At 42.0% G+C, this 285,968-nt stretch overlaps 5 protein-coding genes across 7 annotated transcripts; 1 reads left to right on the forward strand and 4 right to left on the reverse strand.

Annotated features, from left to right (window-relative positions):
• Nucleotides 1-8,921: 8,921 nt before the first annotated feature.
• B3GLCT (beta 3-glucosyltransferase) lies at nucleotides 8,922-109,554 on the reverse strand. Its single transcript, XM_063127722.1, has 15 exons — nucleotides 109,272-109,554; nucleotides 92,252-92,310; nucleotides 88,283-88,322; nucleotides 82,881-82,990; nucleotides 54,486-54,562; nucleotides 53,103-53,214; nucleotides 51,672-51,808; nucleotides 48,699-48,762; nucleotides 44,501-44,632; nucleotides 40,183-40,252; nucleotides 32,115-32,228; nucleotides 29,391-29,490; nucleotides 17,326-17,445; nucleotides 15,108-15,252; nucleotides 8,922-10,125 (listed from the first exon to the last, which is right to left on the reverse strand). Exons 1-15 carry the CDS (start codon nucleotides 109,552-109,554, stop codon nucleotides 9,964-9,966), a joined length of 1,725 nt encoding a protein of 574 aa, XP_062983792.1. The 3' UTR covers nucleotides 8,922-9,963.
• Nucleotides 109,555-129,265: 19,711 nt separating this feature from the next.
• Nucleotides 129,266-159,344, forward strand: HSPH1 (heat shock protein family H (Hsp110) member 1). The gene is made up of 18 exons (XM_063126984.1): nucleotides 129,266-129,514; nucleotides 135,141-135,198; nucleotides 136,666-136,806; nucleotides 136,891-137,013; nucleotides 140,649-140,748; nucleotides 141,513-141,646; nucleotides 142,547-142,791; nucleotides 144,173-144,401; nucleotides 145,923-146,029; nucleotides 147,886-148,019; nucleotides 149,182-149,384; nucleotides 150,876-151,007; nucleotides 151,279-151,416; nucleotides 152,304-152,429; nucleotides 154,695-154,802; nucleotides 155,498-155,617; nucleotides 157,510-157,671; nucleotides 158,517-159,344. The coding sequence occupies exons 1-18, from the start codon at nucleotides 129,408-129,410 to the stop codon at nucleotides 158,712-158,714; spliced, it is 2,565 nt and encodes an 854-aa protein (XP_062983054.1). The 5' UTR covers nucleotides 129,266-129,407; the 3' UTR covers nucleotides 158,715-159,344.
• A 4,564-nt stretch (nucleotides 159,345-163,908) lies between these two features.
• On the reverse strand, nucleotides 163,909-213,079 carry LOC134399131 (WD repeat-containing protein 49-like). 3 transcript variants are annotated; one of them, XM_063126985.1, is made up of 30 exons: nucleotides 212,879-213,079; nucleotides 208,049-208,328; nucleotides 207,169-207,222; nucleotides 202,896-202,979; nucleotides 202,408-202,473; nucleotides 199,870-200,100; nucleotides 196,406-196,485; nucleotides 194,678-194,770; nucleotides 193,422-193,467; nucleotides 191,862-191,908; nucleotides 190,239-190,356; nucleotides 187,081-187,150; nucleotides 184,808-185,051; nucleotides 183,502-183,604; nucleotides 183,263-183,414; nucleotides 181,662-181,764; nucleotides 180,481-180,587; nucleotides 180,285-180,364; nucleotides 180,144-180,198; nucleotides 179,046-179,091; nucleotides 177,422-177,481; nucleotides 176,140-176,302; nucleotides 173,503-173,598; nucleotides 171,568-171,626; nucleotides 170,942-171,083; nucleotides 170,146-170,185; nucleotides 169,247-169,335; nucleotides 167,184-167,368; nucleotides 164,665-164,765; nucleotides 163,909-164,582 (listed from the first exon to the last, which is right to left on the reverse strand). In XM_063126985.1, the coding sequence occupies exons 1-30, from the start codon at nucleotides 212,944-212,946 to the stop codon at nucleotides 164,402-164,404; spliced, it is 3,243 nt and encodes a 1,080-aa protein (XP_062983055.1). In that variant the 5' UTR covers nucleotides 212,947-213,079; the 3' UTR covers nucleotides 163,909-164,401. The 3 variants fall into 3 exon arrangements, with proteins under 3 accessions (XP_062983055.1, XP_062983056.1, XP_062983057.1); XM_063126986.1 differs by lacking the exon at nucleotides 202,896-202,979; XM_063126987.1 differs by lacking the exons at nucleotides 163,909-164,582; nucleotides 164,665-164,765 and having other exon boundaries at nucleotides 167,333-167,368; nucleotides 169,225-169,335.
• Nucleotides 213,080-216,715: 3,636 nt separating this feature from the next.
• Nucleotides 216,716-234,247, reverse strand: TEX26 (testis expressed 26). Its single transcript, XM_063127000.1, has 7 exons — nucleotides 234,103-234,247; nucleotides 230,072-230,156; nucleotides 228,090-228,252; nucleotides 225,350-225,506; nucleotides 223,261-223,434; nucleotides 220,451-220,612; nucleotides 216,716-217,168 (listed from the first exon to the last, which is right to left on the reverse strand). The coding sequence occupies exons 1-7, from the start codon at nucleotides 234,245-234,247 to the stop codon at nucleotides 217,059-217,061; spliced, it is 996 nt and encodes a 331-aa protein (XP_062983070.1). The 3' UTR covers nucleotides 216,716-217,058.
• Nucleotides 234,248-237,923: 3,676 nt separating this feature from the next.
• On the reverse strand, nucleotides 237,924-255,725 carry MEDAG (mesenteric estrogen dependent adipogenesis). Its single transcript, XM_063126994.1, has 5 exons — nucleotides 255,393-255,725; nucleotides 244,778-244,887; nucleotides 244,107-244,219; nucleotides 241,225-241,510; nucleotides 237,924-240,284 (listed from the first exon to the last, which is right to left on the reverse strand). Exons 1-5 carry the CDS (start codon nucleotides 255,683-255,685, stop codon nucleotides 240,160-240,162), a joined length of 927 nt encoding a protein of 308 aa, XP_062983064.1. The 5' UTR covers nucleotides 255,686-255,725; the 3' UTR covers nucleotides 237,924-240,159.
• Between the last annotated feature and the right edge of the window lie 30,243 nt (nucleotides 255,726-285,968).

Here is a 285,968-nt window from a genome sequence, read left to right on the forward strand (position 1 = left end):
GGAAGAGGCAGCCTGGAGAAGTCAAATTGTAGTTAGGGGTAAAGGAATATGCATTTTTGCAACTTTGACTTTCTTTTAATGCCTTTTGTATCACTCAGCTCTATTGAGAAAATACCTTTGGTTCTGATCTCCTTCTTTTAATTTACTGTTGTGCTAAGTGCCTGGAGTGTTTACAGCCTAAACCCATGTTATTGGGAAGGAGCAGGTAAAGGAAGGAAGATGGAATTCTTAAGGAGGCAAGAGATCCTTAAGGAGTTGCTCAGGGGGTCAAGGTAATTGGTGGAGCCCTAACAAGCTCCTTTGAGGAAAAGTGGTCCATATATATAATAAATAAAATTAAATAAAGCTTACCCAAAGAAAATAGCATTGGGTTCATGTATATTCATGGTGTGTGTATTTACAGTCATTCCTACATCCAGGGCCAATGAAAAAGGCATGAACCCAGCAAACAAAATGTGGACTTTCCCCTGTTTATTTCTCTGTGGTTATGCATGGAGTTAGGATTCTACCTTCCCCCAAAATGTGCAAACTTGCAATTGTACTCAATTTGCTACTTGGATTTGTGTTGCTGAAGAGGTTCTAAGTAAGCCTAGAGATCTCTGCCTGCAACACCGGAATTGGTGTCTCTCGAGCTTCTGCTTCATGGTTAACTGATATTGGCTGGAGCAGTGATGGACTTTTAGAAATTCCTTCCCAAATGGGTTGCCACGCAGCCAGTCTGGGATGCGTGTAGAAATAACCTGGAGACTGTTACAGAGATGGCTTAAAACTGGAATATGACGAATATAGATAAGCTCAAAAGCATCCACCGCAGATCCACAAAGAGAGAATGTGTCCCAAGATGCTCGAAAAGATGACATTATAATAAAACCCAGAAAAGATTGGAGAAAACCAGAGGCAGGCAAACTATTTGGTCCCACGGGTCCATCAGTCTATTTCAAAAACTATCATGAGTACCAGTGCAAAATGGCTGCCATGGGAGGTTGGCAAGTCAGAAATAACCTGCAAAATAACTATGGACAAGGCAGAGGTAGGATCTAAACAACGCCTTTGAACCTACACTTTTCAGCACCAACAGAAACCTATTTCACAGAAGGGAAACTCTTTTCTCTCTCCCCCTTCTTTTGCCAGCGAACACTTTTCCCGCTATCTCTTTTTATCTCTTTTTCTCATTTCTGGGAAATGAAGATGACAGCAGCTAGAGGTCCTCATCTTGCTTTGAAACAATCCAAGCAGCTGGTAAGAATTAATTAATTCAAATCTAATTTAATCAAGGACGCAACCCTATGCATGTTCAGACAGAACAAAGTCCTGCAACAACTTTGTACATGACAACAGTATGGCTGGAGAATGATGGGAGTTGAGGACTTTGTTCTGTTTAAACATGCACAGGATTGCACCAGAAATTAATTAAAAAACAAAAAGTGGAAGGCCGAGGGCACCTTGGTGGGCACCAAGAAACTACCTGGCGACACACTGGTGCCCATGGATGCCACATTGCCTAAGCCCTGCCTTAAACTGATCAGTTTTCATATATTTTTACTATTTCCTGTTTAGGCTTTTTTGTTGTGTTTTATTAGAAGTTAGATTTTTAAAGTAACACTCTATTGCCCTGAACATTCTTTGGGAAGGTAGGATAGAAATAAGGTAAATAGTTTTTTTAAAAAAGGTTAATAACTTCCTACCTACTTGTGTTAAACAAAATATTACATGACATTGACCCTGTTCAGATGACATGCTAAGCCATGGTGGTTAAGCATTTTGAGATCTGGCTTCTAGTCTCCACTCGGCCATGGAAACCCACTGGGAGACTTTGGGCCAGTCACAGACTCTCAGCCCAACCTACCTCACAGGGTTGTTGTTGTGAGGATAAAATGGAGAGGAGGTGGAGGATTATGTATGCCGCCTTGGGTTCCTTGGAGGAAAAACAGATGGGATAGAAATGCAAAAATAAATAAATAAATAAAATGTAAACCATTCCCAACCATGGTAGCTACAAAACCATGGTTTAAATACACTCACTAAATATTTGCAGCATAACCATGGCTTAGCATGTTGTCGCTTGGACAGGCCCTTTATAAACCTGGAGTCTTCAAAGTCCATTTCTATTTACACTGCAAAGCCTCAACTTTTGGCAGAGGCAACGGTGCAAATCGCAAGCTGTAGCCTGCTACATTCCATCAGTCCTCCCTCCTGCATGTGTAAGGTAGGTACACTACAATCTGCATGGTTGTGTTACCTGGAACAGGAAGCCTGTCTGGGCCTTTCATAGAGCAATCCATCCACCTCCCCAGGGCAGTGCCCACTCTAGCAGGATCACTGAATCCACATATGGGGATCCTAAATGGGCTTCCTGTTACACATCATGGGCAAGCAAATTGTATTGCATCTGGAACTATGCATGTCCAGCAGTGGAGGAGACTGGAGTGCTAGAGTATTCCAATAAGTCCTATAAGGATTCTGCCCCATGTCCACTGCTCTGTAATCTGTCTGTGAGAGGGGATGGATCATGCCCTTAGATTTCCCAAATTGTAGGGTGTTTTTTTTTTTAATTGTTTATTTGTATTGATGGAAACCCCCCACATATTTTAAGTTGTTTATAAAGGTGGATGCCCATTAACACTTGAGAAGAAATTTCATATAGAGCAGACTCTGTCTTTATCTAAAGTTTGGTTATTGGATTTTGTTTCTTAGCCTGAATGCTCCATCTCTCTAGAGTTTAGATTGATATTAATAGCAAATGTGAATGTCTGAGATGTCCTGAACCAACTCAGACACATACGGTTATGCATTATGCAGTGGCACACATGGTACCTCGCAACAGAACAAAACCATCAACTTTGTAAAGTCTATGTAAGGGTAAGATAAAAATGTTGTCTTGTTCTTTAAATCTCCTTCAGCTACAGCTCAATTGTGATATAGTAAAATAGGTAACATGTTTTTTTTTTAAAAAAGGTAAGATCCACACCTTCTATTTAAAGCTCTTTAAAAAATCCACTCAGTGAGACTCCAAAACCTGGATTTTATACATCTAGTGTGGATGTCCTGATGGCTCTACTCTTTCATAATAAAACTCAGGCCAGCCTTTTGTGGAGAAAGGTGATGGATGAAGCTACTGTTCTGCTGCATATATTTCAACTCATTTTGTGGAGGGATCTAGCAAAGGAATATAGGAGACAAAGGATTTTCATGAAGTTATGTATTAGCCTTCTGTATGCTTTTATCTGTACGCTGCCCTGAGATCTTATTGATATAGAGCGGGATATAAATGTTTTAAATAAATAAATAAATAAATAAATAAATAGAGTCCTCACAGCTCCAACCTTTGTAAACTGTCCACAGAGCTTCGGCTATGGGGCAGCATATAAATGTAATAAATAATAATAATAATAATAATAAAAGACCCAGCTCTGCACTTTGTTAGGATTATGCACGGGAACAAGACACTGGTTCCTGCATAGTAAATCTAAGCCATTGTATATTCTAATTTATATTTAGGTGCAGGGGGGAAATGTACTTATATAGACCAGCTCCTAACAGGGCTTCCCAACCTTTTTGGGTCAGTCAACACATTTGGAATTTTGAAAGAATGTTGTGGATGCTCTCACAAAATGTCTACCATGGGTGCTTGCCCATTCATAAAATAGCTCCCATGGCGGGCATGGCTGATCTCAAAACACTCATTTCACTGTTCAATAGTGTCAAGAGACAGATACTCTCTAGGAGGGATGCTAAGTGTTCCAAGAAGGTACATGATGTAGCTAACTAGCTGAAGCTAAGCAGGTCTGGGGCTGCTCAGTGCTAGGATAGGAGATTGCCTATGTATGCTTTCATGATAGAAAAAAGCAGGATATTAATGTACTAAATAAATTCAACTAATAAAGATACACTCACACGTAATCTGTAAACCAGCTCCTGCAGTCCCCAGAAAAGATTGCTAGGTTGTGTACACCCTTCTTAATAGTAAAAACAACAGAATGGCATCATGGCACTGTAAAAACTAACACTTTTATTATGGTACAAGATTTCTTTAAGTGTCCACAAACACTTATGCCATAATAAACTTGTTCATTTTTAAGTTGCTACAATTCTCATTGTTTTGCTGCAACAGATAGCATGGTTACCCCTTCCCAATTGTGTATTTCTTCCGACTCGTTAAAAAAATATTATTTCTTCCATCGTGCAACAAGACAACAATAAAAAACATACAATAAAAACAAGCACAACAGCCAAAGATAGCATGGCAGTATAATTTTTTTTTAAAAAAAATAATAATATCTAGAAGTCTGGGCAAGTAAAAAGGTCTTCACTTGGCATTGAAAAGAGATTTGATTTAGTGCTAAGTGAGCCTCCCTGGGAACAGCATCTCAGAGTCGGGATGTCAGCTATGTCCTCTGGGATCTCATCTCTGAAGGACCTCTGAGGATTAGCTTAATATCAGGGCAGGTTTATGTGGGAGAAGGTGGTCCTTAAATGTCTGCCAAAAGAAAATTGCTGGGCCTGTGATAATGAATGTTGTGTGGAACTCAGTATTGTATGTCTCAATTTCATTTCTTGAATCTAGCTGTATTAACAGATTCATTTTTAGCGATATTTGGGCTGAGTTCTGATGGAACCCCCGCAAAAATCCAAGGACACTACTATAGGCAAGGAGAAAACCCACATTATTATTATTATTATTATTATTATTATTATTATTATTATTATTATTTATATAGCACCATCAATGTACATGGTGCTGTACAGAGTAAAACAGTAAATAGCAAGACCCTGCCGCATAGGCTTACATTATATTACATTATATACATTATAATTACATTATAATCACAAATGTGTATAAGCTCAGGTGCTTTATCTAATAGCTCATCAATTTTTTGCTCCTAGTTATATTGGAATTCCATACAGTAGAATGAACGCAGAGTCTAATTTCTTTTAAGTTAACAAGGGGTCACTGAATAAGAAGAAAAGCTGAATGAAATCCATTTCCCCACTTCTCACGTGAAGTAGGATTAATTATTAAATATAGAGAGAGCTTCAGCTGTTGGGCAGTATAGAAATGCAGTGTGTGTGTGTGTGTGTGTGTGTGTGTGTAAAAGTCTGAATTCATGATTATTGACAATCACTGGTGAAGACTGACATTTTTTCTGATTTTCTCCACAAAATGTCAGAAGCACACCATTTTCTGCATATGAATGACCAATGCTGGCAAAGTGTATTTGGCTGACTTCCAAAATTTGCTGATGTGTCTCTAGCAAAAATATGAAGCATTCTCAAAATATTTCTTATAATATTGATATTGGCTGGTGAAAGTATTTGCAACAGCTCGTGATCCATTTTGCTGTGTGTCATTGTCAACAATCCCCTCATGAAAGCTCCACCCAACCCAGTCCAATGAGATTTGTAGGAATTATTAGGAAATGCTTCCACACTAACTTCAAATATTGCTTTAGTCAGCAATAAATAGTAATGTCTCTGTGCATTTCATACAAATTTGCTCATTACTAGTGGGGTACCTAAGCATTATAGGAAGGAGTTCAGGTGTAAAAGGAAGAAAACTCCTTTGTTCCTTCCTTCCTCTTCAACCTGTCCGACTTACCTCCACTCACTCATTGCAGGAATGGCTATTTTCTTCAATGGAGTAATTAACAGGGAAGAATTTTCATGCCTGAAAGTTTCCAAGAGATAGTAGGCATGGAAACTCAGCAGGCCTATATATCAGCTAAGGCTAAACAAGCTGTGTGAGGGAAGTGTAAAAGTTCAATTTTTGCCCAGGGTGATCCTTTTAGGGAGATTGGGGTGATACAATCTCCTGCTAGTTTTCCGCAAGGATGGAAAGTTTCTATTCTGCCTAGAGAGCCTAGAAAATCTCGCAGAACTCCCTGTATTTTCTGCCCACATGGCTTCGCAGGGTAGCTTATTTTGGTTTAATAAGCCATCCTGGTTGGGGGAAAAGCGCTCCTGGACGATATGATAAGCCATGGCGGTTTATAAGCCACCATAGTCTAAATAAGAGATGAAAGTGGAATAAGGAGGTTTAGCCACATATATCCAGAATTTATGTCCAGAATTTCAGCAAAAAGGCTAGCCATAAAATTCAGCTGCAGTACCTGAGTCTGTTAGACTCACGGAGAAAAAGGTTTGACAGGAGAGTGAAGACCTCAGTAAAAGACCACTCTCTCCTGTCTTTCGTCATCCTTGTCAGCTGTTGCAAACATCATGTTACATTAAAAGCCTCAGCATGCGTACCACTATGATTTACTTTATTTTAAAAGAATAGTATTGATTAGGTCTAGCAGGCAGGGTAAAGTTCTTTTCAAAAGCTATAAGAGAAACCTTTCCTGAGCATTTAAGTATAGGATTCTCATTGTATTCAGCCATTAGCTGGGATCACACAACTCGCTAACCCACACTCAGTGGTTGAGTGTAGATTGTTGTTGAACCATGCGTTGTAGTTGTACTGTGCATTACCATGATGTCTGAATGAAGTGTGTTTTCCACAGGATGGCTTGTTAACCATGCACTGGGGCTTATACTATTCTGGAACAGGCCACCTTGAGAATCCATGGTTTGTTGTTGGGATATTCAGGGTGGTTTACAAGGCTTAACAAGCCACCCTGTGGGAAACATTCTGCATTCAGACAGCACTGTAATCCACCCAGCGGAAAATGTACTGTGTTCAAACAACATGATAATCCATGGTTCAACAATAACCAACAATTCAAGTCCTGTGACTTATTAAATCTATTCCCCTAAGCATTGTGTACGGAACTGACTGGTCTCTGCATTCTGCCACTGCTTACAAAAATATAAGAAGCACCATGCTGGATCAGACCAAGGGTCCATCTAGTCCAGCACTCTGTTCACACAGTGGCCAACCAGCCATCGGCCAAGGACCAACAAGGCAGGACATGGTGCAACAGTTAAAAATAGAAGAGACTGCTTGGGGTTCTTGGTTCATTACCCTGTTTATAAAGAAGTCCTAGTACAAGACATCCCAGCATTTTAAACAATTGTGTTTTATTCCACTTTAGGTTTGCACAATTTAAAAACAGTAAACATAAATAACAGTACAGCCCATATAGTACCGAAAACACACACATCAGTAGAAATCTCTATATTTTAAGGCACTGGGAGAAGGGAAAAAGAAGAAAGCATATAATATGCTGGTTCCACCAATTCAAACATTTACCCATCTTGAATGTGCTCACTGTTCACACACTTAAAAATACCCAAACTACATTCACAAGTGTGTGGATACTGCTTCAGCAATTCCTGGCAGAGAAATTCCTTTCCCATTATGGCCAATGGTAAGAACTATATTACTTTGGAATACAATGAGATGCTGTGCTATAGAAAACAATGTTTAAACATATGTGAAAACAGAGATTCAATATGGCTTTTAGACCCTGTATTTGGTTAAAAATATATAGCAAGCGTTAGACTTATGTTGTCTAACTGGACTTCAATGTCATTCAATGCAGAATGAAATGACAGTTTATAGGCAAACTTTTTACTAGGGCCAGAATCCTATGCTATCCCTGCTCATCTGCTAGTTCTGTTGCAGTGCAGGACTCACTGCTAGCACAACAGAAACTAGAGCTCCTGAAAGCAACCTCAGAAATGAGTGGAAACGCTTGCTTCTGGATTGGGGACAGGTCAATGGAACTCCCTTCTCCAAGTAGTTGAGAGCATTATCTGGCGGTCTGAAACATGAAAATGGTATGGTGGTAAGCCTTAATAGTCTTTTGTACAGTTTTGTATAACCAATCTAGGTTTGGGGGTATTTTATAATTATAACTACAAGTTTTACTATGTTCTTCCATAGACAATGTTGGAGGGTTCCACGCTAAATGTACAGCCACGACTCCCTTTATGAACAAGTTGGCTGAGGCCAATATATTCTGATTCTTTGTATTGTTTTTTGTATTGGATGTAGTATATGACAAGTCATGTGACTGGTTACCAATGTTGAGAGAAGTATTTTTGTATCGTTTACAGCGTCCAACTGATGAAGATACCTCGAGACAGGATATGTACCGGACAACTGTTTTATTAGACGCCTTATTATGGATTTATTAGATGCCTTATTATGAATTTTAATAGATGCTTTATTTATTAGACGCTTTATTATGAATGTTTGATAGACGCCTTATGAATGTCATCTAGACGCCTGACATTGTGCATGTGCGGAGTGATATACTTCTGAACTATTATTATCTAAAAAGTTTTGCTCTTAGGCTGTTTTGTAAAAACGTAAAATGCTACTGTGAACTTCAGTGCTGGTGACATTGGACATTATTTCTGTTTTTCTTTATTAATTTTTATTGTGGAGATTTTGCACTGTTGGATTTGTTTAAAGGGATTTAAGAACATGTACCAGCTAGGAGAAATTGTTCTGTAGACTGATTACAAACTGCATATATATGTTGTATATATCACTTATATCTCTAATATATTGCTTCTATTTTACATCTCTAAGTGAATTTTTGTGGTTGAGTGTTATCACCCTTATTGTGCTCTGTTCTGGAAACAAGCATTTCCACTCTTTCTGGACACTTCAGGAACTGCTAGCGACCCATTGCTCTAGCGATGAGTCCCACTAGTGCATGGGCAGCATAGGACACAGCTCTAGGGCTGTACTATATTTTCAGTCATAAAATGTGGGGGATGAAAGGGGGAGCATGGGCTGGTGGTGGAGGTACGGATGTTTCACACTGACCCCTAGTTTAACTTTTTATGCACTATTTGACACACATTCTCAGCTGTACATTCAGTGCCATTTAAAACAACAACAACTGTGGATTCCTCCAGGAAGCAATCCCAGCCAATCTGATTTCTTGTAGGCAATTGTCATGTTATGGTATCATGACACAGGCAGTAAGATTTTAGTACATGATGGCATCATGAAGCAAATCAGAGTGAGGGGTGGTGGTGATGTTTTTGGGAAATACGTCCCCTCCCCTTGGCTCAGACTTACGCTCTACAAAATTGTATTATGCATACAGGGGGAAATCAAACAATTTTCAATATGTAGCATTTAAATGTATAGTATGCCTTGAATAATAAAAAAATATGGTGCATGGCCTTCAATTATGGATGTACTCAACTAGATTTCAATCTTGCACATACAAACTACATGATGGACACATAAAGCAGATAAGTATCTCAACAGTAAGTTTCCAAGATTCATTAAGAGTCATTTGTTAACAGAAGAATAACAAAGTTTTCTGCATATCAGTAGTTAGTGACATTCTGTGGCTTGTTTAGTAACATCAAGCCTTTATGTTTTCAATTATCTATAAACTATATTTATTTAAATGTGCAAGATGATACACAGAGAGAAGATGATGACAACACACAAGTTCTCTAGTATGAGTCACACAAAGTCACACTAAGCTCTTCTTTGTACATAAAGATGCAAAAGAATTTAACACTATCCTAATATGCCACTAACAACCAGGAGGAGGGGAGCAGGGAGAGAGAACAAATCAATGTTGATTGCTGATGGTTGAGAATTTTTAAAAGGTCTTAGGATTTGACAGATGGTTCCAAAGTTATTTTATTCTACAAGCTCTAAAGCACAACGAACAAACATATATATGTATGTGTGTGTTCTGGACAGAGATATTCAGGACATGATCCAGTACTACTCTGGACACAGTGCCTGTGTGGAGGAGTCCCATAGGGCTCAATGTAGATCTGTTTCTCCCCCTCCCCTCCATTGGCATTTGCACACAGGAATGAATAAGGAATGAGAGGTCTGTGCATGCCTCCCATGTCCCTAGACAGCCAATCCCAATTGTGCGATGCACATTTCTATTGCTCCAGAAGGAGAAATCAGGGCAGTGGGCCAAAAGTGGTACTGGACCATACCCTTAGTGTTCTGTACAATATGGGTGACAAGAAATTATAAATACAACAATAAAATTCAATAGGTGCTCTAATAGTGAGCACACATATATATTATAATTCCTCCCTGGCATGTTTACTTCCATCCTGCAAATCTTTCACTTTTGGTGCCAGCCACCTGAAGTATATTTTCATTGGATCAACATTCCAGTGTTTGTGAAATGATATTGGAACTTGATGGGAAAGATAGTCCTTTGGGTAATCCATCGGCCGAGCCTAAAGAGGTAGGAGAGAGACAATGTGTTTCATGGGGCACGAAAGGTTTTATTACCTCAATAAATAAAAAAAGAAAGAATCACAGCTAAAACCACTATTGTTCAGTAAGGCCCAATTATTCTCAAATCAGATACAGAATAGCCCTGCGAACATGTTCAAATCCTAGGCATGATGGGGCTGTACATATTGCATGGAGACACTGAGCCTGTGTCTCCATGCAATATGTATGGGGCTGTATGCATGCAGGCCTCTGTATCAATATGAATCCAACATGTTTCCAATCCACCATCACACATAGGATCTGAATGCATAAACACAGCTAATATAACTGCAATATTGTTTATTTCCTTATGTGTGTTAAACAAAGATGTATATATTCAGCTTACATACAGAAGTTAAGTTTTAGGACCACAGTCATCCCATATCACATAATCCATAAATGATAAAATGAACTTTTAACTGAGAAGAGTTTATGTGCTGAAAGAAAGAGAAGAAAACAGCAAAGCCTATTTTGCACCAAGTTATTGAAGTTAGCAGAGCTCAGTTTCTTTGCTGCTTAGAGAGAGGCTGCTTAATAGTTGTGAAGCTATAACAGCTCTTCATGCTTTCCTAATCTCAAAGGAAACATATTTAGTGGACTGCTTCTCCCTAGATTTGGGGGTTGAATCATGTGAGCACTACCTATAACACCCTTCCTCAACCTGGTGCCTTCCAAATGTTTTGGACTTCAACTCCCATCACCCCAAGCACCATGGATAATGGTCAGGAATGCTCAGAGTTATAGTCCAAAACATCTGGAGGGCATCAGTTTGAGGAAGGGTAAATTACACATTAGCTATAAAAAAAACCTGTGTGATGGCTTTAGCCAGATGGAAGCATTATTGTTACCTGATCTCATGGTTCCCTAGATTTCTAAGCAGTTGGAGGATCATGGTTGCACACGCTATAGAAGCTACAGATTCCACAATATGTTTAGAAGATGGTACAATACAGGTGGGCTATTGACTGGGACTGATTGGTGGGGACATATCTTATCAGTATCAAAAGAATTTCACTGACTTCCAAGTCTGTTTATGAGCACAATTCAAAATGCTTACCTTTAAAGCCCTACACAGATTACAACCCAGGTACTTGAAGGAATGCCTGCTCCCATGCTAAACTGCCTGTGTATTGAGATCATCTTTGGAGGCTTTCCTCCAGCTGCTCCCACCATCTGAGGTAAGGCAGGTGGTGACCAGTGTGTGTGTGAGAGAGAGAGAGAGAGAGAGCGCCTTTGGTGGCATTCTGTTTGTGAAGTGCAGCTGATGCCAACATTGTTATCCTTTCAACAACAAGCAAAGGTTTTTCTTAATACTTCCAGGCTGTTTAACATATTACAACTTCTTTTAACAAGTTGTTTTAATATGTTTTTTAGGTACTTTATCTTGTTTTTGTAAAGCACCCTGGAATCTCTGCCAATAGCAGTATGTAAAACTTTTAAATAAGTACTTAGCATTTGCCAGATTTCACCCTATTCAAATTTCCACTGAAATTGCTAAAGGATATTTTTTAATGTTATCTCTGCTTGAACATCAAGTGCCGTTTTGCTCCAAATACCAGAATTGGATTGCCAAAATCAATTATGGTGCTGAATGAGCCAATGAGAGACATTATTACCAATACACAAATCAAGCATTTGGTGCTCTTGCAGATGTGCAAAGTCTACTGAGGACCAAGCTGATAGAATGAGAAAATTAAAAACAATTTGATTCTGAATGCCTTCTCAGAGTCACAGCAGGATTTACTTTTCATTGTCTGATAGCTCAACAATGTACATTAGTGAAGTATTTAAGCAGAAGAAAACAAGTTTACATAGTGGCTCCCATTAAATATTTAAATTTGCCTCTGCAAGTCAGTTTCAGTGAAGTTATTAAACATTCCAGTTTGTCTGTTTTAAAGATTACTAATTTTTATGAGGCATTTTCCCCACTCATCACTTGATGTTGTGTCTTAGGCATTTGAAATTTAAATACTTTCACTGAATTCCAGGCAAGAAGAGTAACTGGAATCAGATAAAAATGATTTCATAAGCTGCTGACATTGCTGTCGGTTTTTTGTATTAGAGAGAAATGACTACAGAATGTTTATTATTTTGTAGATTGTTGACTGAGGAACTGCCGTTCATTTTTTGTGAAATCAGAATACTGGTTTATCTTTATCACCAGAATACTGGTTTATCTTCATCACCAGATTTCTGGCCTTAATCTGACCATATAATATTAAGTGCTTTGTCTTACCTAGCATCAGTGATTAAGGCTAAGTTTAATTATAGCTAGGCAAATGCTAATAATTGCTCCAGTTCAATTCCTCTTCCAAAAATTTGTCTTCGACCTTGTTCAGACAACACAGTAAGCCGTGGTGATTAAGCATTTTGAGTTAAACATTATGGCTTGGCGTGTCATGTGAACCATGACTTAACATGTCATGTGAACTATTCCTAACCATAGTGGCTACATAACCATGGTTTAAACACACTCATTATTTGCTGCAAAAGGGTTAGCGGCCTAAATATGGCTTAGCATGTTGTCTGACCAGGGCCTTAGAGGACTATGAGGGGAGGGACCATAGCCTAGTGGTAGAAACCTTGCAGGCCAAAGGTTTCAGGTTCAATCTGGGCATCTCCAGATAAGATTTTTTTTAAGGATCAGGTAGCAGGTGATGTGAAATACTTCAGGAAACCTGCTGCTGGTCACAGTAAACAATACTACGCTTCATGCAGAGTGTAACCTGGGCTAATAATGCAGCTTTGTAGCCTGTGTTGGCCTAAATATTTGACTCATGCCTGTTCTAAACCTAACCCTGTTCTAAACCTTTATATATATATATATATATATATATATATATATATATATATATATGTGTGTGTGTGTGTGTGTGTGTGTGTGTGTGCGTGTGCGTGTGTGTGCGCGCGCGCGGGCTTCATGAAAGCTATTTTTTAACTGTGTGGTGGGTTGAAAAAACTGGATGGTGTCTGGACTCAAGAGAAATAGATTTTCTCCAGGTGATTTAATCAGTCTAACATAATGTCAGGGTTTGCCTTTCTCAATATGTATTAAGCAACCAAATAGTCTGGTGGCAATGAACGCCCCAGGATTAACTCCAACAATTCTCCAGTTTTCTAACCTAAACTGTTGACCCAACATCTGAGTCAGTGTGAACATTCCATTAGATTAACTATATGCTGACTTTAACTAAACTCTGAGTATGTGGAGTCCTTGGAACTGATATCTTCCAGAAGAAAATATAAAGTTCAAATGGTACAGAAGCTCCAATGGAAGTTTCGTTAGCCCTTCTAACAGAAGAAAAAAAAATCTTTCAGAAGATGGTACTTTTGTTGTTAGAAAAATTAGGCGAGGAAAACAGGAATGGGTGTTTGCGCAAAGACCTTTGGTACTTAAAAACAAATTTCTGTACTGACTGGGCGTGTGATCAGACATGCCCTGTTCCTTAACGCTCATCTGTGCCCCATAACCACTATTTGGCACCTGGTTGCAAAAGGGGCACCCCAATCCAGCTCCCAGAGTCTCTTGGGATTCCTCCATGACATCGGACTAGGCTCCAAGTTCCCTCCCTAGAGGAATCCCCTCAGAGGGCATCCCTCACTGTTATCACTGATATAACGGGAGATTTCCTGCACCACCAGCAGAATCCCCACCATTATCTGACATAGGTGATAACAGCAGGAGATTTTAGGGCAGCGGGACACACCTTTGCTGAGAAGCTGCTGCTGTTTTCTCCAATCTAAGTTCAGAGATAACAGCGAGGAAGAGGGGCAGCAGGACTCACCTGTGGTGGGAAAAGTGGTTGTTCTTCCCAGCATAGGTGAGTCCTGCCCCCCCAGTCTCTACCACTATCTCAATCTTCTGCATGGAAAGGGGGGAGGGGTGACAGGATGTGGGGCCATGGCCCCCCTTACATGGTGTCAGAGGCAGGGCTTGGGGTTCTAATAAAAAATAAAGTAGCTCCAAGAAGCCGGAAGTCTACCCTCCTTCTGCTCTACCTGAAGGTGAAAAACTTGCAGCAGAAGTGAAACTGCCTGTGTTATTAAGCCAGTAATGCTGTAGCTTCTTTACTTATTTTAAAAAAAACACTATTGAAATGTGTTGTTTTATCGTAGCTTCAGCACAGTTTCTAACAGCACATTTATCATACAATTATTATAAAACTTTGCTTGCCATCTTTTTCTTGTTTTCATATTTCATTTACAAAGTGGTTCTAGATAAGTGTGCTCAAATGGATATTTTCACATTATCCTAAAATACAGATAAAGCAGACAATACCCTTTAGGAAATAAAGTGGAATGCCAAACCAATAGAGCTGTACATACAAATTGAATGAAGCCAAATTTGTGTAAAAATACCAAAACCATACTGAAAAAATGCTGTCTTCATTTTTTTTTACTGTAAGAGCTAAATATTTTTAAAGCTATGTAGTACTTTGACAGCAGCATTCTGAGAAGCAAAGAGACCAGCTTTGACAAAGAGGAGAGAATACTTAAACGAAATTGATAAGTGTTATTTTATAGAATAGAAAGGGAGAAAAAGAATTCTTACATGCAGATAAGGCAAGATGTTATTGTGTCAAAACCAAACAGGCTTTGACACAGCATATTTGCAAAATCCAGTATGATATTAAGATGTTAATGGCCTCGCTTATTGTGAAACTTCTAGATATATTTTTCTAGGATTTTTTTTTAAAAGAATTCCATTCTACTTCTTAATATTTTGTTTACCTTCTTGGCAAACTAAATGCCAGCACTCCATTGCAGTTTGTAATTGTCCATGTATTCCAGGTTTTGGCACAAACTAGAGGGGATACTATGTAGAAATAGCAATATTTTTACAATATATTCCCCATTTGTAACATAATCCTAATAAACATTTTTACATAGGAACAACCATGATCTTATGGGGTAACATAGGCATACACATCTCAATACTCACCTGATGGAAAAGAGGGCTGTGTGTTATTGGAATTCCTAAGCCACTGAAACACATTCCAATTACCATATCATCGGGGGCATCATTGCTGTAGCACCGGCATTTACTAGTGAATAATCTTTGGATTGCTTCTCTACTGAAGACCATCCTTAAGTGACAAAGTCAACAAGAAGTTGATAACCAAGAAGATAACTATTGTTTCACTATCAAAGCTTTAAATGATTACGGCAATCATGAATTCACAGAACTAGATACAAAGAGTCTACTGCTGCATTAAATCATTGGGCAGTATCCAATGGAGCATTGAGTCCCCACCGATTCTGTTCCCTAAGTTAGTCCCACCACTTGCACAACAGAGATTTAGTGCTTCTGGGAGCAACCAGGAACGAGCGAAAACACCTGTCTCTGAAACAAAGCACGTCAGCAGAATTTGCATAAGGGAACTTCACTGATCTGTCCCGATCCAGAAATGAGTTTTTCTGCTCATTTTGGGGCTTCCTATACGAAACGTTAAATCTCTGTTGCACAAGTGGAGGGTTCTGCTTACACAGTGGAATTGGTGGGATGGGTCACTTCTGCAATGGCTCCTTTGGATATTGCTCATTTTCTTTCTACAAACTGTCGTTATTTCAGAAGAAAACAAGCCTATCTCTAATAATGCTTCTTAAAAGAGTGAGGGCCAAGACGGATGTCCCATCAAAAAGAATCTGAAAGCACTGTGAACGGTCTTTGAGAGAAGTTAATGTTCATCTCTATTTACTATAGTAAAGAATCAAAGCTGCTATGCTACAGCTAGTTGGCTACTTCATAGAATCATAGAATAGTAGAGTTAGAAGGGGCCCACAAGGCCATTGAGTCCAACCCCCTGCTCAGTGCAGGAATCCACCTTAAAGCATACCTGACAGATGGTTGTCCAGCTGCCTCTTGAATGCCTCTAGTGTGGGAGAGCCCACAATCTCCCTAGGTAACTGGTTCCATTGTTGTACTGCTCTAACAATCAGGAAGTTTTTCCTGATGCCCAGCCGGAATCTGGCTTCCTGTAACTTGAACCCGTTATTCCATGTCCTGCACTCTGGGAGGATCGAGAAGAGGTCCTGGCCTTCACCTGTGTGACAACCTTTCAAGTATTTGAAGAGTGCTATCATGTCTCCCCTCAATTTTCTTCCTCCCAACTAAACATGCCCAGTTCTTTCAGTCTCTTCTCAAAGGGCTTTGTTTCCAGATCCCTGAGCATCCTCGTTGCCCTCCTCTGAACACACTCCAGCTTGTCTGTGTCCTTCTTGAATTGTGGAGCCCAGAACTGGACGCAATACTCTAGATGAGGCCTAACCAGGGCCGAATAGAGAGGAACCAGTACCTCATGTGATTTGGAAGCTATACTTCTATTAATGCAGCCCAAAATAGCATTTGCCTTTCTTGCAGCCACATCACACTGTTGGCTCATATTCAGCTTGTGATCTACAACTCCAAGATCCTTCACTGCTCATGCCTCCTTTTCTTGGGAACAAAGAAGCCCACAGCTAGACCCTTAGACAGGAGGTTGCAGCTGCAGGGCACCATTCCAGCAGAAGGAAGTGGCACTGCAGCAGCAATGGGTTGTATCCAGTGTTATTTCTACCTCAAGTAGACCCATTGAAATGAATGGGACTTTTGTTAGGCATTTATTTCAATGGGTCTATTCTAATTAGGACTAACACTGCATACCATCTGGTATTGAGGGAGTAAGCGAAGGAGCCACCTTCTCACATGGCTTCCTCTTTCCCTCTCCTGCATGGAACTGTATCATAGCAGTTTTCAATCTGCTGCTTGCTATGTTACTTAACTTTGTTTGTTTGTTTATGGTATTTAAATGCTGCCCTATAACAAAAATGTTATTTGGGCGGCTCTTACAAAATCCTATACATCGAAAGGTGACTTTAACGTGTACTTTGGTTTTTCTTCCAATGTCTGTCTATTGAGTACCTGTCACAGTATAGCTCTTGAAGATAGTTAGGGTATTTCCCACTCATGTTTCTATTGCTGGTATTATGTGGCTGCATGACTATCCAAACTTACACCATAGGGTGGTCTTTTTCAAACTGTGCAGACAGTAGCCATCTACAGAAAAAAAAATCTGCCTATCATCAACCAGTTGAACAGTATAGACAGTTTGAAAGCAATGTTGAGTTTTTGCTGTGAAGTGAATTTAGTCCTCTAAAACAAGTCCAATTAAATGACTCACCCTCCTCCACCAGTAATGTAACTATAGCCTCCTGATCCCAAGCCGTAGCCATAGCGTTCTCCAAGTATCACTGGCTCATTTGGCTCATAGCAGCTGAGTAATTTCTGGAGCCTAGAGATGCTAAAATATAAAACAGCACATTCAAATATGACCTGATACATTTAATTCCTTTAAACAATACCAAGGCCTCTAAGCTATCAGCCTAAGCAAAACACATGTAAATTAATTGTTGACATTGAAGATCAAAATTATTATTTTGAGAAGTTTGTTTTTCTTTTCTTTTTTTAAAAAAGCCCCTTGGGCTTGCCTCAAAGAAAGATCTATATATTTTATAAAATATTACTTAAAAGGAATGCATAAGTTTGTTTGCCACAGAGTGCCTTTTCTTCAAAACATACATCTATAGTTTTCCCCAGACTGTTCCCTAAGGATGGCAAACAGGAATGATTTCAGAGTTTGAAAGACAAACAAATCTTCATAAAAAATAAATATCTTATGTCAAGCTTTATCATTTTGACATTTTTATATATTACAGCAGCACCAAGAGGAATTAAGCAGGTTCACAGCACTATTGTATTTGACATAACAAAAAAAGATTCCCTATCTCAGAACTGGTAACTAAATTTCACCATCCAGCCCTACAAGCTGTGGTGTTGGCAAAGCAGGGATCTTCCAGATGGTGTTTCCAGCTACTGGAATGATGATCACAGTGCCAAAATCAACTACCACTCCCTCATAGTTTTTGAGCATGTCCAACATTTTCAAAAGCCTCCATCTAGAATGTCTCAAAATATATAGGATTAGTGAAAGGTACATTGTACCAGTGCTACATCACAGGTCGTGTTATTATGTTGGTGCATCAAGATAGTTAGAAGTATCCCATCATTTTGAAATCTATACCTATGAATATATGAGTCCCAGCATATTATTCAAACATGTATGTTAATTTGATTTCACAAAGCCACTTCAAACATCCATTGCAGTATCAACTCTTTTATACAAATAATTGGGAGTCATACATTATACAGTGCACATTGTTATATACTCAGATAAATCAAGAAATCTGAAACATTAGTGATGGACAGCGGATGGCTTTACTGTACGTTTAAGTAATCACTGTCTTTCTTCCTTGCTCCTCAGGTTGCCTCATTACATGCTGTAACAATTCTCACAGTGTGATATGTGATTGAAGGCAAATTAAAAAGTCATTATTCTACTTAAAAATGCTCGTTTTTTACATTTATTTTAAACTTCTGCTATTCCCATATTTTATCAACACACATCAACTGGATGTTTTCCATATAGTATTTAGGGAAAATGTTTATTTACCAATCCTATATATTTAGGGAGGTTCTAGATGGAGGCTTTTGAAAGTGTTAGATGTGCTCGACAGCTTTATGTGGGATGCAGCCTGATGGAGGGAAGATCCATTTACTAGCTGGGCCACCTGGCTGAAGCTAGCTATCTCCTCCTCCCCTCCCCTCTCTAGGTATTTAAAGGCTGCTTCTCTCATAGAGGTGCAAGCCTGTGGCATTCCTGGGGAGAGCAAGCTGGGCAATGGGAACGCTGCTGGTGAAGCCTTTCCTATCAGCCCAATGCATGTAGCAGGTTTTCGCAACTGGACATGGAGATGGAGATCTGAAAGTGGGGGACCTCACAGCAATCCCTTTGTCACGGTCAGAAAACTACTTGATGAGGTTTAGACTTACAGCAGCTTTTCCCCTCTGCAAGGGTTGGGGGACCTATTAAGATGGTCTGCCCCAGAGACTAATGGATCGAGATGGTTTCCAAAGGGCTTTAGGGAGTTTTCTGGGTGATAGGGCTGGAGAGCTCCTGTTGAAACCCTGGTTGATCTGTGGAATGCAGAAATGACCTGGGTGGCTGACATGATTGCTCCTGAGCACCCTCTCCTGAGTAGAGCTTGTACAGCTCCGTGGTATACCCCAGAGCTGAGAGCAATGAAACAAAATAAAAGGAGATGGCTTGAGGGCAGATGGAGATGAACTCCTAGTGGATGCAATCAAATACTGGTAAGTGCCTATAGTAAAGTATATTCAGGGGCAGTGAGAGCAGCAAAAAACCCAATACCTTGCTGCCACTATCAAATCATCAATCTGCCGCCCAGCGGAGCTTTTCAGAGTTGTCCGGGGCCTATTACATGCCGGCCCCAAGGACATGGTAGAACCATCTGAGGCCTGCTGTAATGAATTTGCTAGACACTTCCAGAATAAAATCTTTGGCATCTCCAGTGTTATAGCAGGTGAATCAAGCGAGGTATCCAGAGCACAGCCTTGTCCTTTTTTCTTGGATGAGTTGGTACAGCTCAAGGACATTGATGAGGTGCTTGGACAGGTTTGTGCAACCACCTCTGTATTGGATCCTTGCCCCTCTTGGCTAATAAAAGCTAGTAGGGATGGAACAGCCGGCTGGGCCAGGGAAGATATTAATGCTTCTCTGGGAAGATATTAATGCTTCCCAGGCCGTCTGAAAGAGGAAGTAGTGAGACCGCTCCTGAAGAAATCTTCCTTGGACCCGGAAAATCTTAGTAACTACAGGCTGGCGGCAAATGTTCCATTCCTGGGCAAGGTCCTTGAGCAGGTGGTTGCAGGCCAGCTCCAGACACTTTTGGATGAGACTGATTATCTGGATCCATTTCAGTTGGGTTTCGGGCCTGTTTTTGACATAGAAACAGCCTTGGTTGCCCTGTATGATGATCTATTGTTGGGAGAAAGACAGGGGAAGTGTGACTCTGTTCATTCTCCTTGATCTCTCGATGGCTTTTGGTACCATCGACCATGGTATCCTTCTGGGAAGACTGTCTGAGTTGGGAGTGGCGGTACTGCATTGCAGTGGTTCCACTCCTACTTGGTGAGTTGGCTCCAGAAGGTGATGCTTGGGGAACATTGCTCATCCCCGTGGATTCTCCAGTATGGGGTCCCGCAGGGGTCAGTCTTGTCCCCCATGTTTTTCAACATCTACATGAAACCATTGGGTGAAGTCATCCGGAGTTTTGGAGTGCATTGTCATCAGTATGCTGATTTCACGCAACTCTATTTCTCCTTCTCATCTTTATCAGATGAGGCTGTGGATGTGCTGAACCGGTGCCTGGCTGCAAAATGGACTGGATGAGGGCTAATAAACTGAAACTCAATCCAGACAAGGCTGAGAAACTGTTAGTGGCTGGTTCTTCTGAATGGATAGAGGGTGTTCAACCTGTTCTGGATGGGGTTGCACTCCCCCTGAAGGAGCCGGTTTGTAGCTTGGGGGTTCTCCTAGAACCGTCTCTGTCACTTGAGGCTCAGGTGGCCTCGGTGGCACAGAGTATCTTCTACCAACTTTGGTTGGTGGCCCAGCTATGCCCCTATCTGGACAGGGATAACATGATTTCACTTTTCTATGCTCTGGTAACCTCCAAGTTAGATTATTGCAATGCGCTCTACGTGGGGCTGCCTTTGAAGACGGTTCAAAATGCAGCAGTCACATATGTATCAGGAACCAGAAAGTTTGAACATATAAGACTGACTCTGGCCTGGAGGCTGCAGGGAACTTGAACTGGCTGCTTCAATCAAGCTAGAAGCTCAGTGTTGGTCTGCCCCGCCCCTTACAGGTACTAAGGACTCTGGGGGCTGGAGGCTGCTGGGGGTGGAGGCTGCAGGGAACTTGAACTGGCTGCTTCAATCAAGCTAGAAGCTCAGTGTTGGTCTGCCCCGCCCCTTACAGGTACTAAGGACTCTTGGGGCTGGAGGCGCGAGCCTTCGGCGCGAGCACAAGGGCTCTCGGCCTGAGGCTCTCAGCCGTGGGCGCAAAGCCATCAAGCGGATCGACTACCTTGGAGGATGAACCCCAGCCCCGGACCGGTCTTCAAAACCTCTCCTTCTGAACATGATCTCCTGCACTGTCGGGTTATTATTTTGGCAATGCGACTGCCTTAACATACCCCATCTGCACTTCTCTGTGCCTACCTTCTTGCTTTCTGCTACTGGTCCTGGCCAGGCTAGTTCTGATTAATCCCGTCCCGTGCCTGTCTTACTTCCCTGCCTACTTGCTATCTCTCTCATCATTGCTTCTCTTAATTCCTTTCTCCCCATATCTGTTCCCTATGGCTCGCTCCAACTTCATCTCTACCAACTTAGTTCCTATTCGGTGTCTCCCCCCCCTCCCAGCTGCCTTTCTCGTGCTCCTTATGGAACTGTCGCTCTATTGCTTCCAAGGCCCCTGTCATCCAGGACTTGTTCTTCTCTAGATCTCTCCACCTCCTTGCTCTTACTGAAACCTGGCTTCCTGCCCATGATACCGCCATCTCTGCTGCCCTCTCTCTTGGAGGACTCTCTTTCTCTCACTCGAGTTGCCCAGAGGGTCGAGGTGGTAGTGTGGGTCTTTTATTATCGAGTTTGTGCCAGTTCCAGCCTCTTTCCATTCCTCCTTCACACTGTTTCTCCTCCTTTGAGGCACATGTGGTGAGACTCTTCACTCCGCTGCAACTGCGGGTTGCAGTTCTGTACCGCCCCCCTGGCTCATCCTCTAAATTTCTCTCTGATCTCGACTCATGGCTGTCCTTTCTCCTCTCTGACAACTCTCCTACTCTGATCTTGGTTGACTTCAATATCCATGTAGATGACCCTCACGATGCTGCAGCTCTACGATTTCGCTCCTTATCTTCCTCTTACGATCTTAAGCTCTGGTCTGAAGCACCCACACATTCCCTTGGACACTGTCTGGATCTTGTCCTCACTCGGAACTGCTCTGTCCTGGACTTTTCTATTGTTGACTTTCCTCTGTCAGATCATCATCTAGTCTCTTTCAATATTACTCACAATCCCCCTCCTTCACGTCCCACTTCACGCCCTTGTCGTGACCTGCATTCTATCAACTATGAGGCTTTTTCTCAGTCTTTAGCCTCCTCTCTTCCTTCTGTCTACACAGCCGTCTCCTTGGACTCAGCCGTCTCCTCCTTTAACTCCCCCTTATCTTCAACTCTTGATAATCTTGCTCCATCTACAACTCGGATAGTTCGCCCCTCTCAACCCCAACCGTGGCTCACCTCTTTCCTCCGCTACCTTCGCTCTTGTTCCCGGGCAGCCGAACGCCTGTGGCGTAAGACCAAGGACTGGGCGGACTTTGTCCACTACAAATTTGTTCTCTCCTCTTTCTCTTCTGCCATTTCACTGGCCAAACAGCAGCACTACTCAACGTTGATCCAGTCAAATGCTAAGCACCCTCAGCGGCTCTTCGCGTCCTTCAATTCTCTTCTGAAGCCTAATCCGCCATCTCTCCCCGCCTCTCTGTCTGCCAATGACTTTGCCTCTTTCTTCAATGCTAAAATCCAAACTATTCGCTCCGATCTAGCCAGCTCTGCTCCGCTTCCAGCTCCTGTCCCCCACCTGTCAGTTCCTCCTGCAACTCTCTCGGCGTTCCCTTCGGTCTCAGCTGATGAACTGTCTAAAATACTGCGCTCGTCGAAGCCTTCCACTTGTTCCCGTGATCCAATTCCCTCTCGCGTCTTTATTAATCTTATCCCCGCTATCCTCCCGTCCTTGCTTCACATCATTAATTCTTCTCTGTCCTCTGGTTCATTTCCTTCTGCTTTTAAACATGCTACAGTCTCTCCCATTCTCAAAAAACCCACTCTTGATCGACTATCCCTGTCTAACTACCGACCTGTCTCTCTCTTGCCCTTTGTCTCAAAGATCCTGGAACGTCTGGTCTACTCTCGTTGTCTTGACTTTCTCTCTAATAACTCTGCTCTGGATCCCTTTCAATCTGGCTTCCGTCCTTTGCATTCCACTGAAACAGCCCTTACCAAGATCACCAATGATCTTCTTACTGCCAAGTCTAAAGGCCATTATTCCGTTCTTATTCTCCTTGATCTAACCGCAGCCTTTGACACGGTTGATCACGATCTTCTCTTAGATTCCCTCCATGACCTTGGACTCTGTGGCTCTGTCTATAACTGGTTCGCCTCCTATCTAGAGGGTCGCTCTTTCAGCGTGTCGGCTAACGGCAGCTCGTCCTCCTCTTTTCCCCTTTCAGTTGGGGTTCCGCAAGGCTCGGTGCTTGGCCCGTTGTTGTTCTCTCTATACATGCTGCCCTTGGGTAAGCTTATCCAATCTCACGGCCTCCAATATCACCTGTATGCTGACGATACACAATTATATCTCTCATCTCCGGAACTTTCTCCTGATGTTCACGATCGTATCTCGGCATGTCTCTCAGATATCTCAGCCTGGCTGCTTCATCGTCGTTTGAAACTTAACATGGCAAAGACTGAATTGCTTGTTTTTCCTCCTAAACCTTCTCCTCACCTCTCATTCTCTCTTACTGTCAACGATGTCACGCTTACTCCGGTCACGGAAGCTCGTAGTCTTGGCTTTATATTTGACTCCTCGCTCTCCTTTACTCCTCACATCGAGGCCGTAGCTAAATCCTGTCATTTCTTCCTGTATAATATTGCCAGGATTAAACCATTTTTGTCTGTCTCTTCTGCCAAGACTCTCGTTCACGCACTGGTTATCTCTCGGTTGGACTACTGCAACCTTCTTCTCTCTGGCCTTCCTTCGTCTCACATCAGTCCGCTGGTCTCTGTCCACCACTCTGCCGCTAAGATCATCTTCTTGGCCCGCCGCTCTGACCATGTCACTCCACTTCTGAAATCTCTTCATTGGCTTCCAACTCACTCCAGAATCCAATATAAACTTCTCCTGCTGACCTTCAAAGCTCTTCACGGTCTAGCTCCTGCCTATCTCTCCTCTCTCATCTCACACTATTGCCCCGCTCGTGCTCTCCGCTCCTCTGATGCCATGCTTCTCGCCTGCCCAAGGACCTCCACTTCCCTTACTCGGCTTCGTCCTTTTTCTTCTGTTGCCCCTTACGCCTGGAACGCTCTTCCAGAACACTTGAGAACTACAAACTCAATCACTGCTTTTAAAACTCAGCTAAAAACTTTTCTTTTTCCTATAGCCTTCAAATATTGAGTTTGTTCTGACTCTATACTGTTTAGCTTCACCCTACCCGGTGCCTGTTTACACTTCCCTGTGCCTGTTCGCATTCTCCTTCCCTCTTTATTGTTTACTACAACTTATTAGATTGTAAGCCTACGCGGCAGGGTCCTGCTATTTATTGTGTTATCTGTACAGCACCATGTACATTGATGGTGCTATATAAATAAATAATAATAATAATAATAATAATAATAATACCTGATGGAACGCCTCTCCCGACATGAACATACCCATACAGTACGCTCAACAGCTAAGGTTCTCCTCCGAGTGCCTACTCCGAGGGAAGCTCGGAGGATGGCAACAAGGGAGAGGGCCTTTTCAGTGGTGGCCCCCCAACTATTGATCCCTGGAGAGGCTGGCCTGGCGCCAACATTGCTATCTTTAGGCGCCGGGTCAAGACTTTTCTCTTCCCCCAGGCATTTAACAGCATATGTTGACTTTTTTAACCAACCCCTGGGTATTTGGTATGTAGTCTGTTTCTATGCTTTTTATGGTTTAAAATTTTGTATATTAGCTTTTAAATGTTCAATATTTTTAATCTTTGTAAACCGCCCAGAGCACTTTGGCTATGGGGTGGCATATAAATGTAAATAATAATGATAATGATAATGATAATAATAATAATAATAATAATAATAATAAGGCTAATCACATTTTATTACATTACATACTAAAACAGAAAATAAACTCTAATTAACGGGGTATGTTCATTGTAATCTCTGGAATTTTTCAACGACTGTCTACATAAATACACAAAAGAAAATGATGTTGGTTAAATGGAAATTTAAAAAGTAGCCCAAAGCTGTAAAGATGGTGTTAGAAAAGCAAAAGCCCAAAATGTGTTGAAGCTTGAAAAAACAAAAGTGCCTTCTTTAGCTATGTTTGGAGCAAGAAGAACAAGTGGTAGGTCTGCTGCTTGGGGAAGGTAGTGAAGCATGAGCAATTGACTTTCTCAACCTGGTGTCTTCCAGATGTATTAGTCTACAACTCCCATCAGCACAACTAGCAAGGGATGATGCAAGTTTTGGTCTTACATCTGGAAGGCACCAGGTTCAGGAAGGCTGCATTAACAAGTAATGGAGATAACAGGAACTATTCAATTCCTACTTTGTCTTAGGCCACAGCTAGACCTAAGGTTTATCCTGGGATCATCCAGGGTTCGCCCCTGCCTGAGCACTCGATCCCCTGTGTGTCACGTAGATGAACAGGTTTGACCCCTGGACGATCCAGGGATAAACCTTAGGTCTAGCTGTGGCCTACGTCTTCCCCTGAAAAGTGAATTGCATTCCACCTGAAAAAAATGGAACAAATAATGTAAGGAGTGACTTGCAGGTAAAGATAAGTAAGGAGATGGTTAGAGAACGCCTAGTTACTTTAAATGAGTTCATCTCCAGGGCCAGGTGAATTACAGAGAACAGGTGAACATGTGTGAAGACTAAAAATGGGCAAATATTGTCCTTACCTTCTAAAAGAAACTACAGACCACTCACCCTAATATTGATATCAGGCAAAATTCTAGAATAGTTTGTTAAGTGGGCTCTGTGAGCATCTGCAAATGAATGGAGCCAACATGGATGTATCAAGAATAAGTCATGCCAGACCAAATGTATCTTCAAACATCTGCATCAATCTGGAGGGATGTATTGAGTGGAGTAAGAGGGCTCTGTCCTTGGTCTTGTGCTGTTGAAGATTTTTATAAATTACTTGGATGAGAATGTAGGGGGGAAGCTTATCAAATTTGCAGATGACATGAAGGTGGGAAGGATGGCCAACACCATAGAAAACAGAATCAAGATTCAAAACTATCTTGGCAGGCTGGAAAAATTGGGCCAAAACCAGCAAGATGAAATCTAGAGATAAATGTAAAGTCCTGTGTTTAGGTACCCAAATCAAAAGCACAAATATCGGATGATAGAGACCTAGCTTGGCAGCAGCAGCCAATCACAAGCTGAACCCGAGCCAGCAGTGTGATGTGGCTGCTAAAAAAACAAAACAAATGCAACCTTAGGCTGCATAAACAGAAGAATAGTATCCAGATCATGAGAAGGAATAGTTCTGTCCTATTTTGTCTTGATCAAATCTAAAGTACTGTGTCCTGCTCTGGGTACCATGTTTTAGGAAGGACATTGACAAGGAGGGCAAGCAGGATGCTAATGGGTCTGCAAACTAAGGCCTGTGAGGAACAGTTGAAAGAGCTTGGAGAAGAGAAGATTAAGAGGAGAAATATGTGAAGGGCTGGCACTCTAGAGCAACAATGGGTGGAAATTTCAAGGAAACAGATTTCAGCAAAACATTAGGAGAAACATCCTAATGGCTGTTTGACAGGATAAGAGACTGCATAGGGAGGTGATGGCTTTCCTTCACTAAAGGTATTTAAGCAAAGGCTGTACAGCCATCTATCAGGGATGCTGTAGTTGCATCCCGCACTGCATATCCTGTAGTGAGCAGGGGGTTGCACAAGATGACTTCCAAGGTCCCTTCCAACTCTTATGATTCTATGAATGAAATTTAAAGTTAGGAGGGTCAATATGCTTCAGTAACCTTGCAGATTTAAAATAACTGTACCGGAAGCTCAAATAAGATGTATACCACAGATTGAAAAAGTACAAACAAATCCAAGAATGGCTACTCATGATAGTTGTGGTGTTTCACAATCCAATAAAACAAACACATCTGTTTCTGGGTAGGTAATTTCTACAGAAGGCCCTGTTGGGTGTCCAACTTACAAATGGTTCTACTATATATGACAAACACTGAATAAATTATGTTCTAACGCAACGTCTGTGATCATTCATCTCTTTGGCATCAGCTAATGTATAAAGACACATCAGTGGCTAAAACAACACTGTTGCTTCCAGGACTCACATGAGTTACTGTAGATAGTTAATGCCAGAAAATGATTCTGAGAAGCTTATCACTAGCTCAGGAAATCTGAACTTGAACCTGGCAAATGCCCAGATTGTCTGGCTACTGATGCTGGCAATGGTGTAGCACATGCTCCATTTCTTATCACACCTCCTAGGGCAAGAAATATTCTTTCATAATAAGCTCTAAGAGCAAAGAGATGAAGTTATTAAAAAAAAACAATCAAAGGGGCACAGATGTGATCTTTTCTCAATAAGGACTTTCAAAGAAATGAGCATGGATTTTTGAGATGCAACACAGAGAAGAGACAGGATAACGTTGACATTTCTATAATACAGTATGTAGATTATATAAAAATAGCTCTACATATTGGAAGCGTATTAAATTAATAGCCATTGTAGAGTCTCACAGAAACCAACTTATTACGCATATCTTTTTTTTTTTTTTGGTACAATCTGTCCAATTCTAGGCCATTGCTTCCTTTGTGAAAGATAAAATTACTGCTTGCAACACTGGATCTTCACTTTGACAAATATATAAAAGTAATTTAAGTTTTAAGGTCCCCCCCTTCACTTCAATCAATAAATGATCTAACATTCCTTGTATTGGGCAGAATCCAATGCTGCCCATCCGCTAGCGGAGCTGGTCGCCAGTGTTGGTCGTCACACAGCCAGTCCTGCCAAGTCTGGTCCAGAAGCAGCCTTACCATTTATTATTATTATTATTATTATTATTATTATTATTATTTATTTATTTATATAGCGCCATCAATGTACATGGTGCTGTACAGAGTAAAACAATAAAATAGCAAGACCCTGCCGCATAGGCTTACATTCTAATAAAATCATAATAAAACAATAAGGAGGGGAAGAGAATGCACCAAACAGGCACAGGGTAGAGTAAAACTAACAGTATAAAAGTCAGAACAAAATCAAGTTTTAAAAGCTTTAGGAAAAAGAAAAGTTTTTAGCTGAGCTTTAAAAGCTGCGATTGAACTTGTAGTTCTCAAATGTTCTGGAAGAGCGTTCCAGGCGTAAGGGGCAGCCGAAGAAAATGGACGAAGCCGAGCTAGGGAAGTGGAGATCCTTGGACAGGTGAGAAACATGGCATCAGAGGAGCGAAGAGCACGAGCGGGGCAAGCTCTGTGACCTGCCTCCTTCCAGATACGGGTTGTTTCCGTTCATTTCGGCTTGTCTCTGGAAGTGCTAAAGTGCCAGTTCCAGGAGCAGCTGGGGCAGTTTGCAGACTGGAAGTTGCAGGACTGGCTGTGTGCACAAGGCAGGGTTGGTTTCTGCTCATTAAATGGAAAATGCAGCTGTAAAGCATATCCTGCATGCTTTAATTTCCTCTTCCATAAAACAATCTTAATTTGTAATATTATAATCCTTACCTTGATCTTTGACAGGCAACGCTCCTAACACCTGATAACATTTTCTTTATCTCAGTGTAACAGAATTTGCTAACCCAGGATCAAAAAAAGTGCAGAAAACATACAGTAATGCAAAGAAAAAAAGAAGAAAAAAAGAACAGCAACTGTATAAGGGAAGACAGAGGTTTAAATCCAAACTTTCACAGGTGTGCCACAGACTTCTGAACATCTGGAAAGGCTTAGGGGCATAGGGGGAGGAGAGGATGGAGGAAAGATATGTTGTCTGAACATCTTTTTGCTTGCACAACTTTGGAGCCAACCCAACATATTCTATTCAAAATATAGTCACTCTTTTCAAAGTGCTTCATCAGAGGCATATGTTTTTTTGGGACATGAGCAATGAAAAGGTTTTAAAGAGAATTTCCCTTGAAAAATAATTTTACTCAAAACACACCAGGAATTAACGATACTGTCTTTCCCTATATAGTTGCTGCTTCCCACCCCCAGTCAGAACAACTAGTTCATTTTCAATAACAAATCCGAATGCTGGAACAACGTTACCAATTTGCTACCTTTCATGACACTGATCCAATTTTCTGCCACAATGAGTGCTTGAAGTATTCATTTGTATATTTAATTTAACATTTGAGAGATGTTTTTAATTTTCTCTAAGTGACTTGGATTTCCTATCTGACAGAAAATACTGGATCATGAATTTTCATGTTTCACTTGGGATCTGCACCACTTCATGTTAGTTCCACAGAAGCAGCTTTCAAATGTTGACTTGTAATGCAATGAATGATTTAGCTTCCATCCGTTCCTGAAATTCATACCTTATTAAAGTATCATCATCCACAATGACTAACCAAGGCGTTGTAGCAGGACTATGATTTAAAAATCTTTCCAGAATGGCAAAAGTCTTCCCACAATGACCTAGGTGTAAAGCAAAAGTAAGCAAAGGAATCCAGTAATTAGATTTATAGTGTAATTACGGTAAAGATTTCTTAATATTTTTCCAAATAATGTCAATCCAGCAATTGCATATGTTCAGATTAGATTAGATATAAATCAGATTTGTTATTAGGAAATCTAAATTATTACAGAAGTCCTGAAGGGGTAGGAGGCATCCTGGCCTGTTAACTCTCACAGCATGGATTGGGCCCTGCCTGCTGCCCTTCATCATGTCCACTAAGTACTTTTTAAATATTGTTTATTGTTATTTTATTAATGGATATTTATGTTACTTGTAAGCCAGCTCAGAACGATTTGTATCCTGAAAGGTATTTTAAAAAAATATTTCTACTGAAATAAATAAGTAATTATAGTTTTTAAATCTCCTTAGTTTTTGTTTTAAACAGATTGATGGCTGTAATCTTATACCCCCCCCACACACAAACATACTGAATGAGACTTAGTTCTGAGTAGACATGGATAGGATTATGGTTTTATTTATGTATTTATTACATTTATATACTGCCCCATAGCCAAAGCTCTCTGGGCGGGTTACAAAAGTTAAAAACAATGAACATTAAAAACAGATATACAATATAAGAACAGATATGTCTTTAGTAACCCAAAGACATTTACAACCAATATTTGTAACTCTGTGTTTTTTTTTTTTTAAAGAAGCTAGGAAGTATTTTTTCTCTAGAACACCCCACCCCACCCCAGTACAACTGAAAATCAGAATTCATTTTATATAATAAGTTATGTAATGAAACATACATATAATATAGAAATATAGGATCAGGGAATTTTGATAAAAAAGGGTTCTGTGCATCCAAGGAAATCAAACATTATTCATTTTAAGCTACTGAACATTATGCATGAAATTACTTTTTGACCGAACCAAAAAATTTCTGAGCTTGAATATATAATAGATATATGCAGCTATTATTCCAGCACATATATCAAGCACTAAATGTGCCAGCTTCCTCAGTTGGCATCAGCTGAGGTTCTTTGTTATGTATATGAAGATCTATCTCATATAGTGTGACAATCTGATTTATCACACAACTATGCAACTAATGGTGGTGAACAAGAAAATCACAGGCTAAGAATGCAGGGTTGTGTGCCTTTGTGGAATTAGCTGTCAGTACACCAGTTCTGTCTGTATACTTACACATATCTGCATGATTACAAATCCTGCCTTCTAACTGAGCAAAACTTAAAAGAAAAGGAGGAGGAGGCAGGGGCCTGAGATAAGGTGGGAGGAAAGCAGACAAGAGGTAAAGGGGGCTGAGGAAACAAAAACCATGACCAAAACACACACACACAAGTTTGAGAAGGACCTAAGACAGGAGGGGGATTCAGTGAAGAGAAAGGGACAGATGCAGCAAAGTGAGTTAAAGGGCAGACAAAGGAAGGACGGATAGAGGAAGCAGGAAATATAAGAAAGGGGTCAACAGGATAAGTCCACACAGATATACGTCAACTCTTGTGGTAGGTTTCCGCACACATTCCCATCATTTGGTGGGCATCTCCAGGGGTTGTGTCAGTTAACATCATGGTAGGACATCTGCTGAAATCCAGGAAGTGACAGGTGCTGTGGCAGGTACTGTCTGGAGCCCTGAAAGGGAATGCTGCTGCCTGCTTAGGCAGGTGAGTCCAGCCTACCCTGTGTCCCTTACATCTCCTTGACTGGCTTCTGGCTCAAAGTAGTTGGGCAGAGTGTGACCCCGTGAGTATCAGAGTCTGAGCTTGGCAGAGGAGCTGCAGATAGCTGGCCATTTAAATACATGATGGAACTATTGATGGGGAAGAGGGGCTAATTGGAGTTTCCTTTTCTCATATCTTGAGGCGCTTCCCTCTCCCTGCCTGGTAGCTCACCTCTTCCCTGCTTGTCCTCGGTCTTTGCCTCTGCTGCTGTAGGTGGTTGGAGGCAACTGAAAGGGGTGTGTGTGTGCATGTAAGTATGGCCAGGTGAAAGGACAGATTAGGCAGTGGCTGTGCCCCCACTGTAGTGGTCATGATGAGTGCACATCATGAGTCACTGCCAGCTAAAGCAGAAGGAAACCAATTGAGGCCATGAGTCTCCTCCTCCTCTGAAGCCACTAAACAGGAGGAACAGTTGCAGCTGCCACCTCAACCAGTCATGCAAAACGGCTCTCGTCTTTGTGCCTTCTCTCACTGCCAGCTCTGCAGGCTAATATACATTTCACAGGAAATATATAATACCAGTTCCCCAAGTGATGGAAGAGAGCCTGTTGTGATGGTGGGAGGGAAGATCCGTTGCTCCTTTTCTTTGCTGCCCAGTCTGCCTTAGCTTTCTGGGCTAAATCCCAAATGCCAGGGGAAGGAAGAACAGCATTAGCAGTAGGGAGTGGGGATCTATGGATCCTACCTCTCGCATCTTAAGAGGGAACACTGAGGACCCCAACCTGGAGCTGAGCCAGCACAGGGCATTTTTGTAAACCGCCCAGAGAGCTTCGGCTATTGGGCGGTATAAAAATGTAATAAATAAATAAAAAATAAAATAAAATCTCGCGATCTTCCAGATATTCTGCTGTAAAAACTTTCTGTTACTAAAAGTAGTATCACACAATATTAAAACTCACCTCTATCAGTATTTGGCACTCCTAAATCAACCGTGGGTATTGAACTTTCTGCATAATCACTATAATATTCAAGAAGAGTGGCCTCTCCTTCCCAGGTCTGTTTTACAATGGGTACTGCAAAATAAATAAGCATACTGAAATGTAAGTGGAACAGCATTTATTTTAATGGTTGAACTTGTGGCAACCTGACATATAGGATATATAGAGGGTTGTTTTTTTAATGGTAGACAGTATATAAACCTATTAAATAAATAAGTAAATGTCTCCTATTACTAAGGCAAGATAGGCATGTATGAGTCTTGTGCCCACGCACTCCAACCCCTTGCCATCCCTTCTCTCTTCCTGTCTCAGTGCACCACAACTGAAGGTTTTCCAAGTTCATTAGCCAAAGTTCCACGTTATGCCTGAACCGGGAAACGATGCTGATCCGGTTTGAAACAAACTGGATCTGAAACCATTTTAAAACTGTTCAGATATAATGTATGTAATCAGAGTTAAGTATCTTAGGAAGTCTTCAGTCACAGGATGCTGAGGGGAGGGGAGGGGTCGCACAAGGTCGGAGTGTGTGGGTGCAACGCTCATATTAATAACAAGCTATGAATATCCAAACAGGCTATTAAGTTATGGAGTAAGCAATATGTTGTTGAAAGGCTACTCTATTCATTGAAAACATTCTGCTCTCATAGGCAACGGGGTCCCTCAGCCTATGCTGGTCCATTATCCATTTTACACAAGCAGACAAGAAAAAGCAGGTCCCGTATTTGCTGCCCTCCTAAACCGCCTATCATTTGGTGTTGCTATAGGGTTCCTTGCTTTGCAGAGGGGGGCGGCGGCATAATTTCTCCTGCAATTTCCTTGAGAAAGGGAACACAGAGCCTCCAAGTACCATCACTTTGTATAAGCATAGACCAGCTTCCTGGCAGTATTAGCTACTAGAGTGCTGAAGGCTTAAGAAAGGGCGAGGGGGGGGGGGAGGCAGGGGGAAGATAGTGGAACCAGCACTCTTAGGGCAGAACTAAATGCTATAGCCCACATCTCTTCTGCTGTTGTTCTCTCGAAATATCTAGGAACACAAAATACGTGAGATGATGGGACTATGTCACAGCTTTCTTTGCTCTCCTTGCTATCTGTGCGAGTAGAGACATTGCAATGTAATTGTCATATCATGCATTTTGTACTACTAAATATCATCATGGGGAGAGGAGATAAGGGGCTGCTTTTTGCAGCAACCAGCATTGTGCTGTAAGCCCTAGGTAATGATAGCTCTGTTGGTGACTGGGATTTGTCATTTTTACACTTGTTTTTTTTAAGTGAGACTCCAAACATCAATGCCACATTCAGGTCTTTGCTAGAATATATTTCTTGATCCTTTGGTGGAATGGTGGGGTAAAAACAGAAACAAATCATTATTTCAGAAACGTTTGATTATCAATAAACCCTTTGACATTATACAATAAACCATCAGCTTATTTTTGGCTGAATAATCTGTTTTTGTATTGAGTTGCAAGAAGTGTGACCCGCTGACAAAAAGCACATATGTAAACCCCATGGTAGGTACAGCTGTACGATTTGCATGGGAGAAGTTCTTAGTAGATGATTCCTTATGGTAACTAAAACTTCAGCAAGATTTCTAGTTCAATATGGCTTTTAAAAAATGGTCATTGCTTTTAAATATGTTTTTACATAAAAGTTATGTGCAAAATTTTGAATCAACACAACCATGTAATTTGGAGGCGAGCAAGGGGAGACATGATAGAGGTGCATAAAATTATGCACGGTGTGGGGAATGTGGATAGGGAGACATTCCCCCCCCCCCCCCCGCTCTCATAATACTAGAAACCAGGATCATCCCATGATGGTAGAAGATTCAAGACAGATAAAAGGAAGTAATTCTTCACACAGGGCCTAGTCAAACTATGGAATTCACTACCACAAGACATAGTGATGGCCACCAATTTGGATGGCTCTGAAAGGGGGTTAGACAAATTCCGGGAGGAGAAAGCTATCAATGGCTACTAGTTCTGATGACTCTGAGCTACCTCCAGTCTCAGAGGAATAAGCCTATGTATACCAGTTGCTGGGGAACATGAGTGGGAGAGTGTTGTTGCACTCATTCCTGCTTGTGGGTTTCCTGTCAAGAGCTGGTTGAACACTGTGCGAACATAATGTTGGACTAGATTAGCTCTCACATAGTGGCCTATTTTTTTTAAAAAACTATCAATACCATTATCATCATCATCATCATCATCATCATCATCATCATCACAATAATAATCTCAAGAACCTGGAAACATTCTTCAGTCATTTTACTGCATCAAAAGTTAATTATTTGTAAAAATTAAATCAATGAAACATTATACTTTTATTGGTGGTAAACATTTAAGTTAAACGCTACTTAACTAAGAGAGCAATCCTGGGCAAGTATCCTATGGATGATAGGATAGCTTGTAAAACTGCTCCGAGGTCAGAGACAAGACTCCTCCAACCTCGGAAGGGGAAGTCAGAGATCTGATCCCAGACCCCCCACCCCGATTGCAGCCAGCGCAGAGAGAACAATGCCGTCTGCCACTCGAAGTATGGAAAAGCAACCTTGGAGCCTCAGGAAAGGGGGTGAGGAAGGGACTAGACTGTAGAGGCCAGTATATGAGTTAACCTGAAGCTCTCCAGCCTTCTTCCCTCCCTCTCCGAAGTGCCCTTGCTAGACTGGCTCAAAAGCTCATCCAGCGAAAATACAGTAGATCGGAGGATGGGAAAGTGAAGATAAGCTTCACCATTCCTCCCACCCTGCTGGGTTCAGTCTGGCAGGGCACAGGAGACTCGGAAGCCTCAGGCTTCCAAGCAGCGAGGGCACAATCAATAGGATTTAACCCGCCAAATAAGGTTCTGAAAAATATCACCCAACCTTGCTCTTCCATATTGCCATAACTATGTTCAGACATCATGCCAAACCAAGCTCAATTATGGTTTAGAATGGTCGGAATTGAGTAACCATGGTTTGTAGTTAGTCAAAAAGTCAAGGTTTAAAGTAGATTTACAAGCCAGGGTTTGTGCTGCAGTTCAGTGTGATGTACGAAGCACCAAACCTGCACTACAGCTAGAGATCAGTATGCAGGAAAATGGAAGCAGACTAACAACTTTAAACCATGGTTTGTTTTCACATTTTGAAGTTCAAACTGTACTTGAATTCTAAACAACTGTTAACAGAAAACATCGTTTGGTGTGATGTCTCAGGCACCAAAGCATAATGGAGATTTTGCACAGCAGATTCCATATTATAAATGAGCCTGAAGCTTTTGATTATTTTATTTTGTTTAAATACTAATCACTTCAGAGCACTTTATGATCCAGGAGTTGTAAAAACTATAAGATTTCTGATTAATATGGTATTGTAATGAAGCTGGATTATTGTAATTTTTTTCATTTGTTATTGTAATCTGTTATTACAGCTAGGTTAAACTGAATTATTAGTTTTAATTCTATTTCCAGATTACTGCTGGATCTTATGCTTTTGCAAATTACATTATTTTGTACACCACTTCATGATGTCAATCAAACTAAACTAAACTAAATATGGTATCAGGTAGCTTGCTTGAATGCCACCCATGTCACATTAAGCAATAAAATACATCTAGTGATGGAAATTCTTTTTTTACTCCTCTTTTGTCTCCTCCATAGAAGCATATTCAGAACTCCAATTACATGATTTCTGTTTTCATATAATTACACTCAGGGATAGCTATCCTTGTGATTTCCTCCTATTCAAACTAGAGTTATGTGGATGAACTGAAATGCAATTCACCTTTAGATAGCCTTTTCTGTGGTGGCATTCCAGGTCTGAAACGCCCACCCTGGGGATATTTATATTCCACCTTTTCCTTCAAAGAACTCTGTGGTGTACAAGATTCTCCACCACCAGCTGAATCAGGATTTGAACTTGGCTCTCCTCAATCTTAGTGCAATACTCTAAGTACTATAACATCCTGGGTACTGTTTGCCTAGTACTATCGTTTAGGTTACAGGTTAAGACTGAGCTTTTAAATTGGCAACAATGTCTGTTTATGGTTTGCTGATTTTATTTCATTGCTTGGTTTTTTTGGGTTTTAAATCTGTTTTATTGTAAGCTGCCTCATGCAGTTTTATAATGGAAACACAGCACTTGTATACGTGTATTTCTCAAATGAATAAATCTAGTTCAATAGACTTACTGGTATTTAGGTTTGATGAGACACTGACCAGATTCACATGACATGGCCGAGCTCATCATTTTGCAAACCTGGTGAGCATGGATTATGCGAGGGTTAAAAAATCTCACATAACCCATGGTTGGTGGGATTGCATGACACCAAAATTACCAAGCAGGGGTTGCATATTCAAAATGGTGGCCACCATGCACCACTTTCGCACCATGGGATAAATAACCCACAGAGGACTGTTGTGTTGTGCAAACCAGCCCATGGATATAACCAGCCCTGAATTTATTTATTTATTTATTTATTAAATTTATATACCGCCCCTTAGCCAAAGCTCTCTGGGCGATTTACAAAAGTTAAAAAACAGTGGCCCTGCTACTTTAATTTGATGAAGAACTTTGTGTTTCCCAGTTGTGGGCCCTACCAACCTGGCAGGTGATACCACAGATATATACGATGCCCAGAAATGTCTGAACATGCATCCAGACATCTGGATGTTACACAAACAATCCAAAGAACAGATATATGGAAATAAAGTTACAAACTTTGGACAAAACCACACATTACCTCCCAAAATGGGTGCTCAGAGAAACGTGACTGAAGACCCCAAAGAGGAATACCAAGGTCATGGACTCAAAGAACAAACTACTAAGCCAGCAATGATTGCAGAACCCTTCCAGGCATCATCATCATTATGTAAGAGTTTACATACCCCACAGTCTAAGACAGCTAGTGTAATGTTGCACTACAGTCTGAAAGAAAGCTTGAAGAAGGGAAGGGAATCGCTGGATAGAGCATGATGTTTTTTCAATTACCTCACTTGAAGCATGTATTACAAACCCAATGTCAGGCACTGTGAATCTTAAGCCCTGTACACTTGAGAAAGAGCACAAGTTCACTATGCCACTGCGGCAGCTGTTCAAATGAAAGAAATGCAAGTTCAGAAGCTGCACCCACCTGGAGTATGGGAGTCGATTCAACAAATCTCAGGAAATCAGGTGATCTAGAGGTTCCAGTAACCTCCCATCCCTCCCTATACAATTGGCTCAACCTCTCACTCTGAACAACATATTCTGAGGATTCTGCCTAGAGCTACTCTCCAGAGCAGTTTACCCCTCCTGCCTTATTTGTTATCCTTAGACCGATCTTTCAGTATTTGAACTCTTGTCTGGCTATTTGTTTATCTGGGACTTATGTGCCTTGGAACCCTGTGGTGATGGGTGAAAAAATACCAGGAAACCAAGAAAAGTTCAGAAGTCTCCAACCCAGCCACCACAAAGGACTATCAAAGCACAACAAATCTAATTACAGAAGATTTGTTTTCATCTCTGTCATAAATTTGTCAGCTGCAGAACAAAGTTATCGGGGAAAATAAGATCAATGCATTTTAACTGTTATTTGAAGGCAGAGAAAAATGCTGAAGGCTGATTCCCTTTAACGCAGGACACAGCTGGATTAGTTTGTCTTACAGCCTACTGAACTAGTCACCATTTGAGATCTAAGGGATGCATGAAATACATGACAAATTATGATGTAATGGAAATTCTTCAAGTATTAGACAGCTGCCATCAGTAAAAAGAAAAGAAAAAGCCATCTGGTCTAAAGCTGCACTTCAACCCCAGCTAAACTCTTGCTAAAATTAAACATTTAATTTTTCCACAGCTTGGCTCTATAACACTCTGTTGTATATAAATATGTTATATTCTTTTCCAACTACAGTATAAATCTGGGGGGAAACCCATTCAACTAAGAACATAGCATCAATATTTTTCCTGAATAATTTTATTCATTTTGCATGGATGACAATAAGAAGCCAATAGTGCATTATTGTGGGGAGGGATACGGTTAATTTAGGGGACTGATTTTTAGGTATACTGACGACCTATGATTCTTTTCCAGTCTCATGTCACTAGTGTGTCTAAAAACACCACAGCTCTCCATTTTGTAAATCATCATCACTTTCATGTACATGGAGAATGTGTGAAATGTACTTTTTGTTCTCCTTCTCAAACAACTCTACCACACCATAGGGTTAGGTGCATGAGAGGGTATAAACAATGGTCCACCTCCTTGCTATGGTCAACATTGTGGCTCTTTCTGATCACAATGAATGAAGATCGAATTTTAAACTAACATCGGGACCATCAACAAAGTATTTCACCCTTTTAAACGCTTTCTAAGATCCTCCTGTCTGACCCAATTTTACATTTTGCCCCATTTTAACCAATATGCCACCCCCTTTTTGTCACAAAATTTCTACTCTCTGTTATGATCAGCATACTATATATGGATACTAGTGGGATGAAAGAGAAAAGAAGAAAAAAAGAGAGTAAGTTCTGAGCATCTAACTGTTTGACTGATACATGTTCCGAGTTCTCCCGTTTTCTCACAAGTGGGGTTAGGCAGGGAGACTAGGGGCATGTCTAGAACTCCCGGCTTTCTGGGAGGGAGAGGGAGGTTCTCGCGATATGGTGATTGCGGGATCCTCCCCCTTTGTCTACACGCAGCATGCAACGTCCCGGGAGGACGGAGGATGTTGTGCCTGCCATTTTTTTTTATCGCAAATGAGTTCAGGAGAACTCCTGCACAAAGGTACTATTTAAAAATATATATCTATTCCTGTTCCCTCCACCCCATCCCAGATGGGCACAGAGCTCCTCAGGAGCTCCGCGCCCCAGGCCTAGTTCCCAGCTCCTTGCGGTTACTCACGAGGTGCCAGGACAAACCAGGATGGCCAGCCACACATCCCGAGACCATGGGAAAAAACAGGATTAAAGGGTAGGGCGAGATCCCAGGAAAAGGGAGGGATCATCCCTCCCTGCTCCTGGGATTCCCTGTGCGTCATGTTGATGCACAGGGACAAACCCCAGGATATTGCCCCGTCTAGACATGCCCTAGGTTTACGCCACCCAATCAGCTATTGCTAGAGAGTTTTGCAGAATTTAAAACTTGGCCTCAAGACTAATTGAATATTAATTCTGCCTTCTAAGCTAGAAGGAAATATAGCAAGATAACTTTTAGTCTGGGGTTTACTGTCAAACCCAGCCACAAATTACAGGATACTTTTTGTGGGCCGAGGCAGGAGAAGTTTTATTCTAAGGCCTAGAATAAACTCCTTTTACATGTATTCAAATACTGCCATGTGCCTTAGGAAAATTCCAGGAGGACAGTTACCAGCTGGTGTTTGCTTCACCTTATCTGCAATACAAGCAACCCATGCAACCTGAATATAAACATTGATATAAACATTGCTTATCATTTATAGCAATGATGTTATTGAAAGACTTAAAATGTAAACCTGTCCAGCTTTGGTAGTTGCCTTTTTAAAATCATACATATAGCTCTTTAAGTTTGTAAACTGCATTGCAATCTTCCTAGTAATGGCCTCACAACAATCCTAGGAAATAAATTACTTTCCCCTTTCAAGAATATTCAGCTAGTTGCTGGTGGCAATCAGAAGGTAGATTTCCAGTTCAAAGACCAAATACCTTCAGGATCATGTTAGCTTCTTGAAAAGGGAACATTTCCTCACTGTCACTAAAATAAAATATTCAAAATAGCTCATGAAAATCAATGTGAGCTGATAAGCCCTGCTTTTGGAAACCAGACCAATTATTTTGGCATTTGTATGTGGAATTACAAAACTGATTTAAAGCATGCAGTTTTGAAGCCTTCGTTGACTCATCGCTTTCAATGGAAATCATCCACTTCCCTCCCTCTTCTTCACATAATTTCCCCACAAGCTGTTTCCAACATAAAAAGTTCAACAAGTGACGCTACAAAATCAAAAATACATCCGACTATACATTTCAAGATTTTATAGGGATGAACAAAACCAGTTTCAGAAAATTTAAGATGCTCTTAAATTTAGAACTTACTTCTGTCTCCATGGAATTTCCTGCATGTTTTTACAGCAACAAAGATATCTGTTTTCTTCACAGGATCTCCCTGAAAAACAAAAAAGCCATCTTCATTTTTTTTTCTTCCATTCAGGTTTATATTGCATGAATAAGTCTTTGTAAAAAGACACCCTCAGAACATAGCTTTATAACCACAATATATTAAAAAGCAGTTTAAGGCAGTGTAACATGATACATTTTCTACATCTCAAAATTTAAATAATTTAAACCATCAATGTTGCCTAGCAGCATTTTCCACTGAATTATAATTGAAATTCTGACTGAAGTCAGTTACAAGACATTAGGGAAGCAAATGAACAAAAGGAAGTATCTGACTGTAGAAGTATGAAAGGTGAAGTTATGATTCTTGCCAAAAGGTAAGCATTGTTAAGTCCCATTGACTTCAATAGGAGAGATGCAACCATCTGCTTAACTCTCCCACTGAAAACAGTGGAACTTTGAAGTACTTATCTTTGGTTGGACCATACCTTTATTCTGAAAGTGTTGTGCATTTTTACCATGAGTGGAATCCACAGAACTACTTTAAAGCAAGACCAGTGGGATTTTTGACTTCTTTCCTTTGATCAGCAAGCATCAGTACTATAGCAGAAACTGACAGCCATATACAAGAAAAGGAATCAGTAAGCTCTGAACAACTCCAAGGTTTGCAGAAGTACAAAAACCTTTAGAAAAAGTCCTTAAAGAGGGAAGGAAACTCCAAAATAGCCCAATCAGGATGAAGTGTGCACAGTGGCCAAAAATGCAGTCTGTCAAGGTGTGTGTGTAGAACATGACTGACTTCATTTTGTACTTCTGAAACACTGAACTGAAGCATTTCATACTGCAACATTTTGTTGCAGGACCAGCTTGTTAACCCAGTTTCACAAAACCTCGTGAAGGTAGGATATAATTCATTGGCAATCTTACTTTAATAAAACAGCACCATCATAGGTCAAGAAAAGACAGGAAATAATTACTGGCAAGGTTTTCCATCCTTAAACCAGGATATACCGTATCTGGAAGCAGCCTGCATTTTCACTTGGGAACTTAATACTAGGGATGTGCTTTCAATCTGAGAAAAATATATCAAACCATTTTCTAACGGAAGTAATATAGGCTTGTTTTGAAAACAATGAAATTGAGGTCAAAGAGGTTAAAGGCTTATGCAAAATAAATCAATAATAGTGTGGGGAAACAAATCTATGCTCGCCGGTGAATAAATAATAAACACTTTGCACTTTTAGTGCTCAAAGCATTTCACATACATTACCTTGTAATCCTTACAACAGTCTGATGTGGTTGTTATCCCCATATTGCAAACTAGGGAAAGGGATGCTTCCCTAAGTTTGCCTAGTTAGTTCATGACTGAGCCATGATTTGAATAGGGGACTTCCCAGCTGGGGACTTTAGTCTGCTAAGGACACCTTTCATAAAGTATATTTATTTAAAACCAGAGAATGCCTGCTTGCAGCCCATGGATCATATCTGATCCCTATCAAAGTTTATAGCGAAATGCTTGCCCACAGTTTCACTCCTAACATTTTCAGCATTTTCAATTTATATATATATTCATGTTAATGGATAGAATCCGTTTGTAACTGGGCTTACCAAATCAAGCTAATTTCTCCCAAAAACAACAACAAAAAGTAGTTCTCTTTAGTCCAACTCCAAATTCAGATCCAATGATGTCTTCACATAATGGGGTCCAAACACTATGGCTAGGTTGGCATGATCTCGGTGGTGAAAGAAGTCATCATGGTTTCTTCCCCTAACCCTGCATGTCCTGTGCACACAGCAGTTGTTGACATCATTACCCACGTTGCAGCATGGTTTGGCATGTCGTCTGAACCTGGTGGGTGGCACAGCGATTTCATATCCACCCCACAACCCACAACATGCAATAGGGTTTGTAGGGTTGGTCCAAAGCCACCCCTGCCATGACACATGCCAGATTCAGACAACATGCCAAACCGCGTTGCAGCATGAGTCATTATGTAAACAACTGGTTCATGGACAGTAGGCACAGGGAGAGAAAACACGACGGCTTTTTTAACCTTGTGATCGTGTGAATCCAGCCTATATCTCAACCTATTTTTGCACGTCTCCTCAGTTTCAAAAGCAATTTACCCTGTGATAAGAGAGGGCACTGCTGTTTGAGAAAAACAAGTTCAAAACTCTTGGGTGCACAGAACTAGTTGAGGGGTTCTTTAGGTCCCAGCAAGGGTATTTTACTTGGTCATAATCTTTCATTTCATATTTAAGAATAAACAATACTGAAAATTATTCAACAGCTCGCGTCTATCCTTGGGATATATACTATTAATCTATAAATGCAGAGACATGAGAAAGAACTATTTCAACACCCATATTCAGGACTGTCCTCTCTCAACCAAGATCCCAGCTTATCTATTCCAGGCCATCGGTTATGTTCAGGTGGCCATCCATCTTCCAAACCTAGGCATGTCATAACTCATTCCCACTGTGAACTGGGTATTCATATTCAATCTTGTGCATCTGGCCATTTTAAAAAGTAGCCTCCTCAACCCATGTAGAGATTATACAAACAAACTATTTATTTTTTGCAAAATCCAGACTCAAAATTATAATAGGAAAGCAGCAGAAAATTCACAGGGCAAAAGAGTAACCCTTTATATTAGTCAGGGTTCTTTCTCATCCTCTCCTTCCTTTCACTGTTTCCAACTGTCTCTTCCAGCTCTTCTCAGCAGTCTGAAGGACCTGTACTTGTAGCTTCTTATTCCTCCTGAGCTAATAGGTTTCACTTACTTGATCCATACACATTTCTCATGTTAAAATAAGGTGTATGCAGATCCTGCTTTATAAGTAGATAGGGCAGATACATGAATGAACTGCCATGGCTGCCCCTGTTATGTCTATTTGGCCAACAAATGCAACAATGGGTGATTGCTTCCAGATGAGGCTGCTATTGTGCAATCATCCAGTCTCATTCACAGAACTTTATAAAGGTTTCAGATAACATTGTGATCCATTTGTAATCAGCGCATGTTTTCCCACTGCTGTATCCATCCTTTTTGAAACTGCAAAAAAAGCATCAGATCAGGAGGGCAAGAGCAGAACAGCACTGCAATTTTTCAGCAGGTGTGGACAAGAAAATGTGTGACTAAAACACAGTGGGAGGAGCTGCCTGGGGGAAAGTGAACAACAAGTTGGGAATGCCCCCTCCTTTCTCTATTGCATGCAGTGCATTTCTAGTTGTAGAGCCATTTCATGTCCCGCAAACCAAGTCCTTTCCACACTCCCACTGCTTCTCTGAGCTTACAAAGCAGGGATAGATCCCGTTGAACAAAGCAGTGCTTACATCTGAGTAAACAGACGTAGAATCTGATTGCAAGGCTGCAATCCCCTTACTGGCATTTGAGCGGGGGCAGGGAATGAAAGCAAAATTGCACTATGCTGCCATAAGGGCACTATGAAATTGTCTGTGTGTGTGTGGTTTTTTTTAAAGATTCCTGGAGGCAAAACTGACCCAGCTTGTCAATTTCAACTGCTGCCTTACCATTTTCCCTTTGAAGAAACAGCAACACTGAATCAAAGGAAACCCTTCAAGTGTCCAGAGAGATTGGGGAAAGTGAAGAAATATCAAAATTCTGCAGTTGTTTAACTCACTTGTGAAACTGGCCACAAAAATCAAGTTTGAAATTGACTAGAAAAGCAAGCAGGTGAGTTTTCTAGCTGGTTGTGAAACTGACCAGGAAAGGGCAGGATTTACAGCCTTATCATAACCATGTCTATTGGAAAGTAAGGCTGCAATCTACTTGCCCTGTGCTGCAGGTAATTAAAAAATTTTTTTAACCAGCACACACACGGGTATTAAAATGGTGCTGAGGAGCAGCTACTTTAAAATGTAGAGAGAAGTGTTGTCCAGCAACTACTGAGTCGCAAAAGGAGAGGAGAGAACATTGCTCACTTAGCATGTTGTGCCCACTTGTAATGCACAGCCAAAAAAAGGGCAAGACCACACAAAGTGTGGACAGTCAATGGGAATTCCACTTTTAGCTTACAGTGGAAGAGCAATGACTGGTAGCGCTAAGAGCCCTCCCTCTGAAAGCACCCAGCAATACAGTGCAATATAAACACAACCTCACATACATTCTGCTCTTTCCAGTCTATCTTATTTTATTTTAGACTAATTGATTAAATCTGAAGAATCGTGCAAAGTTCTTAAGTTTGGAAAATTTTAAACAGGTAGAAATGGATTTGAGTAAGATCTCTTTATTTGTCTATCTTTTAGAAGAAGAAGAAAACTGGAAATACTTACACAAAGTGGGAGGAAATTCACAAATGTAGTGGCACAGTGAGCAGTATTAGGAGAATCAAAGTCATCTGTACAAAACTCAGGCACTGTGGTAAGATGTGGTCCATTCCCTTTCTCCCAGATATATAGTGCAATCTTTCAAAATATAATGTAAAATATACAGCAAATAGCAATTAGCAATGAAATATTTTCATACTGTGAAGATACACAAATACAATACATATAACTTGTGTAGAAAAGAGATATGTGAATTACACTCATATCTGCTGTGCAAAGGGAATTCCAAATTTTGAACCAGAGAGTAAGCTAATAATTCCATGTATGCAGGTACACAGTATACTACGAATAAACTATTAGCTCTCCTCCTTATAAAAAGTCAGATACACCTTCTCTAATGATGGGAAAACTCTCTTTCAGTCACCACAAATTCAATAATTTCTATGAGTTTTCCTAGAAACATTCTTGAATTTTCTCAAGTCTTTCTAAGAAAGCTAAAAAGAGATAAACCAGCAAAATGCCACCATTCCTTTCCCAAACAAAAAAAGAAGGGGGGCTCAGTGGTAGAGCACATGTTTTACATGCAGAAGGTCCTAGGTTCGACCCCTGGCATCTCCAGGTAGGATTGGGAAAGACTCCAGTCTGCAACACTGCAGAGCCACTGCTAGTCAACGTAGACAATACTAAGCTAGTTGGACCAATGATCTGACTAGGTATAAGGCAGATGCCTAATAGGGCAGTAGTGATAACTTGGGAAGGCTTGCTAAATAAAGAAAATACAGATGGGTTCATGAGATTTGTAATTCACCCTACCTCTCAATTCAATTTAGGAATCCAAGGAAATTACAAACCCATGTTCTCTGGTAGGAAATGGCACTCTTGAGCATGCTCAGGAGCAGCATTTCCAGTGAAGCCCTCCCCCTGCCAACTGTTACCTCAATTCTCTTCTCAAAGGTAAGCCGATTTGCTTGGGAGGAGGGAATGGGAGGGGGGACACCTAGCACTAGGGCAAGAACAAATTCCATTCTGAGCTGAACGCTCATTTGGAGGGGTCTGGGGCCAGCTCAAAATAGAAGGGGGCTTTTTAAACTGGGGGAGTTTGTATTTGAAATTCTTCTAATTATGATTTGCCCCAACCATTAATCTTTTCACATAAACCTAAATCTAACTAATGTATATGATATCAAATGAGACTGCACATATGTTCAGTGACTATTATTTATTCCCAACTGGAGAAGAAGAAAACACAAATTGAAAATAAGTTTAGTTAAGGTTGACAAGAACAGATGGTTGGGAAGCTTAGTAAATGTTCACACAGCTGTACAGACAAACACTGTCATTCTTCCCTGTAGCTAATTTTTACATTTGAGTAATTCATTCCTGAATTGATGAAAATTAATCAAATAGTAAAAGATATTTATAACAGACATATTTTAAACTCATGTTGATTTTGACAATTACAGCAGGGTTCTTTTAATTACACTGCTCCATGATGTGGTAATATAACCTGCAGAGTCTTAGAAAATAAGTAGTGGTACAGTCTTAGTTTGCACCCGTGGAACAATTTAAGGACTGAGCTGCCTACTCCATGATATTTTTTTTCTTGCCAAATACTGTTGTCCCACAGATATCCTAGATCATTTTCACACTTTAACAGCAAAAAGCAACTTGACATTTCCAAAGAGCTCATAAAGCTTATGGCTTGTTACGGTTAGAAGCCAGTAGAAGTAGGCTGTTCCAGGATTCTTACTGGAAACCAAGTTTAAAAAGAAAGAAAAGAAACCCTGAAAGGATTAATTGTAAAGAAATCCACAATAGGCTCAGCATGTGTCATGAAAAAGAAAAAATTAATACACCCGAAGGATGGGTTGTAACAGAATACAGTAAAAAATGAATTATATTCCACCTGGAAAGGCACAGCAGCATACTGAATGCAGTTGAGAGGCAGGAAAAAAATAATGACCCAAGGCATCAGATGCTTTTGAGTGCACAGGAGCAAATCATACTTCCCTTCACTTTCAATAATGCCTAGTGATACCATAAATTGTCATTGGAAAAGGAAGAAAGATGGTAACCTTTAAATGTACATCTCATTACTAATAAATACAGCTTGCATTCCTCAAGCATGGCCTCTAGAAATCCCCTTGTCCCCAATCTGAACATTATTAATGCATATAAAGCAAGAGGACTGACACGTGGTTGCCTATTTTCATACATATATTCCTGGCTAACAATGCAAATACCCTGTCCTGCAATTGGGACTGTGGGATGAAATTCCAACTACCTAACATCCATCACATGTGGGCTAGCTATGGTTATGAAACAGAATTCATGTATTGAGTTTTTTAGTAGAGAGATTTTTAAAAAAGAATAAGGATGTTTTGAGAAAGTGTGTACCAAACCACAACTTGACAGTGAGCGAGTCTCTCCTGTCCTTCCTGTTTTACTGCATAATTGGATTTGAATCAATGCAGGAAGGTGAAGCTTCAAGGGGAGGTGGGAGTTAAATATGAAGTCTGGAGCATTTGAACTACTGTCTCTCCTAAGTGCATCTCAAACACAGAAGTGGATGGGGAAATTTTTGCTCATATGAAGGCTCCATGCTTATACCTGAGCTCCTGAAAAGCTTTGGACTGCCAGTCTACAAATGGCTATAGAAATTAATTGATTTAATCTATTGCAACTCATTATATCTTTCTGCTAATAAAGATGTGAGCCTCTTTCTCCCCATATAATATTTTTAAATGGTTGTGCTGTTTACCACATCATATTGTGGATCTGATGATATGGGTTCACCTTTGAAACACTCATGAATAAGGCATTATGCCAGAATGGGTTACTGACTGGCATCCTGCAGAGGAGAGAACATATGGAATATGCAGTATTTATGAACTCTTTACCTGCTACTAAAAATTATTCTTCAGATAGTTATGGAAGACGATTCCTGCAATACTGCATGTTTGTGGAAATACTTGGCATAACGCTTTTATAGATTCTCTTTCTGACATTAACACAGTGGATTTAGAGGGAATACTGTATCAGGTGTCTTGGATTACAACTAACATAAATGGATTAATGTCACCTTGATATTTGTTTGACTGTGTGGACTGGTACATAATTTGGGGTTTATAATGTTTCTGTACATGGCCATGCTCGTGCATCTTACCTTATCTTTCACACAGATTTCAAGGAGAACATAACACAGGCTGAGATACCAAGAACTGTGCAAGCATTCAGAGTTACTTCATTGCTTGTTTTTTCTCAGCTATGCATATGCCGCATGGCAAATTGCCTATGATTACAAAACCTGTGTATGATATGGGGCATAGGGGGTTAGCTGTCCAAACAAAAAGTAATAAAAATATTGCTGGGTGTACACAAACTTCTTTTTCCTAAAGCTTTTAAAACTTGATGTTGTGCAGACTTCTACTTTTACTTTCTACTGTTGGTTTTACCCTACCCTGTGCCTGCTTACGCTACCCTGTACCTGTTTGCATTCTCTTCCCCTCCTTATTGTTTTACTATGATTTTATTAGATTGTAAGCCTATGCGGCAGGGTCTTGCTATTTACTGTTTTACTCTGTACAGCACCATGTACATTGATGGTGCTATATAAATAAATAATAATAATAATAATAAGTAGCTCTTTGGATCCTTTATGATTCTATATAATGAAGGAAATATATACTGATATATATATATATATATACAATAGGTCACTGCAGAGGCACCAGTGAGGGAGGAAGCAGCAGCCAGGCACCTCTCCACTGTGCCTGGGTCCAGCTCCAGCTCAGAGCCCCCTCCCTCCTGCTACCAACTGTCTCTGCAGAGGCCACCAGTGAGGGAGGAAGCAGCAGCCAGGCACCTCTCCACCATGCCTGGGTCCAGCTCCAGCTGAGAGCCCCCTCCCTCCTGCTGTCAACTGTAACTGCTGAACTTTCCAACTAAGATTGTAGTGCCTGAATTTGCTTTCCTTTCCCCCCTCCTCCTCCTCCCTCCCAATCCCCTTTCCTTTTGTGTCATGTCTTTTAGATTGTAAGCCTGTGGGCAGGGACTGTCAAGAAATACTTTTGTAAGCCGCCGTGAGAGCCTTTTTTGGCTGAATGGCGGCATAAAAATCCTTAAATAAATAAATAAATAAAATAAATATAACTTCCCTCTTCCTATTGCATGGTGCAAAGATAGGTAATAGCAAAACACTTACCTCATGTTTTAAATCTATTGTAAAATCTGATTTTAGAGGTTCATTTTTCAGTCTCTTTGCAAGCCTGTGTAATAAAAATAAAAGAATGTGTAGAAATAAATTTGAGGTTCATTACATCAAACTATCAAACCATTACCTAGTAACACAAAGGTGTTGTAACTAAATCTTAAAAGACAATGTACAAATTTACAAGCCACCAACGTAATTGTCTCCAAGCATCTTCTCTGACGCTGTTAAGCCCAACCTGCTCCATGGTTTACTGGGAACCTATGGGCTATGAAACAAGCAGGAGGACAACTAGTATGCAGATGGTGCAAATCACACAGCGAGTGTGACCATATACAATTGAGAGCACATTATCATGGCTACTTTGTGGCAGGATTTGTGGCAAAGTGTTCTTACTTCTCAGTATCCACTGGTAAATAAGTTGTTAAAATCAGATCTATGGGCAGTACCCAACTGTGTCATGCCATTAGCACAAACGCTGTTGAACCATCAGAAACTAGGTTCCAAACTATGTGCAAGAAGAGAACCCAACTAAAGTTATGTATGCACAAGTGCAGTTGTGCAAGTCATTGTGCAGTCTAGTTGCGCAACAGATTATACAATTTGTTGCACACGCATATTGGGCAAAGCACTTGCACAACAGAAAGTTTTGGCAGAGCTCCACTAGTGCTATTTGAGTTTGTGGAAAGACACCATTAGATACTGCCATAGGTGGGGATATGGTGGGATACTTGAAGGCCTGCTATGACAAGTTGGCAAGGCACTGTGGGGGGAAAATAACTCATTCCCATTTTGAAGTTGGCTCCAGTGGACAAAGTATTTGAAGAGGTGTGACCAAACATTTGTATAGCTGTGGGAGACTGAGTGGGTCCAAGAAGGAGTTAATTCTCTTTTTGAGAGGGGGTGGACTAGGGTAGTAGTGGCTCAACCTCAGATGGTTTTGGAGTAAGCAGATTATCTAGACCCAATTCAATCCCACTTCAGGTCTGGGTTTGGTATTGAAATGGCCAGTGTCACCCTAATGGATGACCTCTGTTGGGAGAGAGGTGGCGAGAACAACCTTTTTGATATCATCCAAAGTAATATCTTGCTGGACTGGATCTGCAGGTTGGCTGTCAGAGGCACAGAGATATGGTAGTTCTTGCCCTAGCAAGGTCAAGAAAATAATATAGGGGATTTCTGCTAGACCTCACAGCATTAGGGGTCCCAAAGGGTTCATCTTGTCCCCCATATATTTTAACATCTATATGAAGCTGCTGGGTGAGGTCATCAGGGGATTTAGAGTGAGTACACTCACTCAGTCAAGTGAAGCTGTGCAGGTGCTGAGCCAGTATGTGGATTTGGTAATAGGCTGAATGAGGGCCAATAAAATGAAGCTGTAGGTGGTTCTGATTTCTGGAAATTGAGTATACATTCCATTCTATGTGGGGCTGCACCCCTATCTGAAAGAAAAGGTGCATAGCTCAGAGGTATTCCTTGATCTTGCTTTGTCAGTTGAAGTCCAGGTGACCACAGTACCTCAGGATGCCTTTTACCAGCCACAACTGTTCCCGAACACTAATAGTCTAGCCAACGATTCTGAAGGAGCTGCACTTCTGAGCCCAATTCAAGATGCTGACTTTTAAAACCCAAAATGGCTTGGGAACCAAGTATCTGAAAGAGTGCCTCTCCCTGTATCAGCTTGTCTGTATTTTAAGATTGTCAGGGGATGCTCTTGGGGAGATTATGTGTCAGCAATAATAACTTCATCATGGAAATATGATGCCAGCTCAAAACCTTCTTGTTTCTCCAGGCATTTTAACTATGACATGATCTTTGTGTTAATTGCTTTTCAGTTTTATCATGTTGACATTGTTTTACTGTTTTTATGGTATACTGTATGACTTTTTGATCACCACAGATACACATTCAGTTACTACTGAGGAAGTATGGATTTCATGATGTTATATTCTACTGTCTCTGTCAGCTTTGCAAATAATTCTCCCTTATCAACAATCTTCTTTATCAACTAGCTACCTTGGCAAGTTATTGAAGGGATCATCATCATCTCATCCCAGCTGTCACTCTGCTCCAATCCATTCTCTCTACTTTCCATTCCATCTATTCCTATCCTACTTTTTTGTTTCCGGAAATGCTCCCTCCCATATACACCACTAAGATCTCTGCAGCATTATCTGAACTCCCTCACTGATTTAGAGAGCAAGGAGAGGCAAATGAAAAGCCCTGCCAAACCAGAGATTAATGCAGCATCTGGGAGAAGGTCCTGCCACATGTCTATGTGCCACAGGTAATTGGTGTCTGAACAGGAGACGTTCTTGAACACCTGGTTTTCTTAATAAAATAAAATAAAAAAATAAATCAGTGTTGAATGCTTTGGTCGGACATACTTTTACATTCAAATTTTAAAATGGAGGCATATAATGTAAGACCTAATTATTCAACATCTGCACATGGCTTTCCAGACAACTAAACAAGGAAACAGAGAGACATGAATTCTTCAGCATGTTCCAAAAGTTATATTTTTACTTCTAGAAGGCTTTCCTGCTCATTAGCCAAGTATGCCTTGCCTTACTGCTTCCATATGTATTTAATTCTCAACTTTTGCCCAGATATTTTGGACGCTTGGCTAGGATCTATATTTGTCTTTATACTAATAAACCAAAGTTATATGCAAATACCTATTGCCCAACATGTACATGTATGGAATTTTAATCACGCATTAATGCATTTTACAATACACATGTATGATAGTGCATGAAGTAAATGGAAATGGACTTTTAAGGGTTTATAGTTACTTAACATTGGGTAAGAGCTCATTTGAGATCAAAGAGTCTCAGTACATTCTATATACATACAAACCCAGAGAGAGGTTTAATGCTTAACATAATTTTATTTTTCCAAAGCCTTTACAAACACCCAACTGTTTAGTAAACAAATTTAGAAAAGATAACAAAATTAAGTTCTTACTTCCTTACAAGTGGAATACTAAGTGCCCAGCCAGCAGCAAAATCTGGAAATTTAAAAACTGCAGGGTTTTCTGCAAAGGCGTAATGGTGAATAATTGTAGATTCATCATCATGTAATGCTTTGCCTAAAAAAAAATCCTGCAGAAGAAGAGAGACACTGTTGAAGGTATATAGCTTATAATTTCTTAAAAGTTTGGTTGTCAAACTTTTCATTGTTTGACAACCAAAGGATGACTTTTGGCAGGATGACTTTTCATTTCCATTAAAATCCATGGAACTCCACAAGACTCTGTGTGTGTGTGTATGTATATGTGTGTGTGTGTGTATGACAGATACCACCTTTTTTTAATTTATCAGATCAATGCTTCTTCCTTTAAACTCGAACATATGAGTTTGACAGGTAGAACTGCTCTTCTTTGATATACACTAACCATTTTATATAAGTGGGCAGAACAATAAGCAACATTGGGCCTGCTAATAATCCCTTACTGAAACAAGGTAAGGTTAGACTACAGCAGAGTGACGTCATACTCTCCATGTTACTCCAGACAGTGGTAAATTGAGTGAGGAGTTAGGCAGTGATTAATTATTTAATCACAAACCTTCATCTAATTGACAAGCATTAAAACAGACCTTGTATTTGAATTCTACACTATCACTGCCCTTCAGCTATTTGCCAGGTAAGCAACCGTGAATGAGGGAGTGTGAATAGTCTGCTGTTTATTCATGTAACTTTATAGTTGTTAATTGAAATTAATGGAAGTACATTTTCATGGCCAATGGTGATAATTACTTTATTATAGACATTGAATAGAACCCACTCAGAAACAATATGAACACAAGAGCTCTCAAATTGGCATTGGGTTGGTTTACATGATCAAAATAAGCCACCATTGCTTATTTAAATCTTGGCACATGCTAGGCAAGTGCGGGGCACAATTTCCATAAACACCACCTGATTGCGGCTTGTCGTGTTGTCTGAATCTGGGCAGCATGGCTTGTTGGAGGGGGAAACAACCCTCCAATAATCCTTGGCATGGTGTAGAGTTATTTTGATTGTGCAAACCAGGTCACAGTCTCCTTGTTGTAAGGGGAGTGGCAAGGTTTTGATCCTGAACATCTCTGAGTGGATTTTGAACACTGTGGCAAGACAGAAGGAAAAGACTCTTAAGATGTTAGAACTAAAATTGTATCTGCTATGTAATGTAATTTCCTTGACATATTGATATACAAACTATGTTCCTTAATTAATTTCAACTTCCATTGTGGTGTAACCTTTAGGCATTATGCATCTTCAGCCATTTATACAAAGTTATGGACCTCAGAGCATTGAATAAATGCAAAGTAATAAAAAAAAATTCCCTTTGTACTTTAGTATTTCAAAATGTACTTCAACACGTACTTCAAATGTACTCCAATTTAAAAATTTCACCTTAGACTTGTCATATCTTCTAAGCGATTTCAGTAGCTTTACAATATGTATTCTTGTATCTTCTTCACAGAAAAATATCCATGAAGAATTTTTGCCATAGGCAACAGAAAACCTGAAGGAAGAAAGAACTGGGTTTATTGAAAAGATGGTTTAGGAAGGAACTGAGTATCTTGGGTACAAGAACAAACAGAATTTAAGGAGTCGCGTGAACTGATTTTCATGAACAATAAACGAAGGGTTAATTAATGCAGCTAAAAAATAACATTATGGGCCCTGCTCAGACATAATCTGGAACCACGGTTTCCTACGTGAACAAATTGCAGCGTGCCGTGAGCTTGTGCATTGCCTCTTTCCTCCTGTTTCATACACAACATTGGAATCTTCCACATCCAGTTGTACACTAACCAAAGTTCCTCTGATGTTCAAACTTGGGGAAACTCAGGCCAGGGGGCCAAATCCAGCTCTCCAGGGGTCCCATTCTGTGCTCTTCAGTTCCCCTGATGGCCATATGCCCCTTCCCCTGGCTCCATCCCCTTTCCCCTGATCACCACTTGTTTGGTGGACTCCCAGCTTTTGTTCATTTTTTTCCTATTCTAAAAGTTTGAAAGGTCTCTCCTAAGAATGTTAAGCTACAAGATGCTGGTATTTTTGGCTTTGAACCCTTTGCTTTCAGCCCTACTTGTCATTGTAGTTTCTCCAAAATTGATTCGTCTTAAATAAGTTTCCTGCACCTGGGCAGAATCTACACTACTGCTTTAAAACGGTTTATAACAGTAATGACAACTGTTGAAGCCCAGGACACACACCATATACAGTTTTCAAACTGTTTTCAAAGTGTCATATCCTGCCTGGTGTAGATCTGGCCTACCTCTATGGCCTCAGCTTTACGTCACCATTGGTTACAAATCAATCCTCTCCAAAGAGAAAAGCCTTTAGTTGAGTCTTGAACATAGTGACACAGAGTAAGGTGAATGGGGTGGGGTGATGGAAAGAGGAGAACATCCCAAAGATAAGGAATGGAATGGAAAATAAGACAGAACATGCAGATAAGCCAAAACATACAGACAGAATGTTTGTTTCCAGAAGAAAATGGGGGATGATTTTCACTGCAGATTACTTTGGTTCTATTGGCCAAATTGTTTGACCTGGCCCACTGATGTCTCATAACTCTTACCAATAATAATAATAATAATAATAATAATAATAATAATAATAATAATATTTCTTACCCGCCTCTCCCTTTGGATCGAGGCGGGGAACAACATTAGAACAGGAATCAATACATCTTAAAAAATCATGATTTAACATTGATCTGGATAGGCCTGCCGGAAAAGGCTAGTCTTTAAAGCTGCCTTAAAATCACACATAGTGTTACTCACTTACTCATGCATTAATGGCAGAATGGTCCATGCACCTTCATGCTTGTCCATCTGATGAATAAGCAGAACTGTAGGCATCTCCTTTAATAAAACCACAAAATATTTTTATGATCCACATATTAAATTTAAAAAACAGAAAATTCTGTTTTATATTAACATGCCATATTGGTTTCAGCTTTTCCCACAAAATATATTCTTTGCAATTACCTATTTCTGAATAATTATTTTTAATTAAACAACCCTGCTCATAAATAATTCAAATCATCATCAGCATATATATTTTTATCACCACAATTCTCACTCAAATAAGCAAGCTTGCATAGTGCACCTATTTTCAAACAAGACTTTTAATTTGATTCTAAATCCCCAAGGACTTAGAACATTGATATCAATGAAGTATGCACAAAATCCTGAAGGTGGATAAAATGCAAAATACTAAGGCATAAATATCAGCTGCTAGTCTCAAAGGACACACTTCTGCACGTTTAGGTCTGTGAAAATGCGTTTGAGTTACAATTCTACCTGGACTAAGGTCCTTGAGCTGAGTCGTCCTTTTCATCTACAATTAACAGATGGTATGATGAAAAGGCAGCCAAAACACTGTCATAGCACACTTTGTGAAAGCTGTAATAATATCCTCAAATGGATACAAAATAAGCAGGGGAATGGAAGATTGCCATTTTTACAACCTACTAAAACAAGAGAAGTGTCATATTTTGATTGTCTTGCATAGAGGTTCTAAATTGAACACACACATACTTCAGATATTTCCAGGAGTTACATATATCCCAATGAAGGTAGAAAATTTACAAGAAAATAATAACCTGGATTCAGTACAGTTATTCAGTCACCATCATTAAGCGAAACAGTGAGGTGTAGAAAAAAACATAGCAGACAATGTTAATGTTTTAGGAGAAAGTTTCACACTCTTGGTAATTTGATTATCACTAAGTTGATTGACTAACTAGGCAAAATTTCTTATAGAGGAATGCTGTTGCTTGGTGCATCTGTCAGGTATTTCACATGAATCAAAACAATCTGAGAAGGTCTTTACAAAAACTTAGCTTACTTCTTCAAAAAATCAAACAATATTTGCATGATAAGGAGATATGGTACTGGAGAATGGAATATATACAAAAATACAAATAGTGTTATAAGTAACAAGCAAAAATGTTTCGACAACTTTCTACGAATACTCAAGCATTCTAATAAGCATGGCTTTTACAAACCAAAAACTCTCTTACCAACACAATCTTTCTGAGCTGTCCCAAAGGAGGACAGAAGAAATCAAAATGAAGTCATGAAGATATTTTCCTGACCAAAGAGCTTGGGTGGGGGAGTTTCTGGTAGAAAAACCAGGCTGTCTGAATTCCTTATATGTTATATGATTTCCCCCCGATAAACTTTCATGTAATAAGTGGGGTTTTAACGAGTTATTTGAAAAAAAATCTCTTGACAATGTATTTTTAAAAAAACAAACAAAACCCACCACGTTTGAGTTATGATTTCAAACAATAATGTTTACTTCCACTGCTTCCAGACAATGGGCAGTATCCAACTGCGTTGCTCTGCAAGCAAGGCCCACCACGAATTCCGTTCCGCAAACGGGGCCACCACCAACTCCATTCAACAAGCAGCATGCATAGGAAACTTGAAAGCCTCAGAGTTTGGGGGCTTCTGAAGCGGTGAGGGCACGATCAATAGGATTGCACCTTAAAAGAATCAGGGTAATACAAAGACAACACGGCTCCAACTATGTTATGTTTCCAGCTATATTTTCTCCAGTTCAAATACAACCGCATAAAACATTTAAAATAACAGTGACAGTAAAGATTATTTTTAAATAAAAATGCTCATCCATTCATTCAAAACTGGGGTGGTGAAACCTCAGGCCCGGGGCCCAAATCCTGTCCTCCAGGGTTCCCCAGATAGAGATGCCCCCCTTCCTCTTTTCCCCAACCACCAATCATTTGGTGGTTTCCCAGCATTTGTATAGTTCTTTTCCCATTTTAAAAGGTTCAAATGCCTTTCCTAAGGCTTTATACTGGCAATGGGAGCAGCTTTAAGCTACAATGTACTGGTGTTCCTTTTATACTTTTGGCGCTGTCCACCACTAGCACTGGCTTTCCAGAGCTTCTCTGAAATTGAACCCAACCCTACTTTAAAAGCAGAGTGGAACACCCAGGTATTTAAGGCCTGTTTAAAAATGGAGAGGGGCAGAGCCATGCATATAATGCCACAGTAGGGCACTCTACAAGGATGGAGCCACCACAGAAAGAACCCTAACTCTTGTGCCTGCCAACCTAATAGATCTTACTGCCGAGCATATAAGCAGGACCTCCATGGCCATTCTTAAGGCCCAGGCAAGTTCATAAAGGCTCAAGTGGTCCCTCAAATAACCTGGTCCCAAACTAGCTTCATGTTTCTATCCCGGTTATTTAAACCAGTTTCATGTTCCATCCAAAGCAGAAAACTACAGCTTTATCTAGGCTTACTAATTAGGATATGAAAGCAGGATCTGATGCTGGTTTCATATCTTCGTTTGTAGCTGAAAGTTAAGTTACAGTTTCCTAGTTCGGATGAAACAGGACAGAAATGCTGAAGTCGGTGTGCAAAGGAAGGGGGAAATACGTGGGCCTGGTACTCGTTCTCAACTTAATATACTATGGTTCATTAAACCAAGTTTGTTACATCTAAACCAGACCATTACAGAAAGCCAAAGAACAAAAAGACAGCCAATTTCTTTCAGCACAATATGCTTTTATAGAGAAAAAAAATCAGGTTATCTGAAATCTATACACTCAGCACTAAGGAAGAAATAAATATCAGATACCTTAATGCATATTGTACTTTTGATTTAATATTGTTGGCAGCCTTGGGAATCTATTTGAAGGGCTGGATATAAATTCCCATAATTAACAAAATAATGCAATAAATCTTTTAATCATTTTTAAATTGGGGCATTTATTCCAACTGTTATATTTCATTAATAGTCCTACCAATCATGTGTAATTCTGCATCTCTCATAAAACATCCACCATTCACATCAACAGTGTGGGCTTTCTACTAGGATCAATGTAAGGAAAAAATCTATTTATAGCTGAGGAGGCATGCATGCGATGGCTCTATGTCAAACATTTCCCTTCAAGTAGAAGAGTATATGCTTCTTATCTCAGCAGCCTTTTAAGAAAAGAAAAATGCAGAACTGCATGAGAAACTTCCAACAAACGCTTTGATTTTGTTTGAAAGAAACTGGCTGAGCCCTGGTATTAAAAAAAAAAGCCATTTCAAATATAGCTGTATGCTTCATTTGCATGCTCAAGCTTCAGAAATTTTCCTTTTAGTTTTGCCATTGTGAAAAGAATATATATTCTGCAACCTGGTTGTTTTAGCATTTCAAGATTTCCCCTGGTCAAAAATACTTCTTGCTGTTTTACAATAATGCGGATTTATTTATTTATTTACATACTTATTACATTTATACCCCTCTCTTCATCCAAAGAGTTCAGAATGGTTTACACATGGTTCCTCAGTACGCATCCAGTAGGACAGCTTATAGAGTCAGACCTACTTGCTTCAGCCAGTAGAATTGCATCATGTCATGTGCCTTCAGACAATTATCTCATCATTCTGAAAATTTAATTTCTTGGCTTCTACCCATGGACTTCACTCTGACAGGCAGCAGTCAAATCAGTAGGAGACAAGCATTAATGATTAATGAGATTTCTCTGGGTTTAAACAGATGGGCATCTTTAAAATCGAGTTTGTGGGGTAAAGTAAATACACTTAAGATGAATATTATACCTCAGATTGTTTGTTATACTTGGGATTCCCTTATCTATACTTAGCAAATATTTTCAGAAAATCAATGCTTAATTTCGTAAATGTTGGGGGTGAGGTTCCTGTCTGCCAAGATTACCTTTGAAAAGGAGCAATTTCCAATTAAAGAATGTAAATTTGGTTTTCTGGATCTTGCTTTATATCATAGGGTTTATCTACTAACTCATACCAAATTTTGATCTTTCCCATCTGCATTGGATATTCTGCCTTGGTCAGTTTTGTAACCTTCTTATCTGCTTCCTCTGTCTAAATGGATGACATTAGGTTCTAGACATACAAGAATGGACAGGGTTCCTCCCACAATTTCTACAGTTAGAGATGTGTGGCATATAATGTCACTTTAACTACCCTTTGATCCATTTTCTTATGCCAAACTGACTTTATGGGCAACCCAGATCTAAAAATCTATTAAAAAAAACGTTTTTGTGGCAGATATGGACAGATAAAGTGATTTATACTTTGGATTAACTAGTGGATGCTGATGCTGAGTTCTTGTCATTTTCTGTTCTGCATGTCAAATATAACATGCCAGCTATACACAGGTTTGGCCCAGCCGCTTTTACAGTGTTAATTGGTCATTATTGGAACCACTTTTTGAGGCTGGTCAGGCAAAGCAGACAGGTTGCTTACCTGTAACCGTAATTCTTCGAGTGGTCATCTGTGCATTCACACACATGGGCTCTGCGTCTGCGCTGAGCTAGCCTTCAGGAAACTTCTAAAGCTGAGAACGTTTGTTTGGCTGGGAACCCCTCCCCCATCATCGTACTGCGCATGCTCAGTCAGTTCCCGACCATCTCCTCAGTCCTCGAGACCGTCTTGCTGGTCCCAAGACCAAGGAGATGAAATCTCTATCAATGCCGAGACAGATCTCGACAACAAAGAGGGGACGGGGATGAAGGATCTCCCGCCCCACATCTCGATTGTACTCCAGGCAGCCAGAAAACCGTTGATGCGTTGAGCATACTCTGCCAAATGGAACAGCTTCCTCCGCTTCGCTTCAGATCACCACATCGACCCACCACATTCTTTTCTCCTCTGGGAGGTAATTGCATAGGGAGCCTATTTTCTCCCATAGAAAGAGTTGATAGCGTGCCATGGTAGCCTGGTAGTTGGCTACCTTCATACCTAGCGCAGCAGAGGAGTATATTGTCCTACCTAGAAGGTCTAAGCGACGACCCTCTTTTTCTGCAGGAAGCGTGGATCTTCTGAGACTTAGTCTGCGAGGACTCCACGATGATGGAGTTCGGTTTGGGATGCGTGAGTAAAAAACTTGCATCTTTGTCTTGTACTCGGTATAGAGTTTCTAATTGTCGGGGCCATAGTGGCTGGTGTCTTCCAGGACTGTTTGGCTGTTTGCAAAAGTGTGGGTAGGAATGGTATCGACACTGGAGACATTGTTTGTGTGTAAATTGCATTGAACACTGGGTCTTGTATCTTTTCTACCGGTTGGTGAGCTTGGATTCCCAAAGCCTGAACCATTCTTAGGATTTGGTCCGTAAAGTGGAACGTTTCTTGAGACGGAGAAGGGTTCTCTTGAGAGCCGACGTCATCATCTGGTGATGGTATGGACGGCGGTACTGATGAGATGGAGGTGGAATTGGACAGGTATTCGTCTGCAGATCTAGAGGACATTGTAATGCAGTCGAGATCTCTTTGAATCCCCATGGAGGGCGGGGGAGTGAGTGAGCGGTCAGTAAATGTCGGTATCGACAGTGCCAGGCTGTTAGAAGTTACGAGTGCCTGAGTTGGAATGATCCTCGCCAGTGAAGTGCCTCTACGAGGTACTGGCAGTGGTTGCAATATGAATTCGTCTCCTGGTCGAGACATTGTGTTCGAAGGAGGAGGTCTGGGAGTCAGTGGTCTGAGTGGGTGCTCCACTTGTTGTTGGGGGGCTAACTGCCAATCTGAGGGCAATTGTTGTTGGTTGGACGGAATGGACCAAGCTGATGCCCTGTTCCAGTCTCTGTCTCTATTAGGGGATCTTGATCTGGGTATGTAAAAGGCGTGTCCCGATCAGTATGACGCTGGGGAGGTATTTTCCGCATGAGTGAGGTGTCGAGGCGAAGGTTGCTGTGGCAGGTCAATCTTTATAATCGGACCCGATGGAGAGGAGTCTTGAATTTCCCCTTCAGATAGAGAGGCAGTGTTAGTACAGTGATGCCTCGACGTTGAGGGGGCACTATTGTGCCTTGATGTCGACAGGCGTTGAGCTGGTGTCAACATTCCCTCTCGTCGGTGTGTTGCCAGCAAGGCGGTTGATGAAAAACTGAGGAGATGGGTGGGAACCGACTGAGCATGTGCAATACGATGGGGGGGGGGGAGGGGTTCCTGCCCAAACAAACGTTCTCAGCTTTAGAAGTTTCCCGAAGGCTAGCTCAGCACAGGCGCAGAGCCCATGTGTGTGATGCACAGAGACCACAAAGAAGAACCTATGATCCATGTCTATAAATAATTATTGGTGAATAAGTATGATATACAGAGTTTTAGGCAGGGATGGAATACGGAATTGGATACTCCTTGCACATGTGTGGAGTAAGGAGACCTGGCAAAAGCTTGAAAATCCACAAAGGAAGCTGGGATACTTGCCCGGCTAGGGAGAGTGGGGGGAGAAGTACAGGAGAAGGAGGGGGGAATTAACTATATTGTGTAGCTTTATTTGTTCGATTGTCTGTTGGGGCACAGTAGCCTATTTGCAAAATGAACTATTATTATTATTATTATTATTATTATTATTATTATTATTATTATTTATTTATTTATATAGCACCATCAATGTACATGGTGCTGTACAGAGTAAAACAGTAAATAGCAAGGCCCTGCCGCATAGGCTTACAATCTAATAAAGTCATAGTAAAACAATAAGGAGGGGAAGAGAATGCCAACAGGCACAGGGTAGGGTAAGCAGGCACAGGGTAGGGTAAAACTAACTGTATAAAGTCTGCACAACATCAAGTTTTAAAAGCTTTAGGAAAAAGAAAAGTTTTTAGTTGAGCTTTAAAAGCTGCGATTGAACTTGTAGTTCTCAAATGTTCTGGAAGAGCGTTCCAGGCGTAAGGGGCAGCAGAAGAAAATGGACGAAGCCGAGCAAGGGAAGTAGAGGCCCTTGGGCAGGCGAGAAACATGGCATCAGAGGAGCGAAGAGCACGAGCGGGGCAATAGTGTGAGATGAGAGAGGAGAGATAGGAAGGAGCTAGACCGTGAAAAGCTTTGAAGGTTAACAGGAGAAGTTTATATTGGATTCTGAAGTGAATTGGAAGCCAATGAAGAGATTTCAGAAGCGGAGTAACATGGTCGGAGCGGCGAGCCAAGAAGATGATCTTTGCGGCAGAGTGGTGAACAGAAACCAACGGACTGATGTGAGAAGAAGGAAGGCCAGAGAGAAGAAGGTTGCAGTAGTCCAACCGTGAAATAACCAGCGCATGAACAAGCGTCTTGGCAGAAGAGACAGACAAAAATGATCGAATCCTGGCAATATTATACAGGAAAAAAACGACAAGATTTAGCTACTGCCTCAATATGAGGAATAAAGGAGAGCGAGGAGTCAAATATAAAGCCAAGGCTACGAGCTTCCTTGACTGGAGTAAGCGTAACATCATTGACAGTAAGAGAGAATGAGAGATGAGGAGAAGGTTTAGGAGGAAAAACAAACTACTGTATAAGCCACCACGGTTTAACGTTACATGTGAACAGGCCCATTGTCTAATTCAGCTAATTGCTGGCAGTGCAATGCAGCTAATGCTTCCTCTAAACATATGTTGTGGCAATGTCCAGTAATTGCTTCTTTTGGGGAGGTTATTCTAAAGACAAATTTTGTACTGGAACAGTCTTTAATATTCACTGATTTACATACACTTTTAAATTACTGACCTGCTTCATGGAAAGTAAGGAATGGTCAGTGTAAATGGATTCTCTGCCCCCTTTTAACAGCAAAAAGACTGAAATTAGAAGGATAAACATTCACTCCCTATAATGCAAGGGATTGAGGACCTTACGATACTTTCAACATTTGAATGGGTGGCATATAGACCAAATGTATACTTATTTGAATATCTGGCCCACTTTAGTTGAAGCCTATGTTTAATTGCTAGAAAGTTGCATTTTCATATATATATATATATATATATATATATATATATATATATATATATATATTATGTGTGTTCATTACTATTGATATGTAAAAATTCATGTATGTATATTTTTAAAAACTGAAAAAAATAAAGAGATAAAAATGACAGGAGGCAAGCTGTTCTCTTTCTTACCCATCTAATTCTATACCTGGTAGAGGATTAAAAAAACTCGCATCAAGTACCTCCAGTCCAATGAAGCTTCAGATGTGCCTCTCAAAGTGTTTCCCCTCATGCTGAGAGGCAAGCCACTTTGGAAAATTGTGGGGGTTTATTTTAATCTATCTTTGGTTACCAAATCAATGGATTGTTCTGGTTTATCATCCAGTGAGCATCTTCTATCAATTGTGTTTTTTTAAAATAGTTTTTGAAAAATACATTTTTAATTCTTTTTTTCATGAAACAGTAAATAAAACTTTAAATGTTACTTTAGAGTATAGCTAGTTATTATACTGCATAGACATCCAGATTCATTCAGTTCTGCAGCGCCAAAGTTACAGTGGATATAAAGAGTTGCACAAGTTAAACATTCAGATGTCTAAGACATTACATCCCTCCAAAATGATCTCTGTGTGACTGGTGGTCTGAGTTGTTCTCTTTTTTGTTAAGAGCTCAAGAATGGAAACCATCTCTATAAAACTATGTTACTTGATCCTCCCTCTAATCCATCTACTGTGATATGTGAGTGTCTCAGCTAATGCCACTTGCCAAATCCTGGTATAGCACCCTTGGATTGTATAACCAGACTTGATTTTCCACCCTTTTGCTATCTCCATATGTGCTAGCTAATAAAAGAGAAACAAATTCTTTATGGATTACAGTACTAATTACATCATCACCAACGGATAAAAGTGCCTAAAAGGTTTTGTTCAATTAGTTGATACATCATGTCTGACTTTCTTTAAAGAGGTGTGACCAAAATGCTGGCACATGAACATGTGAATTAGTGTTCCCCTGGAATGTGATCCTCTCCAGCATAATGACAATAGCTCTTGGTTTATGTGTCATAATCTCACCATGGTGAGGTGCCACCTATATACAAGGTTAAACATGGATTATATAATAATAATAATAATAATAATAATAATAATAATAATAATAATAATAATAATATATTTGTTACCCGCCTCTCCCTCTGGATCGAGGCAGGGTACAATAAAAACTCCATAAAATACATACAACTAATTCAAACGTTTTAAACCAGTGCATCATTAAAAGCAGCACACCATTAAAAAAGACATCTTAAAATTCCACTGGGTAGGCCTGCCAGAAGAGATCAGTCTTTATGGCTTTCTTAAATTCTGGAAGACTGTTAAGTTGACGAATCTCTCCCGGCAAGCCATTCCACAAACTGGGAGCGGCAGAAGAAAAGGTCCTCTGGGTAATAGTTGTCAGCCTTTGGCTGATGTAGTTCTTAATGGTTACTAGCACCATATTGATTCCCTGCTTGCTTCCAATACTGTTGTTCCCAATCACTCTGCTAAACATTTGGTTTATGTGGCATAATCTCACCATAGTGAGATGCCACTTATATACAATCTTAAACATGGATTATTTAATTTGGGTTGATGTGGTTCTTAATGGTTACTAGCACCATATTGATTCCCAGCTTGCTTCTAATATTGTTGTTCCCAATCACTCTCCCAAACTTCCTTTAACCTCCATATACTGTCATTCTGCTGTCATTCACTGATATACTCCTTTGACTGAATGCAGAGGTTTTCAATCAATATTAAAGGCTTCTGAGCTTCTCCAGAGTTGAAATGAAAGCCAGTTAGTTTGCTTTTCCTGTAGCTTCTCTAAAATTTTATCCTCTCTCACTGGTCTTTGTTTTTCAAACAAATCCCCTTAACTTGTCAATATCTTCTAATTCCCAATCTATGTCACTGTCTAGCTCCTTCCTATCTTTCCTCTCTCATCTCACACTATTGCCCCGCTCGTGCTCTTCGCTCCTCTGATGCCATGTTTCTCACCTGCCCAAGGGTCTCTACTTCCCTTGCTCGGCTTCGTCCATTTTCTTCTGCTGCCCCTTACGCCTGGAACACTCTTCCAGAACATTTGAGAACTACAAGTTCAATCGCAGCTTTTAAAGCTCAGCTAAAAACTTTTCTTTTTCCTAAAGCTTTTAAAACTTGATTTTGTTCTGACTTTTATACTGCCTGTTTGGTGCATTCTCTTCCCCTCCTTATTGTTTTATTATGATTAGAATGTAAGCCTATGCGGCAGGGTCTTGCTATTTATTGTTTTACTCTGTACAGCACCATGTACATTGATGGTGCTATATAAATAAATAAATAAATAAATAATAATAATAATAATAATAATGTACATTTCCTATTTACCTGAATCTTAAAACTGAGGATGATCTAGGAAACACAGTAAGGGAGATGTAGGTAGAGAAAAAAACTTTAATCCACCTTTTCCATGTAGATGAAGCAAGAAGGATTTCTGAATTTTGGCAAGAATACTGGGTTTAAGAGGCTGAAGGAGAGTGCTCGAATCAATGGCATTTGATTGGCAACTTCTGTATTTACCCATAATATTTCTTTGTCATTTTGAATGAGTTGTATCAGTTGCTTTACTTGTGCCACATCATAGTATATTTTTAGATTGGTGAAGCCTACCACCCCACTACACTTTAAGTCCCTATATTTGCTTTGATTTCCCCCCTGCCCCACCCTTCATACAAAATATTTCCACCTTTTCCCGCCATTTCTAAAAGTTTTTTATAGGGCGAGTTTCTAATTTTTATAGGGAGAGTGAATGAGGAATAAAAAACTTTGACAGACATAACATTTTTATGACTGCTATTTTTCCAAGCAAAGATAAACTTAGTCCTTTCCATTCCTTTAGTTCCTTTTAAATGTCATTAATGACTGGGTTAAAGTTCCTTTTACAATTTAGGTATTTTAACAGCATGTCATTATTTGGGTTTCACTGTGGTATTGCCATCTTTCTTGTCTCTCTAGTATTCAATCAGCTTCCCTTGTATACACTTTGAGTGATATCTCTTTTCTGGTTTTGGTATTATTATCTTCATTACTATTATTATTGCTTTAAAGCCAATAACATAAGCAGTTACTCAGTGATAGAGCACAAGCTTTGTGCGCAGAAGGTTGCAGGTTCAATCTAAGGCATTTCCAGTTAAAAGGGATCAGGCAATAGATGATGGGAATAACCCCTGCCTGAGACACTGGAGAAGACAATGATAGGCCTGATAGATACTCTGCCTTGGCATAACGCAGCTTTGTATGTTCCTTCATCTATCTATGTTCTTATATCTATGGATGCTTGTAAATTCTGAGAAATAAATACTGACCCATAGATGAGCTGTTACACATAATACATAATGTGCGATATTGAGGATGATATGTGGGTGGATGAGTTCTCCCTGCAGAATTCTGGCACAAGCACAAATCAGTTGATTACCAGATTGCCCTGGGTCAGTTATAAAATGGGCTGTGGAAGCCACTAATGTGCCATTCTGTGGTTTACTCATGCTAGAACCTGAAGACTTCAACTTGCTTATTTATTTAAAATATTTATATGCCACCCTTAAATAATATTCTCAGGGCTGCTTACAGCGAGATAAATACACACACACACACTAACTCAATAAAATATATAAAAACAGTATTAAAGTATTGCCCACATTTAACAAATGTAAAGCAGCTACAGATTTAATTCTGGTTTATTATTCTGGTGGTTAACTAACATTCAGCCACAGTTGCCTGGTTCAGATGTAACAGGGGACTCTGAGTATATCAAGCCAGGATCTCCACACTGAAACCACCACATGAAGGGAGGAGGTGAGAGACAAGAGAGCAGGGAGACGCATGTGCCCATGGTACTAGTCTATGACTCCATAAGACATGGTTTATGAAGTCAGGGACAAAGGTTCAGATGTGGTCACTGTGTCAGTGAACATTGACCCTGTTGAGTCAACTCGCTAAGCTGTGGTGGTTAAGCATTTTGAGTGAAACATTATGGCTTGGCATGTCATGTGAACCATGACTTTGTGTGAACCATCCCTAACCATGGTGGCTAAAGAACCATGGTTTAAACATGCTCACTGAAAGGTTAGTGGTCTAACCATGGCTTAGCATGTTGTCTGAACAGGCCCAGTCATGACCAATGGTACCAGGCTGCTATTGTATGTTTATATGTGGTATATCAATGCACATTGTTGCTAGAGCATGAACCATAGCCACCAATGCAGAAATGCAGGTTGCTTACCTGTAACTGTAGTTCTTCGAGTGGTCATCTATGCATTCACACATATGGGCTTTGCGCCTGCGCAGAGACCAGACCGGAACCTACTATAGCTGAGTGGAACGTTTTTGGCGGGAACCCCTCCCCCACGCTACCGCGCATGTCCAACGGGGTTCCCGCCCTTACCTCAGTTTACAGGAGTCCGACATTGTGCCCCCCATAAACATGAGTGTAAATAAATAAAGTACATTCCATAGTATAACAGTGTCATTTATAAATCTCACACCACCAAGTGGGGATGGTGGGTGGGTTGTGTGAATGCATAGATGACCACTCGAAGAACTACAGTTACAGGTAAGCAACCTGCATTTCTTCTTCGTGGTCTCTATGCATCACACATATGGGCGAGTAGCAAGCTGACATACCTTTGGAGGTGGGTTGGTGCATCATCTGAAGATCTCCGAGAGCACTGTCCTCCCAAATGAGCAGTCCTGCCTCGCACGGGTGTCCAAACTGTAGTGCTTGACAAACGTGGATGGAGTGGACCACGTTGCGGCTCTACAGACTTCTGCCAGTGGGACACCTCTGGTGAAGGCCACCGAAGTTGAAACAGCTCTGGTGGAATGAGCTGTCACAGGTTTCACTAACTCTAATTTAGAGATAGAGTAGGCCAATTCAATCGTCTCCACTATCCAGCGTGACAACCGCTGGCAAGAGACAGGGAGTCCCTTAGAAGGCTCACCATAACAAATAAACAATTGCTTTGTTTTTCTAAATGTCTCTGTCCTGTCTTTATAAAAAGCAAGAGCCCTTCTTACATCGAGAGTGTGCAAGGAAGACTCAAGAGGTGTAGTCGGATTGGGAAAGAAAGCAGGCAAAGTAATATGCTGGGACAGATGAAAAGTTGACACTACCTTAGGCAGGAAGGCTGGATCTGTGCGTAGCACAACCTTATCCTTATGAAAAATAGTGTACGGGACATCTATTCTAAGAGCTTTAAGCTCACTTGCTCGTCTTGCCGATGTGATGGCTACTAAAAAGACAGTCTTTAAAGTAAGAAGCCTAAGGTCTGTCGAAGCCATGGGCTCGAAAGGTTTGCGTGTCAGTACTTGCAGCACAACTGACAGGCTCCATGGCGGCACGATACTCTTCACAGTCGGTATCGTGTTCTTCAAACCTTTCAGAAATTTCTTGGTTGTTGGATGGGTAAAAGGTGTAAAACCATCCACACCCCGATGAAAAGATGTAATCGCAGCAAGGTGAACCCTGATAGATGCGAGCTTAAGTCCCTGCTGGAAAAGTGTCAATAAATAATTGAGGATTAATAATAAATGGCAAGACTCTGGTGTTTGGTCGTTTTCTGATGCAAAGTTCTGAAATCTTTGCCACTTTGCTGCATAAGCCTTCCTCGTGGAAGGCTTTAGTGCTGCCAACATAATATGGTCCACAGTTAAAACTCCGGTTCTAGCAGAGGAATGGTTGGTATTCTCCATGCAGTCATCTTGAGGGTCGACAGATCTGCGTGTCGAACCTTGCCTTGGTGTCGGGACAGTAGCTTCGGTGTCGACGGGAGCCTGATGTAATCCCCTCTCGATAACCGAAGGGCATGAGAGAACCACGTCTGTCGAGGCCACCACGGTGTGATGAGGATGCAGTTGGAGTTGTCTATTTGGATCTTGGCTAACACCCTTGTCAACAGTGGGAAGGGAGGAAACATGTACAGGAGATTTCCTCTCCAAGTCCTGGTAAAGGCGTCTCCTAGAGAGCGCTTTCCTCTTCCTGCCCTGCTGCAATACTTGGCGCAAATTGCGTTGTCTTCGGTAGCGAAGACATCGACAACAGGACGGCCCCAGTACCGAAAAAGACTTTCTCGCACTTCGACATCGAGCTCCCACTCGTGGTCGACATGGAAGGACCTGCTGAGAGAGTCCGCAAAGACGTTCTCCTTGCCGGCTACATGGATCGCAGTCAGGTAAGTCCTTCTCTTTATGCACCAGTTCCATACCCTGAGTGCAGAACGGTTCAGAGGGTGTGATCTTGTTCCACCCTGCCTGTTGATGTATGCCACTACGGTGGTATTGTCCGCCGCGATCAAGACATTCTTGCCCTCGATCATCTGTGCAAATGCTTTTACTGCATTTTCTACTGCCAGGAGTTCGAGATGGTTGATGTGATGTTCTCTCTGGTATAGAGGCCAGCGACCTTGAGCGGTAAGGGAGTTGCAATGAGCTCCCCATCCTTCTAGGGATGCATCCGTTGTGATCGTTACCGAGGGCGCCTGCTGCTGGAATGGAACGCCCTCGAGAAGAGTCGACATCGAGAACCACCATTTCAGAGATGCCCTCACTTGTTTCGGTATCGAAAGGTAAGTTCGTCGAGCATCGTGCCGGAGATCGAAAGTCCTCAAAAACCAGGCTTGCAGTATCCTCATTCTGAGTCTTGCAAATCTGATGACTGCCGTAGTAGCTGCCATCAGGCCCAATAGTCTCTGGACTGTCCATGCCGAAACTTTTCGGCGGCTCTCGGTATCGATGGCTAACTGCTGTAAGGTGTTCGCCCTGGTTGACGGTAAGTATGCCCTCCCGTCTCGAGAGGATAGGGTTACCCCTATGAAATCCAGTCTCTGCTGTGGAGTCAAAATGGACTTTTCGTGGTTGACCCACAGCCCCAACGAGTCCAACAGGTTGAGGATGGTTAATATGTCTAACTGGAGCGCCTCGCTGTTGTCCGCTACGAGGAGCCAATCGTCCAGGTATGGATAAACGTAAATGCCTTTCTGCCTTAGGTGGGCGCACACCACCGCCATGACCTTCGTGAAGACCCTCGGTGCCGTGGCCAACCCAAACGGAAGAACGGTGAATTGGTACTGGGATGTACCGATCGAAAACCGAAGGTAAGCTTGATGCGACTTCCTGATGGAGATATGGAAGTACGCATCCTTCAGATCCACCACTGCGAACCACACTCCTTTCTGTAGAAGTTGCAGAATTGAAGTAACCGTTATCATACGGAACTTCCTCGGGGTGATGAACTTGTTCAATTGTCTTAAGTCCATGATCGGTCGAAGACCTCCATCTTTCTTCGGGAGAAAAGTATCGGGAGAAAAATCCCTGGTTGGTTTCCTCTGCAGGTACGGGAGAGATGGCTCCCTTCGATAGTAAGGTCTGGACCTCGAGCAGCAGAGGAAGGGATGGAGTCGTTACTTTCACGCCGGAAAAAGGAGGAAGGGCATCGAGCTCGATGGCATAGCCCGAGTTGATGATAGTGAGCACCCAGGAGTCTGTTGTTATTGACTCCCATTGATGGTAATGGGTTGCTAGGCGGCTCGCAAAAGGGAGTGGATCTGGGGCCGAAGAGTCAAACACGCTGCTTCTTACTGAAGTCAGGTTGCCTCTTGTCCAGCTGGAATCGGCTTTGGTAAGGCCTCTTCCTCTGCAGCTGTTGTTGCTGCTGCCGAGGTTGAGGCTGATATTGTGGTCGATGCTGTTGCTGCATCGGGGGCCTTGTCCATCTTTTCTGCCGGTATTGAGTCTGCGGAGGAGGAGCAGTAAACCCCATCTTTTTGGCTGTTGTTCTCGCCTTGTAGATAGAGTCCAGCGTCTCGTCGGTCTTTGTATTAAATAGACCTTCGCCATCGAAAGGCATACTTTCTATCCTCCACTTTGTTTCCTGAGTAAGATTGGCTGATCTGAGCCAAGCGTGCCTCCTCAAAGAAATGGCCCCCATCATTGATTTTGAGTGGCAATCCACCTGGTGTCGAGCGGTAGACAATTGCTGCCTTGCTATGGCTGTCGCTTCGTTTTGAAAGACTCTTGCGAGCTCCTTTTTATCCTCAGGAAGATGCTCGCATAGGGAACCCATCTTTTCCCAAAGGAAAATCTGGTATCTCGCCATAGTTGCCTCATACACCGACGCTCTGATGCCCAAGGATGAGGACGAGTAAACTCTTCTGCCAGTTTGGTCCAATTTTCTCCCCTCCCTGTCGACAGGTGCGGAATGAGTCTTTTGTGACTGTCCCTGTGCCGATTCCACTACAATGGAATTCGGCTTAGGATGCTGAAGCAAAAATTGTGCATCCTCTTCCTTAACTTTATAGAGTGTCTCCAATCTCTTTGATGTTGCCTGTGTCACTGCAGGGGTTTTCCATGACAGTTGAGCCGTTTGTTTCAAGGCTTGAGGAACAGGAATGGCCAAACGTTGGTTCGTTGTCGACTGAAACACATCATAGATTGGGTCGACTACCGATTCATCTGTTTCCTGTATGTCAAGTCCCAATGCTTTGGACATCCTAAGCATATGGTCCGAAAAACGTACCATATCGTCCGAAGGCGAGGACGGATCGGCATCTTCGATTGCATCGTCTGGTGAAGGAGCAGCTGGGGCAACTGAATGTTGAGATTCAGAATCAGAAGGATAGTTATCCTCTGGTGATGATAACGTCACCACTTGCAAATCATGTTGTTCGTCTTGCGGCAGCACAGTAGCGGATGCAGCAGATGGTATTGCGTGCTGTACACGGTGTCAAGGCGTCGATACTGTCGACATTAACTGAGCCGAAGGAGAAGGCAGAGGCAACTGGCAGACTCTTGTTGTTGGAGGAGGTTGTGCATAATAACCTTCCTGCTGGTAGTATCCTTGATCCCCTTGAAAATATTGTTGAGGACGGTATCTTTCCCAGTCATAAGTGCTGTATCTAGGCTGGGAATCAGAATACTGCGATACTCTGTCCCAATCGCTTCTTGAGGTCCGTCTTGGAGAAGGCTGTACCAGTTCTTGCGGCCTCATAGGTTGCCGAGCGGAGGCTACCGACACGGAATCTTGAATTTCACCCTCGGACAAACTTGGAGGGCATGTCGGTACCGTGGCCGTCGGTACCGACATCGATCTCGATACCGAAGGTGACCTCGGTATCGAAGTAGTCGGCACGGCAGGAGGGGTGGAATGGCTCCTGGCCGATTCCCGCTGTCGAGGTGACGCTATGGTGGATTTCTCCGCGTCCCTCTTTTTCTTCTTCTTCTTTTTCTTCTCCATTTCAGAAGAAGGTATCAGAGTTCTGGCTTTCTTAGAAACCTCTTTAGCCATCGAACTCGATAAAGACCGACCAGGCGTGAGGGGTATCTCAGCCCTATTTGCTCTGGCCTGCACTTCAGTGCTGCGGTCTGGCGGTTTTCCCGTAACAGTCTTTGTAACTGCCGTTTTATGGGCAACGGACTTGTGAACCGCAGCTCTTTCCATCGAAGGGGCCTCCGTGGCCTTAAGAGCCTTTTCCCAGAGTATCGAACGGAGTCGGTCTGCCCGGTTCTTTCTGGTCTGTTTGGTAAAGGACATACAATGGTGGCAGGTCTCTACCACATGCCCCTCTCCCAAACAAATAATACACAAAGAATGTCCGTCCGACGGAGGAAGCTTTGCTCCACACTTGACGCACTTTCTAAATGGTGCTTTGATTGCCATAAAGGCCTCACGCGACCGAAGTCGCTGAGGAAAAATCTAACTACAAATTTTTTTATTTTTTTTTAGATAGAATAGAGGTTGAGAAAGGCAAGTTAAAGTGAGGAGCGAAGGTAAGAAGAAGAATGAAGAAAAAAAGGTTTTTAATAGAGAAAACGCTAAGCAGGTTGGTTCTATGTCTATGCACAATGGCGGACGACGAAGAACTGAGGTAAGGGCGGGAACCCCGTTGGACATGCGCGGTAGCGTGGGGGAGGGGTTCCCGCCAAAAACGTTCCACTCAGCTATAGTAGGTTCCGGTCTGGTCTCTGCGCAGGCGCAAAGCCCATATGTGTGATGCATAGAGACCACGAAGAAGAACTTACGCAGTGGCGCTATACAAACCTGTTGTATTTTATTTATTTATTTATTTATTTATTTATTACATTTCTATACCGCCCAATAGCTGGAGCTCTCTGGGCGGTTCACAAATGTATGGTGCAGAATTGTTCAATGAGGGAATAGAAGAGGGCTTGTGATACTTAACATGTCCCATTTAGATAGCATCCCAAAGGAATGCTATATGTGTTAGTAATTCTTTATATTAGAATTTCTCCTTGATGGGTAAAATAGCAGGATAGATCTGTACCACTGCCTTGCAATGGCGCCATTGTAGTTATAGTGTTCTGTGGAAGCTACCCATATCTCTAAGGCTGTAATGACTTTAATTTATTATTAGTTATAATCTTCAGTTTGTCATGTTTATTCAAATACTGTGAGAGATGCACTTGCATTGCATGGTGTTTGTTGCGTTGCATCTGTTCTATGTTGCATTTGAAGAAACTGGCTAAACATGCTTTCAAAGTTCCAAATAAATAAAAATAAAGGGACTTTAATATATAATGGACTTGGGTAGTAAACACCATCTGCCCAATTTTGTGGGATCAGTTCCAGTTATTGCGGCCTGATGATGTAGACAAGGTGCTTGCAGCAGTGCGACCGACCACTTGCCCTCTCAATCCCTGTCCCTCCTGGCTTATAAAAGCAAGCCGAGGGGGTCTGACTGGGTGGGTCCAGGGGGTGATAAATGCTTCTCTCCGGGAAGGGGTGGTCCCTGCTGTCCTTAAGGAGGCAGTAGTGCGACCACTCCTGAAGAAGCCCACCCTGGACCCGATGGTATTAGGCAACTACCGCCCAGTTGCTAACACTCCTTTTTTAGGGAAGGTACTTGAGAGGGTTGTGGCGGAGCAACTGCAGGCACTCTTGGAGGATACTGATTATCTAGATCCATTCCAGTCTGGGTTCCGATCTGGTTACGGGACTGAATCAGCCTTGGTCGCCCTGATGGATGACCTTTATCGAGAGAGGGACAGGGGGAATGCAACCCTGTTAATCCTGCTCGATCTCTCGGCGGCTTTTGATACCATTGACCATGGTATCCTCCTGGATCGACTCTGTGGGATGGGCATCGGAGGCACTGTTTTACAGTGGTTCCGGTCCTACCTACGGGGTCGTTTTCAGAGAGTAGCATTGGGTGACCAGTCCTCGGCCTCCTGGCAATTGAGCTATGGAGTGCCGCAGGGCACCATCTTGTCCCCAATGTTATTTAACATCTATATGAAGCTGTTGGGAGCGGTCATTAGGGGATTTGGAGCTAAATGCCATCAATATGCTGATAATACGAAGTTCTACCTTCCTGTGACAACTGAATCAGGTGAGACTGTGCAAGTCCTGGACCAGTGCCTAGACTCAGTAATGGGCTGGATGAGGGCCAATAAACTGAGACTAAATCCTGGCAAGACGGAAGCCCTGTGGGTGAGTGGTTCCCGAGTCCGGGAGACAGGCTCATTGCCTGTTCTGGATGGGGTTGCTCTGCCTCTGAAAGAACAGGTTCGTAGTTTGGGGGTACTCTTAGACCCATTTCTGTCGTTGGAGGCTCAAGTAGCTGCAACGGCTCGGAGTGCCTTTTACCATCTTCGGTTGGTTCGCCAACTACGGCCTCTCCTGGACAGGGATAGCTTGATCACGGTGGTACAGGCATTGGTAACCTCAAGATTGGATTACTGCAATGCGCTCTATGTGGGGCTGCCCTTGAAGCTGCTCCGGAAGCTGGAGCTAGTGCAGAATGCTGCAGCTCGGCTGTTGTCTGGAGCTGCCCCTTTCCAGCATGTAACTCCTCTGCTGAGGGAACTGCACTGGCTGCCTATTCGCTACCGGGCCAAGTTTAAGGTTCTTGTACTTGTGTACAAAGCCCTAAACAACTTGGGACCAGGATACCTGAGAGAGCGCCTTCTCCCTTACCAACCTGCCTGGTCACTGAGGTCATCTGAGGGCCTGCTCCTGGTGGTTCCACCTAGATCCATCTTCCGATTGGAATCCACCAGGGGAAGAGCCTTCAGCGTGGCGGCGCCCCTCCTGTGGAATTCCCTGCCCCTGGAGGTCAGACAAGCTCCAACCTTGTACTCCTTTCGGCGCCTCCTGAAAACATCTTTATTCCAAGAAGCCTTTCTTTAACATGCAGCCTTGGATTTCTGTGTTGTTGTTGTTTTGCTTCTTTTTAAATTTTGTTTTAACTGTTTTATTCTGTTTTTATTTTCATTTTACCTTGTACACCGCTCCGAAATTTTTTCAATGAGGAGCGGTATATAAATATTCTAAATAAAATAAATAAATAAATAAATAAATAAATGGACTTGGGTAGTAAACTTGAAATTGATGTGAATTTGAAAGTGAACCCTTTAATTCTTGTTCTAAATATTTGTGACTTGAAATATTTTCATTTTTCTGTATGGAAAACATCTAAATAGTCAGGATAGTATAGTAAAATGTGAAATTACCTAAGAGATCTATGTGAATTAATTGCCCCAGGCTTATGAAACTCATTTTGATTTTGGAGGCTTGGGCTAATTCTCTTAGGCTCCTTTGGGATGCTCAGACTATCATTGGATTAAAGCCAGTGACTGGGAATATAAAATGATTAGGTTGCTATAAATTCCACTTATTACTTGCTGTTTGCTGCAGGCTGTACAGGCAATTTGGCAGCCTGCCTGCAATTATGCCGTTCATTTAAATTCAGGGTATAGTTGGAAGGACTAAATGCATTTCTCTTTCTGCTGTTTTGAATATAGAGTCTATTACTAGAATTATATTCTAATGGAATTCTCTCTCTTCGAAAATAACATGTACTCGACAACCTTATACACATGGAAGGTTTTCGTATTTTAAAGCTCCACTTCAGTTACAAAACTCAGTATACAATATTTAACAAGCTTCAATATTTGTATATATGAAAACAGATTGGCTCAGTTCAGACAACACGTTAGTCAACGCAGTGTGAAAACTCCACTCAACGGCTGAGTTTTTAGGGGGTACTCCCCACACGACATGTGGGGACAGCACATTTCTCAATGGTGCTGTAAAAACTCCACTGTGGAGTTCTAAAACCACCGTTGAGAAACGTGTTCTCTGAACTGAGCCACTGCGTTATTCATGTGAAAACTGCAAGGCTATTATTAACTCCATTAATTTTGCTCCTGAATAAACAATGCAATATTTAAATAAATACAATTAAATTAAATTATTTAAATAAAGTTGAAAAGCATGCACAATTTAAAAAGAAACTTGCTAAAATAATGTTAAATGATCACATCAGAAATTAAGGTTAACATGGAAGTTATAGTGCTGTTCAGTTCCAACTGAGTTATATAGAGAGTTTAAGTAGAACTACTGTGATAACTATATAATTATTCCAGCAAGTTGTGCTTGACTCAGAGGACTTTATAGTCTGACATTTTTACTATGAAAAGTTGCACTTCAGGATTGTATAGTCATACAGATGATGATTGGGATAAGGCAAGAATGACCAAAGGCAATCTTGTCTATAATTTGTCTCAGAATTAGACGAACAGAATGTAAAATATAGACACTTGTCTGAAAAGTGTAATATGCAAGACCCAGTTCCCAAACTGGCTGTTAATTTAAAAAATAATAATGCGGGCACCTGCATCTAACATGTGGTAATTAGTTAAGATGCCTCTCATACCAGAGACACAAAACTCTGAGAAATTCTTTTGCACATCCCTCACTGAAGTGAATGAAAATTCCTATTTATTTCAGTGGGGCTGGTGCAGGAGAATGTCCATGTGGATTGGGGACCAGGGGGTACAATTCCTTGGAACCCTGCACATATGCAACTGAAACAGCTACTCGAGGTGATAGCAGTGACTTGCACCAATCCAAATTATTTCAGTGGCTCAGTTCAGACACGTTAAGTCAACGCAGTGTGAAAACTCCACTCAACAGTTGAGTTTTTAGGAGGTACTCCTCACACAACATGTTCTAACTCCACCGTTGTGTGACTGTGGGCTACCGTGGAGCTTAGTAAAATCCACTGCGATGTTTGATTGACAGTTCTTCTGCCCTCTCTCCTCCCCTGGTCCTCCCGATGGTAACTCATCAGCCATTGCTGCAACCCTCCCCCCCCCGGGTGACTCTCCCAGAACGGCACTCGCTCCTTTCACTGCTCTTGCCAGGGAACTCTATAGCCCTCCACACAACATGCAACACAATGGTTGTGCAGGATCTCTCCTCTGCACAGCGTGGAGTGTTTTCCAAAAAAATCTCCACCATGGGGTGGACTCCACAGTCGAGTACTAAAACCACTGTTGAGAAACGTGTTGTCTGAACTGATCCAGTGTATCTTACTAATAATAATGTATCATTTAAATAAAGGATATTCCCCTTCAACGAAGTGGTGCTTTTCAAAAGAACAATAAGGCTTCACATTTTCCTCCTCCATTTGACTACACTGTGTATGCCAATTAACATCTACAAACTCTAGTTGGAAACAGAATGTTTTATTGCCACTACTTCACATCAAAATAAATGTGAACATGTTGCAGTAAAAAATGAATGTAGAAAAATTAACAATCCACTTGTAAGACAGATGGAAACTACACAGGGCATCCTGTAATTATGTATTTGGCAAATATAATAAACCAAAATGGGAAAGCTTGTTAGTATGGACAATAAAATCTTCAGACACTGTGATCCCAAACAGCTGATACCCACTCATATAATTCACCTGTAACACTAGTTGCTGTACAGCTCTACCACCTAACTATTTTTAATGTCTGCTTTCAGTTATTTCCTGTTTATTTGTTTGCTTCATTTGTATCTGTCTTTCCTCCAAGGTGCTCTGAATGGCATTTTGATCTCGCAAAAATCCCGGGAAGTACAAATGTTGTTTGTGCCTTTATATCTGATGCACCAGGATGAAAACATGGGGAAGTATCCTTTACTGCCATTGTGCCTCTGCTGGTTCTCTTGTGGAACCAACCAATCACCTAACAAGAATTGGAGGGTCCAAAAACAACCCCGGAAACAAGCAGTAGCACTAGCTACCAGAACTGAGCATGAAGTCCTACTGATTTTAACAGGAACTAAGCATAACTAACTTAGTCTGAATCTAGCCCACAGAATTACTGAAGTCAAAATAATAAATTGTCCAAAATAATAAATCCTCAGCAGATGGCACCTTGGGCAGCTGCTATTGCCTACCCTTGGCTTTTTGTGCTAGGAAGCTATTGTCCTGTTCTATGGTTCCTTGAGGCTTGCAGGCGAGGCCGGTAGCATCAAATGGGAGTCAGATCAGGGCGGGGGGAAACAGGACCTTAGATAAGTTCCAAGTGAACCCTTTTGGCTAGAACTCTCTTCTGCTAAAATAGGAAGATATTGTCTCAGTGGGGAGCTAAAGCTAACTGAAGCCTTAAGTAGGCTGACAAGATCAGTAGGGTGGTCAGCTCTGTCTCTCCTGGAGAAGGTGACTGGACTCTTAAAGGGACTTTGCCTGATTTTGTAGCTTCAGAGTTTTGTGTGGCTGGAGGTTCTCTGAGCCAGAGGACAATGACAGGGCTGTGTTCTCTGGTTGGGAGGGTCCTCAATAACGCATTGACTTTCGTACCCCCGAAGAAGTGGCCCTGGGGCATGAGTAATCCTGACTCCTCATCAGGATCCTCTGCTGTACACTGGAAGGTTTGAGGGCTGGGAGTCATGACAGCTGTGAACTGCCATTATATATCTTTGACAATGACCTAGAGTGGACAGGGTAGCGTCACTCCTGAGCATAGTGCAAAATTTAAAACAGCAGTTCATAGCTGCCTGCTTCTGCTGCTAGAATAATCCAAAGCTGGGGAGAACCTCCAATGTAGGAAGGGTGCTACAGGACACTTTTCTGAAGGCCCACAAATGTGGAGCCCCTAATTATCTTCTCCTATAAACTACAAAAGCCTGAGCACTGTTAAACCTTATTGTACGGTCTGGCTTTGGTCTTGCTATTGTTTAGAATTTTGGGCTTGGGGTATGAAACTAAAGCTGGAACCTGTATTTCTGCACCCCAAGTGTGTCCTGAAAGGTCTGAGTATCCCCTGGCTTAAGTTTAACTTGGATGTTAAAAAGTAATGACAGTCTACTGAGTAATTTGTTTACACACTGCCCTTACTGCAGAGAGTTGGAAGGCAACCTCTCTGAACCTCTTTATTTTCCTTCACAAATGATATTATACGGGATGGCATTTAGTACCCAAGAGGTAAGGAGGTGTTAACTTTTTGGGATTGGGATGTTTGAAGTATTGACATATTCTACATGAATGTACTCCTTGAAACCTTCTGCCTTATCTAAGCACCTCTACTTTCACAGGTTAAGTGGGTGAGTAATAACCTAATTGTGAAGTTTCCTACCCAGGGAGATTTGTGTGGAACCAACAACATTATCTTTGGACAGCATGCCAAGTTCATGCTCAAGTTTGCTTGAGTTTTTTTAAAATTCTAATTAGCTATAATTACTTTGTTGTTGCTTTCTACTGTTGCTGTATTTTTATCGGGTTTTGTGTTAGTTTTTGCCTAATTCCTTTATTTACATTATTTTAAATTAAAGTTGTTTGCTGCCTTGCAATGGAAAAGTGGGAAATACATTTAATACATTTGTTTTTAACCTTCCTAGTTTATTTAGGAAAAAATATATTAATTTATGTCTCCATCCTACTCTATTTCATTAGATAAGTCCTCTTAGACCCTCAGTGCCCTCACCTATCATTTATGTTGAACTTCTCTGCTAGGGTAACTAGGAATGTGCATGATAGTCTAAATGTAGGAAACCATTGATTCAAATAATTGTATTATAACCACTGTTTCGATTTTAATTGTTTCCTAATCTCTTTTATCAGTTCCCTAACTGAATTTGACGTTTTCATTGTATCAGCTTCCAACTGGTTTTGTTTTGTTTGTTTTTGTTCCTAAACATATCTTTCAAGGAAAGATAATCAATAGAAATATTAAGAGGATTGGGGTGTTTATTTTTGGCTCCAGTATGCATCATTTTGCATTTTCATTATATCTCATCAGCCATTCTGTCTCACTCTCACCCGGCATTATAGAGACAAACAGATGCTTTTGGACCTTGCAACGTTTTTGGCAACAGGCAAAGACCTTTTTGTTCTCCCAGGCTTTTTAATTTCTCCATTTTAATCTGGAATATGGTGTTTTATTTCTGGTCATTTTATGGATGAATAATTTTATTTTATATCAGTTTTGATTCAAACTGTCCTAGGAACCGTTCAGTTGAAGGGTGGTATATAAATGTATACAATAAGTATTTTTTAATATTAAATCAACTATGTCATGTTTAAAGTTCAACATCTCTCCAGTGGATGCCATTCAGCCCCAGTGACTCATTTCATTTTGACTTAATTCTTTTTTGTTTCTATTTGATCTATATCTTTAGAGGGACTGCCCTTCTAAAGGATTTCCCAGAACTGAGCTGAAGGTTGATCTATATGACTAACATAAGAATCAATTCATGGCTAGCTGGAGAATGCTGGGAGTTGTAGGACTTTTTTCTGTCTAGACATACATAGGATTGAGCCCTTAGCTGGTCTTCTTTCTGTGCAAACTGCTTGTATTCAATGTCCAGTGATTGCCCACTCCTGCTATAACCCACTGCCCCATACACTGGGCCTTTCCTTAGGGTCCCCTGATCTCAGGACAGGTTTTTTGGGAGGCATAGGAAGCTGCCATGAGAAAGAGGTTGTGGGGAATTCACCTTGCATTAACATAGCCTTGGATACATCCAAGATCAAGATCCCACATACTGCTTAACGTTAAAACAAGAACTGCCACTTCTCTTACCTGTTCCAAGGTACAACGGATTATGTTACTCCACTCAAGAAGTATTACATTCCCTTTTTAAATAAAGATCAATAATAAATTATGAAAAAGATGAGTGAGAAGCCAGATGAAACTTACTACCCATATCACAATCAAGTGCTCAGTCTTTCAGAAACTAAGGTCAATTAACAAGTTATCACATTGTGGTGAAGGTATGACACTTTATACGAACTGTTGACAAATGCAAGCCAAACGTATTTGAATGGGTGACTATAAGGACTCAAAACCATGATCAGAAATGTCTTTCTATGAAGGATAAGAAGGTCAAGCAAAAAAAGAAAGTAGCTGTGCTATTGTCTGTGTGAAAGCAAAAAGCAAAAAGTTGGCAAAAACTCAAGGACACTTTTAAAGAGAGAAGTATGATGACTAAGTAGTGTTGTAGTTAATGCTTTCTTATCCTGTTGTAGAAAATGTGATACAAACATGAAAGCACTACAAGAGCACTACAGTTTGACCACCATTTTCTCATGCACTCTAGAAAATAACCTTTCCGTAGTTTTCTTCTACCCCACATCAACTATCTATTCACCGTCAGCGACAGGGACTCTATATTTCTGCATGGCTACAATCAAGCTACAAGAGGAATGCAGAGCTCATTGCTGAATTCTGAGAAAGTCAAGACAAAATAATACTAATACTAATAATAATGGTGAGTTATTTCCAGAAACAGAAGGATTCCTAATAGCTATACAGGATCAAGTTATAGTAACGAAGAACTACCAAAAATATATCATAAAAGATAACAGTGTAACAACAGATTTATGTAGGAAATGCCATCAATTCCAAGAAACAATAGACCACGTAGCAGGAGGATATAAAATTCTGGCAGGAATGGACTATATGGACAGACACAATACTGCTGCAAAAATAATTCACCAACAACTGGCCATCAAATTCAACCTCATCAAACAGCCTACACTATACTATACATACTCACCCGAAACAATCTTGGAAAATGCAGATCATAAAATATACTGGAACAGAACAATTCATATGGAAAAATCAATACCTTGCAACCGACCAGACATAATGGTTACAGACAAAAAAGAAAAACATGCATACCTCATTGATATAGTAATACCTAATGACAAAAATGTTGTGGAAAAGAGAGAAAAATACACACCACTGGCCAAGGAAGTTAAAGAACTATGGCAACAGGAAAAAGTCACAATTATTTTGTTAGTCACATCAGTCACCAGCATCACATCAAAAAACTATATAGAAAACCTTCAGAAACTGGGCCTACCAAAATACATCCACACCAAGATCCAGAAAGTAGTTATACTTAAAACATGCTCAATTGTCAGGAAATTCCTGAATCTGTAAAAGACAGCATGACCTAGCAAAGCCCGTCATGTCCGTCTAGAAAAACCGCAGCAAATGAGAAAGAGATATAATAATAAAGTTGAGTCCATATAGCACTAGATACACATTGCAAGAAATCTTTGGTTCAAACCCCACTCAACTATAAGACTCATTTGTAAACCTTAGACCAGTCCTTATCTCTCAGCCTGAACTAGTTTACAAGGTTCTTGTGAAGATAAAGCTGGGGGTGGGGGGTGGGGGAGAACCATATATGCTAATCTGAGCTCTTTGAATGAAAGGACAGATTAAAAATGTAGAAAGTAATAAATGAACAACAGAATGAATAGAACTAGAATACAAGAGATAAAAACAGCTCAAATTTCAGAGGAGAAAGTTTGGTTTCATACTTAAGACAAGCCTTAATTTGGAGAAAAACAAATTTCTAGAATAATTTGCATAGAAGTTAAGTAGCCAAAAAACTTTTAACAGTGTATGTAACACTGACATCTAGTGGTAACCTGGTAAATTTTCAATTATTAATTTAGGTGAACAGAGCTGTACTTAAAGCAAGGGTGGCCAACTTGTGGCCCTCCATATGTTTTGACCTTCAGCCCCCCTCACCACTACCTATGCTAGCTCATCCGGATGTGAGCTGTAAGCCAAAACATCTGGAGGGACCACCCCTTACTTAAATACCAGATTTTGGAGTAAGAGCCAACCATTTTCCTACCACCAGTTGGTGGATTCACTGTTGAACACACACACACACACACACACCGTCAAATTTTCATGCCAACATCTCAGGTCAGAGCCAAAGCTTAAGCTAGGATGAGCTCGTCATTTCAGTAACTGCCAAACAGAGTTTACAAGTCAATAGTGCAAAGATCCAATAATGGGAGAGTTTGCACATCACACTAAGCCACCCTGAGAATAAACTACGGGCTTGACCATTACTTCTGATAGACAATCACTTGCTCAGTGTCTTGCCATGGCTTGTTTCTCCCTTAATACCTCTTAATACCACTGCCAGCATGTACCCCAGGGGCCTTTGAAGCACCCTTTCTGCTGGGATTGCGAGCTCACAAAGGAAACTCCTCCCGTCCCAGATCAGATGGAATGTGGGGCAGAACCAACATTTGGAAGAATGATCAAACAGAACAGATGCACTCTTTTTATGTTTAAAGAAAATATATCTAGGTCATTCTAGAACTAACATGAAATTTTAGATAGAGGCAATAGATTTTCCATTATATCTACTCGTACCTTTCCCAGAGCTGTAGCCTGCCTTAAAATATTTTGTTTTAGGTCTTCTGCTTTCTTCAAATGAAAAGAATTCCTTTGACTCTGGATGACAAACACTATTTCTTTTAGTTCTGTAAATCAAAACAAATAATGAAAGGGAACAAAAGTGAGTACCAATGCTACTTGATGTAGTATATTTTTTAAAAAACCAGTTATTAAAATAATTAACTTAAACAAACAAGGATCTTTCGATCCTAATAAAACTTGCATAGAACAAGATGAAAGAACAGCTTTCATTTGAGATGGAAAAATAGCATTGTCTCATTTATCCTTGAACTTTGCTGAAATAAGACACAGAAATTTCATTTCACAAACACTGGGGTGTGGAAATTAAGATTCAGTAAAGGCATAAGCAGTTCACACAAAGGTGTACAGCAAATTCAATTCAAAAACTCTTTCTATATTGGGACTGAAGCAATTATCCTTTAACCTAAAGTAAACAGTTTTCATCAGTTAGTCATTTCTGCAGAAGATGCATCACACCCCAGTGAAGACAAATCTAAATTTGTGTCATTTGTGCAAAAAGAGTTCATATTATGTTCTTACATTCTCTGATGTTCTACTAAGCGTATATAATAGAATCTATGGGAATTTTTTTTAAAAAATGGTCCATCTTCTCACTGGTTTGCAATGGCTTGATTTTGACAAGGTGTTCACATATATTGTTATTTGTAAATATATTGAATAAAAGACATTGGTATCTTCTAACTGAAAAGGTGTACACCAATATCATTGCACCCACTGGTTGTTCACTCGTTCCTTGCAGCACAGAGGTCTCAATGTCAATGCAGCTACAGATGCTATTACATAAAAGTTTCTAAGGCTGAAATCCTATGCATGTTAGAATAGAAAATAGTCCTAGAACTCCCAACATGCTGGAAATTGTAGGACATTTGTCTGTTGAAACATGTTTAGCATGTTTGATCAGACTTTGCTCCCACCATGTCCCACCAGCAGAGTTCCATTCAGGGGGTCATTCCTGCTGCTGAAAGGTGGGGAAAGGGAACTTTTGCCAATTCCCCCTTCTCCCTGCAGATCCTTGCACACTCTGAAAATCTATTTGGGAAAGTTGGGGGATCCTATGGAACAGCGAGAAAGGTAACGCTGGTGTATGCAAGGAAAAGTGGCAAAGGATACCTCCCTCTCCTTCCGCCAGCATGATCCCTTTGCAGGATTCAAAGCCTTCTAGGAAGAGAAGGAAACCTTCCATTTGCAAAAGGGAAAAATTGGACTCAACTCCTTAGACATGTGTGTGTGTATGTGTGTGTATGTATGTTTTCCACAAAACCTGATAATGTAGATGCAGCATTTTCTTCAGCATTAAACCCTTTTTTTCCTTGAGCATCTATTTATTCCTTTTGTGAAACTGAGTGAGAAAGAATTCCTGTATTACTGTAATATGTTGAATTGCAGTTGTTCTGTAGATCTGTCCTTAATATGCTCATCAGTTTATTCTAATATTTTAAATTTCTGCAATACAGCTGAAAAATACTCAAGTTTACATTGTAGAAATTTTATTTTATATCACTTTGCAAAATTAATTTAGAAAGTAGTTCATAATAATACTCAAAATAAAGAAAATATATATCTAAAAATGAGTAGCTTATCAAAATATTATTTTCAAGTGGTAACAAAACAGATTTCTGTTTACATTTGTAGCCTGCACTCTCTACAAAAGGACCCAGGAAGGCAACTGTATTGGACAAATATTGCAAAAACTGTTTGCCCGTCTAGCTGGGGCATTCCAGAGAGGAAGGGAAAGCTAGCGTATATTCCGCCCTCTCCAGTGCCCTGTTGTGATTCCAAGCCTTCCCACCGAAATGTGAGACAATAAAGAGGTCTGCTGTGCAATCCACAAAACCTTTATGAAAAATTCACCACATCTTGAGGCTTTACAGTTCTGGCCGGGACTTCAAGTGAGTTTCAGCGTAGAGCTGAGGAATGGGTCCCTCTATCTGTCCACGGCAATAGCTTTCTCGATGGTGTTAATAATCAATAATCTCTGAAGAAGCAACTCACGAAACAGGTTGAAAATATACCTGAAGCCTGTATTTCTCTTGATATATAACATTGTAAAAACTGCTTATTTCTTCTGTATGAAACATTTCTGTTCAGCGTTGTGCTCCTTCATCATCAACTGTAATAAACTGTTTTATCAATTATTCTCTCACCCCAGTTTTGTATATTATTATAAGTTTAACAGTTGCGTGCCCTGTGCATTACATAATTGCTTGACTTTGTCAACTGCTGCCTCCTACACTGGTTTCCCACTGTGCCCCACAGACATTTACAAGACTCCTCCTTCAGGGAGAGTCCTTATGACATAACATCTGTCATGCAGCTAGTCTGGTGGACTGACTCCCACCTCCTCTCAACTCTGCCCACTTAACCCAGCAGTGGACTTTGGGATCTGTCAAATCAGATGTTCCCTCCCCCTCCGGCAAAGACTGAGTTCCGAGAGGGAGGGAGGGAGATGATCTCTGAGCCTGGGACTCCTGTTCAATAAGCTTCCGTGAAGATTCCTCCCTGGCTCCTGCAGAGTCTTGAAGAATTTCCTCCCCTGCTCCCTGTCTCAGCTGGACTTCTAATACAGGCTCTGAGTCCGATTCAGAATCCAGGGACCAAACCAGGGAGCCTTCGCCTCATCCTGACATGCCCTCCCCTTTCTGCCCACCAGAACACCCTTTTACCCCCACTCCAAGTTCAAGTTCCTGATCTTGGGAGGCACAGCTGTCATGGCACTTTCCATGCTGGCTGTAAGGGGGCATAGGATTGCTCCCTTAGTTTTCATTAATAAATAAAATTGAGTTTTTGATTGTTATTGTGATTTAAAGGACATAAAGCTGCACATGAGATTACTATAATTTTTATGTAGGAAACTTACTTCAAAACAATTTACATATAGTAAAAAAACCAGCATGCCAGCAAACAAGAACCTCAGCATTTGTAGTTCTGAAACCAGAAATAGGAGCATTTCTATAAGGTTTCAAATTTGGTGTAATTTAAAACTTAAACTGCTCTCAGTCTGATATTCTATTATATTACATTTCAAATAACTGTGTGCCCTACAGCTGTGTGTCTTATAGAATCAAAACCAATCCAGCTGGCTTCTTAGAATAATTTGTTGAAAGTGTTTACAACATGTTTGCAGAATACCATATTTTCAATATTTGCTGTATTTCTTATTCACACCAGTGCTCACTCTAATGAACAAACTAGCACATGCCAAAATCCACCAAAATAATATTGAGATTAAAGGAGGTTCCAAAAAAGCTGTTTAATTCTGTAACTGCACAAATCAACATGAGGGTCTGAAGAACTAGATGGATTAATTCTAGCTTGCTCTCACCATCATATTTAATCAGTATTCAGCTGACACATTATATATAATTTTATACTGTCTTATTTCTAAACATACTTAAGACCAAAAGAGTGCCATTCAGCAAACAAAAGCCCAATGCAGAGGTTCACATAATCATGCCCAACTGGAGTTTAGGAGCATCCTTCACCAGGATTACTAAACCCTTAATTGTGGCTAGAGTGGGAAACAGGGAATAGGGAAGGCCGACAGCTTAGGAACAGAGCACATACGTTGTATACAGAAGCCCCCTGCTCAATTCCTGGCATCTTCAGCTAAAAGGCTGAGGCAGAAGGTGATGGGAAAGACCTCTACCCAAGATGCTAGAGAGCAACTGCCTGTCAGAGCAGACAATACTGGGCTAGATGGGAAAAGAGTCTGTCCTGGCATCAGGCAGCTAGCTTTCTATACTCCTATCTAAAAAGAGAATTAGAAAATAATGCTTCTAGAATCATAAAGCCCTTATACAAATCTATGGTGTGGCCACACTTGGAATATTGTATAAAGTTCTGGCCAATGAATTTCAAAAAAAGATTTTATAGAGCTGGAAAAGATGCAGAAAAAGGTGACCAAAATGATCAAACACCTTCCTTATGCCAAAAAAAAACTGATGGGGAGTGGGGGTTGTTTGGGGGGTGGGGGTGGGAAAGACAGCCAAGAGGAAACTTTATTCATTTTATTTATTTATTTATTATATTTTTATACCGCCCAATAGCCGAAGCTCTCTGGGCGGTTCACAAAAATTAAAACCATAATAAAACAACCAACAGGTTAAAAACACAAATACAAAATACAGTATAAAAAGCACAACCAGGATAAAACCACGCAGCAAAATCGATATAAGATTAAAATACAGAGTTAGAACAGTAAAATTTAAATTTAAGTTAAAATTAAGTGTTAAAATACTGAGAGAATAAAAAGGTGGCAACAAAAAGAGTACAGTGTAGGTGCCAAGCGGACCTCTCTGGGGAGCTCATTCCACAACCGGGGTGCCACAGTGGAGAAAGCCCTCCTCCTAGTAGCCACCTGCCTCACTTCCTTTGTGATAAACATTCCTTTGTTTATAAAATTATACATGGTGTGGAAAACGTGGAGCAAAATATGTTGTAGGTCTTATAATACTAGAACTTGGGGTCATCTAATTAAACTGACTGGCAGCTCACCGAGCATTTAAATTAATTTATGGTTTGTGTGTTTTTAGCTACGAGATGTGATGATGGCTACTGATTAGATGGATTTAAAAGGGAATTCAACAAATCAACGGAAGACAGATCTATCAATGGCTAGTAGTTATGATGGCTCCAGGATTACAGGCAGTATGTCACGGAATACCAGGGGCTGATCTACACCAGGCAGAATATAACACTTTTAAAATGGTATGAAAACTGTATATGCAATGTGTCCTGGGCCTGAACAGTTGTCATAACCATTATAAACCATTACAAGCAGTAGTGTAGATCCTGCCCCGGTTTTGGGGAATAGGATCTGGAAAAAGTTGTTGCTCTGGAGTTCTGCTTGTGGGCTTCCCATAGGGATCTGATTGTCCACTTTAGGGAACAAGATCTTGGATCAGATGGACAGTTGGTTTGATCCAGCAGGACTCTTCTTATATTCGCATGAACTTGCACTTGAAAAGGAAGGAAAGGGGTGCGTCATCCTATGGTCCAAGCCCAATGCCACAACTAGCAGTTATGTCTCCATTGCCCCCAAAATATACTACATTGAGTTTGTTCTGACTCTATACTGTTTAGCTTCACCCAATCCAGTGCCTGTTTACACTTCCCTGTGCCTGTTTGCATTCTCTTTCCCTCCTTATTGTTTACTACAACTTTAAGCCTATGCGGCAGGGTCTTGCTATTTACTGTGTAATCTGTACAGCACCATGTACATTGATGGTGCTATATAAATAAATAATAATAATAATAATAACCTGACAATGTATGAGAAATACATGATTCGTCTAAAAGCCTTACTACAAAATGAAATATCAGAAAGGCTTACTTACCTTTGCTTATTTTACTTGAGTTTCCATTTTTTTCAGATGTCTGTATTAAGAAACCAAACAGCATATGATAATGCAAACAGTATAACTGCATATTCATAAAAAATGTTAATCCACCACCCATGTATTAGCAAGTTTTAAACACACCAGGCAATCACAATTCATGTAAAAATATTTTTTCCACAACAACAAAAGCTGTGTATCAACAACATGTAGTTTATTTTATTTATTTAATGAGCTTCACAGACATCATCTCAGCAATCCTCACAGAAGCCCTGTAAAGGTAGGCCAGTATTATAATTCCTATATTGTAGATAAAGGGCTGGAGCTAAAAAACAGTATCTTGCCAGAGGCAATGAATTTGTGGCTAAAATAAGATTTTGATTCCCTTCTCATATAGTTAGTTGCTGCATTATATTGCACCCAGCATAACTGTACTTATGTAATGTAAAGCAGAGTTTAAATTACTTTATCTTGATTTATTAGAAATTTAAGTACAGAAGATTTGTTTTTAGGATCCATTTCACTATTTTAAAATATTGTTTGTTTCAATCAATTTGGACTAATCTTTTAAAGCCACAAAACAAGAAAGAATTCATGTAGAATACTGATGAGAACACCACACTTAGGAGTGTCACATTCTTGGGTGATCTGTAGACAGATCCCTATGAGACTATTAATTCCAGGAAAAGCCTCAATTTCAAATTACATTGCCATCTAAATAAATATGAAAAGGTTGCTGCACAGGCCAACATAAAATCCAGTAATTCGATGTTATGTATTTTTGTGTCAGAATTTAAGCTTTGTGCTTAAGAGCAAAGAGTTCACAGTACCATCACCCAGGAAACCAAGTTCTAAAAATATCTCTGCTGCTATTCAGCAGCCATAAAACAAATTGAAATGGTGCATGTTTTTTGGGATTGCCTATAACTTGTGGCCACAAGTAAAAGTCAAGAGGAAGCATTTCTTGAATTCTACCCATAAAATCATAGCATTTGAAAAGGTACTATGGAACAATTTAGGCACAATCCTATCCATGTTTAGACAGAAAAAAGTCCTACAACTCCAGGCATTTCCAAGCCAACTATGGTGGGAGCTGTAGGACTTTTTCTGTCTAAAGACATGCAGTACTACGGCTTTAGTAGCCCAATCCCTTGCCTTTAGGAAATTCTACATAAACCCCAATATTAAAGACATGACCTGTGAGCCATATCCAACTAGATAAGTGGTTCCCAAACTTTTTCAGGTAACTGCCCCCTTGGTTCCACAAACTCATGCCCAGTGCCCCCTACACTATAAAAACCATTATTCAGAATAGTGGTTTTCAACTATTCACTAAGGAAGATAATAGCAATAAAATTCAAAACAGTAACAATTAATTGAATATTTATTCAAAATCCAATTACATTTTTTAGTTTATTCAATTAAACATAATTGATGAACTTGATCCAGTGATATCATCTTTTCAAAGTCTGATAGTCATTTAGCAAGAATATTAGATATCACATTTAGTAACTAGGATAAAGTATAGTAAATATTCTGTAAATCCTTAATGTGATGGATGGGCTTGATGAAGTGACACCAGTTTCCCAATGTCTGGTTTAAAGCCACTTAACATGAGTCTTAAATCACCACATTTAGTAATCTAGAGTCAATTTCTTTGCTTGGAGAGAAGTAGGCACACCACACTGAAACCACATTCCACCAAATATGATGCTGGAAATGCAACCAGGAGCTTCTGAACCACTCTCCATAGTGCAGGGGAAGCACCCACCGCAAGCTTGCTGAGGGAGGGAGGAAAAAGAAAGTGAACGCCTCTGTTTTGCAGCCCGTGTGGCAGGGCACACCAAGCAGGGTATGTCTCTTCATTAGCATTTGGTGCTTTTGAAACATTTCAATTCACCGTTAAAAGGACTCTTCTTAAACGGTATTAATACATGTGTGGATTCTTCCCCTATATGGCTTGGGACCAAACTACCTTCTCCCATAAAAATGTCCCGGGGTTCTAAGACCTTCTGGAGAGGCGCTTCTCGGAAAAGACCACCTTGAGCGCCCCCTTGCTGCTTCTTTGCCTCTTAGTGCCCCCCTGCTGCCCCTTTGCCTCTTAATGCCCCCTATGCAATCCCACTGCCCCCAAGGGGGCAGTACCACCCACTTTGGGAACCACTGAACTAGATGAATCCCTCCTGCCTTTTCCTTTCACTCTCTGCCTCCCTTCTGTCTTTACCCTAAATCAGAGGCTCCCAGTAAACTCTGCTTCTCCAAATTTCTCAATGATACATTGCATGAAAAGGTATAAAAGGATGTTCCACGTAAACTAACACATCAACATTTCATGAAGAGTCTGAAGTCCCTTTTAAAAGTATAGGTACTAGAAACTTTTGCACAAAAAAGTGCTATTCGAATCCCAAGTGTTCAGCTTGTGCAACTGATATAAATGGGAATAAGCCCCTAATTAAGCCCTTATAAATCTGAAAAATAAAGGGGTTATTGTAGTGGGACTAGATGATCTGGAGAAAGGCAATAGGATTTAGTTGTTTATGTGTAAGCAAATGTGAATGAGACACTACATGAATTATTTGGCCTTTGTGTGTTGATTTTTTATACACATGGTAGAAACAAATTTGTATATACTCTATAGGATGGGTGGGCAACATATAACCCCTGCAGAACTCTAGTGCAGCCCTTGCCACCCCAAACATTTGAGGGTAACCCCCCAAAAAACCCACTAAAACATCATCATCATCATCATCATCATTATTATTATTATTTACAAAATGGTGTCTGAAGCAGCTATGGAGCACCAAAAAGGATCAACATCAGCTTGTTTGCAAACTAATTTAGCCTCTTTGGGAGTTCTGTAGCTGCGCTTCACATTATTTGGGGGAGGGGGTTCACGGCACTTGCAGGGGGTGCAGTCCCTAGATCTCCTGAGGTTGCCCACCCCTGCTTTATAGAGATGTCTCTGAAAAAAGGAAAAACGCACCATCCACTCTGCATTGTGATGAGACTTTTTGAGGCATTATCAGTATGGTGGATCTTTCTTAAGAAAGTCTGAACCTTTGCTAGAGTAGGGAAGAGCTGTTTTCTACTGTGGCTAATGCATGCTATAATTCAATTTACAATAAACTGTTTTAGCAATTAAAAACGAATGCCAAACCACAATGGCTTTTAGCTGTGCCAGTCGTGGAAAACAAGCACAAGCATCTTTCCTTCAAATAGACACTATTTTGCATAGTATATTTCCACAGATATTAATTCCTCACACAACATGGTCATTGCTGTGCTATAGTGCATGACCAGGAATCAGCTGTAAGTAGCACAGAAGACTGTGCTGGCACTAGTCAGCTGCACCAACTACTGGGGACCTTCACAGACTGAAGAACCTCTACATCTAGACTGCTGGGATGGCAAATGGTAAACAATCTCTTCTGATCCTCAAAATTCACTTACAACACTCATCTTTCCCCTGTCATTTTGCTCCTAAAGTCTCTACACTGGCTTCCTGATATTCTTTGTATCAATGTCAAGCTTTGAACTCTTTCATTTTAAAGGTGTCTACAGCTTAATCCCTAACTATTCTCCTGAACACCCATTCTCACTTCATACATTTAATCTCACCTCTCATCAGCTCCATATATATACTTTATTCATACTTGAAATAATATTTGTGAAGCGCTTTGAATAACTGGACTGCACTATATTAATTCTAAATTTTATGCTCTCATTCTAGTCTCTGGTGGGGTTACAAACCCAGTCAAGAGAGGCTACTTGTCCCACAATGGAAGCATATAATGGAAGCATACAAGGCAATTCAGAAAACAACATATATAAGAGACAATGCAAAGTTGTGACACATCTCTCTATCATTTCAAGGATGCTTGTTTATGACAGAGCTTGGCAGATTTTATGGACAAGCTCTCCTTCAGAACTCCTAGTGGCTTCTTGGAGGTGGGAAACAGAATTTACTACCTGTGACAGCAGCTCGGCTTGGTCCTTTGCCTCTTCAGCAGCAACATTTAGAATTAAGGCTGGAAATGGAAGGGAAAAAGTAAGTTAACTACCTTTTTCTCAAAATGGTATCTCATTTTCAAATTTGACAAATTGGGTCTAAATAGGATAAAAAAGGCAATTGAGATAATAGTATCTTTTAAATGCACAGAATGCCTGTAATAATCTTATTCAACCATGAGACAATTCTGCTGTTTCAAAAGTAGTATCATTTGCTGTAGTCTGACAATTTTACTCTCATGCATCTCTGGACAGAAAATCGTTCTTTGATGTAGAGCCAATTTATTTTGGCTTCAAGTCAAAACAAATCCATATATATATATATAATCAGGCCTCTCTAGCACGCCAGTTTACTGAACAATGTGCTAGCACATGGGAGACCTGAATTTCTCTTTACCCTTAGGTTAAAGTTTGTCATTAGAGAAGACCTCAGTCAAATCCAGAGTTCATGCGCCAGTTTTCCTGAAATGATGCCAGGCATGAGGTTCTGTTATGAAGAGAGCAACCATTCTTCCTGGGTACAAACTGTGAACAGCAGCACAACTGCCACTAGTGTTTCAAGTCATTGCTAAAGGTAGATAACTACAGGTCAGAAACTAGACTGGACCAATATTATCTTACACGTTGAAAATAGGCTTGTCATCTAGCCAAAATTGAACTAGACTGGAGGTGAAGAACAAGTGGCACAGATCCCAGATCTAGGAAATGACAGTATTACTCAGGACATACTTTGTGGATGATGATGATGACTGCCTATATTCATGGAAATAAACTACAACCATACCAGGAAACGGGCTCCTATCTTAGACAGCAAGATAGCGGAAGCTGTCTGATCTATTCCATTCATAGATCTAAGAACCCCACACAAGAAGAACACTGATGGATCAGAGTAAAGGACAATCTAGTACTGCATCCTGTTCCCAACTAGAGAACTCTGGAAAGCCTTCATGCAGGATATGAAAGGTACAGCCCTCCCCAGTTCAGCATATTAAGCCTGAACCTAGAGATTTCTTTTAACTAACAGGATTAATAGCTGTTGACAGAGCTATCCCCCACTTACTTAATGTATCTATAGGTACTTTCAAGTGTTCAAAGTGCTTCATATGCATTATTTAGCTAATCCTTGCAACAACCCTGTTAAGGTAGGGATGGGCAACTTTTTTCTATGGAGAGCAACATTCCCTCCTGGGTAATCTGTCAGGGATCACACGTCAGCACTGAGTGAAGCCAAAGCAAGTGTTGAGCATGGGCCTAAGGCAAAAGTAGGTAGATCACCTCTATTCTCTTTCTGCAATCTTTTTTTTCACTCTCTTCCTTTTCCGTCCCACACAGTGGACTGCCAAGGAAGGGATAGAACACTCTTTCCAGACGTCTGAACTGATTGCAGGCAGAGAGCTTTTGAAATTAGAGTGAGGACCCTATGTGGCCCTAGGGTCTCTGGTTGCCCATCCATCACGCAAATCAGTATTATTCCACACACTGAAGTTACGGACACTGTGGGTACTTCTAGACAGGCTTTTGTCATGCAATGCAGGTGTCATTGTCTTCAACTTATAACCCTCACATGTTTTTTCCACTGGGTCTTCTGTACTTTTTCTTTCCATGAAAAATCTGTTCAGGAAGAAAATACTATACAAAGTCTTTTGATTGGTAGAACTAGGTGTCCATCTGGAAGCACCCTGAGGCTGAGAGAGGCAGATTTGCATAAGGCAAGTTTCCAGCTGGGGATTTCCTGCTTTCTTCACTGCTATGCTACTCCAGGTCTTTAAGAATAACAACAATATCATAATCAACAACAACAACAACAGCAACAGAAGAAGAAAAAGAGACAAACAGCAACAGAGAGCTTCGGCTATTGGGCGGTATAGAAATGAAATAAATAAATAAAATAAAAAATAAATAAACTATTATAAATACTCACACATAGACAGTTCTACAAATCAATAAGCTGATGCTTAAAATAGTACTTTTGTTTTTTTCTGAATTACAGTTGAGTAATTTCACTGAGTGACCTTGAGTTCAAGTAGTGGGGACTCTCTTTACAGATTCTTACCATCCTATTCAAGGTTTTGTTTTAGAATTTCCTCATAGAGAAGGTACTTCAAACTCTCTGATGATTTTAAGGGGAAAAAACCTATGCATTATTTAGAAAGAAAAAAGTTGTAGGACTTTTTTTCTGTCTAAATATGTATTGGTCTGTGCTCTTAGTTGCTCTTTTCTGTATCCTTTCCAGCACTATTTTTTCTCTGATGGGATTACCAGAATTGTATACAATATGCCAAAGATGATACATCATAGATAAAGGCATTATGACACCTGTAGTTTTCATTTTCAATTCCTTTCTAATAATCCATAGCATGGAATTTACCTTTTCACTATCAACATACAGTTGATATTTTCAGTAAGCTGTTGATCACAATCCTAAGATATTTTCCCAAAGTACTTAAAACAATTTAGATCATACCAATTTATCCAATTTAGGGTCCCCTCCTCAATATGCATCACCTCTCACTTGCTTACATTGAATCTTATTTACCATTTTGTTGCCCATTCCCGATTAAGATTTTTTTTCTATAATTCATATTGTGCTTTAGATTTCACCATCCTGAATAATTTGGTATGAGTCACAAATGTGGCTATCTCACTGCTTATCTAACTTTATATCACTGATGAATAAGTTAAATAGTACAATTCCTAGTAGAAATCTTTGGGGGCTCAATGCTTACATCCCTTCCTTGTGAAAACAGTTCATTTCTTCCTACTATCTGCTTCATATTCTTTAACCAATTACTGATATATGATCATCCATCTTCTTATCTCATGACTGCTAAATTTATCCAAAAGTCTTTAATGAGGGTCTTTTGGCTGGATTGGGTCTTACCTGTCTCCTTTTCTGGACCATTGCATGGTGAGAAACTGGACTGCACCTGCTCTCACAACCCACCTGACCCGCTGGTCCCATCTCCTCCATCCCTGCATTTACATGGAATCTCTGGGGATGTTCCGTCTGGCTTCTGTGTATAAAATCCTACAAATGTAAGCTAAAACTGCACAGTTGATTCCCATTGCTTCTGCCCATAATCAAGAACAGATTACCTGCTTTGTTTCTCTCCTCCCTTCTGAGAGCCACTGACTGAATGCAATTTCAGGATTACATCCATAAGGAGAGCATTATTTGGGGCAATATAGTCACATGAATTGGAGAGAGGAAGCCATCAACATGGAGAAATGCTTGATTCTGCACTACACTATCCTCAATGTTTGGGCAGGATTGCATGCATGACGTGAGTCACTGGCCTAGCAGGAGGTTGCGGATTAATTGTAGTAGGAACCAAAAGCCCAGGATAAAGCATCAACTGCATAAAGGAGAATACATCTTTGGGAAATTAACCACCTAAAGTGTGAAATCCTTTAAATTTATTAACATGTTAAATAAGAAACAGCCACTTTTTAACTTCTGAGAGTTCTTCATTAGGCATTAGGATAAAAAGCAACTTTTGCTCTGTATAAGCTCCTGCTGTTGCCTATAATGTAATTTCAGCACAGAAGAAGGCAGGTCAGGACAGCAGAGCAGAAACATTCAAGGAGGATCTGCTCTTTCCTCTCTTGTGGCATATTCTACTGGTCTGAATCCTCTTTTAATGGTAGTTTCAACGTTCCTAATATTGCTGTCTGGCTGATAGCTAAAAAGGTAGGTTTCGGGTATAATGATGGCATACTCATTAAAACAAAAAGTGGCTGGGCTAGGTATAGACCACTAACACTTTCCCAGGTTGGCTGAATGCTGGGGAGATTAGGCTGTTGGATAGAGCTTGCTATGTACCCACATGACATCTGCCTTTTTTCTGCATCACATCTTGCAGTTCCATGCTTGGGTTATTTTTCTTCCAGCCAAGCCTAATGCCAGCATTACAGAATTTAGTGTACACATTAATATAAGCAGCATGGATAAAAATGTGTCTCAATACAGTATGAAAATTAGCAAGAAAACTCATGAAATGTTTGCTATTTTGGGAGGTGGGAATCTACACTCTATACTGTATATGGAAAACAAAAAGTTCCAAATAAAAAATTCAAGTTGCTGACATCCTACACAAATCTGGTTACTTTCACCTGAAATCAACCTAGCAGTTGCTACAGTGAAGCTATAATTACTACTAAAAAGCAAATGTCAAAATTCACACTAAATAAAACGAGATATTAGCAATTAAAAACACTATAAAAAACCCTGAGATCTTACACTTTTACGAAGTATATACTATGGGTGAACATCAATTGCAAGATTTAGTTTGATTTGGAAAACAGCTCAATTCAGTTCTAACCACATTCAAGGGTACCCAATTTGACTCAGGTCTGAATCAGAACCTCATTGGGAAATCAAATGGCTATAACCTTTTTTCTCCTTTTGACAGAATTGGATGAAATTACAGGCATAGTTTTGAGAGAATGCCTGCCAAATTTCAGACACACAGGTGTAGGAGCTTTTGTGCAAGTGGCCTTAAAATACTGATTTTTGTTTTTAAGGGAACTGCCTATAACTTTTTTATTTCTTGGCAGAATTAGATGAAATTTTCGGGCATAACTACTCCTAATGAAATAAAGTTGCAAAATTTCAGAACCCTAGGTGAAGAGGCTTTTGTGAAACAGCAATCTTTACAGTTTGGGAGGTGTGTTTTTTTAAAAAAAGTTTCACTTAACTATTATGTTTTGTAGGAGAGGCAATTTGTATAAAAGCAACAGACATCACAGAAGTACATGTTGTATAGAAACCTCAAAAATTTCAGAAAAAGTGCAGTAGTTAAGAGTTATGATGAATGAAATATACCAAAGTCATTGAAGGTGCTATGAAACATGATAGTATGTGGTGGATGTGGGCATGTGGCAGAGACAGGAGAACCTGAACATCCAGCATTTTAAAAGCAAACATCAAATCCTGCACCCACACCCTCCTAGTCCTGGCTGGCATGGAAGTTACATGCACCCTTTCCAACAGCAAGCACTTCCTGATAAGAGGATTGCACACCCTATATTACTAATGTTGGCACAGCAATGTGTTTAGAATCAGAATTAAGATTCTGCACAGAGAGGCGCGTGCAAAGTTGGCTGAGGAACCTGGTGGGCAAAGCAAGTAATTCTGTTTGCCTGTCATGCACACAGTCCTAGTACAAATTCTGAGTGCCATGCTACAGCTATGAAGTGTTTTTAAGGTTTAGAGTTAAAATATTGCACTAATAGATGAGCATCAAGCAGAGGTAGAAGGTGGGCACTATTGAATGTCTGGACTATCGCATGTAGGGGGGAGGAAATAAAGTATTAATTTTCTAAAATTTCAAAATAAATAATAAGAAAAAGAAAGAAAAATAAGGTGGGCAGCAGTAGATCTGTGAAACATATTTGCCAGGCCCAGCCCCTTACCAGGGACTGTGCTATATTGGCAAAAAAAAATATTAAGATTTAAAGTTGCGTTATACACTGAGCATCAAGTTGGACAGCGGAGACAGCATCAGGCTTGTGCACCAGATGCACATATGTCTTAGACCCATGACTTGCCACATCCACCATGACAATCACCAAGCCCATTAATTCATCCTGGCATGAAAAGTAGGCAGACAAGCAAGCTAAGTGAGGAACATCCTTGTCTGACAGATAGAGCCTCCTATTTTACAATGTTGGGGCACTGCGCTATGGCAACAATGGGCATTTTCTAGTGCTGCACTGAAAGAGCAGCTAAGCAAGCAGAGGAGACAGGCAGCATCGATGGAAGGCAGAGTGAGGCAGCAATGCCTACTGAATGCAAATAGACCAAAGCTGGTGACTTGTCATGGCCAGCATTGCAATCACCATTACTTCATCATGGTACCAGGCATGGCAGGCAGAAGAGGCAGGGAGATAAATGAAATAAAATAAACACCCTTGCCAGCCTGGCACAGACCTTATAGAGTATGCTGGAACAGCAGAGAGTAGTAAAGGCTCAGAAGTACTTCATTGAAGGAGCAGTTTGGTGAGAAAAGGACACTTGCAGATGGGCAGTGGTGGAGACAAGCAGACCAGGACTGGGGCAGCATTGCAAGTGCCAAAAGCAAGTATGCCATAGGCCTAAAAATTGACACGCCCAGGATGACAATTACCATGCCTTGCTATTTCATCTTGGCATCAAAGAGGCAGGCAGCTAACTGAAATAAACACCTTTGCCCAGTGGGTACATTCCCCAGATCACTGTAGGAGCACTGTGTTAAAATAGCAAAGAATGTCCTACTGCGCTGAAGAATGAAGATTTTAAATTAAAATAAAAGTTAAATAAATTAGAGGAGATAGCCGGATGGCAGGGTGCAGGAGCAGATTAGGAATTGGCAGTGCCTATATGTAACTACTAACCACCAACTAACACTCAAGACAGACTCAAACAAAGAACAGCAAGAATAAATCAAAACTACTAAGAACTGGATTTTAGGAAAGGATAAGGATTTTAGAATAGGACTGTACTAAAAAGGATAGGATTTTGGAAAAGAAGAGAAATGGTTTAGGAAAATAGATTGAATAGGCACTGGTATGAAATGTAAGCAAAAAAATCTCCTAAGCACTACCAAAACTTCCAAAAATCCTGTTCAGAAAAACAAGGGGCTTTGCTAGACCTACCAGGTGTTCCGTCGTTGAGGAGTGGTGGAAGCGGATTTTCCCATTCAGCCATGACGCCTCATGCTCCACACCTGCCTTCGATTTGTGGCGGAAGTTTGCGCTGGTTGTGCTGCTGCCGCCGCGAGCACGGTTGCGCAGCCACACCGGCCTGATTGCCGCGGCTTTTTTTTTCGCTCGCTGCACGGTTTGCGCACGTCCGAAAGACCGCAAACTTGCGCAGCCGTCAGCGATGCCGGCCCCGGCAGCGTCAGCGGCGGCGTCAGTGCCAGTGCCAGCTGAAGTGCTGCTGGTGCTGTTGAGGGTCAACATTGATGCGCTCACTTCCTGATGGGGGTCGTGGCGGGTGTCATATGACCCGAGGTCAATCGTCTGCATGGCCACTCTGTGCCTACATCTCCCATCATGCCTCTGAGGTGTCGGCGGTGATGATCGCCTCTGTGCCCTCTGCCCCATCCCAAGGAGCCAACCCACATCTGGCCGTAGCCATGGCAGCAGCCCACAAACAGCTCTGCCCTCTGCCAGCCTGGTACCCACACTAACAGGCAGCGTACAGCACCGCCATTATGCGGCCACGGTAGCTGCCCACCGCAAGGAGTCACCAGCCACTTTTCCGTTCCTCCGTTCCTGCGCAAACTGTCACTGGGGAAATAATAAAAAAAAACCACTAGAACAGGCGCACATCCCCCACCCATCCCCCACACACCCCAGCAGCACACTAGCCACTTTTCCGTTCCTCCGTTCCTGCGCAAACTGTCACTGGGGGAGTAAAAAAAAAAAGCCGCTCCGCCGCGCTGCCCCAGCTGGCGGACTGCGCGCAAATGGCGGAGGCGGCTTGACCGAAGCCGCTGACCACTCCCCCTTAGCACGCCTTTTCCTGCCCAGTGCGGACCGCAGTGACCTCACATCCTCCCACACCTACTCCGAATTACCGCGGGACGCCAGGAAAAGGCGCACTAGAACTCACTTTTTTAAAGTCGGGAGAAAGAGGCTTCACCGCAGGATAACGGCGGATCCTCGTGAACGTCATCTGGAAGCCTCGACGTGACTGTGGAAGGTAACGCGCGCTAGAGCCTCGTCTAGTAACGCCCAAGGACAAGTATGTTTGTATCTCAGTTCCTCTCTGAATAGCTCAGAGCTTCAGGATGCCCCAGATTCTTTTGGGGGCAATTCAGAGGGCTCTTGCTTCGCTTTAGATGAATCTAAATCTGTCTAAATTTGCCAGAAAAGCTCAGGATTAATCTGAATCCAAAGCACACCCCTAAGCAAATAACCTGGTCCCACAAAGCTACTAAAGTCAAACTAGATGTTGCATACTTACGAAAGGCCTCCCTCATGACTCTTAAGAACATACATATAACCTAATGTTAGCTCATTTCAGATTTGACAAATTATGCCTAAGTAGAACATGAAAGCGATTTAGATAATAGGAGCATAGGAACAAAGCTAAGAAAATCATTTGGAAAGCCTCCATATCTTGTCAATTACCCTCTAATTACATTTTTATACCATAAATCTACTATGAAAATCCTTGAAATACTAGTTAAGAATCCAGGGCTGCATTCCTAAATATATGTACTGCAAAAGTCCCACTAAAATGAATGGGGTTTACTTTTGAGTAAACATGCTTTGGATCAAGTTGCAAGAGCCTTAATTACATTTTGAGCTTCACAGAAGAAATATTTTGCATATGCAAACTGCAAGCCAACTCCATGTCCTGTATTTTCAAAATTGCAATTTCAACGTCAACACACAAATGCTGCTTTGGAGAAACTTTATATTTGTCTAGAAAATAATGTATTATCTAGGAAAATGTTTTCCTTTGCAGAAAGTCTACATAAACATGGTATAGAGGATTCTTTCATTTTGCATGCAAGTGAGAGGCCATATAAGGAGATGTGAACTTAAATATGCAGCTGAGACTAAAGAAATGCTGCCTGTCTCATCATAACTTTTAAATATGTCATGCAGCACAGAACCTATAAAATATTAATACCTGTGAACCCTGAAACAAATCGAGTATTACACATAGCTAGCCCAGAGAAGAGGTCAACTGTTTCTTAAAACTCCAACACTACAGAAAAAACCCTGTAAGGAATTATTTATAGCTTTTCTCTCACAGCACATTAATGGGCTTACTTCTAGGTAAGTGGGTATAGGATAGCTGCTTCAGTGATGTTTGTGTTGTCAAGAATATATGGACTCTTTCCCTTCTTTAAGCCAGCAGTTCTGTTCCTCATTCCTCGGAGTTGTTGCTCCAATGGTTCAATTCACAAAGTTGAACCCTAGTGGTTATTATTAATTACATCCTTGTTTCCCCCTCTCTTTTCCACGTTTCCTTTCCTATAATGTTTTATTCCTTAAATTAAAAACTTCAGCTGGAATCTGTTTTCAGTCTTTCAATACACAGGAACACTGAGAGCACTACCTAACTTTAAAAAATATTCCCAAATGACTGATGAGATGAAGCTTTTAGATCTGTATAACTGAAATAGCCTGAGAATATTTAACTAAGAGAGCAAACTTTTCGTGAACTTGAGTTCAGGAGAAAAGGGGCAAGATCTATCAAGATCCAAGGTTATCTTATCATTCAAGCTACTCCCAAGCGTGGATCCTAGCATGCTTTTGAGGGTTCTGCCATTCTTCTCTTAGGGCAGAGGGAGACAGAAAAGCCAACAGTTATTTCTGCCTGGACTGAATTGCAGGCAACCCTAGATCTACATGTTGTATTATACCACAATTTACATATCTATTTACATATCCATTTACATAGCTCCAGCTATTGGGCGGTATAGAAATGTAATAAATAAATAAATAAATAAATATCTAGATAGTTTTTAGTGGTAACACACAGTGTTGGAGGAGTAGAAAATAAACTTCTACTTATAGATGATGGTACTGTAGTCTGGTTAGACAGTATTGGAATGAAATTATAAGTAGTATAAAAGAAATTACAGGTTTGGAATTACAATTACTTCCTGTTACTATACTTTTGGGAAATATTAACATCAGATGCTTAGAGATTATATGATGATGTTTATGCTAATAGCAGCACAGATCTTGTTGGCAAAAGCTTGGTGAACAGTTCATATACCATCAATATTACCAATAGAAAAGATACAAAAATGTTATGTTCATGAACAAGATTATCAGTTATAAATTGTTATGGAATGGACAGATAAACTCAATACAGGCTTTAAAGAAACAACAACACAAGGACTCTGTTTATTAGTTACTGGAATACAAGTGAACTACTAACTCTGGATATACTGGAAATAAATGCTCTGTCCTAGAATATTAATGAAGGCAAATATACATTAGAATATATAGAAACTTACAAAATAAAAAATGGAGCTTGTTCCCAGTAAAATGTGTATAGGATCAAACCTTTTTTTGTAAGAAACTTACAAAATAAATAATAGGGCTTGTTCCCAGTTAAATATATATAGCATTGAAATCCCTTTAATTAAAGTTATTAAAAGATAATGGGAAGAGCAATCTTATGGCCTCTAAACAAAGTCTGGAGGGCCATAGACCCAAACAATGCTCTGACCATGGACCCAGGAGTCTGAGCTCCCCACCCTGCCTACTTGCAGCCGGCATGGAGAGATCCGCACTGGCTTGCCTCTCCAAGATTGCAAAGGGAAGGGAAAAGGAGTGTGCTATTGGGCGGGGTGGTGAGGGAAGGTGTGAGCTTATGCCGTACCTCCAGGCCTCCCCAGCCCCCTTCCCTCCCCACTCCCTGATGCCTCAGCTAGGTGGGTGAAAAGTCTCATCTAGCAAAAACGTAGAGGAGGGAGGACATGGAGGGGAAGACTGCCTCTGCTGCTGCTCCTGCTCTGCATAAGCCTCCGAGTTGTTCCATAGGATTGCACCTTTAATTCCTTTAATTCAGGGATTAAAATCCCAAATATTAAGCACAACTCGGAGTTGTAACGAAATGTTCTAGTGTGGAGTCCTTATGTTCAGTGTTTCAGCCAGATAGCCATGGCTTCTTTCAGGATACTCCATTGCTCCCCATACCTGTCAGTCAGCATTCCGTGGCTCTTGAGCACACTCATTCTTCATTGTGCTGTATTTGAAGGAGAGGGTTTGGCTTTTTATGTTCTTTTTCCAAAACATGTTTCCTACTTCTACAAACATTCGGTTTCCCCCAAGGATGCTGATACTTCCCCTCTTCTTTCTCAGTAGCCATATTTTGACTATATAGCCATCTTAACTCAGCAACTATGTTTACTATTCATATAAACAAGTGGGAACTGCAACAAAATGTTGGAAAATGTTTCAGGGTTCCAGCCAACCAGCATGCCCTTTTCAGGGACACTTTATTCCTTTGTCCCTACTTCCTGGATTTCTGTCCTGCCTCTTTCCAGTCAAGTTAGCATCCTACAGCCACACAGCATTCTCAGTACACACAGGGCTGTTTTGGAGATTCTCTCCCACTCAATAGTTTTTTCTTAAAGGGTTTTTTTTTTTGGTATTTCTGAAAACCTTAATGTTCACCCAAGCATGCTTTCTTCCTCTTGTGGCATGAGTTGTGCCATTTTGACTAAATAAGCAAAGGCAGTCATATCTGAACATGGGAAATAGAGGGGATGATAATGTATGATTACTGTGTGGAGATTACTACTGACATTTAAGCAATAGGGAACTTAGTAGCAAAGTACCTGGCCCCTATTTTGTCAGGAATGAGAAAATACGTAAGGGTTGAATCCAATGATGTCCTTCCATTCATGGAATAGTCTTTGATCAAGCAGAGGCCTGCTAATGGAAGAGAAAGTGATTATTGCAGATTCCCCCTCCTACCAATCATGCCACCTTCCATACTGTTCTGGTGGATCCCCCAACCCCCTGGAGCAGTTTTTCAAGGGCACAGAAGGCTATATGGGAAGGAGGGAATAGGTAATAATGACCTCCCTTCTTCTTCCACTAGTGGAAGCTTGTGCTGGATCAAATGCTTCTTCACAAATGGAAGGGCACCACTGCACTCATAGGGGTTTACTGGCCTCCCCCTAGATATTATCATTCACTTATTTATTTATTTATTTATTACATTTATATACTGCCCCATAGCCGAAGCTCTCTGGGCGGTTTACAAAAGTTAAAAACAGTAAACATTAAAAAAGTATACAAAATTTAAAAACCATCAGAAACATAAAAACAACAGTATCCATTTAAATGCAAAGGCTAGTGGTAGTGTCTATCATCTCTGAGACTGCTTCCCCCCGCTGTATATCAAACGAATGAAACCGCTGAGATTATGTAGCTCCAAGAATTGGTACCCAAATATGCTTTCTTCTCTCCCTATTTCTTTTTCTGTGTGTATCATTTGAAATTGTGAGCCTGTGATCCCAGACAGTCTTATCTTTTCATCTCTGGATACTGGTTAGAAAATGTTGGGCTCTATATAAATAATAAGAACATCATTATCAATAGTCTGTAGTCCACAAGTAAAAAACTATTTAATGCCAGCTTCTGTTCATCAAATGGTATACATTTGTAGTAGATTACAAGACAGCACCCTCAACTTTCCTTTCCTTGGAAATCTTTCAAAGTTTGATCAAAAGCAATGTTTTAACTATTCCTTGAATCTTAATATATTCTTGAGAACCAGCCTTGAAAAACAATAAATGAATTGGATTTTCTCTTACTTATCTCCCTGTTTTGAGATTACTATGGCAGGTATAATGTAGAATGTTTCAAGCTTGCTGAGAAGTTTAGTTGGTTTGATCTAGCACAGCTAAATATCTGTTCTCAGAGAGAAATTCTCACCTTAACTAGCAAAATATCAACAACCATTCTGCTACCGCCCTAGAAAATTGGGCTAAAAGTAAAGGGAATCTCTTATTACAGATATGCTGCATTTTCACCTCTCCATTTTTAGTCGTATGATGTCTGTTTCCCCAGATAACAGAAATAGAAATAAGAATCAAAAGAAGAGATCAGACTTGCCAATTTTCACCTACTGCCAGATAACACTTTATGCTCACACATTTCCAGTAAGAGGTTTTTTTTTCCATTTTTATATTTAAACTGTTTGCAATGCACAAATTGGGATGGGGAATGCCACTAGGAGATGGAAAGGGAAATGAAAAACTCCTTTTCAATAAGCAAAGAGCCATTTTAAGAGTGCCATCTTGTAAGTGCCAGTAGAAGACTATTATGAAATCTCATTCTGCAATAAAAGAGGAAAGCTGCTTTAAACATATCATTTGAAATAAATAAGCTGCTTCCATACCACTGAAATATTTTAAAAGCTTTCTATTAAATTCTTCTGGTAAGCCACTGCAAAGATAGTATTTATTTATTTATTTGCATATATTCTGTTGAAGCTTAGAGTACCTTAACATGGGTATCTCAAAGAGTTTCCCATCCAGGTGCTGACCTCTTTAAGAACTACTTAGCTTTTAATGACATAGCAACACAATGTGTCCTCAAACCATTTTCTAGTATACTGGAACTACAGATGCCCATAAAGCCACCCCCCACCCCAGTTCAGTCACAGCACAGCTCTAACATAAATACAATGCCAGTCCAGTCAAGATGTCTCAGGTGGCTGATTTTCCTTCCCATATTATATTTAAAGCACTATGCACCACATACTCAGTGTTCACCATTGCCAACAACAGATCAAGATGTAGATCTCTGTTGAAAGCAGTGTGATGTCACAGTACACCAGAAGAGTTTGAATAAGGAAAGAATCCATTCACAACACACTTTTTAAAAGCCTGTTGAAACAAAAGTATTAACTAGTTGTCTAAAATTGGACAATGAAACAGCCTGGTAGGTCTCTCTGGGAAGGATGTTTCATTATGGGTGGAGAACTGTTTAGCCCAGAGAGGCTGGTTTGCTCTCCAGCTCATCTATTGGGAGCCAGGTGACTTCAGAAGGTGGACATTCCCCAAAAGCTCTAATCCCTGGCATCATTGTGGAGATTCCCCATGCAAAGAAAGGCATGGATGTGCATTGCTGCATGTAGAAACTCCTTTTTGTGTGTGTGCACAGTGAAGTAGGAGCCATCACTACAGGAATACAGCCAATCTGGGAAAATCTTTTTGAAAAGAGGGATATAAATATTAAATAAATTAACTGTGACACTACTACTGAGACTTCACCACCAGCTCTTTCACTCCTTGGTGTTGATTGTCAGTACTGGAGACCCAATAGTGGCAAACACTTTCTTTAATGACTTTTTAAATTATTATTTAATCATGCATGTCCAACTCCCTTTTCTTCTGGTGTACCTAGACATAGGGCTATGCTGCCAGATAGACTCTCCAAATATAGCAAATACTTTCTTAATTTAAGAAAGAAATGTGGCCAAGTCTGAGAATGCCAATAGAGAAGCTCTTCATTTGCAGACAATTTTCTTCCCTGCAAGGAGTCAGGCGAGTTTTTATTACAATGTATTTGCTCCAAAGCTTTTGTTTCTTTTCCCTATAACTGCCATTTTTATTTTTACAAGAGCAATCATGAGAGATTCCATATATGTATTATTTAATGAAAACGCATCTGCCTGCCCAGTATTCCATTTTAATCTACTTTCACCACACTCTGAACCTATTACTGATACATTTCAACAATTTACTTTTTTGTTATTATTCAGAAAGTTCAGGATCTTTGATACACAGACATACAGGTGCAATAAAACAATAAAATCAATCAGTCTTTTTTCTCTTGCTTTTATATCAATTCTCTTGACTGCTGCTGCACGTAGCAGGAAAAGCCCTATGACATATAACTAAACAAGGTTTGCTAGTGTTATGAGTTTTGAGAATTAAGCTGAAAAATCTAAATATTATGTCATTATAGTTATATGACACATTTAAATGTCGTAGATTACTAACACATGGATTCTCTGCGTCTAGCATACCTTGGGTGATGGGGGAAATAATCAATTGATGCCATGATTTTCATTTCAGCACCTAGGACAAGAGTTGACTTGGTGCTTCCTGAAACAGACTTAAGATCCCAACTTGCACATACTCCTGTGTCAGTCCTTCATGCCTAGTGTTTATAAACAGTGAATGAGGTTTTCTTGCCACCAGCCCTGCCCCCATTTCCCCCAAGACACAGTGAGCTTCCTATAATATAGCAATTAAGGTTCACTATTTCACTGACATCAAATATGCTTACCAGATAAAATGCAGAAAAAAATCCAGCAGGGGAAAATGCCATACCGTATTTCTTCGATTGTAAGACGCCATCGATTGTAAGACGCACACTAATTTCAGTACCACCAACAGAAAAAAAAACCTAAGACACACCCGCAATTCTAAGACGCACCCCATTTTTAGAGATGTTTATATGGGGAAAAAAGTGTGTCTTAGAATCGAAGAAATAGGGTATATCAAGGGTAGACAATGTGGGGCCTGCAGGCACCACTGCACCTCTGGACAACTTTCCTGGCACTCCCCAGGGTGTCCTCCCACATGGTTGGCTTTAAAATGACCAACCACGTGGGCAGCGCACAACTGTGCAAGTCCTGGCCATGGAATCAGCACTCTACCAGGATGGGCCACTCCTCTGAGGAAATGCCCCTTTAACAACCCCTTTTAAAAAAGAAACCTACTCAGTGCAATCCTATATGCTTACTCATTAGTAAATCCCACTGTATTCAGTGGAGCTTAGAGCGATGCAATTAGGTAATTTTTGACCCTGGACCTAATGCTTGTCAGGGAGGGGTGGGGCTTTAGATGGCCTTGTATATTATTTCAGTTGTGGAGCACATAATTAACATTTCTTTTCCCCCTCCACCTGCAATATACCATTCCATGCTTTACAACTACCTCTATACTCCTTATATATTAAAATGTTTGCCAACCCCGATTTAAAAACAAGCAAACGGCAGCTTTGAGCAGGTGCCGTCTTGCATTTTCCGCTCACTTAAATCATAGCACAATCATGACTTCAGGAACACAATAAAGTTTGTTTCTGCTACCCTTATTCCCTGGCACTCTCGGGATGGTCATTTTCACTTCCGGGAGCAGGGGGGGGGGGGCTGCTGGGCCCTGGACTTTGGCCCCAAGGTCCAACCCTTGTGGCACCACTGGGAGCTCATTCCCTATTGTGTTCAGCAAAGCATCCTTAAACCACCCTCTCACGTTTGGACCCAGAGAGCTGGGCCAGATCTACACTTCATGTTGGCCCTGTTCAGAAGACACCTTAAACCATTGCTTTAACCATGGTGAATAAGGCTTTTTGCCATATTCACTGAGGCTAAAGCCGTGGTTTAAGACATCTTCTGAACAAGGCCATCATAGGGATACGATCTCATCATGGTGAGGCTATATCTTCCTTGCACATTTATGCCTTGTAGCACACACGACATCTGTTGCTATTTTTTGGATAATACAAAGAGAGAGAGAGCAGGAAATAATGCTAGAAAAACGTTTACCAGCGCACTTCAACACTAATAAAAAAGTATAGATCTAGTCCCCTACCCTGCCCAATGCAAGCTTACAGGTGGAGTCAAGCGGCTGAATTGAATTAATAACCGAGTTTGGAATCGGGAACGGCTTGGCCATCGCTCTGGATCTGGACTAATCGTCGTGAAGCAGAAGGTGGCGATCTTAGGCTCTGTGGCGTCTGTTATGGGCGCTCAACCTCTCCAAAACACACACACACACACACAAAAACCGTGTGTGTGTGTGTGTGTGTGTGTGTGTGTGTGTGTGTGTGTGTGTGTGTGTGTGTGTGTGTGTGTCAGAAGCGTTCACGGACTAAAGGAAAGTCCGTTTCCTCAGGAAAAACTCCCCAAGAAGCAGGCTTCTCTGCACACTATGAAATGCGTTCCGCACAAGACTCCCTCTCTTTCTCGCCTCCACATCTGCCGCCGCGGACTGACACGGCTGCCCCGCCGGAGTTTGTCAACACAGCGGCGATTCTTGCTTGCTCAGACTCTTCCCGGGGCCCCCAAATAATCGTCTTCCGTCTCAGGAAAAACAAGGGCTTCGCGATAGGACTCTTTGGCGGCGGAACCTCGAAGTCAGCCCGGCGGGCTTAAATCCTGACGGGAGAGAGGGACGGACACCAGGCGGGAGAAGCAGGGACCGCTGGGCGCTGCCGAGGGGCCGAAGGGGAGGTGGCTTCCCTCCGCTCTTCGCCAGCCACCTCGCCGGCCCATCCCACTAACAAACTTCAAGGAAGGGAGAAGCTCCCGCTGTATCCGGTTCCCCTCATGGGCAGGCAGAGGGCGACTTGCTGTTGCTGCAGCTCTTCCACTTCTTCTTTTCCCGCCAGGGAAGCGAAGGAGACGGAGAGTTTCTCTCCCCCCTTCCCACCCACCCCCCAACAGCAGAGAGCAACAAAATGTCCCCGGTACACCCGAGCTGCTGCTGCTACTCACCCCGGGTGCAAAGCGACAGGAGGAAAAAGCAGGCGGCGAAAGCAGGGGGCGTCGGGAGGCAGCCGCGCTCCTCCTCGCGCGGCATTCTGGCCGCGGCCGTCCTGCCGGCCACTTCACCGATGCGAGGAAGGGAAACGACGCCCGTCCGAGCCGCCTCTGCTGTCGGAGCGGAGCCGATTCCGAGCGGCCTCAGGATGGGATCGTCGCCCAACAGCCGCCACCGGGCGCCGGGAAGCCTGTGAGGGAGAGAGAGGAGAGAGAGTCGCGGAGGCAGCGGCGCCATCTAGCGGGAGAAAAGGCCGCTCGCGGCTCTCCTCAGAGACAAAACAGATGCGACGCGATCCTTTCGGAGTAGCCCCTCTCCCGCCTCAAATCAATGGCTCTTGAGCGGCTAAGGATTCCCTTTATTTCTCCTTCCCCCCCCCCCCCACCCGTTCAACTTTCACTCTTTTAAACACCGAAACACGCATTTGTTTTGGCCCGCGTAATGGCTCTTCCCGCTTCTCTGCATACCCACAACCTCTAACGCAAAAGTAGCAACCTCTCTTCCCCCCACCCCACCCCCCGCATGCCCATTAACGTTCAATGAAGCGAGGTTGAACAGAACCTGACGGAGAGAGAATTTAGGGGGTTTCTTGACCCAGATGTAGGCTAGCTTCACTCTTGAATGGTCTACTTTTTCTTTTTTAAAAAACTGGAGTCCCCAAGGTCTATCGACTGATTTTAATGTACAAAGGGGGGGGGGGAATGCACACTCAGGATCTCTTAACAGTTAAGGCATAACTAATCTGGGTTACTGTTTTACTCTGTACAGCACCATGTACATTGATGGTGCTATATAAATAAATAAATAATAAGAAGAAGAAGAATCCAAGCATCAGGCCATAGGTAGGCCACTGAAAATTGTTCAGTGCTCTAGTTGTAGACCTCTCTATTTTTGTGTGTGGTTCTATTATTATTATTTATTTATTTATTTATATAGCACCATCAATGTACATGGTGCTGTACAGAGTAAAACAGTAAATAGCAAGACCCTGCCGCATAGGCTTACAATCTAATAATTCTAGTCAAATTCGTAACAAACACTTTAAAATGAACCCTATTCCCTTTGTTGCTGCTGTTCCTGCCTCCTCCCCAAAACTCTGGCCCTAAAACAAGAGCAAATCTTGTGGAACGTGTAAGAAGAGCCATGCTGGGTCAGAGTAAAGGCACTGACATTGGCAGTTTTTCTCTGGTGTTTCAGGGAGGAATCGTTCCCAGCTCTACCTGGAGATGCTGAGGATTAAACCTAGGGCTTTCTGCATGCAAAGTATGTGCTCTACCACTAAACTACAGCCCTTTCCTACACTTCTTTTACTCCGAATCTCATTGATTGCTGTGAAACCCTATGAACTATGGTGACTTGCCTAGTGAGGCACAACTAGTGACCATGACAGAAAGGAACTTTTCACAAGTGGGCCCTCTGTTGCGGGAATGCCCTGCCTGAAAGAAGACTGCCTGGTGCCATATCTTTCCCAGGTGGCAATATGATAATGTACATGTATACAATTCCACAAGTGCATCTGCACCAATATTAAGAGCAGCAAGGGAATTCTTGGAAAATAAGGCAGGTTCTTCCTGAACCTCACCAAGAAAGCTTATAAATACTGAGCCATTTTCAAATCAAACTTAGGAGGGTTCATCTACCAGTAGTAATTTCTTTAATCAAACCAGAATATGTCAGAAGAGGTAATCTGTTTTAAAATTATCTTGAGTATGTTTAAACTTTTATTATCTATCCAATACACACACACAACAAGCCTTTCGAATTAATAATGAACCAGATTTGGGCCACAGTCCAACAGACTTAAATACATTAGACCTGTTAATTTCAATCATGCAATGTCCTCTCTTCACATCTGAGTGAGGGCTAGTTCTGCCAAAGGACACTCTTGATGCATGGTTCACCTTCACTGTTGTTGTTTTTATCACCACAACCAGATAGTTCAGCAGAGCTAGCCTTACTGTGAAGCCAGTGGGGATGCATCTCTATGTGTCATTTTAAAAAGTAGTAGGGGAAAATAGCCATGTTTTTACTGTTGCTTCAGGTGCAAGCATGAACTAAAACATCAGGGAGAAAAAGCAAGACATAGCTGAAACTTTGAATCCATTATATGACCAGGGATTTCTATGAGGAAAGGATGTAGCCTTGTTTATGTTCATGCATGTACACTTGAGAATATGTATGTGAGAGAGCCGTTATGAGTGTTTCTGCAGTTGAGCAATACAGAAAGGGAGCATTTAGCAACATTTTAATAAAATGTAACAAGACTACATTTTAAAATCTTCACAGATTGGAATTGTGCTGCTCACCTCTTCAAATATTATAAGCAATTATGTTTTTCACAGTGCTAACAATTGTGATAGACATCGTAACTGGGAGGCAGGGGGAAATCACAGGTTCTCAGTAGCAAAATTACCATTTGAGACAGCAGTACTGAGAAAATGTATTATTCAAACAATATTTGGGGAACAAAAGTATAATGATTCCCTGTGACTCACAAATGTGCATTTATTGCATGTATAAGCTTATTGATTAAGGAGGATTCAAAAAGAGTCTTCTTAAATCCCATTGTAATGATTGCATACAGAACCAGGGGCAATAGTTATTCCACATTAATCCATTTAGAAAAGTCCTTCATAATTCAAGATATTCTGATACTTAAACGCTATGCCTGCTTTCCAAACACGCCAGACTACAGTGATAATAAATTTCCTCTGGCTATCCAATTCTCCTAATAGGAACCATGGAATATGTTGTTTGCATTTACTACCACCTACAGGAAAATAATTCACAGATTCAAAACATTACTATAGTCTCACTGAAAGCTCAGAAAATTAAAGAGAAAATTACAATACTTAACACAATCAACTGCATAGAACCATGACAATTCAGTTAATGGTTGATAAAAGTTAATAAACTACAACAGACAGATAGTGTTGCTCCTTAAAGCAACATAAACAAATGAGTTACGATATTGATGCTGACTTATTATACATAATTGCACTTTTATGCAATTAAAACTCCAATCTTATACATACTTATCAGGGAACAAGTCACACTGAGCATAGAAGGACTTCTAAGACAATATGCATAGGATTACACTGTAACGCTGCAATCCCATACATACTTTGGATTATGTCCCACTGAATCCCATAGGGCATACATTTGAATAGACATGGATAGGATTGTGCTCTAAGACTTATGAATTTCTTTTTAAAAGCCAAATTTCTTTAACATGCAGTGTCATAGGAAGCTCTCTTATACTGAGTCAGACCACTGGCCCATCTAAGACAGTATTGTTGATGACTGGCTCTCTAGGATTTCAGGCAAGATTCCTTCACCACATGGCACATAAGCAGTTAAACTATGGAATTCATTACCACAAGATATAGTGATGGCCACCAATTTGGATGGCTTTAAAAGGTGGTTGGATAAATTCCTACAGGAGAAGGCTATCATGGCTACTAGTCCTGATGGCAAAGTGCAAACTCCAGTAGCAGAAGCAGTAAGCCTATATACTCCAGTTACTGGGGAACGTGGCTGGAAGGGTGCTGCTGCATCTGTGTCCTGCTTGTGGGTTCCTGGTTGACAGCTGGTTAGCCACTGTATGAACAGAGTATTGGACTCGATGGACCCTTGGTCTGATCTAGCATGGCTCTTCTTATGTTCTTTCCTAGCCGTACCTGGAGATACCAGAGATTGAACCTGGGACATTCTGCGCATGCAACACACATGTTCTACCATTGAGCTATGGTCTCATCCTCGAACTATGGTCTTATTATTAAACTGTCCTTCAATTTCAGTTTTAATGTACAGATCGCAGAAGAATTATTTATTAAGGTGCGTCAACAATACAACAGTACTGCATCTAAGAGATGTTTCATTTGCTTAATGTGAACTTTTTATGGAACAGGGTAAGTATGCATCCCTTACCCTCTTTGGTACAAACTTCCAGACCATTCCTTTCTGAGGCATTTTTGCCCCACAGAAAATAATATGCTATTAGTTGTCAAGCAATAGCTTGCAAACAGAAAAGTAGATGTTTAAATATTAATGAAAAATCTATCACTAGTAAAAAGAATAATCAAAATTTACATGGGTAAGTACTGCATTAATGGCTTTTAAGACAAATTCTAATGACATACCAATTTCTACTTTTCTGTTGAAAACATTTCTGTGACAATGAAGGCATTAAAGAACAAGTACAATGACATAGTCCAGCCAAAATTCAACATTTTAAGGGGCAAAAGGCAGGATAAAAAAGAAATAATAATAACCCTTGAGCTAAGTGAGGTATTGGCTGTTGAGTCCCATTCATTTCAGTGGAAAAGATTTAAGCACATGATTTATTGTCCTGTTGAAATCAATAGTACAGAAAAAAATGTGACTTTGGCAGGATCATTCCTACCATGTGAGGATGGAAAAAATCTTAATGTCTTTTAGAAGGTTTTCTTTATAAACACACAACAAAGTGACAGTACAATACACCATTATTTTTCCTGCTTCATTCTTTGGAAATAAGCATAAGGGGCATCATGAATTATCGTGGTCTGATCAGTATGTTAGATGTTGAAACAGTCACACTATTGCCTGCTTCAACCTTTTTAAGTCACGGTTTGTCACTATTTTATAGAAGGATACAGGAAGAAGACATCCTTCCTACCTGATGCAAGTTGGTCTGCCGCACAAAATCCGTCTTCCAATTGAAACTGTATATAGCCCAAAGAGATATGCACAGATACTTCGTATAGCCCACTGTGTTTGAAGTGCGATGAACCAGGGGTTTCCATTAAGGAACTTAACTGTAGTTGGAATGACATGTACAAAATAGCTGGTGATATCAGTGTAGTTCACTTAAACATTATCCCACATACTTCAAACTTCACATGTAAACATTTTATATGGAGGTATATATTTGATTGTATTCACTGACCAATAATTTGGAAAACTACACAAACAACTACTGTTTCAGTCATTAAAAATAGATCCTGCTACTTTAATTTTAGCAACTTCTCCAGACAATGCTATTCAGCACTCTCAATGCCAAATTCCTTCCCAACATTGCTATTATATTGTGATGTAACTCAACATTGCCACTTAATGTGTTTGGGATTTTCACACACCACCTTGAAGCCAGAATGAAGTATACATTCTGGGCTTTATCTCTAAATAAACACCCAGACATTAACTTTTGTTTCACAGTGCTGTTTCTTAGCTGGATTTGTCCAAACGTTTTGATGTGTAAGTTCAGAGCCATTAAGCAGGTGGACCTAGCCTCTAAATATTTTTTCTGTTAGCAAACACAAAGGAAGCATATCACCCCATTGGGCAAAACAACAGTGCCTCCACTAAAGGTCTAGATTTAATTGATCTCATAGTCCCATAAATATGTGAAAGTTTGCTCTCTGAGTCTTTCTAGCAACATCTGTGCTCTGCGTATGCTCTGAAACACAAGACCTTTCTCAAGTTGGTAATTTGTAGCTAGCCAACTTAGATTGGTTTTATTCATTTCATCTGGAATTCTGTGTATGTGATTGTTGTCTTCCCTTGTTATTTTCCTTTTCTCCTAAATAAATATTTGTCTACAGTACTTGCTGTTGTTGAAGCATTTGGGTCACTTGCCGGAGATTGAGAAAAACCTCCTTTTGGAGGGCTTTAACTAAAAACAGTACAGAATGACTATTTAAAGTCTGCAAATCCTTATACTCCTACGGCATTGCTTGTTCACGGCGATAATGGAACTGTTTTTTCTGATGAAGTCTAGTATATAACGAAACAGGATAAACACTGGATGCCTGTTATCAGACTTGTGAAAAACAACTCAGTTGACTTATCTGTCTTATAAAAAACTTTTACTTATGTTGTATAAAACAATTGACTTTGTATGTAGTTGTGTGCTTTTTAGCATTGTTTAGTCTTGTTCTCTGTTCAACTGCTGCCTTTTTGGTTAGTTGTTATATATTTAGACATTTGGGTGTGCTGAAAAGAACGGAAAACAAAGACTAAATATTAAAATGGAAAGGTGCTGTATATGCAAATAAAGTGAACTCTTTAAAAGCCCACTCTGTTTTATCAATGGCCTTTAATATTAGAATCTTTTATTTTTAAAAAAATGAGGATCTGAGTATTATTCCTTAGGAACACAATGAAGAGATCCTTAGGAGCACAATGGAATACTTAACAACAACAAAAGATAGGACAGGAAGAGCAAATCTTGGACACCCATGACCTTTTTGTGCACTTATTTTACCTAAACCATCATTCCTGAATTTAGAGTATACATAAAACAGCTTGAATTAATTGATTCAATCCTCTTTAAGTCAATAACCAAAAGCCATCAGTCAGACTTTCAGATTAGGAATGTTAAACCTCCTTCAGCCTGAGGGCCAAATTCCATTTTGGGGAGGCTCTCAGGGTCTGTGTTCTGGTGGTAGGCAGGGCCTGAGGCAAAGGGGGCAGGGCTGAAATCCCAGCATAGTTTTGCATAATGTTCCTACTGTCAGGAACTAAGGCTTAGGAGAGGCAATTCAACCTTTTAGAATCGAGGAAGAACTGCAAGAAATCTAGAAATCCACCAAATGATCAGTGTTCAGGAGGGAATGGGCTGGGAAAGGGGGCATGGCCATTTAGGGATCCTGGGGGTGCATGGATTTGGGACCTCAGGAAGGCCAGTTTTGCCCCCTGGACCTGAGGTTCTGCACCCATGTTCAAAACAATATCTAGCACGTGATTAGACCTTTTTATGGCTGGTGTAAAGTATTTTGGATTTACATGGCGGTGGGGCATTTTTGGGCTTGGCAAAGTGTGTTTTGTTGTTTTTCAAACAGGAGACCTCATGTGGTCAGCTCTCCAAAGAGCACTTTCACGCATTAGCAAATGGTCATGTATTAATGTAAGAAGGCCGTGTGCTGTACCCCATTGAATGGACTATGCTGTGAGACATTTTAGTCCTTCTATTGATGATAACACTTCACTGGGAAAGCTATGACAATGGAACCAGTTACCTAGGGAGGTTGTGGGTTCTCCCACACTAGAGGCATTCAAGAGGCAGCTGGGCAGCCATCTGTCAGGGATGCTTTCAGGTGGATTCCTGCATTGAGCAGGAGTTTGGACTCAATGGCCTTATAGGCCCCTTCCAACTCTACTATTCTATGAAAGGAACTAAACTAAAACCTTCCCCAGGTGCAACACTGCACAGTTGCTAAGCTACCCCTTGTGTTCAGAAGGTTTTGTTAAATTCTGTGTTTTGTGGGCTCTGGGCAAAAACATCCAAGTGCCGTCCTTTAAATTTATTTTATTCTAGAGCTGAGCTGAAGAGAAGGATCCTTGATTACCCCAAGCAGCTGGACAGCCTAAATTGTGCAAGCAAGAAACAGCTTGTAGCGGCACCCTATCAGTCATTTTGGTTGGGAAACACTTGTAAAAAAGAAGTTTAAAAACAGAAAATGTCAATCCCTCGCTCCTAGATCTATAACACCAATCCTCTAGCAATCCATCCAAAATGATATTCCAGTTATTTACTATATTCCTTTTCCTGCAACAAGGCTTTGACTGGGATCCAAAGACTGACTTTTGGAGATGCCCAATGATATTTTCTTTATTTTTCTTTTTGAAGAAGATCCCATGCCATATCACAAAGTCCCTTGGTTTCAAAGGAACTTTGCCATGGGACAGGAAGAACAGCTGGTTAACAAACACATGTTCAATGTTCACTTGGGCATATGGAACTTATCATGAAGTTCTTTAGATGCTGGCCTCAGACTGTAATCCCATTCACGGTTACATGGGTGTGTATTTATTTCATTTTTAAACTGCCCAATAACCAAAAGTTTTCTGGGTGGTGCACAATTTAAAAACAAGATACTATTGAGACCAATAGGATTTACTTCTGAGTAGACCTGTACAAGCTGACAGAGAATGTCTGTTAAATATTCCATTATTGCACTCCTTTTCATTTTGAAATCAAGCACATAGAGAAAATTAAAAATTAGCGCTTTAAGAATAATTCTGACATCACAAACAGAACACCATGTTCAGAAACCTTCCTCAACTTGGTACCTTTCAGTATCCCAGCTACGGGGAGTTGTAGTCCAACACATCTGGAGAGCACCAGGATGGGAAAAGCTGATGTACTTTGCCTTGAATTACGTGATGGAAGAAAGGCAGGATATACATGTACAAAATAAAACAAATAATCTGAATCTGTTCTAATGGTATTGTTTATAGGCCTATTCAGCACTGTACTAGTGCTGCGGTGGAGACATCCCATTCTAAGCTCTTACTTTCTTGCAAGGCACAGCAATTTCTAAGACGCACAACAAATCCATTGTTGAATTGGATTTGTTGTGCATTTTACAGAATGTAGGAAGCACCACATTGCATTTTTTAGGTTAACTTTGCATTCTGGGAGCATTACCTATGTGAAAGATAATAATCGTAAACATTTATCTACTAGCAATAAATGCCTGTCTGACCTTCTATAGCTTTATATTCTATTGCAGATATTTCCATTTGTAAATTATTCATGTGCCTTATTTGTAATACAGGGTACCATGTCAAGGAAAACAAGCCTTCTAGGACACTTGTTTGCAAATAAGTAGTGCTTTAAAGATTTGGGAAAGGTCCATGATGATGGTGATGATAATTTTGGCATCACATCTAAGTGTGAAGAATTCAGGGCATAGTTGATGCATATTTCCATGATACATTTGATACAATTTTTATTTTATTTTTTAAAAAACCCAGCAGGAAAAGGTGTTGAGTTACTATTTAAAAAAATGTTTGTAGGTTTCTTACTCTTCTGCAAGTTAAGCAAAAATATCATTTGATGCGGAAAGGGAGCCATTGTTCAGAAGTAAAGCAGTTGTTCTCAGAATCGATCCCAGCAGACATCTTAGACTTTAAGTAGACCAGGGCTCAGAAAGCCTTCTAACTTGGAGCTACTGCCAGTCACAGTAGAGCAGGAGTGCAGAAGCTCAGAGTTGGGATCTAAATCCAGCCCTCCTGGGGTTTCCCATACGGCCATGCCCTGGTCACACATCTTCCCTGGCCCTACATCTTTAGCCCCCCCCCCCCAATAATTTGGTGGTTTCCTGACTTTGAGATAGTTTTTCCTCCATTCTTAAGGCTTTGTTACTGGCAGTGAGAGCTTTACACTAAAATATTGTGGTATGATTATTATTATTATTTTCTTTGGATTTTGGGGGCCCATCCACCACTAAGAACACAAGAAGAGCCATGCTGGATCACACCAAGGGTCCATCTAGTCCAGCATTCTGTTCACACAGCCAGCTGTCAATCAGAAACCTACAAGCAGGGCACAGGTACAAGAGCACCTTCCCCACCTGTGTTCCCCAGCAACTAGTCTATACAGACATATTGCCTCTGATACTGGAGGTAGCACATCACCATCAGGACTGTTTATTCGTTCAGTCACTTCCGACTTTTCGTGACTTCATGGACCAGCCCACGCCAGAGCTTAGTAGCCATTAATAGCCATCTCCAGGAATTCCCCCCTTTTTTAAAGCTATCCAAATTGGTGGCCATCACTACATCTTGCAGTTATTATTTCCCAGTGGGAAAACGTAAAGGTGTGCTAGTATTGCAATGGCTCTCAAACCCCCTTCACTAGGCCTTGCCTTCTAAATACCTCCTTCCAAGTGTAAACTTTAAGAATTTTAGTATATAACAAGAACATGTTGGATCAGACCCAGATTCCATCTGGTCCAGCATTCTGTTCACACAGTGGCCAACCAGCTATCAAGCAGGAAGCCACAAGCAAGACACAGTATCGCCCATGTTCCCCAGTATGCATATAGGCATACTGCCTTGGATACTGGAGGTGGCACATAGCTATTGATAGCTTTCTCATCCAGGAATGTATAGAAGCCTCTTTTAAAGCCATCCAAATTCGTGGCTATCGCTACATCTTGCAGTAGTGAGTTCCATAGTTTAACTATGCACTGGGATGTAGCCCCCGATAGATTCTCTGAAATGGAATTTGGCCCTCGGGCTGAAAGTGGTTCAACACCTTTACAGTAGGCAATACTGAGCTAGATGGACCAATGTTCTGACACCACTGGCAAGTTTATATTATTTCTGCGTCTCATGCGACTTCCATCTCACGTGGAACTTCATGCACATAAAATAATGTCTAGTTTTGCCAATAAACTGTAGTGATAGATTTTAGAGTAGTTTATATTCTAATCCTAAAATTCTTGATAATGCACATCTATTATAAACGCTTCTTACAAATTCAGAGTAATGTAAGAATACTTTGACAACACAATGGCACATAATAATGCCTTATCAGAATTGTTCGGTACTGGCATCTTCTTTTTTTAATCTTCTATTGACCCTTCACCCAGCACACACATTAACCGGAAATCAATTAGAAGCATAACTAAGTATAGCAATGACACTGAAAACAAAGTAGACAAATTTACTTAATTGAATTTCTTTTGTCCGTTCAAAAACAATGGCAATTGGTTTTTTCCTTCTACTTTCACAATCTTTCTCCTGGTATACTTTTGGCCCCAAGGGCCAAAACCAATTTTGGAGAATCTATCAGGAGCCGCTTGCAAAAAAAGGTGGAACCAAGAATGCCACATTATTTTAACTTTAAGCTATTAGTGCCAGTAACAAAGCTTTAGCTGAGCCTTTCAGAATGGGGGGGGGGACTGTAAAAGCTGTGGAACCACCAATCGGTAATGAAAGTGGGTGGGGCCATGGGAAGGAGGCATGGACATTTGAGGAATTCCGAAGGGACAGATTGAGACCCCAGGAGAGCCAGATTTAGCCAATGGGCTCTGAGGTTCCCCACTTCTTTTCCCCAGCCCTGTTTTAATGGAACAATCTAATGAGGCACAGGATCTAAAGTCCGAGAGTCACAGGACTTCCCTGTAAAGTATAGCAGCCATTTAGACCTGCAGTTAGCTCATCAGAAAACACCCTAATGGTTTTGATAACCTGGTTATTATTATTATTATTATTAGTTATTTATATAGCACCATCAGTGTTAGGCAGCCATGAAGCCCAAGCATCGTTATGTATATGATGATGAACTGACTAGGAGGAGGGCTTTCTCCGCTGTGGCACCCCGGTTGTGGAACGAGCTCCCCAGAGAGGTCCGCCTGGCGCCTACACTGTACTGCTTTCGTCGCCAGCTGAAGACCTTTTTATTCACTCAGTATTTTAACACTTAATTTTAACTTAAATTTAAATTTTACTGTTTTAACTCTGTATTTTAATCTTATATCAACTTTGCTGTGTGGTTTTATCCTGGTTGCGCTTTTTATACTGTATTTCGTAATTGTGTTTTAAACTGTTGGGTGTTTTACTGTGGTTTTAATTTTTGTGAACCGCCCAGAGAGCTTCGGCTATTGGGCGGTATAAAAATGTAATAAATAAATAAATAATAAATAAGTAAATAAACTGACATTATCATATGATACATTAGAAGTGGCTGGTACATTAAGGACAGCAACACTAAGGTCAGTGTCGAACTGTGCTGCCCTTCCGCGTCTATTTCCCTCCCCACAAACACACTTGGCCAGGTGGCTGGCCTCCTGGGAGGCAAGCATGTCTTTCCTGGGCTTTCAAATCCACAACCAGGGAGCCTTTTTTAGATAACCATTCTTTCAGAGCTGAGCAAAGCACCCCTCTTTTAATTATCACCTTCCTAGCTTCACCTTCTAGCCCAGAAGGTGAGAGGAAGCACTTCTCTGCCTCTCTGCCCTGCACTGGATTGCTGAACGAAGCTGGGTAGTCTTCTTGCCTTCCCTCCTTTGGGCAAACCTAATAAAATGGAAGAGGTTTATTTGTGCCAATGTCACTGTCTTTTCCTGTCACCTGGGCATGCTGTCTTCTTGAATTTCCCACTGCCTCCTCCAACTAAGTATATCGGGTGCATTTCAAGATCTTGTGAATCCTAGATAGGAGTAAGTACTCTCAAGAGTTAGCATAGGACAATAAGTTCCTTCTAACGTTTTTTTTTTTATTATTATTTTACTTTTAAAATATCATTTGCTTCCCTTCTTGCTTGCTTCGATAATCTCTTTCATAAACATTCCTTCTTAATTTAGACGTGGTTTTATCCTGGTTGTGCTTTTTATACTGTATTTTGTAATTGTGCTTTTAACATGTTGGTTGTTTTATTATGGTTTTAACTTTTGTGAACCGCCCAGAGAGCTTCAGCTATTGGGCGGTATAAAAATGTAATAAATAAATAAATAAACCGGAGGTGTAGAGTATAGGTTTCTGACCAAGATCCAAGAGGAGAGGTTCTTCTTTCGCCATATTTCCTAACCACTGAACAACACTATCAGAGCTGTACCTACAAGGAAGGAGGAGGGGAGTGGGCTATTGGTGCACACACAGACAAGCATAGAGGGCTTCCTCAATCTCAGGAAGATTACTGGCTTGTAACTCTTCGGTTCCCCTATAGGGTTAAAGGACAAGAAAGATGGAGGCAAAATTACCACTCAGGCAGGATCTACACTACTGCTTTAAAGTGCTTTACAACAGTTTTGACAACTGTTTTGACAAGTGAGTATATGACACACTCCATATACAGTTTTCAAAATGTTTTCAAAGTGCTTTAAAGCAGTAATGTAGATCCCCCCATAGTCTTAAACTATGAGCAACGTGCCCTGGGAGGGAACAGGGTTACAAGCAGCCACCCATTCCAACAGCTCTCTGCTGCTTAAGACTTCATGATCTCTCTTCAGCTCCCTTATCTATATCCAGTGGCCTTTTCCTGTTTTCACTCTCTGTGAAAATAATTATTCTTGTCTCGTCTTCTGGCCTCCCTAAAGACAAGATGCACCAGAGATTTGCAGAGCTTGTGCATGCTGGAACTCCATTTATTTATTTATTGCATTTTTATACTGATCAATAGCTGAACCTCACTGGGCAATTCACAACAATTGCATTGATAATATATGAAACTATAAAATATAGATAGAATACAATAAAAAAGTTTAAAATTACAATATAAAAATAAAATACTCAAACAGAAGCTAACAGCAAGAAATTTAAAATTTAGTACCAGAGTAAAAGCAAACTAAAATTTGGGGAAATAAAATAAAAAATCTTCACCTGGTGCCGAAACAAGCACAACATAGGCACCAGGTGAACCTCTCTAGGAAATTCATTCCACAACAGGGGTGCCACAGCAGAAAAGGGGCTTTTTCTAGTAGCCACCTGCCTCACTTCTTTTGGTAAGGGCTCCTGGAGGACTGCTTGTCATACCCCACCCCCACTGGAGGAATCTTCTTCAGAGGAAGATCTAGAGGCCCCAGAAACCCTGGGCACCCCAAATCAAGGACTGCCACCAGCCCCACAGGAGCCTGAGTCCTCGGGGAGATGGCTGTAGGGCCACCCCTATCAGGAGAAAGGGATTCTGCCTCTGAGGCAAAGGGTGACCAGCCTTCTGGCTCCTAGGAGTGTCGTCGCCTCATGTGACACGCTAGCAGGGCTTCTGTGAGAAGGAGTGCCTGCCTCCAAAGAAGGTCTCCTCAGGAGAAAGTGATTCCTCAGGAGTAAGGCCCTGGAAAGGGAAGCTTCATTACAGCAGCTGAGCTCTGGGTGAGGTGAGCAGGCTTTGGACTTAAAAGCCTTCATGGAAAACCCAGCCAGTGTTGGAACAACTTGGCCATCCTGCCCATGTATCTTCTCTCCTGAACTGTGCCCTGTGATTGAGGCTCTGTTTCCTGACCTTTTGGACTGCCTAAAGACCTTGCTTCTGGACTGCACAATGTACCTGACTGATTTAGTGTGTTTGATCTCTTGCTCGTTATTGCCTGTTGTTGTTGTTGCCTGATCCGCTTTGTCTGCCTGCCTGTGTTCTGACTTCTGCCTGGATTTACATTATCTCCGATACAGCCTGAACCCCACTGGGTAACTATTGGTAGGCTTGAAGGTTTGCTGACTTCACTGCAATTAGAGTCTGCTACAGCCAAAGGAGAACACTGCTGAGGCTCTATTTATACCTCTGTTATGTGCATGAGGGCTGCATTCCTATCCTGGACTTTCTGATCATTTTGCCCAATGGTTTGCAATCGAGTTAAACCACACTCCCATATAATCATGAGACAGGCCGTGGAAGTCCAGCAACCAATGTCCCTTCTTTCTAGAACAAAAGAATTATGCAGTTTCAGAAAATAAACATTGATTTGCTATTCATATGCCGCCTAGCAAATTGACACAGCAGAAGCCTATTCACCCTTCTGTCAAACACACACACTGGACATTAAATACCACCATATTGCTTTCTGTGGCAATCAAGCTCTCATGCTTCAAGCACTTTCTACACTCAGCTCTGTCTGAAAGAGATAAAGGTAATATATTACTTTTGAATAGGAAGGTCTTTCTGCAAAGTGCAAACCCGGCAGTCTGTGATTGATCCTCCGTGCAAGGACAAGAGCATACATTACAGCCAACCAAAAAAATGCAGTGGTGTTTAAATTCTTTAAGGACTGCATACTGCAGTTGCAATAAAAAGGCAATGAAGATTTGGAGAATACTGTTTTCAGTAGTTTCCATAGATGTGTACAGTTGGAAGTCAATGCTATAAGCATCATTATAGCCTGAAAAACTTTACGGTAGCTGTACAGAAAAATACACTAAATCACAACAGCTTACTTAGAGCAAGAAAAAATAAACACACTACCAGAAAAGCCATTTCTCATGTTTCCCACAGGGTGCTGCTGATATATTTTGTAGTATTGTCACAGGCACTCATATCTTCTGGCTTGAAAATATGAGTCTTGGTGGCTTCATTACGCTTGACTCAAGTATGAAGCATGCATTACAGCCCCCAAAATTCTTCTCTGGCACAGATTCAAACTGGAAAATGCACCTCCTTCCTTCCATCTCTCTCCAAACATCTTCCTCCTCTCAGCCAGGTGCCAAGAGCACTACAACACGCAGTTTTCCAGCACTGCTAGGAAACATCCCTTACTTACTCCATCTTGCCACTGACATCAGAGTAGCAAACCAAGTAAAGGTCAATGGGAGTAAGGATTTGGGGAAAGGGAAGGAGGCAACCAAACTGAGAGATGGGTAGAGAGAAGATCCATTTACTAGCTGGGACACCTGGCTGAAGCTAGTATTTCCTTCTCCCTTCCCCTCCCTAGGTATTTAAAGTCACAGAGGTGCAAGCCTGTGGCATTGCTTGGGAGAGCAAGCTGGTCAATGAGAACACTGCTGGTGAAGCATTTCCTAAGAGCCCAACGCATGTAGCAGGACAGACCTGGTTTTCGAAACTGGACATGGAGATGGTGATCTGAAAGTGGGGGACCTCACAGCAATCCCTTTGTCATGGTGAAATCACTGCTTGCTGAGGTTTAGACTTACAGCAGCTTTTCCCCTCTTCAAGGGTGGGGGAACTATTAAGATGGTCCGCCCCAGAGACTAATGGATCCAGATGGTTTCCAAAGGACACTGGGGAGTTTTCTGGCTGATAGGGCTGGTGCTTCTGTCGAAACCATGGTTGATCTGTGGAATGCAGAAATAACCTGGGCGGCTGGCATGATTGCTGCTGAGCGCCCTTTCCTGAGTAGAGCTTGTACAGCTCCATGGTATACCCCAGAGCTGAGAGCAATGAAACAAAATAGGAGATGGCTTGAGGGCAGATGGAGATGAACTCCTAGTGGATGCAAACACTGGTAAGTGCCTATAGTAAGGTATATTCAGGGGAAGTGAAGGCAACAAACAAAAAAATACCTTGCTACCACTATCAAATCATCAATCTGCCGCCCAGAGGAGCTTTTCAGAGTTGTCCGGGGGCTATTACGTGCCGGCCCCAAGAACATGGTAGAACCATCTGAGGCCGGTTGTAATGAATTTGCTACGCACTTCCAGAATAAAATCTTTTGCATCCGCCAGGACTTAGACTCCAGTGTTAGAGCAGGTGAATCTAGTGAGGTATCCAGACCACAGCCTTGTCCAGTTTTCTTGGATGAGTTTCAGTTGGTACAGCTCAAGGATGTTGACAAGGTACTTGGACAGGTTCGTGCAACCACCTCCGAATTGGATCCTTGCCCCTCTTGGCTAATAAAAGCTAGCAGAGATGGAACAGAGGGCTGGGCCAAGGAAGTGATTAATGCCTCTCTGCAAGAAGAAGTGGTCCCAGGCCATCTGAAAGAGGAGGTAGTGAGACTGCTCCTGAAGAAGTCTTCCTTGGTCCCGGAAAATCTTAGTAACTACAGGCTGGCGGCAAATGTTCCATTCCTGGGCAAGGTCCTTGAGCAGGTGGTTGCAGGCCAGCTCCAGACACTCTTGGATGAGACTGATTATCTGGATCCATTTCAGTCGGGTTTCAGGCCTGGCTTTGGCTCGGAAACAGCCTTGGTCGCCCTGTTTGATGACCTATGCCAGGAGAAGGACAAGGGGAGTATGACTGTTGATTCTCCTTGGTCTCTCAGTGGCTTTTGATACCATTGACCATGCTATCCTTCTGGGAAGTCTGGCTGAGTTGGGAGTGGGAGGTACTGCATTGCAGTGGTTCCGCTCCTACTTGGCGGGTCAGCTCCAGAAGGTGGTGCTTGGAGAACATTGAACAGCCCTGTGGATTCTCCATTATAGTGTTCCACAGGGGTCAGTCTTGTCCCCCATGCTGTTTAACATTTACATGAAACCATTGGGTGTGGTCAATCAGTACGCTGACGACACGAACTCTACTTCTCCTTCTCATCTTCATCAGGTGAGGCTGTGGATGTGCTCAACTGGTGCCTGGCAGCAACAATGGACTGTATGAGGGCTAATAAACTGAAACTTAATCCAGACAAGACTGAGATGCTGCTAGTGGGTGGTTCTTCTGACCGGATAGTGGGTGTTCAACCTGTTCTGGATGGGGTTGCACTCCCCCTGAAGGAGCCGGTTTGTAGGTTGGGGGTTCTCCTAGAACGATCTGTCACTTGAGGCTTAGGTGGCCTCGGTGGCAGAGTGCCTTCTACCAACTTTGGTTGGTGTCCCAGCTACACCCCTATCTGGACAGGGATAACATGATTTCACTTGTCTATGCTCTGGTAACCTCCAAGTTAGATTACTGCAATGCCCTCTACACGGGGCCTTTGAAGACGGTTCAGAAGCTGCAGCTTGTGCAAAATGCAGCAGCCAGATTGGTATCAGGAACCAGAAGGTTCAAACATATAAGACTAACTCTGGCCTGCTTGCATTGGCTGCCTGCACATTTCTGAGCCCGATTCAAGGTGCTGACTTTAACCTATAAAGCCTTACACAGCTTGGGACCACAATACCGGATGGAATGCCTCTCCCGTACACTACGCTCAACATCTAAGGTCCTCCTCCAAGGGAAGCTTGGAGGATAGCAACAAGGGAGAGGGCCCCCCCCCATTATTGAATGTCCTCCCCAACGAGGCTCGCCTGACGCCAACATTGTTATCTTTTCAGTGCCAGGTCAAGACTTTTCTCTTCTTCCAGGCAGTTAACATATGCTGAGGTTTTTTTTTAACTGACCCCAGAATAGTTGTTTTAAATGGATATTGTTGTTTTTATGCTTTTGATGGTTTTAAATTTTTATGTATTTGTTTTTAATGTTCACTGTTTTAAACTTTTGTAAACCACCCAGAGTGCTTTGGCTATGCGGTGGCATATAAATGTAATAAATCAATAAAACTGAAATATAATGCAACAAGGATATTAGTGTGGACGTGGCAATTCCAAGAGTAGGAAACACAAAAAGATTAGTACAAAAGCATTGAGGACAAGAATGGAATTAAATGCTCAAAAGAATTCTAGTTTAGATGGAGCTTAAATACTTTTGGCAACCAGGGTCTCAGAGGATGTGGGGAGGGAAAAGACTGGTAATGCCAGGGATGGGGAATAAAGTAAGGCTGAAACTGCAGGAATAAAGTAAGGTAGAAACGCAATGTGATGCATAAGGCAGGGGGACATCCCAAGGGCATCTTGCCCAGGGCTCCCTCAAATCTAACAGAGCAGCTGTATAGCAGCAAGGAACGTGACATTAAAAGAAAAAAAAAACCAAATGGGTAGCAAGTACTAAAGCATTACTGCATCTCTGCCATTAAAGTATAAGTTAATAGTGGCTCAAAAAAAAAAAAGTTTCAACATTCAAGTCTCCTGGCAGGCACATTTTGATCTGGAAGATCTGTCCTCATATCCCAGAAATTTGTGCGCCTACAATGGATATTCAATTGCAGTACTAGGGGACTCTGCCCATGCTCAAAGACATCCAGTTAATTTCAGTCTGAAAGCAGGTTTTACAGCTTAGATCTGATGAAATATTGGTGCCCATCAGAGGAATATAGTTACCTAAAAATCTTGCGAAAAGGGGACAAATTTATTAATTCAGTACTGCTGTGTTTTTATAAAAGTGAAGAATGATTGTGTTTTCCATATGCTTAGAGCTCCCCCTAGTATTGTAACTACGCTTTAAACATTTTTTTTCTGGGAGGGGGGCAGGAGCATTAATTTTTTTAAAAAATTAAGAATTGCATAGTAAAACAAGGTTCCAATGGAAATTTTATAAAAGTTCATAAAGTTATTTTGAGATGTTCATCAATACTCAGTAAATAATTCCTTCAATCCAAAGAATCACTAATTCTTGACTATTGGAAAGAGAATTTTCAGATGTTTTTGCTTTTTTATCTTTCATTATTAAGCCAAAATAAATTCCATATTTTTGAGTTGATAAACATAGTGATGTATTATACGAGTAATTGACATGCCCCAAAAATATTATATTCAGTGTAAAAACAGAGATGAACAAGTTTACAAAATGTCAGTCTAATTAAGAAGCTACTTAACTTTGAGCATTTGAACTTCAAAGCAGAACCTAAAATCAATGGGACTTACATCATTGAGTTTATCACAGGTAAGTGGTGGAATCATAAGGCAGTATCCAATGTTAGTCCTATGTAATTGAAATGAGTAAGATTAAAGTTAGCAGTGACTAAGCTAAATCTTTTATTGCAATGAGTCTACTCTAGATAGAACTAACATTGTGTATCACCTATATTCTCATATGGGGAAGCAGCAAAAAAGCCAATATAAGAAGAGCCATGATGGAACAGGCCAAAGGCAAATCTAGTCCAGCACTGTTTGCAAAATGGCCAACCAGATGCCTACAGGAAGCCCTCACAGGCAGGGGTGCAACAGCAACCTCCCACTCACAAGACCAAAGAAAGTCCTGCAATAGGGCCTATTCCTTAGTAAGGGCCTTTAGTACAATAGCCTCAGGATTTAACCTTACGCACATTTATGAGGGAGTAAATTCCTTACGAGGGAGTAAATTCCATTGAATCCAGCTGGTTTTACTTCTGAGTAAACATGAATAGGGCTGCCTGCCTTACATGACACACCTTTAAAGGGTGCAACTATCAGGTTAAAAAAAGATATAAAAACTGCACTCTAAAGATTACTGCTATAGAAAAAAAATAAACAGAATTAAAGGTAAGCAGAAGCCAGAATGATTTTTAAAAACAAAACAAAACAACAATGAACTGGAACAAAGGAAACGAAGAAATTTGTACAGTGGCAATATTTTAACGAATATTAACCAGCGTTCTACCCAAAATATCCAGGAATACCGAGACAGAAGCTGAGCGGATATTTTACAAACCCAAATAATTTTACCTCCCAACCCATTTTCCAAATAATAATACAAAAAAAAAAAAGACAAAAGCACACTGCGCATGCCCTTATATGAACTCCCTTGTCCACGCCTCTCACCTGCGTCAGGCTGCAACGTCAAATGATTAGGAATGCGAGGCGTCCATCGTCGCCTTGACAACGACAGACATCTCCAGATTCCAGGCGTTGCCATTGGCTGGGAGGGTTCTAGAACGCCCGAGAAGGCGGAAGCGGAAGCCGCACGTGGAGCCGGCTACTAGCTGTCGCAGTTTCTGGAAACTTCTGCCTATTGTCGTATTTAAACCTTTTGGCCGGAGGCGGCGATTTCCGCGCGTGTGGGAGGGCGCGGTTGTACCGGAGTGTGGATCGTCCCCGCAGCGCGTGAGAGCCGCTTCCACCTGCGACCTTCAGCCGGGTGCAGTGCTTCAAGCAGCGAGCGCTTTGCCTCCGGGAGTGGCCGGTGCAGGAGTCCAGCCATGGCGGTGGTGGGCTTTGACCTCGGCTCGCAGAGTTGCTACATCGCGGTGGCCAGAGCCGGCGGCATAGAGACGGTGGCCAACGAGTTCAGTGACCGATGCACTCCGTAAGTAACAGGCGGCTGGGATCGGGAGGATCCGGAGGAGAAGCTGAGATGGGGAGGCGGAATCTTCCAGGCGGTGGGCCCTGAGAGGTGGGGTGCTCAGTCATGAAAGGGGTGGGCTTGTGGATTTCGCAAAAATTAAAACAAATTGCAGACTTATATAATCACCCTATCTATGAATGTTGAGTTTTTAATAGGGTTTACTCATAAGTAAGTGCGCCTAGCGTAACAATCTTTGCCTTTAAGGGTTGTGTCTAACGTTACGCCCACGTAGAGTAGACCCATTGGAATAAATAGACCAACATTGAATATATCCCTTTGTTTTTTAAGCGGGTTGGGGGATTTCTCAGTATCTTCCACCACGAGGAAATCGTGCTAGCCGCGATCCCCCCACCCTTCCTCCCCACAGGCCTAACCATGACCACGTTGATTTCAGTGGAGTTTGCTTCCAAGTAAGACTATAAGCATGTTTCCTTAGAAGTAAGTCCTGTTAATTTCAGTGAGGCTTTTTTCCATTAACTGCACAGGATCGCAGCCTTAGGATAGCATTTGTGTAGCACATCCTGACAGGTGTTTCTCCGGGGGAGGGGGAGCAAGCTGAATTAAATTGAGGCTTACTCCCAAATCCATGTGCTTAGGTGTACAGCACAAGAGCAATCTTTCTTCTTTCCAGGATTTGACAGCTGCAAAGAGTGTGATGGATGTTCCTTATTTCAAGCACATGTATTCTGCCCATGAGAGCTCCGCTTTGCAGTATTTTCACTATTGCTGCTTCCTACTATAAGCTTCAGCTGTCATTCCTACCTACATGCATGGGAAGTACAAGGGGGCATTCTAGAAGCAAATCATTCCCACACTCCTCTAGCAGCGATGGTGGGTGTTGGTCTATAGGGGAGGAGAGTTGATAATCATCTTTGCTCTGGTGTCTTGATTAAAGAGGGAGGGGCAGAGGTGATACTGCAGTGGTTTCTCACAGTACATTGCTCTCCTCCGGCATGCGGTTTTCTTTCAGCTTCTTGATGCTCAGGAGAAGGAAATGGGGTGGGGGGAGGACAATAATGCAGTTTGAAGGAGGGGCCAGTTGGATCTTGAGCAGCCATGATAGGGCTGATCCTACAGAGGCTAGGACCTGGAAGCTTCTGCAGATTTCCCAGATTATAGAGTGACCATATGAAAAGGAGGACAGGGCTCCTGTAGCTTTAACAGTTGCATAGAAAAGGGAATTTCAGCAGGTGTCATTTGTATATATGGAGAACCTGGTGAGATTCCCTCTTCATTACAACAGTTAAAGGTGCAGGAGCTATACTAGAGTGACCGGATTTAAAAGAGGGCAGGGCACCTGCAGCTTTAACTGTTGTGATGAAGAGGGAATTTCACCAGGTGCTGCATGCATACAAATGACACCTGCTGAAATTCCCTTTTCAATACAACTGTTAAAGATACAGGAGCCCTGTCCTCCTTTTCGTATGGTCACCCTATAGTAGATGATGCAAAACTAGTGAATATCTGGTTCCGATGGGGTGAGCAGCAGCTGCCCAGGGCATTTGAGGGTCTTTTGAGAGAAAGGTTATACTGACATATCCACAAGGTTGGAGTTACTCATATGTACGGGAGACTAAGAACACTGCCTCCTTTCTGCACTCAAAGCTTGTTGAGGTATCCTTGATTTGGAAGGGACATCCCAAGATACTCATATCATCACATTGCATCTGATACTCTAGAGCAGGAAAGCTTATTTGTTATTTATTTATTTATTACAGGCTGATACTATTCCATAACTAAATTTATTATGCCATAATTAAACGTATATGTCTTTAAGGTGCCAAAAGACTTCGCTGTTTTAAATCATCACAGGTAGTTTCATTTCCTGTAGCTGAATTTCTGACACTTAATATGGATGCTTGTTCATTTCTGCAGATTGCTACTGCTAACTGTTTTTGACATTGCATTTGCATCCCGCTCTTCCTGCCAGAAACTTAAAGTTCCATAGTAGAGTGGATAAAACTTGATGATTTTTTAAAAAAATAATCTTTCCATAGTCATTTTATTTAAACTGACTTCTTGATTTTTAAAATGCCAGTGATATTTTGTCTCTAAAATAATCCAACATAAATATGCATTTAATACAATCATATTAAATGTACACTTCTAATAGTTTAAAACGGAATCGATCAGATGGGTTGACTTAAACCAAGGTTATTTAAATCGGCAATTTCACCCACCAAGAAAAAAGGCTGGTATAAATTAAATCAAGTCTCCTGTTGGTATTTCCTATCTTTCCTAAACTGATGAATACTACTCGCTTAATCTAACTATTGAAATATATATCTACAGCTAAATAGATCATTAATGCTATCTAGGATTTGTATATAATTTGATATTTTTTCCTAATTTAGAAATTATTATGCTACATACTGTTTTGTGGGTATGTAAGGAGCAACGGCTTGTAATTACTGGGCAGAACAGTTTCTCCTAAGATAAAAGGGAGCATCATTGTTTGTTTGTATATCATACATATTCATAGTTTGAGGACTGAGCAAATTACAGACATTTGAAAAGCATAAAAACAGGGACATGCATGATGGTATCTCCTGGAATCAGAGGTTGGATTTCAGTGCCTTTGATGACTTGACAACCCCTGGCACACAGTATCATGTTCATAATAACAATACTGTGACTGACCTATTGTGTCAGATTTATAATTCTTGATCTCGAAAATATATTTCCCATTGCTTTTTTATAGCTTCAGGAAAACAGCTTTTAACTTGGACGTAACGGTTTAGATGTAATGATACTGGTCCAACGAAGTCTTTCTTTGTGCCTTTCTAATATTCTAGTTTAGTGGCTCTTCCCTCATTCAGATGCTACAGGAAACTGTCGTTTAAGAAACCAGGAAATCCTCACTGAAGCCAGGTGCATAAGGCAAACACTTTTCTCTGTGCAGTGGGAAAACCCCACTCAGCAGTTGAGTTTTCACGGGATACTCACCACACAACATGTTCTAACTCCACCGTTGTGTGACTGTGGGCTTCCGTGGAGTTGAGTAAAAGGCAATGCAATGTTTGATTTACAGTTCCTCTGCCCATTCTCCTCCCCCAGTGTTCTTAATGGTATCCCATCAGCTATTGCTGCAAAAAAACAATCCCAGCAGTTCTCCTAGAGCGGCACTCCCTCCTTTCGCCATTCTTGCCAGAGAACTCTGTAGCCAGTGGGAAAAGTCCACTCAACGCAACAGGAAACTCCACGGAGCCCTCCACACAACATGCAACACGCCAGTTGTGCAGAAACTTTCCTTTGCACAGCGTGGATATTCAATGTGGAGTGTCATCTAAAAAAACTCCACCGTAGGGTGGAGTTTTTCCTCCAGATAACACATTTCTCAACGATGGTGTAAAAACTCCACTGTGGAGTTCTAAAATCACCGTAGATTATTATTATTATTATTTATTTATATAGCACCATCAATGTACATGGTGCTGTACAGATAACACAGTAAATAGCAAGACCCTGCCGCATAGGCTTACAATCTAATAAGTTGTAGTAAACAATAAAGAGGGAAGGAGAATGCAAACAGGCACAGGGAAGTGTAAACAGGCACAGGGTAGGGCAAAACCAACAGTGTAAAGTCAGAACAAACTCAATATTTGAAGGCTATAGGGAAAAGAAAAGTTTTGAGCTGAGTCTTAAAAGCAGTGATTGAGTTTGTAGTTCTCAAGTGTTCTGGAAGAGCGTTCCAGGCGTAAGGGGCAGCAGAAGAAAAAGGACGAAGCCGAGTAAGGGAAGTGGAGGTCCTTGGGCAGGCGAGAAGCATGGCATCGGAGGAGCGGAGAGCCCGAGCGGGGCGATAGTGTGAGATGAGAGAGGAGAGATAGGCAGGAGCTAGGCCGTGAAGAGCTTTGAAGGTCAGTAGGAGAAGTTTATATTGGATTCTGAAGTGAATTGGAAGCCAATGAAGAGATTTCAGAAGTGGAGTGACATGGTCAGAGCGGCGGGCCAAGAAGATGATCTTAGCGGCAGAGTGGTGGACAGAGACCAGCGGACTGATGTGAGACGAAGGAAGGCCAGAGAGAAGAAGGTTGCAGTAGTCCAACCGAGAGATAACCAGTGCGTGAACGAGAGTCTTGGCAGAAGAGACAGACAAAAATGGTCGAATCCTGGCAATATTATACAGGAAGAAACGACAGGATTTAGCTACTGCCTCGATGTGAGGAGTAAAGGAGAGCGAGGAGTCAAATATAAAGCCAAGACTACGAGCTTCCTTGACCGGAGTAAGCGTGACATCGTTGACAGTAAGGGAGAATGAGAGGTGAGGAGAAGGTTTAGGAGGAAAAACTAGCAGTTCAGTCTTTGCCATGTTAAGTTTCAAACGACGATGAAGCAGCCAGGCTGAGATATCTGAAAGACATGCCGAGATACGATCGTGAACATCTTGAGAAAGTTCCGGGGATGAAAGATATAATTGTGTATCATCGGCATACAGGTGATATTGGAGGCCGTGAGATTGAATGAGCTTGCCCAAGGGCAGCATGTATAGAGAGAACAACAACGGGCCAAGCACCGAGCCTTGCGGAACCCCAACTGAAAGGGGAAAAGAGGAGGACGAGCTGCCATTAGCCGACACGCTGAAAGAGCGACCCTCTAGATAGGAGGCGAACCAGTTATAGACAGAGCCACAGAGTCCAAGGTCATGGAGGGAATCTAAGAGAAGATCGTGATCAACCGTGTCAAAGGCTGCGGTTAGATCAAGGAGAATAAGAACAGAATAATGGCCTTTAGACTTGGCAGTAAGAAGATCATTGGTGATCTTGGTAAGGGCTGTTTCAGTGGAATGCAAAGGACGGAAGCCAGATTGAAAGGGATCCAGAGCAGAGTTATTAGAGAGAAAGTCAAGACAACGAGAGTAGACCAGACGTTCCAGGATCTTTGAGACAAAGGGCAAGAGGGAGACAGGTCGGTAGTTAGACAGGGATAGTCGATCAAGAGTGGGTTTTTTGAGAATGGGAGAGACTGTAGCATGTTTAAAAGCAGAAGGAAATGAACCAGAGGACAGAGAAGAATTAATGATGTGAAGCAAGGACGGGAGGATAGCGGGGATAAGATTAATAAAGACGCGAGAGGGAATCGGATCACGGGAACAAGTGGAAGGCTTTGATGAGCGCAGTATTTTAGACAGTTCATCAGCTGAGACCGAAGGGAATGCCGAGAGAGTTGAAGGAGGAGCTGACAGGTGAGGGACAGGAGCTGGAAGCGGAGCAGAGTTGGCTAGATCGGAGCGTATAGTTTGGATTTTAGCATTGAAGAAAGAGGCAAAGTCGTTGGCAGACAGGGAGGCGGGGAGAGATGGCGGATTAGGCTTCAGAAGAGAATTGAAGGACGCGAAGAGCCGTCTGAACTGGGCCAGTAAATTAATACTGTTGGCATAAAGCATTGGTATAAATGTTCACATCCTAATCATGAAAGCATTTACAAGTGCATGTCTTTACAACCATCACGTGATATCGGAGAAGCCCATCTATAGCAATTTCTTGTGTTTAGGTGTCTTTTGCATGTCATTTTTGTAAAACTACCAATAGCAATTGTTCTTGTATTTATTTATTTATTAATCATTGGTGAATCAATCTCTTTTCAGGTCGGTGGTGTCATTTGGGTCCAAAAACAGAGCAATTGGAGTATCTGCCAAAAATCAAGTAAGTTGTCTTCTGAAAAGGAGCAAGACAAATGACATTTAAATTAGTAAAGTAGCTGCTCAGAAATGATATTGTGAGTTAAAAAAAATACCTGTGGTGTCTTTCAAATATGGATTGCTGCAATGATAAAAGGACTGAGAGGCAAATGCAGAATAGGTCCTTCACTAGAGATGTAAAAGCCTGGGGTGGAAAACAAATTCTTTAAAAACCTTCTTCTCCGGGAACGGTCTTTTGTTGGGGGGGAAAAAGGCTTCCCCCCATGATATTTCGGGTTTTTTTCTGAGCCTTCACATGGCTCTTTTCTACATGGATTTGACCGTGGGATGACTGAAAACCCTTTCTCAGATGGGGCAATGACCTGTCATCTTTTGGTTGTTGTCCTTTTAAAACATCAGGTAAACTGCTAATGCTATACAAACTCCCTAAACCAGTTCTTAGCATTCCATAATATCCTAGCATATCCAGCAACCAAAATGTAGGATTGGGCTAGGCAGACAGAAACAAGTTTGGATTATTTTGTTACCTTGTTTATTTATTTATTACACTGATATCCCACCTTTCTCTCATCATGGAATTCGATATAGCTACATGTGGTTCCCGGGAGGTCTCCTTTCCAAGCACTGGAAAGACCAAGACGATTTTTCCACTCCTGCCAAGAGTATCCCTGTGGGTAGTAATAATAATTAATATATTTATTTCTTACCTGCCTCTCCCTTTGGATCAAGGCGGGGAATGACGTTAGTACAATATAGTGTAAATCAGATACATAAAATTAATTAAAAGAGCATATAAAATCAATACAGCATCAAAATAATAATCAACAGATCTTACAAATTCTTGGTTTAACATTCATCTGGGTAGGCCTCCTGGAAGAGATTAGTCTTTATGGCTGACAAACTAAGAGAGAGTGTTAAGTTGACAAATCTCCTCCAGCAGGCTATTCCACAGTTTGGGGGTGACAGAAGAAAAAGTCCTCTGGGTAACAGTTGTCAGCCTAGTTTTGGCTGACTAAAGTTAGTTCTTCCCAGAGGACCTGAGTGTGCAGGGCAGATTGTATGGGAGAAGGCGATCCCGCAGGTAATCCAGACCTAAACCTTGTAGGGCTTTAAAGGTAATGACCAACACTTTGTACTTCTCCTGGAAGCTATTTTATTGTTCCATATTTCAGGGAGCAACTGCCCCATTCCTATGGGGGAGTATAAAATGCAGTACTTGTATTAGCCTACCTTCATTGCATGGATATGGAGAAATGGAATTAAAAACTAAAAATTCTTTATCTTTCCCTCTGTCTCTGCCCCCATCAAATTTGTTATACCTTTAATTAGTAATGGTAAATGGAATTTGAATAATGTCTGTACTTCATTCATCGCTGACATAAGATTTGCCTGTGTAGTTACTGGGCTTTTTTGATCAAGGTGGCAACAGTCATTAGTTTTCTCTCTCTCTCTCTCTCTCTCTCTCTTGTAGCTCATTACACATGCCAACAACACAGTGTTTAACTTCAAGAGATTCCATGGTCGTACGTATAACGATCCTTTTATTCAGAAGGAGAAAGAGCTTGTGAGCTACCGTTTAGTTCCAATGAAAAATGGAAGTGTCGGAATAAAAGTAAGTGGCTCATTTCACACAAACGCTATTGTTACACCCTTGAAATTCTGTAATATTTGCCTTACTGTTGCTTTATTTCTGCAGGTAATGTACATGGAAGAGGAGCATTTATTCAGTGTGGAACAGATAATGGCTATGCTGCTGACTAAGCTGAAGGAGACTGCCGAAAATAACCTCAAAAAGCCTGTAACAGATTGTGTTATTTCTGTAAGTAGTTACATTTGGATGTATTCAGATTTCTCTCATCATATGGAGATGCTGTATGCTGCAGTAGATGTTTTTTAAATAATTTGTCTAGATTTTTTGTTGAGCAAGCTTATGAACAACTTTGAATATTGGTGGGTCTTTAATCTGAAAACAGAGCTGGGATGATCTGGGAGTATCTCAGTAGATGCAGAACAAATCAGAAATCTGGATGGGGGACCTCTAGAGCCCCTCCAGGTAAGAGCACAATCCTAAAAGATGGCTGGTCTTTATCTGCTCATCCAATACCCTATTGACAGAAGCTGTGTAGGGTGGAAGGAATGGCAGGATGTGTGAAGGCCTGGAAAAACCCAGGAAAAAAATAGCGGAGAGAAACGTGGCCTTTTCCAAGAACCATTTTTGTTTTTTTCCGAAAAATTGAGCACTTTTGAATTATGAAATATTTTCTTTTAGAATTTAAGACAAAGTATTTATACATTGTTATCCAGCCCTTTAGTCCTTCCAAAATGATTTCCAGAAACTATGTAATAACACTTTTATTGAAAGACTAGAGATGTAAAATGTCTGGAAATAATGAAGCCTTGGGCATTTGAGTTTACTTTTAAAAGTTTTTGATAATGATAATTTTATGAGCAAGCTGAGTTATACATAAAACAAATTTAGGAACAGAAAGTTACGCAGTTTTGGAGCCCTCCTGGATTCTGAGCTAACTGGGGAAGCCCAGGTGGCTGCGGTGTCCAGGAGTGCATTCTACCAGCTTAGGCTGGTATGCCAGCTGTGGTCCTATCTTGCCTCAGTTTTCCACGCACTGGTCACATCCAGGCTGCACTACTGTAATATGCTATACATGGGGCTGCCTTTGAAGACGGTTCGGAAACTTCTGCTGGTGCAGAATGCGGCCACCCAAGTCCTGGTAGGGACGAGGCGATTTGATCATATAATGCCTATATTGCACCAGCTGCACCGGTTGCCAGTGTGTTTCCAAGCCCAATTTAAAGTGCTGGTTTTTACGTTTAAAGCTCTAAACGGTTTGGGACCTAGTTACTTGAATGACCGCCTTCACCCATATCAGCCTGCCCGACCTTTAAGATCACAAAGAGAAGCCCTTCTCATTTGCCTGCCTGTGAGAGCAATTAGGTGGGTGTCCACACGGGAGAGGGCCTTCTCCACGGTGGCCCCAAATATCTGGAACAAACTTTCATCAGCGGTCCGCCATGCACCATCCTTGCAGGCATTCAAGAAGGCATTAAAAACATTTTACTTTACCATGGTTATTCAGACACCATGGTTAGGCTTTTAAAGCTCAGCTAAAAACTGAGCTTTTAAAGCTCAGCTAAAAACTTTTCTTTTTCCTAAAGCTTTTAAAACTTGATTTTGTTCTGACTTTATACTGTTAGTTTTACCCTACCCAGTGCCTGCTTACCCTACCCTGTGCCTGTTTGCATTCTCTTCCCCTCCTTATTGTTTTATTATGATTTTATTAGAATGTAAGCCTATGCGGCAGGGTCTTGCTATTTACTGTTTTACTCTGTACAGCACCATGTACATTGATGGTGCTATATAAATAAATAATAATAATAATATGTAAAGAGCACCAAAAAAAAAGTTTGATTATTTTTCAGTTTCCCTTTGAATTTCTGTTCTCCCCTCCTGCCCCATCCCCCCAAAATTTCTGGATTGTGTTTTTTTCGCCTGGGGGAAAAACATAGGTTTTTTCCATGGCTTCAAAAATTCCAGAAATTTTCCATCTCTAGGAATGTCAGGGGCTTCTATAATCTCATCCTCCTCCTTTGAAAAGAGCTCTGTGCTGCCAGGGCCTCGGAGGCCTTTGGAAGTGGTGGATCCTTGGCCTCTCCCCTCCCCATCCTGCCCTCCCTCCCTGTCTTCTTCCCAAGGTCAGACCTCCAACCATGAGTAAGGAGCCCCCATGGAGCTTTCTCAAGTGATTGCGAGGTGGGTGGGGGAGATTTATGATTGGATCACCCCAAGGGTGGAGCTCTGTCTCCAGCTTTGGAGGAGATGATCCACAGAATCCTATGGTGTCCCAGAAACTGTCTAGGAGCCATTGGATTGCTCTGTAAAAAGAGTTCGGATACAACAGAAGAGAACAAAAAGTCAAATGACAAATGTACAAAAATAATATATAATGGTAGTAGAAGTAGGGCTTACATAATGAAATAAATTAATAGCACATCTGCCATGTGCTGATTACAAAATGGTGTAACATGCAATAACACATAAATCAAATGGTGAATATTTACGCTATAATTATGAATTTGCAAGTTAATTCAGTTCTTTTACATAATAAATTCACATGATGCATAGCTGGCAGAAATCCATTTCAATGAAGGCTTCCTCATAAACCATGTCTTTATAACACATTGATGGTTTACGATGAAGACTTTAATCAAAACGGATTTTTGTCGGCTATCCATCATGTAAATTTATAGTTCTGCAAAACCGCTATGTGAATTTGGACATTCATAATTACAATGTAAATTCTGTATGTGCTTTTATACTGTACGTGCTAAATTTCCTCTGGTGTGTGTGCTAAATTCCTTCTGTAATTGGTCTTTTTCTTTTCTTTTTTCTGTTATTATTTTATATTAAACCATTTTTAAAGCCTAAGAATAGAGCTTAGTAAACAGTAATGTGCTAAACCACCCTCCTTCTTTTCTCATCTCCGTTCCCCCTGCTCTGACTGCCAAGAGGTTATTGTAGCCACCAAGTGGAGTTTCAAGGAGTATCTGACCCTTACCTATTTTGTTGTCTACATTATTTCTTTTCCTGCTGTCTTTACCAAGGGTGAATTCCCACATGCAATTTTCATCATCTCACCATACAGATAGATGCATGTATGAGGCTTAAGTGGCCCTATATTTTTATCTTGGCTCTTGATACCATACCAGTAAAAAGCAGCCTGTCAGGGAGCAAAAGTGTGCGTGTGTAATTAACCTGTGTTTTTCATGTTCGTTCCTGCATGGAATTATCTTCCATGGAGGAATTCATGGAAATTAGCTTTTAGGTAAATGCTAATAATCGCTCCAGCTCAATTCCCCTGCCAAGAATTTGTCTTTGACCCTGTTCAGACAACACGCTAAGCCATGGTGGTTAAGCATTTTGAGTTAAACATGATGTCTTGGTGTGTCGTGTGAACCATTCCTAACCATGGTGTCTGAATAACCATGGTTTAAACACGGTCACTAACCATTTGCTGCAAAAGGGTTAACGGCCTAGCCATGGCTTACCGTGTTGTCTGAACAGGCCTGGCTGCTGAATCATGCTCTGGGATCTTGGTTGCTCACAGGTTCTAATTGAAATGTGTCATTAATTTTTAAGCCGTTTCCAATATGCAGGAAGTTGTGCTTTAAGCTTTCATTATTATTTATTTCCCAGCTTCCCAGTACATTCCTTGTGGCAATTTAATTGCTCGGATCCACCCCTAAAGTTGTATCGGAAGTGTTTCAGAAACCAACTACATCATAGTTTGCACTGAATATTGCACTGAAATCTTGTGGCTTTTATCTAATAAATGAGAAAGATAAGCTCAAAGAGATTGGATTTTTATACAAAATAGCTTTTGTATTGAAAACAGGATTTTCCCTCATGGTAATCGGATATGTAATCACTTCCTTCAGGTTCCATCGTTTTTCACTGATGCAGAACGGAGGTCTCTGCTGGATGCTGCTCAGGTTGTTGGATTGAATTGTCTCAGACTAATGAATGATATGACGGCAGGTGAGCAAATGAGGCTCACTTCACACATAGGTAGAATGAGGGTCTCCTCTCACATTTTGCAGCTATGGCATGATTACAGCCACACCTGCATTGATGTAAAAGCATAAGGTAAAGTTGTACTCTTCAGGCGTGGATGTTCTCCCACAGATATGCAAATTCATAAAACTTTTTCTGGAGTTCATAAGAGCATTACAGGTTAATGTGTTGCTTTAATTGCTCGACTATGGGGGCAGTATATAAGTGTAATAAATAAATAAATATAAATAAATAAATCCATATACGGCCCTCAATCTAATTTCAAAAGCCTGCCAGTGATCAATCTAGGGCTCTGGCAAGAGCAGTCTGCCCCTCTCCCAGTGGATGAATGGGGAGAGAGAAAGGGGGGTGGTAGAAAGAGAGAGAGGGTGTGGGTGGGTGGCTCCACCCACTTCTGGCTCTGGCCCTGCCCACTGCTGTCTCTGATCTCAAGGAAATGCAGTCCTTGGCGGAAAAAGGGTACCCGAACCCTGCTTTATATCAAGGCTGCATGGTTGGGGTTGCTGGATGGTAGGGCAACCTGGATCCACCTTTTCTTTTATACTTTTCTTTTAGAAAAATTAACCATGCTACCCAACTATGCACAACTTTTAAGCTGCCACACCACTGTAAAAACGCCCATTGTATCCCACCCCCCACCCCCGGGAACTACCACTGACATTCTAGTTCTAGCTCAGGTAATGTAGCTGTAAGCAACTTAACATCTACGGATGATTTTTCTTTTACAGTGTCTCTGAACTATGGGATTTACAAGCAGGACCTTCCAGCTCCAGAAGAGAAACCACGATTAGTGGTGTTCATAGATATGGGCCACTCGGCATTTCAAGTATCAGCCTGTGCTTTTAGCAAGGGTAAACTGAAGGTAAGCAGAGCCTAGGAGGCAATACATGATCTACCTGTTTGTAAGGTCCCTTCCGCACATATCGATGCAGAAGGATCAAAGCCGGGGCAGGAGGAGTGTCTCGGACACCCATCTGTCTGAGCATCATGTGTGCAACAGGAAGCAAGTTGCCCGTAGCCATCTGGGGCTGGAAGTTCAGCTGGCTCAGCCAAAGAGAGCATCTTTCTTATGTATTTAAAAATGAGAAATGGTTTGAGAACTTTTAATGGAAATATAACAGAATTTAATCCCGTTCATGCTGGCAAGGCGTTACGCTGGAATGATGCTTTCGTGATTTGAGTGCATTCTCCATGTTATCCCTCAATAACTTCATGGGATCTGTGGAAACTAAACTGGTTCTGCCTGTATTGACTGCCGTGCACTGGAAGCTTTGTGTGTATCTGTCTACAGGCATTGGCCTTATGGTCAGAGCAGTGATGGCTCAGTTGTAGAGCATCTGCTTTGCATGCAGAATGTCCCAGTTTCAGTCCCCAGTATCTCGAGGGAGGGCTGGGAAAACTCCTGCCGGGAAGCAGAGCTGCAGCCAGTCAGTGACCCAGTTCACACATAACGGCAATCATGAGTTAATTAACCCACAAATTGCCAAAATCTAGTTGGAGCGATTGAGTGTGTTGCTTCTGGTGCACTCATCACTTCTGCTTTCAGTTCACAATCTATGACTGTTATTTCACGCAAGCCCAGGTCATAGCAACAATACTGGGCTAGATGGACTGATGACCTGACTCAGTATATAGACCTTCCTATGTTCCTAATGTCAGTAGTGATGTCTGTTTAGCCTTTGTATCAATAATTGTAATATTTTAGTAATGAATGATAATGTTTTGTAGGGCAACTAAAATTGCACTCTTTTCTTCAAACCAGGTGCTTGGTACAGCTTTTGATCCCTTCCTAGGAGGAAAAAACTTTGATGAAAAATTAGTGGATCACTTCTGTGCTGAAATAAAAGCCAAGTACAAATTGGACCCGAAATCAAAAATAAGAGCCCTTCTTCGTTTATATCAGGAATGTGAAAAGTTGAAAAAGCTAATGAGCTCAAACAGCACAGATATTCCACTTAATATTGAATGCTTCATGAATGATACAGATGTATCTGCAAAGATGAATAGGTAAGAAATCTGTTTGATGCAGTCCAATTGTATTGGAAAGAAGTAGATTATAATAAGTTTTCCATGGGAACTAAACAACATAAGAATAGCTGTGCTGGATCAGACCAAAGGCCTACCTAGTCCAGCATTCTGTTCACACAGTAGCCAACCAGATACCTATGGCAAGTCCACAAGCAAGACCTGAGCATCCTGCAGAAAAGGGCAACTAAAATGATTAAGGGGACTGGAGGGAAGGTTACAACAACTGGGATTGTTTAGCTTGGAAAAAAGAAGGCTAAGGGGAGACATAATAGAGGTGTACAAAATTATGCATGGTATGGAGAATGTGGATAAGGAGACATTTTTCTCCCTCTCTCAAAATGCTAGAACCCAGTGGGGGTCATCCCATGAACCTAATTGGTGGGAGATCCAGGATAAACAAAAGGAAGTACTTCTTACACAGTACATAGTTAAATTATGGAACTCACTACCACGGGATGTAGTGATGGCCACCAATTTTGACGGCTTTAAAAGGGAGTTGGATAAATTCCTGGAGGCAAAGGCTATCAATGGCTACTAGCCCTGATGGTTGTGTGCTATCTCCAGTATTCGAGGCAGTAAGCCTGTGTGCACCAGTTGCTGGGGAACATGGGTGGGAGGGTGCTGTTGCACCATGTCCTGCTGTGTTGTTCCCTGGATGACGGCTGGTTGGCCACTGTGTGAACAGAGTGCTGGACTAGATGGACCCTTGGTCTGATCCAGCAGGGCTCTTCTTATGTTCCCCAGCAACTGTTACTGGAAGCAATATATAGCTATTCTGACTAGTAGCTATTAATAGCCTTATTTTCCAATCCCCCTTTAAAGTCATCCAAGCTAGTGGTCATCATTATATCTTAAGATAGCAAATTCCATACTTCTAACTACATGCTTTTAATCTTCTACCATTCAGCTTCATTGCATAATTCCAGGTTCTAGTATAATGACGAAAACAAACAGGGGAAGATGGATGTTCCATAGGAAGCTAGATTTGTTGAATTCTGAGCTGGCCTTCCCTGGTAACTGCTGTGTGTTCCTAGTGGAGAGACACTAGCGCCTTCCTTAACCTTGCCAATGTGTGCTTTGACTGACCAGGACATAAGTCATCCATCTTCTCCCCTTCCCATGACTTGTGTCGTGATGTAAGCTGTCTGCCCAACCTCTGTATCAATGCTTAGGTCATTAAAATGAATCTGTTTTTTGTAAGCTCTTGTTTCCATTTTGTCCCTTGTTCATGAGTGCAGGGGTGGCGGGGGAATCTCTTCGTTTTTGACCAGCAAAGACTTCAAGGTTGAGCATTGCCATGCCATCTTAGTTAACTCCAAAGGCACTTCTGACCTTGTTTTTGTAATGTTTTCCATTTTAGGGCCCAGTTCGAAGAATTGTGTGCTGATCTCCTGCAAAGAATAGAGATTCCTCTTCGTTCCTTGATGGACCAAATACAACTCAAAGTGGATGATGTGCAGGCTGTTGAAGTTGTAGGTGGAGCCACACGCATCCCAGCTGTGAAAGAGAAGATTGGGAAGTTCTTTGGCAAGGATGTCAGCACGACACTGAACGCAGATGAAGCTGTTGCAAGAGGCTGTGCATTGCAGGTATGTAAGTGGCAAGTGCGTCTTCCTTGGAAGATGGACCATTCTAGATTTGGTTCAGTTGTCCATAGACATCACTGGATTACTTAATGCTTTGTTATTTGCTGCTCAATCTGTGTAAAGTCTCCATTGAATTTTTGTGTGTTTGAGGTCATGTTGAAGCAGTGTGAAAGTTCAAGCTGTAATGGGTCCTTTGTTCCGGCAAACACATGTCAGAGGTTGACCTAGTTTCATTCAACACAACAAGCCAGAGGAAGGGTTGTCACTGAACCATGGGTTGTTGTGTTATGTGAACCCAGCCGCGCTAACAACCATGAACAACCCACAGTTCACAACCCAACAACAAACCATGATTCTCTTTGTGGGTTCTTTGTGATTAACAAATCGTGGTTTGCTAGCACAGCACAACACACCCTAGAGTTCAACAACCCATATTCAGCCTGAAGTACTCGACCTGTACTTTGGCTTGTTGTGTTGTGAGAACCCAGATATTGCCAGTTCTATGCTTTTAAAAGGAAAGCAGCTTGGGTGGGTGTTAGAGTGGAGAAATGGCTAGTGGCGGTGGTGCTTAAATCCTTCTCCAAACCCTTCCTCTGCTGTAAATTTCACTCATCCACCTAATATCTTTCCTCCTTATAGGTTAAAAACATGCACTTGCTAGGCAAATATTCATTTGTAACTACCGTGGGGAGGAGCCTCCTGTGCCAGATGATTACAAGGGAGGACTAGTGGGCAGTGAAGTTGTTGAGCATCCTTTCTTCTCCTTATCATTTGCTTGCTCTAAATTTCCTCCTCTGGAAATGGCTTTGCTTTAAAAAAAAGGGAGGGGGAAAGAAAAAGGAAATAGTAAGGATGGGAAAGTCTCCTGTCACATGCAGGCTTGTAAATGGACAGTTATCCTTGAGCTGCACGGCTAATCCCTCGCTTCTAGTATGGAAGCTTCCAGGTTGTCTATATGGGAATAGAGAGAAATATGCAACGGCAACTGAGGCGTCCATGCAATATTGTTTTGTCCTTTTAAAGTGTTACAGAAGACTTGCGTTTTGTTGTTAGACTAACTTGGCTTAGCTCTCTGAACGTTTGTTCCTCCATGGAGATGGCTGTAAGGATAAAATAAATAAGAACGGCAGAACACTGAGATAATAACTTTCATGTCAGTAAGTGGAACTTATTTCTAAGTAAGCATGTCTTTAGCATTATGTCATAAGCAGATGTTAATTACAAATGCAACTTTTACATGTCAACTTATCTCTTTGTCTATCATATTAGGCTTTGTAGTGCAGTCTTAGTGCTCTCCAGTTGTTTAGACTACAACTCCCATCATTCCTCACAATAAGCCATACTAGCTAGGGCTGATGGGAGTTAAAATCCAAAATATTTGGAAGGCTGTTGTGAATAGTTAGCCAAATCTGTTTGGCTAAACCAATAAAATGTTCATCTCTTTCTACCTTATACATGGTTTTATCCAAGCTATTGATAAGGTAATAACTAGAGGGTTGGTTTTTTTGTATTGTTTTCTTTTAGTGTGCAATTCTGTCTCCAGCTTTTAAAGTTAGAGAAATCTCTATCACAGATGCAATTCCATACCCAATCTCACTACAGTGGAATACAGAATCCGAAGATGCTGACGGGTAAGTGAAAACCTGAAGTTGCATGCTCTTACACGATTAACCTATAAGCTGTGACCAACTTTCCAGGTATTACTGTAGTAATGCCAACAGGCTCAACCACATACTGACCCCATTCAGAAGACACCTTAAACCATGGCTTTAACCATGGTGGATAAGCCAGAAAGCCAGGCTGTGTTGAGAACCACCTTAAACCATGGTGTTAAGCCAGAAAGCTTTATTCACTGTGGTTAAAGCCATGGTTTAAAGTGTCTTCTGAACACGGCCTGGCTTTCTGGCTTAACCATTATGGTTAAAGCCATGGTTTAAGGTTTCTTCTGAATAGGGCCGTTATGTCCTCCTTATAAGTACATAAGAAAAGCCGTATTGGATCACACCAAGGTCCATCAAGTTGAGGGTTCTGTTCACACAGCAGCCAGCCAACTGCCCATGCGAAGTCCACAAGCAGGACATGAGTGCAACGGCACCATCTTGCCCGTATTCCCCAGCAACTGATGTATGTAGACATACTGCCTCCTATTCTGAAGATAGTATATAGCCATCAAGGCTAGTAAGCATTGATAGCTTTCTCTTCCATGAATTTGTCTAACCACCTTTAAAGCCATTCAAATTGGTGGCTATCACTGCATCTTGTGGAAGTGAATTCCATAGTTTAACTATATGCTGTGTCCTGAATCTTTATTTGTCCTGAGTCAGATTCATGGGATCACCCTGGGTTCTAGTATTATGAGAAAGACATACATACACACACACACACACACGTCTCCCTATCCACTTTTTCCACACCATGCATAATTTGGTACACCTCTATCATGTCTCCCCTTACTCACCTTTTTTGTCCCTAAACAGTCCTGCCTGATGTAATTTTACCTCAGGGGAGTTGGCCCTCCTCTTCCTTTCATAATTTTACCAAACATGTGAATGATTTGGTAGATGTGATCAAAAGCTTCAGATCTTACTTGCCTCATTATCTGAGGCTTCAGTTAGTCACTTGCGTCATTTGTGTGTTAAGATAAATATTTGCAACAGAGAGCAGAGAATCTATCGGGGGGTGGGGGTGGGGTTGTGCAGCATCCTTTGAAATGAACGGGAGTCGTGTTTTCTCTAGTGCTCTTAAAGAGTTTGCATAGAAGAACCTCCCAGTAGGTGGGCTCCATTAACTTCCGAAGTTATTCAAAGAAAGAATAGTATTGTATCGAAATACTGTAGCTTATAGACAGGAGTTTAGATGTTGATAGCAGACAGGGTTGAATGATTCCTCTCCTTGGTCCAGCCAGTAGGCCTACTTTGTCTCTGATGTCCATTAGGTGATAGTACATATGCAGTTTACATTTGTAGGCTGATATCATGTAGGCAACTCTCATATTCTATCAGGGAAATCAACTGCACAATCTAGGCCTGTGCACAATAGGCCATGTTTGAATGTAGACAGCTAGAGGTGGGACAGGCCTGCCAGGTTGACATGGAAAGAACATGTGCTTCTAATTATATCAGGAAGAGATTGTTTCATCTGGCTGAATAAATTCAGATTAATTATTATTTACAACATTTATATACCGCTCAATTATCTAACACAGATTCCAGAGTGGTGAACATACATATAAACGGTAAAAGAGATAAGATTTAAAAAGCATATTAAAATGATGTATCAGGAAGAGATCATTTCATCTGGCTGAATAAATTTCTGCAAAATGCTGGCTGTCAATAAATAACTCTTTTGCATTTGAGTCTATGTACAACACATCTTCTTTTACAGTTGGTAGGTTGTGGTAGATCAATTGCTATCTGACATGAGGCTGCTTCAGTCCAGATTCATTTCTAACACATCCACCTACCACCTTGCTTTGTTTTGTTTGTAGAATTCATGAAGTTTTCAGCAGGCATCATGCAGCACCTTTCTCCAAAGTCTTGACTTTTTACCGAAAAGGCCCATTTGAACTCCAAGCTTTCTATTCTGAGCCCAGTGGTGTCCCTTACCCTGAAAAAAATATTGGTAAGTGGTTGTCCATGTAAGAAGAGACCCTGGTTTCTTACAGTTTTAAATGTCTTGGTGTTGTTTAATATTGGCACACTGGACTGGTATTGAGTGATCTGCATCTCTGCCTTACATACAGTATTTTTGGGCTGGTGCACTTTAGCAATGTCACCCACAATGTTATTTGAAATTAAGAAAGCGGCTTGGGATTTGTGTGATAGTAGTATATTCTTCTGAATATTACCGTGTATGGTGATGGCCTAGGTTATTGAGTTATTATTGAGTGTTATTGAGGTAAAACGGAAGAATCAAAAGGTGCCAATGATACATAAAGGCTTAGTTCAGACAAGTTAGTCAACGCAGTGTGAAAATTCCACTCAATGGTTGAGTTTTTAGGAGGTACTCAACACACAACATGTTCTAATTCCACTGTTGTGTGACCGTGGAGTTGAGTAAAAGGCAGTGTGATGTTTGATTGACAGTTCCTCCACCGTCTCTCCTCCCCCAGTCTTCCTGATGGTATCCCATCAGCTATTGCTGCAAAAACCCACAATCCCAGTGGCTCTCTTAGAGCGGCACTCCCTTCTTTCGCCACTCTTGCTAGAGAACTCTAGCCAGCGGGAAAAATCCACTCAGTGCAACAGGAAACTTCAGAGCCTTCCACACAACACAACGGTTGTACAGGAACTCTCCTCTGCACAGCGCGGATATTCAGCATGGAGTGTTTTCTAAAAAAACAAAAACCCTCCACAGTGGAGTTTTTCCTCCAGACAACACATTTCTCAATGGTGTTATAAAAACTCCACCATGGAGTTCTAAAACCACCACAGAGAAACTTGTTGTCTGAACTGAGCCAGTGTAACTATTGTGACAAGAAACAAATATTTATGACACAATGGTGTGAACATAATAAATACAATGATAAATGCCAAATGGTAAAGGTTTTCTGGTGTTTTGGAGCATGCAGGAGTAAAAACATTGACTGACTGCCCACAATAACAAATAGCAAGCACACTTTAAAGACCGCAATTGTGGTTAGTGTGAGATTCCTCTGACCTCTTTAGTGTTTGCATTGCACAATCCTATTTTAGTTCTTCAAAGGACATTCCCAAAATGCCATGATTTGCTGAATAACCTTAAGATTTCAGTGCTCACTTTAGGATCGTTTTCCTGTTTGTAGGCAAATATGTTATCCAGAATATTGCAGCTCCGAAAGATGGAGAGAAAACTAAAGTTAAGGTCAAAGTCCGTATCAATAGTCATGGCATTTTTAGTGTCTCAACTGCATCTATGGTGGAGCAGATGAAAATAGAAGAGAGTGAAGATCCCAGTGTTGAAGCTGAAGTAGATTCTCAGAACCAAACACATCCTGAGAACGCTGAGGTAAGTTGGTCTCCTCACCTGGCGCATCCAGAATGAGCTCTAACAAAATTAGCTTACTTGGTGCTTCAGGATAAGATAGGAAAAATGTGTTAGGTTTGGGGGTGGGTAAGTAAGAATGACTCTGTTCAGATGACATGCTAAGCCACTGCGGTTAAGCATTTTGAGCTAAACCTAATGGCTTAGCATGTCGTGTGAACCATTCCTAACCATGGTGGCTACATAACCACAGTTTAACATCCTCAATAGCCATTTGCTGCAAAAGGGTGAGCTGCCTAACCATGGCTTAGTTTGTTGTCTGAACAGGCCCACAATTTCTTTGCTGCCTGCCTGAACTGTGTTAATTCTAGATTGTTCCGGTGCCAGATGCATGATCTGCCTAATGTAGAATTCCATTCGGTGCCCCAGAGAGAAGTATATAAGCCTGCAGTAGGCACCGTCTATAGTGGGGGAAGAACTGTAGCTCAGTGGTAGAGCACATGCGTTTGCATGCAGAAGGTCCCAGTTCAGTCCCCAGCATTGCCACTTATACGGGGTCAGGTAGCAGGTGAAGTGGAAGGCGTGTGCTTGAGACTTTGTGTAAGGCCTTTGCTGATCAAAGTAGATCACGCTGGCCTACATGAATGAACAGTTTGACCTGGCATAAGGTGAATTCCCATCTAGCTATGTTTGGAATACTCCAAAAGTAATTACACATTAATACTTACCCCTGAGTAGGTGTCTCCTCCCATATATACCTACCTGAACCCTAAGATCATCTCCAGAGGGCCTTTTCTGGGTGATCCCACCAAATGAGGTGAAGCAGGTAACTACTAAGGAAAGGGACTTTTCAGTGGTGGTACCCTAGTTGTGGAATGCCCTCCTCAGGCTCACCTGATACCTTCATTGTGGTCATTTTGATAGCAATTTCCCCCCCCCCCATTTTTTTTTGTCCTCCAGCTTTGCTTTTTTATGTGTTCTTGTGTTTTTAGATCTTTTCTTGCTGCTGGTTTTTATTCTGGTTTAAACGTTTTAAGGTTTTGCATTACTTTTTTAAAAGGTTGTATATTAGGATTTTATATTTTGTTAACTGCCCAAAGAGCTTTGGCTATTGGGCGTTATTATTATTATTATTATTTGCATTTGTATACCACCCCATAGCCGAAGCTCTCTGGGCAGTTCACAAAAGTAACAAATAATATAAATAAAGTAAAATAAGGCATTTTCTACTAGACACTGAGGAGAGGTAATTCTGCAGCTTCAAGGGGATAGTTAGAGATTGTGATATATTATACCATTTGCTGGATTAGAATGGCTCATCTCTCTGGGAATGTCAGGGAGATAATTAATATGGCTGTGCTCTCAAGTGACAAATGGGCATCCATTTCGTAATGCCAGTATGTATGGAGAGCTTCTCAAGGTAGCTTTTGTAGCCTAGGTGTATCAAACATTAAAAACCATGAATGGTTTTTAATGAAACGTCTCACATCTTTTGTGCCTGGGCTCCCATTTCAGAAGAATTTCCAGCAAGGCAACGGTGAGGCTGGAGCTCAGTCCCAGGTACAAACAGATGATCAGCAAACGTCACAGTCTGCCCTTTCTCCTGAAGCTCCCCCTGAAGAAAACAAAACCCCAGATGCCGAAAAAGTGAGTGACCCTTTAAATGCATTCTGCTGGAAGAAAAAAATAAATCAGTTTAACTGTACATAAAAGTAATCTCCCATCAAAGGAGTATGCAATTTGTGCTCTGGCGACATATATTGGCCAGATGGTTTAAAAGTCGTTCAAGCCCAGCAAAATTTTAAGATTGCACCAAGAAAATGGGATGTGAAGTATTATCTTCCGTAGAAGGGCTTTCTGAGAAAACGCCTGTCAGTAGCTCTTTGATGTAATGTTCTTCTCTACTAATCCACCCCAGGGAAATGGAAAGAAAAGCGATCAGCCTCCAGAAGCTAAAAAGCCCAAGATAAAAGTGAAGAATGTTGAGTTGCCTATTGAAGCTAACTTGGTCTGGCAGCTTGGAAAAGACCTGCTCAACTTGTACATTGAAACTGAGGTGTGAATATTGATCAACTTGTACTTGAAATGCATCTTATGGGATCGTAACATTAGTGGGATCTCTTGATAGTGGAAAGATCTTTGAATACATGAATCCCACAGTTAAACACTGTTAGTGAAATATTAGTATAAGTATATTCTTTACTGTGGTCAAGAGACCAACATTAGAAATGTGTAAAAACAATTGCTTTACTTACACATCACATAAAACCTAGACATCCTCAACCCAAGCATATAGCTTTACAAGAAAATTTAACTTAAAGTATCACCCCACTATCAAGTCACTAATTGCTTCCTCATTTGCATTGCTACTGAAAAAAGTTGACAACAGGAAGTGATACCAAGGGAATGTTGTTTGAACAAATATTTAACATAAAATTGGGCTGGCCTACCTGATAATGTGTCCAGTAAGGGATTATTTGATGCTGAACTCCATCATAATAAAATATAAATATAAATAAATAATAATATATAAATAAATAATAATAATAATAATAATAATAATAATAATAATAGGACATGCTCCCTCTTGATTGTTACGTGGGCATGCCCAGGAAACACCACCATATCTTGAGGCAGATAATGCAGTCAGTCTTTGGGCCTGTTCAGAAGACACCTTAAACTATGGCTTTAACCATGGTGAATAAGGCTTTTTGCTTTGTTCACCATGGTTCAAGCCATGGTTTAAGATGTCTTCTGAACACAGCCCGGCTTTCTGGCTTAACCACTGTGGTAAAAGCCATGGTTTAAGGTGTCTTCTTAATGGGGCCTATGTGTGAACAAGGCCACCTTCTTCTTTTGGTCAAGTGTAATTCTGTACTGCTTCAAAATCTGATGCTTAAGTCTAATGTAGTAATATATTGCTTGTTTTGGGTAATCAAACAGGGCAAGATGATCATGCAAGACAAACTGGAGAAGGAAAGGAATGATGCAAAGAATGCAGTTGAAGAATATGTTTATGATTTCAGGGACAAGCTATCTGGAACCTATGAGAAGTTTGTGTGTGAAAAGGTATTTTTCATTTAAAATATTTCTACACCCCTTCATCAGGAAATGTCTCCCAAGGCGGTTTACACTATATAAGTTAAATGCTGTAATTATTTATCAAGCCATGTTTTGCTTTCTTAATCTGTAGTTAAATTCTACTTCGTATTCCAGATAATTTCAAGATAGTATAAAATAAGCTTATTGACAGAGCTTCCAAAAATTTTCAAAGCAAAACCCAGATGCATGCCTTTCCCAATTAAATGACATCCCTCTGGACATAGAAATCTGATGGTGAATTCCATAGTTTATGTGCTGTGTGAAGAAATGCTTCCATTTATCTGTCCTGAATCTCTCCTCAATAGGCTTCACGGGAGGACCCCATTGGGTTCTAGTATTATTCAAGAGGGAGAAAAATGTCTCCTTATCCACATTCACCACACACTGCACAATTTTGTACACCTCTATCATGTCCCCCCCCCTTACCTTCCTCTTTTCCAAGCTAAACAATCCCAGATCTTGTAACCTTTCCTCATAGGAAAGATGCTGTAGCCCAGCCTTTCTCAACCTGGGGCACTCCAGATGTGTTGGACTGCATCTCCCAGAATGCCCCAGCCAGCTGGCTGGGGCATTCTGGGAGTTGTAGTCCAACACATCTGGAGCGCCCCAGGTTGAGGAAGGCTGCTGTAGCCCCTTGATCATTTATCTCCCGTATCAGAGGCAGTATCTCTATGTACACCACATAACATTTGTGCAATTCTCCCCACCCCACCTCTTTCTGAAATGTTGAAATGCCTCTCCTAAGGCTTAGGGCATGTCTAGACCTCCCGGCTTTCCAGGAGGGAGGGAGAATGATCTCGCGGTATTATGCTTGCGATAACCACCCCCTTAGTCTACATGCGGTGTGAGATGTCCCAGGAAGATGGAGGGCATCACACCCACAATTTTGATTTTTTTTAATTGTAAAGGAGCGCTCAAGCGCAAAGGTACTTCAAAAATAAAATAAAATTCCACTCCCCCCACCCCACCCCCGATGGGCACGGAGATCCTGAAGAGCTCTGTGCCCGGCTCCCGGCTCCTTGTGGTTACTTGCGAGGAGCTGGGACGAAACTGTGATGGCAGGCCAAACCTCCCGGTCTTAGGATCATCCCGAGACCATGTGAAAAGACATGAAAAAAGGGTATGCCAATATCTCTGGGCAAGGGAGGGATCCCCTGTGTGTCATGTGGACGCACAGGGATGATCCCGGGGCGATCCCCAGGATATCAGAGGGTCTAGACATGCCCTTAATTACTGGTAGGACGATCTTCTAGCTGCAATGTGCTGGTATTTTGGCCCCGCCCCTTTTGCCCCACTTACCCCTAGAATGAGGCCCCCCAAGAACTTCTCTGAATGGAATTCAGCCCTTGAGCAAAAACAGTTCCTGCATCCCTGCCTTGAGGTCTGGCACCTTGCTGGCCTCCAGTTGCTAATCCAGAGGTACGACAGGCCTACAAAAGGAGATGTGGCTGGGATGACAGCGCACTTACTGGCAGCCTACTTTGCGACATGGGAGAGGCTCAGCCCACTACCAAAGTAACCAACCTGTGGCACTAGGCATGGATGGGTGCTGCACCTCGGTGCGCTATCATTCTTTAAGCCATTGAGCAATCAGGCCTCTGGGGTAGTTGTTCCCCTGTTGTGTAAGTTGCTTCCTCCAGGGTGCCATCTTGATTTCTCACTCTCCACTTGTGCCTGAAATCTTTTCTTAAGGTGCAATCCTATGCATGTTATATAGGGGGAAATTGGCTGGGGCATGCTGGGCGTGGACGATTTCTTTGTCTTAACATGCATAGGACTGTGCTCTTAAGAAGAGAAGAAGAGTCCTGCAAGATCAGACCAAAAGCCTATCTAGTCCAATATGCGTTTCTCGCATAGGCTAGCCAGTTGCCTATGGGGAGTCCACAAGCAGTAGAACAGCTGGTTTTTGGAGGCACACAACCTCTGACTCTGGCTAATAGCCATTGATACCCTTAATCCTCCATGAATTTGTTAAATCCCCTTTTTAAAGCAGTCAGTTACCAACAAAATGAAGGTAGCAAATCCTTAATTTTCCAGGTGCATTTAGGATTCCATTGTTGCTTTCTGTGTAGTGTCTTCCTTTATAGCCTTCCCATCGACTCCTTTAATATTTGGTAAGTTAATTTTACGAAAAGTTGAGGACATTAATATCTTTTGCATTCTGTGAAGCTTCCCAAGCAGCAAGGGGTAAGGTAGCACTGTATAACTAAACGTATTGTTCAACTTGCTTAGGATCGCCAGAGTTTCTCCACACTGCTGTCAGAGATAGAAGATTGGCTGTATGAGGAGGGAGAGGATCAACCTAAACAGGTCTATATGGACAAACTGGCTGACTTAAAGGTACGGCTACTTCCATATTGGGCGGAAATGAATGTCACACGAGCGGACGTTCACTCAGGCAGCGGGACGGTCTCCCTCTCCCTTCCCCCCTGTGCCCCCCAGTCTGCTCTCGATGGTCCCCCAAACTTCAGGGGAAGGTTTTAAGGGCATGCAGGGTGATGCATGGGAAAGAGGGAATAGCACCCCTCCCAAGAGCATTTCCAGTCACAGAGAAACTGAATTAGATTTCACTCAGTCTGCACAGCATTAAATAAATATTTATTGACAGCATCCGGGGGCGAGGGGGGCAGGCATAGCATAGTTTGGATTCCTGGTTCCAAGATCAGAGACAGGGCTCTGACTTCAAACCCAGGAGTCTGATCCCCCTGCTGGTTAGGAAGAGGAGGGAAAGGGTGCAGTTCTATGAGCGCGGAAGGGAGGAAACTGGAGAGGCCGGCTTTTAAAGAATCCTCCAGCTTCCTTCCCTCGCACTCTGCAGAGCCCCAGTTAGATGGCGGAAAAAAAGCCCAACTAGCTGAAATGCAGAGCTGGAGCTTCATGGAAGCGAAGATCAGAGTTCGGAGGCTTATGGCTATGCCCCTAGGATTGCCCCCTAAGATTGCAATCCTATACCAACTTAGAGTAAGTCCCCATTGAACTCAGTTGTGGCTTACTTCTGAGTACACATGTATGGTGAATCATTCTGATCTCTTTAGAAATTTGGGACTCCCATTGAAATCAGGTATCAAGAAGCAGCAGAGCGGCCGAAGTTGCTGGATGAGCTAGGGCATAAGGCTCAAAACTATGCCAGGATTACGGAAGAATACAGGAACAAGGTATGTAATCTCACTCCCAATCGATTTGACTTTCTTTTCCTTCTGTGTATTACAACTGAGCGTTTTCACTAATTGGAAGATTGGACAAATGCTTTCTACATTAACTGATTGTTTTTTCTGCTTAAAACTATACAGAAGTAGGGACTGCACAAAATGTTTTCTATAAAGCATGTTCTGAATAGTGAACGTGCAAGTTAAATTATTGTTGGATAGTTTATCAGTTTTTGTACAATTGTTGTATCAAATATAACTAACAAAGCACTGCATGAGCATCGATATTAAATGGTAAGAAACTCCCCATCACTGCTGTTATTCTGATAATAACAATTTTTAAAATATATAAGAGTAGCTCTAATTGTAAGCACCAGCAAAACAAAAAACACATTGTTCTAGGTAAATAAACTTGGCTTCCAAGCTAATAATGTTTTTCATTTTCTTTGGTAATACCACAATTTTAATCTGGTCGGATAATCATTTTTATCTGATCTCACGCAACATAATTTTCCAGCTTTGTGGGGTCCAGGGGACGTCCTGTTTCATCCTAACCCATTTGCCTCCAGCTCCACTTTAAAAATGCTGTTGTCATAAACCGCAGTCTTGATGTCTAAATTTCAAAGTTCTAAGGCAGAATCCAGTGGGGCGTTTATGCCCGTGCCAGTTCTCTTACACCCTACAGATTGTGTTGCACAAGCAGTGGGTCCTGCCAATTCCATTGTGCAAGTGGAATCCACTGCTTTCAAATCGGAGATTTGACACTTCCCAGAGGGAGCCCCAAAACAAGTATTTTTGCTTGGTTCTCCTTTGTGCAAGTGGGCACTGCTAGCATGCAGGAATTGGCAGGGCGCAAGAGGGTTGGCAGGCGCATAAGTACCCTGTTGGATACTGCCCAGTGAATTAAAGTATTTTTGCAAAAAGAGTCCTTCCCCTTCCCCCGATCCCCCAGAAAAGAAGCAATTAACAGGAATTGTTTGGAGCCGATACTGCTGCATCTCCAGATTTAGCTGTACATGAATGTCCTCATCCTTTTTCTAATTTGAAGTTTGTCAGCCCACTGTGACTCAGCAAGCCCAGCATAACTTCAGAACTTCCCATATTGACTGATCATTTCAGTCAAATTAACATAGCGACTGTCTCTTCCATGAGTTTGAGCGGAGTGCAGAACTCAGGCATGGTTCTTTCAACTTTCCTATACGTAACCAATAATTTACTCATTAGTATCTGAACATTAAGGGGTTTCTGGTGTAGCCCAGTCTCCTCTGTTACACGAGGGACAGTAATGATGGGTCTGGAAATGGGGTAAGATGTAACAAACTTTGCAAGAGTGATTGTGTAACAAATAGCTTTAGCGAGGCTGATGTTAAAATGGGACTTCTCAAAAATTTCAACTCAAGGCTGAAAAGCAAATATTTGCCAAGTTCTAGAGCTGTTTCACAGAATGTACGTTCTCCCAATGTAGGAACAGAGCACAAATCCTTTGCAAAAGGAGAGGGAAGGAGAGGAACCAGACACATTACTCACACTTCTTTTTTCACTTTAATGTGAATATGCAAGGTGTCCCTTAGTTGATGAATGGGAATAGCAAGACCTACCTGATATTTAGTGCTTGAGGAACATATGAAAAGTCTTATTAGTATGATAACCAGTAATCATACTGGAGTAGTGGCTAAGGTGTTGGGCTGGGAGTTGGGAGATCCGAGTTCTAGTCCCCACTCAGCCATGGAACTGACTTTGGGCCAGTCACAGACTCTCAGCCCAACCTACCTCACAGGGTTGTTGATGTGAGGATAAAATGGAGAGGAAGAGAATTATGTGCGCTGCTGTGGGTTCCTTGGAGTAAAAATGGTGGGATATAAATGAAATAACTAAATAAATAATATAACTCCCTATTTCAGGATGAGAAGTACATCCATATTGATGAAAGTGAAATGAACAAAGTAGAGAAGTGTGTCAGTGACACGATGGAATGGATTAACAACATTTTGAACGCCCAAGCAAAGCAGAGCTTTGATCAGGATCCTGTTGTTCGTGTTACCGAAATCAAAGGAAAGCTGAGGGTAAGTGTTTGTCATAGGGCAGATTTAATCACTGGAGGAAAAGCTAAAGTGAATGTGTTTTCTAATACCTTGCCAGTTGGAAGACCTAGTTTTAGTCAATCTTGAAGACGAAGGGTCAGAGCAGGGCAAATTAATACAAGCATAGATGCCCGTATCTAGTAGGGAAGGCTGGGATATTCATTTGTTTGTCAATTGAGAGCAAACTTACCAAATTTGGACTCCATAAACCTCAACATAAACCAGAATGCAGTTAAATGTTGAAATCCATGTTTTCCTGAAGTTTGCAGTGCAATTCGCAAATCAAAATGTTTGCATAAAATGCATACATTTGAAGAAAAAATGTACAAAATGGGAATATTTATTAAAATTGTGCATAAAAATGTCAGAATTTTCATGCAGGTTTAAAAAACCCTGTTTATTCACAAACTGATAGAGAACAGGACGGAAGGAATTTAAAAGAAAAATGAGAACCTACAAGAAGTTGAGTTCGGCAGATTTACCTATCCTTCATACCTAGCATAGAATTTAAGAGTTCCTTCCCCCAGTCCATCTCATGTGAGGGTGGGAAAAGTTTTCACTTGATGATAGCTGTGATACATTTTGTCTTATCAGACATTATTGGGGAGAGAGAGAGAGAAGATGAAGGATTGTTCTTTCTGTCAGCAGATATGCTTGTGCTGTAATTAGTTCTGGCCTTTCAAAATCATAACATCTAATTCCGGCCTAAGTGGACCTATTGCTTTTCAGTCTACAGAGCTAATCACTGCTGAACCAGCTCAGGAAATCAGCTGTTATCTTTTTGCTAGTCCCCAAAATGCATTCAGTATGTATGTTTTCTGTTGTAGGAACTACACAGTGTGTGTGAGCCCATTGTAACTCAGCCGAAGCCAAAAGTAGACTCTCCTAAACGGGAAGAGTCGCTGGATTCACCTTCTATTCATAAAAATGAAGACTTAGAAGAAGAAATTAAAAACATCGAGACAGCACAACAAAATGGTAGCTGTCACATGAATGAGAGCCCCGTTAACATGGACTTGGACTAGGCCATTGCATTTCAATGCATAATTTCATTGTGGAAAAAGACTGCCGGTGTATTATGGGATATGGGAGAAATGTAACGTTTGGGGGAGCTATTTATATTTTAGAGTTCTGTTGTATTATGTGAGGAATGAATGTATTGGAAAAGGTAGAAGTTGAGACCGTGATAATCCTAAAAGGAAAATTGCCTTGGTAACTTTCAGATTCCTGTGGAATTGTGAACACTTACTAAAATCTTCTGTGCGGGAATTCAACCTTTTGTATCAATTACGGCTATAATATCAAGGGATTGTTACAAAAGGTACTGCTCCTTTAAAAGGGTTGCACCTAGAGCTTTTGTAGATGCCAAGGTAGTTTTTCTTTCTTCTCTGTTTTTGGTATGTTTCTTCCATTGACAGGCATTCAATCAAAAGCCTACCTGAAAACCAACTTTAAAAAAGTGTTCTTTGTTCCATTGTCCAAAATGTTTGCTAGAAGAGAAGAGAAGAAATATGTGCAGCAGCATGAAGAATTGCTTTAAGCTTTAGTCTCTTGCTCAGTGTGTTCTTATGTGTAGAAAGACAAATGAAGGTAATACACTGATCCTGTTTTATGTTCCTGTGATGCCTTTAGTGAGCTTTAATAAAGTTCATCGAAATGGTTATGGTTCTTAAAATGTTGGCTTTGTGTGTTTGTAATGTGTGTGTTTTTACTGTAGCTGCTTGCCTTGGGCTTAAACGCCAACAGTTAACAGCACATAGTACTTTTTAAAAGCTTCATCATTTAGCATAACGACAGAGTCCAGCCAAAATTAAACACTTATGTCCCATTGATTTCAATGGGAAAATTAAGTACATGAATTTTAAATCTCTCAGAGTATAAACAGTGGGTGGCATCCAGATTTAATTAGTTGCGCTTAGTTCCCATTGAAGTCTTAAGGGATTTAAGTTAAGTCGTGATTAATTTGCCCCATTGGGAAATAGAATCATAGAATACTAGAGTTGGAAAGGGCCTTAAGGCCATCGAGTCCAACCCCCTGCTCAATGCAAGGATCCACCTCAAAGCATACCTATTCCTGTAATTGCCTCCACAATATGTCTTAATCTGTTAGCTACATAATATAGTTTAATATTTGGGAGACCCAATCCTCCCTTTTTTTGACTTAAATACCATTTACTTTTATTTACCCTTGCTTTCTTATCACCGTTACAATAATTATTTATAATACTTTGCCAACTTTTTATCTCTAATTCTGAAATTTTTATTGGTAGCATCCTAAACACAAAATTAATCTTTGCTAAAATCTTCATTTTTATTAATGAAATAACCAGGATCTTCCAAACCAGGATAAATTTAATCTTTTATATTTTTCCAATTTTGATAAAATTTCTTTTTTTAACACATTTAAATTCTCTTTCTCTAAACTCTCTAACTTCTGCGTAATTTTTATTCCCAAATATTTACTCTGATTCTTAACTCTCATTTCTCTTCCCTTTTCTTCCCAATCCTTCTCTTCCTTTTTAGTATAATTAAACAACATCATTTCTGATTTGGACCAGTTTATTCTTAACCCAGTAATATCCTCAAATTCTCTCAATTGCTGTTTAATTCTCTCCACCTTTTCTATTGGATTCTTAATAGTTAGCAGCGTGTCATCTGCAAACATATTCAATTTAATTTTTTTCATACTACCTATTCCTTCAATCTCCTCATCTTCTCGTATTGCATTCGCCAATAATTCCATTACCATTACAAACAGGACCGAGTGGACATCCTTGCCTTGTCCCTCTGGCTAGTCGTATCTTATCCGTCACACCATCATTCACTACCACTACAGCTGTATTTTGAGAGTACAACTGTTCTATTATAGCTTTAAATTTATTTCCAAATCCCATTTTATTTTACACCGTCTTTAAAGCTTGCCAGCTCAAACAGTCAAAAGCCTTAAAAATATCCAATGCCAAAATTCCAGCTTTAACCTTAGACTTATTTATCACCTGTATTACATTTAAAACTTCCCACTAAATTGTGCATTTGTCTGCCTGCTACAAATCCACATTGATCCTCCCCTATGTATTCATCTATAAATTTGTTCAACCGCCTTGCTAAAATAGTTGAAATTTTTTTAGCATCTTGGTTTATTAATGAAATAGGTCTATATGAATCAGGGACAGTCAAATCTTTATCTGGTTTTGGTATTAAAATTATGAATGAATGTTCCCATGATTCTGGTGTTCTTTCTCCTTCCAATATGGAGTTGTACAGCTTCAATAATTTCGGTACTAAAAAAGTCTTAAAAACCTTTAAGACTTTTTTAGTCTTAAAGGGGGGATGATGTGAACTGTGATCCAACACATCTGAAGGGTATCAGGCTGGCAAAGGCAAATGTAGTTAGGCTTCCTTTCAGTAGTCAGGCCTAAAGGGGTATGCCAGCCTTTGAGGTTCTGAAGAAGAATTGAAAGGAAGAATGGTGGCTCTACACAAGAGTGGGCCTGTTCAGACAGCATACTAAGCCATGGTTGGTGAGCATGTTTAAACTATGGTTAGGAATGGTTCACATGACACATTAAGCCATGATGTTTAGCTCAAAATGCTTAACCATGGTGGCTTAGCATGTCGTCTGAACAGAGTCAGTGAGTTTTAGATGGGAGGGAGAATGTAAGGTGTCATTTAAGAAAAAGCAGTTGGAGATGCTAAGAGTTGGAGGAAGAAAAATCGCAGGCAGGTTTATAATGAGAAAAATCGAATCAAAGCAGGGCCATTTATAAGACCTGAGTGAAATATTTTTGTGATGGTTCAAGGAAAAACCAGGAAGAAGGTTGCAGTAAATAAGACAAGCGCATGAATCAGATTTTAAGTTGAGGAGGTAAAGAGGAAGGAGCAGATGTGCGACAGGCTAAAAATGAGTAAAAAAGAAAAGCAAACTAAAGAAAATATGAAGTTTCACACTTGCACAATAGGCTGGATAACTATGTCAATATAGAGGTTTGCTGAAGAGTGAAAGACCTTGCTAAGAAAGATGAAGATTGCATTCTTGTTTCAAATACAGATGCAGTAGTAGATTGCTCCTAATACAATTGGCTCATCAAACTAGAGGAAAATGCAAAAAATTAAATCTATTGAATCAGAAAGCTCATACCAGCTTGTTACATAGACTTTTGACAGCATGTCTGCAAACAAACATCTACACAGAAGTCTTATTTATTTTCCCAACACTTGTATCCTACCTTTCTTTAGCATAATCAAGACAGTGAGCAATAGTCAGAACAAATGTCACAGTAAAACAATTCACAATCTTTCGTTTAAAAAACACAAAAACGTGTTTCGATTAAGGCACTCGCTCCATAACAGCAGCAACAAATTTCATTTAAGAGCAACATCCTCAAAAGCCAATTAGAAAAGAACTTTCTGGCCTACCAAAAAGCAAGTGATGGTGCCAGGCAAACCTCTATTGGAACTCTATGCCAGATTCTAAGCGTTGCAATAGAAAAGGCGCTTTCTCATCCGACAGCAGCAAGACTTGCAGCAGAGCCTCAGAAATGTTCGGGCAGGCTCATATAGGAGAAAGCAATTTGCAGTCCTGATCTCCCACACAGGCCCGGTGTCAGCTCAGCGTAGGAGAAATGACGTCAGGACTTTCCATAGACCAGCAAACAGGGCAAGTAGCAGTGAAAGCCTATCAGCAGCACTGTGTCAAGGGCCCACTAGAGTCTGGTGCTGGCCCTGCTCCCTCCCATGGCAAAACTGGATAGGGGGTGGGCAACTTGGGCCCCTCCAGATTTTGCTGGACAGCCGCTCCCATCAAGCCTGACCATGGGCATGCTGGCTGAGGCTCATGAAGTTGGGTCTCCATCATGTATAAAACTCCATACAGTATTGGAAATTGCATACAAAATGTGCATGTTAGGGGAAATTGAGCACAAAAATGAATTTTTGCATGGTTTAAAAAATATGCACTGATGTGGAAATTGGAACATATTTATGACTGAATACGTGTGAAAATGACATATACCAGATCTAGACACTGATTTATCCATCCTTAGCCACAGATTTCCCACTCCTGCTGTATGAGATACTTTGTAGGGATACCATTTAGAGGATACTCCTACTTTTAACTCCATTTTTTTAGACCCCATGAGATTATGCCTCAAGAGCAGCTATATCTTAGGCCAGCTCACTGGTTGTATATGCTAAATGACTATAGTTTGGATGTGTGCCAAAAGAACAAATCCCTTAACTTCAATTTTTTTAAAGGGTGGCTCCTTTGTAGATAACGTTGCCATAATAGTACAGGAATGCAGAACCTCGGCCCCAGGGGCCAAGTCCAGGCTTCTAGAGGTCCCCACCCCCTTCCCCCAACCACAGATGGTTTTGTGGTCCCCCAGCAGCTTTCCCCCCATTCTAATTGGTTAAAATGGCTCCTGTAAAGCTTAATTACTGGCACTAGGGCACAACCCTATGCCTGTTTAGAATGTTTAAACATGCATGGAATTGGATTCTTAACCTACGATATGCTGGCATTTAGTGTGTGTGTTTTGGCTCCACCCACCACTGGAATGCAGCCCCCAAGATCATCTCTAAAATAGAATTTGGCCCTTGGGCTGAAAGAGATTCTGCACCCCTACTTTAATAGTTAATGCAATCAATGCAATTGAAGTACTGTCTTTTTTTAAAAATGTAACTTTGAACAGAGCTGAGAGGTGGCTTGGACCCTTTTGAATCTCCTCTCTTCTTCCATTCCCACAACCTGCCCAATGCGCACACGTAACTCCTATGGAGTAGATGGTTTAGTCCCTTGGGCGAGGCTTTCACTCAGAGGGAGGACTAGAGAAGAAACAACTAAAAAGAGAACCAGTTGTTCTGCTGAAAGCTGCATGTAAGAAGATTGCTGTTTAATTATGGGCTCTTATCACCTTGTATAAGGTAAATTGAACTGTTAATTGTGTACAGTAGAATTACAAAGGGGTGGGGAATCATTTTTTTTGCATCCTTGATAGTTGCCCTAATTATATTATTGCAGGGCTAATACTTTGAACTACAATGTTGAGTTACTGATTGGGGACTGCCCAGTGAAATTAAAGAAAAATCTACAAAAGGGACTACCGAAATCCTCAGCGCCTGGAGATACAGAACCACGTGGGTCTGGGTTACAAGCAAAAGATCCATTTTTATTTTATTTTTTTGCACATAGAAGGACAATTAGTGGCATAGTTCTGTAAAATGATGTTTACTAAAGACATATTTTGTTCAAGTTATATATCTTTTGCAAGTTTATTCTAATTAAGCCCCATAGAACTCACATGAGTAGAAGTTACACACGCGCTTACAATAAAACCCGAAATGACACCTCTGCTTATGAAGAGCTTTGGCTTTAAATTCAATAAGAACCTCTATTGAGATTAAACCTGCAAAACAATGCCATGCTTAGCTTTAAAAAAAGAGGATTAGCTGCCAGGAGAAATCCTTTCAAACTTCAAATTCGTTAAGCACCGTTTCATTTAGAGAAGAGAAAAAAAGAAAACAACAGGAGAAATGACACCCAGGCCAGATCTGCACCTAGCAGGATATAACACTTTGAAAACATTTTTGAAAATGGTATATGAAATAGGCTTGAACAGTTGTCAAAACTGTTATAAAGCCGTCGTGTAGATCTTGCCCAGGACCTTAGCACAGGCCTTGTTCCAGTGATGTGGCGAATGATGGTCTCCGGGCCTCACTGCTCAACTGTTCCTTGATAATGAGCACTGAAAATGTCTGTACCAAGAATGGACAAATCGGGCTTCTCACAGTTGCCAGGGAAACTGTCAATTTCATAATAGTTTATTGTGTGGTAAGTGTTTGGTCCCCCATGGTTAACCCATCTGTTTAAAAGCTTGGATCGTTCGTGCTTCAGCCTAGAAAAAGGAAATTGCAGGTGGGAACAATAAACTCCCTGAGAATGCAAAAAAATGTTTGCAGGCCTAGGTTTCTGCTTACCTCCTGCTTGAACCTTGTGCATAAAACCTCTTGTTAATTTCTTCTTTAATATCTTCATCAGTAACAGTAACTTGGGAGGGCTGAGGATTATAGCTTGTTTCCTGATGAAAAAAGGACAGCTGCTACATTATGCATAAATCTTAGCATCATCAGAACAGTGATAGCAATCCAGGCTGCTGTTACACCTTCCACCATGGGGGTTTGGGGGAGCTATTATGGTGAAGGACCCATTGCTGAAGCAGATGGCAAATGAATAGACAATGGCTGTTTGCATTCTGTACTTTCTAATCACTACACTTGCGAAGTTGTTATCCATTTCTCAAGGTTTCACTTACATGCCTATTTGTTGCAAGAATCGCTCTTAACTTGTAATTTCAGCAGGATGCACATGTAACTGTTTAACAGAATGCAGTTTTTTCCCCTTCCAGGATTTGCATATTGCTTTGCATATTCTGGAAAGGTACATTTAGCACCCAGTGAATGCAGATGGCAAGCGTGTGTGTGTGTGTGTGTGTGTGTGTGTGTGTGTGTGTGTGTGTGTGTGTGTGTGTGTGTGTGTGTGTGTGTGTGTGTGTAGCTGCTGCTGAATTCAACTATGAATTACAACACTGGGCTTTGCTGGTATTTTATCTTGTTTTGGGATGGGAGTATATATTTTATTTATTTGTAACCTTTATATATCGCTGAATATAAAAGAATCTCTCAGCGGTTCATAACTATGTTGTTACCCTGGAAGTTCTTGCTTATAACCAACTCTGATTCTAATCAATTTTGCTCTGTTCCATAGAGCAGTAGCAAGTGAAGGAAGAGTTCATTCAAGAGGCAGCTGGACAACCATCTGTCAGGCATGCTTTAGGGTGGATTCCTGCACTGAGCAGGGGGTTGGACTTATAGGCCCCTTCCAACTCTACTAGTCTATGATTCACTTCTGGATTCAAGAGCACAATCCACTGGGAATTACTTCTTCAAAAGCCCTTTTGAGATAAGTAGGAAACACACAAGAGTACAGTAGAGTACTTCCTAGTGGATGTCATTTTAAGAATTCACACGCAAACACACACAACACTGTCTGTCTGTCTGTCTCCCTCTCTCTCTCTCACACACACACACACCACTCAAATCTAATTCTCAAACTACTCAACCATTCAGGAATCCTGTCTCCTAGCCTTCTCCCTCCTCTAATCCACACCCTTGATGAAGGATCCTGACATCCCATTCTCTGTTACCTGGAATTTTTTTCAAAATACAACCAGAGATGGAAAAGAAACACACACACAAAATGGGCTATATGGTTCTTGCCACAGAAGCCCAGTTCATAGAGCAGAGATAAAGAACTCTGGGAAATCTAGGGGGCATTTTTGCCCCTGGAAACATCCCACCTCTGAAAAACATTATATGTACATCAGGGGGGAAATGGCATCCATAGCTGCTATGGACTGCCAAAAGGGTCGAGCAAGCCAAACTTGGCCCTTTAGGGGCTCCACTGCAGGTATAGATGCCATTTTTTTCATTAAAAAATAAATAAATCCTCCATGGAGGTCACAGAAGCTGCATATGGCCCTGCATTTTGCCCATCCTGCCCTAGAGCATCCTAGGAAGCAGGCAGGAATCTTCTAGCACTGCTTCCTAGGTTCCTCCAGGGATGTTTGAGGAATGGGCCTTCTATGGAAGGAACTGTAGAACCTGTTTCTAGTGCATTTTCTAGTGCTTTTTTTCCTTTCCTGTGGGGCCACCTGCCAGGCAGGGCTTGGGGAGTGCCTGCACCCCTGACATAGAGTTGTTGATCAATGTACATGGTGCTGTACATAGTAAAACAATAAAACAGCAACACCCTGCCACATAGGCTTACATTCTAATACAATCATAAAAATAAAAAAAAATAAGAAGAAAGGGAAGGGGATGCACCAAACAGGCACAGGGGACAATAAAACTAACAGTGTAAAAGTAAGATCAAGTCAAGGTCTAAAAGCTTTAGAAAAAAGAAAAGTTTTCATCTGAGCTTTCAAAACAGTAATTTAACTCGTGGTCCGCAAATGCTCTGGAAGAGAATTCCGGGTATAAGGGGCAGCGAGGGAAAATGGACGAAGCCGAACAAGAGAAGTAGAGACCCATGGGCGGGTAAGAAACATGGCATAGAGTTTTAAATGTTTCGTTTTCTAAAGCACTTAAATGGAAACATAGCCTGAAACAACAAAAGCTGGAGAAGGAGAAAACCAAAATGAATCAAATTGGTTCATCCATTGGTGTCGCACTTACTTTTGGCTAAGAGAAGGCATACATTAAAAAAGCCTGATGGGTAAGGATGTCATTCAGGGGTAGGGAAACTATGGCCCTCTAGATGGTCTCAAACTACAGCTCCTACCATCCCTGACTATGAGCCATGCTGGCTGGGGCTGATAGGAGTTGGAGTCCAACAGTATCTTGAGGGCAACTGGTTCCTCCCCCCAATGTACTTCATGCCTCCCCCTATAAACTGCACCATATCACAACTTTAATAGGTTTGCAGTTGACCTACAGACCTTAGGTGTGGAAGCATCCTCAGTGGCATTATCTGGATCTGTGATTTGTGAGTCAGAGGACTTGTCTTTCAGCACAGGGTGAATGGGCATACTTTGTGGATCTATCAGAATTTCATAAGGAACCATGGGATGTTTCCAGGAGGATGGAGTAAAAATTTCCCAAGGCTCTGTTTGGCCAAAGGTTCCTATGGAGAAAGGAAGGGGGTGAATCTCTAAATACATATATTGAAGAGACAGCATTCCATGGAAACAGCTCTTTCAAGAGTTGTGGTGACAGCAAACAACCATAGCTGTAGAGAATGTTTCTAAAAGGAAATAGTACCTAGGGACCCATGTCAGGCTACTATCTTCCATATGTGGAGCCCTTCCGTCCATAGAAGGCAGATCCTGGATTCAACCCCTTATTGCAGGAGAATGTGTTATATACCTAAGAGGAGTCCCTAGGCATTCAGTTGTCATGGACAGATTGGATGTTGCCTATTTACACTCAGTTGTGGTGTGAACAGCAATTGCCGTGGGGCAGTTTATCAAGCAACCTGTTGCAATACTTTGCATGTGGACATTTTATGAGCACAAAAGAACGTGTGTGTGTATGTGGGGGAGAGAGAGAGAGAAAGAGATCAGGTTTTGAGTAATGCCACATGCAGGAATGCATTTAAGGTTGCAATCCTATACCCACTTACCTGGGAATAAGACCTACTGAAGTCAGAGGGACTTACTTCTGAGAAGACATATATAGGGTTGCATTGAAACTGTTTAGAATTTGGTTTCATCCACTGGGCTACAGGCACTGAAAGCATTGTAAAAAGGATTCATGAATTTCATTAATGGAAAGAGCTTCTGATCAAGGAAGGAGAGCTGTGGTCATAGAAGAAACCCTCCTGTGACCAGAATTCCTTTTCTGTGAACAGAAGCTCCTTCCCTTTATGGAGCTAAAACATTGGATCCAACCCAACAGTTAGTTGCGCTTCGCTTCCCTTGAAATCAACTGGACTTTAGTCATGACCAATCAACTTGTTCCACTGATTTCAGTGGGACATAAATGCAACTATTTTAGTCTGGATCTAACCCATTATTTTCAAGAAGCTCACTGAGAAAAATAAAAAAGTACCCCATTTATTTCAGTGGCTTCCAAATCAAGTAACTGGACTGCAAGCACTCTTATTACAGTTCAATTTTAGCTTTTTTTCAGTGCTTAGCTAGAGGTACAATCAAAAGTGAGCATTAAGAAAAGGAAATAAATTATCTCTGGCATAGTGTACAAATTCCAGAGAAGTAATGGTATTATTCTGTTTTGACTAAACCAACTGTACTGCTTGGCCTTTATATACATTTTATATAGGATAAGATAGCATAGCATAATATAAAGCTCCATCCGACGAGCATTTTATTGCACGCTCATTACTGGGCACTAACAGAGTTTGCTCAGGTCCCTCACATGACGCCGTCTGCCTCCCATATGCCTTCCGCCCCTTCTGGCCTTCCTTTTGTGACAACCCCACCCCACCCACCCTGGGTTAAGTCCAATGTATTTTTAAAAACAGAATTGCTGCTCTCTCCTGCTGTGTGTAGGAGAAACAGCAACATTACAACTGTGGACTCAATGGGCCTGGTGCTCATTGTGTACTCCCTCTTTTGAAAGAGGAAGTAATTGAGGAACAAAAACATGGGCGGAGAAGCGATGGTAGGGAGCGTGTTTTCCCCCAGTGTAATGGAGCTCATAGTCTGGATCCAGGATCTACCTTCCACTGATGAGAGAGCTCTGCTCATGGAAGGTGCCTCCACCTGATTTTTGAGTCCACTTTATGGAGTTGATGAAAAAGCCTATTCTACAATATATGTGTTAATCTTTAAAATGCCACAAGGCCAAGCAGTAGAAATCACCCTCAAAACATCCCTTTGTCAGTGCTGTGAAAATGCACTGACTGATAATAACAGTCCATAACTGTATATGTATGTATAAATCCACCCTTTTATTACTGCTGTCATATTTCTCCCCTATTAAATGTCAGTTCCACTTAAGTTGAAACATGGTCTTCACGTTCCATGAGTGTATCATTTACCGATGTATTTTCCATCAAGGCTCCACAAACGAACAGTTCGATCAACGGAACAGGATAACAGGATGTTATCTTCATCTATAATCTCTAATCTATTTGTTAACCAGAGATGACAAATAGTTAGATAAATTAATTTCTACTTTTATTAGTAATACTTGTATATCACCTAATCTTGTAAAATCTTGGTGTGGGTTACGTACAAAAATATTAAAAATCACAGTTTGAAATACATATATAATACAACACTAAAATATTTTGACTTTCAACAACAAATATAAGTTAAAAAGAAATGGGGCAACTTTACGGTGATCAATAATAAGCCAAGGAAAGCTTGCATGAATAAGTATGTTTTTAGGAGGTATTGAAAACACACCATATTTTCTGCCTCCCAAATCATACTGGGGAGAGTGTTCCAAAGGGTGGACAACACTACTGAGAAGGCCGGTTTTGGAGATGATACAGGGCGACATTCTGTTGATCGTGGAATGGCCCACAAGGTCTTTTCTGAAGATCTTAAGGTTGGCTGTGTGTATATATAGGGCAGGGATAGGCAACCGTTTCAGCCTGTGGGTATATTTGGAAATTTAAGATACTATCCTGGGCACAACCATAAAATGGCTGCCATGGGCTGCGGAGGTTGGTGGGAAGTCATGGCTAGTCACAAATGACAAGTAACCTTCCCAGAGGCATTCATGGGAAATTAAGATGGCAGCAGCTAGAGTCTCCCACTTCACTTTGAAGGAATCCCAGCTGCCAGTAAGCAAATATAAAATATAAAAATAAAAATTGGGAGGAGTAAGATGTCTTGGTGGACATCAAAGAAGTTGCCTACCCCAATATAGGGGAAGGTGGTATACCAGTTATAAGCACAAATCATTGTTTTGTTAAGGGTTAATACTTACGATAGAACTAGATTTAGATGAGCTCTCCAGTGATTCACATCTGCAGCAACATAATGGGAAAAAACCTTAGTTTATGCATAGACTATTCACAGGTATATGCACTAATATGCAAAACCACTGTAGTGTATGTTAAAGGTCCTATCTGACACTCAATCTGTAACCTAAAAACAAAGATGCTAAATTTCTCTACTAGAAGAACACAATAGAATTCATATAAGGCATATCTGGAAGAAAAGAGTCATGCTGGGATTTCTCCTGAAAAAAGACAAATCCCAGCATACAGCAAAGGGAGGATAGAAAGCTAAAGAAATTTGGCTTTTTAAAATGGGTGGACCCACTGAAATCAACAGTACTTGAATCAATCATAACTAAGTTAAAACCCATTGATTTCAACAGGTTTATTCCAAGTATGACTATATCTGGATCTAACCACTTATATTTATTTATTTAAAAATATTTATAAATCACTTCTCTACCCAGCAGAGTCTTCAAAGGAATGTCCAATTTCAAACAACAATACGATAAAATCACAACAGAATCAAAGTAGAAACAAAGACTTCTTTAAAACAAGCCAGAGCGATATTAAAATCCATTAAAAGGCCAATAAAATAGAACCGTTTTTACTGGCCATATAAAACTGGTAGTGATGGCGTCAACCTGACCTCCCTTGGGAGAGAGTTCCATAGTCGGGAACTGTTGCTGCACAATATTTATTTAATAAAAGCATTTATTTTCTGAATGACTTCATTCTGTTCTAGTTACAAAGCTAAAATTTACAGTCTACACACACACATACATTTTGGTGCATCTTGTTCTGGATCCTGGAGAGCATAATCTTTGATGTTGTGTATGTACACATACCCATCTTCATCTGCTGCATACAGATACGAGTCATCTGCAGTTACAGCAATGCTGCTGATCAGAGATTTCCCTCTAGACTGGAACACATATCAAGACGAGCCACATTATTAGCTAATCATTTGCCCAAGGAATGATCAACATCTGTACTATCAGAGGCACTCCAGTCTCTCTAGAACGGGATGGGCAACTTGTGGCCCTCCAGATGTTTTGGCCTACAACTCCCATCCCTACTGGCTATACTCGCTGAGGCTGTTGGGAGCCATAGAAGATACTTTGATGGGTGCAGCCTTTTTATCCCTGTATATCAAGCTGCCCTGCAAAATTTCCCTCTTCTATGTAACTATTAAAAGTACTGGAGTCCTGCTCTGTTTTACCTCTCAGCATCCTAAACAGCCAGTGTGATTTGGTGGTTGGAGTGTTGAACTAGAGAAATTCAAGAGAGAATTTAAACCTTTGCTGCAATTAAGCACAGAACCTCCCCAACACAGAGTTCTAAGAACTGGCTAGAGGCCAGGGGCGGGGGGCATCACTAAATTCAATGATGTTTTCTGCCAAACTTACAGGTGTAAAACTTGCTATAAGAGGATCTTCAGTGAACAGGCTCCAGAAATGCAGATAACCTGAAAAAGTTGTAATAATGTGGGAAGAAAGATTAGGTAGCAAAAAAGAAAAGACACCCAAAAGCATGTGTTTGTAGTAACCAAGCATTCATGGCAGTTGAACTGTCTGAAGGCCCATTCACATGACTATAGACAGCACAGTGAACGTACAGGTTGACTGATGCAGAGTTAATGGTACATCATGAAACTATCATGAGGTTGCTTCAGCCCACATCCCATACCCAGAAAGCTTCTCAATCATCCACAGTATTTCACCACTATAAGTCTGTCAAAACTTGGCCAGGAGTGGTAAATGGGACTAAGCTGTTAGCTGGTTGTGTGAAAAAGCAATCAGCCAAGTGGTGGACTATGTCTTGAACTTCATACAGATCCGTTCACTCCATGCTCTCAGCATGCTACTTTGACCGCGTGAATGACTTATCATGTTTTAGCAATCATCCTGAAGCCAGAAGGCCTTTTGAGGATACAAGTAGTCTAACGCTAAAGGTCTCCAAATCATGAGTGTCTGATTATTTATTTATTTATTAAGTATTTATTACATTTATATCCCACCTTATTTCCTCCAAGGAACCCAAGGCGGAGTACATAATCCTCTTCCTCTCCATGTTATCCTCACAACAACAACCCTGTGAGGTAGGTTGGGCTGAGAGTCTGTGACTGGCCCAAAGTCACCAAGTGGGTTTCCATGGCCGAGTGGGGACTAGAACCCGGATCTCACGACTCCCAGTCCAACACCTTAGCCACTACACCACACTGGCTCTCACCATTACTGGCCACAGGGCCCTCAGTGGTGGAAATAAGAGAGAAAATTCTTTCTAGCAGTCTTTGTTGCATTAAGACTGAATTAGAAGCCTGTCGCTAAAGAACTGGCCTGTTAATTCAAATCAAAGTGTGAAAGTCACTCTTTCACAGTACTTCTGCTTTAAAGCTAAAGAACCATCAGAAGGAAGATCTGGATCTTGCATTTGCCCATCTGCAATTAGCACCTGGACAGCAGACTGAGCCGGCAGATCCACAGGTCATCTACTCTCTGCTTACTGTTCTTTAACTAGTTATTGATCCATAAAGAACCCTTCTTATTCCATGACTGGTAAGTTTGCTCAGAAGTCTTTGGTGAGAGACTTTGTCAAAGGCCTTTTGGAAGTCCAAGTAAACAATGTCTACCGGATCACCTCTGTCCACATGTTTATTGACACTCTCAAAGAACCCTAAAAAGTTAGTGAGGCATAATGTACCTTTGTGGAAGCCATGTTGATTCTTTTTCAGCAAGTGCTTGTCCTTATGCATGCCTACTAATTTTATCTTTGTTGCTCTTCATCCTCTTTCTCATCATTGCTATCAGTTGCTTGCTTGAAAGGCAGTGAGCCAGTGAGCAAGTACGCCATGGCATCTACTGCTTTTCCTTCTCACCACTGCAATTGTCTGGGCCAGAATGACAAGCAGATGAACACACAAGTTGCAATGGAGAAGTCTAGGGCCTCTTGACAGTGGGCCCCTGCTGGGCTTTAGGCCCTTGGCAAGTACCCAATCATGCCTACCCTTGATGTCAGCCCTATCTTGAATTCATGGTATCCAAAGCCCCATCGTCCCCCAGGAGGTCCCAACTTTAGGCTAGTAACTAGACCAACTTGGAGCTGGCATTTTTCTCCCCCATTGGATTCAATAGGAATGGGGAGAATTCAAAGCAGTACAGCTCTACCAGGTTTTCCCCCCAGAAAAAAACTGCCCCTCGACATCCTGTGCTAGCTACCCCAAGCTAGCAGGGCTTTGAAAGTGGTGGATCATCAGCCACTCCAATTCCTCCTCCCACCACATAGGGTTGCTCTTCCTTTTATTGTCTAGAATTGGCAACACCAACCACATTTCATTCTTCTACCTTGAGGTCCATTAGAAACCAGAGAGGCTGTGGCTGATTCAAATTTCACCCCACGAGTCTTTAGAAAGATTAGTCGAGTAACGCTTGCATCTACAGCTGGGGAAGGCAAAGACAGAACATGCATTCATTCAAAGGAAACACCATTAAACCCTAAAACACGTTCATTTTGCTACAGTAAACCACACCCAAGCATTCGCATCATCAACTTTTCCAAAGTTTAAATTTAATTTCCATTTTCCATGAATTTCAGAAGCTGAAATTCCCAATTCCCTTTCTACATAAAAGGTGTTCCTCCATGTGAGTTTTGTACCTCTTTTAAGAATTGTTCCCCCGTTGTTTTATAGCTCCTTTTAAGACTTCCTACCTTTTTGTCTATGTCCGATATAAACATCTATGAGGACTTAAATTCTTTATTTGAATTGCCTTTGGTTGGGATGGAGGTGAAGGCCTTCCCAACTGCTTGGCCTAGACTTGGGAACTCCCCTCCTAGAGAGTCTGGTCTCACTCCCTTGCTATTACCCTTCCTACGCAACATCATTACCTGGTTGTTCCATCAGGCATTCAGTCCATCAAAGGGCTACAAAATTAAACTGCTGAGTTTTAATCTCCTGATTTTTCTTGCACCATTGTTTATTCTTTTATTGTAAAAGTATAACAATTACAATTTTCATTGTTGTCTAACTTTGTGAGCCACCTTGCACAATCTTATGGAAAGGTGGGATCTTTTACCCCTCTTTTTTATAAGTAAATAAAATGGGGAAGATGGCAAATGAGTGAAATGGGGTTTTCAACAGGTGATAAGCACCAGAACACTCTTTCTCTCAGTTTAAAGACTGGATTGCCAAAGAACCCTCCAGAAGCATGGAACTAATCAAGGCTGTACAGGTAGTTAAAGGAACAGACTCTACAAAAACATACTCTCCAAACGGCCCACATGATCATGCCCTTCTCACAACAATTCCATTGAAGAGGAAGTGGGTAGAGGAAAGGTTGTTCTCTTTTTCTCATAATACCAGAACCTGGGGTCATCATCCCATGAAAATGAATGGTGGGAGATTCAGGATAGATAAAAGGAAATACCTTTTTACACAGCACTTAGTTAAACTATGGAATTGGCTACCACAAGATAAAGTGATGGCCACTAACTTGGATGACTTTAAAAGGATACATGGAGGCTAAGCTATCCATGTCTACTAGTCATTTATTTATTTACAATATTTATATACCGCTCATGATAGCTATATACTACCTCCAGCATCAGAGGCAGTATTCTTCTGTATGCCGATCGTATGAGAGGGAATGTGCTATTGTGGAACATGAGAGGGGATGTGGAACATGAGAAGGAGTGTGGTATTGTGTTCATGTTCTGCTTGTGGGCTTCTCATAGGCATCTGGTTGGCCACTGTGCAAATAGAATGCTGGACTAGATAGGGCTTTGGTCTAATCCAATATGGCTCTTCTTATGTTCTTATGAGACTTGGGCCACAGCTAGACCTAAGGTTTATCCTGGGATCATCCAGGATTCGCCCCTGACTGAGCACTGGATCCCCTGTGTGTCACCTACATGAACAGGTTTGACCCCTGGACAATCCAGGGATAAACCTTAGGTCTAGCTCTGGCCTTGGTCTCTTCAGACTATAGGTGAGTTATTATATTTGTGCATGGTACTTTATATCAAAAACTCCTTACAAACAGAATGCCAGTGGCAGCCAAAGAGCTGTGAGCTTTATCCTTGAGTTGTTAGTCTTCTACTTGCATGGGGTTTTGTAGATGTGGGGAGCATTCAAAACTGGAATGCACTCACCCACAGTTTGAAGTGAGGAAAGTCCACCTCAGCATTTTATTTACTTATATAAAGCATTTTACTCATCTCTTCAGCTACAAAGGCTTACATATGATCAATAAAAAAGTCCCAGGGCACTTTTCTAAGCCAGATTTTTCTAAGCTCCCTTTTTTAGGCCAGACTTTTTGATTCAGTTTTAAATTCCTTGTCTTAGCCAGACTTTTAACCTAGTTAAAAGTCTACTGTCACTCTACTGTCAAAACCCAACACCTCTAATCAATGCAACCCAGCAAGCATTTCAGCTATGACTATGCCTGCATGGCTTGCAGCTTGAACCTATGCTTATAGCACAGCTGCCTCAACCCAAGGAACTGTTTGTGCTACAGCAGCTCAAATGGCATCTGTATGATAAGCTGGGCAGAGATATAATTTAAAAGTCCTGACTCCCAGACATGGACTGTAAACCAAAGCTTGTTTTTAAAAGCTGCTACAGAAATCTTCTCAGAATATTATTTGGAAAGGCTGCATTGGACAAATAACGTAGACGTCTAGATTTAAGTAACCAGATGGATGGTCACTTCCTGCCCACCCATCTGTAAATTGGGAGATGACCAATAATTACATAAGGGAAGTATAAAAACCAATAACACAACAATAATAATCACACCCTTGTATGGGAGAAATTGGTGTGTCTTAACTTCACCAGGCCTATTTAGACTGTAAAACCACTAGGGAGGGGCTTCACCGTTGAACTTCCTCAGCCATTTCCCAATTCCATATGCAATGATTCATACAGAATGATTCATACTGATGTGGCGAATGTATCCTGACACTCTTAAGATCAGTAAACTTACTTTTGGTATCAGCAGAGGCAATGGCAAGAGGAGTGTGGAATTTATGGCATATGTGACCAGAGTTCATATTCCAAACAATAATTTCACCATCGTAACTTGAGGTGGCAAGGAGAGTTGGTGGACATTGAGCAATGCAAAGAATATCTTCCTTGTGTCCCCGGTTCTAGTTAAGAAAGGAAGGAAGTAGTGAAAGAAACCACCATGTTCCACATGCTTTGTGTTTTCTTGTTGTCTTTTGGTTGTACTTTGGTTCAAGCCGTGCAAACCAGCAGCACAGAAGATTGAACGGTGGTCAACTGCCAGGCTTAAAATGCCTGAATTTCCTGAATCTGGCTATTGTCATTACACCACTCACAGATGATTGAACATTTCTTTAAATCTATTGATTAGTACCATCATGTGTTTTTATTAACATGTACTTATATGCTATAATAATGGTCTTTTGATTGCAAATAAAGGTTGATATAATGTCTGAATGGTAACTATGGGTTATATGTATGTTAATGCTACTTAGACTAGACCCATTGAAATGAATGGATCTTAAGGTAGTCATGACTTAAATTCAATTAATTTCAAAGGGTCTACTCTAAGCAGGACTAACATTGAATACAACCCTATATGTGTCCTTGAGAACAAGCCTGCCATATAATAGATAAGGTGGTCATGTTTAGTGGACCAGCTTTTACCAATGATGAGAAGGTACAGGACATCTAAGCTCTACTGAGTCCATTTGCTAATTGGGCAGTCTAGAAGCATAATAAATATATAACTCGGTTGGGATGGATTTGGTTATAAAACCTCTGAATTCACCAACTATTAGGAATTGGGTTGCAATGCGATACATTGAAACAAATGAACTTGGATTGCCTAATTCTGGGTGTATTGTTAATCAAGAAATGACTCCTGATTGCATTATATCCAATCCATCACTAATTTTTCTTTCCTGGAATGTAGCACAATGGGGTACACAGTGCAATGACCCATTTTTCTTCTTCTTTTCTAACTGGGTTTTAAATTGTTTACTTACAAGAGATTTAGCTACCAAAGAATGAATTTCCCCAGGTCCATGGATATGGAACTTTTTTGCACCTTCCATTAAGTGAAATTGCTTTGGCCAAAAAATAGACGGGTTAGCTACTCTGATCTCTGCTGATATTATTTGTATTACATGGTTGAACTTGCAAGGATAACAAACGCCGTACCTTATGCCCAACATCAACAGTAATGTCCAAAATATTTAAAACCATATTTATATTTGAAGCAGTCTGAGACGCAGCCTTACTATATCATCCAGCCAGTGGGCTTGAGGTTTCTGAAAGTGATGGAAGTTGTCTGTGGAATCCTGTAACAAACATCCAAACAACGTCAGTTTTATGCCAGCTTAACTGTTACGGTGAGGGTTCTGGTTCTTCCTCTCTTTTGTCTCTGACATGACTATTGCTGGCCAGATATACAAAAGGGGAGTTTGGCCTTAAGTCTGCCATTCCCTTGTCAGCACTCAAATCTGCTTCATCCGTTTCCCATACCAGAGCTGTATTCATGAATGACCACCAATTATTCCGATGAGAGAGGCAGTTGTGGCGAGGAATGGGGGAGAAACGTGTACAGGTCGCATTTTAATGCAAGCATAATTTCGTACCATTGTACCCTTATGGGAACCAAAACTCAGTTATCTTTTCTGAATTTTGTAATGGAGCTCTCGAATCAAAAGATGTGTACAAAAATGCATATGTTTGGGGACGTTTCTTGTATAAATGTGCATATTAGGCAAAATGCATACAAGAAGTCTTATGAATTTTCATGCAAACGTAACAAAATTCTCAAAGTTTAGGAAGAAGTGAATCTAAGATTGGAAAAATGAGAATGGATAGAGAACGAAACTGACAGTTTCATCCATCCCTAGCTGTGGCTTGTGCTGTTTTTTGTCTTAGTTCATCCTTTTCCTTTCCTGACAAAAGAATCCTTGTCCTTGGATGGTTATTGTTCCTTCACTAGAATTTGAATCACCATCTTAGCAGTATCAACAAATTTACTTTACATTTGTCCTCTGAGCAAGCTCCATCGGTGTTGCACTATACTGTCCTCGCTGCTTATAATTCAAAAGAATGATTATTAGCAGTCTGTGTTTGTGTGAATAGTTTAAGGGGATTTGAACTGCTGTGCCCAGGAATCCCATGAGCCTCTCTGTTTCTGGGCTTTTACTGCCTGTGCCACAACGGTTGCTAACATAGAAGACACTGTGGCACACAAGTGTTGGATGAGTTGTGCCATGTGTATGTGCGGAATAGGATGATGTTGTGAGTGGACTGGCTTCATCCATGTATGGCTAGCATAGGGGCATCATTAGCCTGCTGCTACCTGATTTGTCTGTGGTGGTGGTGTTGCCCTGTTTGCCAGGGGACTGGATAGCACTGTTGCTATATTCTTGTATTTTGTAATGCTGTTGTTTCCTTCTTAACTTTGCTACTGGGAGTTCAAAGGATCCCAAGTATGACATGCCAAAGTTATACTGGGGAGCACAAGTTGGAGGGTGCCGTTGTACTCTTGTCCTTCTTGTGGACTTCCCTCAGGCATCTGGTTGGCCATAGTGAGAACTGAATGTTGGGCTAGAAGCAGTCTTGGTCTGATCCAGCTGAAGTCCTCTATGTTCTTATGCGCTTACTCATATAAGCTGCCCACCAGTTTGCTGGAACAATAGGATTGCCAAGTTAACTACAGAATGTGATTGTGCCCATTGGTCACAATCCAACACAGTCATGCAGATATAAAACTGCACCCTCAAAAGCAGCACTAGCTCCGAGGGGAGGGTGGGAAGCTTTCACATCATAGGGCCAGGTACGACATCATATTTCGATAATTAAAAGTGATATACTAAGATGCTTTGTGCATACAGTGTTGCTACTTACATAAAACATGTTTATCCTTCTGTCCCATCCAACACCTATGATATACCTGGAAGAGAAATAAATTAATATTTACCAAGATTAGATAAGGTTCTAGGTGATGCACAATAAGTGACCCAATTAGGTGGGGGTTGTTTAAAGGCAGAATTTACAAAATGAGATTGGAGGAGTTATATGATGCAGGAAATCAAAGGGATAGCGAAGGCCAAATCCAGACCTCCTGCCGTCCTAATTCACCCCCTTCCCTTGGCCCCAGCCCCTTTCCCACAACCACTCATCAGTTGGTGTTTTCCCAGCTTTTGTGCCTCCCCACCCCCATTCTATTGGTACAGTAGCAAACAGGACAGGTGTCAGGACCTGAGCCAACATGGACCTGCCAAGGCCCACAGGAACTGATGCTGGTCACTGGGGCATCCTTTCATTCTTCTTCTTATTATTTTTTAATTATAGTCAGAGGCCAGCTGGCTAGGAATGTACCTGGTTAGAGTCAGTCATTTTATTATTTTTACATTTAAGATACATTTCCCCTTTCTATAACAAAATGGTGCTTTCACATCAGGGTAGCAGATGCTACAATTTAAGACAGTTTAAAATGCAAAACTGCACATAGAGTTGTTGTTGTTGTTTTTTTAAAAAATCAAGCTCAGCAAAACTGTGGGTTTTTTTTTAGGTTTTGTTTGGTGTTTTGCTCTAACATATCAGGAATGTTGAAGCAGTTGTAAAACAGGATGGTGAGAGGAGAAATGCGTGCTTCACAATGAAAAAATGAAACATGGCCTTCAAAAGGGGGTCTTCTGCAAGACCATTAAAGGCACAATCCTATGCATGTTTAGACAGAAAAAAGTCCTACAACTACCAGTATTCCCCACCCAGCCATGCTGGCTAGGGAATGCTGGGAGTTGTAGGTTCCCCACCACCACCCGTCTAAACATGCATAGGATTGCACCTGGCCTAAGCCATCTTCTAAAATTGCCTAGCTGCACCTCTGTGTCTAGCTCTCAGACTGTTATCTGGAGAACTGAGTAGCTACAGAAGTTAGCTATCCCTGCCCTAAAATGTCACCTCTTACGGCAAGGCCTGGTTATGGTGTGGATCACTTACTTGTTTCTGTTGACCTCCACATAGGTGCAGTCACATACTTCGTCCCATTTGTCTTCTGCAGGGAAGAGAAGCGCAGCAGCATTGAAACATCCAAGCAATACAAGTTTTCCGGTGACTTGTTATCTCTGACTCTCTGCTTACCCCTTTTCAAAGTGTGCAAGCAATGCCCGTTATTGTAATTCCATATTTTCAAACAGCCGTCTCTTCCTCCGGTAACAAGTCTGGAATGGGATGAAAATGCACCATTATTCCTCTTGCATGAATGGAGGGGCAGGGGGAGGGGAGGACATACCTAAAATGTACATCAGATTTTCAAAAGGCACGTGGAGAAACATACCTTCTTCCGCTAGTATCAAAGGTGAGGCAAGTGATTGCAGAACTGCCATGAGCATCAACAAATTCAAACAAGTGCTTTCCGCTGTCAAAATCCCACACCTTCACCACCTTTAAAACACAACCACAATACATAGAAAAGCATCTAAATTAACATTATAGCCAGAAACCAAAAGCCCATACCTTAAAGAGACATTGGTGCAGTCCTACCCTGTGCCTGCTTACCCTACCCTGTGCCTGTTGGCATTCTCTTCCCCTCCTTATTGTTTTACTATGACTTTATTAGATTGTAAGCCTATGCGGCAGGGCCTTGCTATTTACTGTTTTACTCTGTACAGCACCATGTACATTGATGGTGCTATATAAATAAATAATAATAATAATAATAATAAATGCACAGATGAACCAGCTCAAACAATCCAACTAGGCAATGGAACAGCTGTGCCTAGACACATGGACTTCACTGTGCATGAGGATTTATTTGTGAAGGATGAGGATTTATTTTCCTTGTGCATGTCCTATTATCCACGAATTTGCCTTTTTAAAGTCATCCAAGTTAGTGGCTATCACTACATCTTATGGTAGTGAATTACATAGTTGAACTATGTGTGAAGAAGTACTTCCTTTTATCTGTCCTGAGTCTTCCAACATTCAGCTTCATGGGATGACCCTGGGTTCTAGTATTATTTATTTATTTATTTTATTACATTTATATACCGCCCCCCAGCTGAAGCTCTCTGGGCGGTTTACAACAATTAAAAATAGTAATTATTAAAAAGTATACAAAATTAAAAACAGTATAAAAACAACATTATGAGAAAGACAAACAAGGAGAAGTTTGATACTCCCTAGGAAGTTTGTCTTGCTGAAGTGTGAGGTGGCCCTCCCTGGTAACTGCTGTGCATTCCTAGTGGACACACACATAATTTTACAATTTAAATGATGTACTGAGAATACCCTGTGCTACATCATCATCAATCTTACCTGCAAAGGTAGAGGCACTCAAAACGAGGTCTTCCAAGGGTTATATCATATCCAATCTTAATCCAATTTAGGTCCCATTCATTTCATTGTGTCTACTCTTAGTAGAGCCAATTTTGGTGACAACCCAATTTACTGATTAAACAGCACCACTCAAAGTTGGGAACTATATGGAAAACTCTCTTACGGTATTGTTTCACTTACAGAACCTTCAGAGCAGCTCACAACGTGCCTGAACACTTTGTTGAATTTGCAACACAAAACTGGTTTCTTATGAGACGTCACCAAGTAAGGATCTGGAGCTGATCTGCCTTATGGAGAAAATAAAATAAATAAATAAAAGAAGTGATTGAATATCAACTTAGCACATGTGCACACATCCCAGTTGTGGCATATCTGGATGGTAGCTCCCCCAGGATGGTTTTAACTTGGTGTTACCTTACTGGAAATGTAGTTAGGGGGCATTTCAAGGAAAAGAGGCAACAATTAACATGGAGACAACAAGCAACCATCCTTTTTGTTTACATTATATTTCTACCATTTGTACTGATCCTGATCATCCCTGGTCAGCCATTTAGACTAGTAGAGTTCTACATTGGTTTTGGCATGCTCTCCATATGTCAGAGCCAAATTACACATTATGCTAATCAGATAGCATGTAGCTGAGACTAATCTCTCTTTTTTACTCTTTCGTAAGAGTGTGTGGTCCTGATTTGCATTGGGACCAACATGCTCTGGCAGGGTAGGATTATTTCAACCCCTCTCCATTTCCCCCTTGAAATCCCACCCTGCCCCCATGAGGGGGTTAAAGAAAAAGGGAGAAAATCATCCAATGGAATCATTGGAGGATTTTCCCTCTCTTCCCCCCTTTTTAAAATCCCCTCTGTGTGTGAAATTTTGAGAAAAAATAGGTGGAGGGAAGATGAAATCCTCTCCTTCCAGAGTGCAGTGCTCCCAATCTGAATCAGGGCTGCATATGCTTACATGAGAGTAAATAAAACGTATCAGGGTCAGCTACATAAGTGTAATGAGTAGTTTCGTCCTCAGTGAAGCTAGCACTTGAAATATTCCGCCTGGAGCACCCTTACAATATTCCTGGAAGCAACCATTCAACAATATTAGTGTTGTCAACCCCTGACTCACAGAGATCTACAGAATCTTTGATAACTGTATGACAACTAATAGTCACAGTTGAGGACATGTAGCCTCAGCAGACACATTTCTGAAGTTCAGTGGGGCCAGGTACATATCAGAATGCACCTCTACATCAGCTGTGCCCCTTGCTGTCAACATTTTCATCTTGCATCATATGAAAGCGTATGCCAGAATAAATGTGTTCGACTGTAAGATGCCACAAGATTCTTTGTTGTTTTAACATTAAGCAGTAAGACTTAAGATTTAGGTCCAGGATTGAATTCCAAGTTGAATTTCAAAAGGAAAATTTTTAAAAATGTTTGAAATTAAATGCCAAAATTACATTTTCACAAAATGCTGTATTTTTTATTAATGTTTTATATTAGCACTATAAATTACCCCTTGTTGGCAGAAGATTATTTATTTATTTATTTATTTAGCACCAACAATGTACTTGGTGCTGTACAAAATATACAAATAAAACAGCGATACCCTGCCTAGAAGCTTACAACCTAAAATTGAAGAGATGGTAATAAATATACTCAATGTTTCAAGCGTTCCATTCCTTTTGTGCTCAAGTCTCAAAATGTTCAATACACCTTTTCCATGTGCATTTTTTAGTGTGATTGTCTAAGACCGTGACTTCTGGCTATTTTGTTGTTGTTTTTTACCGTAATCTTAGATGGAGAACAGCCAGTGTATCCGTAGCAACACAGAGTGATCTGGTGCCTGATACGTAGTGGCAAGCACTAATCTCTCCTTTAATTCTGCTGACTTTTGAGCAAGCTGTGAATAAGCATGTCTGGTCTTCAATATCCCATATCTGCGAAGAAAGAACGGTGACATGCTAAAAACAAAAGCACCAGAGATGGGACAAGCATAACTAAGCACATGCAAAACACAAACAGACCTTAACTGTGTTGTCGGTTGACATGGAAAATATTTTATCTTCTTCAGATATGTAGACATAGAAGATCGGAGCCATGTGACTTCTTAGCATGCCTGTTGGTTTTCTGCAATTTGATCAAAACATTAGACAATGGGCAGCTTCAACATATAATGTAATAAAATACAGACATGAATTAAAATGGATACTTCTGCAATTAAAAAGCACACCCCAAAATGAGTGAGGACTGTCATAGTGTGTGAGAAGGATGACAGAACACAGAGTGATGATTCTGCTTTTGTCTCAACATCTCAGGTATTTACATAATGCTGTGGAGACTAGATGGAGTCAAACATCGTAAATATCAATAACCCACTGCCAGCCATGCCTTGAGGTCAACATGAGGATTCCCATTTTTAAATATGTATTTAAACAACCATTAAAATAAACATTTGAAAACCCTTAGGATGTCAGGTTCTCTTTCCTGTTTCTGAACCTGCCATTGATCGGCTGTTTAGCAGGCAGGAAGAGAAGTGAAGGCAAAGTGATGGTGGAGAGAGAAACAGGAGTGGGGAGAAACAGTGAGGTAAAGAGGCAGAGGGGAGAGAAAGAGCAAGGCTGGGGGCTAGGAAAGGAGGGAAAGAAGAAGGCTAGGGATAGAGAAGGGAGAAAAATAATGAGAGAAATAGTGAGGCTAGAGGCTGGGAGTTGAGAGGGAGAGCAAAAGAGAAAGGTCTGTAAGGACGGAAGAAGATTGTGTTGGCCAGGAAGAAACTCCATTTCCCCCTCCCTCCCAACCATTAGCCTTGCTATTTATCCCTTCCCACCCCCCTTCACTAGCCAACCCCCATGGCAGCCATTATGGGCCTAGCCACACCCTCATTGGGAGCCATTTTGTGGTGATGCCCACAGGAGATTCTCAAATTTCCAAATGTGCCCACTGTTCTGAAAAAGTTGGGATCCCTAATGTAGACAGTATTGGGTTAAATGGACAAATAGTCCAACCCAGTATAAGGCAGCCTTCTACATTCCTAACAGGAGGTGCAACCACAGATTTATTTGTACCACCAATAACAGCAGGAAAATTTCCGCTCCCACCAGTGATAGTGTTCTAGAATTCATTTATCTTAAGAGAGCATTGATGTAACTGTGGTTTATAGATTCATCTTTCATTATAGATTATAGATTCATCTTTCAACATTAAAAAAAATGCAGTGATCAATCTGTCCTAAAGAAATAAAACAGGCACCATGTGCATGTTTTGAAAGCGAATGGATGTGCTCAAAGACAATTATCAGAGCCTTTGAAGAATAGCTCAATAACGTTTTACCCAGGCATATATGGATTCCACATCCGGATGATTCGATCCATCCCGCCAGTTACAATGAGGTTGTTCTTTTTATTGAGTGCAAATGTCTTTACTCCTTTGTGGACTCGAAAAACAATCTGGTCTCCCTTGGCTCTATGGGAGGGAGCTCCGAGGATAGCCTGCAGTTTCCTTGTCTTCGAATCTTTTCTGGGTCCTTTTATTTCTTTCATCTGTTGCTCAACGTTGGTAGCTCCTACAACACAACCTGTAGAAGGACACAAGTGCTCATTAAACTGTCAATTTTAGACCTCAAGTTGTCTGCAACACTGTTATATAGAATAAATGGCAATGTGTTCTAGGACTGGAAATTACTGTAATTTTTACATTAAAGAAAAAGGGAGAGAGATTCTTGTAGTTCTTGGATTTGTGCAATTCCTCACGTTCTTGGTAAAGCAAAAGAAAACATATGGGCCAGATCTACACCAAGCAGGATATAACACTTTGAAAGCGGTTTGAAAGCAGTATATGGAATGTGTCCTGGGCCCCAACAGTTGTCAATGCCGTTATAAAACAGTAGTGTAGATCCTGCTCTGGTCTTCAGTGGTCACTACAGAACCTATAGGAGGGTCTCAAAGATAAGGTGGTTATCAGACATCAAGAACGTGCTCACAGGAAGAAATGTGATTTCACACATTTGCTCGGAATAGCAGGCAATTATAGTGAATTATAGGTGCTATTGTAGGGACTGGCTTAAGCACTGAAGGAAAGAGGAGCTGCCTTCATAATGGATATACTATACAGCAAATGACAAAATAGGATGGCCATGTGTCCTACTTTACAGAGGACAGTCCTCTATTTGAAGGCCCATCTAATTTAAATCCATTTTAAAGGTAAAGAACCATTGGAAGGAAAAAAGCTGGGCCTTGACATTGCCCTTCAACAGATTAAGGACAGCAGGCTGCAGAGACACACAGGTCAACACAGGGTTCTTTATGATGCTATTTTGCTGCTTGGTCCCCACAAAACCCTGCAGTATCGCAGCTGCTGAGCAAGAAAGATGAATCCTGATGGCAGGAGGGAGCATGTGGGTTAGCAGGCTGGAAAAGCCACATCACCGTGGCCATTTGGTTTGTCGAGCCTGCCCACTACTCTCTGACCTGCCTTACCCAGACCTATACTGGGCTTCAATCTGCCCCCAGGACACCCACTAGTTCAACCTGAAGAAAGGCCACCACCAACAGACAGAGGAAAGAACATGGTGACGTCAAAGCAACTTCAAAAATCATTGTAAATCGACACCGCAAAAAAGCGCAGTTTTGAGTGGAGAAGCCTGATGTGGCTGTGAGTTGGTGGCTGCATCATATAAACAACACAGTGCCACCGTGCAGCTGGAACAGGCTAAACAGGGCATGTAGACAAGCCCCAGGTCTCTGTCTCGCCCCCCACTATGGTGAGATGTATTGCATATTTCTTTAAAATAAATTTCTAAATTTGCATCTATACATTAGGGGCACTTCTTATTTCAAAATACTACACAGCCACCGTGGAACTCATATGGCAGCTTTTTACATATCCGTTACTTTGGAATTAAGAGCCTCGTATGACACAGAGTGGTAAAGCAGCAGTTTCTGCAGCTGAAACTCTCCCCACGGCCTGAGTTCGATCCCGGGGGAAGCTGGTTCTCAGGCAGCCGGCTCAGGTCGACTCAGCCTTCCATCCTCCCGAGGTCGGTAAAATGAGTACCCAGTTAGCTGGGGGAAAGGTAATAATGGCCGGGGAAGGCAATGGCAAACCACCCCGCTATAAGGCCTGCCAAGAAAACATCAGCGAAAGCTGGCGTCCTTCCAAGAGTCAGTAATGACTCAGTGCTTGCACTAGAGGTTCCTTTCCTTCCTTCCTACTTTGGAATTATTATTCAGATATAAACTCATAGGGGGAAAATACTGGATCAGCTGGAAATATTGATAGAGCAATGCACAACAGTTGTACAAAACTACCACCCACAAACCAAAATATTACTCTTATTGCACATTCTTTGACAAAGAATAGTATAATTTTTACATCTGATGTCTTAATAAAATAATAGTTAAGGAACATCCCGAAGTGCTTACTGAAAAGGTACCAGTGAAAAGGAGGTCTATCACCCACTTTGTGTCTAAACTGTTCCTGACAGATACCTACAAGAACCAGGAATGTGACTACGACACTGTAGCATAGGAAGGAAGAGGAGAAACTGTATATAAACTAAGCAAATATCAACAATCTTCTGGATTTAAAAGCAGTGATATAATTACCTATTACTAAGGCCGTAGGTTCATGACTTGAAGCGGAAATGACTGCTTTAATAGAATCATAGTAATTCAACTAAAAAGACGGAAGAAAATAATATTATCAAAATGCCACAACATATTGGTTAGGAAAAAAATGCGCTCCTTTGTTGGCCTCATGGAGCAGTTTTATTCACAAGGAGGAAGGAAGTACCGAGATTGCTGTTGTCTTAATTTAACTTTATCATTAGTACTAGCAGCAGTTTGTTTATTGTAAAGGCTTATTGGTTTACAATAGAACATATAAAAATACACACTACATTCAATAATAGAAGATTAACTTCACAAGTGAAAAGGAAGAAATGGTACATGGACATACAAAGAACATTTTTTTGTAGAGAGCTCAGGAGCTGCCCTGAGCTCTTTACAAAAATGCTTACAACATTTTGGGTGGTAGCTTAAGTAGGGTGACCATATGAAAAGGAGGACAGGGCTCCTGTATCTTTAACAGTTGTGTTAAAAAGGGAATTTCTGCAGGTGTCATTTGTATATATGGAGAACCTGGTGAAATTCCCCCTTCATCACAACAGTTAAAGCTGCAGGTGCTCTGCCCTCTTTTAAATCTGGTCACTCTAGTATAGCTCCTGCAGCTTTAACTATTGTGATGAAGAGGGAATTTTGCCAGGTTCTCCATATATACAAATGACACCTGCTGAAATTCCCTTTTCTATGCAACTGTTAAAGATACAGGAGCCCTGTCCTCCTTTTCATATGGTCACCCTAGGTTTAAACTAACTATGGCTTGTTGTTATGACCTACAACAGCAAACTGTAGTTAGTTTAATTATGGATTATTGAAAGAAGCTGAGATCAAACCTAAGGTTCAAGATGGCTTTAATAAACCAGAATTTAAACTTAATGTAATTCCCAGTTCTCACATAATGACAAACCATGGTTAGTTTAAAACCAGAAGCAGATGTTTCCAATCTCTTCATTACCACATCAGAGGAGGGGAGGGGAGGTGGGAACACGCAAGCCCAAATCTTACCAAGGCTCTTTATGTATTGCTAAACTGCACTGTTGTGTAACATACAAATCAGGCCAGATAAATTGCCCAGCTGAGCAAGGATTTGGATGTGGGCCTCCCCAATGTAAGACTAAGGCCCAATCTACACCAAGCAGGATATTGCACTATGAAAGCGGTAAATAAAAGGCAGGAGCCACACTACTGCTTTATAGCGGTATTGAAGTGCTCTGACAACTGTTGGGGCCCATTGACACATATCATATGCTGCTTTCATACCGTTTTCATAGTGCAATATCCTGCTTGGTGTAGATTAGGCCTAATGTTCTAGCTACACTGGATCTTGTACAAATAACATTTTAAAATCTATGTCTCTATTTGATGGACAATGTTGTTATTCCTTAATGGTGCATAATGGTGCATAATGGACAACCATCTGTCAGGGATCCTTTAGGGTGGATTCCTGCATTGAGCAGGGGGTTGGACTCAATGGCCTTGTACGCCCCTTCCGGCTCTGCTATTCTATGATTCATATGCATATTTATTTAAAACAGGGGTGCAGAACCTCAAAACCAACATTCCTGGTGTCCCAGTCTAGTCCTCCGCAGTTTCCTAGGTGGACTCACCCCCTTTTCCCCAACCACTGACCATTGGGTGGTTTCTCAGCTTTTGTGTTTTCCCCCTCCCTCCCCAGCCTAAAAGGCTGAAATACCTCTCCCTGTGGATAACAGGGCCAGGGAGAGAATGGGCAGGAGAAGATTTAAAGGTGTGCAAATGTTCTCTGGCTTTGGATCTGGCAACCCTGAACAAGAAAACAAACAGCGCCATGGAAGTACTTCTGGTAGGTGTACCTGATTTTGGTATTTTACCAGCCCTACTATTTAGTGCTATGACAATGAAATTGCAACAATTCAATCACAATACAAGAGGAAAGTTGGTCAGGGGTCCTCAACTGTTTTAGATGAGTGAGCACTTTTGGGATTTTGAGACTGTTGTGGGCACTCTCACAAAATAGTGGCCATGAAAGAGCCTGCCCATTCTCAAAATGGCTGCCATAGTGGATGTCGCCAATCACAAAATAGCCATTTCCCAAAAGGCAAACTGGTGAGGCTCAGAGACGAGTAACTTGACGAAGAAAATGAGGCAGAGGTATGGTCTCAGCCCCAAATGCCAAATCACAATTTGCCCAATGCAGGGCTCAGAGGTATTATTGGAAAAAAGATGGCAGGGGCGGGGCAGCACTTTACTTTGCAGTATGCCAGCCTTACACTTAAAATATTTGGATTTTTTTTAAAAAAAAATCTAAAGCAAATAAAAATCAGGATAGTAGGGAGCCTGGTGGGTACCAAGAAAGGTGTTTGCAGTCACAACGGTCCTGACAGGCGCCATGTTGGAGTCTCCCACTGCAGGTATTTCCAGGGTACCACTGAATTGTCAGAGCTGAAAAAAAACTCTGAACTGTGGAGTGATGTTAGCTATAATATTCAAAGCGACAAATACTTTAAAACAGCCATTCCCATTGCCCTTCAGATATGTAGGTCTGCAATTCCCATCATTCCAAACCAGTATGGGCATTGCTGGGAAGGTCGAGTAAGGCTGCACTAAAAGCAGACAATGGAGATTCTGTCAATTTCAGAGGTTCTTTCAACAATCCAAGGTGATCCCAAACCCATACTGAAGGGAAGTAGCAGTCAGTGATGTCAGATGAGATGGTTTTGGTCTTGTACAGTGGCAAAAGTTGCATGGAAAAGACAGGTACAGAGCAGCAGCAAGCAAAGCATTATACAGTTGTGGGAAAACACGCCATCTGCTTTCATCACTGAATTTAAAGAACCAGAAAGACATTATGGGAACTGGAGCAAAACGTGAACTCCATGTTCATCACTGAACCATTGTTTTGGTCTAGGAGCAAATGCATAGTGTGATTGCTTGGCACTGTTCTTAGACATGTAACACATGAAACGTGTTTAAGAAGTGTTAAACACGACTCTAACACAGACAGGTTAAATATAATCCCTTGTTCTCTCTTGTAGTATATTGATTTGTGAAGAAATCATGTTTCCCCCCTGTTAAACATGACTTTTAACACAGACAGCCCAAATATAATCCCTTATTTTCTCTTGTGATATATTGATTTGTAGTGAAACTACTTTTTCTTTTACCTGAGTAATCCAATCTTCATGAACTTTCCAACGAATGTAAGTAACATTTGGCGAAAGAGCAGCATCCTCAAGGCCAATATTAGGAAGGTTTTCCAATTTGGGGAGCTTCTTCCATGTTCTGAAACATACAGAGAGAAGATTATAGAATGTCCATGCTACCAGATGTTTAATTGGCTATTTATCCCCATAGAAAACACCTGAACTTTGTTCTACAATCTGTGAAGACTATATTATTTATTGTACATTTGATGCTATTGAAACTAGAGATTCCTAAGAAAAACCTACTTTCATGTGTTGCGGCAGGACAGCAATTGGCTTGGCTCTTCAAAGCAGCTGCCTGCCCATCCTCTGCCTTACTCTGAGAACTTCGCAGAGGCTGGGTTTGGACGACACAATAAGCAATGGGAGGGGATAAGGAGTCAATCGTCTGTTGCGTTGCTTATCATGTCATGGGGTAGAAACACACAACGGACACACAACTCACCGCACGCTATTTTCTCGGTTTAAGCAACAGAGAAAAACAATGGACTGCTCCATTGCTTATCTGTAGTCCGGTTGCTTATTGTGTCGTGTGGCTCTGATGCTGAATTTCATGTGTTGTGTGCGTTATTTCAGAAGCCCATAGAGTTCTCTGGCAGGGGCGGCTGAAAGTGCCCCAGCCACTTCTCTACAGCCAGCAGAACTTGCAATGGCTGATGGGATAGGGCCGGGAGGACTAAGGAAGAAGCAATGGAGGGCTGGAAGGATGACAGGAATTTCAGCCACGTGACAGGGGGTGGGGCAACATGTTGTGTGAGTGCTGGCACAATAAGGTTCATTGGATTACCTATTTCCCTCACCCTCTAAAGTACCATCCTTCCAGATCCTCCACCTGGGATGGGGGATTCAACCTGCCTCATGGTAGGGCCTGTCCTGCAGCCAGAATCCAAAAGTGACTTCTAATTTGCTCTGAAGGCAACATTCAGTAAGCACAGCTTCTCTCATGCCTATGACACTTTCATAGGAGAAGTTACACATCTGAAACTCATGCCTTCCTCAAATCTCTTAAAGACAAACATGCACTGTGCCTCTTTAGAACGGGGTTGCCCTATGTGTGTGTATGAGGTGTAAGTTTCCAGAAAGAAAAGAGAAAAAAGCAAACTAATAGCAAATGAATTAGAAGCATCTGAAGAGGTAAGCCTCATTGAGTAAGAATGGGTAATTCTTACTCATTGAGTAATATTTGTGAACCACCCAAACAGCTTTGGCTATGGGGCAGTATAGAAATAAAATAAATGAAATGAACATTTTGGATAAGCAAATTTAATGCGTTTAGGATTATAGCTTCAGGACAACGCACTTCCTGCCAATCAGTTCATTGCTAACCAATCCATACTTATTACCAGCACATGGCAAACAGCACTACTGGTACTGAAGCAGTAACAGTAGCTCTGAACCTTCATAAAACAAGTGTATCTTCTATTCATTACTTACTGTTTCATTTCCAGGTTTGTGACCAACACCATTGCTTAGGAAAGTTTGACATCTGGAAGTGTACTTCTTCGTATCCTTGCCACACAGTAATTCGGCATGATTGACTGAGTGCCTACTTTAATTTTCAATTTTAAAAATATAAGTACTTGCCTTAGGAGCTCACCCACTGAGCATAAGAGCAAGATATTGACACATCCCTGCAGTAGCACAAAAAAAAAAAAAAAAAAAAAAAGGGGGGGGGAAGGATTCAAAACATGTAGGCACAAGTGGTGTGATCCTGTTCAGTTTCTGAAAACAAACTCCAATGAAGGTCTCAACTGTGCGTCTTTTGTGTGTAAAATCTTGGAAGGCATCTGATAGTAGTAGGGTTGCCTTGCCACTGTTTTTAGAGAAAAAGGCTCAGATTTTCTCCCTCTTGTGATAAAAAGGGGTCACAGCTGTCATGATTCGAAGCCCTCCCACCAAAATGTGAGATAGCAAAGAGATTTTCTGTGCAATCCACAAATTCTTTATTCAGTAAACACACACGCACAAACACCACACCTCTTTACACCTGAAGTGACTGTGAAGGCTAGGAGCTATCCTCTAAATTTAATTAGCTCAACAAAGCAAGGCAATTGCCTATCAACTAAATGGACTGTTTCCCACTGTGCCCAACAGGATTTGACCACATTCCTCCTCTTGACTCAACTTCTGATGTGCAGCTAGTCTGGCGGACCACCTTCCACCTCCTCTCAACTCTGCCCACTTGACCCTGAGGCAGACTCTGGGATCTGTCTATTCTGATCCTCCCTCCCCCTCTTACAAAGGTGGAGTTCCCGAGGGTGGAGTGGGAGACAATCTCTGAACCTGGACCTCCTGTTTGATAAGTTCCTGGGAAGATTCTTCCCTGACTCCTGGAGAGTTTTGGAGAATTCCCTCCCCCTCGGCCTGTCTTGGGTTCTTCTAGTTCTGCCTCAGAGTTGGACTTAGCAGCTGAAACCAAACCAGGGACCCCTGGATCCATCCTAACAACAACTATGTTTGGCAGAGATAGAAAAAAGTATTGTGGACTTATGCTCTTCCTCATTTTCCTCCAGTTTGCTGGCTTTGTTCTTATGATTCTGACGCTGACTGAACATTACACACACTGTACTTCTCAGGTTACGTCACCAAGACTTTGGATGCATCCAGGCAGTAGCTTATCAAAAACATTCAGGGCATTTACGAGAAAAGACTTTGCAATGTCTAAGGTTATGCAACACAACTCTTAGAACACCTGGACAATTCCAAACCAGCATCATTTCTGGCATTGCATAGGGTGCACTTCTTGGAGCATATACTACTTCACTGACCCTCATAAAAATGTTGTCACTTGCACTGTGCAATCCTATCAGCTCTGCTTTGTACATTCCCATTTGGGTTCTACAGCACAAAACTGTACAGCTGGAAGTATCTTTGTGAAAAACAAATGTGCCTTTAAATCAGGGCTAGGCCACCTGATGCCCTCCAGATGTTTTTGGACTACTGAATTTGTAGTCAAGATTGCAGCTAAACCTCCCCTCTTCGTGTGATTCAGTTAATTTAATAAACAGCAATATTCAAATATTGCTAATGACATCATTAGGTTCAGGTGGCATTAGGCTAAACAACACCTGTTGTAGGTTGGTTTCCCTCCCATTAAGTTTTAAGGCCTAATTTTTTCTTAGGAAATGTTTTTAAAATACATACCTGGTCATCACCATAAAGGATCATACATTCATCCTGATTTGTGTAGCTGAATTGGAGAGGGAAGGAAGAAAAATAAGTATGCTGTAAAATAACTGTCTTGTTCCAAGAGTACCGGATTTCTCAAGGTCTTCCAGAAAAAGAACACTGAACACATATCTCAACAAGATGCTGTAATCATGCCTGAGGCTTTAGCACAAGCTAAAATGTGTATATCCTATTTTAGAATCATAGAATTGTTGAGATGAAAGGGACCACAAGGATCATCTAGTCCAACCCTCCGCAATATGCAGGAAAACCAGTTAAACCATCTATGAGAGGTGGCTGTCCAGCCTCTTCTTAAAAACCTCCAGAGATGGAGAACCCACAATCTCCATAGGTAGACAGCTCCACTGTTGTAACAAATCTTACCGTCAGGAAGTTTTTCCTTACATTTAATTGAAATCTAGCTAAAACTTTTACGCATTATTTCGGCTCCTAATTTCTATGGCAATGGAAAATAGTTCTTGATCATCTTCCCTGTGGCATCCTTTTATGTACCTGAACGCTGCTAACATGTCTCTCTTCAGTCTTCTTTTCTCCAGACTGTACATACCAAGTTCCTTCACCCTAGCCTTATAGGGCATGTCCTCAAGTCCCTGAATCATCTTTGTTGCTCTCCCCTGAACTTGTTCTAACCTGTCAATGTCCTTTGGGAAATGTGGTGCCCAGAATCATACACAATACTCCAGGTGGGACCAGGCGAGGGCTTTAAGGTCAAAAGCAGCACCGTAATTGACCCCAGAAGCAAACAGGCAATCGATGAAGATGAAACACTATCAGGGCCATTAAGATTGCTTTGGGACATAGCAGGAAAATTAAAATGACAACTTCTAGTAGGCAACCAACCAACTCAAGGAGGCCCAGGCTAGGCATCAGTGCAGTGCAGCTGTATGAGGGTTGCAGATACTAATGCCTGTTTTGCTTAGAAGTCCATCATAAACTAATCTGAACTTGAAGAGGGGAATGGGATATACATGTAATATAGGTATCACATGTCAGTGGGGCAGTGAATCCACTCTGGGTTCCAAACAGAACTCTAAAAGAGCTTGGATGGCTCTTTTAGAGTTCTGGCTGGTTCTGACTGAAACCTGGAGTGGATTCACCACTCCATTGACAATGGTGCTACCAGCCTCCAGTGAGGTATAGCCACATACATAAAAATGTGTAATGATTATTTGCTGATAAATGACATATGACATGAATTTGGAATGGCTTACCAGTAATCCAAGTTCAAAGGTACAGCTTCCAAACCACTAATCTGAAGGTAGGGTTCAAAGTTGGAGCTCTCATAGAGCTGAAGTTCACGATCCCTGTCACAAAATAAAAATAATAAATCTTTTACCACCATGGGTTATACAGTTACATTTCTCATCATGGATTGAATAGTGGTGCGCAGTAGATGTGAAAAGGGCAAATTCCATGCTAATGATCATTAGGAAAAGTATTGAAAATTAAAATTTCAATATTGTAATTCCTTTATGCAAATCTATGGTTTGATCACACTTGGACTACTGTGTAGAGTTCTGGTCACTGCAACTCAAAAATAATATTGTAGAACTGGGGGGCGGGGAGTGCAGGAAAGAGCAACCAAAATGAGCTGGGTTGCTGCTGGAGCAATTCCCCCAAGAGGAAGGGTTGCAACGTTGGGGGCTTTTTAAGTTTAGAAAAAAAGTGAGTAAGAGGGGACATAAAGTGCTTCGGAAAATGATGGATGGTGTGGAGGAAACTAGCTACCTCTCATAGTGCTAGAAGCTGGAGTCATTCAATGAAGTGAATGGTGGGAGATTCAGGACAGACCAAAGGAAGTCTTCATATGTTGCATAGTAAAACGATGGGATGTGCTGCCACCCTATATGGTGATCGCCACTATGCTGGACCACTGTAAAAGGGGATTAGGCAGATTCATGGAGGATCTGAATACCAGATGCTGAGGAACAACTAGAGAGGGCTATTGCCCTTTCATGCACTACTTGTGGGCTTCCCAGAGGCATCTGGTTGTCCACTGTGGGAAACAGGATGCTTATCAAAGGAGACCTTTGATCTGATCCATCAGAACTCTTATTATGTTACCTTAGGAAAGACACTTTTTAGTGAGAAAATGGTTTCAGGGTTAAAATTCCTCACCTGATGGGCCTAAGCCAAACTGAGGGGACCCTGTAGCTGCTATTTGCTAAAATGTAAAGAGACAGGAGATCTGATCACAAAACTTGGGGGGAATCTACACACAGTCTTCGGGGCGCCTGGAGTGCGCCTGCAGTGTGCCCTGAAATCGATGCTGTAGACGGTACATTAAGCATTCCAAGAAGAGGAGGAGGAGGAGGAGGAGGAGGCCCCGCATCGCCCCTCGCGGGGACGGGGTGAAGAGTTGCCGGGCCCGGCGGCTTCGCCAGGGAATCAGCTGCGTCTTTGGCGGCGCCCACCTGCCCGCCAGCTTCTTCCGCTGAGCTCTATGACCCGGGTGGCTCTTTCGCCGGCAACAGGAGGTCGGTGGGCAGGTGGGCGGCGCCAAGGACGCAGCTGATTCCCCGGCAAAGCTGTCGGGCCCGGCAACTCTTCACCCCGTCCCCATGAGGGGCGATGCGGGGCCGCCTCCTCCTCCTCCTCCTCCTCCTCCTCCGCCTCTTCTTGGAACGCTTAAGGTACCGTCTACAGCATCGATTTCGGGGCGCACTGCAGGCGCACTCCAGGCGCCCTGAAGATTGTGTGTAGATTGCCCTCTCCAGTTAGGCCTTGAGTCATAGCACAGATTCTTAGGGTGCAATCCTATACATGTTTTTTCTGTCTAAACATGTATGGGATTGCATCTTTAGTCACTGCACCAACTTTCCAATGTCAGCCAAGGCCCCAGACCATTTTGTTTATGTAGCTTTTCCTCGTGAATCCCAACCCCAAAAGAAATCCTGATGAAAGGCTTTAATTTTATTTTGTGTGCATATGATACTTACCCAGTTCCCAGTATTAATTTATTGTATGGTGTCATGACAGTGAAATCCATCAACCACTTAGATCTTCTGTGAGTTTTCTCCTAAAAACAGACAATCAGTTAAGTACTGTTCATCATTCCTGAATCACAAATACCACAAATTGGGCTCACATCATATGAAAAGAAAATTTATCAAAAAATAACTTGAATACAGGAAGATGGAGAGGACAGGGTGAATGAGGAGGGAGGGAACTTATATTTTAAGACTAGCAAATGAACCCAGGGTTGCACAGGTTGGAACAGATCATAGTATGATACAGGAAAGCCTTTATTTATTTATTTATTTATTTATTTATTTTATATCCTGACTTTCCCCAATACTTGGACTCAAGGCAGCTTTACAAATTAAAACATGTACAGTTAAGACAGATAAAGATATACAAAAATTAAAATATTATTAAAAATACTACAATATTAAAAAAATTAAAAATATTTAAAATACTTTTTTTAAAAAAAAATCCAGTATATAAACAGCACATAAACAGAGGTCCAGACTACTTCCTAAAGACCAGCCAGAACAAGAAAGTTTTAGCTTGTCTCCAGAAACAGACCAGGGAGGGAGCCAGTCTAGTTTCTCTGGGAAGGGAGTTCCAGTGCCCCGGGGCAGCCACTGAGAAGGCCCTCTCCTGCATTTCCACCAGGCATGCCTGTGATGGTGGTGGGACTGAGAGAAGGGCCTCCCCTGAAGATCTCATAAGGGAGAATATGGACTTTCAGATAACCTGGACCCGAGCTGTGTAGGGCTCTATAGGTCATAACCAGCACTTTGAATTATGCCTGGAAACAGGCCAGAGGAGCTGTTGTAATGGGTAGTTGTGTGCTCCCTGTAACCAGCCCCGGTCAACAATCTGTCTGCAGCTCTTTGAACCAGCTGAAGTTTCCGAACACTCTTCAAAGGCAGCCCCATGTAGAGCGCATTACTGAAATCCAAACGGGATGTAACTAAGGCCAGTGTGTCACTGTGGCCAGGTCAGACATCTCTAGGAATGGGCACAGCTGGCACACTAGCTTTAACTGTGCAAATGCACTCCTAGCTACTGCTGAAACCGGGGCATCCAGGCTCAAGGCTGAATCCAGGAGTACATCCAAACTGCGAACCTGTATCTTCAGGGGGAGTGTAACCCTATCCAGCACAAGCTGAATGCCTATTCCCTGATCTGCCCTCCGACTGACCAGGAGCACCTCTGACTTATCTGGATTAAGGTTCAATTTGTTTGCCCTCATTGAGTCCATTACTGATGACAGGAAGCAAAACAGCTTCCTTGGAATCAGGTGGAAAGGAGAAGTAGAGTTGGGTGTCATCAGTGCACTTCAAGTAAACTTACACCGTTGTAAGAGTTGGATACATTGTGCCCACCCCACCTGAGTGAAGCCACATCCGCTGCCACCTCTAGGCATTATTATTTATTTATTTATTTATTTATTTATTTATTTATTTATATAGCACCATCAATGTACATGGCCTCTGCCATGGTGCAACCCAATAGCCCCCTTGAGGGAGGGCTCTGTCCAATCCATTCCCCTGGGTGGGGGCGGTCTCACTTCAGGGGGGCAGAGGGCAGGCTTATCCCTCTGTCCCTCTCCCCTGGCTTCAAACTGAATGGACTGCAAAAATATGTGCAGGTTAGGGTAGTCTGTCCCTACTGGTTGAAGGTGTTACTGCAGACTTCAACCACATGGGATACATTTATTTATTTATTATTTGCAATATTTATATACTGCTCCCCATTGAAAATTTCAGAGCGGTGTACAAGATAAAATGGGGTGGGGGAACCAAAAACAGAATAAAACACTCAAAATAGATTTTAAAAGAAGCAAATACAGTGACTCATGGATGGACATTAAGGAAAGGCTTCCTGGAATAAAGATGTTTCAGGAGGCGCCAAAATGAGTACAAAATTGTTGCCTGCCTGACCTCCAGAGGCAGGGAATTCCACTGGAGGGGAGCCACCATGCTGAAGGCTCTTCCCCTGGTGGACTCCAATCGGAGGATGGATCTATGTGGAACCACCAGAAGCAGACCCTCGGATGACCCTTGATTTATTACATTTTGTAAACTTTTGTAAACCGCCCAAAGAGCTTTAGTATATAAATAATAATAATAACAACAACAACAACAACTTATATACTGCCCCATAGCTAAAGCTCTCTGGGCGGTTTACAAAAGTTAAAAACAGTGGACATTAAAAACAAATATACAGAAAGTTAAAACCATAAAAAGCATTAAAACAGCATTTAAATTAATTAAAATTAATTAATACACTTTAAAAACAAAATAACCCCAAGGAGCACATCTCTAGGATCTCTTTAGTATGTATGCCAAGTTTTAAGCATCTAGGTTTCACAATTCTGGTGCTATGGTGTTGATGAACAGATGGACAGACAGACACACATCCTCTTATTATAGAAGAGGGAACTCCCATTAGTGAGTCATACAGAAAAGGAGATTATTTGGAGTGTCTAAAATGCTTCTATATTGTAAACAATATATCATAAGGCTTAAGGAAAATTAGGACAAGATGGATTAGGGTATGAGGGGGTCCTTTTGAATTTAGCCCTAGGATAAATAACACCCTGTGTGAGAAGCATCTTTCATGCCACCCCCACCCAGTCATTTTGCAGCTTTCTATTTTATTAATTATTGACTTTATAGTAATAGTTACACTTGTAGTGCTTGGTAATGTTACTCCAATGTAAAGACTTGTTCCTCTGTTTTTAATCCAGAACAAATGACATCAAACTGGAAATCAAAAAAGAAACATACTTGAAAGCTAATAGATGAAAGTTCCATTATGTAGAAAGAAATCAAACAATCTGTGGAACTGTGAAAATAAGGTTCAGGGTGCAATCCTATGCACCTGCCCTGTGCCTGCTTACCCTACCCTGTGCCTGTTTGCATTCTCTTCCCCTCCTTATTGTTTTACTATGATTTTATTAGATTGTAAGCCTATGCGGCAGAGTCTTGCTATTTACTGTTTTACTCTGTACAGCACCATGTACATTGATGGTGCTATATAAATAAATAATAATAATAATAATAATAATAATAATAATAATAATAATAATGCAAGTTTAGACAGAAATAAGTCCTGCCACTCCCAACATTCCCCAGACAGCATTATTTCTATCTAAACAGGCATAGGATTATGCCCTTAAGATACTTACCGGGGGTTGGGGGGGGGGATTCACCCTAGCTCACTGCAAACAATACACTTAAAAACATGACACCAACAAATGCAGTTCGACACGCCCTTCAGTCCCAGCTCACCACCACTCAGACCAGGGTTGACTGGGAAATTCAAATGAATCAGGAGGAAGTTTTAAAATGTCAGCTTGCCTGAACCTGAGGGGACAGGGTGTGCAGTGCAAACTGAGATAAATAGATCAATAATCCTGAAAACTACAAAATGAGAAAATGTGACATACAAACACCATCTTGCTTCGTTTCAGCTTGAGCTGCGGTGACCAGAAGGAAATATTTCCATCTTCTCGGGCTGTAATTAATGTGCTATCAGACAGTGAACAAACGCGTAGCACGGGCTCTCCGTGTGGAATCTCTTGGATCGTAGCAGGAAGAGAAAAGGCCACCTCTTTCAATCGGGCAGATGCCCCATCCTGCTCAGCACATTCCAGCTGCATGTATGTGCAGAAGTCATGCTAGTTACAGAGGGGAAAAGAGCCAGTTGATATCTTAGCCCATGTCGCCAGGAGCGTTAGTAGTTCTACTCCTTTCCCATATTTTTGTCCCTCAGTCCCCTCATCACACAGAGGATCATGAATAATGCAAATATGGCTCATTCACAGTGAATCCCCCCTCCAAAATTTGCATGAGGTGTGGCTCCACCCCCTCCCTCATGCCACCCCCCCCCCATTGGCTGCTTCTGTCTCCCTCCAGCTCCTTGCTGGTGGCAACAGCCTAATTGTGTGGCTGCACCTGGGGCCCACCTTCATTCCATACCGATTGGCTGTCTGTCATCCCGCTGGTGAAGGGGCTGGCCTGCCTGTTCGGCATGGAGGAAATTAATTGCTATTAAAGCCTGAGCTTTTTCGAACTTTCCAAATTTTCTGCACATCTACACTGCTCAAGCTTCAGCTTAAAACAATTTTGTGCCTCAGCTTGGGATAGAGCGGGAAGGAGGAACAGCTGAGCCTGGGAGTGTGTGGGGAGTGGCTCTTCACAGGAACAGGCAGAAGCCAGCTGCAGGCCAATGCAGCTAACAGCAATTCCTAATCACCACCATCCCAATATAAGACATGTCAGAGCCCCTGAGCGGTGCTGGAAGCAATGGCTGTACTTTCGTGCCTTTGCCCTTGTTGCTTGCATACCAGCTTCTGAACCTTGCCTGACCATAACCTGATCTTGGACCAGACTCTGACTACACTTTGGTGCATTCCTGAACCCAGTATTGTTTGACCTGGTTTCTGATGGATACTTTTGGCTTTTGACCTTGGACTGTTTATTGACATTTCCAACCTACTTATCTCACTAACACTGGCGATTTACGATAATAATGAGCAAAATCAGTCTGATAGATCTCAAATCTTATTCTTATTTAAGATGGGCAGTCTGGTCCCATGCATGAACCAGTTTGCACATCGCATGTGCGATGGATTGTTGAAAATGAAGTGGGAGCAAGCATGCACGCTGGTTCCTGGTCACCCACCAGCTCCTGCTGCAGTCAGGTGGAGCTAAACAACCAGGAACATTCTGCCCCTGGTTTGTTTTTCATAACATCTGAATCCAGAACTCTTTAGTTGTTAGGGGAAAGACAACCCAGAGTTCCAGGCTTGGAAGTCACAAACAAGCCAGGGACAGAGCACCCCTGGGTTGTTTATGTCAGGGGTAGCTGCGAGCCAATGTGCTTGCTCACTCTCCCTCATTCAGGGCTATCCAGGTTTTGTCTAAGTCTTGGAACTGAGCCGCAGTATTCAATAAGGGTTATTGTCAAGTGTGCAAAAAAGAGTAACCTAACAGTGCTTTCAGATGAGGGCTTTATTATGCAATTGCTCAGAGGGTCCAGATGTCATCATCTCCTATTTGTAACTCTCCTGCGCTTTCTCACTGCTTATCAGAAAAAAATCTATTGAGGAAGAAAAGATGGGATAGCTACACAGTGCCTTCTGATTGGTCGTGTTAGGAATCCTCTGTCTGGAACCACCCTAAGTCAGTCTTCCCCAACCTTGTGCCTTCTAGATGTTTTGGACGGCAACTCCCATCATCTACAATTATCACCCATTCCGGCTGAGGCTGATGGGACTTGTAGTCCAAACATCTAGACGGTACCAGGCTGGAGAAGGCTGCCCCTAAGCCATTTTCCATTTTAAATACAGCAGTACCAAGTGAAGTCTACCTAGTGTTAGTATCTTACAGTGCAGGAGTGAGGCACAAACTATAGAAGCAGGGCCCTTGTCTTACCACTAAGAATTTCAGTGTCCACAGCTGAAGGATGGTGCAATCCTATATATGTCTGCTCAGATGTTCAATGGGATAGGATAGGATAGGATAGTAGGAGAGGATAGTAGCCTTAACATCTGAGTAGACATGTACAGGATTCTGCTGTAATAGTACTTCTATGATCATTTTCCTCTGAGGGCTTTCTTTTATCAGATAAAGAACCCACGGATCAGGCAAAGGACCATTGCGAGGCGGTCAAGGGAGGCAAGTGGACTGTTTAATTCTTTCCCTCTCCCTGTTACTTTTCTCCCTTTCTTTTACCTTTCTGGGAGAAATTCTGAAAGGTAGAAGATGCAGAGAAATACATTTAAATGTCTCCTTCAGCCCCAGAAACACGGGGAACCTGGATTTGGCATCCTCTTTTTCGCCTTTCCAACGTGTGCTGTGCTTTATTTATCTCCAACAGATCCTTCTCCATTTCTTGCTTCTTCACAGCCACATCTTAGCATGTCATCATTCCCCCCCCCTTTGATCCAATTGTCCCACAGGTTCCAAAATACCACACTTACCCACTGAATCCTGCCAGTTGCAGAATAGTCTATTTTCATGAAAAGCTTTTCTATTTGTTCATCACTCTGTAGGGGCAAAAGAACATGCATAATAAACTTTCCATATGCAAAGGGTCAAGATTTCATGAGATAACTTTTCTCAGGGCCAATACCTAGAAAGGATCGATCAGTTCAGTTTAGTAAATGGGAACTGCAAAAAATGGTGGCAGCAACAAAGATAAAGGGTGCAATCCTATGCATGTTTAGTTGGGGAAAGTCCTACAGCTCCCAGAATTCCCCAGCCAGACATGAGATGGCTGTGGGAAGCTGGGAGTTGTAGGATGTTTTTCTGTCTGAACCTGTGTATGCTTGTTTTTCTATCTGAAGCTGTGTATGGGAGGCAGAGGCTAAATGTTAGGAAGCAAAAGCTGGAAGAACTTCACCCACCCTATCCCTTCCCACTGCCATGAAACTATTGCCATACAATTTTCCAATAGTGGTTCACTTACTACATTATGTGATCCCATGCATTTCTTTAAGGTGCATTTGAAGTTTTCCACATCCAGAGATTTATGCCCATTAATTTCTAACTCCTGGAATCAGATACAGCAACAGGAAAAACATAATGTGGTGTTATAAAGCTGTAGACTTGACAAGACAGTAGCCCAGCTTTTCAAAGCGTGGTTTCATTCTGCTGCCATTTCTTTCTCCCCTGAATAATTCTTAAGTCTAAGCGAAGCTGAATGCAAAAATAAAGCACAAAGACATTTTCATCTTCCCTGCCTTCACCAAAAACAGGGTCAGGAGTTCAAGGGTATTCTCGACTGCTTTCATTATCACAAGGCAGATCTATTTCATTCATAGGATTACGTATTTTTGATTCTGCCCTGTAGCTGTCTCCTTAACAGCAGTTTGATGTGGAGCGAACAGCACATGACAATTGTTAGCTCCTTATCATGAAAAGCTTCACCTGCTGATTTCTGCTTCTCAGACTTAAATCGGACAATAGGAGGCCAAGACATTATTTCTAGTCAGTTGGCAACCCTGTTCTCTTCCATAATTCAGTCTCACTCACTCAGAAGTGGCTAGTAGAGAGTTTAGCCAACTTTGCTGAAAGACTTCCCTTCACCCCACGTTGAAGCCAAAACACACTCAAGAGGAACTGTTAGAAGCCCATGAAGCTAGAACTCCCAAGGGACCTACCATGTTTGATGATACGAAGGTGTGTCAGATGCTGAGCATATGGTTGGGATTTAGGATAAGGGGGAGGCTTCCACAGCAGTTGGGTAAGGACAAAAAAGGAGTATGAAGTAGTACGGAAAGAAGAGGATACAGGTGAGGGCTGACAGGTGGCCATGTGCCACCTAGGGTATTTTGTATATAGATGAGATATAAATTGAATGAATGAATGAATGAATGAATGAATGAATGAATGAATGAATGAATAAAAGAAGACAGTGCTCTGTCTCAGGGGACAGCTCCCTGTTTGAAGGTCTGTACAGTCCAATGCCAGATCTACACCAATCAGGATATAATAGTTTGAAAGCAGTTTGAAAACGGTATATGCAATGTGTCCTGGGCCCCAACAGTTGTCAATACCGTTATAAACCATTATAAAGCAGTAGTGCAGATTCTGTCCTGGTGTGATTTAAACATACAGAACCCTAACAAGGGACAGCATCATAGGCCTTGAAATTGCCCATCAACCATTAGCACCTGGACAGCACACTGAGCAGACACACAGGTCAGCTGGTCACAGTCTTCACTGTGGTGAGATGTATTATAGTTATTATTATTATTATTATTATTATTATTATTTATTTATATAGCACCATCAATGTACATGGTGCTGTACAGAGTAAAACAGTAAATAGCAAGACCCTGCTGCATAGGCTTACAATCTAATAAAATCATAGTAAAACAATAAGGAGGGGAAGAGAATGCAAACAGGTACAGGGTAGGGTAAGCAGGCACAGGGTAGGGAAAAACTAACAGTAGAAAGTAACAGTAGAAGTCTGCACAACATCAAGTTTTAAAAGCTTTAGGAAAAAGAAAAGTTTTTAGTTGAGCTTTAAAAGCTGGGGTTGAACTTGTAGTTCTCAAATGTTCTGGAAGAGCGTTCCAGGCGTAAGGGGCAGCAGACGAAAATGGACGAAGCCGAGCAAGGGAAGTAGAGGCCCTTGGGCAGGTGAGAAACATGGCATCAGAGGAGCGAAGAGCACGAGCGGGGCAATAGTGTGAGATGAGAGAGGAGAGATAGGAAGGAGCTAGACCGTGAAAAGCTTTGAAGGTTAACAGGAGAAGTTTATATTGGATTCTGAAGTGAATTGGAAGCCAATGAAGAGATTTCAGAAGCGGAGTGACATGGTCGGAGCGGTGAGCCAAGAAGATGATCTTTGCGGCAGAGTGGTGAACAGAAACCAACGGACTGATGTGAGAAGAAGGAAGGCCAGAGAGAAGAAGGTTGCAGTAGTCCAACCGTGAAATAACCAGTGCATGAACAAGCGTCTTGGCAGAAGAGACAGATAAAAATGATCGAATCCTGGCAATATTATACAGGAAAAATCGACAAGATTTAGCTACTGCCTCAATATGAGGAATAAAGGAGAGCGAGGAGTCGAAGATAAAGCCAAGGCTACGAGCTTCCTTGACCGGAGTAAGCGTAACATAATTGACAGTAAGAGAGAATGAGAGATGAGGAGAAGGTTTAGGAGGAAAAACAAGCAATTCAGTCTTTGCCATGTTAAGCTTCAAGCGACGATGAAGCAGCCAAGCTGAGATATCTGAAAGACATGCCGAGATACGATCGTGAACATCAGGAGAAAGTTCCGGAGATGACAGATATAGTTGTGTATCATCGGCGTACAGATGATATTGGAGGCCATGAGACTGAATAAGCTTGCCCAAGGGCAACATGTATAAGGAAAACAACAACGGGCCAAGCACCGAGCCTTGCGGAACCCCTACTGAAAGGGGAAAGGAGGAAGACGAGCTGCCATTAGCCAACACGCTGAAAGAGCGACCCGCTAGATAGGAGGCAAACCAGTTATAGACAGAGCCACAAAATCCAAGGTCATGAAGGGAATCTAAGAGAAGATCATGATCAACCGTGTCAAAGGCTGCAGTTAGATCAAGGAGAATAAGAACGGAATAATGGCCTTTAGACTTGGCAGTAAGGAGATCATTGGTGATCTTAGTAAGGGCTGTTTCGGTGGAATGCAGAGGACGGAATCCAGATTGAAATGGATCCAAAGCAGAGTTACTAGAAAGAAAGTCAAGACAGCGAGAGTAGACCGCACGCTCCAGGATCTTTGAAACAAACGGCAACAAAGAGACAGGTCGGTAGTTAGACAGAGATAGCCTATCAAGAGTAGGTTTCTTGAGAATGGGAGAGACTGTAGCATGTTTAAAAGCAGAAGGAAATGAACCAGAGGACAGAGAAAGATTAATAATATGTAGCAAGGAAGGGAGGATAGCAGGAATAAGATTAATAAAGACGCGAGAAGGAATCGGATCACGAGAACAAGTGGAAGGCTTCGATGAGCGCAGTATTGTAGACAGTTCATCCGCAGAGACCGAAGGAAACGCAGAGAAATTTGCAGGAGGAGCTGACAGATGAGGAACAGGAACTGGAAGAGGAGCAGAGCTAATTTAATTTATTGTAATTATCTTTAAACGTACATCTAAACATATGAACTAGCATATGAAAAATTAATGCAGTAATCAGAGGCAGCGTGCCTATTATTATTCTTATTTATATCCCGCCTTTTTCCCAGTACTGGGACTCATGTATGCCTATGTACAGCAGTTGCTGGGGGTTATGTATGGGAGGGTGCTTTTGCATTCGCATCCTGCTTGTGGTTCTCTGGTCAACAGCTGGTTAGCCACTGGGTGAACAAAATGCTGGACTAAATGGACCCTTCATCTGATTTAGTGTGGATCTTTATGTTCTTAAGAGCCTCGTGTGGCGCAGAGCGGTAAAGCAGCAGTTTCTGCAGCCGAAACTCTCCCCACGGCCTGAGTTCGATCCCAGCAGAAGCTGGTTTCAGGCAGCCGGCTTGGGTCAACTCAGCCTTCCATCCTTCCGAGGTCGGTAAAATGAGTACCCAGTTAGCTGGGGGAAAGGTAATAATGGCCGGGGAAGGCAACAGCAAACCACCCCGCTATAAGGCCTGCCAAGAAAATGTCAGCGAAAGCTGGTGTCCCTCCAAGAGTCAGTAATGACTCAGTGCTTGCACGAGAAGTTCCTTTCCTTCCTTTTATGTTCTTAATGCAAATCTATGTCTTCTTTTGTCCTGTTTTTTTTTTTTTTTTTTTGGCAATGTATTTTCTCTTTTTTGATTGTGTGAAAGTGGCCTGTCCCTATATTATTGGGCCCACAAATCTTGTCAAGGATTATTTCTGTTTTAAGTATATCCAGTCTCCTATTTATCTCATCTTATGCTGCATCTGCAGTGATTGCATTGCTCTCTGGCTAACACAAATCTCTCAATAATATGCATGAGGGTTTTTTTTAACATGAACATCCTCATTCATGCAAAACAATTCTGAGCTGTAAATTCAAAAGCATAATCGAAAGTTTAAAAGGAGTTATTGTGTAACTGCAATTAGGGAAAAAAGTTTCTTTCCAGTGAAATAATACACACCAATATATATATATATATATATATATATATATATATATATATTCCGCCCCGAGAGCCTTTCGGCTGAAGTGCGGGATAAAAATACTCTAAATAAATAAATAAATAAATAACTATTATTCCATCATGATGGTCATACCTGAAAGGCTGCATGTAGCTTCTGAAGCTGTTCAAGAGTTACCTGCTGCTCAATCTTGACAAGACAAAAAGCAACATGGAATCATTAAAATATTATAATCACAGGCCCTTTTTAGGACTCTGAGGCACCCAAGGATTGGACTTCCACTCTCTACTATTTGTCAATGTCATGGGGGGGGGGGGGGAAACTTAGCGGTTTCCCCCATTAAGGGGAAATACCCCATTAATTATAAGGGGTATAATTTTTATTGTGTTTGGTGTCAAGACCTACAATCTGGAGTGGTGTAGTGGAAAATTTTGAAGTTGGAACACTCATCATGACAGTCCCCACACCCACATCCCATAATAGTCGGAGCACATATAGCCCCCTCCCCATTCCAAATGATTTCTGTCCCAGCCAAAATATTTACAAGTATTTGAGACAATTATGTAAGAGCCTCCACAGCTTAGTATCATAGGGCATGTCTACATTTATTCCATTTATTCCGGGATCATCCCAGGATCAACCCTGTGCATCCAAATGACACACAAGAGATCCCAGAAGCAGGCAGGGACAAACCCTCCATTTTCCTGGGATAATCCTTCAGTGTAAAAAGGGCCATAGTCCCAGTTTGTGTTTGCAAGGGCCATTTCTGTGACATCCCCATGGTGATGGTAACGTGTCCTATAGCTCTAACTAGCCTGATACAGGGAGGTGGTCTCTGACATAATGCACTTATTTTCATCTGACAAAAAAGGTGGAAGGGAAGCAATTTCCAGTAGATTCTCTCTATATGTGTTCTGCTACTATTACTATTACCGTACTATCATACTTCCTCACCCAATCCCTCACAGCACTATTTCAAAAGCCCTTCGGCGCCCATCAAGAGAATTCACTCTACCTTTCCTTTCCATTGACTTCTAGAAGGGTCAACATGGTAATGAACACTTTCGCTCTCCGATATGTTTTCCATGAGTCCAATGGAGTGACTCCTTTGCTGCCCTTTCAGCAGCTCCTTCAGCAGCCATTCCGGAAGCTGGGGTGTCTCCTCCCGAGCTTCTGCGAAGCTGCTGGTGGAAACGGGAGATGCCGCTTGCAGCCGGAAGCCTCCTAATGAAGTCTGAGCCCGTCGGAACAAAGGGTCTGCTGTAGCTGTCGACTCCCGCAGCTCATTCAGAATGCTGTTGGAGGACAAACAGCGGAAGGTAGCCATGTGGACATTGCTCTTATTGTTCATTAATTATTAGTTGCTGGCAGTAGAAATAGTAACAGGAGAAGCAACAGTAGCTCTGTTCCAAACTGAAGTCAAAGCTTACTTTACAAAACACAATAACACAGCTCTTTCCAGCCGTATTCCCCACATTTTTCTATTACTGTATTATAAAATGGGGGGAAATTGAGGCATGAAAAGGTATCTGCTCCAATTTCCAAAGGAACTGCCTAACAGCAACACACACACGCACACGCACACAAGCAATCATACAAGCAAATCACATGGCTCCATTTTCTATATTAGAATATGCTGAGGGCCATGATTTGGAGAGAAGGCCACATATATATTTCTGCTTAATTTCAGCCTTAATAACGTGCACTGGAAAAGATTAAATCTCCATATATTTAAGTGTAATAATAAGTGCACATGTAGGGTTAGTCCCCTCCTTTTCCCACTTAACAGAAGTCAATATCCTTTCATTATACAGTGAAGCAAGGCAAGTTGAGATATCGGTTCCTGTTTTGTGCTTCTGCATCTTGCTGTTTATAAAAACAAAACAAAAAAGAGTGTTGGTGAATAAAGAAAGGAGGCAGCCAATGCAGAGCAGCTGCTTGGGGATGAAGGGAAGTAACCTTCCTCTTCTCTGCACGGAAAAGCAGGAGACCGAATCAGTGCTTAGCAAATGTTTTGAAATTATTTTGCAGCAAGACAAAGCACACTTCTGTACTGTGTTGTGATACTTCACACTTACTCGTACAGTATTCCAACAAGATGCCCTACTGATATGAGACCAATTCTAGCATTAAAACCCTCACATGATTAGAATTGCATGAGGGGAGCCCAAAGACACATTAGCTGGCCCCCAACGTCTCGGGTAGAGTCCATGCATTGGGGAAGTACAGCTAGGACTGGCATCAATGGTGAGGGCCTATGCCTCACCATTGACAGGAGCCCTCTGGACTTGCTCCTCCGCCTCACCGTTGCGACTTGTTTGCTCACTTGCCCTTGTTCTGGCCCAGACAACGGGTGGTTAGTAGAAGTAGTGGTTCCCACTGCCTACTTGCTCGCTGGCACTCTGCCTGTCAAGCAAGCAAGTGGTAACAATGATGAGAAAGAGGATGAGGAGGAATAGCAGCTGGTGACAATGGTGGTGAGAAAGTAGACTTAGTGGCCCTGTTCATACAACACACTAAGCCATGATGGTTAAGCACTTTGAGCTAACCCATGATGGCTTAACGTGTCATCTGAACAGCATTTTTCCTAACCATGGTGGCTACATAACCACAGTTTAGCCATGCTCACTAACCACTTGTTGCAAAAGGGTTAGCAGCCCTAAACATAGCTTAGCATATTGTCTGAACAGGCAAATTGAAGGAGAGTAGCCATTGAGGGTGTGTCACCCAAGGGCCCTCAAAAACCTGGAGCTAGCCCTGAGTACAGCCTGGCTGCTCCACCCACTTTCCTCTGACCACTGATTCTTAAGTGTTCGAAACATTTCTGACCCCAGAATAGCTGTTTTTACAAGGATACTGATGTTTTTATGCTTTTTATGTTTTTAAACTTTGTATATCTGTTTTTAATGCTTACTGTTTTTAACTTTTGTAAACTGCCCAGAGAGCTTTGGCTATGGGGTAGTATTTCAATGCAATAGCAAATAAATAAATGCCTCTCCTAAGGCTTAGTTACTGACAATAACAAAGTTGAGATCTACGGTGTGAACAAACTTAGAATACTGTGTACAGTTTTGGTCACCACACCTAAAAAAAAGATATTGTAGAGTTGTTGGGGGGGGGAGTGCAGAAAAGGGCAATTAGAATAATCAAGGGACTGGAGCATCTCTGCTATGAGGGAAAGTTACATCAGTTGGGATTGTTTAGCTTGGACAAAAGGAGGCCAAGGAGAGACACGATAGAAGTATTCAAAATTATGCATGGTGTGGAAAATGTAGATAGGGAGACTTTTTTCTCCCTCTCTCAAAATACTAGAACCCGGGGCCATCCTATGAAGCTGATTGGTGGGAGATTCAGGATAAATAAAAGCAGGGGGTTGGACTCGATGGCCTTGTAGGCCCCTTCCAACTCTGCTATTCTATGATTCTATGATTCTAAGTACTTCTTCCCACAGCACATAGTTAAACTATAGAATTCACTAACACAAGATGTGATGATGGCTTTAAAAGAGGGTTGGATAAATTCCTGGAGAAGAAGGCTATCAATGGCTACTAGTTGTGATGGCTAAGTGCAACCTACAGTATCAGAGGTAGCAAGCCTGTATACACTAGTTCCTGGGCAACATGGGTGGGAAGGTGCTGTTGCACCATGTCCTGCTTGTCCCCAGTCGACAGCTGGTTGGCCACTGTGTGAACAGAGAGCTGGGTTAGATGGACCCTTGGTCTGATACAGCATGGCTCTTCTTATGTTCTTATGAAATACAATATGCTGGTAATTATGGCCCCACCCCATTTGCCATTTTCCCCACCCACCGTTGGAATGTAGCCCCTGAGTGCTTCTCCAAACCAGAATTTGGCCCTTGGGCCGAAAGAGGTTCAGCACTCCTGATTTATAAAATAACAAGTATGGACCTTCTGTGATTTTGACCATGCCTATCTTCTGTGCTCCTAGTTAAAAAAAAAAGCCAGTTTATTCAGCTGAAGGATAAAAACAAACAAAAGCAAATCCATTCTAAAAGTACCTGGTGAATAGTATAATTGGTTGTCGCACTCATTTTATGTTTACACTTAAATGTTGCTGGGCTACAGTTATACCTACTGGGGAGCACAAGAGTCTTTGCTGTAGGAGTCTCCTCCTCCGTGATTTTTCTACAGTGGAAATTATTATTCAGATAGTAGAGTAAAACATTTCATACATGATGCAGGTGTCTGCAGCAACAATAACTAATAACATGGGGCAGGTGGGGAATTACTTACAGAAGCTCAAGTAGGATGTACCTTGGACAGAGCACTAACACGATTTGGAAGGCATAATCTGCATTCCCATGAGATAGAAACCATGCTGAAACTAAGCATATTTGGGTCTTGTCAGCACCTGGATGGGAGACTGCCTAGGTGGGAAGGAACCCAATGTATGCTATATGTTGAGTTCCAAGGGGCAACGGTAGTGTATACTTGTAATAAACAAATCATAAAGAAGATCTTGCTCTATGTGAATATGCTTATCTTAGAACAGACTAGGGGGCTGTCTAAATGCTTGGAAAGCCCCAGGGTGGGTGCACGGTGGCGCGGCATCAATTATACGATGCTGCTGCAGTGGTGCACCCACCTTGGGGCTTTCTGCCAAAGCTGTGGAGAAAAAAAGTCGGGGACTTACCCCGCCTTTGTTCTCCAGAGCGAGGCAAAGATGCACAAGATGGTGTCAAGACAGCCCCTAAGCCTCACTCCAGTCACAGGAGGTGTGGCTGTATGGTGCATGATAGAAGGTGGCCTGTGATTGGTCGCCTTCTAACAGGAAGAGGGCGGGGGCAGCTCTAATCCCCGGATGGCTGCCCAGGAACCCTTCGCTCCCTCCTTGGCATCAGGATTACCCGACACCACCCTGAGATGGAGAAGCCACAGGGTTTCTGAGGGACACAGCTCCAACTTGGAGCCATGAAGATACCCCCTAGTTTTCTAAAGCAATTGAGGGTGCAATCCTATGCATGTTTAGACAGAGAAGTCCTACAATTCCCAGCATGCCCCAGCCAGCCAACCAGCCATAATAGCATCTATGGGAACCAATCTTCTTCTTGAGTCAGAATATTACTCTTGCTCAAGAGAGAGGGAAGAATTTGGATTTCCCCCCTTTTCACAAGGGTGCTTTTGTTATGCTGCCTGCTGTTTGCAGGGTGTTGGGTGATATGATCCCTTCAATGCTATGTATCTAAATCCTGTAAGGAATCACTAATGCAACAATTATTATATTAAAAAGTACAACATAATTGTTTGCAATCACTGCAGCAAAAAATATTATTTTATTCTTAAATTTCTCCTCTCTCTTTTTGCATGTTTTTAAACTTTTGCCTTTGTGTGTGTGTGTTTGTGTGTGTGTGTGTGTGTAAAGAAACAACTTCAAGACACTCTCCCTTGTCAGCCAATACTCTGGAGGGTGGCGCTAATTATCATCCACTGCACGTTCCCAAGCAAAGCAGGCTGAGCAAACAAAGTTTAAAAAAAAGTGTGTTTTTCACAGAAACATCATCAGCAAGTGAAATATACATGCTGAGGAGAGAGAAATGTGCCAGGATCATTGCTAAGAGAAGGAACTGAGCAGTCTGCTATAGAAAATTACATTTCATCAGAAGGAAAAGCGACAGCTTTGGTTCCCTGACAACAGCATGTAGCTTCCAAACAATACTGATTAGCAGCCACTCTTGGCCTTGCACTGCAACAAAACTTTTATTAAAAAATAAAAAATAAAAGCCAGCAACGTATGTAAACACAGAGAGAGAGAGAGAGAGAGAGAGAGAGAGAGAGAGAGAGAGAGAGAGAACGAACATTTTCTTTCCCAGTTTTCCACCTCTTACCTGTTGAGCGTGGATGTTTCTAACTTCCCTGAAGCAGAACTTGGCCGCACTTTTTTCCTCAGAGGCATGATGGTACCAAAACGCCAGCCTAGCCCAGCCCCACTTTAAACTACTGAATTGTACAATTCCTCAGCTGGTCCCAGTTCCCTAAGGCAGTTGCATGTGCCCACTTTGCTGGTAAGATCGGAGCCCGCTGGGTAGGTCTGCCTGTTCAGAATGTGCCGCAACAGCTCAGGTTACTGCATTCTTTGCACCTCCCTCAAGTCCCAAAACATCACAGAGATGATTGGCAATGCACATAGCAAAGCTGCTCAGCACCTTCCCAAGGGCTGTGTGTCATTATGCAAGGGAGGCATGGTTGCTGCAGGGCTCTACTTATAGGTTTCAGACCACAGTAGTTCTCAAGAATTGATACCGTTGTTTTTATGCTTTTGATGATTTTAATTTTTTGTATATTTATTTTTAATGTTCACTGTTTTTGACATTTTTAAACTGCCCAGAGAGCTTCAGCTATGGGTCGGTATATAAATGAAATAAATAAATAAATACACATCTCAGATTATCATGTGTAGCAAAAGCAACCACAGCACATATCCTTAAAATACTCTGCTTTTTTTGCAGTTTACATCCCAATCTCATGTGTCAGAAATAAGTCCCACTGCATTCAATGGGACTTGCTCCCAAATAATTGTGCCTAGGATGGTGATCTTGAGTATATCTAAGAGCAGGCCTTTGAACCTTACAGTGGGTCTCCCAGCTCCCAAATCTCTTTCAATCCCCCTCTGGAGTGGCACCCTGGGAACCAGGTATCTCCTCCACCCCCCCTCCTTCCCCGTAATCTAGTACACCTGTTGCATGAAAATTATATTTTCACAGCACTCTGTTGTTGGTTATTTGTTCAGTTGCTTCCGACTCTTCGTGACTTCATGGACCAGCCCACGCCAGAGCTTTCTGTCAGCTGACGCCACCCCCAGCTCCCCCAAGGTCAAGTCTGTCACCTCCAGAATATCATCCATCCATCCATCTTGCCCTTGGTTGGCCCCTCTTCCTTTTGCCTTCCACTTTCCCTAGCATCAGCACTCTAACCAGACACAATATTTTGTTGCTGAGAAAATTAGGTTTTTCCCTACAGCTTTTCTGTCCGTTACAATTCGGCGTGCTTTATGTGTGCTTTGGTTGTACAAGTGTCCCACGACAGATATGTATTGGCTTGTGCCTGTGAGAAAACTCTGCACCACTGCAACAGGGGTGCAGAACCTCCTTCAGCCTGAGGGCCAAATTCCATATTGGAGAACCTGGTGGGTGGGGCCAAAGGCACCGCTCCAAAATTTGTACACCACTCCGAAATTATGAATGGGAAGCGGTATATAAATATTGTAAATAAATAAATAAATAAATGATGGAAGGATCTCTCCGATGAGGACCGCCTGGTGCCAACATTGATATCTTTTTGGCGCCAGGTCAAGACTTTTGTCTTCTCTCAGACATTTAACAGCATTTAGCAACATATGCTGAGTTTGTTTTTAACGGAACCCAGAACTGTTGTTTTTAAATGGATACTGTTGCTTTTATGCTTTTGATGGTTTTAAATTTTGTATACTTTTTGATGTTCACTGTTTTTAAGTTTTGTAAACCGCCCAGAGAGCTTCGGCTATGGGGCAGTATATCAATGAAATAAATAAATAAATAAAGGCAAAAGGGGCAGGACCAAAACATGAAAAACACCAGCATATTTTAGCTTAAAGCTTTTACTGGGAGTAACTCAACCTTAGGAGAGTCTTTTCAACCATTTAGAATGGGTGGGAAATGGCACACCAACCAGGAAACTATCAAATGACCAATGCTGGGGGAAGAGGGTGGAGCCAGAAGAAGGGGTATGAGCTTCTGCAGAATCATAGAAATCTGAACTTATTGGCTTCCATTCTGGATTTCTCCAACATCCCTCAGCTCAAGTCAGAGCAGGTGACCTCTGGCCAAATTGGCCTGATTTCCGAATCCCTGAAGTGCAGTTAGAACTGTATCTTGTGATTAGCGTACATCCTGACAGCAGAAAAGAGAGATCAAGAAAAATGACTTTTTTTACCAAAGAAAAGCAATGTTTTCCTGCATTGTCAGCTTTTATCTATTTTTCTTTTATTGATGAAAAATGGAGGTATGGTGTAAAAAAAAAATCACATGGTATTCCACTTTGCACAATATCTTCTCTGCCTCATGAACAAATGTGCAAAACAGCCCTAAGTGGATCCAGAATGTCCTGTTCTGTTTTGTATTACTCAGGAATCTGGTTTATAGGCTTTTTCAATCTCAACTATTTTTATTCCTGTATCTCGTTAAAAGAAAATATGGACACCCGCCAAGACATTCCAGAATGATTAACAGAGGGGATTACTCAGAAATGTAAAAAAAGTCCACATCTCAGTTACAATTACCTCAAGCTGAAGGCTTGTTGTACATGTTTCAAAACTGAGGAATTTAAATTTGGCTAATAACTTCAAGAATTAGACAGGAACTGAGTTTGGCCTTCTTGCAGACAGATTTATGGTAAATGGTAAGGCTGAGAGGAATTTGTTCCAAAAATTATCTTGAAAATTTGTTGCCGCTTGCGCAGTGGAAGCGGTGGGGCTGGCCAGTCACAGAACAGAGGTGGCAGCGGGCCCTGTTTGTGGACAGGCAGCATTGAGTACTGCCTCAAAGTGGGACGTGTAATCTCAGGGGAAGGAGAAGCATTTTGTTGAGCAAGACGTATCAAAATTAGGGCTGCAGTGTTTCTGAAGGTTTGACCATATAACACCTGCTCTGGTCCGCTTGCTCTGGCTGCCTGTATGTTTCCGAGCCCAATTCAAGGTGCTGGTTTTGACCTATAAAGCCTTACATGGCTTGGGACCACAATACCTGACGGAACGCCTCTCCCGACGTGAATATACCCGGTCACTACGTTCAACATCTAAGGTCCTCCTCCGGGTGCCTACTCCGAGAGAGGCTCGGAGTGTGGCAACGAGGGACAGGGCCTTTTCGGTGGTGGCCCCCAGACTGTGGAATGATCTCCCTGATGAGGCTCGCCTGGCACCAACGCTGCTATCTTTCCGGCGCCAGGTTAAGACTTTCCTCTTTGCCCAGGCATATGGCGGCACATCCTAATTACCCACATGTTTAGTTTTTAATCGGTTTTTAATGCTTTATGTGTGTATGTTCTGTGTTTTAGAGTTTTAAATTTTGTATACTTGTTTTTACCTCAATTTTAGAATTTCTGTAAACTGCCCAGAGAGCCCTGGCTATGGGAGCAGTATATAAGTGTAATAAATAAATAAATATAATAAATAAATAAATTCGTTGATTCCTCTCTTAGATTGATTAAAATGAAACCTTGGATTGACTAAAAATGTTATGCTTAATCAGACAACGGCTTTTTTTTTTTAAGTATTCTTTTGAATTCAGCAACGGAGGGAAACATGTTGCATTCATGTGATTGGACAAGAACTCCCATCATCCCCCACCATTGGCCAGGAGTTCCCTGCTCTTGGAATTCAAGTAATGGTAAATGCTGCATCCTAAAAAGAGGCATCCCACTTTCTCTCACATAGTGGTGGGGATGCCTCTTCATTAAAAACAAAGCATGCTTTACCCTCAAAAGTATTATTTTCACTCCCATTCAAATGTAATTGCTTAGTTTATTGAGTAAAACTCATATAATTAACTGACTTACTGAATAGGGTCACAGTCCTAATTAAAATATGTGATGTTCAGAAATCAGTTTGATATTGCAAGATGGCAAAATTAAAACCACAATGGATGCTCTTTTCATATTAAAAAAAAAAGTTATATTCATTGCATCTTTTTATTTAAATCGGTTTCTCAAAATTGCATTGTAACAAGGAGAAAATAACAGGGTGGAGAAATCAAATCTTCAATGCAACAGGAACCAGGTCAAGAGAGATTTCATTTGAAATATATAAACATGCAGTATCTTCTGTGATAGAAATGAAAGTTCCTGAATCTATACTATTTTTCCAAGGTCAGTGAGGTGGTAGTACTACTATAGTCTTTTATAATTGCAAAAGAAACCCTGGAGTAAAAGAAAACTGGCTGTAGCTCTTCAAGTGGTTTTGCTTTTAAGAGGGACTGTAAGGGTATTCGATTGTGATTCAGCCACCCTGAGTATTGCTGAATTTTCTCCAGAAAGCTATAAGCTGCATTTGACTTGATTTTCTCCTGGCTTCTTTGTAGAAGACGGCCGCTGGGATGGCATTTGCCTACTGACCTTGTCAAGGAAGTTCTGAAGGATTGATTTTTCTGCACAAACAATGGAAAGAAAGGTTATCACTAAGCGTGAACATTCAGAAAAATTGAACGCTGAGAAATTATTTCATAGCAGAACAGGAAAACAGTGCCTTGTCAAAGGGCCACACTAGATGTGACGTTAAGAGCACAATCCTATGCATGTTTAGACAGAAAAGCATCCTAGAATTCCCAGCATGCCCTGGCTGGGGCTTGCTGGAAATTGTAGGATGCTTTTCTGTCTAAACATGCATAGGATTCCCTCCTTCATTGCTTTAGAAAGCTAGTCTGTTCTAAGATAAGCCTATTCCCATGCAACAAGATCTTTACGATTTGTTTGTTACATGTATATCCTAACTTTCCCCCATGGAACTCACATGCTGGGAGCTGCAGAACTTTTTTTCTGTCTAAATATGCATAAGATTGCACCCTAAATGGATACTTGCATTTAACCTGCATTTTTTAAAAATGGAAATAGCTGGAACTGATTATTACTGGGATCACAGCAGGAGAGGAGAGGGAGAATATAATTCTTTCCTCACCTGCTGTGGTCCTCATGAAAATAGCCCCTCTCCAAAGCTGCCATTTGTCCCCAAAGGGACATTTCCTCCCAATTTATCGCACACTCGCCATTCCTGGTATGTGGATTTGCAGCATGGTACTCACATGACGTTGTCCCTGTCCTGCACTCATCTCTCCCCTTCCCCCCTTTATTGCGTTTTATTTTGGTGCGGGGAATGTCTGGATTATTTCCCCTTCTTGTTTTTTCTTTTGCTGGTGGTGTGTGCTAATGGAGTCTTGATGATGAAAGGGGAGGGTGAAGTGGGTCTCCTCCTCCAGCACAGTCATTGTAGGGACTTGTTAATCGGTTGAATGGACTTTTTAATGCTCCAACTGTCCCCCCCCCCATTGCCCACAGAAATGGAGCACAGATGAAACCTTAAAAGTAATTGCTAGATGACAAAGCCAGAGCGAGGGGGGGGGGGAAGAGCTCACGCCCATCAGAGTACCACAACCAATGAATTGGAGGAGGAAGGAGAAGGGGCAGGCTGGACTGGAAAAGCAAACAAGCGAAAACCCACCTTAAAGGGACTGTGTGTGAGGGAGCCCTTGCAGTGCTTATGAAATGGAGGTAAAAAACACAGAGACAAACAAGAGGAAAAAAAATAGGTGTGATGGAGTCCAATATAGACTGCAGGTGTGGGGGGGACCCCCCCCCAGGCAAAATCAAATGTAAGTCCTACTTAGAGTAGACACCTTGAAATGAATGCAATTCAAGTTTGTCATGACTAACTTATTTATTTCAGTGGATCTACTCTAAGTAGGTTAAAGCCAACATGCTAGGATTACAATCCAGATTTGAAATCCTTTACTTCCTTTAGAGTAGAAAAGATAAAAAGAGGAATTTGCTTGCTTCTTCTGTGAAGAGCAATTTGCCCCAGGGCAAACCAAAACATGGCAGATGCATCCGGAAAAGGAGCTGCTTTAAATGTTTCTGTTGCAGGGTGAGCTGTAGTCATTTGCCACCGCCTCTGGATTGAACACTGTGCTTCTCACCCTTCCCATAATTCAGGTGGTCGGTCTGCTTTGCTTTAGTTTTCAAGCACCTTCCATATTTATCTGCTGTAACGTTTGTTCAACACATTAGTGTTGGGGTAGCCAAGACGATGCCCGTGGGCACAGTGCTCCCCAGGACACCTTCCCTGGTACCCGCTGAGGTTCCCTTCGCCTCCCACATTCCCCCCCCCCCCCTTTATGATAACACATTTTCTTACTGGCAGCTGGAATTGCTTCAGAGAGAACTGGGAAGAGAGAAAGTGTGAGAGAAAAAGATATGGGTTGGGGGATGAGTTGTCTGGTGGGGAAGAGAGAGTTCACCTTTTGTGAATTAGGTTTCTGTAGGTGCTGAATACTTAGTTTTAAAGGAGTTATTCAAGGCACAATCCAATGCATATTTAGACAGAAAAAAGTCCTACAACTTCCACCTTCCCCAGTCAGCATAGCTGGATTTCCCCCCGTCTAAATATGTATAGCATATTAAGTATAGCTTAATTCTTATTTAATACAAAACAATATTTTTTTTAAAAAAAGTACCCCTGCTAATGAAAATTCCTAAGTAAATGCAGACCATTGTTTCCATATTGCAGGTTGGAAGCATCTGTAATTGGGAGAGTTTTGCTTCTGACATCCCTGCAGCACAGTTTATTTATTTATTTATTTATTTATTACATTTCTATACTGCCCAATAGCCGGAGCTCCCTGGGCGGTTCACAAAACCGCGGTTTACACTTAATACTGAGGGTCAGGCTCTAATTGGTTGACAATAATCCAGCAGTCTTGCCCAGAGGTATTCAATTTCTATCGCAGGTTAGGAGTTGGCCTGAAGGTGGAAAGAGTTGCTTACAACTCTGCAATGTTATCCATTGCTTTTATCCCCACATTGCACCCAGGGCCAAGATAGTAGCATGCAACAATCCTGTGGTGTTGTTCACTTATACCCCTATTGCAAGTTACAGGCCTGTGCTGAGAGAGTAGCTACAGCAGCCCTGCAGTGTAGTCCATTGGTAATAATGCAGGCCAGAGGTAGGCCTGAAGCTGGTTTGGACCTTCAGTCAAAAACCTCCCATACCTCTCAGGTTGCAGCAATAGCCAATCTATGCAAATTGCCCCCTCGGACCTCCTCCCAGGCCAAAATCCAAAACCCAATTACATGAAGAAGCCTCGTGCACCATTGACTTGCATGCAGAATGGTTTTACTTCCAAATGTTCAAAAACTAAAACCAAAACACATATAAACACATTTGCACATTAATAAAGTTAGCATTGAGAGTCTTGTGTTTGAAGCCAATGTTTGTTTCCAACTCCCTCAGCCGGAGACTCAGGTAATGCATACGCCTGGGATGTACTGCAACACTTTGTTGCAGGGCCCCACTTATACCGGTCTAATTCTCCTTGGTGATAGGAGAGCATGCAAATATAATGAGTAACTGGAGCATGTCAGCCGTTCAACTTATGCTGGTCCTGCCGTCTTCCCTATTTACAGTGCAGGTAGACAAACACCCAGGATCAACAGCGTTTGATACTGCATACTGTATGCCTCAGAACTGTTGAGTAGTTCTTTTAGCCAGGCAATGCAGAGGCAACAAGAATTTTGCAAATGCAACGATCAGAATGCTTGCCACACATATGAAATGAAGTTTGATGTCCAGGAAGTCTTAGCGTTTTTAGCATCACCAGTGCTTGGGGTGATGTTGCTTGGGGTGAGAAACTCCCTGTTTCTCTCTTTCTCTCACCTACCTGGATTAGGGGCTCTATCCACATATGCTTTAACTTCTTCTGGGTCTAGAGAATTCAAAACTGATACCACATCAAGATAATCTGTCCCAAAATCTCTTTGGTACGTGGACAGCTGTTTAGTGTGTTCATGATTCCAGATTTGAGCAAATGACACCGAAGGAACTGTGAAGACAAGCCAGGAAGAGACATGTGAAGCACCAAGTAGGAGTCATTCATTCTCTATCTTTCCCTTTCACCCATGCCCCTTAGATTCTGATGCTCTTTGTTTGGAAAGCTCTGGCTCACAGGCCATGAAAGTGGTGCCTGCAAAGATGTGGCAGGTTGTCCACCTGAAGATCTCTGCCCAGTGCTGCTGCATCCCCTGCCGTCATCACAACTCCAGGCATTGAAATCTAAGATGGAAGCTGCCCACTACAAAATAGAGAAAGGAGTGGATTGGCTCCCATAACTGTCACTGGGGAAAACGTGTCCTGGGGAGGGTGGCATGCAGCAAGCAGGAGCAGCACCGGACAGGGGCTCAGATGGCAACGGGAGAGGCAGCATTGTTGGGTCCCAGGCCCTAGTGCAGGAGAGCAGAGATCCCTGTGTCATACTGCTCATCCATGCTAGCTCAATCCTTTTGCTACCAGGATACAAACTTGTGAGATTTTTCCTTCTTTCTCCGCTGTGGCACCCCGGTTGTGGAATGAGCTCCCCAGAGAGGTCCGCCTGGCACCAACACTGTACTCCTTTCATCACCAGCTGAAGACCTTTTTATTCACTCAGTATTTTAACACTTAATTTTAACTTAAATTTAAATTATACTGTTTTAACTCTGTATTTTAACCTTATATCAATTTTGCTGCGTGGTTTTATCCTGGTTGTGCTTTTTATATTGTATTTTGTATTTGTGTTTTTAACTTGTTGGTTGTCTTATGATGGTTTTAATTTTTGTGAACCGCCCAGAGAGCTTCGGCTATTGGGCGGTATAAAAATGTAATAAATAAATAAATAAAATAAATGAGATTAGTGGGAGAAACAAGGGAAGAGAGCATACGATTTGGAGAGCCTCAGTCTTTTTCCATAGAGTCATCAGGAGCTGCAAGAGGCAGGCCACGAGAAGCAGCAGCATCTGAGTGAGAAAAAGCCTGGCATCTCCTCTGCCATATTATTATATTTCTTGAAAATATTTTTCAACCCACTTTCAGGTCACGCTGCCTTCACAAAGCAAGCTGGAATTCACACATTTTCAGGGTGTGTTTTTAAAAGCCAGCAGTGGTTAGGTTGTACATATCTCCCTGGAGAGGGTGTTCCAAAACTGAGGAAGTCCATATTCAGCTCCTCTTAACTCTAAAGGTGAAATCCTACAGGATAGTCACCTCGCTGATGGGGCATTGTGACGTCACGGTGTTCTGAGCAGCCAACACTCTGCCGGCATGAACTCAGCAGGGCTGGAGGCTTTTTTAGCCTCTTTGTCCTCCCAAAAGCCTTTTTGAGTTAGATCATGGGTTCTCAACAAGGAGGGGGGATTTTAGGGTTCTGGGGGGGGGGAATTGGGACCACTATTCAGCAAAGTATGATGTCCTGTAGATTATGTCTTCCTACACGTTAGTAAAAATGTCCCAGAAAAGTGTCATGTCGTCTGCAAAAGCCAGGCCTTTGCTCTCTTTTCCCTCCCTCCCTCACAATCCTAGAAGTTTCAAGCTTCCCATTTAAAGGGGCAACACAAAGCATGGGAGCTGAGAATGTAAAAAGGGCCATGCTTTGCGTTGCCTCTTTAAATGGGACTAATATAGAAAAAAATAAAAGATTTCCAATATTATACGCATATTATTTGGAATGTACCTTTTGAGTTAGATTATCTTGGGAAGGGGGAATTATATTCTAAACAATGGTGTAAGGGGGAATGGAGCAAAAAAGGTTGAGAGCCACTGTTAGATGGCCCTTTGACCCCATCTAACACACTGACCTTGCCAGGGGCAGGGATGGTGGCTGAAAGGCCTTTGGATCTAGCAGAACTATGGCCTCTCCTCATCCTTCCCTGCCGCACTCACAGACACACCCCATCCCTCCCTCTCTATCCTCTTTCCGAAGTCAGAACTCAGAGCTCAGGGGGAGCCATCCACGGCAGAGCTTTCCACAGCAGCAGGGAGGAGCGAGCTGAGATAGGAGGGGGATTCCCACTCAAGATTTCCTCCTCGGAGGGGGATATCCCCAGCATTCCATGGTAGGGATTTATAAGGATCCAGTTTTGCTCACAAAACATAGGAGCAAGTTTTTCACAAATTGTTGAGAACCTGCTTACATTCATCTCGTTTCCGATTCCCATTTCAATTTGTGCAAATTTCCTAATTTGCGTAAATTCGCTCAGCGGGCTGAATCAGCATTGCTTTAGTCTATGCAGGAAATTTGTGCAAACTTCAGTCAATTTGCGTAAATCTCCCATTTGCAGAAAGCAAGCAGCAATCACAAACTGGAATTGGGCATGAGATGATCAGCGAGACGATGTTCAGAGAATCCTTGTTTGCCTTCGCTTGTTTGCCCATCCCTATTCCATAATCTGTCATTTACCATCTAGGGGCCACAGAACTGCACTCTAATTTCCACACACTTTCCACCGCGTCAAAGTGACCCTTCCGAGTACCAGACTCCATTTCCTCATTTTCTAGGGAAACCTCAGGATCCCTAATGGAATATGTAAGCAGAGGTGACCTTGAGAGTATTGAATGCCTAAGTTGGCAAGGAAATGGAGTTCAATGAACCAAATTCCACAAGTTGCACCCAACAAACTCAAAGTTTCACACGTTGTTGTGCCCAAAGGTAATTCTCACCAGCGCCTTTCACTGGAATGTGGCGCTTTGCATTACATCCATATTTCCAAGTAAAGTCCATTAAGTCAGAAGCATGGGCTTGGGGCCCATAATGATGCCTGGATTCAGTATCTGGAGGTCTTGGGACTAATTTCTTCCAATCTGGAGGTGCAGGTGCACTAACTTTTGCAGCACCTGTAAAGGTTAGACAGTAATGTCATAGAAAATATAAGGATCTAATCAATTCCTTCCAGGGCATTGGGGTGGGGGGAGAATCAGGTGAAAAGGAAATGGCATAAACCCAGATATGCTGCAATCCAATATACCTATATTTGAGAGTAAGTCCCATTAAACACAACAGGGCTTACTTCTTGTGTCCTGCTTGTGGGTCCCTGGTCAATAGTTGGATGGCCACTGTGTGAACAGAGTGCTGGACTAGATGGACCCTTGGTCTGATCCTGCATGGTACTTATCTACATTATATATAAAAGTCCAGAGGCCTCCTCCAAGCCAGTTATGCAACTAGGAGAGAAGGCAGTGGCAGTGGATTGGCCTACTGGTTGGTGATGTCACAATGACATCGCCAACCAGTAGGCCAATCCACTGCTTCTGCCTTCTCTCCTATTTGCATGTTCTCTCCTATTGTTCTCTCCTATTTGCACTTATAGGCCATTTGCATGTTCTCTCCTATTTGCACTTATAGGCCAATCCACTGCCTCTGCATTCTCTCCTATTTGCATGTTTTAAAATTCTGAGCTCACAGGGCCTTCTATGGAAGTTCCAAGAAAAATAACTGCCGCCTAGGGAAGTTCCAAGATAGAAGGCCAGAGGGCGCCTCCAAGCCACTTCTAGGTTTTGCCCTCTGGTGCCATCTAGTGACATTTCTTGGAACTGCGGCCTTCTATGGAAGCTCCAAGTTCCGAAGAAAGATAACTGCCAGGAGCTTCCGGCCTAGCAGAGGGGCCAAAAACCACTAACCTCCTCACCAGATTGCTCCTCTACACCTGTCGTATGACGGGCTTAGCAGACCTGTATGGGATAGCTCTGTTAGTCCTATGTGTTCCTAGTCACTAACAGGACTGTAGTCCACATGGAAACAATGAAAGCTCCTACAATACTGGCAGACTACCTACGGTTCACATTGTATCTCATAGATAGATGAACTGATTGACAAATGCCAGATGAGATCAAGGAGACAGGGGTACCACCTTCACAAAACTGATTTAGTATGTTGAAACTATAGGCTGTGTGACTTCTATTGCTCATAACTCAAACTATATTGACTATGCCACAATTTACTTATTACATTTTTATCCAACCCTTCCTCCGAGGCACTCAGGGCATCATCACAATAGGTGGTGTGTGAATGTGATTGAGCAAAACGGTGGTGGTAGGATCCTGGTTTCATGATGTGACTAATAATTTATTTATTATTTATTTAAATTGATGTTCAAGAGACTGTGTGGGAGTGATAAATAGCATGTCTTATATTTACATGTCTTTACATGTACAAGAATTGAACTGGCCGAACCGGATACTGAACCATAATTAGCCTAAAGCAGAACAGCTTCAGTTGTAGCTAAACTTGATTCAGAACCCAAGTTCAGGGATGGGCCACAAATGCCCCTCCCCTCTCCCCCCCCCCCGCCTTCAGTGCGGCCCTTTGTGGCACCCAGACCTCACCTTTACCTTGTACTTGGGTTCTTGGGAAAGTTACTTTTCCTATAGTCTCACCAATTTGCTTTCTTGTAAATGAGTGTTTTGTGATTGGTCATGTCCACCATGATAGCTTTTCTATGAATGGACAAGCCGCCATGTCAGCCATTTTGTAACAGTGTGCCCAAATGTGCCCACTGACCCAAGAAGGTTGGGGACTCCTAATCTAACTTGCTAGGAAGTGGGAATGCATATTGTTTGCTTACCTCTGCAGTGTTTCTGCTCATAGGTGGAGGGAATGGAAAAGGACATATAGAACCTAAGCTAAATACTGTCTTTCTTGCCACAAAATAGGCTGTGTTATGTCCCTGGATGAAACATGAAAGAGCCGTGAACCTCAACATGATCCTTATTACATTATTTCAAAAGAAGGAGGGGAAGCTAAAGTCCTTACTTGGTTGTATCCCTAAATAATCTCTTGCATATGCTGTTTTGTACTGCTGTTTTAGTACTTCCTCAACCTCCTGTTTAGTAACAGGTTTTGCCCAAGGTGAAACGCTGTCCGTAGGTAACAATGTTTCTTCTCGAGGCATTTGCCAAATCAGGAAACGCTAAGAACACACAGAAGAAAAAGACTACATATTAAAATTTAAATTTGGATTTAAAAATGTATTTCACATAAACAGATCTTCAACTTTAATACTATTTTTTCTTTAACAATTTGATTTTTTCTGTCTCTAGAAGATACCTATGAACGTGAGCACTTCTCCCTTTTGGCCATTTTATCTCTTCCATTAGATACTAATTCCCTGCTTTGATTTTTTAAAGCCTGATTTTATAGATATCTACCTTTGCAATGATCTCTAGCAATAGACATCACTTTCCTTTCCTTTCGTGTGGGGTTTTGCTTCCAACTCTGCAAATCCTAGCTACTTTCCTACTCCACTTGAGGTCCCTCCTGCTTTAATAATGTTGTACTGCGGAGGTGGGGGATACCTCAGGCTTATGGGATTTACTATATTTTTAATTTTAAAACTAGAACCCTGAAATTCACCAACCAGAGCCTCAAGTAAAAGACATTCGCTTTGAATTAAAACATTCTGAGCCCAGGAATTTGGTTTGAGTATCAGAAGTGAAGACCTTACAGTCCTTCCACACAAACTTCCACTCCTGTTTACACAAAGCTTTCTTCATTTAAGCAGTATAATTTAAGGAGAGAAGGTTATTTGATTCATGCTATGTTATTTGATTCAGCAAATAATCTTTGCTGATTATTTATTTATTTATTAAAACATTTCTATCCCACCCTATATCACAAGGATCTCAGGGCGACATACAGATAAAATTATACATATAAAATAGAACAATAAATATATAATTCTAAAACAAATTAAATCATTAATGTGTTAAAACCAATGTGAAATTTTAAAGCAGTAAAATCCAATTAAAACAAGACAGTGTGCAGGCTGGTGGATTTAGCCATCAAAGGCTTTGTTAAAAAGCCATGTCTTAACCGGGCACTGAAATGAAGCCAGTGCCGGCACCAGTCAGGCCTCCAGGGGGGGATCTACACTACTGCTTTAAAGCGCTTTATAACAGTTTTGACAACTGTTGGGGCCCAGGACACACTGCATATACAGGTTTCAAACCATTTTCAAAGCGCTTTAAAAGCAGTAGTGTAGATTCCCCCCTAGGGGGATGGTATTCCACAGTCGGGGTGCCACAACAGAGAAAGCCCTCTCCCATGTCCCACCATAGCATATGTCTTGCATTGGTGTGACACAGAGAAGGGCTCCTCCAACAGATCTCAGGTCTTGGGCAGGCAGATATAGGGAGAGGCACTTCCTCAAGTATTGTGATCCCAAGCCATGTAGGGCTTTAAATGTTGTTACCAACACCTTGAATTCCAACTGGAAACGTATTGGCAGCCAGTGCAATTCCTTTAAGACCAGTGTTCTATGGTCTCTATGAAATGCTCCAGTCAGCAATCTAGCTGCTGCATTTTACACTAGCTGCAACTTCCAAGTTGTCTTCAAGGGCAGCCCCACGTAGAATGCATTGCAGTAGTCTAATCGGGAAGTTAGCAGTGCATGTATATGGCTGGCCTTTCCTGGACAGGGATGACTTAAAAGTCTACAGTGCATTGAGATCTATCTTCTGCTCATCACTATTGCACATTAATAGCAATGTAGAATAAGCATATGCAATATTGCTCATTGCTAGTATGTGTACAATAACATAAATGGGTACAATTTTGTACATCAGTAGAATAGCAGTGCACACAGTCACATGTGCACTATGTGCGTATTCAGCACTATGCATATTCAGCACTACAGCTGCCTTGGTTGTTTGACTAAGAGCTTCTTTAAACAAGTGTTTTATAGCAAGCTGGTAACTGGCCACTCATGGATGTACACGGGTCATTTTGACAACATCAGCTCCTGTGTGTTTCCTGCTCCATTTCCCTGTTTAAGCGTCATAAATTAAGCCACAGAAAACCCGACTCTTCTGAAATAATTCGGTATTTGTCAGGATTTCCTGCCTTGTGCAGTCAAAGTGGCGCTATAAAACGTCCACTAGAGGGCGCTGTTCCCATTGAACTGTATGGGCCATGTAGTCGCTGCTATCTTCTTCATGTAATTTCAGCTTGTTTCAGATACGGAAGAGAAGCCTCTCCTAAGGCTTAGTGACTGGCAGTAAGAACTTTAAGCTAAAATATGCCAGCATTTTAGGCCCACCTTTCCCCAAAATGGAATTTGGGATGAAAGAAGTTCACCACCTTTTAGAGTCTCGTTGGATTCAATGAGGGTGGGGCTGCATATTTCTTGTTGCTAAGTCTTTCCTTTCTTCCTCCCCTATAGAAACAGGCTGCGGCTCAGTGATACAGCACCTGCTTTGCATGCACAAGGTCCCAGGTTCGATCCCCAGCATCTCCAGGTAGGGCAGCAAAAATCCTGCCTGAAACCCTGGGGAGCTGCTGCTGTCAGTCAGTATTGACAATACTGGGCTAGATGGACCAATGGTCTGACTCAGAATAACACAACTTCCTAAGTTCCTATCCTCTTTGAGGAGCATTTCCAAAATGAAACTGCAATACGATATGGAATGTGAAGCACATGTAACATGGATGAAAAAGCAGCTGTAAAAAAAAGGGGGAATTTCAAATGAGTGTTGACAACAACTGCATTTCTTACATCTCCAGGCTGAGGATTATTTCTCCTTATTCCTGACGCGGACCCACTCCTTATAGGCTGTGCCTTGGAATAAGGCTTCCAACAGAACTCATCTCTGTAGATATTCCTTCCAGTCGGTTCAGCTACGTGAAAGGGAATGACATGTCCTCTCCCTGCTCTGGCGCTACAAGAAGCCATATAAACAATCACATCCAGCACCTTTAAACAAATTAAACTCGCAGTTATCTTCCAACCTATTCTGCTCCTATTTTAAGTACAGTACAGTACAGACAAATGCAATAAAACTTCAGTTATCTAAATCAGTGGTAAGCAACTGGTGCTCTCTAGAAGTCTTTGACTACAAATCCCATAATCCTTGACTTTTGGCCAGACTGGGACTTACAGCCCAAAACATATGGAGGGCACCAGGTTGGCTGCCTACCCCTGGTTTAAACCAGACTTGGATTCGAGAGCCCCTCAAATAGAGGGCTTTTTCTGGCAGCCCATCAAGCAAAGGACTTTCTTCTGTAAAGCAGGAAATATGGCCACTCTAACCCTCATGCTGGTTTCCCACCAAAAATCACACACCCCTGGCTGCTATTTATTTCCATCCCCAAATGAGCTGTTTGCAGTAAACTACAACTTTCAGGGCAAATAGCAATTGTGTGTGGGGTGGGTGGGTGTGATTTTCGGCAGGAAAATGGCACAGCTCAGAAGCACGTTCTGGATCAGAGGAGTTCATGTGGTTGCTTTTCCTTCAAAATAAGAGAGGCCTGCTTAAGCACAGACTTTTAAAAAGTGTGAGTAACATAAAAGGTAGTTTGGCCTATAGCTAGGCCGACCATATGAAAAGGAGAACAGGGCTCCTGTATCTTTAACAGTTGAATAAAAAAGGGAATTTCAGCAGGTATCATTTGTATACATGCAGCACCTGATAAAATTCCCTCTTCATCACAACAGTTAAAGCTGCAGGAGCTCTGCCCTCTTTAGTAGAGTGACCAGATACAAAAGGGGCCAGGGCGCCTGAAGCTTTAACTGTTGTGATGAAAAGGGAATTTCACCAGGTGCTGCATGCATACAAATGACACCTGCCGAAATTCCCTTTTCGATACAAATTCCCTTTTTAAGATACAGGAGCCCTGTCCTCCTTTCCATATGGACACCTTACATTGCTGTGCAAAGCTATATTTTCAACCTACTCTGCAAGTTTTTGATGTGGAAAGTGCCATTATAGGACTAGTTTGGTAGTAGACCAATGGAGGAAAATATGACAATAGAAAGGGGGGAAAGCAGTCGTTCTCAATCGAAAGAACAATTAACTTGAATAAAACCTAAACAAACATTCTTAAAAGTTGCTGTTTTCTTTCTAGTTGTGCCTGGTGCAGCATTGGGGCCAGGGAGGGCAAGACCATAATATAGGGTGACCATATGAAAAGGAGGACAGGGCTCCTGTATCTTTAACAGTTGCATAGAAAAGGGAATTTCAGCAGGTGTCATTTGTATATATGGGGAACCTGGTGAAATTTCCTCTTCATCACAACAGTTAAAGCTGCAGGTGCCCTGCCCTCTTTTAAATCTGGTCACTCTAGTATAGCTCCTGCACCTTTAACTGTTGTGATGAAGAGGAAATTTCACCAGGTTCCCCATATATACAAATGACACCTGCTGAAATTCCCTTTTCAATACAACTGTTAAAGATACAGGAGTCCTATCCTCCTTTTCATATGGTCACCCTACATAATAGCTTAGCATGTTGTCTAAACCATAACTTAGTGTGTTGTGTGAACCATTCCTAACCATGGTGACTACATAATCACGTTTTAAACATGCTCACTAACCTTTTGCTGCAAAACGATTAGTGGCCTAACCACGGTTTAGTGTGTTATCTGAACAGGCCCAATAATAAAAGGAGTTTAAGATGTCAACAAACCAAAACCAAAACCCCCCAACCACCTCCAAATCTGATGGAAAGGTTTAAATTCATTAAATCAGTGTCATCTTACCAATCTGCATCAGGGTCTGTTGCAGTTTTAAAGACAAAATCGTGTTTCATGGTCGATTCATAAGGATCCCATTTTATGCTACCTACTGAAAACAGTATCTGTAAGTGCTATAAATTCTAAACACTCTCCGGTTGATTTTTTTTATGTTTACTAAGCAATAATGAGAAAAATGACAGTTCAGCTATTTCTCTAAAACTATTCCAAGTCTCTTGGCACCAATGAGAACATTCTTCCCAAAGCAAACAGCAGCCCCCTGGGGTGGGGCCCAGATTAGCGCTATTAGTGGGGCAAAACCTTCCTCTCACACACATCATGCTCCTTATCTGAATCCCACCCCCCCACAGGGCACTGACTGTTTGCTTAAAATAATGACCAGCTAGTTGCACGATTATCATGATAGCTCATTTATCCTTCCATTAAGGATACAGAAAACACCCTTACTGTTCAGCCAGTTCACGAAACTTCCTGTTCTGCATTTCCTTTCCTCTCTCAAAAGCTGCCAACTGGCACTTATAGAAAGCAACATTCTGGATTCATTCTGATTTGGTTTAAAGAGACAACACCCAAATAATTGTTATTCTTTTAATCAACGTGGCAAGAGCCCGTTCACATTATTCCAGTTATGGATTTATAGCAACCATCCATTTAAGAGCAAAATGAACAGTGAGAATGGCTTAAAAGACTAGGGTGACCATCTAGAAAGGAGGACAGGGCTCCTGTATCTTTACAGTTGCATAGAAAAGGGAATTTAAGCAGGTGTCCTTGGTATGCATGCAGCACCTGGTGAAATTCCCTCTTCATCACAACAGTTAAAGCTGCAGGAGCCCTGCCCTCTTGACCAGATACAAAAGGGGCAGGGCTCCTGTAGCTTTAACTGTTGTGATGAAGAGCGAATTGCACCAGGTGTTGCATACATACAAATGACACCTGCTGAAATTCCCTTTTCGATACAAATTCCCTTTTTAAGATACAGGAGCCCTGTCCTTCTTTTCACATGGTCACCCTACAAAAGATGCCATAAAAACGTGATCACCTTCACAAGGGACTTTGTTGTTTTGCTGCAACTGCTTCTGGAGGCTTCCAAACAGATGGCTCCAAGCGTTAACAGTCCAAGGACATTGTGCAGCTATTCCGTCTTTTCTTCCTTAGGGTGCCAACCTTTGTATGTTTAGACTGAAAGAAGGCCTACAACTCCCAGCATTCCCTGGTCAGCTATGTTTGCTGGGGAATGCTGGGAGTTGTAGTTTTTTTTAATCGAAACATGCATAGGTTTCTGCCTTTAAAGATTTTTTCCCCTGTTTTTTTTTTTTTTTTTTTAAAGACAGAACAAGCAGTGGGAATACATGGGCTACAAATTGAAGATGTTGATGATGTCTGGACCCCCTGTAAAATTCCATGTGTGTGTGATTGCACAATAAAAGTCACCTTAAGATGGTGATCCCTCTAGAAACTTTCTCTCACCTATGCTTCAAAAAAATTAAATAAATTAAAGTTTTGTTCTGTGAATCAATTGGATTTAGAAGTACTTAATTCTGAACGGATTACACCCATAGACAGACTGTGCGCCAAGTCCACGATGTAAAAGAAGTGCATTTGGTCAAAATTAAGCAATGTTCTTGTCTACAAGGCAAGATTTGCAAATGGGTAGAACCAAAGTCCTAGATTAGTATCCCATTTGTTCTAAGATGGTCACAAACTTTTCCTAGCCTATAACAGATACCCGAGAGGCAGAAATTCAATTGGTACAACTTTTCCAGGCAAAAGACACTGTTGGCTCCAGGTTCCGGGGAGCCCTTGGACAAGATGTCCTGAGTGGGTCACTTCCTCTTTGCCTCTGTCACTGCTGCCCACTTGGCTTATTCTCTCCATGTGGACTCAGTTTGCAACTCAGCACACAGAGAGCACAAGGCAAACGGAAGACGCTGCTCCTTTTCCTTGCCCTTACCACTGCTTGCACGCCGGGGGAGGGCAGGTGAACCGACGGCAACAGCAAGACAGAAAGGCAGCAGGGCCAGGAAGCTCTGTAAGTTGGCGGTAGGCTTCCTGCTAGGATGTGGGCCTCAGCAGACGCCTCACTGTGCTGGCTTCTGGCACCAGCCTTGAATGTAGCTATTATGAGCACTGGAAGTCTGACAGAAAAAGCTGGCAATCCTAACTGTTCTGGTGACCCAGCCCACCCATCTGCAAATGGATACTCCATTGGGGTTTACATTGGCCATATCTCATTCCTTTCACAGAGCTCCATCAGACAAGGGTTTTATTACTAAGCTCTCATGGATTTTCGCGGGTCCCTCTCACGTCGTTGTCTGCCTCCCACTCCTTCTAGCCTTCTTCATGTGACAAAAAGACACCCCAATAAGTCCAATTCATTTTTAAAGATGGAAGTTGCCACTAACTCCTGTTGTGTGCAGGAGAAGCAGTGCAATCAAAACGGCCCACTGAATGGGCCACATGCAAGTTGTTTACTTCCTCTTTCAAAAGAGGAAGTAACAACGGACAAACGTGCGGGCGGAGAAGCGATGGTGCCCTCCAGATGCTTTTGGACTACAATTCCCGTAGTCCCCAATCATTGGCCATGCTGGCTGGGATTTATAGGTGCTGTAGTCCAAAAGATCTGGAGGATACCAGGTTACTTACCCCTGACATATTTCATGCTGTAGTCATACCAGTTTACAGAGCTTTCTGTCTTTGAAAAGAATTTGCACATTTGTTAGGGCTGCTGATTTAGGGCTTATAGGGATTTGGGACTCCCTCTCGAATTACTCATGACATTAATCATGTGCTGTCCCCCCACGCCCCTGTATGTTTTCTTTGCCTGATTTAAAGCAGCCACCCAGGCTGTAATCTGCAAAGGGAGATCAATGTAAGGAAGCACATCTTTGCCCTTTACCCTTCTGCTGGTTTTTCAGCACCCAGGTTAGTCCCTCAAGCTGATTCAAGGAATCAGGAATTCTTCGATTTTAAAACCAACCCCAAGACAAATTTTAAAGAGTGAAACAGTGGAGGTTAGTTGATAAGAAGAGATCTCCCCCTTGCTGACTATCTCTTATTCAAAGGGCTTTGTGTACCCTTAAATTTCAGGGTTCGGACTTGCGACACAGGCACAAGCAATATGCTGGAAGACATTTGCATATATTTCTATTAGTTAAATAAACAAAGTTGTGTTTTTAAGTGTGCAATCATATGCATATTTAGACATTGCTGGCTGGGGCATGCTGGGAATTGTAGGGTTATTATTTTTTAAAAAATGTCTAAACATGCATAGGATTGCACCCTGAAGCTTTCCAGATTCACATATCTACCCTGGCCTTCATCTAAGGAGCTCATAGCGGCCTTCCCCACCCTATCTTATCTTCATAACAACCCTGTGAGGCAGGTTAGTCAGGGGGAAAGTAAGGCTCAAAGTCATCCAGTGAGCTTCATGGAATTTGAACTTGGGTCTTGTAAATCTTAGTCCAGTGGTGAGAAAACTGTACCCCTCCAGATGTTGTTGGAGTCCAGCTCTTGTCAGTACTGACTAGTGCGAGCAATCAGGGATGATGGGAGTTGGAGTCCAACAACATCTGGATTCCCCAGCCCTGGAGTAGTCTAACATTGTGACCACAGCGGCTCTCATAGGTCTGAATTTAGTGCGAAAACACTCTGTCTGCCCCCAAAAGCCTGGCCATTCCTAGCTTGTACAAAATATCCCAAATATTCCAACCGTATTTATGAAAATATACGAAACATGCCAACTACGCGTTGCATAATCAAACCCCCTCTCCCCGCCTGGGCTCATTTCATTCCAACCCAACCCTGCCCCTGCCCTGCGTTTTGCAGGCTTCTCTGGCAAGGTGAACAAAGAGGACGCAATCTTCTTGATGGCCAACGCGCCGGTTGTGTTCCTTATTTATGTATTTATTACATTTATATTCCGCCCCATAGCCGAAGCTCTCTGGGCGGTTTACAAAAGCTCTCTTGCGCCCTTGCGCGCTATGGCCATTCTAGAGCTCGCTTCTTCCCTCAGAGCAAGGCGCGGGAACGGTTCTTACCAGCAGGCGGTGCCATTCGAGCTGACCTGGGTCTCCAGCGGGGAGGGACAACGGGGACCAAGGCAGGAGCCGCCGCCGCCGCCGCCGCCGCCCTCCCATTAATCGGCGGGAGGAGAGAGCTTCTCTCGCGCTCCGACGGCTCCATGCTCAGGCCAAGTGCTCCCCAAACGCAGCCCCTCTTCTGCCGGCGTGTAAAAGTTGCCCCCGGAAAGAAACGAGACCGGAGGCAGAGCCGCTTGGAAATGGAAATGGTGCCGCTGCCACCGCTGCCCTCCCTTCCCGGTTGCCCCGCTACCAGGCTGTTATTATGACCAAAGGAGAGAGCAAGTTACACCCTTCCTGCCTCAGCGAGGCAGTGCGGGTTTCACGCTGGCGTCTCTTGCCTTTTCCATACGCAATGGTAGCCGTATTAGGGCGCAATCCTATGGGTGTTTAGGCAGGGAAAAAAGATCGTACAACTCCTGGTATTCCCCGGCCAGGAGGGATGCTGGGCGTTGTAGGGCATTTTTGGTGTGTCTAAACATGCATAGGATTGCGCTTTAAGTCTGTTTGCCCAAAAGCAACAGCGAGCCTTGTGGCGTCTAAAAGATGAACATATTTGTTGTGTCATAAGCTCTGATGGGCGCTGCCCCACTTCATCAGATGCGTGAAGTGTTCGCCTCAAATTAACAATGCATCCGAGGGAAGGTATCCACCAAAATTTATGCCAGATTAAAGGCGACCCTACAACTCCCAGTATTCCGCAGCCCCTCGTGCTTCTTGGGGAATGTTGGGAGTTGTAGGACTAATTTCTGTCTAAACATGCACAGGACTGCACCCTTAATGCAATAGTTTTTAAGGCATCACAGGACTATTGTTTTTCCATAAAGAGAAAGCCGGTGACACACGTTGAAGGCAAACATGTAATAGAGGTGTGGATGATACTTTTTTTTTTAATATTTAGGACCCAAGTCCAGAAAAGCTCCTGCTACAATCCGTTATTTTTAAAGGTGCCACAAGACTTTTTCGGTTTTGCTGTAATGTGCCACTTTCCTGGAATTTGGGGCTTCAGATAGATTCAAATGAAGGAATTTAGAGCAGTGGAATCTCTCAATGGCTTGCTCACATACATATAAATCTGCCAAAATTCCTTTTTCTATTCTGCTATTATAGGAATCTTGTCTTTCTTTTTATCTAGGCACCCTAAGTGGTGGGTCTCTCTCTCTCTCTCTCTCTCTCTCTCACACACACACACACACACACAGAGAGAGAGAGAGAGAGAGAGAGAGAGAGAGAGAGAGAGAGAGAGGATACCTGTTCCTTTAATAACTGCATGCCAGGAAGAAATTTAATGGGTGGTCTGTTTCTTGGCATGAAGATGCTGCAATAGGAAAAGTTTTGTCTGTGGAGTTTTTGGTATTCATGCTGCTATTAAAAACAAAGGTTTTGCTGGGGCCAGGGGAAGGGGACGACCAGAAAAACCTAGGGCAATGGCAAGGCCTGGTTTTGGAGAGAAGCCTAAGCAGAACTGGGCATTTGAAACAAGGTAGCGGCCCTCTAGCAGCTCAAGAATAGGTTACCATAAACTGAATATGCATGCAGTGTTGATTTGATATTTGAGTCACTGTCATTAATATTCATGTTTCTGCAAAATCTTATTCAGTGTTTTACTATACCACTCTGTGGACCATCTGATTCAAGTGAGCTTTGCAGGGTAAAACCAAATGAGTTCATCCTTTCAAGATTTTACTTGAGGGAATTGACCTCCATCCTAGGCTGCACTCTGTCAGACAGACTTTCATGATGGAGGAAAAGTGGCATAATCTATATAAACTCTGATATCTAGCAGGACTACTTGGGAATTGGTATTGGGGCAGGTGAAAGAGAACCATGAGAAATCATTTCTTCTAATAATGAACTCAGCTGAGTGCCAACTGTATTATATATATACAAAATAGGGCTACTATAAAAAGGGAACTATCAGCACCCTTTGAGAAATATTAAGGTTTGTAGCAATCCAAAATAAGTTTTAAATGCTATGGGGGAACCTCCCCAACAGCCAAATGAGGACACAGAATGGTCAGTGTCTTGAAAAGCAAAAAAATCCAACCAACCAAAAACAAAGGAGGCATGAGTGTGGAATGGAATCTCTTAGAAAGGGCATGACTGGCTGGAATGCTGAACTCACACTACAATGTCTTGTTGCGGGTCCATTGGTATACTTTAAAGTGTCTTGGTTTCAAGAAATCACTCCAGCTGCATTACTGGTTTCTATATGCAGATTATAGGACTCTTTAGTTTTCTCTGGTGTTGTGTATCTTATAGCAAGATCCAGGGCATGGATACTCTCAGATATAAGCACTATGGAGTTTCAAGTATTTATAATCCTATTTATAATCTTGTTTCATTGTGTCGTTTATAGCAGAGAACATGGTTCAGATCAATGTTCAACATGCTGTTGCCTGACCTTCAAAAGGCCCAGCCTTTTCTCGGAACTCTCAGATGGAGATGTGTACATGCATTTGTTGCAGAATGACAGAAAAAACTCGTTGCAGCTTCTTCTTTCATTCCCTTCGTTCTCTCAAGCCATACCATAGACTACATTACCTTTAAAAAATGTAGCTTGGTGGAATAAATTGCTGCCACATCCTCAGCAATTTGCCCTCTTCACCTAAACACAAGCCACACCAGGCATATCTGCTGCCCCTCACAGCACACCTAACTTAAAGAGGATTTCACTTTCTTTGCTGTCTCACCAAACCCAAACCAATTCCATTCAGCTTCCCCAATTCCCTTTTGGAAGCTGCCTGCAGTTTCCCCACACGGAATAAAAGAGGCCCTCTTCCGCCTATTCTGCTGATGCTGGAGAATCACAATGGCCTTAGAAAAGAAGAAGAAAATGTCATGTTTTGCCACAGAGTGGAGTTTCTCAGATTCTTGTACAGATGAGAATTCACATATATCTGCTAACACTGGTTTTATCTTAAGACTGTTAGATCTGGAAGATATTTTCATGTTGGACAATAGTCATCATAGCACTAACATTCAGAAGCATATATGATACACATTGCAGTAATGGAATATAGCAGTGGAATGGATAGTTCTCGGCACTCGGTCAGAAAGCATGATTAATATCTGAGTAATCTCCCTTTGAAGCGATGATTCAGCCAGCCATTGCAATATTTCATTGCACCATGGTGAAAACATGTTTTTGAAGGTCTACAGTGTGTCGGATTACCATCTTTGTTGAACAGTACAGTGTACTTGGTTACATAATGGAGTCAATTAGCTACTACATTAATCTTGAAACACTCTTAACATATTTTTTCAAGGATTCTTTTCTTTTCTTTTCTTTGTGCCCAGTACTGATGGATACAAGCTGTGAATTTGACATCATGCAGACAGAATTGAATCAGTTACTTAAATTTAGCTTTTGGTGTCATGGTCACTCATCTGCTAGAACAGTGGAATATGATGCAACTTAATGAAAGAAAACTTACTGAAAATGTTTTAGGAAAAGGTTAGCATTTTGTACTTTGCTGAAGTGTCCCAGATAAATCTGGGACTTAATGTTCACCACTCTGCCACTAACAGCCATCCAGTTCCAAGACAATGGTGAAACTGGAAGCCTAGATAACTCATCTGTTAAAGACCTAAACTTGCCAGCAATTTGAAGCTTGAGTGAACATGGAAAGTCCTTAAAATTCTTAAACCAAGTTTTTTTTTGGATAACTGAATTTGATTCCATTTTGATTAAGAGTTAATGAATAAACCCCACTTCTTGCTACATTGTATGCAGTATCTACAGATACCTGAGGAGGGGGAAGAAATGAAGACATCCATTTTAAAATCTTCCTTTATTGTAAAACAAAGACATACGAAGGCACTGAATAGGCAATATATAAAGAGAGACTGATGACTATTATCAAACATCCTTTGAATGCAGACATTCAATATAATGCTGCCAAAAGCCAAGGAATGTATGAGGAGATCTTTCAGGCTCTTTCATTCCAGTCCCATAGAATTCCATTCCAACATGGTCTTACCCAGCACAAGCATAATACAGTTAAGATAAACAAGGCCAGCATTTCCATGTTGGTGTTCAGATATCATGGCACAGAGAAAAGGTAAAATATTCACCAGATGCCCACTCAAATTTGCTAGTTGAAAGTATATGATTGTTGTTGGGGTGCTTCTCTGGAGTGTTTAGGATTAAAGATGTAATCCTATGCATATTTAGGCAGGGAAAAAGTCCTACAATTCCCAGAATGGTCCAGCCAGCTAGGGAATGCTGGGAGTTGTAGGGGTTTTTCCCTGCCTAACATGCACAGGATTGCACCCATAAACATTCTTTAGACTCCAAGGTCATTCATCTCTGAATCATAATCTCCATGTATATATTATGTTCACAAGTTCTATTAGTGTCTGAAGAGAACAGGCATTTCTCCCAGTCTCCTATGCAGACGCTGCCCATTTTGATCTGACGGGGGCAGCTCTGTGCACAAAGCGATGCCCCATCAACAGAAGTAAACAGGGCAGCCCTTCCTAGGAACAGGGAACCTGCTAAGGCCAGTCATCAGAAACTCCAGCAGTAGTGGACAACTGAGTTTCTGTTTTTAAAAATAAAATCCACAGTTCTCAGGAAAAATATACAATAATAAAAGTGTCCAAGTGCTACAAATGAAAGGGGCAGCTGAGATATTCTCAGCCAGGTAAGCATCTGCCAGTGTGACTGTAGTCAGTCACGCCTGCACTGCCACAAGGTATCATACACACTGACATTAATTATATTGAAACCAAATGGGAAACTTCATGCATGGCTGATGTAGCCTTTTCTATCCTTTATCAAACAGTATCATGTAGCAGTGTGGATAGATGACCAACTTAACTTTGCTTTGGCTGAAAGCCTTCCCATCTCTCGCACATACATCAACCCCGTATGAGTAAGCGGCTTTTTCCATTAACTAAAGAGTTGGAGCAATAGTTGTGTTCCATTTCCAGGTAACTTGTGAAGAATTCTGATTACAGCTACCAATGCTGTGACAATTTCTTTAATGCACCTTTGACAGGAAGTTAAAGACTGGGTAGAAATTATAAAATATAGGGTTAGATCTATATTTAATCATACTTAGAGCAGGCCCATTTGAATAACTTCAACCCCATTTATTCCAATAGATCTACTCTAAGTATGACTAAGTCTGGATCTAATCCATAATCCAATGATTTCACTGACTGAAATGTGCTAATGGGTAAAGCTTTAATGAAGAATGTAATGCATCTTTCATCTGTTTCTAAAGGTTAACCTTAATTTAATTACAAGTTATTTCAAAACAATAATAGGTACTTATCCCCAGGAACTGATACAGGAATGTTGGGTTTTTTTTTAAAAAAAGAAGACCTACCATGATTAGTATCTTTCTGTTAAAATTTAACACTGGTACAAACAGTAGTACCAAGGAAATATGGCATTTTACCAAGGCAGTAAAACTTCCCAACTTCATTGATCATTACCTCAGAGAACACTAGGGAAAAACACACATAGAAAACGTAATACTAGATTCTCCCAGATCCTCTCACTAGACTTCCAAAGTGCTTTGGAAGAAAGGGAACATCCTATCAGGTAGATATTTGATTTACATTTTGAGCTTTAAAAGCAATTTTGAATTCCTTTAGACTTGACATCAAAAATAATGACAAGCACTGGAGTAATTATTTAAAAAATATCAGTGACCTTTTAAAACTTGGGGAGTTGTTTTTTAAAACCACTCTAATAATCTAGGTTTAAAATTGTTCTATCACTCTAGCTACATGCTTAAGTGTAACAGAAACCAAAAGAAAGCCCCTATGCTTTAAAAAGTTCTTTGTGCCAAGTGAAGAACCAACTCTCCATGTACCATTTCAAGACTCAGAAGAGGCTTCTCCTGAATCAAAGGAAGCAGAAGAATAGCCTACTATTTAAAGCGAGATGCAAAAGAGAACATCTTCCTTTCAGTAACTCCTTGCGCATTCTGCGATAGGGATGATTTCATTACGGTGCAATTCCTCTTTTTCCATGTATCTTTCTCCAACTTATGAAAGTCAGATTATGGTATTTGATCTGTCTTCAGTCTTCTGAACTGCTGAAATTGTCCACATTGTGAAAGGGGACTCCGTCCAAGATGATTGTGGTGTCAGGTTGCTGTTAAACACGTCATCTATTGAAGCTGTAAGACAGCAGAAGAAACAAAGTTTAAGGATAAAGAGACAGCCATGCATGTCTGTACATTTTATTCTTAGTATTTTTTATTGAAGGTCGCCTCATGAGCTCATTGAGTAGAAGGACGAACCAAAAATATTCTAAATTAATATATAAATGCATGTGATATTTGGCTAGAAGACTGAAAATCTGAGAATTCTAATGAAAAACAAAACCAAGCAGGCATGAAAATATTGAATATCTGTTACCTCCCAAGAATCACAGCTTTTATTATTTTTTCAAAGGATTTAGCATTGATGGTCACATGGGTAGTTTTAAAAATGTATTTCCAAGCAGTATTGTGGAAATAACAAGGAACACTGAGAAAATGACTCTTCCCAAAGGAAGGGAGACGGGAGGGGGGGCACTTTAGTGAAGAGACAGAGCAACCAACAGGGCCAAAGCTTTCAAAGACAAGTAGCTTTCTGATGCTGCAAGAAGAGGAAGAAAGAGTCGTATCTTAAGATGTTCAAAGGAATGTGTGAAGGGGTGAAAATAGCAAATAGAGGAAAGAGGAGATTAAGGTTGACCATGACGGCATATATTCAGGGGTGGCAGCAGAGTTGTTCAATGACAAGTTGAATTCTGAAGGCTGTGGATATATGGGCCAGGAAAAGTGATGAAATATGAAGAAGGGTTTTAAGATTTAAGTGGATTCTTGAACATGCAGAAGTCAAGAGAGAAAAGTATGGGAGAGAAGTACAGAGTGTTTCTGCCTTTGCCTTCATTGGAGAAAAGAATTGCTTTGAAAATCACATGTCAAACTCTTATGATCTAGAAGTTTTCCAGGGTCCAACCTGCTTGTATTTATATCAAAATAAAGGATTAGAAGAAAGGGTTCAACCATCTTTGCAGACAGTGAACAACATAGCAAAAAAAAATTTGTACTTAACAGGTTACCAACTTACCTCTGGAGATAACACTGAACTTTCGGTCTGAAAAACTGTTTGAACGTAGATTTGGTTCACTCATTTTATCCAGAAATTTGGTTATCATTTCTTTCTTCTCTGGATTGCTACTGGACAAGTTAAGAACTTTCCCATTCACCGAAACTGTGTTTTTGCTGATCCCAAACCAATAAAAGAAATCAAATAAAGCATCAGATTTGAACTCGTAGGAGAAACTCAAGCTTTCTTCATTAACCAGATGGGCTCCTGGAGGAAAAAACCTCTTTACAACGTCTTGAAAATCAAACTGTAAAAAAAAAAAAAAAAAGAGAGAGAGAGAGGGGTCTCTATTAAAGCATATTAACATCTTGTGTACCAACAGAAAGCTTCTAATACTCCTAGTTATTAAATTCAAGAGATTTGTGTCTCAAACTACAATAATTGTTATATCTTTAAAGCATCAGATATACTATTATTGTTTTAACTACGTGGCATGGAGAAGGAACCTGGTGTATAATCTGGCTACCTTAATTTGCACGACAGTTTTATCATTGGATTACAATCCAAACAAGGACAGATTCCATTTGCCAGACAAAAAGTTTACCAAAAATCGGAGCGATCCCATTTGGTTGCTGCCACCAGCACCAGCCTGCAAAAGTGGTCATCAGAAAGAACAAACAAACTTCTTTCTTGAATTCATCATATTTTACAGGTGTTTTTTTTTAAAATAAAATGCTTAAAACCAGCATCCCAGGAGGGCTTTGCACAACATTAGAACTGTTAGCACTCAAGAGGTTTTATGCTTACAAAAATGCAAGTATAAGGTCATGCTCTGCCCCCCACAGTCATGCTTAAGAAGCTCCAAGTTTAACTAAAAGCCATTTTTGAAGCAAGATTAACCACAAGTACTTTCAAATCCCAAAGCGAAGCGCACATTATGCTTTGCTCTGTTCGCTATCATGGTACTAGCAGCAACTTCATACTGCTGAAGCTGAAGCTGGTTCCAGTGCCTGGCAAGCAAAACAGAACTAGGGTATATGCATCAAATACAATACGGTCTTCCTAATTATGCTGCTTGTTTTTCCTAACAGAACTATTCATATAATAATGTTAGATTGACCCTGTTCAGATGACATGCTAAGCTACAGTGGTTAAGCACTTTGAGCTAAATATTATGGCTTAGCATGTCATGTGAACCACGACTTAGCATGTTGTGTGAACCATTCCTAACCATTGTGGCTACATAACCATAGTTTAAACACACTCACTAAACTTTTGCTGCAAATGGGTTAGTGGCCTAGTTCTGGTTTAGCACGTTGTCTGAAACTAAAAGATTTTTAAGACTCAAGGATGCCTCAAGAGCAAAGTATTATTTGTAATTGCAGGGCAGTAGGTCAAAGAGCTAACAAAAAGCAAAGTGCTGCAAAACATTTACATTTATATTATATTTTGGAGTTTATGGTGGTATAGACAGGTTTGCTTGGCAATTTTTGTCCAGACAGTGGAATTATAACTTGAGAAGAGGGTATGTCTCCCACAGATAATATAATGTACTTCCCTTGCCATTACAGACTTGCTTGCTGAATGCCTTCTCTTCAAAGTGAACAGAGTGCTAATTCAGAAATGCAATCCGACACACATTTATTTATTAAATAAATAAATGCACTGGGTTGTATTTATTTATTTAAACATCTGTATCCTGTCCTATATCATTGAGATCTCAGGGTGTCATACAGATAAAATAAAACAGTATAAAACAATTAACAGTTTTAAAAGCAATTAAAAACAATTAAAACTATGTGCCGCTTTAGCCTTCAAAGGCTTTGATAAAAAGCTATATTTTAAGTTGGCACTGAAATGAAGCCAGCGTCGGGGTCAGTTGGGCCTCAAAGGGGAGGGCATTCCACAACCCAGAAAAAGCCCTCTCCCATGTCCCACCATAATATATGTCTCACATTGGTCAGCAGTCCAGCTGATGCATTTTGCTCTACCTGCAACTTCCAAGTTGTCTTCAAGGGAAGCCCCACATAGAGTGCATTGCAGTAGTCTAATTGGGAAGTTACCAGCAAATGCATTATTGTTGCTAGGTCATCCCTGTCCAGGAAAGGTCATAGCTGGCAGATCAGGCAAAGCTGGCCCCAAGTACTCCAGGCCACAGAGTCCACCTGAGCCTCCAATGACAAGGTTGGATCTGGGAGTACTCCCAAATTACACACCTGCTCCTTCAGAGGGAGTACAACCCCATCCAGGACAGGTCGCTTACCCAATTCCCAGATTTGGAAACCACCAATCCACAGAGCTTTCATCTTACCAGCATTATTAGCCCTCATCCAGCCCATTATAGCCTCCAATATTAGTCCTACTTAAAGTAGACCCATTGAAATGAATAGAACTTAAGTTAGACTATCATTGGATATGGCCCAAAACATCAATTTGCGGCTCCTTGCAGGCCATTATTCAGCGCTAAGCACCCAGGCCAAGAATGTACAGTAAAAATGCCTGAAGTGTTCTGGATCCTGGTGTAGGTGGGTGTATTATTTATATCCCTTTGATAAAAAATAAAAACAAAACCTTAATAAACGGACATTTAAATTTTGTAAAAATTTCTATTTTCTGTTAACCCAACAAAAGGGCTAAATGCTGAGAACACAAGAAAAAGATTAAATACTAAGACTCCACGATAAAGTGGAGGAAAGGAGGATTATGAACACCGCCTTGGGTTCCTTGGAGGGAAAAAAGGCGGGCTATAAATGCAATCAATCAATAAATAACCACTAGATAGGCAGGGCCCACCCTTTAAAGGAAGTAGCTAGGTTGCCCTTCCTCCTCCAAACCCTACCCCTGATATTGTCCTTTGCCCCTTGCAATTAGCCAAAACGACTTGAAGGTCAAAAATAACTCACCCGAAGTTTATAGCTTTCTCCAATCACAGAAGATATTATGTTGTTCATGCTCTTTTCAATCTGTCTTCTCATCTTTGGATGTCGAGTATTCACAACAAAAGCGTATGTTTTTTCTAATAATGGATTGGAAAGTATTACTATTGTATAGAACTACACATTAGCATAATAGTTCAGATGCTCTTCTCATCTAATTAGACAGACCATTCCCCTCCCCTGAATTCCACCCCAGAGAGCTATTGTCTTTTGCCCCTTAACAACTGCACACAAAATTGTTTTGCCAGCGTTTTCTTCTCTCCTATGGGTTGCTGCACACATTGCAAAGCTAGCAAGCATTACAAAGTTATGCATCTTTTTTTATTTGTGAATCTCCTGAAGGAAGGCACTTTTATAGGTTGTACTATAATAATATTGTAATATTATTATATTACAATATAATAATATTACAATATTATTAGAGTAATAGTATTGTAATATTATTACTCTATTAATAGAGTAATAATATTATATTATTGTAATATTAGAGACCATAGTTGTCTGTTTGAAAATGGTATCATCTGGCCTTTGATCTGAATTCAACCATGTCACTTGACACCAACTATCTATTTAGTTCTTTACTGTAAGCTATGCAGTCCCAATACCTACATGTTAAAGATAGCTGAAGCCACACATACCTCTTGAAGAATTATATTTCGTTCTGACATTAATGAAGAACACCAGCGGCCGACCCAGTATAGCCTCTCTGTAGTTTTTATAGTCATAATGGGTGTTCAGTTCTACATGCCTGTTCAGGAGAAGAAAGTTGTGTGTTAGACATCTGGACTGCAAATGGATGGCTGGAGAAGAGTAAGGAGAAGCAGTAGATACATTGGTGGGCAGAAGATTTGCTTTCTGCAAGTACCAGGTCTGGTGTGAAAGGCACTTTGTCTTCCTCCCCAAAAGAACTGCAGATCCTTCTCCTTATTCCAGAAAAATATAAATGGAGCAAGAACAATTGCATGGAGAAAGGGGAAGAGGCACCAACGGGGAACCAATTTGTATTAGGGAATAGTGAGGCCATGCCATTTTAGCTTTGTCCTGTCACACAAGTTGAATCTAAATCCATCGCCTTAACTTTCCACCACGTACTAGTGCAAGGGGTATAGTTGCAAGTGGAGTGCATCTTAAGTTATATCGAGCTACCTGAGGCAAAATCCATTTTTGCCTCATCTGACAGAGAACAAGAATTAGACAGCAGTAGGGTTGAGTTTTAGATTGCAAGAATTGGACTGCTATAGCTGTGATTCTGGTATAGTCTATATGCTTGTTTCTGAAGTCCCTTATAGACAGACCAACAGGCTACTCCAAAAACCCTTTGCAGAGCAAACTACCATTTAAAGAACGCTCACATTTCCTATTTTTGGAAGTGAGGGTGCAAAATATGAGACCCCCTCAAATTTCATATGATACAGCTTATGGTATAAGCCAAAGAGAAATACTGAGTTTCAAAAACTGAAGTTTTCCTCCTTTCCTTCTAGAAAGGACAGAGAGAACAATTGCTAACATGGAAGAAACACCAGAAGTATGTTCTAGTCAATGGACAGACAACTCAATGCCTCCAACTCCCATCATCCCTGCCCATTGGCTGCGCTGGGTAACAGATTCCCTCTATTCTGTTCACATTCTTCATCTGTGACTTTTATATATAATGGTCTCCGTAAATCAGTCTTTTGCAGTACATAGAAACAGACCTCAAAATGTCAAGAAACTCAATTCTAGAATTAGTCTGTGGCCTGATTAAATGTGTTATTTTTAATTAAATGTTAAATTAAATTTAAATTAAATTTTCTTACTATTTTGCTTGTTTTTCAGCATCTACATGGAATTTAGCTTGACTATTGAAATAGAACCAATCTTTATCTAGGACAGCCTTTGACAACCTGATGCCCTCCAGATGTTTTAAATTACAACTCCCAGCATTCCTGACCATTGGACAGGCTGGCTGAGGCTGATGGGAGTTGAAGTCCCAAACATCTGGAGAGCACTAGGTCAGGGAGGGCTGAGCTAGGAAGTTCAGCCACACTATTAGTTTTGAAGAACCCAGTCAATGTCATGAAGCAGGAATTACCACATCTCCTGTTTTGAAGACTATCCCTTTTAAGTTTTGAAGTTTGTCAAAACAAAAACAGCATCATAAAAAAGGGTATTGCTGTGGTTAAGGATGCGTCACCTTTTCCCTTTAATAAATCCATGTGTTCTGGAGTTTAAGTTTCTGCTTCTACTGAGAGATTAATTTGAACTTCATTCCAATCACAATCTTCAAACCACTTACTCTGGCGTAGGCCCAGTGAAGTAGACAGCTCAAGAGCAAACTGGAGAAGCACAGATTTATGAGCTGCTGAAAATTTGATCCATGGCTTGCCTTATACATTAAGCCAGTCTTCTCCAACCTAGTGCCCTCAAGAAGTTTGGGACTACATCTTCCATCATCCCCACTGCCATTGCATGGGATTTCATCATATATGTGACCTTGGGAGGGCTTTTTTTTTGCTCTTAAAGGCAGCCTAAAAATATTCTAAATCATTAGCTGGCAAATTTGGGGGAACCAGAGGACACCCCCTTTGCCCCACATATTGTACTGTGTGGGGCACCACAGGGCACCCTCAAATATTTTTTTTACAAAACAAATGGCCTCATTAGTGCTTCAGAGAACTAAACGGGCCAATTTTAACTTGTTTTGAAGCTAAATTTGACCCATTTAGTACTCTGTGATGTTAATGTGACCATTTGGGGGTGGGGAGGAGAGAAAAAATTGGCCATGGCCTATGGGCTACTTGTTACGCAACCCTGTTCTAAATCAATAAAGAGTGGGTGAAGCTGGGGGGGGGAATATAGTGCTCTCTATAGATATTTTGTACTACAACTCCCATTATCCCTGACCTCTAGCCAGTCTGGCTAGGGTTTATGGGAGCTGGAGTCCAAAACATCTGGAGGGTGTTTCACTCATGATTTCAGACACCAAAACTTTAGTAAAAGACATTGCTCACGTCCTGGGTGTCTTCTACACAATTTGTGAACCAAGCTAAACCTTGATTAGCCTGACTGAGCTAGTTTTGTGTTATCTTTCAAAAGAGTTAACACACAAATTTAGGACTCCTGTACTATATATGTATTTCTATACTGCCCAATAGCCAAAGCTCATTAAGCACAAATGAAATTATGACCAATATACGCAAATGCCCTTAGCACCAAGTTAAGCAAATCAGTCTGAAGTTAAAATACTCGACTTTATTTCACCCCAATGCTTAAGCCAGCATAAGGTAGATCCGTGCAATTCTTTTCCATGGACACTTTGGCTCGGACACATTTTCTTCGTTAATAATACCCCCAACTGGAGTAAAGATAATGCAGAGAAAATATGCATATGCTAGATCAGCCTTCTCCAACCTGGCATTCTCCAGATTTAGGACTACAAATCCCATAATCTTCCAACAAGCTATTTGGGGATTATGGGAGTTTTAGTCCAACACATCTAAAGGGCACTATGTTGCAGAAGGCTGCCCTACTATACATCTAAAGTAATTCTTTGGCTCCCAGCCTATATAAACATAAACCAACAGTTTATGGCCATAGTCATTTACAAGCCCCCTTTACCCCAGAGCTCAAAATAGGACACAGCTTGAATGCCGATGGAGAAGAACTCTTAGTGGATGCAATCCATCTTAATCACCTACATTTAGTTTTTTTAATGGTTTTTAATGCTTTATGTGTGCATGTTCTGTGTTTTAGAATTTTAAATTTTATATACTCGTTTTTATCTTAATTTTAGAATTCCTGTAAACCGCCCAGAGAGCCCTGGCTATGGGAGCGGTATAGAAGTGCAATAAATAAATAAATAAATAAAACACCAGTGTGTGCCTATTGTGAGGTAGATTCAGAAGCCGCGTTAACCCAGTGAGGGTTGTTGCTGAACCGTGGGTGATCGTGCACGTTTTCTACAGTGTGGGTTGTTGTGTTGTCTGAATGCAGCACGTTTTCTGCAAGGTGGGTTATCATGCTATATTTGAACACTACGTGGGTTCTGTAAGGTTACTCGTTAACTTGTTAACCACCCTGTGGCTTGTTAGCAATCCTGAACAACTCAACAACAAGCCATGGGTTCTTAAGATCTTTTGTTTGAGAAAAATAAACCACACTGAATGGTTAACAAGCCACCCTGTGGAAAATGCACTATGTTCAGACAACATGATAGCTCATGGTGGATTAGCATGTTGTGTAAACCCAGCCAATATGTTGCTACCTCTATCTGCTATCCAGTGGAAATTTTCAGTGTCATCCTGGGACTATTATATGCTGCCCCCCATCTGAGGCCTGCTGTAATACATTTGCTAGGTACTTCCAGGATAAAAGCTCTTGCATCTGCTGGGACTCAGACTCCAGTGTTATAGAAGGTGAATGAGGTGAGGTATCTAGACCACAGCCTTGTCCAGTTTTCCTGGATGAGTTTCAGTTGGTACAGCTCAAGGATGTTGATAAAGTGGCTGGACAGGTTCATATAACCACTTTTGTATTGAATCCTCGTCCCTCTTGACTTAAAAAAGCAGCAGGAAGGGAACAGCCAGTTGGGTCAAGGAGGTGATTAATGCCTCTTTGCGAGAGGGAATGGTCTGGGTCACCTGAAAGAGGTAGTGGTGAGACCACTCCTGAAGAAATCATTCCTAGACCTGGAAAATCTTAATAATTATAGGCCAGTGGCAAATGTTGAATTCCTGGGCATGGTCCTTGAGTGGGTGGATGCAAACCAGTTCCTGACACTCTTGGGTGAGACTGATAATCTGGATCCATTTCAGATGGGGTTCAGGCTGGATTTAGACATGGAAACAGCCTTTATGGAAATGGTTTTTAAACTTTGTATACTGTATTTAATAATTTTTAATCTTTGTAAATGGGCCAAACAGCTTCGGCTATGGAGCAGTATCAAAATGTAATAAATTATCACATCATTTGTTAAGACAAAGCTGTTTTTTCTAGCAGAACACATTTATTCCATTCCACAACACGTGACATGTCTTCAGCCATTTAGAGAAACATGTTTCACTTAATGGCTGAACACACTACATAGCCCCTCAACTAGAAGCGATGTTACAATTTACAACTAGAATTGCTAGTGTCTTGCAGGTACACAGGCAGAAAGAAAGCAAAGCCAGATTCCTCTTCCTACCTAATGTGGTGGTTGGAACATGTAAGCTGGTATTGCGGGATGCTAGACACACGCATGAAAAATTAGATGGGTGGTATGCATGCGCCCATGAGTCATTGTTCTGGCTGAACTAGTCATGCTGTTTATCTGCTGAAAGTGATTAATTTGCAATGTGCTAGCCATAAGTTAGTCCATGCTAAGATTATGTAATTTCTTAAATGGCAGCTCCAAGGCACTGGACAACCCAAATTACTACTTGCTTTTGAAAATGCTACCTAGGAAGACAGAAGGTCTAATGTTTCAGCAATATCACCAGTAACCATGCATGAATTCCTAACCTGTTTTATTTTAATGAATGTCCTTTCCCCCAAATAGTCAAGTTTGCCTATAAAAATATGCATATACATCTGTAGACTCATCTTCCAAAATGGGTAGCTCAGGGCTGTTTTGGATTTTGTTAAGGGGGACTTGCTGCAACTTCTGCTATAGCAAGCCCACATCTAAGTTAATCTCTTCCAATACCCCTATTTCATCCCTGTGCACTACTTTGGATTACAAAAGCAATTAAGGATTTTGATGAAATAACCCTCCTCTTCCTCCTCCACTCATTCTTCATCTCCTGTTCCCAATACACTAAGGTAAATATTTATATTGCTGTGATATAAATTAGATCTGCAGGGACATTATCATACAGAACCTATGCAGATCAGTGGATGATCTGCAAGGAGCAGGGAGAGACACATTAGGTATAGCCATGCAAACACTGAATTAACCCATTTGTGGCAAGGAAGTTGAAATTACATAGGGTGCATTCAGTTTTATGTTGTGGTTTTAAGCTTTCATATTATATTTTATGCTGTACTTATGGTTTTAACTTTTGTGAACCACCCAGAGAACTTCGGCTATTGCGTGGTATAGAAATGAAATAAATAAATAAAACAGGGAGAAAAAGGGCAGACTGTGAGATAGATGGGTGCATTTTATGTGCTGATGTACATGTTCTATCCATCTTCTAGAAAAAGCTGGAAAGGTTAGGCTTAGTACATCATAAATCTAAATTAGAGGTGCTGAACCTCTTTCAGCCTGAGGGCTGAATTCCATGTGAAATAACTGGGGGGGGGGCGCATTCCAACAGTGGGTGGGGCCAAAGGGGCAGGGCCAAAAATACAAGCCTGTTCTAACTTAAGGCTCTTACTGCCAGTCACTAAGCCTTACTTAGGAGGGGCATTTTGATATTTTAGAATGAGGAAAAACAGCACAAAAACTGGGAAACCACCAATGATTAGTAGTCATTGGAAAGGGAGTGGGACTATCTGGGGGCGACCTCGTTGGCCAGATTGGGAACCCAAGCATTCCAGATATGACCCCCACACCTGACATTCTGAATCCTTGTTCTAAATAATAGTGGAAGTCCAATTAGTTTTTTTTAATACTGAGCCAGGAAAAAATGCCACATTACATTATTTCCCCCCCCCCACATGCACCCTCCTCACCCTGTAAAAGGAATTTGGGATGTTCAAATTCAGCAAACAGTCCCTGCAAAAAAATACTGGATTTCCCTAAAATGTAAGCATAACCTTATTTTGGACATTTCTTAAAAAGACACACAGACATGCACAGGGTTTCAGCCAAACCCCAGCAACCAGCTTTTAAACAATCACTCAGATCAGATGAGTTGCCTCAGAGTAAAATATAACTGCACAGTTATATCAAAGAGACGCCAAACCCTCTCTAGATAACATTCCAGACACTGCCCCACACCCAGTTCAAATCAGTTTTGTTCCCATACCTTAGGACAAACTACATGTTTTGTTAGTGACATGGTTTGGCCTTGAGCGCACACAGCCAGTGTGAAAAAATCAGGACTCTAGCATAGGGGGGGTGGGGTGGGGTAGGGGACTTTGGCCCTTTATACCCCTCTGCAGTCTAGATTAGGCTTCTGTGTCTACTATTTGCGTGGGGGGGGGGGGAGAGAAAGAGCCCAGTGTTCAGATCACAAGTTGAACACTGCATTTACAGCAGAACATTCCTGGAGGCTGGGATGTGCTCTCCCCAATCTCCCCAGGGCTTTCTGCAAGAACAGATTCACATAGCCACTACCTGTGCCTTGAGGGAGGAGTCGTAGCTCAGAGATACAGAACATTTCTTTGCATGGCGAAAGCACCTGGTTCAGTCCCCTGCATCTCCAGGTAGCACTGGTGAAGACTCCTGTTTGGAATCCTCCACAAACACTGCCAAGTTGATATCGACAATACCAAATCAGATGGAACGTTGGTCTAATGCAGTCTTCCCAAACCTGATGCCCTACAGATGTATTGAACTACAACTCCCATAATCCCCAGATCTGGTTGGGTGACTAGTCTAACACTGTAGTCTAACACATTTGGAAAATGCCAGGTTAGGGAAGGCTGGTCTAAGGGTTTATTGCAGTTTCCTCTGTTTTTATGCTTTTTAGCCCTTCTTGACATTCAGTAATACTGGGAGATCCCCACCACCACCAGGCCATCAGCAATTCTTTTTTGAGGTTGCATCATAAGGAGAGGGGAGATAGCAAAGCCTCCTCCAACCACTCTGTTGGGATTAATTGCCATTTAGTTCCTTGCGATGATCATGACAGCCGGTCATGATCCTGCTATTTACTGTTTTACTCTGTACAGCACCATGTACATTGATGGTGCTATATAAATAAATAAATAATAATAATAATAATAATAATAATAATAATAATAATAATGTTTTCCTTCTGACTTCCTCATTCCTTCCTCCTTTTCTATCATGTCTCTTATTAAGAAATAAATAGCTTGATGGCAGAAAGGCAGCATATAAAATGAATTGGATACATAAATCGGCCTTCTCTAGTCCTCCCAATTTTGGGACTGCAACTCCAATCAACTCTGCCACGGTGGCTGGAGCTGATGGGAAATGTAGTCCAAATCATGTGGAGAGTCAAGGGAAGACTGAAATAAATAATTAATTCCAGCTATCAGCATTCTGGCTGCAGTGCTGGAATCCTCCAAGTGTGGTACCACTACGAATAACACTTAGGCGACTTCTTTTTTCCTCTCTACTTTACTATATGGAATGTGGAAAGGTCCTAGTATAACTGAATATCAAGAGCTGGTGAAAGTACCAAGGTTACACAGCCACCCTATGCACAGGGGACATGCATAAGACTGAGCTGTAATAGAACAGCGCAACTCAGACAGGTAAGGAAGTATAGGACTTCAGCCTAGGACAAAAGTCTAGAAGTGCCCAGTTTTTATTTCACCTTGGCCAGAATCTTAGCAGGCAGCCTTATGAAAGCCACTCAGCCTCCCTACCTGCAATATAATAATGATTACATGTTACCATTATTGATACTACTACTTCTGTTACTGGTCTACCTTACAGAATTGCCAGCATTAAGAAAGGAGTGTAATACTGAACACTCTAATGCTATGTAAATGCAAAGTATTGCTATTTTACATATCCTAGGTCTGAACTGGCTGGCCTACATGCAAGAGAGTTTCCAGGGTTGCAAACAGAAGTTGTTTCAGGACAATTAAACTGGGCAAGTAGAAGCAAATGTTTCCCTTGGCTGCATCAGAGAGAAAGAGGTGAGACAGTTCGGCCATACTTCCCCTTCCAAAAATGTCACATCCAGCAGACATGATGCCTCAATTTGCTTATTTTGCTCTTCTTTTTACTATAATCTCTATTAAAAATTATAAGTGTTTTTTAAAAAAAACACTGAAATGAATTGGCAGAAAGTCTATAAGTGTCACATTTTTCTTTTTAAAAATTGACCAAAAATGCAACAGATGCTCTCCCAGGGCTTCAAGTCGTGAGCTAACATTTTTGTTTTTAGTCATCTTTCTCACTTGGCAGTCATCTAGTTATGCTCATTTTGTGTGCTTCCAAGGTTGGTTTTGTTCCAGAGTTTCAGACACAGGCACCATTAACCACTACAAATACACAAGGCAGCGTTAGAGAGACAAGTCGTCTGCTCTTTGGGATTACTTCTTCCCCATACTTTTACCAACTTTTCCACTTCAGAGACATCATAGCACTTCGCCTCAATTCATCATCAGTGGAATAAAAATGTACGAGAGACACTTTGTTAAATCTTTAAGGTCCTACGAGACCTTTCCTTGTTTTTAGCATGAGACACTGCCTCCCTATCCTAACAAACATTTAATGACAGGGCTTGGTTGGTAAACTACTACATACTGGTAGTTTACCGATGGCATTACTGCAGGATATGCAAATATCCATGCATGATGGGAGCAAAGGTTCATCTAGGCTAGAATTCTGTTTCCAATGGCAGCCTCTGAGACATGCACAAACAAGGCATGTGGAACAACGTCATTCTGAATTTGCCCCCAACATCTGTTAATCCAGGGAGATGATACTGCCGTACAGGGAAATTACCATACAGCTGTGACGGCTAAAGCTTTTGTTACTGTAGGATTCCACTTGACTTGCTGAGTATGATGTTACTCTACTGTTGGAAAATCCTGAAAGAGTGGGATAAGCAGGGATGAGCAGAAGGTGAATCAGGATTTACCGGATGAACTCTGGATGCTAGGTCTGGGGTGGTGCTCAGTGGTAGAACATACGCTTTCCAAGCAGAAGGTCCTAAATTCAATCCTCAGCATCTCCAGATAAGACTGGAAAAATTGCTGTCCTGAAACACTGAGCTCATCTACACCACGCAGGATATTCCACTATGAAAGTGATACATAAAAGGCAGGAGGCACACCAAGCAAGATATAGAGGTATGAAAGTGGTATATAGTATGTGTCAATGGGCCCCAACAGTTGTCAGTGCACTTCAATACCACTATAAAGCAGTAGTGTGGCTCCTGCCTTTTATATACGCCTTTCATAGTGGAATATCCTGCTTGGTGTAGATGAGCCCACTGACTGGCAACAGACTAGAAATTAATAGGAGTAGTAATTGGTTGCTTTTGATTAGTCTTTGTGCAGGTCTGCTGGCCAGTTTTAGACTTGTGGGTCTCTGATCTCTAGAAATGCAAATGTAAATGTGTCTAATAGATTAGCCCATCAAATGTACAGAGTGCTGTGGGTAATTTGGCTATGTCCCCATAGCCAGTATTTTGCACTTGCCTTCAGCTAATGAACCTCAGGAGTCTAGTAACAAATAAATAAACTAGATCCCACAAGCATGAAGTCCACTACCCTGAAAACAGAACATTCTTTACAAAGATAGCACCTCCCCTTCTCCCTTACCTAATGCAAGGGAATACCTGATGGGCCTTCCCAGTGCTTCAGTTTCCAAGAAGGGAGCAGCCGAGGCTCAAACCTACAGGAGATGTTATAGCTCATCACTCAGTGATCACAGCTAGCCTTCATGCGTAGTTGTGTTGGGGTGGGGAGAAGAGAAGGAAAGAAGACGCAAGTTGCTCATGCTCAAATGTACCCCTTTATGTTCTCCTCACATATTCCAGCCTTAAGAAAAGTACTGCCCTGTGGAATTACAGCCTGGCAGAAAAACAGCAAAATAGCATTACCTCCCCAGCCAGGTGACAACATGAATAGTTCTTGTTGAAATGAAGTTCTTTTACTACTGAAGTTAGCTCAGGAGTAATTTGCATCTAATGCTTAAAGAAAAAAAAGCAAGGGAGGACAAGTGGGCATCAACTGCTTCTTCTCTTTCCCAACCTACCGCCATAACAAAGCATCTCACCACCATGAGCCAAAAGGCAGCAACATCCCTCCTCCCCCATCATCACCCCCGTCATCACCACCACACACACATCACTGCCACTGGCCATTTCCTAACAGGCTACTTTGCTTCTGAAGTTTCATCAATCCAGAGATCTTATATATTTGATCCCAGCTCCAGCAGCTGGAAAAGTACTAGTCCTGCTTCTGATCTAAATTAGAGAACAGGGTTTGGACTCACAATGAAGGCTGGAACACCTTTATTTTCCCTGGCGGGGTTCCAATGCCTTGGCCAGCCGCATGACAGGCAGCAATTCAGCAGGGGCAATTTCCCCTTCCCGAGATGCAAAAATCTGCATAAGCCCCCCACCCCACTATCCCCCGGCAAGACCTTTAAAGGCTGCCACCTCGCAATGGAAGAGTGGGTGGGAAGAGCCCCGTTACCTCTTGAAGTAGCCGGTGACCCTGCAATGCTGCTGCCCGTCCACGTGGAGGGAGCCGTCGCTGATGAGCGTGAAGCCGCCGCCGGGCTGGCTGCTCGGCGGGCTCAGCACGGCCACGGTGTCGCCTTGCAGCTGGAACAAGTCGGGCTGCAGGAGCAGCAGCTGGCGCAGCGGCAACACCGCCATCTCGCAGTTGCACGTCCGAAGGCTCTGCAGCTCCCTCGAAGAGACGGAGGTCAAGCTGGGCCGGACCGAGCCGGCCGGGCTAGGATCGGCGCCGCTCCAGACGGCCATGACGGCGGCGAACGCGGAGCAAAGCGAGAGGAGCAGCAGCAGCAGCAGCAACCGCAACGCAGGAGGCGAAAGTCAGGGCTGGAAAGCGGCGCCTGCCGGGCCGAGGGGAAAAGCACCACGGCGTAGCTCCGCCTCTGAGCCGCAAGGGAGGAGGGGAGGCGAGGGGGGAGGCGGCGGCAGCAGCTCTGCCTTTGGAGGGCTGCTTCGCCCAGGGGACGTGACCACCTAAGGGCCGCAGAGCTGGCCGTGGGCCTTGACCTAGAAACCCAGCCATGAGCCATTTGGCCTCCCGGCGGCATGGATCATCCTACCCATCTCCGCCCTTTGTGGTTCTTCCCGGTCTCGTAAGTCATTGGTCCCATGGCCACATCCGGATGGAGGGCGCCTAGCATACGCGTAACCAATTCCATGGGGCTAGTCCTCAGCATATGCCGCCTTGACGTCGCGTGCTGAACGCAGGGCCTAAGAGCCAAGCTACACGTTACGCTAATCGCGCAGCGTGTAGCTGAAACGTGTCTTTTTCTTTCTTTCCTTTTTTTAAACTCCGGCGTAAGCGTGCATGGCCCCGTTTTCTTCTGAAATACACCCCCATCCTGTGTGTTGTTGCTGTTTTAAAAAAGTTTCCATTGGAGTCCAGCCTCAGCTATATGCCATTAGCGTAATACGTAGTTTGGCCCTAATAATGCATGTTAACATGTATTGGTGGCTGGGGAGGTGTTTCACACTTTTATTTATTTTGAAGTAAAAGTCAATTTTGGGTGAGAAACGGCAGTTAAACAGTTAATAGCAATCTTTCCCCCTGCTCTTCAATCTGGAAAAGACTGGCATGAGGAATCTACATGGAACACTATGAGGCACCCTACTAGGACAAAGCACAAAAGGAAAGGGTGCTAAGGGAACTTTCTATCAAACTATGTCCAGTATCAATAATAATAAAAGAATGTGCACATCTGCCTGTCCCATCTGCAACAAGGCCACGAAACCTAGACACCTCAAACTTGCTATCCATACTTAGCAGGCCTTAGGGGTGTGAACCTCAGGGTTATTTTGATTTTAAAGCACATTAATTAATTTACATTAATTTAAATGTGTCCATGTGGTTGAAGCCTGCAGTAACGTCTTCAGCCACTAGGGAGAAACACCTCTAACCAGTACATAGCTCTGCAGTCCATACAGGTTGAAGCTTGGGAGATGAGTAAGTAGGCTGAGGGAGAGACTTATATGGCTGCCTACTGCTGTGGGGCAGCCCCACCTCAGGAAAATTAAGTGCATAGATGTCTCCTCCAGGGGGCTTTCAGGGTGCACCATGGCAGGGGTGTGCCTAGGGGTACCAACAGGCATAGGTTTACTGGGAAGAGGCAGGCACAATGACCTGGTTTGCACAACACAGATGGATCATTGTGGGCTTATTGCGCATAACCCCCAATTAGTAGCAGAGTTATGTGAGGATTGTTTAACCCTTGAATAACCTATGGTGACCAGGTTTGCATGACACTGTGCAATCCTGATCACCCCAGTTGGGGGAGGGGAGGTACATATTCAAAATGGTAGCTGCACATGCCTGGCACACACACACCAGGGTTCATTGTGGATTCACATGACACAGCTGGCTCATTGTGGGTTAAATAACCCACGATGAGCCAGCCGTGTCATCTGAACCAGCTCAAGGTATCCAACTCTGACGGTGATGTAAATTTCCTTGTATCAAACTATGGGATATTCCAACCCATGTGAAGCTAATTCACTAATTCATATTCACTAATACTTTATATAACTTGAAGCTTCAGTGACCCATAAATATCTACAATGTCTGATTTTATGAATTAGAGACTGTGAAATCATCATGAATAAACTCTGGATCAGCTTTCCCCAGCTTAATGCTCTCCAGATCGGTTGGACAGCAACTCCCAATATTGCAAGCCAACCTGGCCATCTTGTCTGGGAATGATGGGAGTTTCAATCCAACTCACCTGGAGGACTGAAACTGGGCAAGGCTGCTGGGCTATACTCAGAGACTGATCTAACAATTTTTTGCTTGGTGTGGCACAGGCTCCATTGCTGCTCTGGATTGGTTTGTCTAAACAGCCCTGTGGAATGCACCCTACAAAATGGTGCCAGCTGCCAGAGTAAGGGGCAGGACTCCATGCGGTGGCGCAGTGTGCGTGCATTTCCTTTCACAGCAGACGCAGGGGCTCAGCACTGCAAGCAGAGCTACCAATAACATTTTAGAGTGACGTGTATGCTGTGATAATGGACCCATGCACACCAACAGCAAACACAGGTTGTTGGAAAAGGGTAACGGTAGTTCTGTCATGGCCTACTCTACCAATCTTTGGTTGCTCACTTCACAGCTTAAGGTTCCCTCCTTATCGAAAGTACATAGGCATACATTAGGAGTACAGAATTTTTTAAGTTGCTTGCCATGAGGCCCACTGCAGGCCTGATGACATCATACCAGGGGGTGGTCACAGCCACTGATGTCATCACCCCCCCTGCTTCCCCCCCTCTCTGCTGTTATTGCCTCTCCCAGCATGGAGAAAGGGACTTCACTGGTACCAGGAGCAGCAGCTGCTACTCCCAGCTTGGGCTTTAAATGGCTCCCAGTATCCCCATAGATACCATGACACCACATCAAGCTTCTCAACTGGCACCAAGATGACCAGATGTTCTTCTTGCCACTGGCAGAGTTCCAACCACCATTGTGATATCCTCCCAGCTTTTTTCCATACCCGATATGTGGCAGTATTTCTTAGTTTAAAAGAATGTTAAAACATAAGTGCAACACCAGCCTATCCAGTATGGACTTGCAAAGCACTATTGAGGTATTCCAGGGCTAATGTGTCTTTCATTAGAAACTTCCTCCTTCAGAAGAACTTATTTCCTCTATCTTTACTAGCTTCCTGATCAGTGCTACCCACCAATACCATTGAATTGCTGATGAATTTCCTGCATGTTCCCTGCATGAGGGGGTAGGGTATTAGACCTTTCCTTTCATGAGTGGGTTTTTTTTAAAGAAAAAATAGAGCAATTTCACTAAAAAAAAAAAGCCAGTCTGATGTAGTGGTTAGAATGTAGAGCTAAGTCCATGAAGACTTAGGGCTCATCTACACCAAGCAGGATATTCCACTATGAAAGCGGTATATAAAAGGCAGGAGCCACACTACTGCTTTATAGTGGTATTAAAGTGCACTGACAACTGTTTGGGCTCATGACACATCTGCACCAGGCGGGATATAACACTATGAAAGCAGTATGAAAGTTGTATATGGCATGGGTCAATGGGCCCCAACAGTTGTCAATGCACTTCAATACCGCTATAAAACAGTAGTGTGGCTCCTGCCTTTTATATACTGCTTTCATAGTGGAATATCCTGCTTGGTGTAGATGAGCCCTCAGTTTCAAATCCATCTGTTGGGCACAAAGCTCCCTGGATAACCTTGGGTCAGTCACCAACTCGTAGCCTAGCCTACCTCACAGGGTTCTTGTGAAGATGCCATAGGTGGGAAAGAACCATGTATGCTACCCTGAGCTCCTTGGAGGGTGGGATAAAAATAGAATTAATAATAATTTCACAATCAGTTGCAGGGACTGTTACAACAAACATGTGTAATACACAAGTCTTATGAAAGCAGTTACTGAATCTGCAAATGTTGTTTTGCCAGTCCATAGAACTTTTATTGCAAAACTTTATGCAGGCAGAACAGGAAGTTTTCTTTAGTGTGACCTCTACTTGACTTCAGTTTGAAAAATGAAATGAATGCTTTTCCTTTAGATTTGAATTCCCCTTTGGGCTCTTTTAGTATGTGTGCCCTGCAAATATGTGCCCTTGTTGCAGCTCTGATTTTAAATTACAACGGACACTTTTATAGTGCAGTTGATCTCATCTATTTGACTGTGCGCCATTTATGGATGAAACATTCACAAATATGACCAAATTGTGCTAATGAAAGTGTGTGTGTGTGGGGGGGGGGGGGTACAAGCTGTGCATTGAATACCATTAAAGTTTCCATATGAGATAACATGTTCCAAAGACGGAGTAGATACAAACCTGAGAAATCCTAGATGAATGGTACAAGTTTCTTCATACCGGGTACATCTATCTTTATGACCTAATAATTATTTAGGGGTTTGTGACTTTTTTCCTGCCTAAACATGCATAGGGCTGCACCCTTACACAACTACTAAAAGTGAAAGAGCCCTGTGCTTTTTGTATCTGTCCACCTTCTCCCTCAAATCTCCTTGCACAATTTAAGTCTGATCAATTTGTTTTAAAACAGAAGAGAGGTCAGAGTACTGAACTAAAGTTCCATGCTTAATTGTACAGCTGCAATATAGCATCCAAACCAGTGTACAGGACACTCATGGCTTGCACAGTAAAAGTCTTTGGCTTGAACATCATGTAACTCCTGCACATGGTTATGTTCGGGGAAAAGGGAGTTGCCTTAAGAACATAAGAAGAGTCATGCTGGATCAGACCAAGGGCCCATCTAGTCCAGCATTCTGTTCACACAGTGGCCAACCAGCTGTCAGCAAGAGACCCACAAGCAGGACATGAGTGCAACACTACCCACCCTCTCATGCTCCTCAGCAAGTAGTATACATAGGCTTACTGCCTCTGATTACTGGAGGCATCAGGACTAGTCACCATTAATAGCCTTCTCCTCCGGTATCAGAGGCAGTAAGTCTATGTACACCTGTTGCTGGGGAACATGGGTGGGAGGGTGCTGTTGCATCGTGTTCTGCTTGTGGGTCCCCGGTGAACAGCTGCTTGGCCACCGTGTGAACAGAGTGCTGGACTAGTTGGACACTTAGGTTGATCCAGCATTGCTCTTCTTGTGTGTTCTTATGTTATCCATAAGATTGGAATTTGTCCAATCTCCTTTTAAAGGCGTCCAAATTGGTGGCCATCACTGCATCTTTTGGCTCTGATGATGAGGCTGCCAATGATGAGGCAGCATCATAAAGGTCGCATAATGGACCTGCCTTGCTTCTCCAATTCAACCTCGTCCCAGCAAAACATAATCACCAGGAGGGCTTCTGCCTTGAAATGCAGCCTAGAAATATTTTAAATAAATAAAGGAGATTTGAGGGAGAGGGTGGACAGATATAAAAGAGGACAGTGCTCCTGCACCTTTAGTAGTTGTGTAAGGGCGCAATCCTATGCATGTTTAGACAGGAAAAAAAGTCCTACAACTCCAGCTAGCTGGGGTATGCTGGGAGTTGTAGGACCTTTTTTCTGTCTAAACATGCATAGGATTGCACCTTAAAGATGGAATTTTAGAAGGTGTCAGTTGTTAGGTAACAACCTCAGCCTGCTCCAATGGGACTGTCCCCACCCACTACATTACCACCAACTGCTCTGTGGGTACGACTGCAGAAGAGGCAGGCAGGCAGGCAAAGACAATCTCAGGGCCTGCTCCAGCCAGACTCTCTCTGGATCATCTACCATCATCTGTCTTGTGGCAAGGAAGGATCCCAGAAGACAAGGAACCAGGCAAGCGAAGACTATCTCACAGCCTCCTCCAGCTGGATTCTCCTCTCCTGCTAGGGGGCCATTACCAATACTGCTCTGTGGGTAGGATTCCAGGCAGGCAAAGACCACCTCAGAGCCTGCTCTGACTGGACTGTCCCTCTCTCCAACATGGCCATATGTCACCATCGCTTGTGACTTCTTCTAAAACATGGTTTGTTGTGATTTTATTAATGATAATAAAATCATTAATAATGATTTTATTAATGATTTTAATAAAGCTGCCTCGCAAGGATTTGCATCCTGAAAGATGGGACATAAATAATTGAAAGTCAGTGGCTGCTTTTGGACAGCACATTAGTCAATACTGTGTGTGTGTGGGGGGGGGAAGTAACTCCTGTGGGTTTTTTGCGGGTACTCCCCACACGACATGTTGCCATGCCCCCAGTGGAGTGGTTGAGGCTCGTGTTGAGTGGATTAATAGTCAATCTGGCATTTGACTGACATAGCCTTCACTCCTCTCCCCGTCCTCCCGGTGTTAGCCCAGCAGCTCTGCAAGTTGTGCCAGCTGCAGCAGAGTGGCTGGTGTGGTTTTGGCCACTCTGGCCCGGGAACTCTGTAGCCAGCCAAGTTAGCCCACTCAACCCTGCAAAATAGTCCACTGAGTCTGACAGACAACACAATAATCACCAGTTGTGTGACTGGTCAACTCTGTAGCCAGTTGTGTTTCTCCAGTGGGTTTTTTTTTTTAGAAAAAAGTCAACCATGGGGTGTTTTTTGTCCGACAGACAATACAATTACCAGCCATTGACCATCCAGCTGACAGTTGACTACTAAAACCACCAGTGGTTATTGTGTTGTCCGAACTGAGCCAGTGTGGTTTAGTGGCTAAAGTGTTGGATTGGGAGTCGGGAGATCCAGGTTCTAGTCCCCACTCATCCATGGAAAACCAGAGTGACTTTGGGCCAGTCACATACGCTCAGCCCCAGCCTACCTCACAGGATTGTTGTTGTGAGGATAAAAATAGAGGGAAGGAGGAGGATTATGTATGCTGCCTTGAGTTCCTTGGAGGAAAAAAAGGTGGGAAATAAATAAATATAGGGCTGGCCCTACCATTAGGCAGAGTGAAGCAGTCATGCCAGGCAGCAGATGCTAGGAGATGGCAGCAAGGTGTCAAAGGAGAAACCAGTATGTCATATGGCCGATTCTGTGGCTGTTAAATTACCTGCTTCCTTCAGATACAGTGGAGGGTACTGTCCCATCGTCCTTGTTGAAAGCCGATTCATCTGCCAGTCCAGTCAGCTTTTGTACATGGAATGGGAGTGGGGCACCGTCTTGTTTTTCACTTCAGACATCAAAATGTTTCAGGTCAGCCCTGATAAATATAAACAAATATGCATTTCCTCTTTTTTGGCCATGTGTAAGTGGCCATTGTACTAGTCAGTTTAAGGGAGTGGCCCTAGCTCAGTGGTAGACCATCTGCTTTGCATGAAGATGGTCTCTGTTTGATCCCCAACATCTCCAGGTAGGGCGTGAAAAATTCCTTCCTGAAACCCTGCAGACCTCCTGCCAGTCAGGGTCAACAATACTGGGCTAGATGGACCAAGGGTCTGACTCAGGGCCTTGCTAGACCTACTTGGTAATCCAGTGGGGAGTAGGGGCGATGCCGCGCTGCAGCTAGCGTGCGCCGTCGCCCCTAGCTAGACGTAACACGTGACGCGGTAAGGGAAAGCCCCATCGCGTCAGCCATTTTTTTAAAAATTAAAGGGCCATGTGCGCAGGAGCGCACCAACGAAAAGGTAAGACGCTTTTTTAAAAAAAAACAGAGTTCCCCGCTCCCCCTGCCCCTGATTTCCCCCAATGTCTGATGCCTCCCCCACTCGCCAGTCCGCTCCCCCCGCTCGCCCGCTTGATTGCCCGTCCGCTCACCCCCCCCACTCGCCCATTCGCTCGCTCGTCCACTCCCCCCACGCTCACCCCCTGCTCTCCCCCTTGCTCGCTCGTCTGCCCCCCGCTCACTTGCCCGCCCGTCCCCCCTCGCTCACCCCCCTGCTCGCCCCCCTCGCTCACTCGTCCGCTCCCTGCTCGCCCCCTCGTCCGCCCCCCCCCTCGCCATGTCCGATGCCCCCTCTGCCCCCCCCGGCCGCGATCTCCCCACCCTGGCCCTGTTCTTCTTCCCCCCCATCCCCGATCTGCTTGCCCTGGCCCCGTTCTTCCCCCCCATTCCCGATCTGCTTGCCCTGGCCCATTCTTCTCCCCCCCCCGTCCCAAATCTGCTTGCCCTAGCCCTGTTCTTCTTCTCCCCCATCCCCGATCTGCTTGCCCTGGCCCCGTTTCCCCCCCATCCACCATGTCTGATGCCCCCCGCCTGCCCGCTCGCCATGCCCATCACCCACCCATCCGATCACCCGCTTGCCGTGTCCGATGCCCCCTCCACCCCCCCCGGTCTGTGATCTCCCCACCCTGCCTCCGCTCTTCCCCCTCCATCTCTCCCGCCGGGTCCGCTCTTCCCCCCCCCCCCGGCCCCCATCTCTCCCCCCCCGTGATTTTACCCCCCTGGGCCAGATGGGCACAGTGCTCCTATGGAGTGCTGTGCCCAGTGCGAGGCTTCTCCTGGCTACTCACGAGTAAGTGAACAGCCGGAAAAAGCCACGGAACCAGCTACACCTTCCGCAGCCCCGGGCTCAACTGGAATGCAGCCCCCAAGAGCTTCTACAAACTGGAGTTTGGCCCTTAGGCTGAAAGAGGTTCAAATACCCTGATTTAGCTTGTAGTTGTAAAGGCGCTACAGTAGAGATACTCCTGAGGAAAGTGTAAGCCAAAAACAATGGCTTTTTCCACCACGGAAATTCTTGCATGGGGTGAGTCTGCTAGAGCTTATGTTAGTTTAACCTATTTGAGGAACTTTCAGGAGATCCTTGGTTGTGGTTTATGACAGATGTTGGGTAGGGATTATGGTGTTCTAGCATAGGGAGGCCGTTTATTTACACTGAACATTCAGCTACAGGGGTGGGGAAAGTGGAGAAACTGTCCAGTAATTCTCCCCAAACTAAGCTTTGTCAAAACAGGACGTGAAAAATGGTTGAATGTGGAGAATATGGTGGTTTTACTCACCCCCCCTTGCCTTCCCACTATCCCACAGGAATTAGTCACCATGGAGACTTGTTTATTTTCTTCTAGACTGACTCACAAACTGAGCTTGCAACATCCCTAAGAATTTAGACTGGAGATACTTTACAAAATAAGGATTTAACTTTTAGAATGTCTTGTTCATTAATCTGCTTCTGCTTCTTCTAGTTGTTGTTGTTTTATTCCTTTTTATAAACCACTTTGAATATCTTCAATAAAAAACGTGCTTATGTGGAGTGAAAAAAATGAAAAAAATGAAAATGAATGTTATGCTCACAATTTCAATGTGTTACAAGGTTCAAGCAAACAAAAACTATTTGGGGTCTAATCCTATGCATGTCTATAAAAAAGGAAGACTTCTTTCTGTCTAAAAATATATTGGATTGCACTCTTAGGGTTCCTTCTTATCCCCCATGCTGTTTAACATACACATGAAACCGCTGCAAGAGAGTTGTGGGATTCAGTGCCACCAGTGTGCTGAAGACACCCAACTCTATCTCTCTTTTCTAGCTAAATCCAAGGAAGCCGTTCTGGTTCTAAATTGGTGCCAGATGTTGGTAACAGACTGGATGAAGACAAACAAATTGAAGCTTTATCCAGACATGGCAGGGTTGCTTTTGGTCAGTCAAAAGGCAGATCAGGGAACAGGAATTCAACCTGTACACTCTGCCTGAAGACACAGGCTCATAATTTGGGTATACCCTTGGGCTTGTCCCTAAACCTGGATGCCCAGGGCTAGATCTACACGACTGCTTTATAGCAGTATTGAAGTGCACTGATAACTGTTGGGGCCCATGACACATCCCTTATACTGCTTTCATTTTATTCCACATTATCCAAAATACTGCAACCAATGTCATTGCATGTCCTACGAGGTATACATGTGCAAGAGGGATATAGTGTTACCATGATGGGATTGAAATTATTTCATACAAGGTGTAGATTTGCGCTAGGTTTTGGCAGTGGCCAGGAGTGCTGAGGCTACTGTGCCAATTGCGCTTGTTCTGAGAGATGTCTGATCTGGTCATGGTTACTCATGCCTTAGTTACATCCCATCTGGACTACTAGAACATACTCTGTGTGGGACTGCCTTCAAAAACTGTTCAGAAACTTCAGCTGGTTCAGAATGCTGCAGCCAGACTGTTGACTGGCACTGGTTACAGGGAGCACACAACTCCCTTGTTACAGCAGATTCACTCACTACCATCCTGTTTCTGGGCGGAATTCAAAGTGCTGGTTCTAACCTCTAAAGCTGGGACCAAGTTACCTGAAAGTCCACCTTCTTCCATACGAGCCTGCCTGGTTCCTAAGATCTTCTGGAGAGGCCCTTCTCTCAAGACCACTGTCCTAAGAGACACATTTGGTAGTAACCTAAAACAGGGCCTTTTCAGTGGCTGCTCTCAGACTGTGGAGCATCCTCCTGAGGGAGGCTAGGTTTGCTCCCTCATTGTTGTCCTTTCAGGCAACAACCACTTTATTTAAGGAGCCCTTTAGTCTGTATGAGATCCTTGTGTGGTGCAGAGTGGTAAGCGGCGGTTACTGCAGCCAAAACTCTTCCCATGGCCTGAGTTCGATCCCAGCGGAAGCTGGTTCTCAGGCAGCTGGCTCAGGTCGACTCAGCCTTCCATCCTTCCAAGGTTGGTAAAATGAGTACCCAGCTAGCTGGGGGAAAGGTAACCGTGACTGGGGAAGGCAATGGCAAACCACCCCACTACAAAGTCTGCCAAGAAAACATCAGCGAAAGCAGGCATCCCTCTAGGAGTCAGTAATGACTCTAGTGCTTGCACGAGAGGTTCCTTTTCTTTTCCTTAGTCTATAAGTGAATCCGTTGGATTGGGTGCTGTTTGTAATTTGTATCCCTCCCCTGTAATTGTTGTGATTTATTGTATTTTAATGTGTTGTTATTGTTTTAATTAAATGTGTAAGCTACTTTGGGTGCCATTTTTTGGTAGAAAGGTGGAGCACAAATAATAATAATAATAATAATAATAATAATAATAATAATAATAATAATAATGATGGTCCTAATCTGTCCCTCCAGTGTTCTCCAGATGGACACACACCCCTCCTCAAGCGCCATCCCATTTCCCCCAATCACTTATGGTTTGTGCAGTTTTTCCCCATTCTAAAATGTTGAAATGCCTCTCCTAAGGCTTAAAGCTCCATCCGACGAGTGTTTTACTGCATGCTCGTTACTCACAGATTGCTCACATGACGTCTTCTGCCTCTCGTGCGTCTTCTGCCCCTTCTGGCTTTTGTTATGCCACAAAAAAACCCTCATTAAGTTCGGTTGCTGCTCTCTCCTATCGGACTGAATGGGACTAATTACTTCCTGTTTTCAAGAAGCGAAGTCAGGGAGGGGACAGAAAAGCAAAGGGAGCCGCGTGTTTGACCTAGATGTGATGGGGCTTTCTGTTAGTGGCTGTAAGAGCCAAGTTAAAACAGGCTGGTTTTCTTTGTATTTTGGCCTCCACACCCTTTGGTACCACCCATCAATAGAACGCAGCCCCAGGAAGAGCTTCCACACCTCTGCTCTAGTGCTTTCTCTGCTACCCTTTGGAAAGCCGTTCCCAGGCCCTTTCTAGACCTAAGGATTATTATTATTATTATTATTTATTTATATAGCACCATCAATGTACATGGTGCTGTACAGAGTAAAACAGTAAATAGCAAGACTCTGCCGCATAGGCTTACAATCTAATAAAATCATAGTAAAACAATAAGGAGGGGAAGAGAATGCCAACAGGTACAGGGAAGGGTAAGCAGGCACAGGGTAGGGAAAAACTAACAGTAGAAAGTAACAGTAGAAGTCTGCACAACATCAAGTTTTAAAAGCTTTAGGAAAAAGAAAAGTTTTTAGTTGAGCTTTAAAAGCTGTGGTTGAACTTGTAGTTCTCAAATGTTCTGGAAGAGCGTTCCAGGCGTAAGGGGCAGCAGACGAAAATGGACGAAGCCGAGCAAGGGAAGTAGAGGCCCTTGGGCAGGCGAGAAACATGGCATCAGAGGAGCGAAGAGCACGAGTGGGGCAATAGTGTGAGATGAGAGAGGAGAGATAGGAAGGAGCTAGACCGTGAAAAGCTTTGAAGGTTAACAGGAGAAGTTTATATTGGATTCTGAAGTGAATTGGAAGCCAATGAAGAGATTTCAGAAGCGGAGTAACATGGTCGGAGCGGCGTGCTAAGAAGATGATCTTTGCGGCAGAGTGGTGAACAGAAACCAACGGGCTGATGTGAGAAGAAGGAAGGCCAGAGAGAAGAAGGTTGCAGTAGTCCAACCGTGAAATAACCAGTGCATGAACAAGCGTCTTGGCAGAAGAGACAGACAAAAATGATCGAATCCTGGCAATATTATACAGGAAAAATCGACAAGATTTAGCTACTGCCTCAATATGAGGAATAAAGGAGAGCGAGGAGTCGAAGATAAAGCCAAGGCTACGAGCTTCCTTGACCGGAGTAAGCGTAACATCATTGACAGTAAGAGAGAATGAGAGATGAGGAGAAGGTTTAGGAGGAAAAACAAGCAATTCAGTCTTTGCCATGTTAAGCTTCAAGCGACGATGAAGCAGCCAAGCTGAGATATCTGAAAGACATGCCGAGATACGATCGTGAACATCAGGAGAAAGTTCCGGAGATGACAGATATAGTTGTGTATCATCGGCGTACAGATGATATTGGAGACCATGAGATTGAATAAGCTTGCCCAAGGGCAACATGTATAAGGAAAACAACAACGGGCCAAGCACCGAGCCTTGCGGAACCCCTACTGAAAGGGGAAAGGAGGAAGACGAGCTGCCATTAGTCAACACGCTGAAAGAGCGACCCGCTAGATAGGAGGCAAACCAGTTATAGACAGAGCCACAAAATCCAAGGTCATGAAGGGAATCTAAGAGAAGATCATGATCAACCGTGTCAAAGGCTGCAGTTAGATCAAGGAGAATAAGAACGGAATAATGGCCTTTAGACTTGGCAGTAAGGAGATCATTGGTGATCTTAGTAAGGGCTGTTTCGGTGGAATGCAGAGGATTATCCCAGGAAAATGGAGGGATCCTGCTTCCAGGATCTCCTGTGTGTCATTTGGATGCACAGGGACGATCCCCGGGGGGGGGGGGGAAGGGCAGGTGTAGAAAGGGCCCCAGTCTGGCCTGTTTACCCTGGCTCTAGTTCAGTTTGCTCCATTCTTGTTTTTTGTGGTTATCTATGGGGCTGAATAGCTGGAAATACTGGCTGCTGGAATAGTTTCAACTGCTGCGTTTTTATCTGACTCTGTCATTCAATGGTGTCTTTGTATTGTACCTGCTGGGTTTCTGGCTTTTTTAATGGATGTTATTTCAATTAATTTATTGTTAAGGTCCATTTTATTTATTTGCATGAAGGTGACATATAGCTCTTATATAAATAAAGATACCGACCGACCCAGCAAGGATTGCTTTAAGGGAGGGGTGGTGTTGTGAGCTCCGATTTCATATTTCCTGCATCAAATGAGTATTTTGGCCTTCTTTCTCACTCTTCCTTTCAAACTAGGGAGGATGACTGTCCACTTCAAACTATTTTTCTATTCTCTCCCACTAGCTGGAGGATGCCACATTTGCAAATTCTTGTAGGTATTGCATCCCAAGGCTGGAGAGGGATTTTCAGCCATCAGGGAACATCTGTGTTCTTTTGTTAAATCCCTGAGCAGTAACAATAGACATATTCCGTTAACCATTTTGTGGTTAAGCAGCATGGTTTAGCCTGTTGGCTAAACCAGGCCATTGGCTTCTTCATGTATGGCTGATATCTTGGCTCCTCCCCTTTTGACTTTGACCCCCAGCCACCACTGGAATAAAGCACACACACAGCTTCTCTGAAATGGAATTTGCTCCTTGGGCTGAAAGAAGTTTGATACCAGTTGCTGGGGAACATTGGACTGGAAGGTGCTGTTGCACCTATGTCCTGCTTGTGGGTTCCTCATCAACAGCTGCTTGGCCATTGTGTGAACAGCGTGCTGGACCAGATGGACCTTTGGTCTAATCCAGCAGCGCTCTTCTTAGGTTCTTATGACATCTCTAGCTTATATAAGAATGTTTCTCTGTCTTCCTGTTCCATCTACTCCATTCTATTTCACCTTCCCCACTTCCTTTCTCAACACGGGAGAGGACCTTTGCAGTGGTGCCTCCCCCAATTATGGAATGGTCTCTCTGATGAGGCCTGCTTGGTGCCAACATTGGCATCTTTTCGGTGCCAGGTCAAGACTTTTCTCTTTTCCCAAACATTTAGCAGCATGTGATGAGATTTTAATCGATTCTGGATCTGTTTTTTAGGTTAGGCTGATCACTCAAAGTTGTTTTTAGATGTATGTTGCCTTTATGTATACTGTCTGTTGTATGTTTTTATGGTTTTAAATTTTATATATCGCTTTTCATGTTTGAATATTTTGTAAACCGCCCAGAGAGCTTCAGCTATGGGGTAGTATAGAAATGTAATTAATCGTCATCATTAGGGTGACCATATGAAAAGGAGGACAGGTCTCCTGTCTCTTTAACAGATGTATAGAAAAGGGAATTTCAGCAGGTGTCATTTGTATGCATGCAGCACCTGGTGAAATCCCTCTTCATCATAACAGGTAAAGTTGGAGGAGCCCTGCCCTCTTTTGTATCTGGTCACTCTAGTAGAGACACCTGCTGAAATTCCTCTTGCAATACAACTGTTAAAGATACATATGGTCCTCCTCCTCCTCAGCTCCTCAGTATACTGTGCCACTGAGAGCTTCATCCCACATACCTGTTTCTCTCGAATTATCCCCTACAGCGCAAAGCTATCGTTGTTGTTGTTAGCTAAATCACATCCCAGGCGGCAGTGCTCCTAAGATCCTTTGCATACCAGGATATTTTATATTTCAAGGGGGGAAATATAAAAAAATCATAAAAAATCAACAGATGACCCAATCCAATTCAAATTTGGCATGCTTAAAGCTCTCCGTAATATCTATTACTGTGCCAATTTTGATGTCTTTATCTTTAAAACTTACGCAGGTGTAAGATTTGTTTAATTTGAAGCTTAAAAGTATCAAATCCTGCTCCTGCACCCCCAGTGGCCGCTCAGAAAACAACAAATGATTTGCTCCAAAAGTAGTTGCAAAATAGGTCGGGTCTTTTGGCTTTATAGCACAATTAAAGCAGGATGCATGGGAATACTTCACAGTCAAAGCAGATTATAAACTGGAAAACTTCAGAGTTCTTTCCATGCAATTTGCAGTGATTGCACAGTATAACGGTGTGATAAAGCTATGAGTTCCAATGGAGCTGTTGCTGGGCGGGGGATGTGTCTCCCTCGTTGTTGTTGTTGTGTATGTTTTTAATCTAAAGATTTTTTGAGCATCTGTAAATCTTAGCATTGCCCTGTGTCTGCTAATAACTCTGTTATGGTGCAGTTCTGGCTGCTTGAGCATGGAGGAACAGAAGTGGTGTTAGCATATATGGTAGTTTAAAGCTCTTAATGCCAGGAACAAAACTTTAGGAGAAGTATTTCAACCTTTTAGAACAGGGGTGGAGCAGACTGCACAAAAGTTAAGAAACCAACAAATGACTGGTGGTTGGGGAAAGAGAAGTGGAGCCAGGTGAAGGGTCTGTTGCCATTTGGGGAACAAAGAAGGGCTGGGTTTGGTCCCTGGGGCTGAGTTTCTTCACCCCTTGTTTAATGTGAAGACAGCCTAGAGAAACTACAAGAGCGATACATGGAGTAAAAGTGGGTGACTCCAGTTCTTTTTATACTGACTGTGTGACTGTTATCTCTAGGAATGCAGTAGGGTTTACATTCTTGGACACCATAAATATTTGCTTCTCCAAACCTTGTTGTTAGAAGAGGCAGCGCAAGCACACAGTGCATAGTTAAACTATGGAATTTGCTACCACAAGATGTTGTGATGGCTTTAAAAGAGGGTCTGGATAAATTCCTGGAGGAGAAGGCTATCAATGGCTACTAGTCCTGATGTCTATGTGCTACCTCCAGTAGCAGAGGCAGTAGGTCTATGTAGACCAGTTGCTGAGGAACATGGGCAGTAGGATGATGTTGCACTAATGTCCTGCTTGTAGGTTCTTGGTCCACAGCTAGTTGACCACTGTGTAAACAGAGGGCTGGACTAGATAGACCCTTGGTCTGATCCAGCAGTGCTTTTCTTATGTTCTTATGCCTTTCTGTATTTAGGGATAATTAAAGAGCAGTCCTATGGCCCCTAGAGAGCATCTGGGGGGACATGGGCTTGTTCAGTTTCGGTGAACTAAGGTCGGAAGCAGGGCTCTGACTTTGGGATCCAGAAACCATGCTCCCCAGTACCCTCCTCCTCATAGTCAACACAGTAACCATCTCTGAACTCAGAAATGGAGTGCAGAGATGAGGGGAAAGAAGCGATCTCAGGAGCAGGGAGGAGACCGTGGACGTTGCTTTACGCAACTTCCTATCAGAACTCCGGGCTCCTTCCCTCCCCGAAGCTGCATCTAGACATGCGGAATCACTCATCTAAGCAAAATGCAGGGTGGCTGAAGCACAGAGGAGAGGATCCCCTCCACACTCCAGCCACCCTGTTTAGGATAGTCAGCAGCCTCTGATTTCGAGGCTGGTGACTGCCCCGATAAGATTACACCCTTAACCATCCTAAGTAGGGCATTTCATCTTTACAGGGGAGGCCTGGGAGGCCCAATGACTGAAGGGAACATGGTCCCCATGCAGCTCCTTGGAGCTCCTGGTCGTCTATATCCAGTAATTTCTGTTTAGCAAGCCTCTACTTTCTCACTGCCATTATCGCCAGCTGCTGCTGCTCTTTCTCAGCAGTGTTTCCACTTGCTTGCTTGATGGACAGAGAGCCAGTGAGCAAGTAGGCCATGGCATCTCCTCCTCCTCCTCCTCCCCCTCCTCCTCCCTATTGTCTAGGTCAGACTGAGAGGCAGGTGAACAAACGGGTTGCAATGATAATAAAGAGAAGCAACTCCAGGAGGCTCTTGTCGGTGGGCCCCTACTGGAGTGTGGACCCTTAGCATGTGCCCAACCGAACCTACTTTTGATGCTGGCCCTGAGTATACTTCTGAATATCAGAGATTTAGAGCTACAAAGAATGGGGTGGGCTGTTGATGCCCCAGCTGTGAGCTTCCCAGTGAGAACAAGTAGGCCACTGTTGGAAAAAAGAGGATGTTGGGTTAGGTGGATCATTGTTTGGATCCAGGAAAAGAAGAGCATTTCTGGCTCGTGAATAGCTGTCCATGTATCCACACCACTCCATTGATCTGAATTTTTATTTAGCAGGCCTTTCTTTGCACAGCAATAACTCCACGGGGAAGATGGAGTTAGCACACTAGCCTAGCAGGTTTGCTTATTTACTCAGACACTTTGTCAGTGACCGTCTGTGGTCTATCACATATGACAGCCTTAAAAGCACTCTAGTTCTTCAGAAACATCGCCCTTTACGAGATGTAACAACATTACCACTTGCCGGAAATGTCAAGCCAACAATACCCTACAAAAGAGTAATGAAATCCCAGTGACTCATCTATTATTCTTGCCTTTTATTCCTGCCAGGGGAAGATGGGTTTTTTAACTTTCATTTGAAAAGGGGTCAGTCCAGACGCTGTGCTATTATTTTCTTAAATTTGTAGCAACACTTACCACAGCTACTTGAGCGAATGACATGCAGTCTGTAATTGTTGTTTGCAGAACTGTAGCAGAGAGAGAAAGAAAGAGAAAATGAACACGGTGACCCAGTAAGCTTTCGCTTATTTCTGGTGGATCTTTGTAGATTTGATTACACACTCTGATTTAAGGGAAACTGTGTAAATGTTGGTGGACGCCTAAGTGGACCTACTCAAAAGAGCTGGGTCACTTTTACATCATGGAATGTCCACCCAAAGGACATAAAAAGAAAAAAGAGAAACATGGTAGTCAGACCAAGGGTTCAGCTGGAGGGAATCTACACGTCGAACTGAAGGCGCACGCAAGTGCCTTCAGTGCGACCTGAAACCGCGTGTGTAGATCCTGCCCTGGAAGAGGCGGCGAAGGAGGTGGCTGGGGGATCCGGCCACGTCCTTGCCGCCACCGCCCATCACCTCCCCGCCGGCCTCCTGCTGCTGGCAAAAGAGCCTCTGCTGACCCCAGCTACTCACGGTGAGGAGGGAAGAAGCCGGGGTGGGTGTCGGCAGCAGGAGGCCGGCGGGGAGGTGGTAGGCAGCGGCAGCAGCGGCGGCAAGGACACGGCCGGATACCCCAGCTGCCTCCTCCTCCGCCTCTTCCTCCGCCTCTTCCAGCAGGATCTACACACACGCTTGCGTGCGCCTTCAGTACGACGTGTAGATTCCCTCCCGGTGCAACTTTCTGTTCACAAAATACCCAACCATCTGCCTGTGGGAAGCTCACAAGTAGGACATGAGTGCAATCGCACTAGCCCACTCGCGTTCCCCAGCAACTCGTATACAGAGGCATACTGTCTCTGATACGGGACAGAATGTATTGCCATATTGATTAGTGAACTTGTCTAATCCATGGATTTGTCTGAGCCCCTTTTCAAGCCATCCAAGTTGGTGGCCATCACTGCAGCTGGTGGCAGAGAATTCCATCGTTTAACAATGACCCTGTTCAGAGGACACACTAAGCCATGGTGGTTAAGCATTTTGAACTCAACATTATGGCTTAGTGTGTTGTGTGAACAATTCCTAACCGTGGTGGAGACATAACCACGGTTAAAACGCTCCCTAACCATTTGCTGCAATAGGGTTAGTGGCCTAGCCGTTGCTTACTGTGTTGTCTGAACTATGTGTTGCGTGAAGATGCACTTCTTTTTATCGGTCCTGTCTCTTCCACCGTTCAGCTTGGGAGAGGGCTTTTCTCTCTATCCGCTTTCTCCACGCGATGCAAAGCAAGTCCTCCAGACCTTGCATGTAGGGAGGAGTGAAGATGGTTCTATTTTAATGAATCCTTTGGCTCCTTTTTAGTCAAAAACGTTATTGAGTTGGTTGTCTTTTTTAAAAACTGTTTTATTGTTTTATATTAGATTGTAGTTACTATTTTAAACAATGGTATCCTCTCTGAAAAGGGGGATAAAAGATTGTCTAGAAATAAATACAGTCCACAGGAATTGCAATGTATGTGTCAGTTTATTCTCACTTGTGAAAATTGAATGAACGTCTTCTGGGCCATATCAGGTGAACCCCATTCAAGGCCATGTGTACTTATCATGTGTGCAGCTCATACAAGTGTCTGTTTTGTCAGGTGTATGCTCATTGAGAAACCCTTTGCCCAACGGAGTCTGGAACTCTAAAGGAGCTATCCAAGGTGGCTTCTTTAGAAATCTGGCTGGTTCTAACTGAAACCCGGAGCAGATTCACCACCCCACTGACATCGGAGCCTCCAGCCTCCACTGGCTTTTCTAAATGAAGGTTCCCAAAGAGTGTACACCCAGCCAAATAGGCTCTTGAGAGTGTACACATTTCCTCTTCCCACCCACCTAACAAGTGTACACCCAAGTTGGAGAAATGTGTGTGAGGTAGCCCAGAGATCACTCCAGTGCAAGTGGCCAATGCATTTAAATCATAGAATCATAGAATAATAGAGCTGGAAGGTGCCTCTAAGGCCATTTTATCCTCTTGCCTTTCTGTCACTGGGATTAGTTGTGGTCCTGTGCAGATCCAGAGAAGGCCATTTGCAAGCCGTGTATTTGCAGTTCATCAGTTTAAATTCATGCATATTTAAAATTGCCCATCTTCATGCACAGAAAAACAAACAAACCCTCAGTAGAAAACCAGCCTCCTGGTTTGATTCTTTCCCCCAGGATACGCCCGTCCGGTTCCTTACAATCTTCCTTGGTCCTTTTCCATTGGTTTACCACCTATATTTAGACACTTTCTTAAAACTTCTTGGGTTTGTTAGCACTAAAATACAGAGATCCAACACAGGCTGCCATATCATCTGGGCTCCCATACTCCCGCGAAACACACCCACCCCTCAGAGGGAAATGGGGTACGCGTGCGTGGGAGGCTGGCACTGCACCCCACTCTTGACTCATATTCAGTCTGTGCAATCCACTATAAATGTTCCTTTACCCTGCCTTTATCAGCAGTGTTTCTCTACTTCTCCTCCCTTTTCGAATGTGCATTTCAGGTGTTTCCCCCCACAGTTGCATGCTTTGCCTTGGACGGGTTTTTCGGCATGAGTTTTCTGCCTGGGTCTTGGATTTGTCAAAAGGGGTTTGACATCTAATTGCACCCTCCAGACTGTTTGCAATCCCTCTTACTTGCTCTCCCTGACACACCTGGTAGATATCATAGAATCATAGAATAGTAGAGTTGGAAGGGGCCTATAAGGCCATCGAGTCCAATCCCCTGCTCAATGCAGGAATCTACTTTAAAGCATCCCTGACAGATGGTTGTCCAGCTGCCTCTTGAAGGCCCCTAGTGTGGGAGAGCCCACAACCTCCCTATCTAACTGGTTCCATTGTCGTACTGCTCTAACCCTGTCAAACTGAAACACTTCTATTTAAGCCATTTTGGTCCTGCCAACCAGTTTAGCAGGGCTATGTGGATTGGGCAATTTTATAGATTTGATTTATAACCTGCTCTATCCTATGACTCTAAGTGACTGCAGCAACTTTTCTAAGTATTAGTAAATGAATGCTTAGGAGCATTAAAAATGTTCTGTTTGCAATGGAAGATTCTTGAAAAGGGCTTCAAAGAGAAAGTTACACTTTAGGTCATTTGGACTTGGCAACTCTGCACTCAAGTAAACCATACCACATTGAGCAGCAAGAACTATAGTTCACATAAAAGCATGCTGCATGTTATAGCTGTCTAGCGCTTTGTTTGAAGATATGTGTTTCCCCAACCCCACCCCACCCCATTCCACCCCCATCCAACCGCTTTGCAGCTCTTTTGGCTTCTTGTCTCCCTTGTGTATCAAGCAAAATAAATCTGACAGCCATATGCTTTCCATTTTAAGAGAGGGAGAGGAAAGAAATGACACAAGGCTCCTGCCATTAGTAATATCATTGCCATCTGCTGGTTGGAATTATGCAGACCTCCTTCTTCTTAGGATGCCTTCTCCTATCCGAGGTTAGCTATCATTACAGCTATTTTTGGTTTTGATGCTGCTGCTTCAAATAATTATATAGAAGTACAGCTATACTATTCCCTCAAGTTGTTTAGCCATGATGTTCGTCTTCATACCCTTCATACCGCAGGGCTCAGTTGTGGGCCCAGTGCTCTTCAACATTTTTATTAATGATTTGGATGAGAAGGTGCAGGGAACGCTTATCAAATTTGCAGATGACACAAAATTGGGTAGGATAGCTAAAACCCTGGAAGACAGAAACAAACTTCAAAGTGATCTTGATAGGCTGGAGTGCTGGGCTGAAAACAACAGAATGAAATTTAATAGGGATAAATGCCAAGTTCTACATCTAGGGAATAGAAACCAAATGCACAGTTACAAGATGGGGGATACTTGGCTCAGCAATACTACAAATGAGAAGGATCTTGGAATTGTTGTAGATCACAATCGGAATATGAGCCAACAGTGCGAAGTGGCTGCAAGAAAGACAAATGCTATTTTGGGCTGCATGCATAGAAGTATAGCTTCCAAATCGCGTGAAGTACTGGTTCCTCTCTATTTGGCCCTGGTCAGGCCTCATCTAGAGTATTGCGTCCAGTTCTGGGCTCCAAAATTCAAGAAGGACGCAGACAAGCTGGAGCGTGTTCAGAGGAGGGCAACCAGGATGATCAGGGGTCTGGAAACAAAGCCCTATGAAGAGACACTGAAAGAACTGGTCATGTTTAGCCTGGAGAAGAGAAGATTGAGAAGAGTTATGATAGCACTCTTCAAATACTTGAAAGGCTGTCACACAGTAGGGCCAGGATCTCTTCTCGATCCTCCCAGAATGCAGGACACGGAATAATGGGCTCAAGTTACAGGAAGCCAGATTCCAGCTGGACATCAGGAAAAACTTCCTGACAGAGCAGTACGGCAATGGGATCAGTTACCTAGGGAGGTTGTGGGCTCTCCCACACTAGAAGCCTTCAAGAGGCAGCTGGACAAGCATCTGTCAGGGATGCTTTAGGGTGGATTCCTGCATTGAGCAGGGGGTTGGACTTGATGGCCTTGTAGGCCCCTTCCAACTCTGCTATTCTATGATTCTAATGCAAAACTGCACTCTTCTATCGCAGCTGAAGTAATGGCAACAGGAAAGCAGGGGTCTGGGGGACCAGTAAATCCAGGATTAATATTAGCTAGCTGCACCACAGGAAACCTTGGCTTGTCTTAGGGACATGAGAAGAGCCCTGCTGGATCAGACCAAGGATCCATCTAGTCTAGCAGTCTGTTCACACAACGGCCAACCAGGTGTTGACAGGAAACCCACAAGCAGAACATGAGTGCAGCAACACCCTCCCGCCCATGTTCCCCGGCAACTGGTGTCCGTGGGCGTACTGCCTCTGCTACTGGAGGTAGCATATAGCCACCAGAACTAATTGCCATTGATAGCTTTCTCCTCCAGGAATTTATCCTGCATCTGCTGTGTCTGGATCATCGTCTCCCGCTGCAGGCTGACAAGGCAAAGTGTTGCTTTAGCCCTAGGGGATCCCAAGGAACGGGTGAGTGATTGGCTGCGTTGGGATCCCATAAAAATAAACACAGTCCAAGGCACAGTATGCCGCAAAGGAAAAAAAAAACAGTTGAAAACGGTGCTTCATGCCAGGAACGATGATCATATAACCCCGGATGACTTGAGCAAGTGAGCCAAGCCACATCCTGTACTTCCCCCCACTCTTTTAAGTAGAATGGAGGCTGTGATACATGCATTAGTCTAAGGATGAATAACACCCCCCTCCCGTCAGCAAATGCACACTATTGGTTTCTCTAACAAGTCTCCTGGAATCTGGATTGTATTGAACGATCGGTAGAAACCTTCATGAATTAATCTCTGTCTCATTCAGACACGCAGCATAAACTTGAGCACGTTCGGTTAGAAGTAAGTCCTGCTGATTTCAACAAAAATTTAGCATGGAATGACGTGAGGGAAACACTGGGTTCCCAGCTCCATGTTTACCTTGTGATGCAAATGCTGGGATGGGAGAAGAGATTTGCAAGGGAGAATTTGCAAGTGGCGATGCTGGCTCCTTCCCTGTTCACTCTTCACAGAGTGTAATTCTCTTCCATTTGTAGCCCTCTTATGTTTTCCAACCAGCTTTCCCATCTTTTTTCTTCCCACAAAAATATTAAAGAGGAAAACGCAGAATAACTGCACAGTGAGCCACTTCGCATGACACAACAGCCTATCATGGGTAAATGCTAAAACAGACCATGGGATATAATAACCTCCACCACGGCCGTGTTGTGCTGCATGGCTCGACAACTCCCAATCAGGGGTTGCTTATTCATAATGGTGGCTGCCACATGCTGCAGCTTCTCGAGGCTAAATTGACCCACAATGGTCTGTCATGTCGTGTATTTTAATATTGTGAGCTACTGAGAGGTTTTATTATATTCAGTGGTATATAAATGTCACAAAGAAAGAAATAAACCAGGTCACTGTCTTTTGATTGGTAGTGCTAGGAGTCCGTCTGTCCCCTATACCCCTTGGAAGCTCCACTAAAAAGGAAGAAAAGCACATTCGCACAGCATGTACATAAACTACTGCTGACCGTTCTGTTGAGGATAAAAGGCTAATTTGTGAGGATGTGCTAAGTGTTTAAGGAAAGACAGAAAAGCTGCAAAACAGTTTGCTTAACTCCGCAGAGCAATCACTGGTAATAAATCTCGCCAAAGGGCTGACTCCGGGGGATGCCTTATCTGTCATCTGATGCAGAAGTTGTTACAACCTGGTTGACTTACATGATGAAAACAGTATTTTATGTTCAAAGCTATGGTGGAGTTACAGACTTTTAAAATATCCGTTTTACTGCAGTAGGGGTGAGCTAAAATTGCATTTGATGGTTATAGTAGCAGCAGGGGAAAGGGGTTCCATGGATAAAAGTCCAAAGAATTCTTTCCAAACAAGGGGGCAACAGTCATTCTTACAACCCTGATGACTCATGGCATATCGCGTCTTTAAACAAGCGTTTTGTAGCATGCTCATGACTGGTCACTCATGGATGTTCGCGAGTCATTTTGATGGCACAGTGATCCTCCTGCGCATCTCCCGCTCCATTTTCCAGTTTTAGCTATTTTTTTTAAAAAAAAGCCTCAGAAAACCCGACTCTTCTGAAATACCTCGGTACTTATTGATATTTCCTGCTGTGTGCAGGAGAAGTTGCACTAGAAAATGACCACTAGAAGGCACTGTCCCATTAAACTGCATTAAGGCTGTACAAGCCATGTGGTTGCTGCTCTCTTTCTGCTCTCTTTTCTGTGTAATTACAGCTCATTGCAGAAGTGGAAGAGATGCAGGAAGCAGAGCAAGGGAATGTGATTTCCCCCATCTGAAGGAGCTCTTTGAGGAAGGCTGACCACTGACTAACTGTTGGTTTTGCACTGGTTCCAGTAGGTGGGTTAGGGTGGTTGCTTATAATGGCTGAAAAGGAGGACATTCATAACAATAACAACAGGTCAAATTTGCATAAAATTTGCAAATACTGATATATATGCAAATTTAGAAATAATAATTTTAATTTTAATAGAAATATAGAAAGTCTCATAGTGTGGAAGACTGTGACCACATGACCTGTGTGCCTGCCTCTTCTGCCTACTGTCCAGGTGCTACATTGTTGATAGACAACAATTCTTATGATTCTTTATCTTTAAACCAGAATTAAACAGTACAGCCCTTCAAATAGAGGACTGTTCTCTGTAAAAGAGGACACTTGGGCACCCTACCATACAAGAAGTCTTTATTTAGTGGCCTGCAGCCTAACTCTCATTTGGTGATCCTGAAGTTTTGTTCAATGAAGTTGTGTTAATGTTTGTAACTAAAGATACGTGAACGGTTACTTGGAAGCAGCAGTATAACTGCCTAAATAGAGCTACTCATAAAAAAAGTATAATTTACTCTGGATTAATACAGACCAGAGGCAACACAGAGTAAATTTAAAAAACCTAGACTTACAAATTCCTGAGATTTGTGTAACATGAGCTCTGTTGTATTAGGGAGCTGCATGGACTTCATAGAAATAAAGATCTGCTGATCTTCTAGTGACCTTTAAAAGTCATCTGCCATGAGGCACAAGGAATTATGTTACATCTAAATCATTGTTGTTGTTTTGTAGTTTGAGCACACAGGTCAGGTTCAGACAATTGCAGGGTGAAAGAACTCATTGTGGGTTCTTCTCCCACCCCTGCGTGTGCATAATTATCCATGATGCAGCTTGGTTTGCCGTATTGTGACGAATTGGGACTAGTTTCTTCCCCACCTCATAACCCATGGCTTGCAGTACATAGGGGTTATGGGGTGGGTGAGAAGGAACTCCTGTTGTGCCACACAGCAACCAGTGCTTCATCGTGGGTAGTTATGCAGATCATGGTCATGTGCACAGCATGCACGGGGGCAGGGAGGAGAAACCACAAAGGGTTCCATCATTCCTGTGATCGTCCAAAAGTGGGCACTGTGTAAGGGACATCATAACTTGCTCTGCTCATTTATTCCACTTTCTCATCAGTGCTAGGGTTGGATTCCTCCACCCCAGTGACTTGAAGCTATTATTTCTTGACTTCCTCTTAGGTTAGGAATCATTTAGGGCGAAGTCCTATGCATGTTTAGACAGGAAAAAACGTCTTACAACTCCCAGCATTCTCCAGCCAGCTAGGCCGGAAGTTGTAGGACTTTTTCCTGTCTAAGCATGCATAGGATTGCGCCCTAAATCTCTATTTGTAACTGTGTACCTGAACAATGCTGGAAACTGCATTGCATTTCTCACAAATAAGGAACTGCCCACTGCTGATCAGCTACTCCTGTGAGTCAGCAACAGAGGGCAGTGCACTTCCACGGTACATCAGGTACAACACAGCTCCAGAAAGTGTGATGGGCCGTGTACACACAAAGCTTTGGGATTAGACCCGAGAAAGGGTAACAAAATGTCACCTTCCTCTTAAAATGCGTCCGTTCCCTATTCCCTCCAAAGAACGTTTTACTCTCCCATCCCCTTCTCCAACCTGACTTGCATTGGGGTTTTTTTTTTCTTTTCTTCATTTCGTGGCTACTAGGCATCTTCACTGGGCTATTTGGGGTCCCACTACCACCTTAGTTGTTTTCTTAGCACTCCCTGCCCTACTTCTGCAAACCTCAGGACTCCCCTAAGCATGCTGATGCGTCCCCCCTCCTCCCCGGAGACCTGATCAATTAAAGCAAGAAGAGTAAGAGGGTAAACAATTGGGTGAGGGAAGGAATAGGCAGAAGAAGCCATGGCCGCCTTATTTATCCTCTGCCACATCAGGAAATTTTAAAATATATGAATGTCTCTGGCCTTGAGTCTGGCAAGCCTGCTTAGAAATCAATCATGTTTTCCTGGGGACTACCTTGATGGTGACACGTTGGCGCTGCAAGCACCCCAAACCCCGCGGTTTTGCTTCTGCAGGGTTGCACCACGTAATTCCCAAGCCAAGGAGCAAACACAGGGTTTATATGGATCGTGGGGTGGGGGAGCTGCCACCGCTGCTGCCTATCCCTCCCTGGCTTCCCCCCCCCTTAGAACAGTGGTTCCCAAGTGGGCAGTACCGCCCCCTTGGGGTGGGTGGGACTGCATAGGAGGCGTTAAGAAGCAAGGGGGCGGCAGGGGGGTGCTCAAGCGCCTCTCCAGAAGGTCTTAAAACCCAGGGACATTTTTATGGGAGAAAGTAGTTTGGTCCCAAGCCATATAGGGGAAGAATCCACACATGTATCAATACCGTTTAAGAAGAGTCCTTTTAACGAGGAATTGAAATGTTTCAAAAGCACCAAAATGCTAATGAAGAGACATACCCTGCTTGGTGTGCCCCGCCACACTGGCTGCAAAACAGAGGCGTTCGCTCTCTTTTCCCTCCCTCCCTCGGCAAGCCTGTGGCGGGTGCTTCCCATTTAAAGTGGCCGCACACAGTACAGCCCCTTTTTCATTCTCAGCACCTCAGCTCAGTTCCTCCACCCAGCCGCCGCCGCTGCTCAGCCTGGGCGCCCAGACCAGCAAGATCCAGAGGAGTGCGGCCCCTTTATTTTTTATTTATTTATTTTACAAGCTTTTTTAAAATTGATTTTCAATATTAAAACAATTTTACAAACAATTTTAATACAACTTCATGGGTAAATATACCAAACCGTACATGACATTTTGTTATGATGTTCTTTAACTTCAGCAAGAAAGATACAGAAATATACAAAATAATAATAATTTTGAGCTCATACAGGTAAGTTCAATTTGCTATCAATATACTTTATTGAAACCACAAATTTTGAAAGGCAGCTGGGACTTGTATTGTCGCATCTTGAGTTGTGTATGTAATGAAGTCCCACCAATCAGCAGTAAAAGTTTCCCCTTTTTTCTGTCCCTTCGACACTCTCATTTTTTGTGTTAATTTTTCTGATAATGCAAGTTCCCATACTGTATTGTACCATTTTTGTATCGTCAATCCTATTGTGTTTTTCCAGCATCTGGCTATTAATAATTTGGCTGCTAACAGCAAGAATCCTATTAAAGTCTTTTTTAGTAAAAGTTCATTGGTATCTTTGAATATGTGCAAAAAGGCTAATTCCGGGGTCGCATTAACTTCTGTTCCAACTATAGTAGAAATTTCATGAAAGACCTGTTTCCAGAAGTTAGCAACTCCTGCACATTCCCACTACATGTGTTGAAATGAACCAGTCAATCCACACTTTTGCCAACAGAGTGGTGATGAGCTCTTATCCATGTGGGCTAGCCGTGCTGGAGTTAGATACCATTTTGTATTAACTTTATGGATAACTCTTTACAGTGTGCTGAGGAGGCCTTATATGGAAATTTACCCCACATAGCAGACCATTGTGCTTCTTCTATTTTTAAATTCCAATCTGTTTCCCAAATATTACGTAGATTTTGATGTGACCCCATATCTTTTGAGATTAGTAGTGAATATAGTTTCGATATCAGTTCCTTTTCTTTTTCATCCATGTTTATCAATATTGTTTCAAACTCTGTTAGATTTCTGGTTTCCTGTTGTAATATTATTGGTTTCCTTATAAATGTGCTAATCTGATACCAGAGAAGCCAGATTATGTCTGTATTCCTTAGTTTGTCCCTCCACAAATCTCGTGGAAGAGGTTGTGCGTTTTTGTAATAATCTCCTAATCTAAATAATTTTGTCTCTTAATGTTTTTTTATTTATGGTTCTGTCTCCTTTGAAGTTGGGGATGGCCATGAAGAGGTATCATTGGTGAAATTCCAGGCATAAGGCCCTCCTTCCTGTATTTCCATATCTTCAGTGGCGAGCGCGGCCCCTTTAAATGGGAAGCACCCGCCCCAGTCTTGCCAAGGGAGAGAGGGAAAAGAGAGCGAACACCTCTGTTTGCAGCTGGTGGGGCACACCAAGCAGGGCATGCCTCTTTATTAGCGTTTTGGTGCTTTTGAAACATTTCAATTCACCGTTAAAAGGACTCTTCTTAAACAGTATTAATACATGTATGGATTGAGGAAGGTTTTGTTGGCAGCACGGCTCCGGACCTCTTGGGCTGATGGAGCGCCTCTCCCAGCATGACCTTACCCTGATAGGGTGACCATATGAAAAGGAGGACAGGGCTCCTGTATCTTTAACAGTTGCATAGAAAAGGAAATTTCAGCAGATGTCATTTGTATATTCAATGAACAAAAAACCTACGGTTTATAAAACAATGTTAAGGCCGTACACTTTCCCACCAAGCACCAAAAAGCGGGGAAATTGGGAGTTAAGGCTCGCCAGCCTTAACGCCACATCCTCCCTAAGGAGGCAGAAAGTACCAGTGAAATTCTCATTCTGCCAAAGCAGATAAACCATGAGGACAGGATGGAGAATAGGATATGCAGAGGTGACTGTGGGGTTATGGAAAACTGATGACGAACAACTTAGAGCCACCTACTTCTTTTTTTGTTTAGAGCAGCCCTTCCCCAACCTGGTGCCCTCCAAAGGTGTTGGACTGCAACGACGGAGCAGGTAAGAAACCCCACCCCCTCCTGCCTGGCCCTGCTGCCAGGTAAGCCCCAACCCACTTTCTCTCCCTTTTTCTCCTTTAAACTCCCACCCAGACCTCAATATTTCAGGAATCTCCCTGAAATGCGCAGGGAATGTAAAGCCAGCATTTCTTTCTGGCAGTACCGCGTTTCAGAAAGATTCTTGAAATATTTTTCATTTTAGGGTCCTAGGTTCCCCTTCCCCCCCCCCCCCGCTAAATAAATTATAATGGTGGAATGCTCAACTCACTCACCGGCCTTAACAACAGGAATCACTACACAACCTGGTGAAATTCCCTCTTCATCACAACAGTTAAAGCTGCAGCAGCTATACTAGAGTGACCAGATTTAAAAGAAGGCAGGGCACCTGCAGCTTTAACTGTTGTGATGAAGAGGAAATTTCACCAGATTCTCCATATATACGAATGACACCTGCTGAAATTTCCTTTACTGTGCAACTGTTAAAGATACAGGAGCCCTGTCCTCCTTTTCATATGGTCACTCTACCTACCCAAATATACTACACTCATCATCTAAGGCCCTCCTCAGAATGCCTCCTCCTAGCAGAGGTTTGCAAAAAATGGAGATTTTTTTTAAAAAAAAATTAAGTTAGGATACTGCTGTGATTGACCTGCTTTTTAAGCATATGTATTCTCTTGCAGCAGCATTTTGGCCCCACTGGGCGCTTGTTGGCACGGGGCTTGCTGCTATTGTTAACCCCTCCCCCTCCCATTGGACTCCTAGGGGGCACTGGGCATGAGTTTGTGGAACCAAGGGGGTGGTTACCTGAAAAAAATTGGGAACCACTGCCTTAGAACTTTCCCCCCAGCAAAAGGGAGACTCTTCTCTCCCACCCCTGGAGGCAGTGCAGGGGGATTCCTGCGGCCATTCAGCTCATCGACTCCTGGGTGGATGCTGACCAATCAGGGGTCACCATCCGCCTGCTCACACCTCTGCGGTGACCCTCGCCATGCTCCGGACAAAAAAGTCAGGGTAAGTCCCCAATTTTTTTGCTTTGGAGGGAAGCCCCAGGATGCCTGCACGGTAGCTTCTGCATCATATTGTTTCTGCCAAACAACTCACCCTGAGAACCCACGGTCTGCAGTAGGGCTGTTTTCACCTATGACGGGTTAGCATTCTGTTCATCACTCCAGTGATCCAGCATGGCTCTTCATCTGTTCTTCTGTTATAGACAGCAAGACCCTGCTGTTTACCTACATTGAATCCCGTTGACTTCAGTGGGGCTTTCTCCCAAGTAAGCTTAGCAATCCTTTGGCCCCTAGACATTGTCTGAAGAACCATAGGATAACGCTTTGCTTTAGAGTTCTGACTGGTTTTGATTGAAACCCAGCGTGGATGCGCCGCCCTGCTGGCACTGGAGCCACTAGCCTCCATTGTATACCTGCCCTGTCTTAACCCATTCATGGATAAGACATGTTGATTTATACATGTATTTATTTCTTTAGTTATAAATATTCTGGCCCCATACTTCCCCAACCTGGTGCCCTACAGATGTTTTGGACTACAACTCCCATCCTTCCTGACAATTACCCATACTGCCTGGGGTGATGAGAGTTGTAGTTTAATACATCTGT

Source organism: Elgaria multicarinata, chromosome 5 (assembly GCF_023053635.1).
Source record: "Elgaria multicarinata webbii isolate HBS135686 ecotype San Diego chromosome 5, rElgMul1.1.pri, whole genome shotgun sequence".
NCBI lineage: Eukaryota > Metazoa > Chordata > Lepidosauria > Squamata > Anguidae > Elgaria > Elgaria multicarinata.

Bases quoted from the DNA above. Each gene is read 5' to 3' on its own strand.
- B3GLCT (XM_063127722.1), bottom strand. From the start codon at position 109,554: ATGGCGCCGCTGCCTCCGCGACTCTCTCTCCTCTCTCTCCCTCACAGG. The intron at 40,253-44,500 runs GTAAGTATTTCC...TTTGTTTTTCAG, and splicing joins TGAATTTCCTCCCACTTTGT to GGAGATCCTGTGAAGAAAAC. The intron at 17,446-29,390 runs GTATGAATTTCA...TTTATATTTTAG, and splicing joins GATGATGATACTTTAATAAG to CATCTCTAGGCTCCAGAAAT.
- HSPH1 (XM_063126984.1), top strand. From the start codon at position 129,408: ATGGCGGTGGTGGGCTTTGACCTCGGCTCGCAGAGTTGCTACATCGCG. The intron at 148,020-149,181 runs GTAAGTGGTTGT...TCCTGTTTGTAG, and splicing joins TTACCCTGAAAAAAATATTG to GCAAATATGTTATCCAGAAT. The intron at 151,417-152,303 runs GTGTGAATATTG...GTAATCAAACAG, and splicing joins ACTTGTACATTGAAACTGAG to GGCAAGATGATCATGCAAGA.
- LOC134399131 (XM_063126985.1), bottom strand. From the start codon at position 212,946: ATGCCTCTGAGGAAAAAAGTGCGGCCAAGTTCTGCTTCAGGGAAGTTA. The intron at 200,101-202,407 runs GTAAGTGTGGTA...CTCTGTAACTAG, and splicing joins CAACTGGCAGGATTCAGTGG to CATGACTTCTGCACATACAT. The intron at 164,766-167,183 runs GTCTGTAGGTCA...TTTTTTCATCAG, and splicing joins AGGATGCTTCCACACCTAAG to GAAACAAGCTATAATCCTCA.
- TEX26 (XM_063127000.1), bottom strand. From the start codon at position 234,247: ATGGAGCCGTCGGAGCGCGAGAGAAGCTCTCTCCTCCCGCCGATTAAT. The intron at 228,253-230,071 runs GTAAGATGACAC...GGCTTCTTGTAG, and splicing joins ACAGACCCTGATGCAGATTG to CGCCAGAGCAGGGAGAGGAC. The intron at 220,613-223,260 runs GTGAGAATTACC...TTGTCTTCACAG, and splicing joins CATTCCAGTGAAAGGCGCTG to TTCCTTCGGTGTCATTTGCT.
- MEDAG (XM_063126994.1), bottom strand. From the start codon at position 255,685: ATGGCCGTCTGGAGCGGCGCCGATCCTAGCCCGGCCGGCTCGGTCCGG. The intron at 244,888-255,392 runs GTAACGGGGCTC...TCTCCTGAACAG, and splicing joins GTCACCGGCTACTTCAAGAG to GCATGTAGAACTGAACACCC. The intron at 241,511-244,106 runs GTGAGTTATTTT...TTTTTTTTACAG, and splicing joins GAGAAAGCTATAAACTTCGG to TTTGATTTTCAAGACGTTGT.